Source organism: Cavia porcellus, unplaced genomic scaffold, assembly GCF_034190915.1.
Source record: "Cavia porcellus strain 051 isolate PalLab524CR breed Dunkin Hartley unplaced genomic scaffold, mCavPor4.1 scaffold_7, whole genome shotgun sequence".
NCBI lineage: Eukaryota > Metazoa > Chordata > Mammalia > Rodentia > Caviidae > Cavia > Cavia porcellus.
Genome location: NW_026947490.1, coordinates 50216953 through 50505310, shown reverse-complemented (window position 1 = coordinate 50505310; position 288358 = coordinate 50216953). Strand labels below are relative to the sequence as shown.

Sequence of the window (288358 nt, the reverse complement as noted above, 5' to 3'; positions counted from 1 at the left end):
TCCCTGAATATATGCTTAGTATGTGACTAGACAAGAATCACTGAAATTACTTTGTTTTACGATGCTACCCATAAGATCTAATTTGCATGCTACAGGGAAAGCTGCTGGAAGTAGGCCTCTGGCAGGAAGCCCAGCACAACCTGCTAGGTCTGATTCATCTCCCTTATGAGTACGTGTTGGTTGTAGTTGATAATGAAGGCTCTTGAAATTGGGTCACCAAACACTCATGCAGTTATTCAGACCACAATTATGGTGATAAAACTCTAGTAGTGCTAATTTCTATTTTTCTCACCAATTTGTATTAATCCAATCAAGGAAGACATGTCTATAGCTGCATGAGTACTCTAGTCAACATAATATTTATTATGAGCCTTTCTAGGTGTCTCTATTTCTGAGGGCTTCTAAAATACATTTCTCAGAAAAATAAGGGTATTCCAAAGCAATGTCTTTTCAGCATTATGGCTGTCCAATTAGTAAGGACTGAAGAACTGATAAAAGAAATAATACATCTGATAGGTAAGGAATAAAAAAACTTTGAAGGATCTAACTACTGAATTTTCACCAAGGATGGTGAAAAACATTGCCACAGTCTCTCACCCTAGGTTCTTTGAGAAGACATACAGTGATATATTCTGTTCCAGAGTCTCACAGAACACCTTGTTCAATGGATGTTTGTGGGCTGAAAAACTGAAGTCTCCATATCCTGCAAGAGCTCAAATATAAAAACTGACTCTAAAGGACTCCTCATGATTTATATCATTCAATAGTTTAATAAGTACTCTTTGATTGTCATTCCTCCATTACTTAGTATTTAGATTTTTCTCTACTATTTTCTGTTCAAACTAAGTTTTCATATTTTCTTGTTTTCTTGGGTTCATGCTATTTTGCACTGGGTCTCCATTCTAGCGAACAAAAATAAATTGGTACTTTTACAAGAGACAGGAAATTGCCTTAGTTAATTGACTACCTTTTCATGATTTTTCTGAAACTATTTGAAATAATTTTTCTGTGCCAGAATGATTTTCTTTCAATACTCTGGAGGATCTGTACCATGTAGTAGTATTTTTCTGAAAATTTAAACTAGAATTTTTTTAGGTTTTCAGACCTAATAGACAACATTCAAATATTTTCTATTCTTATTGTTTATCTTCCTCTTGATAATTTGTAATGCTCCCAATTTTGCATTCAAAAATAAATCTAAATCTAGTGGTCTGAAAGCAATAACTGTTTACTGAATATTAACATGGAGTGATAAACAGTAAGTGAAACCTGATTTTGCACACAATGGAAAATAGTATGCAAATAGTACCATGTGACCTCATTTATATTATTCACCAAATCTGGCACCGTGTGACTTCTGGCTCTCCCCAAAGTCATAATGGCCATGAAAGGTAAATGTTTGTAATGAACTTGGGACATTAAATAGCCAGCCACAACAGCACAACTAAATACTCATGAAAGGGGACTTCCAGGACTGCTTCAGAAAGTGGCAAGAATGATGGAATGACGCATTCAAAGTGAGAAGGAGCATTTTGAAAGGGATTAATTGCAATGTTTCTTCTACACATTTTTAAAATGTAAACACTGGCTGTAATTTTCTCATACTTCATGCAATACGTAAAACTTTATTGTAAATACTATAATACAGAAATAAATATTTAATTTTTCTGACACTCAGATTTAAAGTTGGTAACAATTAAATCAAGTCGTTGCTCATTAAGTGCAAAACACTACCCATAACCACTACACTGCACTAACTTTCAGGTGTGTCAGGGGCCCTGATTGTCCATCGGTCTACAAACTCGATCTCTATATTGTGCAGTTGTCCCTGTACATGAGATTTGCGTGGGTAGTGACCTCTGGCTCTGTTAACATGTGTAGACATAATACTTGAAGAGTCTGTACCCAAGGTCACACAGAGAGATCTAGCTGGAAAATGTTATGTCTGGTATCTCACATGGATTTTGTTGACCTCAGGAAAAAAGATAGTGTTTCCAGGAGTACCCGAAACTCCTGGATTATCATGGTGCCTCTATCTAATTTTAGAATCATTTTAATTTTAAAGCAAAGATATCTGTTGTGGAAATGGAAACTATTTTTAAACATATTTTTAAAATGAAACATGGAGCTTCAAAGACATGTCTTGCTATTGGGCTACTTTCATCTTTCTTCCCTGGGGTTCCATTCACTTCCCATGCCTTAGAGGAACGGAAAACTTTGACACACTTTTGATGTATTTTAAAGTCTTTGCTATTACACAGTGATGTTTGGCTCTTAGTAACCAGTCAATTTCTTTGAGGAGAAGAGAATATTTATAAAAAGAAAAGCTTTGCAGGTAAATTATACAGAATTATCACCTTTTCTGAAGCTTTTACTTAGCTACAGTCATATCAAAGAAGCTCCTCATCCATTGTACACAAGATAGACTATTAAAGTCTCAAGTTTAGTTTGAAATATCTCATGTCAACTTCTTAGCCCAGGCTGAGAAATTAACACCTGATCTAGTGGTCACATGTACAGAACAGTCAGATACCTAAAATAAAAGAAACATTAGCAATCACTGCTGATTCTCTCTCCAGTTGCCTCACCTGGTTTGAGGTAGGAGATATGCTGGTGGGTAAATACTGGAAGCCATGCCCTTGCTACTTCTTTCATATGGAGAGTGGTAAGACGCAGCACGATACTGAAAGTGCACGGCCTGAGAAGTCACACAGACCTACTTAAATTCTAGCCCTACGCTTCAGTTTTCCTTTGTCCTTCAGTCAATTGAGGCTCTCTTAATTTACATTTCCTCCACTGTGAAATGGGGATAATGATCCTAATACCTCATAGCGTAACAGGGAATAAAAAGAGACAAATACATCGAAAGGTCCTAGATCAGAGTTGGGCACGTAGCCAGTGTCCAATCATCCTGCTTAGCTTGGAAAGATAAGGCAAAACCTCACAGGCAATCAAGCAGATTCTAGTCAATTTCTTCTGTCTGATATATAGAGAGGAAAACCATCTTCTAGCAGGCTACTATACTGTGTTACGAAGCCCTTCGAAAGACCATGCAGGAGGTTCTTAAGACCAATTGTGCAAAGGCCAAACACCTTAACTTTAGCTTTAAGACCTATCAGTTACTTCCTTTTCTAATGTTTCAACTTCTTTTCTTTACATCTTTTTTATCCAATTGATTCAACCTAAATCAATTTTTCCTTCTTTCTTTGTATGTGATTTATTTCCAAATCTGGTAGTAATATGCCTAATGATTCCCACATCTCAAATTGGATAGTTCCTTTATGTTACTTTTATAAAAAGGAACATGTGTGAAAGACTAGATTAGAATACACACTGATCTCTGTCAGCTTTGAGACTAATTTTCCTCTTTGAATATCAGTTTTTGATCAATAATGAGAGTGCCTTAGTCATTTTTCTCTCATTGAAATACCTGACACTTAAAGTTAGAGGTGGAAAGGTTTATTTAGCTCATAGTTTGGAAACGTTTCAGTCTATAATTGGCTGACTCCAAGACAGGGTGGCGTGGCAGACATCACTGCAAAAGAGAAATGGTTCATGGTGGACAGGAGGAAGCAAAGCAACCAAGGTACAAGACAAGCCTCTTTCAGTGCCTTATACTGTATCAGGCCACCAGGATTAGAGTAGTTCCAAACTAATCAGTGGACTGATTTAGTAATCATCCACATTTAACCCTAGCACCTTTAATCTTAGCACCCTAAATCCATCATACACCTTAGATTCATCCACCTCTGAAAAGGCCTCACCTATAACTGCATGAAACTTGAGGGACATCTAGATACAATCCATAACAGTGAGGTTCGAATTATTTCATTCCACAAGACTGGGATAACAAAAATGACACAATGTTTACGAAGTGGTCAGCAGACACAAAACAGGTGCTTGGAGAAAGTTGGTTATAGTCACTTTCCTAAAGCTTAAGACATAATGGAAAATGTTTCTCTGTTATGGTTGTTACTAATTATATCTATGATCTGCAGCTAGATGCATAATTTGAGAGTGATGGAAAATTTTTGTGGATATTGAAGTTTTAATCTCAGGTCTTGGACTTATTTACTGTGTATGACTATGAGAAAGTTTCTCAATTTCTTTTAACTTAAGTTCCACAGCTGTTAAAAAATGACAAACAACATAGATAATATAAAAAGTACATAAGACAGTACATATAGGAACTGCACAGCATCTTAGAAGTCTACTAGGAAAACTGGCCCTACCACACAGAAATTTGCACTGAGGGTTCTATTGTTTTCAGGTATACATTAGACCAAGTCTATCCCACACTAACCATATTCTCTAACCCAGAGAGTTTGAAACCAAATTTGATCCTGTTTGTGGAAATCATGGGCTCAGGGTATGCATGAGGTTTGTTCTGTGAGTTGGTTACCTTGGCTGCTATGATCTTACATGATTTTCTTCTGCTGCCTGATCTCAGAGGTAATGCCTTCTGCAGTTGCCAGTACTGATGCCAAATGTGTCTGCTATGTTTCCAGCACCTATTAATATGCCATCTTCCTAATTGCTTTATGAGTACCGAACTGACTCTGAAAGCAATGCCACTTCTGCTAAATCATATGAACATGATGAGACAATGCGGCAGGCCTTGGGCTTCCAAAGCACCATGGAGATTTTAGCGAAACAGTTCCCTTTTACCCTCTCTAGTACAGGGGATTGAACCTAGGGATTTTTACCTAAGTTACATCCCCAGTCTATTTTATCTCTTATTTTGAGATTCACTAAGTCACCAAGTTACTCAGGCTAGGCTCAAACTTGTGATCTATCTCAGCCTCTCAAAGTGCTAGATTACAGCATGTGCCACTGTGCCTGGCTCAGGAACACAATTCTGTTATCCCATTTCCCCATTGTGTTTTTGTTGATTTTTTTAACTTGGTACAATTACTCTAAGACTCTAAGACTTGGGTGTGATTTCTCATGGGCTGAGCTGGATTGCAGGATGCAACTGTCAGAATAACTTCTCCTTTCCAATCCTAGGATTTTGGTTTGAACAAGAAGTAGGAAACACTACTTTCTACATTTAGAGTTCATTGACCTTCACTTTATGGAGGTTCGGAGACCCTTAGAGGGACAGGATCTTTCCTCAGGCACAGCCAATCATCACAACCTGTCTAAACCTTAAGTAGTCACAGTTTGGATTCAAGCAAAGGCCTTAGATCTGATTATATGAGATGAAGCTTGGATGATTTGGGCATGGAAAGCAAAAATTGAATCTGATGGGGAGAAATTCAGTATCTAGAAAGTGAACATTCATTGGAAAGGCTAGAGGCTACAGGCTGTGTCTGTTGGAGAATCAGGGAGTGAAAAATGAGGAAATAAGAAGAGTAGGAAGAATCTAGTGGTTTTCTTCCTTCTCTTTAAACATCCCACTGTATTTCATTTCCTCTATTTTAACTTCTTCCCTCAATGATTAAAGAATCATAGATTACCCATTAGTAAATTTCCCTTTTTGAAATTCTGGAAAAATATAATTACCTTCTTAAGTATTTCTAAATATTGAAAAATGAACCGTGGACATTTCCTCACTGTTGCTACTACTATATAGTTCAGGGTCTCCATTTATCTTGAGCTTCTAATCTCATTAGGATTTACCTTAGTGCTGAGCAAGTGTTCACTAAGATCAAAAAGCAGTTTGTCCAATTACTTTTTCAATTAGCATTTCTTCCACTATAAATTCGTGATTGCTTCATCCCAAGAGAGCTTGATAACACCTATGTGTCTAGAGCTTAATGATTCTCTACAAGATTCTCTTAATCCTTCTTATTTTTCCATATTTACCCCCACTCACTCCAAACTTCCCCCTTCAAAGAGTTCTCAAATCATGCACACACATACATATGCAATTACATGCAAACTATCTGGGATCTGATTGACAGTCTCTACTGTCATTATAGTTCAGAGAATATAGAGGTCGCTTTCTCATCCTTTTCACTGTTCAGGAAGCTTATATTTGTAATCCCATGGAAAAGTTATTTGTAGTGAGTTAATTCCAATCTACCACTTCCAGTGCAACCCACCACCCAGAATAAAGACAGGAAGACATATTTACATTTGTAAGGGATGAAGAGATTCTGATTCCCAGTTTGGATGACAGATCAGCAGAACAAAGGCCTTGACCTAGGGCCTAACCCAGATTTTATTAATTAGTCAAAAAAGGAGTGACTAGAGGATGGCTGACTGTGAGTATGGTGGGAATTATGTGAGCACTGTGATCTGGGCTACCTAGAAAGTCAGAAAGTTCCTCTGCAATATGCAGAGAGAAGGATGCACAAAAAGACCAATCTGCATAACACAATTGAGGTAGCATTTAATGTTTAGGTGGTGATGCTTCAGTTCTGATGTGCAAACATTTTCTGCCCTGGAAAGTCACAGCCTCTTATCCCAAGGCTCAAACCCAGTCAACAGCCCTGGAGCAGTGGCTCTGCCATCCCATCTGGCTCTGCCATGTTTAGAGAGACACTGGGGTGGGAAAACAGTGACTGTCACCTAGCTTCAAAGATTATACATCAGCACCTCCGCCAGCCCTATTTGCTTGGCTTAGAGCCAATGGAAGGGAAAGGAAATAGCTTAGCCAGCTCTGTACATATCAGTACATAGAGACAGGATTAGCCATAGCCGAAGTGGGGGTAACTGATCTTTATCCAAGGATAGTGGTCCAGATGGTCCTCCACAAGAGAACACAGACATCAGGTAGTATGCAATGACTAGAAAAAGGAGGGAAAAATCACTTAGGACAGTGTACTTGAGAACATGTGTTGATGTGGGAGCCAAAGCAAGTACTGGATGTCAGGGTCTTTGCTGAGAACATAAAGGTTTGGCTCAAGGCAGAATTTGGCCTAGGGAACAACGCAGAGAGAGACATTGTACAATTTCAGTTAGGCGAATAATGAGAACTGTCTAAAATGTTATAGATCCAGCAAAAAGGGGGCCTGAGTTAGATCTGTGGCAGAAGAATAGGGAAAAAAATGTCATAAAAAATCAAGAGACAGAGAAAAGTAGAGAGGGTAAAGACATCGACCCCTGCACTCTTCTGAGCCTGATACTGTTTCTGAAAATAAGCTCCGTCTGATGCGGATGTTGCCAGTTGTCCCACTACTTCCGTCCTCTTCCTCTTGCGGTAAAAAAGCTATGTACATGATCTTTCTGAATATACACAGTATTATCCAACCCGCATCACCCCAGGGGTAGCCATATGACTAAGCTCTGGGCAAGGGGACGGAAGAGGAAGTGATGAGGCAACTTCCAAGAGCTGTCTAGAAGCTGAGGACATGCCTTCAGCCTCCTGTCTTACTTCCTTTCATGGAATAGGAATGTGGTCAAGAACCACCGTGGGCTGTGCAGATCAATGTGATAGCTTAGGTTGCTGCTTTTCCCAGAACAGAGCTTCCATATTAGCTCAGATGTCTAAGAGTGAGAGAAATAAATTACTGTTTAACTCACTATGATTTTTGTTTTTGCTTTTTTTATTTTTTGTTTTTTAGTGCAAGTTGGAGATTGAACACAGGGCCTCATTCATGTTAGGCAAGCACTGTACCACTGAGATATTATTTCTCTGTTTTGTATAGCTAAATCTTACCTTAATTAAATACCTTAATTATAATTATAATCTTACCTTAATGTATACCTTAATTAATATATCCTTTCTTACCAAAAAAAGGGTCATAAAAACAAATTTTAAATCAATTTAAAAATACAGACTCTCCTCAACTTAGGATCGGACTACATCTCAACAAGCTTGTCCTAAGCTGAAAATATCAGAAGCAGAAAATGCATTGAATATCCCCAACTTCTAATCATCATTAGTTTAGCTGTGGGTTGCTAGTTACACTTGAGGTCACATGGCTGACTTAAAGTGCTGAGTTGCTACACCTGTCCACATGGAAAGAGCATATATCAAGAGCCCTCTACCAATCTTATGGAGAGATCTTCTTGCCAGATTCCTTTCATTCAAAAGAGAAATCGTTCCTTCTTATGGCTACTGTGTGTGTGTTAACCTCCTGCATCAGATCCTCAGGAAAAGAAACTTTTTCTGCCTTACCACTGTATCTCTAGCCTCTATCATATGCCTTGTGCACAGTGGATGCTCAAAAAATATTTGTTGAATGAACAAACAAATAAAATGAATGAATGAAGCAACAAACTAACCTAGTGAAATCTGTTTTATTGCCTTTGTCTTGTGGGATGAGGAAAGTGAAACTCATGTAGGTTAAGAAATCTTACGCACAGTAGACGAGGGCTGCATGACTAATGTGTAGCAAGCATGCCTGAGACCCTGGCTTGTCTGATTCTAAATCCCATGTCCTCAACATGCTACTTTAGTACGTGCTGGTTGTATAATGGCATTTGGAGCATTGCCGGGTCTCTATATTATGTAACCTCAGGAGCTGCATTTTTCTAGAATACATTGTGAATGGAGCTTCTGGAGATATGCAGTGTGCGGGATCCTGGGCCTCTCACTTCCAAAACCTCCCACACAGATGTTATTCCCATTCCTGAGAATCTAAGTCACATCAGGTAGTAGTGTTCTAAGTACAATTCGCATTCCAATCAAAATTTTGTCTATGTACACAGACGAGTCCTTTCAGCATAGTCTCCCTGAACTTCCTCTTGCCTGGAAATTGAATTAAAAAGAAGTAGCAAAAAAGAAGTACAGTCAGTTTCTGTTTTACTAGAAGATTGTGTTCTCAAAAGTTATTTAGAGAAAGTGGCTCTGGGTTAGAACCAAGGAGACCATTTAATGGCTGGGTAACATGAATATCAACAGCCTTTATTAGTATTCCTGGAAGATGGAAATGTCTTCTACATAAGGAAGGAACCCTAGATAAACCTGAAACAAAATGTTCATAAGCATCCTGAGTTGCCATATCTAGAGATTAGAATAGTCTCAGCAGACAATATATCATGCTATCCAAACGCAATAGGGAATATAATTTGAGTCAAGCACATCATTGCATTCTGGTCATAGAGATCTTCTGAATTCCAACTGCTCTATTATAAAAAACTTCTAAGCTTCTGCAAACAGGGATTCACGGACTGCCAAGGGCACTTGCCCAAACCAGCACAAAGAGAAAAAAAAAAATTCTACTTAACTCATTCCCAACAACTGAATTATAATTAAACCTGTTAAATTGAGAATCACTATTGGCCTTTTAACTCTTTTAGATACATTCATACTTGCAAAGATAATGATCTCAAGGGTTAATAAAATATCAGGAAGCAAAACTACTTTTTCTAAATCATATAGAGCATGACTTGCAGGCATGAGAACCATCTCCTCTAGTCAGTTTAGCTCTACCTTGAAGTGTCACCATGAAATTAGTAATTAGCACCTAAATTCTAATTTAAATAATTAGCGCTAAATTCTTTTTACCTTACCTTCTGAACCTAAGGAACTACATTACCTATAACCTACTTCATCTCAGGTTTCAGAAATTGATGAGTCTGAGCTATGCTCTGAAAGCAATCTTCTCTTAGTCAACTATCCACTTGCCAGAGATCAGCAAATATTTCACCTAAAGAGCTGAATTCCATAGTAAATTGTACCAAAAATTCAGTTATCATTATTGCCTGTTAATGCGAACAGCCTTGCTAGAAATGAGTTTCATTAGTGAAAATACTGGCATTTTAGTTCATTTAAGAGATAGCAGATGTAATGCTATTGCAAGTGCCTGGATGAAAACTGATCCTCAAGGCATGTCGATTGTCTCTAATAGTCTAGAGATACTTCCTCACCTCTTTGAAAGGAAACATGAGAATCTACTGAGATCTGTAGACTATGCCTTAATGACTAGCATCTTAGGCTTTCTCTCAGTGGTACTACATAAAGCCTTTTTCAAAAAATAGCCTGATTGCCTGCTACTAACTGTACTCCTGACTGTGTAATACTCTTGTGGGACAATTGTCTATAAGAACAAAAGCTGGGTCTTGAACGGCTGTAGAGCTATTATATTTGCATTCTCATAAATCTTCACTTAATACAGTAAATGTAGATATTTAAGGAAGAATCTGGCTACTTCTTTTGTTTTCATTATAATCTAGCAGCAAGGGTTATTGGCATATAGTTTATCTCAACCTCTTCGAACAATTAAGATCCATCATGTATGAACAAATCACCTTGGCTTAGATAAGTAAGCAACGATAGAGCTTATAAATAGCTTGCATTTGATCTCATATCCCCACATTGCATCAGCAACAACACTGCAGAGCAGCAGCAGGGTTTCACAAAACATCTTAGGCTCACTCAAGCAGGCTGGAGGGCCATGGAATAATTTGCAAATCAGAGACTATCTATAAAGGAACAGTAACTGAGAAGCCAGTGAAGGGGCAGAGGGAGCACAGTCATCCTGTTCTGAAGGCAGAACAGAGCCGGGAGGGAGACAGAATTGCTTAAGAACAGGTTCTCTCTGTATGTGAGCATAGTGGCGGATGCTGCTTAGCTAGGAGCAAGTGACACAAATAAAAATGCTCCTAAGACTGGTCAGATGAATGGACACTTCAAAGTCACATTTCAGTCACACACCTGTTCAATCAGCAGTCCCCTGGAGCAGAGGTCTTCATGGCATGCATCTAGGCAGGCAATGGCTGCTCCTGCCAAAAAAAGGGATATGAGATTGTTGTGTGTTTTCTAAAACAGCTAAGAATAATTATACATACACACACACTATATATGACACACATATACTACATATACACACATGCACACATACACTACATATACACAAATGTGCATACACACAGTACTGATACTAAACTTTGGCATGGTTCTGTGTTAAAAATATGTGGAAAATATCCCTTTGCTACTGAAGATTTAACACAAAGCAAAACAAAAAACCTTCACCAAGCTTTACATTTGTTAACCAATTCCCCAGGCACCATCTTTGCCTGCCTGCCACTCCCCACCCGTTTATCACGACAAGAATTTTGTACTGTGAGGCATTCAGGAAAGCAGAACAAGTCTTTCTTAGCTTCTGCAATTATTTCTGTACTTTGTTACACAAGCACTCTCTCCATACAGGCTCAGGATCAGAATTTTACTGATAAGGTGAAAAATGTGAATTCATACTGATTCCTCCAGATGATTGGATACAATGAAATTTAGAACCAAAGCTTCTGGCTTTACCTGGGGACTTTCCTTTGATACTTTTCTCAAAGACTTGGGGCTGAACTAATCATCCTTCTCTCTCCTAGTCTCTGTCCCCAGAGAAAGAAAGCAAAACCACGCAAGGGTTACTCTTGCGGCCCTTGGCAAATGGTTTGTCTATGTGAATGCTCCCTGGAACGAGAGGAGACCATGGAGCCCCATTTGGCAGACAGAGAGCAGGATAAAAGTGATGAGAGAGGTAGGAGGAAGATTATTTGGCAGTGGGGAAAGAACAGCGTCTGGAAAGCTGGAGATAGTTCTTCTGGAAGACAATGGAAAGTTGAATTCATCTCTTAGCAGCATATTTCTTTCCACAGAAGGATAATCCAAGGCAGACTTGAAACATGAGTTTTACTAAAAATGTGAAAGATGAATATAGATAATATTTAGCAAATACTGTTTATTCAGAATAACTAAGTTTTAATGAGCTTTTGGGGAATTGTGATGAAAATATTTGGTATCAAATATTTAGGCAAAGGTTTTTAAATGTAAAAATTAATTTTACGCTTTATAAATACTGGATTGATTCAGTAATACACACATCTAAAACTTTCACCATCTGTGAAATGGAAAATAATAGTTTTACGTAAGAGGAGAAAGAGGAAGCATGTTAAATTTTGCTTCAGAACTTCGTTTTACTAGCTAGCCACGGGGCATTATCCAAGCAGTCACGGACAAAGAGGAATATGTGAGATGCAATTCATTGATAATCAGCAGGGACTCTAAATATGGTTACAGATAATCTGTATTTGAGAATGGTCCCAAAGGCAAACAGAAGATAGAATCTGTCCTAGGCAGAAGTAAATTGGGGTTAAAGGGGAAGAAGGACAAAGAGGAAAAAAGAGAAGAAATATCTTGAATTTTTTGGTATTACTAAAGTATAAGGTGAGATGGTCAACTAAAAAGTAAGACAGACCAATCTGAGGAGTCTTGTATATCACATTCAGAGATTTGGACATTGATAGGAAAAAAGGAGCAATCAAAGGATTTACGTAACAAAATGACAGCTCAGTTTATGTTTCTATTGATCATTTGGGTTGCAGAATGGAAGACATCTACCTTCATTAGAAAAACATTCAAGGCATAAGAATTATTACAGTCTATTTACTGTTTAATGAACTATGTAATTGTGTATGCTCACACATGTGTGGGCCTATGTAAAATCTAATGTTATATTGCACTTGGTAGTTTGTTAACAACAAATACTAAAAGGAGACTGTTATGCAGGCAGGCATAATTATTATTATCTAATCAATAGGAAAAATAAAGGCTTAAGAGATTAATGACTTGCCTAAGATCACATAAACAGTGATGGTCAGGTCTGTTATCAATATCTTCACTCCTGTTCTTGTATTTTCTATGACTGTATTTTAAATATGCAGTTTTCTAATAAATCTTAAAGTTTATAGGATCAGACACTGGTCAGAGAGCATTTCGCCTTATCTTGTGCTATGGTTAGAATGTTATTTGCCTCCCAAAAGTTCATGTGCTAGAAACTTGGTCCTTATATTAATCAGTTTTCCTGCTGGTGAGATATAGTAGCTGACACAGCTTAAAGGAGGAGAGATTTAATTTGGCTCTTAGCTTCAGGGAATTCAGTCCATGGTGGGCTGACTCCACATCACGGCGGAACAAAACTGTTCAGTTCAAGGTGGCTAAAAGCAGAGTAGAGACACAGTGCCAGAGAGGAAGCAGTGAAACACTGGATTAGACCCCAAGGCCACATCTTCATCATCACCCAGACATACCCAGAAGTGCCCCATCAATTCTCTGGGCATAAAACAAAGCAAACCAAGTTAACATACCACTTCAACAGCCCCAGTCTCCAATATAGCAGTATTGAGAGGAGTGGAAACTATCAGAGCTATAGCCTTGTGGGAGGTTATCAGGTGTTGGACCAGCCTGATGAATGGATTAATGTTTTTCTAAGAGACTGGGTCAGTTTCTTCAAGACTGGATTATGTCTGGAAAGAGTGAGTTAGGTCTCATGCAAATGGGTTCTCTCTCTCTCTCTCTCTCTCTCTCTCTCTCTCTCTCTCTCTCCACTCACTTCCTGTTTCTACTTCTTTGCCATAATATGGTGAAATACGATGTGGTCTTTCACCTCAGAAACAGCAGACACTGGTGCTGCACTCCTACATTTTCCTGATCCAGAACTGTGAGCCAAAATAAACTTCATTTCTTTACAAGGTGCCCAACCTAGTATTTTGTTATAGCAATACAAAATAGATTAACACATCTAGGTTTCCTGAGCCTCCATGCCTTCGTGCATTATACTCCTGTGTCTGCAACACACTTGCCCTTCAAATATTTTCCTGTCCTCTCTCTACTTCCACATCACAAAGTCATCACTTCTTTCTGGAAGCCTCTCTAGATATCCAGGGCTGGGAATGTGTTTTTCCTCGGTATTGTAACTGACAACTGTTGTTGGTCTTGAAACACCAAGCTATGTGTGTTTGTTCAGGACTCTTTTTCCCCACTAGACTTGAGTTTTTTATTACACTTCTTTGAGTCTTATACCCTTAATCTTGGTACAAGCCTAGGCACACCTTAAGTATTCAAGAATTAAGTCTTAATTTGAATCTGTCAAATAGCATTTTCCAAAGGAGCCTATCAAGGTCAGGAGTGAAATCCTTCCTCAGGGAAAAAATTTCTTCTCCTTCGCCCAATCCTCTGTCTCCCAAACTCTAACCTCCTGTACATGATTTACCACCAGAGAAACTGTCTGAAATGCTTTTTCTTATCTCACAGAGTCACAGTAAAACCTTGTTCACTTTAAGCAAATGATATTTGTTGCCCTTCTATTTTTTTCTCTAGCTATTTTTTCTGTCTACTTACTTAGCTAGTGACAGCAAGAAAAAGAAAAACAACTCTGATCTCTATTTAGCTATTTGATATACAACATGTTTAGATACAGACAGCTATAAATTGCAAGCTAGGCACTGTTTGAATATCTAGGACCTGTTTGTTCTATTTTGGATTCCATTATAGCAGAGAAAACAGAACACACACACAGAGCACGTATAGACAGACTTAAAGGCTTAAATTTGTTTTTTCCAAGACAGTGTTTGAGCTACCACCAGCATTAGCTATCACTAATATCAGAAACAGAGCATTTTCAGCTATCCCTGAGATAAATGTGTATGACATGAATAAAACTGGAAATTAGCAACAATCCTCAGAAATCATTATAACCAGCACAAGCTGAGTCCTGGTTCTGATCTGATCAATAGGCTCTATATCCTAAAACAAGTGCTTGTTACATTGTGTCTCAGTTTTACCAATTGTAAAAGGGGCAACTAAGGCAAGATGAGACCTAGAATAGTCCAAATCTCCTTATTCCTACCAGGAATTGCCCCCCAAAATCTATAGTTTTCTTTTCTCTAAGTTATTCAGTTGAATCTATGTTTAATGATTTCTATTCAAGACACACATTCTTCCTAACTGAAAATGCTCTGTTTCCAATATTAATGTGTTTATGGCAATCTTTGCCTTATTTCTTTTAGGAAAAAAATTCATATATCACAGATAATCTAATTTTTTCTGTCCTCAATTACTTCCTAACCAAAGATGAACCTGCCACGTTTTGAAAAATATCAAAGTTGTAAATCAAATTGATTATTGCTCTAAGAAAAAAGTAATCATTTAAAATAATTGGCTCTGTTAGTGCATTTAAATATTTGATTTTTAAAATAGGTTTGATCTGTAACATTTGATTAGCACACACATACGATGAAATGTAGTCTAACGCTGACTTCATAGGGACCTTGGAAATTTCCATTTCTGAATGATAAATAGATTTTCCATATACTCTTCCAGAGCTGAATAGATAGTAAGCAGCTGAAAAACTTTCCTTCAGGGCCAGACTTCAATTACTCAGAAATGTTCTTTGGCCTTCCATTATCATCATAATAAAGACCAACCTCTCAGCCTTCCCTTTGCCATCTGGTCTTAACCTACTTTCCAGATGTGTCTTCCTCTAAAGCTTTTTCTACTAAATTGAAATCAACCTTCTTTCCCATTTCCCTTGCACATTCCCATCTTTATTCATATGCCATTCTTTACCCCAGTGCTTCCTGTCTGTAATTCTGCAGACACTCAGATGATATAATATACATCACCACAGTCCAGTTTCTCGACTAACATTCTCAACAAAGGATGGGTCTTAGTATGTTTCTTAACTCATTTTTGCACATTGTTCTGTGGATGCTTATTTTTTTGACTAAATCTAGGTTTGTTACATGTTTTGGTTTAGATCAAGATTGTCCCACCAAAACTACTTTATGTCCTCAAAAGATGAGACTCTTGGAAGATGATTAGGTCATGGGGGCATTAATTAATCTTTGTGTGTGCTGTTATGAGATGGGGTTGGGTCAGAATAGGCTGATCATTGGGGGCATTGGAAGGTTGTAGCTCCTTCCCTAGTTCTTCCTTTCTCTCTCTGCTTCCTGACAGCCATGACAAGAGCAATTTTCATCTGTCAGAGACTTCCACCATGCTATTTGGCCTTGATGTCTGCCAACTATGCACTGAATCCTCTAAAAACTGTTAGTCAAATTAGACTTCTTCTCCTGTTAAGTCGTGGGTGTCACATATTTTGTTCAAACGATAAGAACATGACTAAAAAATTTCATTTAGAATATAGAAAAGTAGCTACTTACTTTACATGTACAATGCAAAATGAAAATCTGGGCTCTTCTTTAATTATTAAGAATTTCAAAACTGTGACAACAATGTATTATAAGCATGAGGTGCTTCCAAGCACACAGCACTGTGTGACTGCACAAACCACATATCTATGAAGGTAACACGGAGTAAGACACAAACTTTATGAGCTTCTGTGAGTGAAGGTACCTTATTTTGGGGATAAATGTGACAAGAAATTGAAAACAAGCCCTATGTAATATAATAAGGGCTGCAGAATGTGTGAGAACAGGATTTGGGGGAGCAGAGTATGGGGTAAAGGTAGAGGGTGAGAGGGAGGCAAACTAGGATGGCAAGATGAAAATGCAGCCTAGTTGATCAAATTACAGCTGGAAGGGCAAGAAAAAGAACATAATAACTGAAGGGCAGCTCAAAAATGAAATAGCCCAGGGTGGGGTGGAAGGACAAAAGCCTGAGACATGTCCAAATCATACTCATCCCTTAAGACTCAAACTTTTTGACTATATATCACAGTAAAAAATGTACACTTTGACCTAATACACATGTCAAAAGAAAAGTTTCAGAACCATGTGAAGTTTTTATCCTCTATGTGCTTAAGTGTATCTATCGCCCACATCTGAGGGATCCTACCTTATGGGCTATTTCAAATGTCACCTTCTTGGCAAGCCTTCTTAAACCCCTGAGATTTCAACGGCTTAGGCTTCTGCAGAGATCTGTGTGAGTACTATGATTTTCAGTGTCGTGACATGCATGCATCTGCTGATAGACTATCTTGAAGACAATTTCTGATGCGTTGTACATATACATATTAGGGTCCAATAAATGTATATGAGAAGACAGTGCAAGCAGTCCATTCGCTTTCTCTGTCTTCATATTGACCATTCTCCTTAGGGCCACCAGAACATTGTCTTCCCTTCATTTCCCACCAGTTACAGTACCTATTTCTTGCTCAAGGGTCAAATGTGGGTGCTTGGGTTCAAGTTAATAAATCCCACTCCTTAGGCACTTGGTGACTGACATCAAATCAATCTGATTCTGTGTCTTCTCCTTGCTTTTCTATTAACCTAATGTCAAAATCTAACTGGAAAAGCCTAAGACTTCTTACTGTCAAAATAATGTCTGTAATAGACCCTATTGATTAAAGGGAAATTGTTCTCACCAAAATTTTCAGGTTTCTAAAGTATTTTAATGATGCTGAAGAATTTGACTCTAATTGTTTTATAACCACAATGTTTCAAGGAATTTTCTCATATATTACATTACAAAACCCTTAAATCTACCTGTAAATCAAGTATCATTATTATTGTATCAGCTCCCATTCTGTAAGTTCACCTAGACTGCTGCATCTGATTCAAAGGTCATTCTTCCTTTCAGATGTTAAGCACATTAAAATGATGACAGAGTAGACCTGTTGTTTTACAATTTGGCTAACAAAGGTCTGAATGAGCAAGTGGCCTGTAATTTGACTCTAGACATGAGTGGTACATTTATCAAGAAAGGTTAGGGAAAACAACAGCTTCTTACTTTCTGGATCTTATGTGAGACCTTATTTCAGCCTCCTTTGCTAGCTTGTTATTGATTGCCTTGCCTGATATTTTGTCCTGGACACTGGGCCATTTCCAAACTTATTCTGGGTATTTCATGTCAGATTGAAAAGGTCAGCTGTTCCATTTCTGTCATCTATTTGCTGCTTTATAGTTTGTTTTATTTCCTCTTTAATGACAAGAGTAAGAAAATTCTTCCTTGTTTGGCTGGGAGACATGGAAAGGGTTTAACCAAACTTAGAATAAGGTTTTTTCAGGAATGTTTTCACCAACACATGGCTTGCAACCACTTCTGGAGGAAAGAGGACAACTTTCCACCACAGAGGCCACGTCTGCATGTCCCTGTGTCTACAGAGGCAGAAATACCTCTTCAATAACTCCACCTCACCTAGATCCTTGAGACACAAATATCCTAGAGTGAATCTAGGATAATAAAAGAAAATTACAAGCAGGCAAGAGAAGAGAGCTTGTTTTTACTTTCAACCAAGAGAATTTGTCAGAAGGCAGTATGGTAAAGTAAAGGACCCTAAACTGGGAGCAGGAGGCCTGGTTTCAGCAAGGATATTAGGTGTAAATTTGTGATGAGGAAAAGCAGCACCATCCGGAAGAATTATGACTTAGTTTAGGCTACACACTGAATTGTAACTTGAGAAATCAACTGGTTCAATTCCTCATTTTGGGAAGTTGAGGCTCAAAGAAGGGAGCTGCTTAAAGGGATCCAGATGCCCATGTTCAGACGAGAATTTCAGTTCACACTTTCTAGTAATAGATTTGATTCATTTAACAATGCATATGCCTCTAGATATCACTTACATCTAGCTCACAAAAAAAGGTCACATCTTTTCCCATTAAGCCAAGAACCATGTTAAAACAAAAATTACTCTCACTCAATTCAGTGTAAATATCCAAATAATGAAGTCTCCAATTCTAAGTGATCTTGATATTAGCGAAGCCAATCCCATGCTCCCAGATGAAAATCTATCTACCTCCTGTAGATCAAGATTTACATGGATCCATGCTTTTCCATGATGCTTCTAGCTTTGACAGTGCTTAACCATTCTTCCAGCAGTGTTCTACTAACGTCCTGTGTTGGGTACATTTAATTGTCAGCATGATTGGCTTGAAAGCTGCTTGGGGGTTAGTAAAACATGCTTCTGGTGTGTCTAGGTGGGTCACTGAAGCAGGACTTTGGGGTTTCAGGTGCTGTTCCCCTACTCCGCTTCACAATCTCCATGAGCTAAGAAGCTTTGTTCCACTATGTCCTTCCACCATGATGCCCTTGCCTTGGAGTCAGCTGACCATGAACTGAATTCCCCCAAAGCTGTGAACCAAATTAAACTCCTTCTCCTTTAAATTGTGTCTGCTGGATATTGTGTTCCAGCAATAGGAAAGCTGACTGCTATATGCCTGGACTTAGAATCTCCTCCTCGGGGCCAGCGTCTTACTTTGACAGTTCTAATATAGAAAACTCCACATAGGTCCATGACTACTTCCACTGATAGAATCTGCAGAACGAACAAGTCAACTTCCTCCTGCAGTTACTGATTCTTTTATATTCTAATTCAAGCTGATCTTTAACAAATCTTACGTGGAGTCAGGTTAGCTTTACAAATGTGTGGCCGACGTCCACACACAGAAGAGCCCTTGACCTGGTTTAGTGGTCTGCTGTGGCTGTCTTAAAATTCTGACAGTGTTATGAACAAGAGGCTCTGTAGTTTCTTTTTGCACTGGACTTCACAAATTATTGGGTAGTCCTGCTTGGAGGTGACCTATCAGATACTGTAAAAATTCCACATGTAACCTTTGTCTTTCTTCTGTTCTTCCACACCTCACTTTCTAGAAACAACTGATGTGTGTGGGTTGTGCTTAGGGTTTGGGAAGGGATAATTACACAAAGTTCTCACACTCCCTTTTTCCCATGATTTTGGGGCCTTCAGACAAAAGTTTATGTAATGGAAAATACTCAGAAAGGGTACCACATATTTATCTTGGACTAAAAATGAATTATTAATGTTGTAAGTTCTAAATAATTCATTGCATTCAGTGTAACTCATAGATTGTAATTCAGACAGAATGCAGGAAAGTCTACCTGTCCTGTTTGAATTTCATTAATGTCACAATTACAAGCACAAATTATTCATTCAAAAAATACTTGTGACAGGTATCTTTCTAAATTTCTGGAGGTAAATTATTGGACCAAAGAGACAAAAACACAAAATATAAAATCAGTATTTTAAAAAATAATCATTTTTGTCTGTATCAATATCAACTATCTGAGAAATAAATCAGGAGAATGACTTCACTCACAATTACTTCAAAAATAAGTAAATAATACATCTAAGAATCAAGCTAACCAAAGAAGTGAAAGATTTCTAAGGTAAAAATTGCATAACACTGAAGAAAGAAATTGAAGAAGGCATTTGAAAATCAAAAGACCTCCCATGCTTTTGAATCAGCAGAATTTATGTTGTTAAAGTGGTCAGATTATCAAAAGCAATCAGCAGATTCAATATAAATCCATCAAAATCCCAACGACATTCTTCACAAAACTAGAAAAAGACACTAAAACACATGGAAACACAAAAGACCCACAATAGTCAAAGCAATCCTAAACAAGAAGAAAGGGTATAGAAGCATCACAGTACACGATTTTAAATTATACACGATTTTAAATTATACAAAGCCATAGTAAAAAAAAAAAGCACAAAATTAAACACATAGACTAATGTAACAGAAGTGAAGACACAAATCAAACTCATGCAACTACAGCCATCTGCTTCCAAACAATGGAGCCAAATATATATGTTAAAATAAAGACTACCTTTTTATAAATAGTGCTGTGAAATTTGGATATCCATATGTAGAAGACTGATACCAGATTCCTATCTCTCAATGTCTACAAAAATCAATTCAAAATGGGTCAAAGACCTAGGTACAAGACCTGAAACATTGAAACTCTTAGAAAAAAACAAAGCAGAAACACTTGAAAGCATAGGCCCAGGCAAAGACTTGCTGCACAGGACTTAAATAGAACAGAAAATAATAAGAATCAATAAATAGGACCACATCAATTTCCCACAACAAGGGAAACAAGGAGCAGAATAAAGAGACAGCCTATAGAATAGAAGGAAATCTTTGCCAGTTACTCTTCTAACAGAAAATTAACATCTAGAATGTATATATAATATCTATATTTTATAGGTAATATATTTATATACATATATTATAGATAATATATATCTATTTATTATAACCAGAAAGAAAAATACCCATAACTAATTTCCAGTTGATGATACTTAAGCTCTTAAGGGGGTGACCAGAAATGTTAAAAGGAAAGGGTAACACTGTGAGAGGACACCACAGGTCTCAGGAAGATGGTGCATGGTCCTCTGGGAGAACCTGCTGCTAGAATTGTACAAACTCAGAAGCAACACCACAGAGCAAGTGACAAACACTTTTCACAGAAATTGATTTAGTGTGAAATAAAATGTGACCGTCTGTCAACCAGAAAGCCAGCCGCGTGGAAGGTGTTGCTTGCAAACATGGCAAATGGCCTGTGAGTCCAAAACCTAGAGAAAAAGTAAGAACATTAAATTGGGGAAGAAGTTATTAAAGGCAGTGACTGAGACCAAATAGAACTGTACACTAAAACCTAAAATAGGTTAGTGTTCCCAACTTGTGAAGGTCGAAGTCAGTGATGGCAAAACTTCTGGAGCTTTCAGTGATACAAACAGCTTACTACAGGGGGCTGGGGATTTAGCTCAGCGGCATAAGCACCTGCCTTGCAAGCAGGCGGTTGTGAGTTCGATCCTTGGTACCGATAAAAATGAAAAAGACAAACAAACAAACAGCTTACTGCAGTTCTGCTCTACACAGAAATATGTATGCTTTTTGGGACCACAAAACACGGCAAAGTTTTTCATGTCATTTTAGTTTTTAATTGTTTTTGGAAAGACACACACAATAATAATATCAACTTAGTAAGACGGTCTTGAAGCAAGTGCTTCTGAATTATTAGGGTTCTTTACTCCTTCCATGCCCTTGCTGAGATAGATTGGCTTACCCTCAGTGACCTCAATGACCATTTATCGTTGTGTTCTGAAGTAAAAGCAATGTCACTCATTATCTTGCATGAGCTAAAGCTAACAGCCACCTCCCCACCTTTTGCTAGGTCTAAAACAACCACCATGATAAACAAACCCAAAATAACTACTGGCTTTGGTAGTGACTTTGTCACCGTCCTCGGTTGTACTTCAGATGCAGATGCTTGTATTTGATCTTTCTGGACTTTGCTCTGCTTGGCATAGACACACAAAGAAGTGCCTTTCAAGAGCTAACTTTGAGCATTCTGCTTAGAAATTTGCCAGAGTGTGTCCTTGATTTATACCATCAATACACAGTCCAGAATAAATAGCTTTTCCTTTAGACGGAATTTAAGTTATATGCGTCTAAGGAGGTATAAAGAATGTTTGACCTGAGAGGACCAGAATTTAACTGCCTCTTATATGTCGGGGTCGCTCCCGGCCGGCAGGAAAGACACACGACAAAGTCTGGCGGTGTGCAACCTTGCCTTTATTTGTCTCCGCGTGGGCCCCGCGAGGCCTCCTCTCTGCCACCAGCCCTTTCTCGCCGGTGGACTTTCTCTATCTCTCTCTGTGCTTTCTCTCTGTGCTTCTCCCTCGTGGCGGGAGAGGCATTTACTTTTATAGGGTAACAGTGGCCAATCAGTTCAAAGCGCGCGATGCGGGCTGATTGGCTAACATCAGTTGTTGCTAGGCAGACTATTCTATTGCGCGGGCTGCTTACAAGTCGCCAGGGCAATCAGGGGGCAGGAAGCAGGCGCCAACTTGACTCACTCGATGGGAGGGGCAATCTAGCTCAGGCTCCGCTCCCACCCACAGGCCCTACGTCCGCCAAGTAAGGCGACCGGTGTCGGCCGCGGCTCCCAACACTTATATAAGTCACATACTGATTCTTCTAAAGCATCTTTCTTCCTTCTGTAAGTGAATCACAGTTATTTCAAAGAGAAATTTGATACTTCCCCATAACTATTTTTGTTTGGTTGTCTGTATTTGGTTGCTTTTGTTTTCTGCCAAATCTATATAACTTTCTTACAGTAGGCATATACTTTATAAATTGTATGGTCTGCAGAAGTAAAAGAGACTTGATAACAAGACATCAGCCCTCCTTCCCTCTTTGCACCTTTGTGCAAACTGCTTTATTTCCTGGCCTCAATTTCTTATCGTGAAATGGAAAAGAAATAAATCTATAGGGTCTTTGGGATGATACTAGAGTATCTGGTTAAAGAAACTGCCCATGCTCAGGATGTTGGTAAGAATTTTAATCTGAAAATTTAAGAGAATTCAGATGCAAATTTATTTTTCTATAGTTCAATTTAAAATCTATGTTTCCCTGGTCTACTGAGAGCCAGAAAGTCATTTTATAGCCAGCACTATCCTCAACTTCCTCAGATTTTGTCTGATTTCTAAGAAACAATTGTGTGGAACTAAGCAGAATTTGTGAATAGATCAGTGGGCTCAAGCAGAAGAGAAGAAAAGCATCAATCCTAGTACTTTTGGGCCTAATCAATCATGCTTAGTGTCCTTTCAGGTCACACCAATGCCCCTACTTGAAGTAGATGTGCTGTCTCCCATGTCCACACAAGCTGTGGAAACCGATTGATTAATGCTACCTACAGCTCTGTATAAAATGTATGTCTCTCTCTGACTTAATTTTCCAATACCACTTCATGATGAGAAATGGTGGCTTTTAGAACCACTCAGGCAATCACTTGGTTATTCTGCCCAACTCCTCCTACTCTGGAACCTTGCATCACTAGCGTCCACCCAGGAATGAAGGCATGGATCCTCTCGGCAAGTAGAACATCTTGGAAAGCAGGGCACTTACTTATTTATAGCTTCCTCTGAGTCTTTCATCTCCTCCATCCCAGACCACCACCTTCTCTATTCCAATATACCTTAAATGATCTGGGACGTGTGAAACGTATCTGACTTATCTCATATGTTTACAAATTCCTGTGTTTCTCAGAGTTCAAGCTTATGCAGTTAAAATTGTTCTCTTCTTCTACTATATTATTTGTTAAGCCTTCTGATCTAACTACCTGAATTAAAAAAGAATTGGAAGATAGAAATACTGGGCGAGAAAGAAACTTATGATACTTCAAAAAACTATTCTATATTACTTTTAAATAATACAATAATATTAATAAAATTTAACTGTGAATGCTTTCCAGAATTTCCAACAAGGAACAATGTATAGATGACTATAGTTCTTTACAAGAAAAGTATTAAAAAATGAGAATAATTATGGGATGTTGAAATGGGATGATTTTAAAGATCAGTAGTTCATACTTTGGTTCCAAATCTCTTATCACCAAACTATCTCTTTAAAGTATTTTTTAATTTCTCTGAAGAGGATGCTTTGATTTGAAACATTTTATATGATAATATATGCACACATATTTTATATTATCTATTCCTTTATTCACTATTGGTTAATAAATCTGTACTGCTGTCAGTCCTTTAATTCAGTGTGGAGCAGCCTTCTAAGGCTGACTGTAGCCCACATATAAGCATGAATGCTGAGTGAAGTGGATGCATCAGGAGGAAGATGCTGAAGCTGCTCTCAGGTCATCACACCCACCTTGCATACGGTTTGCATACCGACCACTCTGAGTATCTTTGCAGATTCCTATCTTCCCATCGTTCTGCATAGCCCTGGATCTTCCTGCTCCTGCCTCACAGGCTAAGGCTTTTCCACTGGCACATGGTGCAGATTTTTCTATAACTACTCACCTGGGAGTACCGTTATCCCCTCTCTTTCCACACTTGTTTTCTTAGGTTGTCCCTAATAGCTGAGCCACTTCACATCTTGATCCACATTCTTTTTTTTTATTTAGGTAAAAAAAAAGTCAAAACAGAAAAATGGGCAGAAATAATACAGAATTTCTAAAAAACAGTAAGAATCACTAGTTGATAAATTACATATTAGAAGTAGTTGTTCAAGTCACAGAGATATATGTGCACCTATGCTTATAGCAGTGAAAATTGGAATAGCTAAATCTTGGAAACAACCAAAATGCCCATCAACCACAGAATGGATGAAAAAGATGTGGTATTTTTATACAATGGAATATTACTCAGCTATAAAGAGGATGATCTTGAGGCTTTTATAGGTAAATGGAGGCAACTTAAGGCTATCCTCATAAAGGAAATAAATCAGACTTGCATTTGTAAATATCATATTGTCTTGATCTACATTCTTCCCTGGCCAGGATTTCAGAGGACCCGGGTCCCGCTCTTAGCATAGTAAATCCATAATGTCCCTATTTTGATGAGACATACGGGGAAAGCCTCAACTTCAGAATAATCTATTTATTTAACATCTCTCAAAGTGATGTTATACAGATTTATAACTCTACAGTATTTCTTAATTCATAGAATTTCTCCAGAACTCTCTTCCCCCTACTTTTATGCTTCAGTCCTTATGCTGCATGCAGTGAAACATGTCTACATCTTGTCCTGAAGACTTCTCCTTCAGGTGAATTATTAACAGTGCTTGTGCTTCTCCACTGGCTTATTAATAATTGCATTTAGGTGCCATGCAAAGAGCATGGACTTCAGTGTCGGGTAAATCTGGGTTCATATCTAAATGTAGCATGTCCCATTTCTGTGACCCACAGCAAGCTACTTCACCTCTTTAAACTTGCATTTCATTACCTGTAAAACACTGATGACAATATCTATTGTACAGCATTGCTGTGAGAATTTAAGGACCACTCTGCTTTTATCTTCTGGCTGCCTATCATTTCTAATGAAGACAATATGATATTTTCAAAATTAGCCACTTCCTGGCAAGAATAGAATTGAATAGTGAGAAGCAATATGAAGTCCTCTATTTGACTCCAGCTCTTCTTTAATTACTTTTGTTAACTTGGATATATATCTTCTGTTGGAGGAGTACATGGTGGTAAGACACTTATTTTTCAATGTGTAAAAGATGTGAGAGGCACAACTTTTTCTTCTCTTTCACCTACTCAAACACACTTGTCCATGCAAAATCAAAGCTGATTTATCCATCTGTCTGCTCTCCCATTCCTCTTCCAAGCTGCTGCTCACAGGAATATGATCTATCTAGTCTGTTATAGCAATTGCCTCTCTTGAGGAGAGATACTCTCCTAGTTTCATGCAGCAGAAAGCTGATCTGCCTAACTTTGAGATGTTCAATATCAAACAGATCTTTTTTCCCACAGGTGAAAGTCATATTATCCAATATCAGAGCGCAATAGCACTATAATTGTTATTTCGATTTCACATAAATTACTTTTTCATCTTTATTTTTTTAACTGACTCAGAATTTAGGCAAGAAAATGGGATGCAGGCTTTTGGTCTCTAACACCTTCACCTCTCTGGAAATTACTCATGAGTAATTTGAAACCAGTGCTCATTTCTTAATCTAAAATATTGTGACCTGAGAGCAATAATGAATATGACCTTATGTCACACGATGAAGGGTGTAGACAAAATTTGGTAATTTGGACATTACCAAATGGTAATGCTTTCACTTCCACTGTAGCAGTACAGAAAGAAGTGTTCAAGATGGAAGTGTTAACAGGAAGATAAATGTATTTTTGTAGTTTCCCAAATACCTTGTCTACATAGAAATTCAAAAAAATAACTAAAGCTGAATGTGTAGCCTCTCACCAATCAAATTATAAGCTTTTCTAAAAGAACAGACCTTGGAAAAAATTAATATACAGTGAAATGTCAGTTAATGAACTTAATTCTTTTGACGATTCTCATTGCAAACCAAATTGGACCAGAACGAAATCAAATAGTGAAACTAACCAGCGTATTTTTCTTATAAAACCAAGCAGAACCTGAATGTGAAATCAGTCAATGATCTTATTGTTCATCTACGGCTGGCAACTGATGGACTAGAAGTTGTTGGTCTCCAACGACAGCTCACATTCTTGGGCATGATACATCCGTGTGTTGTACCATAACTAATATTTAATGCCTGAGAAGCAGAATTCTGCCTCCCAAGAGAACACTCTTCTAATATGTAGCTAAGGGACTCTCTGTGGGCCAGAGTAGAAAACAGAACCAAGATCCAAAATGAAACTAGTCTGCTAGTTAGCAGAAACTAGTCAATTTGATTGCAAATCCAAAAAAAATATTTAGCAACTTTGTAAAGTTAAAGAAAATGGATGAGGAAAGAGGCGGAAGCCAGGGGCTTTTTAATGCCAGGATTATTTCTCTTTTCTTCCCTTTTCTTCTCTTTCCTTCTCTCCCTTCCTCTTTCCTCTTTATTTTTGCTACTGCTCCTCTTTCTTCCATTCACCCTTCTCCACTTCACTCATCCATCCACTTCCTTTCCGTTCTCTTCCTTTTCTTTTCTCTCTTTCCTCCTCTTTTCTCTCTGTCTCTGTTTCTCTCTCCATCTCTCTGTCTGTCTCTGTCTCTGTCTGCCTCTCTCTATCTCTTTCTGTCTCTCTCCCTCCCTCTCTCTCCTCTTCACTTCCCTTTCTCTTCTCTTTTACTGAACTGTGACTACTTGCATTTAGTGAGAAGTTTGACACTGGTAGATGCTGAATTTTCACCTAAGAATTTATTGCCAGGATTCTAGAACATTTCATAAAATACATTGGCACACAGCCATGGACTTGCAGCCAGGATAAGCAGAGATGTGTGTTGTTATTGTTGTTGTTTGTTTTGTTGTTTGTTCTTGTTGCTGTTGTTTTTGAGGTTAGACTTCTGGAGAAGATGGGCCACTAGATAGAAAATACTGAAGAACCACATAGAAGCCATGGTAAGGTTTTGATGGCTCAGTTCCAATAACTTGCCCCTCTTGCACATTGCTGGGTTTGCAGCTAAAAATATGTCAGCTTAGGAATTTAAACAAAATACTAATGACAATTCTGTTTTGATTCACAAGGGAGAAAAGACTGAATATTTTGATGCAAGCACTGCTGGGCAGAACTCTGTTAGCCTGGGTGATTAGGGTAAAAGGTCTATGCTAAACCATTTCTTTCTCTCCATGAGCATCTTCCTGCTCTATCTCTGAAGCCCAGAGAACAAGCTTCCTATCACAGTGTGAAACAGACTCCATAATACTACTGACACTGCTACAAGAAATGGCGGACTCATAGGGAAATTGTTCCCAATGCCTTTTAAGGAGGATTTACTACTGTTCCCATTTTACAGGACCAAGAGCTAAGATGTAAATCTTGTAAGTAGTCCAAAACAGTATAGATTGTAAGTGCTACACCAAAGACAAAAGCATGGTAACTCTAGCCCATGAGTACTTGAATTTATACCACTTCAATAGAGTGTGTTGTGCTGTAATTTTTATCACTAAGTACCTAGACTGAGATTAAAATTGTGATTTCAAGTTCAATTTTTTTCTCTAGTTACCAAATAATAGTATCCAAAAGAATATAGTCCAAAATTTTCCCTCCTTTATTATTCTACTTGGTTTTAGCCCTAATTATTAATTTTTCCTCTCTCCCTTCATTTCCCTTAAAGTTTTCTCTTTTTTATTTCGAGGAGAAATAAAGCACAGAAAAGAAAAACAAAATTCAAGAGACAAACAAACAATGACAAGAACAACAACAACACAAACAATACAATATAAGCTTTCAAAACAAGGTGATTGGAATTTAATAATGCTTATTATACTGCATATTGTTATCTTCAAAAGAGTTGCTCAGATTACTCAGATACAGACAAGCAAAACTGATCTAATCGTATGACTATTAACTGTTCTTTTCCAAGAACTAATAGAATTAGTAGTATAGTCATCTTAGATATCTCATGTATATATATACAAATTTATATATTTTCCTTTTCCCTTCTTTCTTTGCTCCTTTCCCCATCCCAGTTATTTTCCCTTTGAGCATCCTTAAAGTTTTCTTGCATTCTGTTTTGACTGCCTTTCCTGTGGCAGCTTCTCCACCTCTCTCAAATCCTCTCCTGCATCTCTGTATCCTACACTTCTTTTTAATTTAAATCTATTTTAACTGATGCATAAAACATGAAAACTATATGTATTGTGAAGTACTTATGATGTTTCAATACACATTGCTTAAAATCAGAAAAAATGTATGTATCTCAACATTTATCAGTTCTGTGTGGCAAAAATGTTTAAATTCATTTTTTTTTAGCTTTGGGAATTATACATAAACGTTATGTACAGTCACCCCACTGCGCCACAGCACACCAGAATTTCTTCCTCCTATCTAACTGTAATTTCGTGCACATTGATCAACATCTTCTCATCCCTCTCTCTCTCTTTATGTTCCTCAGTCTCTGTACCATTTTGCTCTCACCTTCAAGTTCAATATTTTGTATTCCACACCTGAACAGGATCCAATGGTACTTTTTCTCCGCCCATTTTCTGTCACTTAACATAATCACCTCCAGTTCCATACATGGAGAAAGATTCCATTCTTTTTTATTACTGAATAGTATTCTATTGTGTTTATGTACCATAATGTCTACTCACTCATCAGTTGATAGGCACTTCAACTGATTCCATTTCTTGGCTATTGTGTTTCAGTAAACAATGGAGTGCAAATTTCCCTTCAAAATACTTTGTATTTCTAGGTAGTGGTGACATTTCTGGGTAAAATGATAGTTCTACTTTCAATTTTTTGATGAACCATCACACTAAATTCCATGATGATTGTACTAATTTACACTTCTACCAGCAATGTATAAGAATTCTTTCTTCTCCACATCCACCCTTCACTCATTTTCTTTTATCTTTTTAATGTAGGCATTCACACTGGAGTGAGCTGATATCTCAATATGATTTGTTTCAAATTTCTCTGATGATTGGTGATTCTTCATATCTTTTCACAGACCCGCTGGCCATCTTATGTCTTCTTCTGAGAAATGTCTATATAAGTCTATGGTCTATTTTGTTAATAAGGCTATTTATGGATTTTGTCTACTGAGGTTTTTAAGTTCCTTGTATATTCTGGATAGAAAACACTTGTCAGAAGTATAGTTCGCAGTATTTTCTTCCATTCAATAGGTTGCTTCTTCAATCTTTTGATTGTCCATTTTGCTGGATGATGCTTTTTGGATTGATACAATCTCACTTGTCTATCTTTTGGTTTGTTTCCAGCGCTTCTGGGATCTTGTCCAAAAGCATCTTGCTCATCCTGAAGCACTCCTCTTGTCTTCACCTGATAGCTTCATAGTTTTAGCTCTCACATTAAAGTTTTAAATCCATTTTTAGAGAGAGGGAAAAAAAAAGAAAAAGAGCTCTAACGGATATAACAGCAAGTGTGTTTGGGGGTGTTAAATAGCTGACTTTATCAATGTTTTTGGAACATTGAACACAGCTGTTTGCAGTCTCCCTGTTTGAATGTCCACCTTGTGTTCTTTGATACTGTGATTTGAGGAACTATTTTCAAGAAAATAGTGTGTAATCTACTAGCAGGTAATTTCTTACTGTTATGTTTTTTTGTTTTGTTTTGTTTTGTAGTTCTGTATTGCGTGTACCCTTACGCTGCTTTGGTTTGTTTTGTGTTTTTCTCTTTTTCCTCTTAAATAAAAAAAAATAAATAAATCCATTTTTAGTTTATTTCTGTTACTTGTAAGGCATAAGATATAGTGTTGCTTAGGTGGGGGAGGGGTAGTACAGAGCTCCCACACCCTCTTTAACCACGTTTCTCTCGTATCACTTCGATGTGTGCACTAATCTAGAGGTTCTCTGAACCTCATTATTTTAGGAGGCTTTATAGAGGTTTTATTCCAAAGGCATGACCAATTAAATAATTGGCCATTGATGATCAACTCAATCAACATTTCCTCTCCTCTTCCAGGATGTTGGAGTAGCAGACTAAAGACTAGTCTTTCTGATGACCAGACCCCTCCAAAGGATATCTAGCAACCTGACATGAAAAATCATTTCAGCAGAGCAAATTATACTCATGTCACTCAGGAAATTCCAATGGTCTTGGGACTCTGGGCCAGTAAGTAGGGTTATCCCTACTTACTTGGTCTTTATCCAGACCAAGTATCTTTCTTAGGATATCACAAAGAAACTTTATAATGAAAGTAGATAACAATATATGTGTATCTAACAACAGAGCCTCAAAACATACAAAGAAAAACTGACACAAAGGTTAAAATATATAACATAATAGAAATGTGTCTCCATTTCAATAACAGAACAACTACATAGAAGATCAATAAAGGAATAGATGACTTGAACAAATGTACAAGCCAGTAAAACCAAAAAGATCTCACAGAGCAGCAATTCCCAAAGATTTTGACACCAGGGACTAATTTTATGGAAGACAGTTATTTCATAAAAGGTGGGGAGGGGAGGCTGGTTTCAGGATTAGATTCTCATAAGGAGCACAGATCCTAGATTCTTATGAGATCTATGGCAATTCACAATAGGTTCTGTGCTCCTATGAGATTCTGGAGCCCTGATGATTTGATAGAAAGTGGAGTTCAGCTGGTAATGTAAAAAGATGGGGAGCAAATATAAATATAGCTGAAGATGAAGCTTCACCTGCTCACCCACCACTCAACTCCTGCTGTGTGGCCATCTGGGGACCCTGCTATAGCACACTCCTATCAATAACAACAGAATATGCATTTTTATCAAGTGCACACAGAACTTTATCTAGGGTAGATCATACATTAAGCCATAAAACAGGTCTCAATAAATTCAAAAGGATTGGTATCAAACAGGGTGTATCTTCTGACCATAAAAGAATGAAATAAAACAACAGAAAGAAATTTTGGAAGTTTGTGATATGTGCAAATTTACCAACACATTCCTGACTAACCAATAAATGAAAAAACACAAGGAAATTTCAAAAGCCACGTACATCATTTTCACATACATTTTTCAGAACTGAGGGACATGGTCGTAACCTTGGAGCTTACAGAAAAATTATCTAAATGTTCCAGTTTACATTATGATGGGGAAGCAAGGGGTTAGACATTGAAGAACATGTCATCTATCTATCTTTGCCATATAGCATTGTTATGGAGACCAAATATAACCTGTGAGTGAGAACTTTGCCATTCATGAGCCATTGTACAAATGTGAGTCATCATCATTGTCCAACTGGTCTGTTTGGCAGGTAAGCTAGCCATCTCCAAGGCTGACTCAACCTCTAATTGAACGAACGAAAAAAAAAAAATAGTTTGTTGAATTGAATTCATCATTTACTTGTCAAGATTTCAAATGCAACACAAACACAGAATAGAGGTTCTCCCCAGAGTTGATTGAAAAATAGTCTCTTGCTTCCAGAAAGTTGCACTGACACCCAAGTTCTCAGTCACTGACTTGTTGGGAGCACATTCCCTCCACAGCAGCTACTGCTGTGGGCACTGTCAAACACTAGGGAATGTGAATAACCCTTAGATAATCTTTCTCTCAGCTTTATTGAACATGACCATGATTCCTCTTTCAAAAGCCACGTACATCATTTTCACATACATTTAGAAGACTTTTTATGTAATTCTTTTGTGTCAAAGAAAAACAATAAACATAGAATTGAGTGAACAGAAGTCCTCAGCTTTGATTTATAACTGCAGACAGACACTAAAGAACTTGCAGAGTCTCCTCTAGAAAGCATGCCATTAAATTGAAGTAAAACAGTGATAAAACCTCCTTTATCCAAATCTGGTATCTACACAGCTCATTGTGGGGTTAAGAAACTATCTGCATGGTAACATCAGAGTCCAAAACAACTTCTACATATTGGAGAAAAAAAATATTCAAACGTGCTCCTGCCCAGCAATTTCCACCAGGATCTGCTTACAAAAATGCAGCATGTTGCATAATACTCTGGCACTTGTCCCAATACACCCACCATACCTAGGAGAATTCTTTGGATAAGGTCTGTGTTCTATTGTAAAACTTCCTGTGATTTTGTGTTTTTCCTCAAAATATTTCCTTACTGACCTTTATGTTAAAACAGTATTTTAAATTATTTATCTTCAAATAAGATATCCAAGGAGAATCCCTTTGTGTGATATGTGGTTACAGTACACTCAACACTTCGCTGTCTTAGAATCCTGGGGATGCACTACACTGGGGCTTATTTTAGTATCCACTCCCCCTAGATACCCTTAACCTGTCCAGAGGAATCTTGTTCCTACTGCCCAATTTGCCCTTTTCTTCCTCTGTCATAGCAATCATGTTGAAAATGCTGGAAATTTTTACCCAAAGCGAGTAGCACAGAACCCTCCTAACAATGGCTTCTGTTTATTTCTTGGGCACAGTGTATCTTCTTCATCTATTTTGTTTGCTGATTTGTCCTAAGTGCTTGGAGCAGTGTTGGGCACATTGAGGTCCTCTACTAACATGTGTAGGATGACTGATACCATCTAGGGATCTCATGCATCAGATCTTTTGTTCCAGCAAATAAATACATCTGAAATCACAAAATACAATTTTAATGAGAACTATCATTTATTGATATTTTGTGCTAGGCATCATAAATATATTCAGTCCATCTTTTTCAGAGTTGGAAAATGGGCTCAGAAAATGCTCCTGGTCACATAGTTAATAAAAGTCCTATCTGAAATTACCAACTTTTCCACTAAGGCTTATTGGCTCTCACTTTCAGAATGCACCCATGTAAAGCAGATGATGCCAAGAGACCCTTTGTTCTTATGAGAGCTGCCGGGGCTACTTACATAGCTTGATCCAAAGTGCTTTGGAGTTTGGATATCTAACTCCTTGGCAGGTCTTCCTGGGACTCACTCATGCCTCATCAGTCTCTTTCATATTTCTCTGTGATGTCTAGTACCATAGCCACTGACCACATATGGCCATTGAGCTCCTGGATTGTGCTTGGTCTTCACTAAGATGTAGTCTTAATACCAAACAGTCACAGTCACAAAATACCTGATACTCACAACTTAAAGGAAGAATTTATATTTTCAGTCTATAGTTGGCAGGCTCCAAGACAGATATGGTGGAAGGATCTGGCAGAGAAAAGTTCTTATGCCATGGTGGCCAAGAAACAAAGCAAGAAGGGAGAATTCTGGGAGGAAGGTACACACCTCCATGTCATGCTCCCAGGGACTGCCTTTTCTGATCAGGCCCTATCTCCTATCATCCCCTTTGTCTGTAGCACCCAATGGTCCAATTGCCTTCCAAAACCAACATTTCTGAACACATGAGAATTTGGGGGTCATTCTTGATTCACACTGTATAATATAAGCACCCTCTAGATTTCAAAGACTTGTTGTGAGAACAGTAATGTAAAATATCCCAATAATTAATTATACATTGAAATTAGAATATAGCCTTAAAATTCATTCCATTGGTTCTCTTTTATAATGTTACTAAAACACATAGTTAGATGTGAAGCTTGCATTTATACGAAGAACATTTGATTGTTTGCTACAGTAAAAGACTCTTTGCCATTAACTCCCCTTGTGTTTATCATCCACAGTCGTTTTGATTTTAGAGAAGAGCTGGAAGTTGCACTGTGTCAGATCTGGTGAACGGGTAGATGAAGACACAGGGCAATGTTTTTACAAGTCTGCCTTTACATTGGCTGATACTGGGCATTCACTGTACTTTGATTATACCTCATAAAGATGCTCCCTGAAGATGATTTCCAGAACTGCTTCAAAAAGTGCCAAGAACAATGGGTTAAGTGTGTTCCTGGCAAGAGGGAATATTTTGAGTGGGATTGTTATGGCTCATATTTAGATGCCCCCAAAAACTCATGTACTCAATAAAGGAAGTGATTATATCATGGATATTTAAAGCTCCACTGAGGAGTTCATAGCTAAATGTGGTGTTGGAAGGTAAAGCCTGATGGGAAGATGTGGGTTATTGCAGGCACGGCCTGGAAGGGTCTGTTTCCCTGCCTCCTCCCTTGATCCTTTTCTGATTCCCACTGTCATACCATGAGCTGTTTCTCCCCTGAAGAGCCTTCCAGCATGCCTCACTACCTTGGAGCCAGCCAGCTGTGGACTGAAATACCCACAAAATGTGAGGCAAAATAAACTTTTCCTCCTTTATGCTGTAGGCGTCAGGTATTCTGTCCCAGCAATGAGAAAAGTAATTAAAACAAGTATTAATGGCAAAGTGTCTTTTACTGAAATAATTTTTAAAACATTCACCATATATTTCAATCACCCCTTGTAAGTTCTTAATGGACAGTGCTGATACAGCTTTTCAGTCCAAGTCAAGTTTCACTGTCAGGGCTTTGAGCTAAGGTGAAGGGACACCCAGTGCATGAGCCCAATCCTTGCTTCTCCAAGAGCTGACAGTAAAGTGAGAAAAACATACACACGATAGTAATCACGGTACCAGGAAGCTTGTGCAAGGTGCCACACAATGTGGATATGTGATGCTATAAGACTAGCTAACCTCTCCAGTCACTATTCTTCCTTCTTAGCAATCCTTACCAACACATCAGTGCGTGAATCAGCCGTGGGATGGCTGAGCGCCTGTGATTTAGAACCCAGGACCCTGGTCCCATGACTTCCTAGTTCTGTGAATTTTGTTGACTGGTTCTATGACAAGATATTTTTTCTTAAAAAAAAAATAGATTCAGCGGTACCTCAGTACTCTCATTAATTAGTTCCAGGAGATGCAATGAGAAACAAAAATACTGAGTGCTGAACAAGCTGTCTTGGCTGCACAGTGTAGGGAGTCATAAGGAAATGACCTGGTACAGCCTAGCTTAGTGTTAAGGTAACAAGTAAGGGACTAGTTCTGGGTAAAAGAAAAAAACTCACTTCAAAATGAGTTGGTTAGAAAATCCAAAAAATGTCAGAACAGTCAACAGCCAAGGTATAACTGTAAAAATATCTGTTGCACCTGCCTCGCTGGTTGTTATAAATATGGAATGACACAAAAGTACCTATTTCAGAGAATGGTGTGGAGATGTAATATGACAAAAATGGATGTCTCAGTTTACTCAGGCTTCTATGATAAAATACCATAAACTATAAGGGTTACGGACACCAAAAACTTATTTCTCCCAGTTTTGTGTGTTTCCTCATAGACTGAATTCTAGCTGAATCCTTGCATCACATAAAGAATGAAGCAGGTCTCGAGCACCTCTTTTAAAACAGCACCAATCCCATTCTGAAGGTTCCTCCCTCATAATCTTAGTTCCCAAAGACTCAACTGTTTACTACTGTCACCCCAGGGGTTATGTTTCAATCTATGAACTTTCATGGGACACAAACCTCAAGACCCTATTAATGGGGGAAGCGTGTGAAGGCATCCTGGGACATAGTACTAGGCACTCAATAAATAACCCAGTATTTATTTCCCAAGTAGAGCTTACCATAATTGCTGTCTATTTCACTCACTTTCTTGTCCCTTGGTTATTGCTTCACTCTCCCACCAGAAGGTAACCCTGAAAAGATAAAGACTTTATTTAACACCAGTAAATGTTCCACACCTAATCAAAAGCTTGACTCAGAGCAGCCTTTCAATATATGTTTGTTGAGTGAATCGTGGGCCTTAAAAGCTATAAATATAGCATGAGGAGTCCAATAAACACAGAAAACAGGTAAATTGAACACCAGGCTAATGCTAGGATTTGTGTGTATGTGTGTGCCGGGAGTTGAACTCCGCGCCTTGACAGGAAAGCGCTTGTGATGCTGAGCTACAATTCAATGCTGAGATTTTCAAATTTCTTTTTTAGTAATAGATTATCTAACTTCTAGAAAGAAAACTTTTGGGAGATTAATATCTTAGTAAATTGGCAGAGTTAGGAATGAGACCTCCACGATGCATTCTTAAACAGCACAATGGGCTAGGTGGGTTGAATTCTGCTTTGCTCTGTGTCTGCAAGCAGAATTTCTAAGGCAAAGTGGATATAGGCTGTAGAAGAAGAAATAATTGCAATGAGACAGGTGCCATCCAGAAATTAACATGGAGCCAAAATTCATGCCTAAGAAAAATGTTTAGGAAATTGTATTATGTGTAATCGTTTCTGATTACATATGTAGATATACGTAATCAGCATATGTCTACATATGTCTCCACTAAACCCACACTAAAGAGCCATTCATTAGCAGTTCACTGGAGTCTGAGGCACTTCAGAGACATGTAATGAAATATTAAATGCAGCTTCAAGAAAAAATACAGTGTGTCAGATTCCTACTGGACAGTGGAGTTACGGTGCAAGTGACATTATCCCCTGAATGACAGGACAAGAAAAAGAGTCCCTGGGATAAGAAAAATGTGGAAATAATAGAGGTGCCAATGCCTAAGTGAAATGGAGAAGATGGGGGAGTTTGCTGGAGAGGGAGTAGCATTTCAACAATAAACCCTAAAAATATATCCAGAGCGGAGGCTTGCTTTGCCTTGAGCAATGGAACACAGTTTCGGTTGCTCAGGGGACCCAGAGCAGCACATTGCGGTACCTGGCACAGGCTGGATAAGAGGCCTGCAAGATTGTTTGTCTCCCAGATGTAGCCTGGCAACTCTAGTACTCAATGATCCCAGAAGGTCTAGGCTTGTGGTTTGCCTAGAGCCACTGAGCTGGTGGGGAGGCAGCTGTGCCCGTGAAAGAGAAGCCAAGATTGTGTTCTCCCTCGTTGTGTGAGAAGTTAAATGAGCTGAGGAAGCTGCTGTTCAACAATGGCACGATTAGGAGCTCATCCAGAGATCTCAGGGCCCCTGATTGACACAGCCATTATTAACTGGACTGCAACTTCTATCTACTGTGTAATTTGACCCAAAGATAGAAATCCTAAATGCCTCCTGTAGGAAGCATTTTTCTCTAAGCGGGGGTCAGCATAAATTATGCCTCAGACCAAAGACAGAGCCTATGGTTTCAGGTCATGAAAGCTGAAAAGAAAGAACTGGCAAATGCTTTTATTGTCATTAGCCATAGCAAAAGCTCTTGCAGTTTCACCAGGCTGTTTCTTCCATGGACTTGAACTTGTGAAAGATGCTATCTTTGGATTTGATCATCTGCTCATCCTCTTTTCCTCTGTGGGAGGACAGCTCTGAACTGTGAGGAAGTCTCACTTTTCTGTTCTTTTGGTCCACAGCAGTTTCTTGTGATTTCCCTCCAGTATATTCCCATTCACTATTTGGGGTGTTTTTTTTTTCACAAATTTTCCTCTCCTTACAGTAAGTTCCTTGAAGACAAGGATGTGTCGTATTGTCTTAATAGCTCCTGGCCTACCCCTCATCTGTGTTTGTTAAACTATATGACATTCAACTGAGAATTGATGCAGCCCCTTGGAAAAGAGGCTGTGATATTCCTTCCTCTCCTTGTCTTCTCTTCTTCCCAATTTAGTTTCTGTTCATCCTCTTACACAGACCTCCTGCACTTTTAAGAGCCCCCAAAGTGGATGTAATTCTTTAAACTGAGAAGTCCGAAGATAAGAGGTGATCAAGGTACAATTGAAGGAACCATGATGAAGTCTGAAAAGAAAAAAACTGAGCCCCAGTTTGGGTTAAAGATTCACCTCTATAAAGAGATATGAAAGGATCTCAAGCAAAAAAGGTGTGTAAATTAAAGATATGTAAACACATACAAATCCAATGTCGAGCAAACAACTCAGAGTGCATTTTCAAGGCGGTGGCAGGGAGAAAGGAGAATTAATCTAAAAGGAAGTGCACAAACAAGGCAAGTGAGGATTTTCAAAGAGAATGAAGATGACAGTTTGCTATAAATGAAGGTAAACTTCTGCATGTGAGACCCTAAAAATGGAGCGGGTATAATTTATAGAATTTGATTGGTCCGGATTGATTGAAGAAAGAGAGAAAACTGGCACAGATAATGAGCAAGAGGAGGAACCTGGTGGAGCAGAAAGATGAGAGAGGAACAGACAGCCCCACCAAGGCTACAGAATAAGCATACAGAAGGGAAACCTTCACCCAAACCCAGCAGCTCCAGACGTCCACCAGTTCCCTTTTCGCTAGGCCCTGCTAACAGGCAGAGATCCATCTAGAAAGCTCTCTTTGGCTTTACATAATGAGACATTATGTAAAGAGTGAACTTAATTTAGGTGATGGTATTGACCAGAACAGCAATAAAGCAGAAATGATTAAAAACACATCAATTACATTTATGCCTTGGAGCACACAATGTGTACACAACCTCCCAATCAGCTGTGCGACTCCGGGACGCAAATGCAGCCTGCGGGTGTGTTGAGAGTCAAAAGGTAAAAGTCTAAGCAGCCCATGAATTTCTGAAGGGACAAATAAAGAGGTATTTCTGTCGTCACCACCACTACCATCTGCTACAGATTTGCTCATTTGAGAGTGAGAAAAAAACAACGAAAGATTATCTTGAATTTTTTCTGCCACTGTAAATTGCATTGTGTTCCAAAAACACTCATGTTTAAATCCTGCCCCCAGTACCTTAGAACATGGTCTTATTTGGAAATGGGGTGATTGCTGGTGTAACTAAGATGAGGACATACTGCAATGGGGTGAAGCTTAAACACAACACAACTGGCGTCCTTATGAATAAAGGAAATTTAGATGCATATTTGCCTGCAGAAAGAACCTCAAATGAAGAATGTACAGATCAGGTGATGCTTTTCTTCTATACCCCTAGGAACATCAAAGATCATCAGTGAAGCATCAGAAGCCAGGAGACAGGAGAGCAGGCTCTTCCTCATGGCTCTGAGGGAATGGAAGCTGCCAACACCTTGGCCTATGAAATCTAAGAACTGTGAAAAAACAAGTTTTTGTTGTTTGAGCTGCTCATTATATGATACTTCATCATAGAACCCAAGAAAACCATACAAACACAGAATTAATGAACAAAGAATAATATCTTACCCCAGCAGTAAGGTATAGGGGCAGGAGCTCAGCCTCTGCTTATGGACTAAACTTTCTAAGTAGAGAGCTTGGTTCCATCACCTGGAGACTGTGAAGCCAGAAGGACACTGGTCCACTTTAGTCCTTCCAACCGTAGAAATGGATATAACAGTAATGCAACTTTACAGGATGAAATGAATTAGCGCCATTCTTAGCACAGTGGCTGGTACATATTATGCATTCAAATCTTAGCCATTATTATCCTTGAAGTACATTGTAAATTACAAAGCACTTTCCCATAGTTCATTTTACTTCGAATTCTATGAGTTTACTGCTGTTAATTGCATTTCACATCTGAAGATGCTGAGGTCTTAGGTTTTAACTAGACCATCTGGACAGCTTCAGGAGATGGGGAGTTCTGGGTTGGAATCCTAACTTTTCCATCAACCAGTGGTTAACTTTGGACACATTTTTAAACCCTCCAAAGCTCTGTCAGATTAGCTTTCAAATGAGTTGTTTTTTAAAAAAATAAATGTGTGGCCTGTGTCTGGCTCATTCTAGGCTTTTGATATATTACTTTCTTTATTATTAACCTGCACAAATGGATGCCAATTATTGCTGGAGCCAGAAACTTGAGCAAGCACCATATATACTATGCTACATCTCACCATCTTCCTGAAGGCAGATGGTGGACATCAATATTGGAGAAAGATTGCAAGATATGTAAAAATAGGTCAGGCATCAGTAAAAATGACAAGAAGTGGGATAGGCAGTAAGGGATTGAGATGGAGGCAGGGACAAGTCAGGAGTCCATGGTAAATAATTTCTCACCAAGTGACTGATAGGTTTCCTCAGGGAATGGTGGCATTTAGAGCTCAGCTATGATCTCCTTGATTCAAAGTTTGGACATTAAATAGAGGCAGTACATAATATTATGGGGTTCAAGAATAGCCTTGATCCAAGCCATATAATTCTTCAGTTCTTGAATGTATTTTGCCAGGATTAAATAATTAACTGGCTGGCTGACATCAACACCCCAACTTACCTGTTTACTCAGTTGTTTATGCCTCCTCTGTGGTGGACACTCCCTCCCAGGTGTTAACATTCAACACAAAGCTCCTCAATTTTTATGCCTTTTAGAAGGTATAGCAGTGATCCTCTTCCAAAAGTGTTTAAATCCTAACCCCTGTAATCTGTGAATATGTGAGATTACATCATTAGGGAAGTTCAAGATGGCAGATGGAATCAAGGCTGCCTATCCATGGACCATAAAATAGGAAGTATCACTAATTATCCAGAGTTCACTCACAAGGGTCTTTCACTGTGGAAGAGAGGCAAAAGCATCAGTGTAAGAGTGATGTAGCCTGAGAAACACTGGACCAGCACTTCTGGCTTTAGACACAGAGAAAGTGAGTTAGGAGCTAATGAACAGAAGCAGCCTCTAGAAAAGAAAAGGAATGTGGTTCTTCAAGGATGCTTAAATATCTAGAGGAATGCAGTTGTGTCAGCATTTTGATTGTGTCCCCACAGGACCCACTTTGGATATCTGATCTCCACAATTCTAAGATAATAAATGTGTGTCGTTTGAGCCACTAAGTTCATGATAATTTTGTTACCACAGCAATAGAAACAAATATAAGCCTACTCCAACTGTTTCCATTCATATGGCTCTACATAGGCTCTCTTAATCCTCTTTTCCCAGGGACAGAGGGAAGCTACTTTAGTGCGTATGACCATTCGGCCACACCAGTTTCCGTTGCCAAAAGGTCTATTTATATTCTCTTACAGTTGAACCAAGTGTAACAAGAGGCAGGTAAACTACCTGAAGCTCTGCCCATTAAGGGGATTTTTCCTCATCATTGTCTGTCAGGATTCTTCCATTCTGCGTGCTCCTGTGTACTTAGCTAACTCCTCTGTATTAGTTTGCTGTTTGCAGACACAAATTAGGTACTTTAAAAAAATAGGAACTTATTCCTTCAAAATTCTAGAGGTTAAACTCTGGAGGGAGAACCCATTCATGTTTTCTCCCAGCTTCCATTGCTGCTGACAATCCTCAGCCTCCCCTGGCTCACAAGGGTGTTGCTCCAATGTCTGCCTCTCTCTTCAGATTACTTCTCCTTTGTGTCTCCATCTTGTCATCCTCTATTAATTATAAAGACACATGTCATTATCAATAAGACCCACAAGAATAATTCAAGATGATCTTATCTTGAGATCCTTAGCTTAATTATCTCTGTGAAAACCATTTTTCTAAATTCAGGAACATTCATTTATTTCAGGTACACACACAATAAATGTGGTCATTCCAACTCAATACACCATCCACAAGCAAAGTTCAACCTTTATTCCCTTTTGCCAGCTGAAAATAAAATACCATCCACACCCCCAAAGCGGTAATAAGTATGAGCAGAAGACATGCCATGTACAACACTAGTGCACAACCTGATAGTCTATTTTCTCAAAAAGACCACTTATGTCCTGTCTTTATTCCCAATTGGAGATGTACCACTTACATTTTGAAATGTCTGCTGCTAAGGATCTCAATGAATAATGAAATGAGTTGTATTCATGCAACTTTATAATTTAGGAGGCTTGACAGAACCAAAGCTCATTACGGACAGGTCTGGCTACAGGGTCGTCTGATGCTTTGTGGTCAGATGTTTCCTCTCTGCCCGGGCCCTGTACAGTGCCAGGAGCTATTCTAAAATGATGTCTAGTTCTTTGCTGCCAATGGCTTGACCATGTGTCAGAACCCCAGGAGTCTTCTCTCTCCTCTCTCCTCTTGGAGCTTGATTTAAAACAAGCAGAGCATATTTTCCTGCCGTACACCTCTATCACCCAGCATGGCAGGTCATTCGGCCCAAACAGAGGAACTGCAGGCCTTGGCAGCCTAATTTGCTGCAGAGCTGTGTGCTGTGCCCTGCTCAGGACTCTATGCAAAGCCTTCCATGTCACTTAGAAAATGAGACAGAGAATTAAACACTCTACTCCAAATGTGAAGAGCCTCCTGATTAGGGCTAGTCCTTAATTATGCAATACTTTGTAAGCTTTCTTATTCCCTTAAGGTAGATTTTCCACCTAAAGTAGTCAATCTGAAATATCTGCTGAGCTTTCGGCCAAAAGTTTTCACCCACATTTTTCTAATAGGAAAATGCTTCCTTTTTTCTTAATAATTTAGATTTTCCCTTTGAAAATTGGTAATATTAGCTAACTATCATACTAGCTACATGCTGTTTTCTGTTTGTGGTTTTATTTTTCATATTGAGGGGGTTTTTGTTTTATTTTTTGTCTTCACCTTTGTTTTTTCATGAAGGCATTGGATATTAACCCAAGTCTTGTACATTGAGCTACATCCCCCGCACTTTTTTTTTTAATTTTTCATTTTAAAACAGGGTCTCACTCAGCACTAAATTGCCCAGGCTGGGTTCAAACTTCTGGGTCAGTCCTTCTGCCCCAGCCTCCCAGGGTGGTGTACACCTCCCTGTCATTTCTTTTTGCCAAATGGATTTTGAAATATTTTTATTATTTTCAAATTGCCAAACTTTATCCTCATAAATTTTGGGTTTTCTCTTTTGCGTAAGGACTCTGCTCATTCCAAGACTATGACCATATCAACCAATGCTTTCTTTTGGAAATATTATGAGTCATTTTTATGTTTAAAACTTTAAGCCATCTGTAATTCCGATTTTGCTTTCCACAGGAAGAACAAGGGCCATTTTTGAAAAGGCTTCCCAAAATATTTTGCATTTCATTAAGTCAGAAAGAAAAGTAAAAGATATCTTTTCTCTTTTTTTAAAATTTTACTTCATTAGTAAATGTGCATAGTACATAATGTTTGCATTCCTTGCAGAGAGTTGGTACATGTTCACAGCACAATTTAGTTTCTTTTTTATCCTCTTTCCTTTCTCTCCCCGGCTCCTTCACTCATTTCTTGATTTCCTTATTTTATATATGTTTGCAGTATGTAATGTTCACATTCTTTGTCATAAAAAAACGAGTTATTTGTAGAAAAATGGATATACCTTGAGACTACAAACAAGTGAAATAAATTAGACACACAAGATATCCTTTATAATTCTCCTTTTTACAAAGCATTTTGTAATTAAACTGAAAATACATCTTTTATGCTAGAAAATTGGAAAGTACAGAAAAGTACAAAGAAGAAAAAATTAACTGTATATCTACCAGTCAGTGATAATTACTGTTAGTATTGTGATTATTTTAGTTCCAACTATATTTTTTGTAAATTGCAAATACGTGATTCTCAATTTTTCAGTCTAATATTAAACCATGAGATTTTAGGTCTGCATCACTATATAGTCCTCAAAGCATCACCTTAAAGGGCTTGCCAAATGGATTTTGAAATATTTTTATTATTTTCAAATTGCCAAACTTTATATCCTATTTTATACGCGTGTAGTACAACGATAGACATTCCAACAACTTGAGAATGGATCAACAAAAGAAAATTTAGTGAATCAACAATTTGCACATTTTAAAAATGTTTTCAAATAACCATTCTGATAAGTAGTACTGAGTTCCACTTTTTCAAACTCTGAGAGCACTCAACTCAAATGGAATATTTTCCTGTTCTTTTGTCTCTGTCAGTTTAGAAGATGACAAATGATCTATGGTTGAACATATTCAGTGTGATTGCCTGGTATGCTTTCTGCATAGGATAAATATTCCAGGATTAATTAAAGTAAAACTGATAAAATCATCAAATCCTTAACCCTTCTAATCTTCAGGAAACTTTAATCACAAATTCTCGCTTACACTTTTTCTTTCTGTGTGTATGTGTGTGTAACTGAAGATCAATCCCAGAGTGGGTACACTAGTCAATATCTCTATCTAAAATTCTTTAAATTTCTTTTTTTCCAGTGTTGACAAAGGGTCTCTCTAAGTCTCTATGCTGCCCAAGTTGGGTTCAAACTCATTATACTCCTGTCTAAGCTTATGAGAAAGCTCAGATTACAGGCACGTGCTATTGCACCTGGCTTCCATTTACACTTTGAACACAGATGCTGAAGAAGGAAATTACCAGTCTTTTCCTAAGGAGCTAATGTGTCATGTGATGTAGAGGACACTGTTCTTTGGATCGTTGTGACTCAAAGAAGTTACATATTTCTTGGTTCTTTCTCCTGAATAAAAAGCCTATGGTTATATCCACATATACAAGAGACCCCCAGATCCATCAGGAGGTAAATAGCCAAAGAGAGAAGACAGAGAGAAACAAGAAAAAAAGGCAGTTGTTAGGTTTTTTCCCTGACCATCATTTGCCCCAATAAATCTGAAGCAGCCCAGTGGTGGGAACTTAGGTCAGGAAATCTGAAGAGGGGACCCTCATCAGGTGAACAGTGGTTTATCAACCCAGACATGTTATCTCCACGTACAAGAAGAGCTGCGGAAGAGCCATGGTATTAAGCAATGACAGGAAGGGATGGATCAGAGTCACTAAACCAAGACGGTCTCTGGGTCTTTCTGGTGAGTAGATTCTTTCTCTGAGTGATCAATTCAGTATGAACTTGTCTCAGAATTTTAATTTATAAGCAAAAGAAGAGAGTAAGGCTGAAGTTAGTAAAAACAGAGCTGCCAAAGGCTTTCCATATATCGCTGTCATTTTATAGAGAAAGTGAGGATTAAGAAAAGATAAGAAAAGAAAATTTCTTAAAGATAAGAAAATTTTTCTAATGACTAAAGATGATGAACATATTTTCATGTATTTATTTGTCATTTGTATTTCTTCATCTGAGAAGTGTGTACTCATCTCAGATAGCCATCTTTGGACTGGGTCTTTGAATTTGGGGGGCCTGATTTTTTTTTAATTCTTTATATATTCTAGACAGAAGTCTTTTGTCTAAGGAACAGTTCACTAAAATTTTTTTCACAATTCACGGGTTTCCTTTTCACCCTGTTGGAAATTTCTTTTGACATGCAAAAACTTTTTAATAAGTCAAGATCCCAGTTGTTGATTCTGGGAAGTATTCCCTGTACAGTTTGATTTTTGTTCATGAATTCTCTGCCAATCCCCACGTCTTCATGATTTCTACCTCCTTTGTCTTCTAGCAGATTTACTGCTTCTGTTTTAATATTTAGATATTTGATCCATTTTGACTTTAGTTTAGTGCGTGGTCATAGGCACGGGTCTAGTTTAACTTTCTGCATATGGAAAGCCAGTTTTTTAGCACCACTTACTAAGGAGGCTATCTTTCTTCTAGTGAACGTGTTTGGCCTGTTTGGCAAAGATACACTGAGATTCCATCTGACTCCAAGAAGAATAGCCAGGATCAAGAAAATCACCAATAACAAATGCTGGAGAGGCTGTAGAAAAAAGGAACTCTTCTGCACTGTTGGTGGGAGTGTAGACTGGTGCAACTACTATGGAAATCAGTCTGGAGGTTCCTCAAAAAGCTGGGATTGGAGGTCCCATTTGACCTAGCTATTTTATTTCTGGGCATATTCCCAGAAGAACTGAAAACATCATACCACAGTGATATATGTGCACCCATGTTTGTATCAGCACAACCCAAATGTAATCAAAGAATGGATTTTTAAAAAGCTTTTCTATTTTTATACAATTGAGTACCACTCAGCTATAAAGAAGGACCACATTGAGGCTTTAATAGGTAAATGGATGAGACTTGAGACCATACTCAAGCGAAATAAATCAAACTCTCATGTGTAAACACCATATTGTTTCCCTACTATAAGAAACTGAAAGAGTGATGCAAAATCTCCATCAAATATTATGAAAAGATAAGAAATTGCTCAAAGAGGAAGCAAATAACTCAGGTAAAAGCAGAAAAGAAAATAGTTGTAAATTTGTATATATACACTTAAGATTATTAAAATGATTGTACTACTAATTCTATTAGTGCTTGTAACAAAACATAGGATTAGATCAACTTTGCATGACTGTGTCTGATAATTCAAGTAAGACTTTTGAAGATAACTATGCAAAACAACAAAATTAATTACATTCCAACCACCTCATTTTGAAAACCTACATTGCTATTTTTTGGGGGCTCTTTGTTATAGTTCTTTATTTGATTCTTGCTTCTTATTTTTCTTATACTTCGTCTTATGCTGCTTTTTCCTCTAATACAGAAAGGATAGATGTTCTTGTATAGGCTTATACATGCCTAGAACTTCACCTAAAGAGTTTACAAGAATTGATTTTAGTATGTTTGATATGAACAGCTACACTAAAGAAAATGAGACATTATGGTAGCCATTGCTGATTTCTTATCATTTTGTTTTGAAGTCTAATAATGCTTTTATTCTTGGTTTTGATTGGCCTTAGTCAGTTTTCAGCTATTTAATTTCAATATGTGTGAAGGCATGGGCAGCTATTTTGAAGAAAACAAGAGACATTATGGTAGCCATCATTGATTTCCTATGGTCTGGTTTTGAAGACTCATAAGGCTCTCTCTCATTGTTTGCTTTTATACTATTTTGTTTTGTATTAACTTATTATGTGTGAAGCTATGGACAATCATTTTGAAGAAAACAAGAGACACTATGGTAGCCACTGCTGATTTCCTTTTGTCTTGTTTTGAAGTCCTGCATTATTTGCCTTGTTTTTCTCTGATCTGTTTTGTTCTGCTTTATTTTGTTTTGTTTTGCATTATTCTTTTTTAAAAAATTTTATTTAAAGAGAAAAAAGGGCACAAGTAATACAGAATTTCAAAAATAAACAGTAAAAAATCACTAGTTAATAGATTACATATTGTCATCTTAGAAATAGTTGTTCAAGTTACAAAATTAAAGCATACAAAGTGGACATTCAAACAGTGAGACTGCAAACTTCTGTTCAATGATCCAACAAAAACTCAGTAATATGGTTATCTATCTTATACACTTAAATATACGTGCAGTTATATCCTTTAAAGCACTTTCTTTTCCTCTCTTTTTTACAATAACAATTACACATTTTGGGTTTTATTACTCCCACAGTTCTTATTATTTTTTTTGAAGAAAATAAAACCAAATGTGACAAAACAAAACAGTCAGTCAAATCAAAAGGATGGACATAGTACATGATGTAAAAACAGAATACAAGGTAATCAACAATGGTTACCATAATGCCTCTTGCTATCTTAAAAAGAATTGCCTATATCATGAGGTATAATAAAATTGAACAAAACAGTACAGAACAAAACCAATAAAACTGAAACATTGGAAACATTACAGGACTTCAAAAGAAGATAATAGTCAAACCAGAATGGGCATCATAGTGAATCTTATTGCCTTCAAAGTAGTTGCCTATACCCTCAAACTTGAGACTATCAAGCAAGACAGAATAGAGTAAAATCAGTCAAAACAAGATGGTGAGAGCAACAACTCAAATCAGGCTTCAAATCAAGTTAATAAGAATTCATAGTGGGTTACTATAATATATCCTGCTATTTTTAATTTATTTTTTCCCTTAATTAAAAATATGCTTTATTCTCTTTAAAATTAAAAAAAAAAAAACTGACGTAGTTACCCAATGAGAAAGTGAATGGCACAGCCATTCTGCATTTAAATGCAGACATCTGAGTACAAAGATCATGCTTGAGCCACAAAATTCTAATTTCACCCTGAGAAAATCGTTTAATTTCAGAAGGTTTGACTACCATGTATTTCTATTTTGTTTTTTAGTTTTTAACATAGGCTCTCTCATGTAACCCAGGCTTGCCCAGAACTGATAATCTTCCTGTCTCTGCTTCCAGAGTTCTGGCATTACCTGTTTGCACAACACCTGGCCCCAATTACCCAGATTATAACACAGAAGAAGTAAAACTAATCATGTAGCATTATGAAGAAGTAGGGACATCCTTTAGCACCCTGGAACATATATTAGTAGTTATGTTTTTGCGTTTGCAGAATTCTAACACGAAAGCTCATGGTTCAACATTTAATTTAGTCCTATGATTACCTATTTATAGCACAGGAAATCAGCATGGTCTATAAATAGAGGATAATAAAATCTTACTATAAAAGTTAATACATTTAAATTAGCTACATACTTTTATGTTTGTTTCCATCAGTGATCAACAACTCAGCTAAAATAATGTATGTCTGATCCAACAACTCAAATCAGACCTACAGCAAAACTCTCATCACAGAGAAGTAAAGCCATCAGGACCCCCAGCCTTTGCCCTTTCACCTTCCTTGTGTAGGCAGGGCAGTTCATCTCTTTCCCTCCTCTCATGAAGGAAATCTCAAAGCTATAGCATGACGTTAAGTATAGTGCTTCTGGGTATTTGAATTATTTATGCTTAGTTTATCTACAAGAGTAGGAAAGGAAGCTGAGCTGGGCTTTATCAGTTAAGCTGACAATGAAACTATGATTCAGTTGACTCCTGAAAGAGGATGGGGAGAGACAGAGAGGAAGGAGGAGAACAGGAAGGAGGGAAGGGAAGAGAAGGGGACAGAAAAGAAGAGATGAGATGAGATGAGAGGAGAGGAGAGGAGAGGAGAGGAGAAGAGAGGAGAGGAGGGGAGGAGAGAGAAGAGGAGAGGAGAGGAGAGGAGGGGAGGGGAGGGGAGGGGAGGGGAAGGGGAGGAGAGAGGAGGGAACGGAAGGGGAGGGGAGGGAAGGGAAGGGAAGGGAAGGGAAGGGAAGGGAAGGGAAGGGAAGGGAAGGGAAGATGAAGCCTTGCATTTACCTCTGTATAGAAAGGTTGATGATGTTGTACGGAGCCAGCAATGGAGAATTCTGGCCACCTAGTCATGAGACCTGGGATGTGGGTCTTATCACTCTTCAGCTTCAAACTTTCAATCAATGGCTTCTTGTAATGAAACTGTGCTCCAAACTCTAGACAAAATAACAGCTGCCTGGTGCTCCCCCTGCGCGCACGTGCACACACACACAAACACACACACATACACACACACACACACACACACACACACACACACACACACACACACACGGTACTGAGGCTGTGCGCCAGATTGCAGCACAAGGTCATCCTCTGCCACAACTGCACAGTGCTTTCGGAGAGTGAAGGTGCTCCTTATATGAATGGGATGAGAGCAGATTATTTACACCACTTGTCAAGGACCCTTCTTGATTCTGATCCTTCTTTTACTATTTTATTTAGGGTTCCAGAACACCTGTAGCCTAGCACATCAGAGTAGCAACTGTCGCAGCGCTAGAGCCCGTTAGTCATCCACTACTAAACTAAACTACTCACCAAGATGGACTTGTCCACATTGTTCTTTGCTTTGTTGTCCCTTCTCAGTTAGAGGCAGATGCATCTTTCATACATCTCTGGGAAATTTCCAGATTTCCAATTCTTCCATAGCAAATTTAGTGCAGCGAAGTGCAGCGAAGTGACAACTTTTAAGGACCTATGGCCTTAGCAACCTGGGGATCGTAGCCTGTGGATTGGTGGCTGTTCTCCTTATAACCAACAAGCAAGCAGGTTTGACAATATGAAATACATTTTCAACCCAAGATTCAAAAGTAGACTTGTTTTGTCTGAAAAATGGAGTAAATGCTTGCATGCTAGGATTAAACCATTGTTGTTTTTTCACCAAAATACCAGCACACTAGCACGTGTCATTTGTACCTCAACTTGGGGAGGCTTCTTTGGCCCACATACTTCCCTTCCTTCCCACATCAAAAGTGCTGTCCCCTCTTTAGTGGGCAGTCCACTAAAGAGCACTGGACTCCATGCCCACACTGACAGGAAGTGGAAATGGGCGTGGTTGGACCTCACATGTCACAGGGCTGGTGGAACTCAAGGGAACCTGTATGCAAATGTGTGCACAAATCACAAAGAAGAGAAACGGTGATAAAGAGAAAAAGACATTTCATGGAGCTTTTTATTTTCTTTCTTTAGATGAGAAATCTCAGCTGTTTTCTGTTGTTCACGTGCCACGGGAACTCATTGTCCCGTGTCTCTTGGAGGTACAGTCTGGTATTATATCCCATTTCTAGTTCCCTAGTCTACTTCAGCTCTCTATACTTTAGTTTCTTTCTCTGTAAACTACAAATAATATTCCCTTCTATTTTACAGTGTGACACATATATGAGATGATTCAGCTAAAGGACTTACAACAATGTCACGGTCAATATTACCTTCCTCCAATTGTAACATTTTGAGGGTCATAGGACAGTAAGTTGAATGACAGCAAGAGTCTCTAGGGTGCTTGGCTGACCTGCACCATATGCTAATAGCAGACAAACCATCCATTAAGAAATAAGACCCCTCTAGGTACTGGGCTGAGAAGACCATCAATAACCATTTTTGTGATGCAGGCTCATAATCTGATTTCCCCAAGCCCTCAAGTCACTGCCACCCATTCATCTGAGTTACCTTCCTCTCACTAGCACCTCTGACCTCTCTCTCTTCTTCTTCTACCTCTTCTCTTCCTCCCCTGCCCAGAATCCAGTCACAGCTGCAAAAGGGCAGATTGCTGAGGGAAGGGGAGAACTTGGCTTCCCTCCCAAAGCAAACAATTAAAGAAGCATTAACTTTTCTTAATGGGCAAAGAAACATTAAGCAGATGGAAGCCCAGACCCAGGTCACTTTGCAGAAAGCCCAAGCTGTGATGGGGCTGCCAGTGTTCAAATATGACCTCTAAATTGAAACTTAATTGTCCATTAGTGGAATTCATCTAATTAAAACACTTATAATTAAGCAAGAAGAAGAAAAGCAGCCCAAATTTTGGACTTTGGGAAAGCTAGAGTACATTTGATACGGTCAATAAGCCCATACTTAAACAGCATATTCAATTATTTCCTGTCTCCTATGGTACAGGGCTTACACACATGAGAAAGGCCAATCCAGTGGCCCCAGGTCCTGATTTCACCATTCACAAGTCAGAAACTTCAGGACAATTAATAAGGCAGAAGTAACTCCATGATGTCCCCTCAGAGATAAGACAGGAACATAAGAAAATCCCTTGGAAATATTATGGGATTGATACTAAAAATAAGAGTAGACCAATTTTCCTTGTTCTGGAACACCACTGTTTAAGAAGTCTTCTAAGATAAGAGCAGATATCCATAAAACTGTTTATTTCTACATTCAGAGATTCAAACAGAAATTGCACAGTGCCCTGCAAGGCAGAAGCAAGGTTAAGAACATAGACGCTCAGAGATTAACTTTCCCAGTGTAGCAGGCAGAGCCAAAGCTTTACAGTAATTATGCTTTACTCCTTTAACAGATAATTGTAAGAATAAGATGACATCAGATATGGAAACATACCTTGTAAGTCATAAAGCATATAATGAGTAACTCAAATTGTGCCTTCTTGGAATGAAACGGTGGCCGCCTAAATCCAACCCTCTCAATGCCACTGCTACCCCTCCTACCCCTGATGAGTGTGCAAAGCGCTGGTGCAGGGCCTGACGTCCATACAGTATGAGAGAATGATTCAGAGTGCAGGCTTTGGATCCAAAATACCTCATCCAGAGACTGACCCCACTATTTATAAACTATGTGATCTTTGAGTTTAGTTACCTTCATGTAACTGAGCTGTCATATCTGTAAAATAGGAGGTCAAGTAGGCCTATTCCGTAGGACTGAATGAATACATAAAAATCATTGAACAGAATCTGGTATGAAGTGGTTGCTACACATGAAGTGTTAGCTACTAAGTGTTAACCACTACTATCAATCTGCTGAGATAAACAAGAAGTCCGGTCTTTCCCCAGAGCTACCATTCCTGAAGAGGTCCCCAAATCTTCCTGTGTGCTAAGCAATATTTATAACAAGATGATTCCTTGCTGTTCTCCCAGCACAATCATGGAGCCAAGATGCTAAGGTAATCTTTAGGGTCTCTGGAAGACTATAACAGGTTCCCAAGTTGCCAAACTAGGCCACATCTGCCGTGCTATCGCTGCAAGTGTAACTGTGAAAAGCTGAACCTCACACACCCCTTTCCTCAGAACCTGTTCAAACCAGCACTCCATTACTTACCTCCATGTGCCTTCAGACATCAAGAGAGGGAGCACAGCCCCTCCTCTGTGCCGCACCACCCTAAGTATAACCTATGCTTGTCTAACTATAAACAGCAAAGCCCTGGAGCTGGCCAAAGATCTCTAAGGATGTCGACTTGTCTCCTTGTCAGGCCACCATGCAGTGAGAGCCATCACAGCCTTCCCAATACTCTGGAGTCCAGATCTTACCTACTTCTATCTATCTGAGAGAAAGAAAGAAGCCCAGCCTGACTTTTTGTGTCCAAAGATTAACCTTTTCCAGATGGATTACCATCTTGAGATTCTTAATAATTTTGCATTTGAATTTATATTTTGTAAATGAAGTTTGCCAGGATAGTGGAGCATGTGCTGGGTATTTGTAGCCTCAGTTCACTTGGGATCTTGCTTCCCATCCACTTCCCAATGACAGGTTTTTGATTACCCTCTCCTGCCCAGTAATGGAACCATCCCCTGCTTAGAACGACTAGCCACTGGGGAGTGAGGTGAGGTATCTTTGTGCTATCACCCTTTGTCCTAAGAAGGGCCTGAAATGGGCAAGAGGCAAGTCCAGTGTGTGTGTGTGTGTGTGTGTGTGTGTGTGTGTGTGTGTGTGTGTGTACACACATGCATGCACAGGGGAGTGGGTTGCAAAGTAGGGCAGTAGCTATCTATCTACACACAGCTGGCAAAACCAAAGAGCTCTTGGTAGGGAGTTGACCTTGAGGGGCAGGCAATAGAGCTTTGCCCACACCCACACATGAAGGTTGTGATGTCTTGGTGCGGGTATCTGCCTGCCCACCAGAGTATTAGGCTGTGGGCCACAAGAAACAGTTTGATTCCCCCAACTCTGGCCAGGACCCACATTTTCATTTTGTGCTGGGTCCACAAACAGCATAGTGAACCCTGATACTTTCGCAGGATGATTGCCTATTGTAACACCAATTGGTCTTAGGAAATACCCCAGTTCTACCTTAACAATGTGGTCAGACCCCATGATCTGAACAAGAATGGGTGTTTGGATCTTATCTGTGACAATCTCATATAAATAATGCAAATATGAAATCATGATTATACCATGAAATTTTATGTTTATCAAATTCCTAAAAGTGGCTCTTTAGGATTCCGTTGTTTCAGTGTTCCACTGAGATAATAATAACCATGGTAGACAGACCTGAAAATTATGGCCAGTATGATTTTGTTCTATAGTGGGGAACAATGACCATACATACTGCTCAGAATAGTTGTGATGAAATAGAATCAAGAAAATCAGGGTGAGCTTCTCTGTATGCGGAGACTCAGAAAAATTTTGAATTAGGGGATAGGCTCCTAAAGAAAAACAAATAAACATAATCAAAAGCAACCTTTGAGTAACATATTTGGCCTTGATCCTAGGAGATAGCTAGGAGCCACATCATATCCTGAAAAACAAACATGACTCAAGGTAATGTCTCACTTCATTAGATCCCCCTGTGCTCCCCCAAATATGTTTACACTCCTGCTGTTTTCATTCATGCAGGACATCTTTATCTAAAAACATCAGTGAATGCTGTCATCCCTGACAGCGTGGGACAGATTGAGGTCTTTCTAAGAAATCTTGTTTTTCTAAAAGCGTTATGACTCTAGCTGTCCCAGAAGCTAGCATAGGGTAGAACTATAGTAGGTGCAGAATAAATGATCATGGGAGGAAAGAATGGGTACACCAGCTATCACAGCATGGCAAATGACATGCACTTTTCCTCCAAAATAAAGATCACCTCCAATAATTTAAAAGAATCCTTTGAAATTTACTTTGAGCACAGAACTAAACATGGTAATAATGGAAGTCTCCTGAGGTCAGGCGCCACTGGGCAAACACCCAATAGATATTATTTTTGGAAACAAATGGTGGAGAAAAGGATGAAAAATAAACAATTAAAATGTGTCATATATACGTACTACCTCCCCATGATCAGTGTAATCATTATGTATTATAAACATGTACTAATAAAAGTAAAAAAAATTTTTTTGAAATAAGAAATGAAACAGTGCCGCTGTCTTTGCCTCCCACTAGGCAAAGTCAAGTTACCAGTTCCATTATGATTACTGGACTTTGCTGTTTGTCTATGAATTTGGATGTAAAGCTAAGCCCATTTCATGTAGTCTTAAAGACTCTCAGAAAAGTCCTTTGCCTGCTACTTTGTCAGGAGCTCCATGTGGCTGTCCTTATTGGCATACCCCACAGACCTGAATGACAACAAGAGTGAGCTCACAAACCGGTCAGGATTGTCCTGTTGAAGCAGGAATCAGAGGACCCAGTCATCTCCCTCTGCCACTTACTTTCCCACAAAGTATGTCCCTTGGGCTGAAAGGGTAACATCAAAGAAGGTTTTAAAAAATAGCGATGTTCTGCTTAAATCGTGAAAGAGACCTACAAACCCCTCATCTCTGCAAATCTATGATCAGTATACAATGATCCATTTGGTCAGGATGCTACTTAAATCAAAAACTCATGGTTTGACCCCTGAAAGATCAGAAGAATGTCACTCTGGCCTGTCAGAGAAAATACACAGACATTTCCTTTAAATCCTGGACTGGATCATTCTTATCACCCACAAGCTATAGTTGGAGGATGGATACCATTGATCAGATCTAATCCGCTTATCTGTAATACCAAAATAGCAACCAGAAAGGAGCAAAGTCCAGTAGGACTAAGTCCCTCCCCTATGGCTCCCAGCACCTAAATATAACTGTTAGAAATACTCTTCCCTTGTACCCTGATGTGTCCTCTCTCCACGACTCTTGAAAAAGGTTAACAATTCCTACCAAAAACTCGCCCATAAACCTTCCAAAAGAGCTCTATCAAGATTCCTGAAAACACAAGTTACTTGTTTTAGAAAATATAAGCATTTCTCTGCAACACAAATGGATCCTTGTTATCTAGAAAGCAATAAACTGGATGTCCAAAAAAAAAAAAAAACAAAAAAAACAAAAAACCAGTCTGTGACTTCCGTGCTTGACAGATTTTCTACCTCCAGGGGCAAGTGCACACAAAACAGGAAGTCTGAAGTTTAAAATTTTATTTGTAAAGTGTTTCCTTTAAGAAATAAGTATATTCCTTAGTGTTTCACCCATAAAGACAAGAAAGAGGTATGACCTATCAATTTTTATACACACAAAAAGGTTCAGCATAAAAAATAAAGGAATTCAGGACAGAGTTCATGCAGGACCCTTCGGATAGCTACAATATTATATGATATACGAACCATTGCTTTTGATATGTAGAGCAGCATGATAGTCTTCAAAATATGACCCCCGACTCCCACATCAATGTCCCCCATAAAGTGTTAGAAATGCAGATTTCTGTAGGCGATTCAGGCCAAATTAATTAGAAACTCTGCAGGTGAGATGCAGTAGAGACTGGTGTTTTACCTAGTCTCCCAGATGAGAATGATGCATGCTGAAGTATTATTTTAAAATATGGATTCCTAGGGCTGGGGAGTTAGCTCAACAGCACAAGTGCTTGCCAAGCAAGTGCGAGGTCGTGAGTTCGATCCCCAGTATCACCAAAAATACGAATAAATAGACATGGATTCCTGGACCTCACCCATAAAAAAAATACTGATTTAATTAGTATGGTGTCTGATCTGGGCATGTCGAATTGTACAAGGTGATTTGCAGTCAACTGTAGGAACCACCAGGTTGAGTCAATAATTGATCTCCCACACAGGCCTCTGATAACTCCTTTGCATCTGACAGTTTCAGCTTAAGTTTTGTAGGGTAAATTCTTTAGTAGTTACATGTGATTCCAAAAGTTAATACAGAAATTTCAACACAAAGGATGCTATGGCAAGAAGTGAGTCAGGGATGAAGGAATTTAGGGTATTCCCATTTCCTGAGTCTATGGGTGAACTGTGATCAAAGCCAGCAGGTGTTTTATCTTGGATTTGTTATCTTTATTTAGCCAAGTAAATGTCAACCCGTGATACCAATTTTCCAGCCATTATAGTGGTACCTCAATTTCCAAACTTAATTTATCTCACAATTGCAGAGACGATGACTACGTTTGTGTTTGTATGGGGAAGATGGCCACAGTCCACTTTGTTACTTGACACAGAGTCTGGAAACTGAAGCAAAATTTTCTTGAACAATTTTGTTTAGGAGCCAAATTGTTTGCAAACAGAAGCATTTGTAAACCAAAGAGTTACTGTAGTTTCAAAGGTGATACTTTGGAATAACATTTAAAAGTATTTGGTGTGATTCAGTATCTTTCTCTTTTAATTTTTAGTTCATTTAATATCTTTGTTTTACATTTGAAAACTTTCTCAGCAGTTTAATCTCAACTTCCAGGAAGCTCAGTCCTCAAATGACCCATGGTTGGTAATTTCCAAGAACATCTGTATCATTCCAGTCAGAGAAAATTCTCTGTGGTTTATATTCTTTGTACTTAAGGAAGAAATAGGTATACTGCTTTGCCTTGGTGGTAACAAGGAAAATTCCAAGAGATACTGGCCCTGGGGTTAGGCAAGCACAGAGGACGGTGGTACTGTAACAGTCCCTGCTGCAAAGAATCATGGGATAAGCAGGAGATAAAATAGTGTCAGGTTCAGTGTGGAGGCAGGCTCCTCCATCTAGGAAAAGAAAAAGCAAAAAAAGAAAAGAACTAGAGCAAGTAAAAAAGCATCTGAGAATCCAAAATACAAGGTAGCAACCATCAGGAATAAGAAGCAGAAGTCTGAGTTGTACATTATGGGATAAAAAGTCTATGTGATGGGCTAAAGGGCAGGCATCAGTGGAGAGATTCCCAACTATGGAAACTAGGACTAGGCGAGTTCCAAACACCGCAAGGCAACCAGACAAGGTTGCTGACACTGATCATGTTCAGAGCAGGACCTGGTTTCTACCAAGATGAGGGAGACTGCAGAGGACAAGGTGGTACCAGACTGCATGTAATAAGTAGTCAACACTGGTTTGGAGAAACGTATGTTCAAATATATTCCTGGTTTTATTAACAGTGACCATAGCGTGTCTGCTGCGGCCTTCCCTCATTCTCTCTTGGAAATTAATCTATTACAGCAGTTGGAAAGTTGAGTGTAACTTTAGAGATATCTTGAATTTAAAAACAAAATACCAAGTGATTAGCTGGAAACAGAATTTTGCCCAGTTTTTGCTCCTAAATAACTGTGTAGCTATGGCTAAGTTGTTTATACCTGTATCTCAGTTCTTCTCTTAGAAGATGAGGTGAACAGGACAGAAATAATAAATGATATCTAAGGTATTCCCCTGCTCTAAAATTCAGGAACTTTTCATAAATGTGCACATATGCTTCCATATGTCGCATTGTGTAGGATGTCTGCCTGTCACTGACCGCATGAGACCTGATGATTTCCCAGATGCTTTCAAGGTCTCCAGTCAACAGTAAGTAACTGCTTTTTCAAGTTGTTGATGGGACCAAATAACAGCCCTGCAATGATTATCAGACTTGTAATCCATGTATCAGCTGATTAAGTTTAACTAAAGATTTTTCAAGTTTTTACTAGGAAAAGCCCTGTCACCTGCCATCATAGAAAGGCAAGCGGGGTCAGACATGGTAGAGTCAGCTGTCTGTTCTGAGTTTTGATCTTTGTGCACTGCAGGGAGGGGAAGGGAGAAAGGCCTTGCATCAGAAAGGGAGAAAATATCTCAGACACATGAGAAGTGTGGCATAAATACTTCCTTCAGTCCATCCCTTCTTCACGCCCCCCAAGAGTCATCTCCCACACTCCTGCCAGCTACGTGATTTGCGGCATTCTCAGCCAGATGCAGTTGGCCAAAGGGGTGGCCATCTGGACTCTGAAAGCCCATTATAGCCTTAACAGGCTGCTGAATCTAGTTATAAACACCAGCTTTTCTCAGCCCAGCTGTCTCAGGCTTGAGGCATCTGTTTGGGACGGAAGACTAAGCTCCCATGGGATTCAGTGATGTGGCCTTCAGTGATGTGGCCCAGGCACATGGAAGAAGGCAGGTTGTGGGTAAGATGGGGGAGCTCGCCCTGCTCATCTCAAACCCTGTCTGTTATCTTCTCTGTCTACCTGCATGATGCACGTACACATACCCTCTAGGAGCATTCTGTTGGGGATGCTGCTGGAAATGCGGCTTTTTTTAAAGCAGAAGCAGGACAGGAACTTGAGAACACTCAGGAATGTCATCTGAAAAGCCATCTACACTAGCAATAGTCATGTTCTCAGACAGCCCAGCCTTAGATAACAGAGGCCATCTGGAGGTCAGAGAGGTCCCCAGGCTACACTGCAGCTGGATGTGCTGTGAGAAAACACTGTTTCTCACCTCCACAGCCCTTTTCAGAGACCTATCAGAGACTTCCTGTGGCAGCAAAGGGACATCCACTGCTCCAATGACAGTCCCAACACCTCCTTTCCCAAGGAGAAGTCAGGGTTTCCCTTCAACTCAAGTCACCTCTCAAAACACAATCAAGACAATTACTGGCCTAGAGGTCCTGAATGGTCCCCACTGTGGTCGTGCAGTGTCTCAAAGGGCTTGGGTGCAGACTTCTGTGTTCTTGCTTCCATGCCTAGCACAACCTACCCTTCCTACCAGGAGCACCTCCAGCTGAACCCTTCCTCATGATCCCTGCCAGTAGGAGAAAGGAAAACACACAGCCTCTCAGCACCAGCAATCTGAGGTTCAGACAGCAGCTCTAGGGCCCCACCCGGCTGCCTCCTGGCCTCCTGCCCCTTACTGTCAAGTCATCTGAGGACGCTGACCAGGAAGACCTTCCAGGTTCATCTCATCTTCTGTCACCCTTCTTCCAACAGTTTCTCAATCATTCATTTAGATGCCTCAACTTAGAGCATCTGGATGAACAAGATTGTGGCTTATTAATTCTTTCTATCTCCACTACAAAGCAGTTAGCATCAAGCATGCATTTGAAAACACACTGAGTTAAACTGATTGGAAAACAACTAATCAGAGCTTTTATTTACTGGACGATGACTGTGCGAGGTGCCTTGATAAGAACTTTGCTTGTATTGGTAAACAGTTTCTTTACATTTACTGTCATATAGTCTCTTCTTCCTGGCTCATGTCTGGTTCTCAGAAGCATGAAAAAATTTGCTAGAAATTAAAAACTTAAGCAAAAAAAAAAAAAAAAAAAAAGAAAGAAAGAAAAGAAAAAAAGAACTAATTGACAAAATAGGAATAAAGACAAATATTGGTCCTCAGTAGGGAGAAAGACATGGGAAAACACTGTCATCCTCAAATCCACTTAGCACCCAAAACAGTGATCCTGTATGGTCATTTGGACCTTTGGGAAGGCATCTGTAAGTCCAGAAAAGAGAAATGTATAGCTCAAAGATAAGTGAAAAGTTTCTTAAAATATTAGAAAAGTAGATCAGTACAGAACAACTAAATAGGATGCAAAGGGGCTCTGTAGTGAACCTCGGTTAGAACTAGCAAAAAATGAAAAAGATCAGTGTGCATCCAAAAGGGCTGAGAACTGTGAGGACCGGTGTTAGAAAGATCCTTGAGGCTGCAGAGGCAGCTCAGCGTTAGATCACTTACCTAACCTGCACAAGGTCCTGGGTTCATACTAGAACACTGCAAGGTGGTTGGGAGGAGACTGAGACCTGGAGCTGGATAGGGCCAGAGGACAAAAGGACCACACTAAGGCAGCAAGGAAGACCCTTAGGGATTCGAAGCAATCTCTGGACACTCAGGTGAACAGGAAGGATGGTGCCTTGGGTGAAGCAGTTGTGTCACTTCGACAGGTAGCAGAGAAGGAAGAGCACTTGGCTCTAGTTTGCTTCCATTCTCTCCACTGAGGATCAACACTGGCAAGTTAAGAAGTGCAAAACAAACCCATCAAGCAGCAACTGATGACCAAGATAAGCAAAATGTAGGAAAATCTCTAGTAAATCAGAAGACCTTACCCTCTTGCCCTGGTAAGTATTATATTGGAAGCAACCACAAGTCATGTGTAGGGGGGTGTATTTGAGTTCTTTCATTTTACCAATTTGTAAATTTAACTTCAAGATGCCTTCTGGAGTTCAGAATAAAGAAGTGAATGTTCAGACAGATCCCTCTAGCTGTGTTTCCTACTGATACAGAGAAGTAATCTGCTGGTTTTATCATGCCAGAAAAGAGAATTAAATCTTGCAACATACTTCTGCCATTTCAAGTAGTATTTTTAAAATGTTTCCTAACTTCTAAGAGAAAAAAAAAATAGCTTCAACACAAATTATCTTTAATAATGAAACATAATTCAATGTACCATCCTAATGTGGCTTCAAAAGAAACAAAATTATTCAACCAGACATGGTGGCGCACGCCTATAATCCCAACAGTCTGGGAGGCTGAGGTAAGAGGACTGCAAATCGGAGTCCAGCCTGAGCTATTTAACAACTCACCGAGACCTTGTCTCAAAATAAAAAATAAGGCTGGGGATATAGTTCGGTGTGAAGGCCTTGGGGTCTATTCCAAGTATCGGGAGGAAAAATAACAAAGAAAGAAAAGATGAAGAGAAGTAGAGAGGACCCACTTGAACCAAAAAGTGTTTGTGCTCAGTTCTGATTTACTCCAGATATTCCCAGTACTGCCTCCTAATTCCTGTTCATGGGTCTCTGCTCAACGTGGCTGGTCTCAAAGCGCCACCCTGTGTCAGATTTAGAAACTATAAATTTTCACAAGGCCTGAACAGTAAGTAACTTTTAAGCAGAAGCATTCACCTGAAACCCCAGCCATAACCTAACTCCTGGCCTGCCGTTACTTTTCTAGCTCATGCATTTGAATTCCAACACAGGTGTAATCGTTATGTGCTGAATCATTCAAAACTCTGTTTTCAAGAAAAACAGACTCATGGAACTGGGTCTCTTCACCATCAATGTCAGTTGATGTCAATTTAGAACGGAAGCCCCTCCATTCCCTGTCTCGGGGTCCTTGATTCTTTGTTTTCTTTCCTTTTTGCAGAACTGGGAATTGAACTCAAGACTCACACTGAGCTGATGCCCAGCTCATTTTTTATTTATTTTGAGACAGGGTCTTACTAATTCACCAAGTTACCTGGGCTGAGCTCAGACTTGTGGTACTCCTGTCTCTGCCTCTCAAGAGTACTGTTATTTCAGGAACATGCCACCATGTTTGACTTTGATCTTTATCTTTATCATTTCACCACCCTCTCCGTCCTCACATTCAGGCTTAATTAAGAACACAGCCTTATCCAAACCCAGACGTGTCTTCAAAATGGGCCAACACCTACTGAACTCAAAATCAGGAAATGATGATATGTAGAAGTAGATGGTGGCTGTGTGATTATTAAAGTAGGGAGAACGAAGGGACTGGAGTGAGAAAAGACAGTGGCAGGTATTCTAACTTCAATAGCTCTCTCCTTTGTGTTTTCTCCCAGTTCACCCTAAATAGTAACACACTTTGCTCTCTTATAAATATCTTTTCTTCCTGTGAATGTACAGGCTAGTATGGTTACTCCTTGTGAAAACAGAAAATATCTGTAATTCTGCTTGCCAAATAATAGCCTTTGTCTTAATCTAATAAAGCAAAATTTGATTTATTTTCTTGGTTCTAATTGTAAATGGTCTCTGTGTTGACTGAGATGCCACTGTTGAACCCAGAACAAATGGCACTTAGGTTTAAGTAATTTCTCTATGAGTATAATTTTCTTAATGTGGACTTTCTTTCTATGTCATGTTCCCTGTTCATGGAATATTTTAAAGAGATAAGCACACTCAGTTTCACAGTAACATCATCTTTATCTTGCTACTATCTCTTACTTGATTTTCACTTGTGTGAAAAAATAATTCTGCAAGAATTATTTGCACCTTTCTCAGTATCTCTATTGAGCTACCGCTAGCATGTGGTATAACAGTGTAATTTTGATTCTTATATGCTGAATTATCCCAGAAAGGGTAATAGTTGGATGTTGTTGTAGTCAGGGGTTGTGAGAACAATTTAAATCAGGACATGGGATTTATGTTATTATTTTGTGATGCTCATCCAGAGTTAACACAAGAAACTTCGGGAAATCTATCTACAACACCAAAGACACAGAGTATTTAGCCAAGGGCCTAAATCCTACAGCAATGTCCCACATGAGTCCAGATGAAAACCTAGAGTCCATGACAATGCCTCCCAGAAGTCCAACTGGAGGTCCAGAGCCCACAAGAAGGACCCACACCAGTCTCTTTTACAGATCCATGCTGGGAAGGTCCAAAAATCAGCAGTGGAAAACAGAAAGTCTATGCCATCTGGGTGAGGAGCTGTGCTGATAGGTTGAGTGTTCTGTGCTGGAGCCGAGAAATCACACTCAACAAAGACTAAGGCTGTCCTGAAAAGCACCACAACCATCCTCAGTGACACGGAGGTCCCAAGCTCCCTGACGTCAAGCACAGTCAAGTACATGCCAGGAAGCCAGAGAGACGAGTTCATCCTGGAGACCAAGTGGCACACATCTTCCCCTCAAGAGCCAGGAAGCAATGCTCAATGTGAGGACCAGAGCTTCTTCAGGAGAACCAACAGCTGGCTCAAACAGCAACTCGCAGGAGAACTCACAAAGCCTCCACGCCTCAAAGCCTTAATGCCCACTCTCTCCTTCTCCATGTCTCTATTTGTGAGGGCAATTTTCCTCAGGTGAAACATCTATACTCAGCACTATGGTTATTTAATTACACTGGCATTAGGTTAACCACCAGTTTTTAATATACAACAGACATGAAAGAAATTTTTTGACCACAGCAGTGAAAGAATTTCAGACTTCTTAGGGAAGACTAAACCTTCCCTCAGCTCTGGGATCTAAAAACTAAGCAGTTGTGATGGGAAGAGGCGAATAATCTTATAGGAGGACTCAGATTTGTCTCTGGTAATCCAAGAGTGTCTATCTCTTGCTGTAATCTACTTGAAATGATACAACAGAATTTCATGGATTGGGGACCTTTATTTCTCATAGTATTTAAGGCTGGAAAGTCCAAGATCAAAATCTTGGCAGATTCAGAGTTTGATGAAGATATCCTGGTTTATAGACAACCATCTTCTCACTGTGTCTCATGTGATGAAAGTGGTCAGGGATCTCCATGGGACCTCTTTTACAAGGGCATTAATCCTATGTATGAGATCTCCACTCTTGGGACATAATCATCTTTCAATGATCTCCATCTGATAACATCTCATGGTGATTAGGTTTCAGCATATGAATTTGAAGTGAACAAAAAAAAAAACTTTCAGTCTATAGCACCTCTATAATATAGCACCTCTGAACAGTTGACCCACACACAGGATGAAGAAAATAAGGATGGGGTAGAAAGAAAGAGAAGAGATGGCAGGCAAAAACCTAAATTCACCTTGAGTGTATGGGGGAACAATGACAGGTGCTCCGTTCTGTTGCTTCTACACTCTGAGAGCTACCAAATTTGTCTGTTTCCATCCCAACACTCTTCCCAACCATTTTCTCTTAGTGAAGGAAAGGCTGAATGGAGCTTTGAAGACCAGTAAGTCTTAGTACGTCAGTTTCACAGATGCATGAAAATCACGCAGAGAAAAAATGGTTGACATCAGGTTCTCTACTCTAGATGGTTTAGTTCAAAATCGGATCTGGGTTCCCTAAAGTGAGAAACAAGCTCAGGATGCTTAGGGAGACTTGTAGGCTTTGATGAGAAGCAGGAACTCCTCTCTGCTGCTGTTGCATCCAGCCCTTGGAATATCTCTTCTGGGAGATTCACTGCTGCTGTTGTTCATAAGCTCTCTATCCCCTTATCTTCATCCCTGATGTGCTATGATTTGAGATGGCTCCTTCATGATCCCAGTTCCTTTGAAGACTAGCTCAAGGAAGGAAAGACCCTGAAATCCATCTCTCCAGCATAAAAGAATTTGAAAAATAGGAGGGGGGATATAGTTCATGGTAGAATGTTTGCTTAGCTTATATGAGGCCCTGGATAACCCAGTGTGTGTTGTGTGTGTGTGAGTGTGTGTGTGTGTGCATGCGTGCGTGCGTGTGTGTATGTGTGTGTGTGTGTGTGTGTGTGTGTGTATTAGGACAGGTTAAGTAAAACCTAGACTGAGATAAATGACTCAGAATAACAGGAAGAGTTCCAATTGTCGTAACAGAAGCAGCGTTTCATCAAAAAGGAGTTTTTCCCTGCAAAGAGTAGAGAGAAATATTTTTAAATGTTAATGAGATCACAATGGTTTTTTTTTCCTATTTTCCTTTCCTTTCCTGAACTTTCCAAATTATCTGTAATAAACAGATCACTATTTCATGCTCACCAAATATTAAATATTATAAAAATTATCTTCTGTGATATTTATTCAGTTTCTTTCTAAGGTATAATAATTTCTATTCTCTACCTTTGAGAGTACAATACACAGTAACAAAATTTAACTTTTTATTTAAAATAAGATCTTGGTGACTATGGTGTTTACTATATATCTAATTTCTTGTGGAATGATGCTTATAAAAGATCTAGATATGAGCTTTTCTATCACCCATGCCACAACTAGTTATTAGATTTCCATGCCAAACTTTTAATTCTAACAAATTAAAGAAAATTTTCTTCTATTCATCAAGCAAAGACATTATTTAAAAAAAAAATCTTTAATCGAAGAGGTCACAGGAAACTTCAGTTTGATAGTCTGAGAAGACACCAAAGTACAGAAATCAGTGAGGAGTTCATCATTGTGGTATACATACACATGCATGTGCATTAGCATGATATATGCATAAGAAGTCAAAAGGCTGATGGCTAAGTGAGTGTTAGTAAAGAGATGAAAACAAGGTTACTGTAATAAGGTTGTTCAGAGTAGCTGGTGATAGTAGGTAAACAACTCAAGAACAAGAGTTTGGTCCAAAGCCCAAAGACGGAAAAATCAGAGCATCAGTCATGGAAAAAAAGTAACTCAAATGGCAAAGATGGCCTACCAATGGTGAACACAACACACATGTTCCTGTAAATTTTACAATATAGATAAGTGGTATTTATTTGGTAATTAAAATTATATAACTCCCAGTCACAAATATAGAAAAAAATAAGATAACAATTTTTAATGAAAAAATGGTACAGATTATGTATTTGGACAAAATGGAAATAAAAATTGGATAACATGAACCTAAAGTACAGGACCCAACAAACTTCAAAAGTCATTATGGGGTGAATTTTGGTTCCCTAGAAGATTTGTTAATGTCCCAATCTCTGATATCTGTGAATGTGACCTTATTTAGAAATAAGGTCTTTGTAGATGTAATTAATTTAAAATGAATTCATGCTGAGTGAGGATGTACCCTAATCCAGTATGATTGGCATGTTTGAATGTTGAAAAGAGGCAAAATCAAACACAAAGGAAAGATGACTGTGAGAATGTGGAGACAGGGACCAGAATTATGCTGCCACCAGCCAAAGCCTGTCTGAAGACTCCAGAATCTAGAAGAGATAAGGAAGACTTCTCTTCTACAGCATCCAAAGGGAGCATGCCTCTGATAACAACTTGATTCCAGACTTCTGGCCTCAAGAACTCTGAAAGAGTTCATTTCTACTGTTGTATGCTCCTAGTTGTGGTACTTTGTTATAGCAACCGCAGAAATTAATACCATACCCGTTCAGCACTCAGCACAAGAGAAACAAGTTAGATGTTTAGCTTCACAGATGGGCTGGGTTTTACAGGACTATGTTACTATAGAAATCAGGGACACTATAAAGTTACCCATTAAACCGATGGAGAGATTAGAAGTGTGTTGGTTCAATAACCATGTGTACTTTTACCTTGATAAGAGCATCCGCTGCTGTTATCTGATCCCTCTGTGACTGGAGACTGAAGCCTTGTTACTCGAAACACAAAGGCCTGCCCAGCTGGCTTTCCTGGCACAGTGATTCACATTAGATAGATAAAACATCCTGGGCATCTCCACCTTGTGGAACTTCTTCCCCTGCAAGGGCTGTTAGTTTTCAGAAAACTGTCAAGCTCACAAAATTTGTTTCAACATAAGATAAAAAGACAAAGTGAAAGAAGCTCATCTGTCAATCAGGACTGAGCTAGTTGAGAAAACAAACAAGGGTGAAAATGAAAAATAGCTAACCTAATGTGAGATGATCACAACAAGCATGGGTATACCGTATCAGCTGTGGTTTTCCAAGCTCAAAACATTTAGCCTCATTTTAAAATGCTCTCATCTTTTCAGTTTGATTAGAGAGGCACTAACGTTATCTTTAGTAACAGGAAATCTGAAAGCTTGAGTCATATAAATTTGTATGCAACTTACTTAACTTGATAGCCACATGTTTTCCAATTAGTACTTCAATGAATATTTATTTAATATTTATCATGAACTGGACACTGTGCTAAATATACTGTGGATACCAAGGGCAAAAACATAAATCCTTCCACTCAAGAAGTTTGCACAACAGTAGAAGAAAAAGACAAATAATTGAAGGGTACTGATATTTTTAGAAATTACATTATAATGGTTATTATTGAAGAATGATAATATTAATATCATCATAAAATATACTATTTTATGTATGTTTATAATCATAGAAATGTATGGATATATCATCATAAAATGTACATCATCATAAAAATGTACTACTTGCTTTATGAATAAATAAGTTGAGAGAAAAGTATGCCAAAATTCCCTCTAGAAAACCAAGCCTATCTGCCTGTCCCATTGCTGGAGTGAGGGTATACTCTTTTTCACCAATAGAAACAAAAGCCCAGGACAGGAAAAGACAATCAGGAAGAGAAAATAAACCAGGTTGTGCCAAGAACAAGAGCCCTGAGTATTCATGCTTTCTTTAGAGAAATGCAAACTGTTCAGGGAAAGATATGGTAAAGCACATGAGATGAGCCAGGGACCGTATCCCGAAAGGACTTTGCTCAGCATCCACTCTCTAAGCCAGTTTTTTTTTTCCAAATTGGTATTCATAAATAGAATGAGAAGGTGCCAATTTCTCTAGGAGAATCTATATATGCATATGCATTTGTTTCATTTCAAATATAATCTTAAAATGCATATCCTAACCATTTGCATAACTACCTTATAAGTTAGCACTGCCATATAATTTTAGACTTTTCATTTACATTTGTATATATAATAATGCTTGTGCCATGAAGTGCTTATTTGTAGTGTCACATATTAAGGGTAGAGAACATCCAATTTATCTTAGCTATATGGCTGTGTAGTGGTGTCTGTGGCGTTTCTAGTTGTCTCCTAATAATAATTTCTCTTTTTTCCAAAGCAATAAAACTTCAAAACTTAGATAAGGACACCATTGTCCAGAAAAAGCATACATTGCCAGACTCCTTTGCAGCTAGGTGTGACTATGAATGTGTTCAATCAATAAGTGATAAACAAATATCTTGCAGCAATTTCTGGGATTCTGTTTTAAAAACAAGGTGGTTTTTTGATATATGTCTATAAAATTGAGTTTTCCAACTTTTGAATATATCAAATCCTCCCTGGTTCCTGAATGATTCTATTAATTACTGATAAGGGTAAATTAATATTATCCACGGTCATTATGAATGTCTATTTTTATAGTTATTTCAGTATTCATTATATAAATTTATATTTTGAACAGCAATATCAAAACATTCTGGATCACCTCAGGAACCATCATTTAACCAAAACATCCCACCTAATTTATTTCCATTTGCATTTACACTTATATCCATTGTGGATTTCAACAAGTGCTTCTTTGTTTTATAAATTCAGATTGACAATTGTTGACTGTTAATTGGAGCACTTAGTCATTTACATGCATAACTGCTGATATATCTGGGCTTAACCTTTACTTGTTGTGTATATTTTTTCCTGTCTTTCTCTGTTTTCAGATTTGTTGATTCTTAAAATTGTTTTGATGTATAAATAGTTTGCAGGTCACATCCTGTATTTAATCTTTTTTAGTAGTTAGCCTAGTGACAACAACATGAGAACTCAACACACAGAACTACAAGTTTAATGAATATTCTCTCTGGGCCAATAAAAGAAAACTAGAACTCTTAGATTTTTTTCTTTTTTGAAAATCATATGCTTATTATTGTGCAGTCAATAAGCCTGAAAATTGTTTTCATTATTTCTCTTAAGACTATCTTATTAAAAGCAGCCCTTCCTTTTTATTTTTTAATACCTTGCTATTATTTTGTCAGAGAAACCAGAAAATTCTCTAAAATGATCTATATTGTAGATCTGGTTTTTCACATCATTAATTAATTTCTTCATAAGTCTATGAAGTGGCAGTCAGAAAGAGACTTGACTAGAATGAGGTTTAATATATTCTGTGCATGTATATTGTCACAATCCTTCTTAGGTGATGCTGGAATTGATGGATGGATTAGTAGTGTCAGCTGATCACTCCATTATGAAGTTTTGCCTTGACCTTTCTTCAAGGTTGCTTAGATCTCACTTAACTAGTTTTAAAATATTAGGTTTCCAGGTTCTGTAATTTCTTCTGAATGTATTAGATGCAAGACTTCTAAAAAACATTCACCTCATCAACTCTTTAATCAGCAGAAAGTACAGTTCATATGAAAAAGTAGACACATGTTTCATTTTTGCCCTTTGCCAATTTTCAGGACAGTGTTCTACTGCCTAAGTGATTTCCAAAAGTAAATCCAACAGTGGATTTTTTTCTTAATGTTCCTTGGTCTTATCAAAAAGTTAATTTTATTGAAGTGTAATCTACATCCAATAAAATTCACCCATTTTAAGTACATAGTTTCAAGAATTTTGACACCTGCGTTTTCTTCTGTGCATTAAACTCAATTCATGTCCCCGCCTGAGCATCAGCCAAACACAGGCCTGCTTTTATTATTTTAAGTTTATGTCTTCTAGTATTTCCTATATTTGGCATCACAAAGCATATGGTCTTCTGTATGAGCACATTTTCTTCTAGTATTATGTTTTTCAGATAAACCTATGTTGCTGCATACATCTGTGGTTCCACTCATTTTATTACTGAAAACTATAGTTTTTAATAGAGTAAGTGTACCATAAATTGCTTATTAACCCACAAGTTTAATGGACATTTCGCCCTTGCATCACTGATTGTCACTCAATCAAAAGCTCAAAGGAAATCTCTCTCCTCTCATTTTCACATGCAGGCATGTGTGTGTACGTACATGTCCATCCTAACCGACATTCTGTTCTGAAAATTTCTAACACTTCAGCTTGCTCAAAATCCATCCTCTGCTCAGTTCAGACAATGGGACCAGTCTTCTTGGGCCACAGCCTGAAAAAATATGTCCAGCCTCTAATTTCAAGCAATTGTAGGGGTTTTCTTTGTTTCTCGTTTCACAAGCATCACAAACTTACACTGCCTATTTTTCAGTGCCTGAAATGGTTGTTTCATGTATTTGTTTGGTTTTCTAGTTGTTTAAGGAGGCAGAGAAGACACTCCTTCATGTACAAGAAGCCCTCTGAATTTAAACTTTTTATTTTCAATCAACCACACTGAGATATAATATACATGTATATTAAAACTTGTAGTCACTATCTACAAGTTATTGGCTTTGGCAAATATATGCAACGTATAATCACCACCTCTGCCCCCCAGAATGTTTCTTAATTCTTTTTTGCCATTAGTTTTCATCTACACCTCTCAACCCAGGCAATCACTGGTCTGATGTCTGTCCCTATAAGTAATCGTGCCTCTTACAATATCTTAAGTATATAGAACCAACTTCTCATTTGTATCTAGCTTCTTTCACTTGCTTCTTTCATATTTTGGTAAGACTCATTCTGTCCCATCTATCAATGTACTGGTCTTTTTTAATACTGAGTAGAATTCTATTGTACAAACGATGATCAAAATATAGAATAAATGCTTCCATTTAAAAAATGTGTTACCCTGGAAGGTACATTACCATTTACTCCCCTCGGAATGCTTCCCCTCACTTTGAATACACTTAATGTATCATTTTTGCCACTTTCTAAAGCAGTTGTGGAAGTCCTCTTTTGTCTTTTCAGTTTGATAAAAGATACCGTAATGTGGTTTCTAAGTGGCAATGAATGGAACGACAGGCTCATGAGACTGCACTGTGTCCTCATCCATCTTATTCACTACACGTGGCACCGTGCCACCTCTGGCTGTCTCCTAAAGTCAAAGTGACCATCAAAGGTAAATATTCTGAATTGATTCAGAGCATTCAGGCTGACACAACAGTGCAATAAAACACACTCACAGAAAAGCACTTGGAGAACTACTTCAGAAGGGGGCAAAGAGATGGGATAAGTGTACTAACAGTGAAAGGGAACATTTTGATAGGATTAACAGCAACGTGTGTTTTACTGAAATAAAAGTAATCATACTCTGAGCAGAAGAATCACAATTTGTTTATCACTTCACTTTTTCATAGTCATTTTTTTTACTTAGAGAAAAAAAGCAAAACAGAAAAAAGGGTGTCCATTTTTTACACTTTGATTTCGTTCATAATCATTTTTATGAGCACATGTTTTTTATTTTCTTTTGGACTCTTTCAGCTTTACCTTCTAAAAATATTAGGAATTTACTATTTACCTTCTAATTATTTATTTATATTTATTTATGTTGGGATCGAGGAACATAGAGTATAAAATTTCAAACTTCTGAAATTTAGGAAGACTCATTCTGGCTGGACGGATGATCTATCCAAGGGAAAGTTCCCAGTGTGCCCCCCAAAAATGGTCCTTCTGCAGTTGTTAAGTAAATGTTGTTGAAATCGAATTAGTTCAAGGATAGTTTAGATTTTCTGTCATTACTAATCTGATTGTTTGTTCTATCAATTATTTAACTGCTTTTACTCCAGATTTATTTCCTCCTTTCACTTTTCATTTTTGATTCATGAGTTTTGATTTTCTAAAACAAATGGATATAGGTTTATAATTACTAATTTTTCTAGTGAATTATATGCAATGCTTCTTAATCTCATTGTATTCTTTTTCTCGAGGTCCACTTTGTCTGATAAATAAACCCATGTTATCTTTCTTATGATTTTTCTTTCAAACTGTGTCTTTTGTTTTAAGTGTTTCTTCTTCAGACCCTCAATAATGTTCATGATAAAATAAGAATGTTTTTAAATGCTAATAAGACGATTTGTGGCAGGGGACACTTGAGTAGCCTTATATTGGACAGCGGTGTCCAGGGGAGCCGAGAATGTGATTAGAGGTTTGGAACTCTCAGCCCCACTCACCAGCTCATGCCAAAAGAGGGGTTGAAGGTTGGCTAAGGGCCCATAATTTTCTCAATCATGTTTATGCAGTGGAATCTCCCTAACTGCCTAAAAGAACAAAAGATCTCCAGATTGAATAATTGCAGATGCCTCAGGGCATACAACAGAGAAGGCATAAAAAGTATTTCTCACCCTTCCCCATACCTTGCCCTGTTTTTTGACTATTGCTGTTTTTGTTTTTGTTTTTATAGAATATATAAGTAAACACAAGCCAAATGTTTCCTGAGTGCCATGAGTCATGCTAGCAACATTGAACCACATGAGGAGGATGTGGAAACTCCCAATTTTTACCTGGTCAGTCAGAAGCAGAGGTGGCAATCTGTGGTTGGCATCTGAAGTCTGTGGAGAGTGGAGATACGGTCTTGGAAGTTGAGCCCTTCGCTGGTGTGATCTGATGTTAATTCCAGCATAGATGTCAAAATTGAATTTAAATCTTAGAAAATGTAGCCAGCATTCTGAAAATTTGAGACGTGGCTTGGTTTGGAAAAAATCAACATAGAATTGTATTCCAGGAGCTGTGTTTGTAAGAAGAGTTTTACTTACAATTACCAATAGCCATCTTTAATTTGTCAGTGTTTATTTAGGGTCGATATTACACCACTACCATCATCTTGGTTCACATCTTTTCGTGTCTTCTTCTATTCTTCAGTATTTCTAATAAACTTACAACAATAGAGTCTATTTAACTACAGCTATCCCTTGTTTGTTTGTAATAACTGATGCTTCTATCCATTATAAAGTTCATCTTTCAGTGTTATATTATTGCTCTAAGTAGCTGTTTATCTCTGTTTTGCACTTCTGATTGACTATCTAATCATTTTTCATTGAACCTGAAGTAACATTTTACGATTTCTTCTGATTTAATCTATTGCCAATGATTAAATCACGTTTTGTTTATCTGAAGATGATTTTTTTCCTTTTTTAAATTCAAATGATATTTTCTCTCACTGTACAATTTCATTGTATAGTTATTCTTTTCAATATGTTAAAGCTGTCACTTAAATATTTCTGTACTCTCTGGTGAAAAATCACTGATCATTCTTCGTTCATTTTAAATATTATTTCTTTTCTTATTGTATTCCTTTGAGTTTCTTTGTATCTTTTGTTTTCAGTTATGCAACTGATTTGACAACACTCACTACTCTGAATAGATTATTCTTTTAGTATTGTGTCAAAAATAAAAGGAACATGTATATGAGGATCAGTTTCTAAAATTTCTATTTAATTCCATTGATCCATTTTTCTAGGAGTATATTGTTTAATTTCAATGTTAAACTGATTTTTCCAAGCATCTTTCTCTTTTGATTTCTATCTGGTTTTGTTCCATTGTAGCTGGAAAATATCCTGCATTATTTTAATATTTTTATATTTATTAAAACTTGTCTTATGGCCAAAACCCAATCTATCTTGATGAAAGTTTCTTGTCCACTGGAAAGAATGAGTATTCTATTGTTGCCAAGCACAATATTTTATAAATATCAGCTTAGCCAAGATAGTCAATAGTGCTTGTGTAGTTTCCTTTATCTTTACTAAGTTTCTCTTTACTTATTGCATTAGTTACAGTGAGAAAAGAGCATTAGAATCATAGGCTAGATTGCAGGTTTATTGATTCATCCATTTGGTTCCATCAGTTTTTCCTTAGTATATTTGGCAGTTTGATTTCCATCCTCTTAAATCACACAACCATGATGTGTTTGACTACAAAAAATGCCACCCCAGGGAAAACAGAGAAAATTATGGAAAAGTATATGGATGTACATAGGTCAAATTCACTCTGTAAAATTCACTTTTATCATAATCTCTTGACTGAACATCAGAAATGCCTTCTTTGCCTGCTGGTTGCAGCTGGACATAATTTGGAAATGAGAGTTTTACATTTCTAATCACTATCTTTATGGATTGTTTTCTTTCTTATCCGTTAATAAAATCCTGGACAGAATCTACACAGTTCTGGCCACTTTATTTACAAAAAACGTATCAGTCCATTTTGAAGTTCCAATTTCACATGCAATTTAAGCCCTTCCTCACTGGACTCCAGGGCTTTGGATGAGGAGAAGAAAAGAGAACTGTTGAATAAGGGAGGGTCTTTCTCTTCTGGAATAAGGGAGCTGGGTATGATTTTTGTAGATGTTCCCTCTCTCTCTTGTCTTTTCAATATAAACCCCTCTGATACTATGGGCTAGAAATGGGAGGAATCAAAATTGGAGAAATGGAGTTCTTTTCCTGTGTTGCTGCCCCATTTTTGTGCCAAGGTATTGCTGGCATTTCCCCCTGTATCTCCATCTTATGAGGTCCTGACTTCCTCTGCTATTATGCTTGAAGAAGTTCCCTTTCACCCAGATATCCAGTATTGCTGTATCCCTTGGGCCCTGCCTGCGTTTCATTTTCTGAGGAAAGCGTCCTCCCAAAAAAGGGAGTGTCATGGTGATACCAGGCTTTCTGCCTCCTCATATATTTCCCAGGCTCCTTCACAGGAAGCCAGGTCTCCTACGGCACCTCCAAGGGCTGCTGTACCAACCGGCATGGGTCTGGTCACCATTCTCCCACATATTACCCCAAGTGTCCCTCTTAGCCTCCAGCCTGGATCGTTTGTGCAAGCCTTTCCTCTCAGGTTGTCTCAACATGACACACAAAAGCCAAGCTCATCTAAGAGGACCCTCAATGTCAGAAGCTCTGATGGCCACAAAGGGATGAAGCAGGGGCTGTTCTGTTGCTGTGCAGTGTGTTAAGCCCACACTTAACCACTCTCCCCTGTGTGGCACCTATTCTTGGCACTGATTTCCTTGAAAACCCCACTCTACCTCATTCATTAAAATTCTGGAGGTGAGGGAATTACCTCATGAGAAAGGGCTGAAAAGGAATTACTTCTCACTGAGAGAATGACTCTCTCCCCACCTCCAACCCCCACCCACACCCCACATGCCCCACACCCACCTAGTAATCTCCTTATAATAGCTTGTTTGCTGGGTGGTGATTATTGATAATAGGGCCTGTTTAGCTGCCTCTCAATAAGCTCTAGGGGGATTATCAGGCCCCAGTGTTGGCAGCTGTCCCTAGAATGTGGTGTATTAGTGCCTCTTATTCTCATATGAAACCCCAAAGCACCAGTAAACATCCCACCCAATATCACATGATATAATCAAGGGTGCAACTCTGCCTCCTGCTGAGGCAATTTAAATATGAGTCCAAAAGCTGATAAGAGTTTCACTTTGCCTAAAGCTATTTTTACCACTTTGACAATCTGAGTAAGCTCTGAAGTGCACTACACAGGGGTAGCAGCCTGGGAACAGTCAGTATGGTGTGCAAAAACACAAAAGAAATACATTCAGTACTCTCTTGGGAAAATACGCACAGTCATGCAAGAATGAATACGGTGATTTCTTTTGGTCCAGAGGTAGTTTCCAAGAAACAGGAATGGGGAGGGGGGAAGCCAGGCAAAAGGAGAGAGAGAGATGGACACAAGAGAGAGAAAGGGGCAGATGGTGAACACAGCCAAGACACGCTTTGCTTTCATTCTTGGCTCCCATGGACACAGCCCAGAAGTAATGAGTGCCCTCTAGGAGAGGGCTCAGCCCAGGCAAGCTCCTGCACCCTCGCAGTGATTTAGAACTCTGATGTCTCCTCCAAGAACTCCATGACCCTCCATGAACCACAGAGCTGGTGCTCCTGACCACGGGGGTGGGCAGGGGAAAAGAGGGCTTCAAGTTCAGTCAATCAACATTCTGCCTTGTAGTCCTCTCTAAAGTCCCCTCCCTCCTCTGCCCCACACTAGACTCACAGTTTGCTGAACAAAAAAATAAGCTCATTAATCCAGACTCAGCCTCACATCACAAAAGAAGCTAGCAGCATTTCCAGTGGTGAGAACCCTAGATGCGTAGGTAAGTGCTATTCACTTCAATCCGCAGTAAAAGTTTAGACAGATTAAACCATAAATCAAACTCCATGGACATAATTTCTATCTTTTGTCCTGATTTTATCCTCTCTTTTAATGCTAATATTTTTCCTGTATTATCACCACCAAAGTTTTATCGGTACAATCTGTTTAGCTCTTGTGCATATAACTCTTACGCTCTTAACTATGAGATAAGTATTGAAGGACTGAGAGTAGAGAAAAGATATAGCCCTGCATCCTGGAGCCAAAGTTGGAGGGAGATAGATATTCACCCAGCTTGGGACATCTGGGTATGTGATGTGGACTCAGCCTCTAAAACCTAAGAAGCTAGATAAGGGCAGAAGAGGAGCTTGTGTGCAACCTGAATTTCCCACACCGTCTGGACAGCTCATTTTGGACGTCATTTTGTTTTTCATCGGTAGATGCCATTCTTTGAGATATCAGTGGTTCAGATTTGTTCTGAATGATCAGACTCCAGACTGGCACATCTGAAAGCTCCCTCAGAGGGAGAACTATGTCTCGCTGACCACACACTGGCGCAAAGCAGGACACAGGCTGAGTGAGCACATGCATGTGTGAATGAATGAGTGAATGAATGAATGAATGAATGAAGGGGTCCCAGGATGTTGGATTCCTAACTCCCCAAGTTCTCTCCAGTCCTCTGAGCAGGCTCTGTGAGAACCCTTAGGGAATAATGAACAGACTTTTCCTATCAAGTAAATGATGCTTTATATATAAATATATGCATATATGTGTACTTTTTGGTTTATCTGATTGGGATGTGTGTGTAGGGAGCCTAGTGTTAATCACTGCTCCACTGGTAAGAAGAACCAGGCAATGACTTTCCCTTTCTATGTCACTCTGGAAACTCCTTTTACTGCAGAGAACATTTCCCAACAGCATGATCCATCTGTTAGGTAGATGAGGTTTCAGAAACACACAAGTTCCAAACACTTATCTCAGACCAGATGCCAGGAATCAGCATCTTGACCTTGCTTTATCTGGACCGCTGTGGTGTCCGGGAGCACCTAATTTCACTGTCTTTAGATAGAGAACAGGATGCAGATGAACATGGCCAGGGGACCCCAACACAAGCACTTCGACTTTGAGAGGAAGAACGCCAAGCAGGCCGAAGTCAGACTGGCCCACAGACTGCAGAAACTAGAGGAAGTCTGCCTCTACCACACGAAGTTGGTGAGCAGGGAGCAGAGACAGCTCCAGAAAGACCTGCAGAGGCTGCAGCAAGGTAAGCTTCAGCGCTGGGGACCCGTGCGCCAGAGGCAAAGCAGGGCGGCCAGAAAGCAAGTACTCCCAAGCTCTGCGTGGCTTTCAGTCCTCTTTTGTCCCTCAGTTCCATTCCACAGCTCCTGGAGCAGCCCATTCAGAAGCCTTGGGTGAATCCTTGTCCAGCTTTTAATTACTCTCCTCTTTCAAATTCAGTCTCTTGCTTAAATCCTGGATTGTTCATTTATTTTATTGCCAACTCTGCTCTCTTTACTATTTCAGAGCTATTTGGTTTCATCCTTTGTTTATGTTCTTTCAGACTTAACACCATTTATCGAGCAGTTACTAAGGTCCAAGTCACTATTCTAATGTACTTTATAAAACTTAAGTAAGAAAAAAACTCTCTAGGATTAGGACTCCAGTTTCCTCAGCGTGAAATAAAAGTAATATTCCTTACTTTGTGAGGTTACGTAAGGAAGGATCCAGTGAGCTTTTGGAACAGTACCTAAACACAAAATCAATGCTGTAGAACTGTTTCCTCTTGCCAAGAAATATCAGTTTGTTATAGAATCAATACTTTCTTACTGGTTTGCTGAAAATTGTCACAATGGTACAGTTTGTATGAATGAGCTCTCCTTGCATAATCATTAAAATAACTGAATTTCAATATGACTTCAAAATTTTGCTCAGAGCAACTCAAATCCTCATGACTTCATCCCTTCTTAAGGCAGGGACACAGGATTGCTGGAAATGAAGCAACAGGTGCCATGACTGGGTGTAAAAATCTTTCAGATCCACACAGTTTAACACCCACAAAAGCAAGAGTAATGCCCAAACATTTAGCCTGGGAATTATTTCCAACATCCAGTTATTTCTAATGATATAAGATTATTTCTAGTCTCCCTGGGCTTGAAAGATGACTCTGAACAAGTACCAGAGTCCCTCTGCTTGTCATTTCCCTGTCTTCGGTGAACGTTAAAGCAACCTAGAATGAGAGACATGTACTGGAAAAGGATCTTACAAGGCAGCTTGCTTTTCTCACTTTAAGTCTCAAAAAAAGACACTGAAGACCAGATGTCTCCTCTCAGGAAGGTGTACAGAAGGCCAGCCCCGAGGTAGGTGGCCATCTTGGCTGATAGAGAATTTGGTTCTTGGCAGTATATGGACAGAGTATAGATGAGGAAGTAGAAAACTTTGGTTCAGAGGTCTTTGTTTCCATGGTCAATATCCTCTCTAAGTATTAGACTTCTTGACAGTAAAATTCCAGGACAAGAAAAGTAAAAAAAGGTATCATCTCAGTACTTATCAGGCATCATGTTCAATAATGTTTTTCCCTGATTCATTTAACAAAAACACTAAAATGTGGCTGTGTAAGAGGTATATTTCCAGTTCTCATCTTCGAGATTTGGATCAGTAGGTTAGAAAGTAGGCTCACACATGCATGTTTTTCACTGGTGCTAAGACGGTGAGTCACTCTGGATCAGGTGTATGGTACCAGGCCTCACACAACACTATTACAGCTACTCAAGGGCTCATGGAAACATGAAAAAACAAAAACCCATGGTCTCTGTCCTCAGGGTGTTCCTGAGGGTAGTTCTGCTTACAAAAGATCATCATCAAAAATGCTAATTGCTCCAGGTATAGTAATGCACACCCATAATCCCAGCTCTCTGATAAGCTGAGGCAGGAGCATTGCAAGTTTGAGTCCCCTTGGTGACTTAGTAAGACTCTGTCTCAAAATTCAAACAGTAATAGTAGTAACAATACTAACAACAATAATAATAATAACTACACAGAACTAAGAATGTAGCTCAGAGTAAAGACCTTACCTTCCATACCTAGTACCTACAAAAGAAGAAGGAAGATGGGGTGAAGGAGAAAGAGAGGAGAAGAAAGAGGAGGAAGAAGAGGAGAAGGGGGAAGGAGAAGGGGAAGCAGCAGTGGTGACAAACTGCTAAATTATCTTCAAAGTAGTGTAGGAACACTGGAAGCTTCCCGTGTTCATCAAATGGCTCTTAGTAAAATCTCCCAAGGAGAAAGTATGGTGGCAGAGTGCAGGAGGAGGAGAATGTTGGTGATCCGGAACTTACCAGGAAGACCTATGGAATGAGGTCACCCCAGCAGAAAGGAAGAGTTTGTGCAAAGGCACATATTTGAGCACAGTTTGCCACAAATATGGTAGCTCACACTGCAGGAGGGGCACACGGGCAGGGAGCAGCCATGTATGATGTTTTCCTAAGAAAAACAGGGCAAATGCATCTCCAATGTGAGTTCCATTTCATTTAACAGTTTGAGGAGTAGTGCCATAGATCCTCTCTAAATTTCTTGTATAATTCAGTAGTGAATCTTTCAGGACCTGGGTTTTTCTTTGTTTGTAGGGTTTTAATTACATCTTCAATTTCATTGGAGGATATTGGTTTATTTAGAATTTTGATGTGCTCTTGCATCAGCTTTGCTAGTTCATACTGATCAAGGAATCTGTCCATTTCTTCTCTGCTTTCTATCTGATTACGTTGCAGTTTCTCCAAGGAGGTATTGATGATCTTCTGAATTTCTACAGGATCTGTTTTGATTTCACCCTTTTCATTCCAAACTGCATGAATTTCAGTCTTTCCTTTCCTTTTTTTATCAGGTTCACTAACAGATCTTGTAAAACAGTTTAAATTTTACCATGCAGGATTTAGGAATAGAGAAATAACACGTTCAAACATCAGAGAAATCACTCTGGTTACGCAGTTTAGGGTGAAGTAACACTTAAATACAGTCAGAGCAAAGACCTGATGGGATTCCAAAGTGCAGGCTGTGATGTGAAAGCCTACACTATGACATTGGTCAGGGAAGGAAAATGAGGAGGCCAGCATTTCAACACCCTTAGACACAGAGTTTTCAGAGCTTTGTGACTGACTAGATATCCAGAGTTAATAGAGCATATTGCCCCCATGAAAACTGGCACTCAGTGGACTGGTTAAATTGGCCAACTAGCTGGATACAAGTGCCACACCTTCACAGAGAATGCAGAGAAAGATGTGCTCATTTCTAATCCTGTTGGCACTCTGGTCTACACTCCAGTAAAGTGACTAGCTAGCTAAAAGCAGTTCGAAATTCCTTAGCTTATAAGAAAGCTCTCATGTGGAAACAGCTTCTAGAAAACCTAAGGAGACAACAGAAAAAGTGGGGCCCATAGAGGCCTAACTTTCTGTCCCCTTTCACAGAGAAATGATGAAATGGTAGAGTTTGAGAGTTTACTGTGAATTGTAGCCTATAATGACAGTGTAGATTTAAGAAACTCACTCCCACTAGAGCAAACTAGTGCAAGAATTTCAACCTCAGATGACCAACTTATGACTTGGAGATTAATTAGGTCCCTATAGCTATGACTACAGATGCTGAAATACCAACTCAACAAGTGGAAAGTCCACTTCACCGAGGCTGGCGGTTGCCACAGGTGGATAGGAGGTCGCATACTTCTCTGAGTAAGACAAAGCAGTCACACCCCAGAGATTTGGGTTTTGAAAGCACTGTGCCTGCCAAGTAAAACATTCAAACAAAACCTGCAATGGGCTGAGGCAGTTTAGACCTCTGCTCTGGGAATTTCTAAATCCTCCTTAACATGCCCCAGGCAAACAGCAAGATAGGTATGGAGATTTTCTGTTCTCAACTGCTTTACCAGATCAGCCCATTGTGTGTTGGAAACCAAGAGTCTTCCTCTACCATCTCAGGAAGCCTAGTGTCCAGCACTGCTTCTCTCCTTCTCTCATTGTATTTGCTTTCTAGGGCACCATAACAAAGTACCACAAACCGAGTGGTTTGAAACTTTCAACATCCTAGTCTCCCAGGTCTGGAGTCTAGAAATCCAGAGTTGGAGTGGCCTTGGATCTTCTTTACCTTCCCCTCTGCTCTGTGCATGGCATCTCCTGCCTGTGTCCCTTTGCGTGGTGCTCTGAGTGTGTGTCTATTCCAATTTCCTTTATGGTGAGGCTACCACTCACAATGGACTAGAATCTACCACACCTACCTGGTTTTAACTGTGTCATCTTTATGAAGAGCCTGTCCCCAAACGAGGGTATAGCCTGAGGTTGTGATGAGGGGGTTAACACCAATTTTAGAAACCACATAACTCAATATGTAACCCTTTACTAATTAACTCAAAGCAGATATCGTCAAGAAAAGGTTCTCCTCTTATTTGGGACATGAAAACCAGAAGAATTCAGATGTTCTTATGTTCTCACTGAGAGGCAGACAGAAGCACAGACTCCTAGAATCGGAATGTAATATTAGGTAAGAAAGTACTAAACCCCTGGGTGTGACCTAAAAAGCCTTCTTCACAACTGGTCCTTTTAAAACATTCTTCTCTTCCTGAGAAAGTGTTGCCTCCCTCTTCTTAAACACAGTAGTTCCATCCATCGCACACACACGCATACGCACACACTCACACACACACACACACACACGCACACACACACACTCACACACACACACACACACACACACCATTTCTAGATTCTTCATCCCATTCTCATTTCCTTTGTCACCTCAGCTAACCACAGTGGAGGGGACCCTGATATGATAATCTGAAAGGTCTAACTAGGAGCTTTGCATCAGTCTTCAGAGATCTTTCTTGTTTTTCAACCCCTTTCCCAGAGCACTGGCAACCAGAACAATTCAAGAAACATACAAAACTAAGTCCCCGATGCCCTCTGTGTATTGCACTGGCCTCAAAGACCCAAAGAAGAGCAAAGAATGCCAGCAATCTCAAAGCGACAACACTTACTGCTTCGGAGAAGAAAAATCACAGCCTCAAGAGAAAGATTCTGTAAAAACACCAAAGGGCAAATACCCTGATAGTGGGACCTCTGCCCTGTGCCAAGACCAAGAAGTTTCCACCAACACCATAGAACCAGACCCTGACACTAGTCCACCCCTGGAGAGCGGAATGATTTCTGAAGATGCAACTAAATCAGAAGGTCCCAGTCTAAAGCCAGGTGGGAATTCTGGGAAGCAGCTTCTCCCAAATTCCACGAAATGGGCCGTAAGCTTCCAGGATGAGTCCACAAATTCAACCTTCCTAGAGTTGCTTGACAAGGTCAAAAATGCCCACTATCTCCGGCACAGGATCCCCCCTGAGTCTGAGAGGTTGCTTAGCATTGGGGAGATATTCGGACACACAGAATCCTCACCACCCGTGGCAGGACAGGTTTGTGAAATCAGGGTATCACCTGAGTTCCTTCCTGTGTAGCAGTTTAATATAGACCGAGGATAACATATATTGTAATCACTAAGAAAATGAATTAAAAACTAATCCTTTCTAGTTAATTTTAGTTTCCCACTTTCAACCTGCTCACATTAAATCTTTGGATCTTAGTAAAAGTGCAGTAACCAAGACAGAAAATAAACAGAAATCCAAATGTATAACTTTTTAATCTGTGATGCCTCTCTCTCTGTGTCTCTCTCTCTGTGTCTCTCTCTCTGTCTCTGTCTCTCTCTCTCTCTCTCTCTCTCTCTCTCTCTGCAAGTAAATGAAAAATGGAGGGAGGGATGATGAATCTTCTGAAAATATTTTAAATGATGAACATGTGTTTTTAATGTTATCAAAAATGGGCACATACATTAATGACTGGACTTCTCTCCCAAGGAAAATGTGAAGAATCCTACTTCCATTGCCTCCCACTGCAACGCTTATGGTGCCATCTGTTGGCGAAATGACACAGCTCCTCTCCTTTGTTCATTTCATGTGTGGAAGGAGTAGGACTAGGAACACAGTTTAAAATAGTATTTACTATAGAGTCAGGTTTGCTGACACACGCTTGTAACCCAGTAATTTGGAGGGTGAGGTAGGAGGATTCCAAGCTCAAACTCAGCCTGGGCAATTTAGCAGCTCAAGAGAGACCCTGGGAGACAGGGATTGCTCAGTGCAAAGGCCCTAGTTTTGTAATTTAAAAAAAAAATAAAAAGGTACAATATTAATGTCTCTAAATAAAACATGAGGCTTTCCATAGACTTGTGCTCTGCTTTGAACTCTTCCTGCCTTCCTTTCTTTCCTCTTCAAGTATTTCCATTTTAGTTTCCTCTTTCCCGCTTTCAACCTGCCCACAGGAAATTCTTTGGAGCCTAATAAAAGAATAAAACAAGCTGTTTCCTTTTGTATCCTCTAGAATGAAAGGATTTCAGCAATTTGTAGTCACTTCTCAACACTATCAGAGTCACACCAGAATCTATCCAGGACCATCCCCCTGTAAAATAAGAGGTTACTAAGTCTGTGAAAAGGTTATTTTTTTCAAGTAGGTCTCCACACTTGGGCTCCAAAATAAGTGACTCTAGAGGAATTTATTGCTCACTCGAGAGTCCAAATTCCACACTAAAATCAAGTGGTGTCACAAATCATCAGAGGATGACAGTTCATTATTATTGCATTTTAATCCTGCGTTAGCCCTCATCAGGTGTAAAAAATCATCACGTTCTTTCATTTAATTGCTATCCATAGCAAATCCCTTAGGAAAAGTAGCTTATACCTTCAAGTACTAGGTCAAACATCTACTAGGGAGTAAATTTAAATCTTCACCCCAGTAGCAAAGTTGAATACAAAAAGGATAAACTTGGAACCTATTCATTTATTTTAAATTGAATTATTTTCTTTAAAGAGAGACTTACTAGGTTATCACATTGATCTCAAGCAATTCTCTTGCCTCAGCTTCCCAAGTAGCTGAGACTACAGCCTACAAGCATGGGCTGCCTAGCCGGGGGATATTTTGAAGAAAGGAAATTATTTAATTGTTTGATAAAGGATCCTAACCTACTAATACTATAGTCAGAAATAATGATTGGTTAATTTACATTTAATTGCATTTAATTGGGAATGAATTTAATTAAATTACATTTAATTTAACAACAATTTAATTCTCATTTAGATGCCTGTGTTTAAAATAATAATTCATAACAGTTCCCATTTTCTAGTATCTCCTATCGGCCTGATGCAACCTTGCCCTACAACATGTCTACTGATCTTCCTATCTCTGAAAAAGTAGTGGAGTTTTGTTTTGTTTTGTTGATCTAGAGGTGGAATCCAAGGCTCTCACAGTGAGCTAGCTACACCGCCAGCCCTTGAAACTTTCTACTTTGCAACGAGGTCTCTCTAAGTCTCTAAATTCCTTAGGCTGAGCTCGAACTTGTGATCTTCCTGCTTGAGTCTCCCAGAGTGCTAGGATTATAGGAGTTTCGGATCATGTCCAGAAGTTTTGTTCGTTGTTTGTTTTTGATCCTCCTCTTACATATAAGAGAGTAGGATACTGACAACTTGCTAGCACTGCTTATGACAGAGCAGAATTTGGTCCCAGTTTTCTTGGGCACTTTTTTGCCATCTACCACACTGCCACCTATTTCCGAATGAGTTTCAGGAGAATCAGTTTTATAAACCCAGGTCCAAGGCTTCACGGGGAAATAACATTTAAAAAATCTTTTCCTTTCTACTTGTTTGTTCAAAAAATCAAAGCAACTAGGACATAAAATAGGGCAGGGACCAAACAGGAGAAAAGGTGATTTTTGAAACAGACATGATGCCGCATGCCTGTAATCCCAGCACCCCAGAGGCTGAGGCAAGAGAATCACAAGGTCAAGCCCAGCCTTAGCAATTTAGTGACTTAACAAGATTCTGTCTCAAAAAATAGAAAGGGCTAGGGTTATAGCTCAGTGCCAAGGCCCTGCCTGGGTTCAACCTCCAATACTACCACAAAATGCACAAATATATAATTTACCTGCACTGGCCATGAAAAAGTGATGCACACCTTTGAGAACCCAAACTCTGAGAACCAAGTCCTTTCTCCTGAGTTCTTTCTCCTTAGCTTTTACTGAAGCCTCACCTATTTCCATCACCACCCACCTCCTCAGGTGAGTTCCCAGAACTCTTTGTCCCATCTCTAACTGGGTCTCTTCCCTGTGTCCACCCCAGCCAGCGTGAGGGCTGCCAGGAGGGCAGCAGCGGGCAGCCACACCTAGCCCTGGCCTCAGTGCCACTTGACTAAACACTGCTCTGAGCACCTCACTTGCAATCATGAGAAGTAAAAGTTCTGTACTTTATGTATCTCACATACCCAGCTCTAGCTATACTCCTAAATTCAATCCTTTAGTACGGTCTAGCTCAGGGATATCTCATACATTTGCCCCAAAATTGTACAGTTACAAACTCTCCAATTACTTAGCTTTTGTACTCTTACTTTATCTAATATATTTCTTTCCTCAATTCAGTGCATCCAAAGTTCTGATTAGTCCAACTCGACATAATCAAAGGAAGGCCAAAACTTTGGGCCTTCTTTGTCTAAAGCAAATTATAGATTAGTTCCAAAGAACGGTTTAAATCTTTCACAAAGCACATTAAACTCAGGGATGGCTTCCACTCAACCAGCCTTAAATTATTTCCATATGTGAGCGGTTCTCAACTGAGCACAAATGTGCTCCTAACCTTAAAAGATTTGTAGCAGTGTTTTAGAGACATCTTTCACTGTCATAGCTAAGGTGAGGGGTCGCTAGTGGAGTCTAACAGGTAAAGATCTAGAATCCTGTAGCAGAATGGAACAACCCTTCAGATAACAACAGGCCCAATGGTGATGAAGTTGGAACTTGCAGTCTATCTAGTGTTTTAATCCTCACAAACTTCTCTAATATAAGAAATCAATTAGATCCTTGCTCCCCATTGTACAGAAGTGGAAATGATGAGGCTCACCATCAATGAAACACTCTTTCCAGAACAGGGATGGAGAACAAAGATTAGGACACTGCTTTCCTGTGCTGTCCTTCTCTCCTAAGAGTATGGGACTGGTATGGCTTATGTCTAGATGTTCCTTGGGTGCTCACAAGCAGGACTTTTGAAAGAGGGTTAAACCATGGGGCTGCTACAACTGAGCTGCTGTTAAAAGGTGGGACAGTTCAGAAAAGCCAGGCTACTGGGTGCTTGATATGACAAAATATAAGTGGTACCTCAACTCACAAACCTAACTTGCTCTACGTTTTTGGAAAAGATGGCCACATTTGTGTTTGTGTGTGAAAGATGGCTACAGTCATATTTGTTACTGGGTGCATAGTTTACAGACAAAACTCAAATTCTGCAGAACACTTGTTTGCAAACCAAATTGTTTGCAGACAAAACTGTCGGTGAGCCCAGGTACCACTATGTCCTCTTCCCTGATTCCTGCCTCCTCTCTCTGCTTCCTGGCCAAGATGTGAGCAGCTTTTTCTGCCCAGGCCCTTCCACCGTGCTGTTCCATCTTGACTGGAACCATGAGCCAAAGCAAACCTTTGCTCTTTTCAGTGGTGAGTGTCCAGTATTTTGTCCAGCGACAGGAAAGAAGATTGAAACAGAGGTGGTGCAACGCCCAGTGGCGTATGCTCTTATTTTCAGCTCTATAAATAAAAATCTTTAATAACAAATTTAGTAACAGTAAATGGTAAAAAGGAAAAATTCATACTTTAGTTTTGAAAGAGCAAGATGTTTTTTATTGTACTTAGATTGATACTTTCATTCAGAGATATATTGAGAAAGACAATTTCTTCTCCATCCCCTTCTACTGAAGAAAGGGGAGCTTTCACCTTGTTACCCAAACTCATTGAATGAGGAGGGAGTCTGTCACCCAGAGACAGAAACATTAGGAAGCTCACTGACTCCGCCTCTCATTCAGGGTCTCACAGTTCCAAAAGCTGCAGAAGGTACCCGGAAGTCCTCATCATCACCTTCAGTGTGAAGCAGGATCAGTAAGTGTGTCAACTGGCTCACACTGTGAGACAGTAAAAGCAAAAGACCCATATTTGGAGTTCTTAGGTACTGCAGTTGGAGAAAATAGATCCACAAAGCACTAAGAGTGCTCTGAAAGAAGCAGGATAGGGGCAGGGGTCTGTGGGAACATCAGCAGGGGTGGTTTACTACAAACAGGAAAAATTCCTTCCTACAACTCTTCTACTGAATGTTGGGAAAGACAGTGGCTACATGGCTGACAGAAGATAAGGAAACTAATGCATTTAATTAATAAAATGTCTACTAGAGTCAAGCACTCTCTTATAACACATTTTATGTGTTTCAGTCTTCACAGAAAGGATTCCTCATTGTCCAGCTTCATAGGACCATGTTAAATGACTTGCAGCGAGAACACTTTAAACCAGACCATAAGTAACATTCCAGCACTCTGGGCGGCTGAGGCAGGAGTATTACAAGTTGAAGCCCAGTGTAGGTAATTAATCTTATTGAAACCCTGTTCCAAAATGTAGAAATTAAAAAGAGCTGGACATGTAGCTCCGTGTGAAAGCCCTGGGTTTACCAATTCAGCATTCATAGGTAGATAGATAGATAGATAGATAGATAGATAGATAGATAGATAGATAGAAATCAAATAAATATATATCAGAAAAAACTTAAAATCCAGATGTTATTTGATCAGAACAAGATAACAGTAAGCAAAAATGATGATGGTTATTGTGAGAGAAAAAGATAACCATTTCACATTTATACCTTACCAAGCTGAAATTGCTGTTTTCACCTACTCAGAGAAGCATGTGCTAAGTAACATTTACTATCAGAGATACAGGCTATTTATTATGTGGCCTCATTGTCATTCTGGCTCGAGTGCAACCCACTTGAGATGGACAAGAAAAGGTGTCTGACTTAATTTGCACAGTATGAACTATAAGTGTCCCATCTTTCGCCATCTATTGTGAATGTGTTACTATTGTGTTCTAATAATAGGTATCAATCGATTAGACTGTAGGTGAAATTCAGTGTAATTAGTTAAATTATTAGGAGCATCTCAATTGTATTAAAGTTGTTCCATGAAACCAGGCAGTCAGGTATCCTTCTTGTGAAGGAGAAAATACACATAAATACTTGTAAAAGAATTCCAAGCAACATATTTGTGTTGGAATCAAACCTGACCCAAGCATGGACCCACTCAATTCAAAAGTATTATTAATAAAATATTTATTCAAGTAATACATGATAAAGAGAAAATGCATGTAAGCTACATGTGAAGATATTTCATCACACAGCTGCCTATTGGAAATTTTTGAACATTCACGCTAACGGCTGTCTACGAGGTGAGATTTAAAAACAAATGACGAATGCTTAACTTTTTAAAAATGTATTACAGCAAAGGACACATTGTCACTGATGCCCCTCAAAGCTTCCTGTCACTTAAACCCTCTGATACCTCAGTTCTTGGTACTGTCTGAAGCAGTTCTGGAAGCCCTCTTGCACAAGGTGCTCTCATGGCTGCCTCTGTGTCCTGAATCCACTCAAGACATTTAGTTTTCATAGTCATTTTGACTTTGGGAAGAACCAGAACTCACACGGTGCCAGATCTGGTGAACAAGGTGGAAGAGAGCACATTATACTGTTTTTACTTGTCAGAAATTGCCATAAACATTTGATCGATGAGGATTGATGATTCAAAAATATGGTGAATGATTCCATTGATAATTCACTCGCAGCAAAGGCCACAGTAATGCTGGTCTCCTCGAAATATTCAAAATACTTATGCTCTCTCCCAACGTGCCTATCAGTCATTGTTCTTGAAATGTGTCTTTTCTGGTGAGAAAGTTTTTTAAAAATTTAAACATTCACCATCAGTTTCAATCACCCCTTGACCACTGGGTGCAAGAAATAAGACAAAATACACAGCGAGTGTGTTCAGAACCAAAGTTCGAATGTGTGAACTGCGCGGCGGGGACCAGTGCCTCTCACAGCTTCCAGAGCACAGGAAGAGGGGGGCAACTCACCGCCCATGCTGAGCCCGCCACTGAGCCCGGTAGGCAGACCATTCCAAGAGCGATTCGTGGCTCCAGTGACTATTCTGACATTATTAAATAAAAGAGCAGATATAATTTTACAGAATACACGTGCATATATATTATATATTTGAACTTGCACACAACACTTTCTCTATCTCTATCTCTATCTCTATCTCTATCTCTATCTCTATCTCTCTCCTGTATTGGCAATTGAACTCTGTGCCTTCACCCTGGGCTACATCCCAAGTCTTTTTATTCTTACGTTTTTTTTGAGACAAGGACTCACTAACACTAACTTGCCCAGACTGAGCTCCAACTTGTGATCCTCCTGCCTCTGCATCCCAGGGTGCTAGGATTAGAGGCATGCACCACCGTATCTGGCACACTATTCTGAAGAACAAATGTAAGAGAAAAGTGCCCTGTGGTCTCAGATAGAGGTTTGCTTTCAATCTTGCACCCATAAAGTGGTGTCTCTAGGTAGGTTAGGGAGAAGAGAATGGTTAGTGCCCTAAGGATAGTAGTGGGCCGGATACTTTTGTGTTCATGTCCAGCAAATTTTGATTATAAAAAAGAATGGCAGTATCTTCCTCCAGGTCCATCTGAATACAAAAGCAAAATTAAGCAAGCCTGGGGTCCTAAAATTGGGAGGAAATGAGATCAATATAACTTGGACTAAGGAGGAAGGCGTTGGATAAACAGGAAAAGAACTGGACAGGAGTCAGCAGGCTACGATTATTGGAAGAATCTCAGAACAGGTTGGCTAACCCTTAACTCTATTCCTTCCAAACCAAAAAATGCGGCTCTGAGCTTTGCTGCCCCAACACCCTGGCTCAGGAGCAGAAACTGTTGACACCTAATGTCACAAATGGGGAAAGAGCCCTGCACTAACTCAACAGAAACTTCACCTTTAAAACCAAGGCGCTCCCCTGATTATTTGAGCAGGGGTAACATTAGTAGCTCTTTCTCATCACCTCATTCTCAAAGAATAGTCTTTCATAACAGAAAATCTGTACCTACTTTCCTTGTATGTCATCACCAAGTTTCTAGAGACTGAAAATAATTTGCATTCAAGGGAACTACTTTAGCTCAAAATGATCGGATTCCATAGGTTGAAGAGTTCCACCATTATTCAAGCATTTAATCCTAAGTATCATGAAAAATAAAATTTTTAGTAACAGAAACATATTCTTCATAGTAATCATCCTGTGATTTTTTTCCTCAGACACTGGATTTGGTATAGGGTTTAGGAGTTAACCAATTCAATACGAGTCCATATATATAAGGTGGTTTCTTCAAAACTAACAGAAAATGAAACTCTTGTTTTTGGTGACTATCTCACCAAAAAATTTGGGTCTACAGTGGAAGGTTCACCCTGTGTATAATCTAACACTGTCTCCTCGTGGTGTGGTACAGATGACAAGTCCAAGAAAGTAACAAAGGCCAGAATTTTATGATTATTTTCCCAAAAGGTCTTCCAAGGAATCTTGATAAATGGTATTGGAACAAATGCCTAGGGGTTGGACTAAGTTAAACAATGGAAAAATCTAGATTCAATGGTGAAAATAAATGTCTCTGTGTCATCCAGTACTTTTAAGTCTTTCATGCTATTGTCATTGTGACTATCTTGAGGAGAAATTGCATCATGGTGAAATTCCTCCAGTGATACAACCATAAAACCTACATTCATAAATCATCTCCAGGCACTGTGATAATCCACTCAGCACACTTGAAACAGTGTCCTGGAATAACAGCTAGTTTAAGAGATGCTTCTATCTCAAGTAGATGAGACAGTAAAGACTTAAATTCCAGAAGGTATGCACATGAATGATACTTTCTTATCATTGTTTCCTCACTATGTATTTCCATATAAAACCCATTAAGTGTACACAGACATGTACACACAAACATGGCGATAACCTTATTCAAAAAACATTATGGTCAGAATGACAGAAGTGCTAGGAAGGTGATGAAATATTTTCAATATTTCTAGTTGCTTTAAATATGCTCTATCTGTTATCAGGAGGTATCTGTGTGTTATTTGACAGCCAGCAAGTATACACAGTGCCACGTTGCTTCCTTCCAGCCACAAATTCAACAACAAAAGCACAGTCCCTGAATCCAAGGAGTTCACCATCTAATGGAATAAACAGACTCCAAACTAATGCAGTTGACGCTACAGTCACAGTTCTCATTTATTCCCCACCGTCAATTCTACCCTAAATGATTAAACCAAGCCAATCAGAGTACTTCTGTTGATAACTCATTCTGCTGCCTGCTGATAACTCATTCTGGTAACAATTAGGCATGAGGGGAAACTGCTGAGGACCTCTGGGGAAAGCACCCCCATCCCCATCAAATAGATGGTGCGGAGGAAACAGCTGCTTTCTTCATTTAGACACGGCTGTGCCTGAATGTGAGTCTCTGAGCTGCTACAGCTACCCTGCCTCTGCCTGAGGAGGAAGAAGAGGGGATAATAAGCAACAGATAAAACCATAGAGCTGGGCAGAAGTCAGATCATGGAAGGATTTATATGTGAGGTGATTGTATGATTTATCATCTACATGAGAACTCACTTGAGCGTGAAAGGGAATCTTAATTAAAAATATAAGACTGGAGAGCAGGCATAAAATGGAAAAACTATGTATTATCTTAAGGAGTCTAGACTTTGGATCTGGCAGCTTCCTGGTTTAAAAAAAAAGGCAATCAGAGCCCCATCTGAAGCCTAGGTGCATCTGTCTGATGGGACAGGAAAAGAGTTGGGGTACAGGTATAGGTTTGATCAATGTGGCAAAGGTCAAGGGCCTTGGTGAGGATAAGGTAGGGTAGATAAGGAGAAAACAATAAGAAGAAAATAATTAAGATGACTCGGTACCTGATTAGGTCTAAAGAGACTAGGCAAGGTAGAATTTTAAGGTGATTCCAGGTTGTGGATTGGGCATCTGCAGGAAAGCTGAGGCCACCAGGGACTTCCCAGGACTGGGGACAGAGCACCCCACCCTCCGGAGGGAATGGGAGGCTGAGACATCATCTTGACCTGCAAAATAAGCTGTACAGTGAGAGAACTTTGTTAGCTCCCTCTGAATCTCCATTGGAAATTAATGATGAGAGAAAATTTTGAGGGAAGAGAATTAAAAAGTGACTAGGAGTCCAGTAAAAATTGTCAATAAGAAGAGACCAAGGGAGACGTACCAGAGTACGTCTGAGGCACAGGACAGTGCAAAAGGACAAAATTCAGCCTTTGGTGGCAGGACCCACTCCATGGCTGGATTTTAGAACACATCTCTGTTGTGAAGACATTCAAATCAGTCTTTTCCTTCCAGGAATCAATTTCTCTTTCACTCCCTCATTTTCTCTCATTACTTTATCAGTTTCAATGTAATTAGGGACCTTGAATTTTATTAAGTGTTCCAACCCAGATAAGATAACATATGCAATGTGGTGGTTGTCAGACAGGAAATAAAACACTCACTGCCCTGTTGCTTAAGAATCCATTTACTCGCTCAGTACACATCTGTACCAAGCACCCTTATCTCGGGGTTGTCTTTGCATCAGAACAGGAAACGGAACATAACCAGCACACTGACCAGCAGCTTCCAGCTTGTCAGCTTGTGCTGTGGATCTAACCCAACCAAGACATCAGATAAACTGGGAAGCCGGGCACAGGCACTTCTGTCTCTCTCCTGACTTCCCCTAAGAATCAAAGGCCATGTCATGATTCTACCAGAGCCTAACATGCCCCAAATGGGGGAGCCTACCTGAAGTGAGCCTGAATATGATCAAGATGACACACAGTTCTCACAAGCTAACAGTGGGTTTTCTCTTGTCTTCTAGAACGTTCTTTCAAAAGACTTACTATGAATCTAAGCAGACTGCTGTGTGCTCCTTCCTTAGTTCCTGAAAAACAGCCTTGCTTACTATAAATTACTTCAACTCCCAGTGGTCAGAATGAGAGTACTTTTTAGGGTAACTTTAAAAGTGGCAACTCTCTTACAGGAAATTTACCTTTAGCTAATATGGCATTTTCCTTGACTTGCCAGTTCACTTATTGCCTGCTCTGTATAAAGATCTTGGTCTCAGTGTGGGGCACATAGAATGCATATCTGTAAAACACCCTGTTTTGAAGAATTTACTCTTCCAGGGACCCAAACAATAAGAAATCCAAAAGCCTAAACTAGTTTGGAGAGACAAGAGAGGCTACATGGATGCCATGGCATTTCAGCTGATTGAAGGATCAGGAGAATGCAAATTAAAAAGGGAAGAGGGTGAGAGAGAGTTTCCAGATAGAAGACAGACCTGAGCAGAGGCCCTCGGGAGAAGAAGCCTGTGCAGTGGGGTTCCGGAAAGAAGAGCTCGTGGCTGGAGTGTAGTCAGAGGAACGAGACAGGGAGTTGGAGTGGGATGGGAAGGTCGGTAGAGGAAACTGAGGGGCCCCACGAATAGATTTTCAGTTCAACAGTGTCAAAATAACTGAGCTGCGCAAATCTAATATTACTGTTTCCAAGGCTTATGATACTTTGCGAGTGGACTCAGAGACACAGGCTTTTACTGGAAGAGCTGTAACTAGAAAAGAAATGGGGAAATCAGTGACACGGGAGACTCTGCCTCTGTCTGCCTAGGGCCTGACACCAAGCAAACATTTCCAATCCCACATTATTCATCTGTGATCTCTCCAGTGATTTAAAAGAACGGGGTTGGGGGGAGAGTGGTCAACGGAAGAAAGCAGGACAGGTTAATTAGCAACATCCTTGCAAAGTATTCAAAGGGAGACAAATCCCATCACAGCTGTCTGTTTTCCTTCCTTCTCTTCTCCCTTCGCTCCCTCCTTTCCTATCTTCTTCCCTCTCTTTCTCCTTTCATTGCCTACTAACATGCAGGAGAACCAGATTCCTGCAGAACCCAGTTTGGGAAGCAAACTTTCTAAAAGAAGGGCAGTTTTACTTGCTGTTTTTAATGTCACACAACTCCATGTTCCTTGAATCCAGGAAACCAACATGAGGGAATCACACCTCCCTCTTGCACGGAGGACAGTAAGTACTAAAACGCTTGCACTGCACATGGTGACACCTGCTGTGTACTGTGCAGATAACACCGTGTGAGCTGTGCGATATTGCCACATAAATTCCACGCTGTACCCGCTGGAATTGGTAAGAGAGAATAAAACTGAGGAACTAATAAATCTGAGAACTCCTAAAACTTGCAACTCATATCTTTATTTTCCAAACCTAAAACTGATCTTTGATGACTCTAAAGTGAATGTGTTTCTATAATTATTTTTCTTCCTCGCCAACTGAATGATGGACACCAGCATATCCAGATTGCAGGAGGAAGAACTCTGTGCATATGGATGGTCAGAGGGCAGGGGCCCTCGGGACACAGACAGTGGCACTAGAAGGCCTGGATTTATCAAATGTTTACCAAGTCGTTAATCATGTGCAAGCTGTCATCCTAAGCACCTTCCCTTGATTCTCCTTGGAACTGGCACCCTTTTAAGTTCTACAGCTAGACATTGGGAGGCACCATGTGAAAGATCCTAGGATAGAGAAGAAATTTCTAATGTTTAAAAAAAAAAAGCACTGGACAACTATACCATGCCTTTACCTTTGAAGTGACTGGGGAAGGGGAAATGGTCCCCAGAGGAAGACCATCCATTCCCTGCAATTGGAGACAGAAGCTGTAGCCACCAGAGAAGGCCAGAGCAGGAAAGCCCAAAATGAAGTACTCAGTCTGAATTCCATTCTTCTAGTAAGTTCCACCCTATAATGAAAGTTTCAGTCTGCGCAAAACATGTTGATGGATTTTAGCCATTTTATTCTATAAAAGACACTGACTTCCGGGCCTTTAGCTGTTTGTTAACTAGAGCAAAACAGCTTCAGTATTTTATAATGGTTCCATTTGTGATGATTTAATTATTTAATTAAATGATTTAAATTATTAATTTAATTTAATTATTTAATGTAAGAACATTTATTATTTGCAATCAATTTTAACTTGTTTTAAATAATTATTATAGGTCTAATCCATAGCATGTAATGTACACAGTTTCAGCACATAGTTACTTATATTATTTTTTAATTAAACATTAGCATCTTAGTACTAATTTATTTTAATGTCAACCTTATTTTAATCTTAGTTATTAGAGAATTCATGAACAGGACTCAAACCGCATGGGAAATACTTCCCAGAGTCAATAACTGGGATCATGTCTTATTAAAAAGTTTCTGCATGTCAAAAGAAATCTCCATCATAGTGAAAATAAAACCCACAAACTGGGAAAAAAATCTTAGTGAACTGCCCCTCACACAAAAGAATTCTGTCTAAAACATATAAAGAATTTAAAAAATCAGACTCCCAAAATTCAAAGATCCAATCCAAAAATGGGCATCTGAGATGAATACATACTTCTCAGATGAAGAAATACAAATGGCAAATAGATACATGAAAAAATGTTCATCATCATTACTCTAGAGAAACGCAAATTAAAACTACACTGAGATTGCATCTGACTCCTGAAAGAATGGCCAGGATCAAGAAAACCACCAATAACAAATGCCGGAGAGGCTGTGGGGAAAAAGGAACTCTCCTGCACTATTGGTGGGAGTGTAGACTGGTGCAACCATTGTGGAAGTCAGTCTGGAGATTTCTCAAAAAGCTGGGATTGGAATTCCCATTTGTTCCAGCTATTCCACTTCTAGGCATAATCCTAGAAGAACTGAAAGCATCATATTACAGAGATATATGTACATCCATGTTTATAGCAGCACAATTTGTAATAGCCAGATCTTGGAAACAGCCTAAGTGTTCATCAACTGAGGAATGGATAAAAAAGTTGTGGTCTTTTTATACAATGGAGTACTACTCAGCTATAAAGAAGGATCACATTGAGATATTTATAAAAAATGGGTGCAGCTTGAGACCATACTCATAAGTGAAATAAATCAAACCCACATCTATAAATACCGAATAGTTTCCCTAGTATAAGAAATGATAACAATACATAAAAGTATGTAGTAATCATGATTCCCCATTATATTGTTTTGAAGCCTTATAATGTTTTCGTTCATTAATTGTAATGGTTTTATTCTAGGCTGTTTGATTTTATTGTCTGTGATGGTATGAACAGCTATTTTGGAGAAAACAAGACATCATAAGAGCTAGTGCTGATTTAATAACATCTTATTTTCAAGTCCCATCAGTCCCATTATTATATGTGATAACATGAACAAAAACTTTTATAGACAAGGAGATTATACAAAAACCATTGTTCATTTTCTATTAATTGATTCTAAATACTCTGTAATACTGTCATTCTCTTGAATGGTTTTACATTGTCTTGATATGTTTGATGCTACAGTATACGAAGTTATACTCAAATATTTAAGGAAAGAGACACTATGGTAACTACTTTTATGTCGGGGTATCTTGTGGAGAAACACTATGTTGCTTAAATTGTTCTGTTCTGACATGTGCTATTGTGTTGTTGTGTCCTCTTTTATCTCAATCTCCTTTCTTTATTATTTAATTTTTTATTTTTATCTTTTTAATTAAGGGAAAAATAAATTAAAAATAGCAGGATATATTATAGTAACCCACTTTGATATCCTATTAACTTGATTTGAAACCATGTATTGCTCTCACCATCTTGTTTTGACTGATTTTACTCTCTTCTGTTTTGCTTGATAGTACCAAGTTTGAGAGTACAGGCAACAACTATGAAGACAATAAGATTCACTATGATTCCCATTCTGGTTTTACTATTATCTTTTTTGAAGTCCTGTAATATCTCCAATGTTTAGGTTTTATAGGTTTTGTTCTGTACTGTTTTGTTCAATTTTATTATACCTGATGATATAGGCAATTCTTTTTAAGATAGCAAGAGGCATTATGATAACCATTGTTGATCACCTTGTATTCTGTTTTTACTTTATGTACTATGTCCATCCTTTTGATTTGACTGACTCTGCTTTGTTATGTCACAGTTGGTTTTATTCTCTTCAAAAAAAAAGTAATCAGAACTGTGGGAGTAATAAAACCCAAAACGTGTAATTGTCATTGTAAAAAAGAAAGGAAAAGAAAGTGCTCTAAAGGATATAACTGCATGTATATTTAATGTATAAGATAGCCATATTACTGAGTTTTTGTTGGATCATTGAACAGAACTGTTTGTAGTCTCACTGTTTGAATGTCCATTTTATGTGCTTTAATTTTGTAACTTGAACAACTATTTCTAAGATGACAATACGTAGTCTATTAACTAGTGATTTCCTACTGTTTTTTTTTAAAATTCTGTATTACTTGTACCCTTTTTCTTTTTTTTTTTTTCTTTTTCTCCTTAAATAATCTTATTTGTTCTCCATTTAGTGAGGAGATACCAGTGCAAAGGAAATCACCCCGCATTTGGCCTGTGTCTGGAGTAGAAGAGCCCCTCATTCTGTCCCGGTCAGCATGCAGAAGTAGGGTGCCCTGGAAGCAGATCTCCTACTGAGTTCCTCACGCAGTTAAATAAGAATCTCAGCACCCCCTCTGGGGATGGTCGGGTGAGTAATACTCAGCACCACAACCCTTGGAAACTCATTATTTATTTATTTTCAATTTATTTTAATAAACACTAATAATATAACTGCAGCTACCACATGTCAGGTACTGCTATAAGCATTTTATAAATATCCACCCAGGATGCCCCTCAGAGGAGGAGCCCGTCTCATCTCAAGGAACTCAGAATTGCTGAGAGAGCTGGGTTTCTATCTTATTTTTAGATCCACATCATTCCTGATTGAGGAAATAGTGGGCTAAAACTCAAAGTTCTTTAACTGGAACATCAGGTGTGGCTGAGAACAAATCTCAGTTTGAGAACACCAAAAGAAATTACCCCCGAATCAAACATAGTTAGCTATTAGCAACAGTACATTATTGACATCATATAGCTAGCAACATGTTTCCTCATGAAATCTAAGGTTAAATGGTTTTGTTGGAATAGTGTCACTGTTGTTTCCCCAGTGAGGCACACTAAATCACCTTTGCTCTAAAAATAAAATAAAATAAACAAAAAGCCCTCAGAGTCTGCAACACATAAATCAATATTAGATGAAAAATAACTAGGCCGGAGGTCAGAGCTAGCCTCGAAGGCCCCTCACTATAATCACGATGAGTTTAATTTCAGGGAAAGGGGTAGAGAATCCTGAGAACTTTCTAGAAGAAGGATGTGAGCTACTTAAACCTATTACTCCACTTCTTTAAAATCTGACAACTCCCAATAGTATAAGTGCGCTTCTACAGGGATGTTCTAGTTTAGTTCTTTGCCAGGGCCTTTCTCACTGAGGAACAGATGCTGCAGAGAGGCACACCTGATCATGACCTCATCTCCCCAGAAAGCAGGGTAAAGCCCACCTCCACCACTGAGCTTTAAGTAAAAGCCCTGGTCCCCTGAAGAACAGAGAATAAATCAGATGCAGTGTCCTCATCCAACTCCAGCTCTGGTTTTACAAGATAAGCAAGAGGGACTGAATTCAAAGAAAAGCAAAAAAGTGCAAAATGAAATGACTTCCTCCCACTGCCCTTCCACCACAAAACTACAGAGAGCTTGCAAGTGCATGTGGAAGACTGGGGAACAGCCATAACAGACGATTACAGAAGACAGACAGATCTGAAAGAAAGACCGACATAAAAAATAAAAACCTTCAAGGTGACAGGGACCAGAAGTGGGAAAGTTAGTGTAGCGCTCATGCTGAGGGAGCACGCTTCGGAAAACACCGGGAGGGTGAGGCATTCATAGAAGCCAACAGACTGGCCCAACACCGGATGCTTCCAGCCTGAGCTGTTCAAAGCTTCAAACTGCAAAGAGTAAAATTTAAGACATACAAATATTAGACTTGGATCCTCCTAGACAGATGTAAGAAATACCAGGAGTTTCAACTCGGGTTTGTGTTGAGAGACTCCCCTTAGCAGGATGATTGTTTTTCATAGATTAAAATTGTTTTCAGAACAAAGGAGAATAGCCAAGAGTGGAATGGTGTGGGGTTAAAAATTTGCCTCTAACCTTGTTAGGATGGAGAAATCTACAGAAAAAGCGAAAGGTCTGGACTTGAAAAGCTCAGGCTAGGACCCATGTACTTAGGACACATCTGAGTCTGAGACATGTCACAAGACAGCCTGATGTAGCAGCGAGATGACCTAAGGCTTAAGGGACAAAGGGTATATTTCAAATGGGTATAGAAGAAAAAGGGGGTTCCTTTTGCAAAATCAGGAGGACTGGCCACTCAAAAGGCCCAAATAAATGTCAGGACAGATGCCTGCTTCTCCATGTTAAATTCCAGCGCACAGGAACTCCAGCCCCTTCCAGAAACTGAAAAACCATGAGATTTCCTCTCCTCTCTCTGGGTTCCCTAGAGTCTCTGCTGCGGTCTTTGGTGCATAACAGCAGTGTGGGTGCTGAAGTCTGCTTGGGATGATTGCCATAATGGGTCACGGTTTGTTTGCAGTTTCCAAAGGTTTGGTGAATGAGGCTAACACTGCGAAAATCCCGTGCTCTGGACATGGTATGGATTCTTTTCAGAGGGGCAATGGACTGTTAAAGTAGGATCTGCACGACAGGCAGAGGTCCGCACATTTGATTCAACTCCGTCTTCTCTGAGTTCCCCTGGCCTGGATGCCAGCTTAGGTCTTCCCTTCGGTCCGCAAGTTTCGTTAGTATCCACAGGGAGGTGCTGACCTGCTCGCCAGAGACTAAAGTACCTTTCTCTCCAGCATGGTGAGCGTGGGACTGAACATCCAAGCAGCTGAGGACAGGCAGCAGCTTCCCAAAGACAGAATTTCCTTCCACCCAGGGCTCTGCACAAGCCCTTTGCCCTGGAGCTCACAGAGACGACGACGCCCGGGTCCAGCCCAGCACCGCCTGTGCCCCTCCACCCACCCGACCTGAGTCCCCTGTGAGACCTCTGTGCGCCGCAGGCCATTGCTGGGTGAAGGCGACCTCTGCTGGCCGAGAGGCGCAATAGGCCCAAGCTGCCGCCTGTGGTCCTGCACTCGGTGAGGTCCCACCTGCTCCCCATCCCTTCCCATCCTCTCCGGAGGCTGGAGCTGTACCAGCTTCTGGGGACGACGGCTCAGATGTTTAATCCGTATTCCGTCTTGTCTTCCGCTTCATTTTGAATGCAGAAATCAAGCCGCTGTGTCATTTTTGAGTTTGCATTCCAGTCTTTCATCTTCTCTCTCTGCCCTTTGCTATTAACTATTAGGCCAGCTTGGGTGGGGCGGAGTGGGCGGCTCATTTGTCTTGATGTCTTTATTTATAGGCTGAAACGGAAACGAATCTGGATTTTAATAAGGAGGTGCATACCACACAAAATATTCCATGTCATGGCACATTTGTGCTGCCCACAATTAAAAACAGTAGTACATGTTTGTAGTATATGTCGAAAACTTTTGTGTAGAGTTGGTAGGTGTCCGTAACACATCTGAATTCCTTTTTTCTTCCCCTTGACCCTTCTTCCCCTCTCCCTCCATCTCTCCCATTGAGAAAGATACCTCTACTTTTGTTATCTTTTATTTTGCTCTTATAATTTCAACTTTTCTTGTAAGAGAAACTATGTGGTATTTAAAACTAAACCTCTATAAAAGTCCTCTGTTTCTCCTTCTCTACCTGTTCATCCCAGGGCCATCTTTCCAAACACCTTCCCTAGGAAGGGGGCAATTTTGATACAGGAGCCCTGGAGCACTAAAGCTAAACGCATCATTTAAAATTCTAGAGTATCTTTTCCTTTTTCTTTTTGAGTGATTCATGTTGTGACAAATAATATACAATAAACTATATAAACTGCAAATTCAGGGTAAGAAGAATGCAATGGGAAGCCCATTTAAGGCTTCACTTTCCCAGAGCGAGCACTGTTGCTGGGGCAGGTTGCAGGCTCCCCCAGACCCCGCGCGTGTGTAACTACAGTGTACCGCGCATGTGTATCACAGAAAGGAAAACCGATCACACCTTCGCAGCATTTGGTTCCTAGTCACTGAATCTACAGTCCATACATGCTGACTTCATATTTTTTAATTCCTTGTGTTTACAGTTTTAAGACACTTTATGACTATGTCATTCTTCATTCAGCAACCTTGAGGCTGGGTAAACATATTCAAGTTCTTTCTGCTCTTTTGAAATCAGTTACTGCAGTGAGTATTCTTAGGCAGGGTTAAAATTCCTTGTTTTCAATAACAAAGCCCAAACAGCTTAGAAAACAAAGTTCTTCAAAAATTTGACACCCAAAAGACAGCTAAACTGTAGTGACATGATGTGAGGCAACTTATAGTCTGTATTTCTACTGAACTTGTGTCTTTTTGCTGTCATAGAACTGGGACTGATTATAAGTTGCTATTCCAATTCTCACTAGAATTATTGCAAAATGTCCTGGATTGTATGCATTAATTTATTTTTTCTAAAAATCCAAATAATTTTAATTTCTGAAGCATATTCATTACAAAGAGTTTTGGGTATACAACAGTAATAGCTCTATATAGATGTGATTGTACATATTTATAGGTTGTATCTTCAGGATAAGTTGGAAAATTAGAATTACTAAAGTTACATGAATTTTAAATTTTAATGGATATCATCCAGTTGCTCTTCAAAGATATAAAAACTTACATCAAAAACAATATAAAGTGAAAGTGTCTGCTCTTTCACACCCTAACAAGACCTTTATGCCTGTTAATATAAGTAAAAGGAGATAACTCAGGCAATGTTCAATTTATTTCATTATGGATGAGATTGTGCCTGACATTGGATCAGTTACCCAACTTCTCTCATATATATTGCAAATATTTTCCAGCTTACTGTTGGCATTTTTATTGTACCTTATTTATGATCATTTGTTTGCAGAAAGTTCTGACCTTTATGAGTATATTGATCACCACTTGGAATTTATTTTGGAGTAAGGAATCATATTAGATTTCTATTGCTGCTATAAAAACAGCTTAAATCAATACAAATCTGTTATCTTTTCGTTCTCTAAGTCAGAAATCCAACACAACCTGAGAGGACCAGTGAGGGCTAAAATCCTTGATCAGAGTTCTCTGGGATAAAATCAGAACTGGCTAGGGATGTTCTTGTAGAATTCCTCAGTGAATCCATCAGAACCTGGGCTTTTCTTTGTTAGTAGGGTTCTAATTACATTTTAAATTTCATTAACTGAAATTGGGTTATTCAGCAGTTTTGTACCTTCTTGATTCAGCTTTGATAATTCATATGTTTCTAGGAATCTGTCCCTTTCTTCTGCGTTATCGAACCTATGAGAGTAGAGGTATTAGAAGTAGATATTGATGAATAGAAGTAGATATTGAAACTCTGTAGTGATTTAACCCTTTTCATTTCTTATTGCATGGATTTGAGCCTTTTCTTTCCTCTTTGCTAGGACTTTACCAATTTTATTTATTCTTTCAAAGAACCAACTCTTTGATTCATTAATTCTTTTATTGCTTTCTTAGCTTCAATTGCATTAATTTTTGCTCTGATCTTTATAATTTCCTGCCTTTTTAGGCTTTGGGCCTGACTTGCTCTTCTTTTTCTAGAAGTTTGAGGTGCAGCATTAAGTTGTTTATGTGTGATCTTTCCGTTTTCCTAATGGGGAGTTCAGTACTACAAATTTCCCTCTAAAGACTGCTTTCATTGTGTCTCATAGGTTCTGGTAATTTGTATTTGCATTTTTGTTCCATCGTAGATATTGTTTAATTTCTTCTTTAATTTCTTCTGTGATCCACTGGTCATTTAGGAGAGTGTTATTTAGTTTCCACATGTTTTGACATTCTTGTGGGGGTTTTGTAATTAATTTCCAATTTTATTGTGCTATGTTCAGATAATATGCATGGAATTATTTCAATTCTTTTGCATTTACTTATGCATGTGCTGTGAGTTAGTATATGATCTAGAATGACCTGTGTGCAGCTGAGACGAATGTGTATTCTGATGTTGTTGGGTGAACGCTCTGTACACATCTACTATTACTATTTTTTCACAAGTTTGATTTAGTTCTGTTATTTCTTTGCTGATGTTTTGTTTGGTTGATCTGTCTTTTTGTGACAGTGGGGTGTTAAGGTCTTCTCTTATAACTGTATTATTATTTGGTTTTCCACACCTATTAAAATTCGTGTTACATAGCCTAATGCTCTCATATTTGGTGCAATATCCCCATGGCTAGCCAGGGTTCACCCCAGACCTACGGCACTAGATCCTTGTGCCCTGTGGCGTGTGAGGCTGGCCAGGTGTTGCCCTGATATACTGCACTGGGTTGCTCTGGGATGCTGGGCTGGGCAGAGGTTGGACCCTCTTGCTGCTAGCACGGACAGACTCCAGGAGTGTGTTGCTGGGGCCTAGAGCTTAGTTGAGTGGAGTTGAGAACCTCTGGCACTCACGTGGCTAGTAGGGACACACCCAAGCGTGTCACCAGGGCCTAGGGCCTGGTTGGGAGGAGTTCAGAACCTCTGGGACCCAGGCAACTAGGTGGATCATGACCTTGGGTGTGGCACCACCTGAACCTTCTTTCTGGCTGAGAGGAGTTCAGAGGCTCTGGAGCACGCAGCTAGCCAGAGCATATCCCTGGAATATAGTGCTAGGGCCTTGATCCTGGCTAGGCAAGTTTCAGAACCTCCAGGATCTGCAATATAATTAGCTGAGCTGCACTCCTGAACTATGGAGCTGGGGTCTTGTGCTCTGATGGACAGAGCTCAAATTCTCCAAGATCCATTGTCGATCCCTGATGTGCGGCTCTGGGACTCTAGGCTGCGCTGGGCTCAGTACCTCTGTGACCAGTGAGGCTGGTCAGGCATTCCCCTGATGGATTGTGCTAGGTCACTGGGCTGGGCAGAGTTTGTATCCTCTGTGCAGCTAGCAAGGACGCACCCCTGGAGTGCAGTGCCGGGCTCTTATGCCTGGTGGAGTTCAGAACCTCCAGGCAATATTAATTTTATATTACTTTTCTTTGCATCATCTTAGAGTTATTGAATTGCTATTTCATGGTGCTTGTTATTTTTAAGTGTTCTTTCCTTTCATGATCGCTAGCTGTGGTTCTGTCTTCAAGGTCTCAAAGTCTATTTCATTTTTATTCAAGTGATTTTTCCATCTTTCAATGGAATTTTTAATCTCCTAGAAATCTCTTTGAATTTATTTCATGCCTTCTATTTCTGTCCTACATTGTTCATTCAAGGTTTCCATCGTTTTCCCATGCTCCTGTACTTTTTCATGTCTTCTCTAGCTATAGCAAGCGACTCGTTTATTAAAGCTGTCATTACTTTCTTTACCTGAAAGATTATTTCTAATCTGATTTTTCTCTACAGCCTCATTGATTTCTTTTGTTTGCTATAATTTCAGGTGTGTGATTTTCTGTCTTTCTATACTTGTTCCAGATGGGCTGGGCATTTGAGATTGCGTTTTGCTTTTTCATTTTGTCATTTTCACCTCTTGGGCTAATACTTTGGTCTTTTCAATACTGCTAGTCTCAATTGTCCATTGTGTGTCTTAGGGTCCTACTGTGTGGCTGATACTCACCCAGTTGCTAGGTCTTACAGAGTATGGGAAGGGCCATGCCCCTGAATTCCTCCTGAAGACCAGTTGTGGGAGTCCTATATTCTTCCTAGACTGACTAGTTTAGTGTTGATGTGAACTAACACTTCAGGTGGTGGAAGGGGTCACTGAAGGACTTATGGGCTGCTGATGTAGGCAGGGTGAAGGGGAGTGGCAGCCAGGCTCCCCTCCGCTGCTAAGGGCTTCCAGGTCCATCTATCCTTTTTTTAATGGTCATTAACTGTTTCTCATATACAAAAATGTATCTGCCTTAAAAACTTAATTTTGTATCAAAACATTGTTGACTGATCCTAACTTATCTTCATGATCCTATAGAACTATAATTTGGTTGGTTAGTTTTGTTCATTAATATATTCCTACCCTCAGTTCTAGGACTTTTGAATCTATCTGGATATTAAAGTCCTGTACTTGTCTGGCTTTGATATAAAAGTTATGCTAACTATATAAACTGACCCTGCAAACAGATCCTCTTTTTCAAATATCTGGAGCAGTTTGTATAGACTTGAGAGAATTTGTTTTAATGGTTAGAAAAGCTCCTCAGCAATCTTATCATTTATTTTTTAAATGGTTTTTTTTTTTTTTTTTTTTTTGCTGATGTAATTGTAGGTCCTATACAAAGGTAGGGTATAATACAGAAAGCCCACACACCCCCCACCTTGAACAAAAGACCTTCACACTGAGCTACATCTCGAGCCCTTCTTTACTTCGAGACAGGGTCACACTAAGTCACTAACTTGCTCAGCCTGGGCTCAAACTTGGGAACCTGAGTGCTGAGGTCACAGGTGCAAGTACCACCACACTGGGCCCCCAGGTACTAATTAATCAGACTGTCCATTATAAACACCTTGAAAAACTAATACAATATCCTAAGTATGACATTTCCATGAATATAATCTTTCAGATTTCCCTTTGTATTTTGTTCTAACCAACTAACCATTCATGCATTTGTGTACCTGACACCACAGTCAAATCACAGAACAATGCCATAACCACAAGGACCTCATTTTGTCCTTCTTTAACACAGATAGGCAAGTAGCGTCTTCTTTTTTTTTGTTTTGTTTTGTCTTTTTCCTTTTTATCGGTACCGGGGATCGAACTCACGACTGCCTGCTTGCAAGGCAGGCGCTTATGCCGCTGAGCTAAATCCCCAGCCCCAGCGTCTTCTTAATGTGTATTTCCCTAGTGGTTAGCAGCCCAGAAAAGATTTTCTGTTTGTACTTGTGTCCATTTTGACAAAGTTCATTTCTCCTAAGAAACATTTGCCAAATACTTGAAATTCATTGAATAAAACACACACATTTTGAAATATTTTCCTTACCACATGTATTCACGAGTCAGATCTACCTCTCTCAAAGACTGTCAACTGATTTTATGCAAAAATTATATGAAAATTCATTTGAAACAAAATCTGTTTATAGTAAAATATCTAGTCTTACTATAGTTTTCATTCGTTATTTTGAAACAGATGCCCGATATATTTCCTATGGAGATTTCTTAAACCCTCTGCTATTTAGACAGAGAAGGTACAAAAAAATAAAAAGTGTCTCAGAATAGATAAGTCTGCATTCTAGTTAATAAGCCTCAGGGCTTATTAACAGTGAAACTCTGAATATATCATTTAATCACAGGATTCAAAGTTCTCTCCGTTTCTTTTTTTTTATTTTAAAGAGAAAAAACTGAAAAATTAAGAAGGAAACTGTCAAAAAACAACAACAAAAGCAAAATGACAACCACAACAACAAAAACAATGGTGATACAAGATTTCAAAACAAGATGATAGGTACTTAACAATGTTTATTATATTGCATATTGTTATCATCAAAAAAATTACTCAGATTATCAGATACAGGCATGCAAGAGTGATCAAAGAATGTAACTTCTCTTCGAGTAATTTTTGTTTTTACTATTATCTATTGTAGCTTTTGGATCTTATTTGTTCTTTCAGTTTCTTACACAAACAAGACAATCTGATGTTTATATATGCAAATCTGATTTATTTCATTTATGAGCATGGTTTCTCGTTGCATCCATTTACCTATAAAAGCCTCAAGTGTATCATGCTTCATGGTTGAGTTGTATTTCCCTTGTGTAAAAACATCACATCTTTTTTATACTTTCCTCAGTTAATGGACATTTGAGTTGCTTCCAGATCTGGTTATTACAAATTGTGCAGCTATAAACATGGGTGCACATATGTCACTGTGGTATGATGCTTTTAATTCTTCTGGGAAAATACCCAGAAGGGGAAGAGCTGGGTTGAATGAAATCTCTAATCCTAGTTTTCTAAGGAATCTCCACACTGATTTTCATAGTGGTTGAACCAGTCTCCATTCTTACCAACAATGAAGAAGGGTTCCTTTTTCCCCACAGCCCCACCAGCATTTGTTATTGGTTAATTTCTTGATGTTAGCCATTCTTCTGGGATGAGATGATATCTTGGTGTTGTTTTAATTTGTGTTTCTCAAATGACCAGTGATGCTGAACGTAAAGTCAAAATGGATCAAAGATCTAAATTTTAAGACAGAAATATTAAACCTACTGGAAGACAAAGTAGGTAGAAATCTTGAGGACATAGGGGTAGGCAAAGAGTCCATAAACAAAAACCAAACTGCAAGGGAAGTACTTCAAAGAATCAACAACTAGGATCTTGTCACATTAAAAAGTTTTTGCACACAAAAGAAATCACCAACAGAGTGGAAAGAAAACCCACAGATTGGGAAAATATTTTTGCCAACTGTCCCTCAAAGGACTTTTATCTAGAAGGTATGCATAAAAAACTGAAAAAAAAACAGGACTCTCAAATCTAAAGTATAAATATTTTAATAGTGTCCTCTCATTTTTAAAATCTATTCTCTTTTGATCCTAATGATGTTTTTAGTACCTAGTCTTTGGTTTTTTGTTTTGTTTTGTTTTGTTCATATATACATCCATCACCAAAGGTTTAATATTTTTCTTTTAAATGAACTGATTCTATCTTCTAGAAAAATGTATTTTCAGGGAGTGAACTTGAAAAACCTTAATGCCAAGTTGCATCCTATAATAAAATATTATGAAACTGCAAAAAGAAAATAACTCTTATTATATTTTTATTAACTCAATGTTTTCTATTTTTTTCTTTTCCTTCTTCTGCTTATACTTTCCCTCTAACTTTTTGAGTTCAACATGTAACCAATTAATTTTCAGTCTTTCCTTTTTCTATTCATCAAAAACTTAATAATTCTTAAACAAATTTTATTCATACTGAAATGTACAGTTTCATTGTTAATTGCAAATATTTTCTAAATTCCAATATACGTTCATCTTTGACCTGAATTAAAGTTAAACATGAATTTTATTATTGTGTTCATGTTACTTTTTTATAAATGCATTTTAGTGATAGAACAGTCTGATACATCTCCAACCCATTTTATATGAGATAGGTTCTTGCTAAATTGACCAGGCCAGACTCCAATCTGTGATCCTCCTGGCTCAGCCTCCCAAACTGCTGGGGTTACAAGGGTGCACCACTGATCAGCCCACAGACAAATCTAATCCCATGTCCACTTAGGGCCCATTCTCCTCCTCCCATCCCATGCCAGACAGGCAATGGTTACTCTGCGCCTTGCACTATAGCATCTAACTAGGACTTTCTGGATTAATGGTCTCTAACAAAAAGCACTGTGATTCTCAAACAACAAAGCAAAGAAAATCTTCATTCATTCATTCACATGATTAGTGCATTAACTCCTCAGTCCACACCCATGAGTAAAGGAAGCAGAATGATGATAACTCCACTTTACAGACAAGGAACCTGAGATCCACAGCAGCAAGGGGCTGCTTCCAAAGTGACAGCAGGTGACAGAATACAAATCAGCTCTGCCTGCAGCTTGGCCTCCCTCTCCCAAAACAAACCAGTCCTTACATTAAAAAATCTTTAACGCAAAATTACAGAAATTATAACAAAAACTCCATACATACTTTAAGCTATAGAGAAATTATATATGTGAATTGCTTTCCTCTTTTACGTATTCATTCAAAATTTTATCAACTATCATTTTTCAAATGTTATGTTGGTTTTATTTATGGTAAAACTATCAAGGTATTTTAGCATTTTGTTTTCATATCAAAGGAAGCCTGGGATGTGGCTATTTTAAAATTTATAAACAGAAGGTTTTGCTTGATTACCTGCTTGATTTACCCATAAACTAAATGAACCACTCTCCTCCACTATTCTATAGTGTACTTTACACAGGACTGATACCCAATCAGCACTTCTTCAATTTGAAAGTTTTAACAAAACTTAAGGTGAGTAGATAATGTTCTACTGCAAGTTTGTATCTATTCAAATATGATTAGGAAAATGAGTTGGTCACTAATGAACAATCTGAAAATGGTGCTAAAGGTCAAGCTCAGTGTTTATAAACTAACCCTAAATCAATAAAAGACCCTTTGTAGGTGAGAAGATAATTTGAGTGATCCAAACACACACATAGTTTTGCTCCTGGGATTAAGTACACAGACGTCCATATTAGGATTGTTTGGAATCCAACAATCTTAGGTTAGGATCACAGAAGTACAGGAAGAAAAAAATAAAGCAAAAGACCTAGGGAAAAAGTTGTTCACAAGGAAAGCAATAAAGCTAACAATGTCACTTAGAAAATGGAAATCCCTCGTCTTGTTAGGGCCGAACCAATAAGACGTCCACAGGGCACCTCTGTCACAATATTCCAGTCTGTCCTTTCTCATAGTCTACCTTGGGCTCCAGTTGGCAGAACAATATAACAGATGTTCTCTGGGGTGGCTCTAGGCCTTCTGGCTGACACTCATTCGGGAGAATATCTAATTGATATTTTTACCCATCTTGTCTCACCTGCACATATGAACTGTCTTGGAGAGAACACTGAAGGGAAGCAAAAGAGATCACAGTTCATGTTTTACTAAAAACATGTATCCATCCAGGTCAACACACAGTCACATGTCCCAGAATATACTTGATGGTCCTGAGAGTGTCACATCAACTCTGGTGATCTGATTTTTGAATGGTGACCCTAACGTGTGTTTCCAGTTCCAGTAAGTTTTGGTAAAATTTTTCAGCAGTGTCTTCATCTACGTCCAGCTGGAAAAGAAGCAAAAACAGGAATGACTAGAAAGGGAAAAATAAATAAATATGTGTATAAAAGGAAGGCACTCCACACATTTGAGAGAATTGAAAGCAAAGAAAGAAGCCCACAGAAAAGGTTTAATGTGGCTGTCATTGGTGACTGTCAGGAAACTCTTAAGATCCTGAAGACATATTATAATTCTTATGCAAATTCTAGCATTCACCAAGCTTTCTCCTACCTTGAAAAATAAGATTGAAAGATCTGCATGTTGCTATCTACCCTGACTCCTATGAACCCAGTAACAGAAGACACAAGGCCACTGAGAAAGAAAAACCCAAAAGAGGTAAGGTAGCAGTCCTTTGAATTTCCAGTAACTAATCACTTCCTAAGATCCATCGCCTTTTGTTAAACTGTCCTGGTGAGCTGTGCTCACTCTCCTCCAGCACAGCTCCTAGCCTCTCTGGAGGTTGTGAGTAGCATGTGACACTATTCTAACCAATGAGACCTGGAAACTTTTCAAAAAGAATAGGGCATCCTTTCTTTTCTCTCTTCCCAAGACTGCTCTCTTGAGCCACAAGGATGAGGACCACACCCTCAGGACAGCAGGGCAGTGACTATGAAGGACCAGATGCTTGACCCTTTTGGAGCTGCCACGCCAGACTGAGGCTGCCTCTCTCTAAACTGCTTTTAAATGCAAGAAATGGAAGACAACATCTTGTGTGAATCACTGTTCTTTTACACTCTTGTGTTTCAGATTTTAAAATCTCAGCTTAACCAATACCCTATATATAAAAGCAAACTTTCAGCCCATATAAAACAATGATATCTTGTTTTCAAGTCAAATGTAGGCTAACATTTTGGAAATAACATTTGAAGTCATTCAATCGTTTTAGTTTTTTTTTTTTTTTTTTTTCCATATTGGAATTGGAAGAAATAGAGATCTTTCTAGCTCAACAGCATCTTATAACAGATAAGAGGGGTAACTTCCCCAAATCAATCACAGGTTAAAACAGTTTATGCATTTTCATAGAATGCTAGTAAAGAATTTGCTGTGTAGAAATAAACACTTTTCTCCACTTGATAAGCAAATCATTTCCTTTAGGTTATTAGATGGGTAAATTTAAATAAGTTCTGACTCAATGATTTACAACAGAGTTCTCCAAAATGTGTTCTTTCAGGTGTTAAGGGTGATGTCAAATTTGAAGAAAAGAAGTTAATGTAGTCAAGAACAGTTTGGAAAAACCAGGATTAAACACATCACATGGTGCACGCATGTGCACACATACACATTTCTTAACTGTTCCAACTTCTCAAAGTTTCTACTGAGCTGATGCACTTCAAATAAATCTCTTTGAAAAAAGAATACAATAGGAAATATTCCTCAAGTTTATATGTGGGGAGGACTGCTTCTTGCAAATGTTCTCAAGGAACTAGCAGAGAAAAATGAGGGGCTGAAAAAAATCTACTCCTGACAAAGGTACAACAAAATAGTTCCTATAGTTCAAAATAAATGTTCCCATTCCCCAGTATGTAACTCCACGTGTGATCTCTTTTCAGAAGATGGAGAGCAAAAACCACACTATTGATTTGATTTTTTTCCTGCCATCTTCAACCTATCAATCTATTAAAGCCAGTAATTGTCACAAACAAAATCGAATACTAAAGGAAAGTTAACTTCACATATAAAGAGATTCCATATTCCACCTAATCTGCAACATACTTAACTGTGCGTTAAGAAACGGGGTAGAGGGAGGTTATCCTTCACTTTCTGGACTTAAGTGTTGAGGGGGAACCTGAGGGTGAGGAGTGCTAAAAACAACCAGTATAACAGAGCCCACCAGCAAGCCCCCGGCCTGAGCTGAAGTCATAGGAGTCTGGGACATGAGCTGAGATCTAAGCAATGAACTGAAATCAATCAGACAACAGAAAGGTATAAGCAGCTTATGTGGAGGGAACAAGCTATGCAAAGTTCAGCAGCACAAGGAAGCAGAAAGAAGTGTGATAGGGCCATAGGGATGACAGTGAACAGAATAGAGACCCAGGGAAGACAAAGTGGGGAACGACAGGGCTGCTCAGGCCTGCGGCCCATCAGCTAGCAGCAAGCATCTTCAACGTAACAATGTGAACGAACTTACCTTTTGCATAGTGACATAACTGTTTCCCAAGCCTGTGGTGGCACTTAGATATTTCATTAGCGGATTGAGAGACTCAGGTTTTTGGTGGAAAAGCCATACCTGAAAAGCAAGAGTGTGCCAGTGAGTGAGGTGGCTAAGCACACACTGGGTTTTTACCAGCCTGTCTTTCTACTAGAGGGCACTGAGCAATGTTCCCTGCATTTGTAATCATACACCTTATTATAAAGACACTCACGCAACAGGACTCCCAGTGCTGCTTTAGAAAGTGGCTGCTTTAGAAAAGGATGAAGGGAAAAGTTTGTGCAAAGTGGGGGAAAGTATTTTGAGAGGGAGTAATGTACAGTGTGTTATTTACAATAAAGTTCTACTTAAACACACAGTGTATTTTTTGATCCAACCTGTAGTTTACCCTGCCTTGACAATGTAAGAGTTCTTATCTTTCTCTAAATACTGGTCAGTATGGTACATTAGCCAACTTTCTGAGGGTTGCTAAATGGAATTAATAACTAATTTTTCATTAGATTTTTCATTGGCATGTCTTTTCATGAGTGAAGGTAAGCATCTTTTAATACAATTCAAACAGTTTAGAAACTTTCTGCCATGTCATTTGGTCATTCCCTTACATTGTTTTTCATATGATTTGCTGAACCTTTTAATATACTAACAAAATTAACCTTTTATCTATCATATGAATGGCAGATATTTTCTTCCTCATGAAGTTTTTGAGTTTTACTTACAGTAAAACTTCTGGTCAAACTTTTAAATTTTATTTAGTCAAAACTTTCAGTATTTTCTTTACAGTTTATAACAACAGATAAGCCTTCACACTTTGAAATGATCCATGATTTCTCCTAACAATAATATATTTTAATTTTTAAGTTTAATCATCTATAACATTTAATTATGTAAGATATGAAAAAAGATTCTATTGTACTTTCTGATATCAACATTTGCTGGATAACCCTCTTTTTGTCACTCAATTTGGAATGTCATTTTTATCATATATCAAATCCTTGTTCATTTATGAGCCTATTTTTGTTCCATCATTGGATTAACGTAGATGTCTAAACTGTGCTATTTTCATTAAAATATTTCCTTTAAAATTCAAACACTAAAATACATCAACCCCTTTGCAATATGCATTCTCTCCATTTCTTCCATGCTTCCTATTACAAATAAAATAAAGCTAAGGTTGATGAAAAAACATGTTCAGTGGTTCACAGCCAAGAACTGGAGTAGGAGGAGGTGAACAGCTAACATAACTGCAGCACCCTCGCTCTTAACCACAGTGCTTCAGGTCTCTCAACCTCAAGCTCGTGCTCGTCAAGAAGACAGCACTTACCCAGACACTGACATACGGCTGCACCCTTCAAGTGGTGTGCTCATGTGCACTAGCACCTACAGCCATCACAAAATCATTAGCTGATATTCTCCAACCCATCCATACTTTGGGAAATGGTAACGTCACTAGGACCGTGAACAGAGTGTCTCATCGTTCAGTCAATCCAAATACAGTCAGTCCTACAGAGCCCAGATCAAGTCCCACCAAGTGAGCAAAGTCTGCACCAGGCCTGCCCACTTGCCCTCCTTTCTGATTGCTCCTACAGTGCTCACCACCTGGTTATGAAGTGTCTTATTTTCTTACCTATTTTTTTGAAATGTATTTCTAGGCTACTTAGTTAACAGGGGATTTTTGTTTTCTAACTACTCTCCACACTACTGACACTCAGTATATACTTGACCTCTAGACTTGATTTCCAGAACTTAGACATACAGAATAAATAACCCTTAAAAGACTATATATTAATGCTTCTAACCAACTGACAATTATATTAAGGGTTAATTAAAATATGGCATAAAAGCACTTGCTCCTACAACCAATTTGTATCCTTACCATAAGTGCACTTGATTCTCCAGTGCTTACAAAACAAGAGCATATTTCCTTCACGTTTTCCTCAGTTAATTTCAATTTAGTCAATGTCTGAGAATCTCCTGAGTGTAGATACTCCAGTTCTCAGAGTGAAGAGCAAAATCCCACAGGAGCTCAAAGAAGTCAGCACATAAGGAACTGACTCTAGTGCCCTGGGCTTTCAACTAGATCATGTGAAGAACAAATATCAAGTTTTACTTTGCATGACAATTCTGTTCTACAAACAGAGGTTGCCTTAGGTACTCTGGGGTGAAACATATTCAGAGACATCACTGTTTACTGTGAAATGTGGTTCATTACTGATGTCTGTCTTGATTTAAGGTAATGCACTATTTTCCTTATAAAGGAACACTTTGATGCTCTGATATCAAGAATGGAAAGAGAATCTTCACATAAACATTAGAGATGACTTTGTTGCCCCTATTCTTGTCTATAAGATACACTTCATCTATAGAAAATCGCCCCCGATCACTTAACCACCATCTTGCTTTTCTTCACCATCTAGTGGTCTGGTGCTATCTGTCCTTCAGCTGCTGATGCATCTTGAATCTATAGAAATGCTTTCCTTACATTCATGGTAACCACTGCCCTAGGAAATGTTACCCTTTCAAACAAACTTCACTCCTCAAGTTCCACATCTGGCCTGATGGTCTTCTCTTCTTCTTCTCTTACTGTCCTTTCAGAAAAAACTTTTTCTACTACACAAACCTAAATTTGCATCTTCTCAGCCATTATACAAACTTTGAAAACTGTAGTAACATACCAGTGCTTCTGATCCATTGTGTGGTGTTAAAGTGAAAGCGTTTGCAAAAAAGCGAAGCTGAGAAAAAGAAAACAACAATCATTTGTGGTGGTTTAGAATAATCACAAAAGAATCACTCATTTAAATATTAAGAAATTTTGCATTTCAGGATCATAGATCATTTTTGAGAGTCAAAACACACACAAAGAAATGTCACTTAATCTCCCCTACTCTGGATCAACTAGTTTGCACATGAAGCAAACTAGTGATTATTCTGATCTTTCTACCATGCTTGTCATTATGGAGGAACACTTTTTTCTGACTTGTAACAAGAAAACATTATTTGTTGAAAGCAGAATTTTCCAATGTATGCTAGAAGAACAGTGATCCTGCAAGATTCTCAAAACCCAAATCAAAAGAGACAAATAAAAATAAAGTTCTAGATAGTATGCACATTCATCCTTTTCTTGAGAGCTTTTAATACATATGACCACATTGAAAACTCAGAGAAGTCCAGCTTTAACACTGTTTTACATGGGTCTTTCCAAAATTATCTGAACACAGAACTCTTTGGCTCTGTGGTACATGATCAAAGGAAAAAAGTGGACACTCAGATACTAAGGTACTGGTAAATAATAGAAAGTATGACACAGAAGTCACACGTTAGCAACATCAATAACAAGAAGTTAAGTGAAATCCTGCCCCCTTCAAGATCAATTTCTTAAATAACTTCCTAAACTTAAAGTGTTTGGGTTCATCACTCACCAGCCATATCACTGGCATCAGAAGCGTCCACACAAAGGGAGGTAGAATTCCATACGTCATATTGGTCAATACTGTACCTGGGCATACCACATTGGAATAGAGACCCTGGGAGCACAAAGAGAAGTAGCAATAAGATTTTAATTCAGTACATATTGATTCAATCCAACTACATTCTAGTTAATAAGAGACACACATATAAGCCAGGAAGTCAGGGAAGAAGAACTTATGCTCTAAGTTGTCCTTGGAGTTGAACGGATCATTTTAGTTTATTAACCATGCACTGGAAACCCTCTATGAGAAGAACTCAGAATGTAAAAGTCAGTAAGATGTAGTTTCTAGTCTCAGGAAATTTGCAGTATATAGAATAACTGATCTTAGAGGTGGGAGCAGAGTATACGCCCTGGTGATCTGGTGACTTGAGTTTCCCGTGTTATTAACTTAACTGAAGATCAGTTTATTGATCCTAATAAACACTTTAAAAAGACCCTTGTGTTCAAGAAGTTTCTGATCTAGTAGATAGAGACAGTAAGCCTAAAATACATGCTGTTTCTCTATAGCTCCATAGAACCTATAGATGGGTACCTGAGATGGGGGCTCCTGGCATTAGAGAGGAAATAAAGGCTGTATTGGTACTACAAAGATTTTCTGCAAACTGGAGACCTCCAAATAAGGTCCTCAGTCCAGGAGCCATCATTTTAGAAAGTTCTATCCTACAAAGAGAGCCCCGAATAATACAGAGCTTATGTTTAAAGGGCCCTCACTCATGTGTAGTAAATCCTGCAGCACTGAGACTGGTTTCACTCTTTTATTTTCATTTTCCCTGTATTTTAACTTATGCTGATATTACTTTAACTTATTTTTATTATGTGTAACCTCATTTTTTTCTTTCAAATGAAAACTAGATGTGCCGTGTAACACAGATCTATAGGCAGACAGCACCCTGACAACAGAAGCTAGAAGCTTCTTTACCTCTACTGGTCAATGCGGAGACCTGGAAGTTCCCGACACAGGTCATCTATCCCTGAGTCCCTCAATGAACAACTGTCCTTGGGGGGAAAAAAGCCAAGGCTGGCACTCATCATCATTACAGCCCCCAAATCTTCCTTGGGGAACATTTCTTAATCTAGGAACCACTAGGAGTAGTAATGAACTATTCAATCCTAAATGAGAAACTTTCAAACAAAATTGAGGGTTTTCAACATTTACAGTTTTCTAGCATTGATTAGCAAAAGCTACACAGAAGTAGTCTTATCCAAGTGGACTGACTCTTCAGAGGCATGTCTTTCAGTAAAGAGGATGATATACAGTAGAAGTTCAGAAACTCGAGGACTCCCTAGAACTGGATTTGAATTCTGACTTTGGACTAGCTTGCAACCTTAGGTGAATTATTTAATCTCCTCATGTCTCAGCTGCCTCTTCTGCTTCTTCTAAGAGGCAATAAATTACGATGATCTTGAGAATTTCTATATAGCTTGCACACAGAACATTAATGGACTATTAATATCCATCAGGGAGCATCTACAGAAACTGATATTTCCAGTAACATAAGATTTTGAAAGGAATCTTCTCCTATGACTCTAAGTTTCTTCTTTCCTCACAAAAGCCAAAGAGGAAAAGTCAAGGGCTGAGAATCTATCCTAATTGTTTCTGAGCAGGGAGCAGCATTTGCTAGAACACATTTTGTTTGTTTGTTAAAAGATGAAATCTCAAACCTTTCCTGACAATTGAAACTTAAATAAAACCCCAGCATTTTTTATGAAAAGAGAAGCTAATCCACTGTGACCTCACCCTCTAAAAGGGAGTTTCCAAAGTATCAAGGAACAACTTGACAGTTTCTACATATCTTACAAAATGTTAACAGGTTCATAACTGAACCAACACACTAAGCCCAAGCTTTGATAACAGTGGGCAACACATGAACACAGAAGAACACACACAGATGTACACATACATACACCCCATGTACACTCATTCATGCTCATGTGCACACACCCACAAAACTCTCATGCAGTACATAAGCATCCCCGCGCATGTGTGCACACAAGCGCAGCTACCATGACACACTCCCACCCATTTATGTGTGCAGACACACGCATACAAACACACACATCCTGAACATGAAGCAGTTCTGCATGTGACTGCTGCACATTCAATCCTCCCAACAAATCGATGAGGAAGCCACTATTGTTGTCCCTATTTTCCAGAAACGGAGACTGAGGAATTAAGGAAATTACACCCTAGTGACATAGGCCTAACTGAAATCCAGTACTAGGAGCACACTCTTAGCTTCTACTTGATACCACCCCTTTACAAAAGGCGAGGTTCTAAGATTCAGATCACTACAGAATTCTGTCTCATAAAGGTCCTGTTCCAGAGAAAACTGAGTCAAAACTCACACTTAAGATCTTGATTTCTATGTACAACTCATGATCAGAGTAGCTCCCTTGAGGGAAACAGTTTCCTGACAATCTTTTTAGTTTCTCTTCCTCCTCAACTTTAAGTCTGGCTGACTGTCCTACACATGACAGTCTTTAGCAAAAATGTTAATGAAATTCAGCTTCTTCCCACACTCACTTAACACAGAGCAAATAGACAAATATCCATAGAAAAGACTGGAAACTTTCACTTAAGAGTTTAGACCTGAGCAATCAAGGCATACAAAGAAACACGGAAGTTTCAGATCGCACTACCCACAGGGAGTCAGGATAACTGTCAAGGCTCACCTTCTTCCAAGAAATACCACCAAGCCAGAACCTCATAGAACCAGAGCTCTGGAATCACCCTAAAGCACCACTACCCAGGAAGTTTTATAGCTGCCGATCGCTTTGGAGATGTCTTATGCAATAAACACCAGAGAGCCCTGTGGTTTAAGGTGGTAAAGTCCAAGCTGCGAAATCTGATGGTCGTGGCTCAACTCTGAGTTCTCCCATTTACAGTCATGTAATCTCTGAGTATGGGACTCAGCTTCTTTGAACTCTTGTATTCTCATCTGAAAATGTGAATATTCAAACCTACCTAACTGTAATAGGAAAGATATCAAGCAACAGAATCTGATGAGCTTAAACAGTGGCAGTGGCCATGGTCATTGATGCTATCCTGTTAATATTTATTTTTCTTTTCTTTTCTTTTCTTTTTTTTTTTTTTTTTTTGGACTGGGAGTCGAACTCACAACCTCATGTTTACCCCGAAGTCCTTAAGCCACTGAACTAAATCACCCACCCTTGTCGTGTTAATATAGATCAGAATTCCTAATGACTGCAGAATGGTAAATGAACCACATTTACGTAACAAGTCAGAAGCAAATCACATCTGTCCTCAAGCTTTCATATGCATCAACTTTAAATCTAAACTAAAACAGTTGACAGCCAGCCATGTGACTAGAGAATCAGTTGCAGTTAACTGAGAAACCACTGCCCTGCCATCTCCCATCACTGAGGCAGACCTTACCCGCTGGTTGAAGTTGCGGTTCAAAGCCACACTCAGCAGATCAGTGGCATATTTGGAGGAGCTGTAGGGTTCCTGGCCTTTGCTGTGCTGCATGTCCTCAAGGCTGAAATTAGACCTCTTTGCATTGCGAGATGAGGTCCAGATGAGCTGAGATGGATTATCACTGTGACAGAGGAGAGGTTCCAGTTCCCGAATCTGAATGGATAAAGAAAAAGAACAAAAAAGTCTTATCAGCTGTGGGCATAGACAATAACAATTTTGAATCTATTATACATGAATACTAGAATGGAACAGTTAGTTAAGTAAATGGATCAAAGATGGTGGGAGCCATTTTTGTCATCGTTGGAGGGAGACATCATAGATAATCAAGAGGGAAGCCAAAATGATCTCAACAGTAATGAACAGAATTAGAAATATCAATATTGACTTATGTCGAGCCTAACAGATATGGATTAGCTGTGTGTAAAATATTTAGAGATATACATAAACCCATGAATTAGTATGTACCTATTTTACTCCTTGGTCTATTATCTACAAAGATCTAGAAACAACTGACATCTTAATAGTAATAAACACCAGGACTCTCTAATAAAACGAATGCACTGGTTGATTGACTGGATCATTTTAAGAAGTTTGGAAGCTTATCTAAACTGGCTTAGCAGCTCTACATCCTCGAGTGTAGAGGACACACCCTAGGGCGGTTTATCTCCTGAACAGTATAAAGGAAAAATGAGGAAGCGTGAACTTGCTTCTGTTCTTCAAAGGAGCTCCAGTCTTTGCCTTCTACTTAGATGTCATCTCAGACTCTTTGGATGTCAGCACAGACTCTTCGGCTTCTGCCTTGGATGCTTAAGCCTTCTGGTATAATCTCTTTGACTTCCACTGCAAACCCACTGGCCATCTCATATGGACTTGCACAGAACACTGCAGTGAACTCCAGAATTTGGACTAAAAACTGTGGTATGCAAACACCCTATGCACGCTTCCTCTTCCAATTCTGTGGGTGGTCATTTTATTTTATACATTTGTGTATCTTGTGTTATATCTGTTTCTGTAGTAAAATGCTGACACAAGGAACTAAATTTCTTTAGAGAAACTGCTCATTCTAGAATGGGTCCACAAATATACAAGACAAAACATCTGAAAGTACTCAAAATGAAAGCTAAAATAAGAAAACCGTAATGATGTGGGTAAGTCCAAGAGATAGAGGAAATAACTGAATGTGCCACTTGTAGTCATATTTATAATTTCAAAGTAGAAAAAGGTGTACAGTCATAATTTTATATAGATATAAGAACTAATTAAATAAAGAAATTTTGAAAATGGAGAAGGGGCAAGTCTCCCTTGCAGAAAAATTTCAAATAGTTTTGTAAATAACCCATTATGAGGAGATTCAGTATAATACCAAAAGTATAGGCCATGCACAGTCCCTTTATTCCAAAGATTGTAGTATGCAACAGGAGACAAGAAAAGTGTAACATCACAATGGAAAACCTGGGCGGTCCCCACTCAAGCAAGTTGATCAAAGTCAATGCCAACAATGATTAAGTTGTACTGACAGTTTCTGCTCCTGACATGACATGATGAGAACAGCACTTTACTTCTATGATGGTCTTCCAAAAAAAAAAAAAATACATTCTCCAGTCTAACCAGGAGAAAAACTCAGACAAATCCCAACTGAGGGACAATCTAAAAATACCTGAACCGAAATCCTAAAAACTGTCAAGTCACCAAAAACAAGGAAAGTCCGTGCAACTGTCATGACCAAGTGGGACTTGACTACTGAATACAGTGAGGTCTCCTAGATGGGATCCTAAAACTGAAAAACAATAGTAAGCCAAAAATTGAGAAATTGAATCAAGTATAGGCTTTAGTTAATAACAGTATTAAATGGTCACTATTAGATGATCATCTCATCAAAGGTACTATATGAATACAAAAGGCTAATATTTATAGGGTATGCAGGCACACTCTGTATTATCTTTGCAATGATTCTGTAAATCTAAAACTATTTAAAATAATAAGATGATTAAAGAAAAATTTACAAAGAAAACTTCTGAGGTGCTTTATGCTTGTGGTGAGTAAGTCAATTCAAGCAAGAAAACTCATAAATGTGACATTTAGAGAACTTGCACCTCAACTGTGACAACAATGCATTACATCTGGAGCTTCACAGAAATTATTTCTACTCTTTGCTCACTGTACATATTTATCAAACAGGGATGCCCATTTATATGGTGCACCTATATTTCTACCTGAACCAAAGGCCAAGTTGTGTTCCATAAAAAGTGACGAGTCTTAAACCTAATCTGAAGAGGCTAGAAGACATTACAAGCCTTTGTATCACTGTATTTGATACATAGGTTCCCAAACCTCTGCTTACATGCATACCCACAAAAAGATACACTCCAACACCTGTGATAATTGCCCTTGATATACAACTCTCCTCTGTCGGTTCCCTAAACCAGATTACTCAAATGTTTGATTTTCTGCACAACTTAACTTTTCAAATAGTAAACTGATCAAAACAAAACAAAAAAAAAAAGACTGCTAATAGCATTAATGAATCAATCCTCTATTACTACCATCTAATTTAACATTCAAAAAGAGCAAATAGCAAAGAATTATAAGAAAATATAGGAAATATTAGCTAACAGATTTTTATAAAAAGACTGTGTAAGAAGTAAACCATAGCCAGGCGTGGTGGCATATGTCTGCAATCTCAGCACTCATGAGGCTGAGGCAGGAGAATCACCATGAATTTGAGGCCACCCTGGGTTCCATAGTGAGCTTCAGGCAAGACCCAGTCTCAAAAAAAAAAAAAAAAAAAAACTCAACCCTACTTTATTCTAAATAAACATTTTAATGAACTTTCAGATTGAAAATATAATATAATATTACATATTATAAAAATCATACAGTATTAAAAGATACTAAGTAAAATATGAAAATTCCACTCAACCCCTAATCTCTGGTACTCTAATTCATCAAAAGCAATCAGTGTTCTCAATTTCATTTTTATCATTCTAAAAACAAAACAAAACAAAAAATATATATGTATGTCTATATATAAAAATATGTAATTTTCTGTTTATACAAATGAAAGCACACTACATATACTGTACCCCATTTCTTCTTCATAATAAAATACTGGAGGGTATCTCATATATGACATATTGTAAGTACACCTTGTAAATACAATATATCTATCTCAATGCTTTTTATGATTTCATTATATTCCAATGTTCCATATCTTAATTCACTATGAATATAGGCTAGTCTTCAAAAATGTCTAACTTTTAAGAGAAATTATAGATTCAATGTATGGTAATTATAAATACAAATGAGAGTCAGATACAGTTCTTTCAACACCAGGTGTTACGGTTTGTATCTAGATGTCCTTGCAAAGCCTCATTGGGTCATAGGTAGGGCTTTTTCAGAGGTGGCTGGATCTACAGTGTTTGATTGATTCATGGTGCATTGCTGGGTTAAGGATGCTAGGAATATAGATGTAAGGCCTATGTACTCTGAACAGATAAGACAAAAGGAGCAAAAAGATGCATTAATGCCCTTGCTTGTCTGGCTACCTTCTACTCACCTTGAACTGTTTCTCCTCAGTGCCAGCCAATTATGGACTGAAACTTCCACACACTGTGAGCTAAATAAACCTGTTCCCTTTTAAATTTGGGTGTTGTGCATTTTGTATCAGCCATGAGAAAAAATAACTAAGAAAGAATTTAGTGCCAGAGAAGTGAGGTCGATACTATGACTGATCTGACCGTATGTCTCAAGAGCCTTTGGAACTGGCTTGTGGGAAGAGGAATAGTTAGAAAAGGTTTGGAGATGTTGCCTGAAAAAGTAGGTTGGCTCCAGTTTAGCGTGTATTTGATGAGAGACTCTGGTCAGAGAACAGAGGACCAGAATACTGACAGACCAGACTCAGGCGGTTTCTGCTGGTAAGGACTGTATTGGCTGTTAGATTCCAGGTGATGTATTATGCCTTTGTAATAAGTTTGTCTGCATTTTGCACATGTCCAGAGACTTTACCTGAGACTAACATTAAGGGCAATCGATTAATTAATATTGCATGAAAAATTTCAAGGCAGTCTAAGGTTAAAGTCTTAGCATGGTTGCTTTGAGCCAGATTTATGTTGAGAATCAAGAACAAAGAGCCCACCAGAATGATTTAAAACATTTTGAGTTTGGCCAGAAAAGGAAGCTCCAGGAGAGCTGTGAACTACAAAGACTGAGCAGAGGAAATCTTGATTGATGAGAAGCAATGAGAGAATAGAAAAGATGGCCCTAGGACATCATAAGAAGCAACAGAACTCCACCTTTTGCAACCTCAAAATCACAGAAATGAAAGGATTTGCTTTGAGAATCCCATTGAACCATATTCCAGAATGGTGGTGACCCAGAGAATTTGTTCCTTGGGATTGGGTACAGAGCACTCAGTAATCTAGATACTCAACCCCTACTGCTAAGAGAGAAGAAAGCCTAGCCACTGCTTCTGGTGGTGGCAGCAGATATTGGCATCATCCATGTGGTGTTGGATTTTTCGAAACAAGCAGAATGCAAGAGCTGTGGAGTCAATAATGCTTCCATCCCCCATTTCACAAGGACTAGGAGGCCAGGCAGAATGCCCCTAAGAGGAGCTTGGGAAGCTGTGAATGACAAGGCAAAGGTGCAGTGGAGACCCCAGTAGTTTGAAGAACCCAGAACATGGAACATCTGAGAAAAACTGCAACGTGGGAGGAGAGCAAGCCCAAGAGAGAAGCCATGGGAACTACAACCACCAGCAGGGCCTTAGGAATTCACATCTTGCCACAGATTGCCTCGAATGCTGCACATGGAACTACAGGACTTAATGTTCGCCCTGCTAGACTTTGGACTGGCTTTCATGCCATTTGTTTGTATCCTTCTGTGTGTAATTTTTGGAAGAGAAGTGTCCAAGTTGTACCTTTGAACACTGGAAGTGTTTAACTTTCTCATCATTTTCACAGGGGCTTGTGACTAAGAATTTTCCTCAAATCTAAAAGGAGTCTCTGGACTTGGACTTTTAAGCAATGCTGAAACTGTTAGAACTTTGACAACTCTTGGAGAGGGACTAAATGCTGTTCTGCATAAAGGGATATGCACAAGTCTTTGGGGGTAGGGGCAGGTCAGGGGCTTGTATTTATGGCTTGTATTTAGATGTATCCCCAAAGTCTTATGCAGTCACAGGTTCGTAGGTGAGGCTTTTTCAGGCGTGGCTGGACCTCAGCCAGTGTATGATGCTGGAATTGATTCGTGGTACAAATGCTAGGCTCAAGGGCACTAGAATTAAGGTTATGCATGCTACCTTCCCTGAACAGCCTGCATAAAACAAAAGAGGCAGAAATTCTGTTAAAGCTCCTTTTGTTTTTACTACCTTGAGGGCACCATAAACTGTCTCCTCTATAATACCCCTCTGCCAACCCACCCTGCCTTTGGAGACATCCAAGTATGGAATGAAACTTCTACAATCTGAGAATTAAATAAACCTTTCGCCTTTTAACTTTAGATGTCAGATATTTTGCCTCAGCAATGAGAGAAAAGTAGGTAAGTACCAGAGATTATAAGCAATTGGCATTATGGCTAAGCAGTACTCATGCCATACATCCAGACTGTCCTATAAGAGTGAATCTGAGCCAAGGTTCACTAGCAGAACATGCTATATAAGCTACACATCTCACACTTACTTTTATATGCATATCTGTAATTCATAACACTCAAGTATGGAGGTCTAAGGAGTCAGAAATCATGAAAATGAAATACTAACTACCTATGACTGTTCACAGTGGCTTGCCTACTGCCCTATGCTATCTAATCCCAAGCCCATCCCCAAAAATTATTGCAAACAGAACAGGTATCCTTCTCCTCAGTTCTGTGTGTTGTTTCTGAAGGGATCTGTTTCTCCACTTTCTCTCTATTGTCTAGAGTTGATATAAAAATAAAAAATACTATATTGATTTACTACTGTAAGAAAATCACATTTTCAGAGTCAGATTACCACTGTATTTAAATATTCAAGGGATTAATGCTAACCATAAACTAATAAGCCCTACTAGGTTTCCATGCAAGTCCTTAGGATCACAGCACTGAGCAGGGGTTTACTAAGCCCAAAGTTATTTTACCAGGATAAAGTGGCCAAAGACATTGGTCTCAAACACCTCCTGGAGCCCATCAGCTGTGATCTTGTCATGTTGGGTCAGCAGTCCTTCAGCTGTACAGAACATATGAATCACATTTCTGAAACAGCAGAAGACAATGGTATGACATTTTAAATATGGAAGATGCTCCCGACCAATCCCCTTGCACACAAAAACTGTATATTCCTTGATTCCATAGTGAAAGGAATAAAAATACCTATTTCCTAGACTCCATTACTGACAGAGTTAAATGAGATGCAAAATACTTTTATTCAAAGCAGCACATACACACTTTAGTTCACATTACCAAAAGGAAGCCAAGTCTCTCAAAACTCAATTGTTAACACTCTCCTCCAACTTTTTTTTCTCAAGGAACAATAGCTATACCAAGGCAAAAAGAAAGGTTTTGCTTGCACAGAGTGTGTTTAATTGCTGAGAAAAGTAAGCAGGTTGTTTTTTCACTGGAAATTCTTAGAGCACTGACAGACTATATGGTGTTTTGCTGTGAGGTCAACTTAGTAGGTCAAGACTAGTGGGTCTTATATATGTATATGTGTTTAAAAAAAAGAAAAATAAAATTATCAATGTAGTAAACAGCATGAATAAGTAAGCACAAGGAAGCATAAATATGACTCATTTCTTACTCAGGTGGGTAAACATTTCTGAAAGCCACCATTAAGGTACACTGACAATGTCTGAGGCTGTCATTAGTTCTCTGCATTCCCCTAAGGCTGGTCAGAGCACCTGACACATGGCTAGGAAATGCTTCCAATACAATTTCCTTAGGTATTCGATCTCCTCGAGAACTTCATCTAATTTAGGTAGGTTCTTGCTACAATACATACATTCAGGCAGACCAAAACCTGATACCCTGAAATAGCCAACCTGAACACTATCAGTGTAAGGTTCAACCCAGACATGACTCTCCCACTACCCACCCTGTCTGCCAGCAGAGGCATATTTTTTAGCTCAGCACCAGTGCTAATCTAAGCCAACACAGGATGTCTTAAAGGAGGTAAGATGGAACAAGGAATCTTGCAAACTCTTGGACATCTAAAAACACAGTCTTTCACATCAGATACCTCCAGCACTCTGCCTACTGGGCACAAAACATTCAGAGAACTTTAGACCACTGAAGTTTACTAAGATCTTTCCAGCTAATGTCCCTTTCCTTCCTTCAAGCTCTATAAAAAAGGCCTGCTTCCCTTTGTTCCCTAGATGGCCTTATCAGTCCTGTGTCCCTGTACCCTAAACTCACTATGCCTTGTCTCTTGCACATTAGCCTGTTGCATACTCTCTGTCTCACACTGTTCCTTACAGCAAGAACCATGACCTGTGGCGTGCCCCAATTTCCTTTCATGGTGTAGTCACTACCTTTCCTCCTTACGTTTTCATCCCTCCCAACTTCCTTATCTTTCATCCCTGAAACCTAATACAGGAAAGGCACAAGGAGACAGGGAAATGAACATCTTCCTTCAAGTTGGTTTATGTGAAAAATAAAAATTACCTTGAAAAGAGGCCAGAGAAAAGTGCCTTGATATTTAGCTTCGGATTAGGCATGATCCCTGCATTTAGATATATATAATCTAATCTCCGAAACCTGCAAGTAAAATATCAAGACAAGATTATTAGAATAAAGAATACAAAGACTGTGGACTTTGTGTCTAAAATACAAAAGGCTGGAGGACATAAAACATTTTCTGAATATTCATGGGTTATCATTTTTTTCTCAAGTTTTGTATTAGCTGCAGTAAATAGTTGTGTATCTTTTTTAAAATATTATTTTTGGACAGTGATTTCAATGGGCTTTAAAGTCTAATCATCTCTAATAAATAAATTCTTGCTTTGCCCTTCCCCATTAGTGCAGCAACCTTCCACTAAGCCTGCTGTCTTTCTGGCCTTACAAAGTTTTTTGTCCTTTTTTTTTCCCCCCTTTTTAAGATCATATCTTCCCTAGCTGACAAGCAAAATTTGCATATTGCAGGCCAGACCTCACCAGATTTATCAGTATTATATTCCAAATGTCAAGATCTATACAAAACAGAAGACCCACATGGAAACCATTCAGTGTTCACAGACAAGGTCTATGTCTCATAAAATGGTGAAAGCTCACTGTAACAGAATGAGATTATATAAACAGGATAGGATTAAGATATTGTTGGTAGGCTCTAGAATACTGTCATAAAATGGTGAAAGCTCACTGTAACAGAATGAGATTATATAAACAGGATAGGACTAAGATATTGTTGGTAGGCTCTAGAATACTGTCACGGAAGAACTGTGAAATACTGACCTGAGAAAGCCTTTTCACTTTTAAACCTACGTAAGTCTTAATCTAACTGTATCCCTTTTGAACTACATTTGAGGCAGGTAGAGCCTGTTTTCACGATACCAACAGGCATCATCCATGTTCAGAGTAACCCCTAGAATTCTATGTACCACACGGTCTGTGTTTTCTGTTCAATCCAGGGCAGGACCAGAGCTATACAAACTGGACCTTGAGTTACATGCAGTAGACAGTTCAGATCATACACAAGCATTTCTTGATTATCCTATAAATAATTAATAACCAAATAGCTCTAGTTACTAACCTACTAAAAATGCTGATACTGATATAATTAGCTCATTATGTAAATACCAAAAAGACAAAGGTTTCATCTACTATTGATGATTCCATTACCTAATTTGCAAACTTCTTTTTTTTCTTTTGTCTTTTTGAGACAGGTTTTCACTATGCAGTCAGGCTGGCCTTGAACTCACTCTGTAGCCTAACCTGGTCTCAAACTTATAGCAATCTTTTTGCCTCCGCCTTTGTAAATGCTGAGATTACAGGCATGTGCCACAATGTCCAGTCAAAAACTTTTATCTAAGAATCTTAACCTATTTTGCTAGAAAGGAAGAAGAAATACTTAGCAAAGAGAGAACTGTACCAGAGCACCAAGTTAAGCTCTGACTTCAGTAGAGTATCCAGGACTTACTCCTCTCGAAGATGATATAGTTGATGGAGTTGTTTCACTCTGGGTAAAGCAGTGTAACTATTCCTCACATGTTTTCTATTGTATAAATCTAATAGAATAGAGCATTACAGATGGAAAGACCAAGTGTCCAGGGCAGCACTGATTACCACCTGGAAAAGATCCTTCTCAGGCTCTACTGGTTCTAATTTGCTTTAGGTCTGGCGTCTATGATACTCATTTGGGCCATTAAATGCAGCAAAGCTTTGACATAAGCAAGAGATCTATCTAGACATCTTCACATATTCCAAGTTTATAAACATCACCACCTCCACCGTTTCCTAAATCCAGGGCATAGTACTCATCCAGCTCACAGAGTGCTGCTTTGTGGATTAAACACATCCAACCTAAAATGTTGATGACCACAGTTGGAACGCACCTTCAGTGCTTCCTTCTGTCCCATAGCCTCATGTCATTAAATTTGTCTAAATTACTAAATAGCTCACAAATGTACACTACTAGATTTGTGATAAATACCAAATAGCTCAGATTTTTGGAAGTAGTTGAGAATAGTACATATTACAAATGTTAAAACTTTTAAGTCTCAAAAGTCAACCATATCTAAATGGCCTACTAGGAACTGAGGATGATGCTTCCTTCTTGGCAAAAAGAGAAAAAATAATGAAATCTATACAACACACACAAGACAGCGGCTGGCTAGAAAGGTGTGGGAAAAGAATGCCTAAAAACTTTCCTCCTGACTATTTTTTTAACTCTATAAAGATACTGAATGTGCAGTTTTAGAGGCTTAAGAGACTCTGTAAGTTATGGAGATACAGAATATATCACAGAGATGTGGCAGAAAACTCTCGGTGCTCAGCAGCAGAGGTGAAAGAAACCACATTCACAAATGCCTAAGATCACACTGAAAAGAATGGGACGACAAAAAACACAGATATTGTTCTGTAACTTTGTGTATTTGGAAGAGGGAAATGCAATTGGATGCCCACTCATATAAATAAAATGCAAAGCATTATTCTCTAGCAAATGTCTTCACCAAGAAAACTTTGTTTCTACCTTGTTTCATTGCTATAGTTGAAATAATATTTGAAAATTAACTATTTTGAATTGTCCTGGGGCTCAGCATGGCTTACTGCAGGGTTTACAACCTTTTTTGATCATAAATTCCTCTTAGAATTTAAAAAAAAAGAATGCTGCCACTCCAAAAAACAAAAGTGCACTGTGTATATATATATATATATGCAAGTTTGGTTTCACTTTCCAGTAATCATACATTCAAGGACTCTATTCTTTCATAGTCCAAATATTTGTCAAACACCTATTACATGCCAATTACCATAGAGATGTGAAAAAATTTTTACTAATCAGAGGAAAAAATAATTCTGAGGAAGAAGAGGAAAGAACTGAGTTCTACAAGTAACACAAACAAAACAAAGTCATATAATTTTATTACTCTTATTTATTACTCCTAATATTACCCCTATTTCTGTGTCACTTATTAAATGTTGGTACTTCCCCTGTCTTCTGCATGAATTTATATAGAAGAAAAATGTAAAAATGAATCTAAATATGGGAGTTGATTCATGTCATTACAATTGATCCTGTATCTGTATATTCATATGTTAATCTTTAAGGGACATACCGTTGCTTAAGTTCCTTGGCAGCACAGAACACTGAGTGCAGGTTGCTGACATCCACCTGCACAATGGTGATCTCTGCAGTGGAGTGAGAAGCCACAAGCGCAGCCCGGACAGCTTCTGCTTTGCTCACATTCCTGCATGCCAAGCACAGGTGAACCTCATCATCTTCGGCCAGCAACCTCTTGCAAAGGGCTAGACCAATGCCACTGAGAAAACAATTAGGGCACAGGACATACATTAATTGAGACAGTGCCAAATGAAGGTATTTCTTTCTTTGGTTCAGAAAACAAATTGTGTTAATTTGAGCTCCAATGAGAAACCCAAGCAGTGAAAATACTCAAACACTATTTAAAGAAGGAAGAAACCACCCCTCCAAACTCTCAGTCATTTGTTCAGGATGATGCATGGTTTGCCTCTTCCATTCCAAAACAATGCAATACATAGCTGGTCTTCATCTTGAACTTACTGTATTAATGATGAAAGGGATTCAATACCTCACCAGTATATGTTATTTTAGCTGTCTCTTGCATGTGTTACTTCAATGTCTCTGTTTCTCAACAACAAGGACTCTACTACCTGTTAATAGCATTGCTACTATTAAAAACAACAGGTATCCCCATTAAGGGAATGGATGAGTTTTTCTAAAATAAGCATCAGTACAGTAACAGTAGTTTCAAATCTCTCTTAACTACCACGATTAAATAACCAATAGGAACGGGGGAAAAAAACTCAGTATGGTTAAGCAGAACATAGGAATAAATATTGGATGTGAACCAAGAAATAACAGTGATAAGTACATCACTAAAAACTTTCAATGAATTACTTCAGAAAAAGCAATATAAAACTGCCCACTAGATGGGGACAGCAGTCAGACCAACTTTGCGCGCAGCAAAGAAAACCGGTATAACAAACTGTCTTCCAAGACTTTAAGCTAACTACAGATACTCAGAAACCTGCACCCAAAAGCCACAAGTGCATCAGTCACCCAAAGGCCCTGCCAAGAGAGCACCAAAGTAGATTCACGTTTATTCGTCCTCACTTCAGATAGCAGTGCACTAAAAACACTCTGCAACAGTACATGTCGCAAAATATGTGAAAGAAACAAACACAAATCAATTCTGATTTATTTCCACAGTTTCAACAGAAGCAGCACATCTGTGGACACAAATGAGAGTGCATACTGAAACTGTCCACTGAAGCATCCCTATATGGCTGGCTTGGTTCATATAGACGAGGTTAAGTAACTAAACCTGAACAGACATAAATAACATTTAACACCCGCACTGTCTAGAGAAACAAAGCAGACAATAAAGGAGGCTAGAGTCCAAGCTGAACAACCCTGGAATAATACTACTAGACTTGTTACTCTGCACTCGATTACGCATTAGGAAAAGATTAATTTTTTTCTATATGCTTCTGCATATGTTAACGCTGTGCTGGATGGAATGAAATCTTTTCCCACTGTCTTAATGCTCGTGGATGTTAACATTTAAACACCCAGTCTGTAAGACAGAGTGGTGAGAAGGCAGGTAGTCCTTACCACGTGGTAAGGACTAAACTCCAGGCACCGACAGGAAATACCGTAGAGTAGGTTAAAGACAGGTTAACAGTCTATTATAAATATAGAAACTAAGGGAAAGCATTAGAAACTTTTACATCAGTTAGACAGGGGAGGGATGGAGCCGCGTGGAAAGTTCCATTTTCCCTTGATAGGCTCATCGTTGCAGCGTGGGTCACGCACTGGTACTCAAGTTTTCCTTCCCACTGATAGTTTTCATTTCAAAGTACCAGCTTCTGAGCGCCTCTTGGGGCCCTAGGAAAGAACCAGGAAGGAACTCTGCCCAAGTCCCCACGGAGGCAAAGTTAAGGGCAGGCGCTGCTGGCGGCGTTATTATCTCTGCTCCCGCGAGTGCCTGAAACACAGCCTCGGCCATCCCATAGGCGGCCTCACCTGCTCGCCCCGGTGACCAAAACTACCTTCCGCATCTCCACGCACTCACACGCCCGGTAAAACAGGTGCTCACTCTAGCTTTCAGAAGCTCAAAATCCTGGCTCTCCCACCTTGCCTGGCCCACCACTACCCCAGCGAATCAGAGACAAGTCCCGCCCCGCCTCCTCTTGCGTCACGGACGCCGCCCTGAGCCTGCCAATCGCAATCTACCTTCCACTAGTGGCGCCAGGAACGTGTGAGGTAAAATAAGTCGAGGGGTGGAGTCAGGCGACGCAAAGGCCCTAGCCAATCAGAAAAGTGCATACCTCCTCGCCGGACTGTGGAACCTGACTCTTTAGGTGCCGGAGTGGTGGGCGTGGCTCTCGCGGAGACCGCAATCCCGACGCACAGTTAGGCATCCTGGTTTCTGTTCTGGATCTTATTTTTAGAACAAAGGGTTGGGTGTAGGAGCTAAAATTTTCCTCTGCTTTTTGGATGTGAAATCTGGCATCTGATCCTAGATCTCGTCCTTCTCTAAAGAATTCTCTTTGGGAAAATGAACGTTGGTTTCAATAAGAATTGTCTGTAAAAACATGTGAAGAGACGGGTTTTAAAGCAAGGAATGTGGCACAGAATTAGGTGATCTCAGAACTGAAGTGCTGAAAGTTTGCTGCAATCTAAGTCGGTGCCTCTCAAATTCTGAGCAGTAAGGCATTTTATTTTTTTGTCGTTGCTATTGTGTGTTTCGTTTTTGTTTTTGAACCATTCTAGATGGGTACTTGTGGCAAACGCACACACAAAAGATTACTGGAAAAATAGAAAGCAAAATGCAAACAAATTACAAACCCCAAATTTGTATTACAGTCAACACATATAAACGTGATCTAACTGATGTAAAAGTTTCTAATGCTTACTCTTAGTTTCTATATTTATAATAGACTGTTAACCAGTCTTGCACATTAATACATTGCACATTTATAATCTACTAAACATACTTTAATTTACTTAATGATTTCTTTCAAAGTTTTAATTTCTTAGTGAACAGCAATAAGAAATGATCAAGGTAATTATAAATGATCAAGGTAATTATACTGGTTATCTTAGAAGTTTGGATTGACACCAACTCTTTTAGTTATCTTTTATACTAGATAAAAAATTAAGAGAAATCTTTTATACGATTTAAAGAAAAAATCTGATTATTTTAGCATTCAGTTTCTAAGTAAGAATGTCTTATGATTGGGTGAAACCTGACTTCCTCATCTCATGGTTAGCATTGTAAAGAGCTACAGTTGACTGATATTTTCTAAAAGTCCAAGAATAAAATTAACCTCACTCCTAGCCAGGTGGCATGTGCCTATAACCCAAAAATTCTAGAAAGCTGTGGCAGGAGGACCACAAGTTTAAGCCCATTTTGGGCAATTTAGTGACAGCAAAACCTTGTCTCAAAAAAAAAACACAAAAAAGTGGCTGGGAGTATAGTTCATTGTAAAGGTCCAAGTTTCAATCCTCAGTACCAGAAAAGCAAAAAAAAAAAAAAAAAAAAAAAAAAAAAAATCAACCCCAATCTTGAGAATCTAAAAATCCTTTTAACATGTCCTAGCACCTAAAGGTGACATGCAAAAGGAGAGGGAGAGGAGAGTGAGTTGGTGGATGTCCCCAGGAAAATTCATTTCTGCATTGAAAGGAAAAGCATCTAGACATCAGAAGTTTTTGTCACCACAGCCTTGGGATGACAGCTGGTGTAGAATAGACATGAATTAAGGGAGGGCCAGAAGTCTTCAGAACAAGACCAGAGGGCTATGCCCTGTTGTGCCTTCCATCCTTGCTGAGCAAGGAGACTTCAGCCTGTTCCTTTTTTTCAACTGAAGTTGGTGCTTTCAAGGTGCTTTGACTGTTAAAAGATGAGGAGAATAGACCTGTTTTCAACACGTTTTTTTTTTAATCAGAGATGAGTGGACAGGATTATGCCCAATCCATAAATAAAATAGTAAAATGTCGTGTGTTGCTGATACAGCGGAAATCAGTGTGATGTAGAATACAAGGGCTACATAAGGGACTATTTGCAGATGTAAGTGTAGCGGTTACCTCAGTTCGTGAACTGAATTGGCTCCATGATTCTGGGGAACATGGCTGTGGTCGTGTTCATTACCCTATGTAGAGTCCAAAAATGGAAGCAAAATTTTGCCTACTGTTTCTGTTTGCAAACAGAAGCAATCATGAACTAAGATATTACTATATATCATTTCTTTATCAAATATAAAGTGAGGTTAAGATTATAGTTGGGAGTAAGTCAGTTTATTAGTCCTCAAAACAAAATATATAGTCTGTGTAGTGAATTAAATAAGAGTAGAGATAATCTCCATCCTTATTAACTATATATTGCATAGCATGTCTGTACACATAAATTCTTTTATGCAGCATGACAAAAATACTGCAAATATTTAATTTTTAAAAATGTGTTTCTGTAAAGCATACTGCCATTAATCCTTTTCACTTTGAACACACATAGCCTATCATTCTTGCCACTTTCTGAAACAGTTCCAGAAAGCTTTCATGAGTGTCTTCAGTTGCCCTGCGACAGGTGCCTTGATGTCCCGAATGGATTCACACATTTACCTTTCATGGATGTTTTCACTTGGGATGAGGCAAAAGCTACACAGTGCTAAATCTAATGGATAAGAGATCATAATACTTTATTTAACAGAAATTGGTATAAACATTTTTAATTGATTCAGGACATTGAGGCAACCATGAAAAAGACACTCATGAAAAAATAGTATGAAGAACTACTTCAAAAAGTGACAAAAATAATAGGATGGTAAGTGTATTTCAAGTGAGGGGGTTTTCTGAGGGAGTTTGGTGGTAATGTGTCTTTTGCTGTAGTAAATTTTATTTTAAATTTAAATCTTCCCACCACGTATATGTGTATATGTCATATACAGATAACATCAGTATATAATATACTGATATATTTATTTCATTCATCCTTACATTTAAACCCTGGCTATGGGTATTGACAATAGTATTGTACATTTCCAAAAACACCTCTGCTGTCCTTGTTCGGCTTTCCATCCTTGCTCCATTGCGCTTCCCACCACTCTGCTACCTGAATCCCTAAAACCAAACCAGAGACTTCAGAGTCTCTGCACAGTCATGTGTCCCCTGGTTCTTTTGCATTCCTGTCTATTCTCTTTACCTACCACAACCATTGCTGAAAGAAATGTATTATGTTACTCAGAAATCTGAGTTAATCTGAGTTAAAACATAAACTTCTTTGGGTAAAATGTGTTCTTTGGGGTGATTTCATCTTAATTTCTATTATGGAGACTATATTCTGGTTGTGCATTTTTTTCTTGTTTCGTACATGTATCGAGAGCCTGAGACAGACTGTGTTTAGATTTAGCAGGAATTTCTGTGTATCAATAAGACAACACTGCAATGGTTGCAAAAAGGATCCCTGTTTGTCTCTGGACTGTATTCCCCAAAACTGAGCCAAGTAATGTGGGCACATCTTTATAGTGTCAGAAATCAAAATATTTTTCTTCCAATAACAGTCAATGACTATGTTAGAAGCCTGTTTCAATAACCACTGTTTGATAGTCCCAAGAAACAGATGTTCACACCAAATATACCCGCAGCTGTGTCTTCACATCCCATCACTTCGCCAAAAATGATGTAAGGAGGAAAGGTAACAAAGCCGAGAAGGATCCATCAGTAGCATGATTCTTTAATCACTGTTATTTACAATTTATCATCTGACAGACTTACAGAGAATAAATAAAGAAAAGAAAATATACAATTGGTATCACGTTTCTTTTTCTAATACAGAAAAATTTTACATACTCTATTTTGGAATGTCTAGGATAGTTTTAAGCAGAAATTAAATCCATTTGCTGTTTGCCCCTTGACAACACACATGATCCTCCAAAGTCTGCAGGATAAAGCCCAGATATTTCATCATCAGAAAGCATACTACACAGCTGCATAAACTCAGTCCTCAAAAGGTGTCACCAGCAGACAGTAGGAGATGACTAAAATAGCATTAAAGTAAATAACTATTAAAAATAAGGTTAGATAGAAACTTAGTGTTTGCAGGAATCCTCGAAACTCAATTGTTTCAAAACCTCTCTTTAGGAAAATGGTTTTGCCCTGAAAGTAATTACATGTGTGTGTGTGTGTGTGTGTGTGTGTGTGTGTGTGTGTGTGTTCAAATTCTTCCTGGATACACAGTTATGATTATTTATACAGTTTCTGGACATACAGTTATGAACATGGGCTACCTTGAGATTCAGATCCCATTTCTATTGGGGACCTAAAGTTGTAAACAAGGTATCTACAGGTAAAAACTAAAACACTTATATCAAATGTGCTGGGTTTAGAGCCAGAGTCTGGTCTCTGTTTTTGATCTGATGCCCTATTAAGATAATCCGCAGTACTGTCTACTACAAAGAATGAACCATTCCCACTGATCAGGTTTATCATCACCAAGTATACAAATGGAAGATATACTGCACCTGGTACAAGTCTGGGCATTTTCTTCTTGTTTCAAAATAAACCATTTAAGTTAAAGCAGAGAAATTTTTCCTTAGATTCATTCTGCTAGATAACAACTTTTCCCTCCATCTTTTATTCATTCAAAAACAACAGTTACAAAATATTCAGCAAGAGTTCACAAATGTGCTCAGAAGTTTACAAGACACACTCCTGCAGTCTTGAATAGGGTGACTTAAAATTCACAGAACCGTAATTCACAGAACCAGAGTTTCAACATTTCCCCAGGTTAGGGCTGTGTTTGCATTTGATTTGGTCCAATGTGGCTGCTATTCCAATTAAAAGTATATATTTTAAAAAATGAAACTTTACTCTAAAAAAAAATGTTTTGTCACACATCAGAAATCTATAGCATTGTATTCTGTCCCTTCCACAACCTGTGTCTGGTGCTGCTGAATAAGTGCCACCCAACTCTTGGCCACAATACTGGTTCACTGTAGAGTACTTGCCTTTCCTTCCATGAAAGTCCCTCAGTAGGAAATGCAGAAACTACAGTACCTAGAATTTCCTTCTGTGTCTGGCTCTCTACTCAATAAACTATGGACTTACTACTTTTGATTACCTTCTACGTTTTGGATTATTTCAAATCTAAACAAACCTTAAAATTTATAACCAGGTTAGGCTTGATATTTCTCATTGATAACGGAACAGGTAACCCAGATCTTATCTTTCATGTTCCATCCAAACAAAGCCTAGTTATAAATCAGGGGGGAAAAAACTGCAACTATATTAACACTTGTGGAAAAACGTGATATCCAGGTAAAGTCTGTAATTTAGGTAGTGGTACACTAATGGCCATTTTCTGGTTTTGAAAATAGTTCAAAATGAGCTATTTTTTCCATAGTTTAAAATAGACCATAAAATATTATCAACAAGGAAAAACTAGATCGAGGGAAAGGCTGCTCTGTATTTTTTTAACTTCCTGTGAGTCTAAAATTATTTCAAGATAACAAGTTCCCAAAAAAGATATACAACTAAACCATTCTGCTGCCACCAAATATTGCAGCTAATTGGAGCAGGGAATACAAAATGCCAGAAATTGCATCTCCATTCACCATCCCTGCCTTTTCCCTTTCTAATTCAGCAGGTGGCAATGGAGTGACCAAGTGGCAGTGGCAGGCTTCTATTTGTTTAAAATGTGAAATCTCACTTCAAAAGGATTTCCCAGAGTGGATCAAGATTGACATAGTCCAGAAACATTAGGAACCTACCCTGCACTGCCAGAGGATAGAGAGGTCTGTATGAATTCGATGGAGGATCAAAGACTTCATAGTTATGTATTGTAGTTCTCTTCATTTTTGTCGTTGTGGGCAAAATAGATGTTGCTTTGTCTTAGTATACTTCCTTGGGACATCTTTCCTTTGCCTCATTCACACACTTCCTTTCTTCTGTTCTCCTTTACTCAAAACACATGCCCCACTCCATCGTGGCTTTCTTGCGGGAAGTCTGGATAGGACTGAAAGCAACGTTTCACAGGTGGCACGGGCCTTTTGTGCAGATATCACACCAGTTAGCCACGTCTAACTTACTGTTTCCGTGTCCACCTGTGCTCACTGAAAATGGCTTTAACAAAAGCAAGAGAAGGCAGCACAAAGATTCAAGCAGTATCTTAAACTCCCCACCTCTAGGTCTCCATGTCACCCCAATACTTGGAAAGCCAACCCAGTGCAGGTAAAAAAAATTGATTTCTTCTCATCAGAACTTGAGTCTAAAACACACAGGTACTCAACTGGCCTCTCTCACCCACTTCCTCTGAAATGAAAAAGTCATTCTTTGGGGATTGTGTGGTTTTGTATTAATGAAGGATATTCCCTCCCACACACACCTGTTTGGGTTTTTTTGGTATTTGGAATCAAACTCAGGACCTCGTGCTTGCCAGGCAGGTGCTGTGCCCCTGAACCATATCCCAGGCTGGATATGCCCTTCCTTAAAACTCAAAAACAAACAAAAACCTTCCATTCCATATACTGCACCTGACTTTTCATTTTTGAATACTTCTTACAGTCTCTATCACCCTGCATTTCTTCTTTCACCATTCACATTTTATCTCCGAGTCACTTACTTTTTCTAGCTTCCATCGGGTCTCCCTTCAGAGATTTGCTCAGTGCTTCATCATGGAGTCCATCAGCTCCCGGTCGCTGGTTTCCACCTTGCTTACCCTTGACTGTCTTCCCCACCTCTTCCCTTCCCGAGCATTCTCACCACCTCGCCTCATGCCTCGCCTCGCCTTTCCGGCCCTCTCCAGCCTCCCAGTCTACACATACACACATTCACATGTCCACTTTTCTTTTTGTTTTTGTTGTTTTTGTTTTGCTCCCCACTTACACAAAACTTTCTTTGTTACATACCCTTGAACATCCTTGAGTGATTTTTTTTCACACCTTAAAACCACAAGCTCCCTTTGGGCATTTCTTTTCCTGCCTGGTCACACAAGAGACATATGTGTCAACATTTGCATCTAGCCGCCCACATATGGATCAGCAGATGCACAAATTTGGATCTGACAATCCCAAAACACATGGTGACATGCAGTGATTCCTATATACCATGAAGAGGATAATTTACTGCAAAGATGACCAAACTCCATAGTTTCTCATCCATTTACCTATCTTCTTTTCCAAACAAATCCTAGTTCCATACCCTTAATTTCAATTTGAGCTACTTTTTAATTCTACATACTAAGACTACCACTTACTCTGTTGAGTCGCTCAGAGTTGTGCTGCTAAAGTCTGAGAATGATTTATTAGAAGGTAAGCCTGTGTTTATAATATAAACATCTCAATGGCAGAAGGCAATACCTTATTTATGCCCAAAAGGATACTTGTATATGACAATACATATTTCTGAGCCATCTAAAACAAAGTATTTCTGTGACTCAAAGTCAGGGAAATACAGATATTCTATTTCAATTTATATAATTTGAAAATATGAGATCATTCAATACAATGAGTTGGAACACAACCCTAAAAAGTAAAACCCTGGAGCAATGTTAGACAAAGGAAGATAAAATGATACTGTTTTCTCTTGCTGCCTAAGAACTCATGACATGGTCTGGATGTAACCTTTCCTGAGGCCTAAAGGATAAAGGAGAACAGCTCACAGGTCTTGTTTTCAAGTCCTTCTAATTCTAAGGAAGCTAACAGATTGAAATTAGAGTGAACCAGTTTTGTAAGCGTACATATTTGAACTTTAACGTAGTAAATGAGATAATGTATATGTTAACACCTGGTAACTACACAGCAATATACAAATGAAAGTGTCAGAATTAGTACCATTATACTCCCTGTGACCTTTTTTACTGGCCCTAATTTTCAAAGCAGACAATAACAAGATTGCTAAATCCATATGAGTTTTCCAGCAAACACTGAACATATCAGAACTAGAAGAGACTATAAGACCATCCAATTCAATTTTCTTAATTTACAGATAAGCAAACAAAATTCAGAGAAATAAAGTGACTTGCCCAAGATGGTACACTTGCTTCAGTTCAAAAAGAGGATCAAAGTTCTCAAAGTGATGCTCTCTCCTCTCAATCACTGATTTCTCCAGTTAATCCTGGAAGAAACTATAAAGTACAGAATCATGGGATTCCCATGAAGGACATGTGTTGGCTACAGTCAGAACAGGATCTGCAAAATGAGACTCGGGGATTTAGATTTATGCTAAGGCTGAATAGGGCAGCACTCAAATTCTCAAGAGCGTGGAGAAGGTGAAATGGGCAAGCCGTAGAAGCAGACCTGAGGAAGCAAGATAATTTCTTTGGGAGAATTATCTGTAATATTTCCTGGTTTTTCCTCAATGGAAATTAAGAGTCCCCTTTTCCAGCTTTCCATAGAATCTGCCGATTCATGGGGGATCAAAGCTCAGATTCTGCTGTAAAGAGACTTCTACTCAACACTGCATTCATTTCCATGAATTGTGAGACCAGAGCCTCATGATTTTCTGCTGGTCACTTCATACCATAAGCAAGAGCATATACACTATGCATAGCAGTGGATGCTCATGGTGTACCATGCTAAAATCAAAGAATTTTAGGGTAAGAAAGACATTAAATATTTTCTCATACAGCCATCTGTCTTGTGTTTGAAAACCTCCATGTTTCTTGCATAATTTCTCAGCCTATACCTGACCCTTGTCAGTGACAAAGGACTCCCCATATCTGTGGCCAAGCCCATTTGTCCTTCAATGTTCAGACTCTGACGATGTCTTCCCTATGAAGATTTCCTGTAGCTTCCTTTTATTGGTCCTACATCAACCTTTTGGGGACACTCAGAGCAGATCCTACTTCCTGCTATACATGGCCATTGGATATTTATGCCTGAGAAGTTCAACTCCCAGTGCATGTATCCCTCAGGTTTCATCCATTAAAATTGATAGATTTGAGCAAGAAGGGCCAAGGGACCTCCTATCAACCTACCGAAAACAATCAGGAGTTGCTGATTTAAAAAATCAGAATTTCATTAAAATATATACTTGAAAATATCATAACAAGACAAAAAAGATCCTCACAAATGAATAATAAGCATATACCTGTTAACTATCCTCTGTAGAGTTCCCTTCCTATGTCTAGTAGCTATTCAAGAATTCTTCCATTCAGGAATTGTAATTACAGTTCTGTTTCCTACAACCTTGCAACCTTGCAACAATCTTTCCTATCTACATCTCTGCAGTTTCACAACCAAACTTCAACTCTGAACCTGCCCGTAATGAGGAAAGTAGCCATTCCAAGAACCTAAGACTCTTCAAGAATGTACCATATGCTTTGACAGGAAAGGAAAAACAGGGTGCAGTGTGTCCAGAGACCAAATCAGAAAACCATATTTGATTAGTTGTTCCATGCTGAGTCCACAGATTCTCCATGGCTACCAAGTTCTTTCCTTATGCCTCATCTCATGTTTTCCAAGATACTAGCATACTTCAAGCTTTCCTTTCTGAAGATACTTTATAAAAGGTGACATAGAAAAAATATTGTCAAATCTGCACATTTATAAACATAAGCCTATTTAACCTTTATAAATTACCTGAATTTTCTAGCCTTTGCTAACTAACACTTGTTATATCAAGTAAAAGTTTTACTATATTTTATTTATCCTAAACTTTTTTTTCTTTTTTAGTTCTTTAATGTAAAAAAAAAGTATATATGAGTCAGTGATATGGAGTGGGGAAGTAGAGTCAGGGGAGAGGGAGAGAGCGCACACAAAGCAAACAAGCCTCTGTCCTTCAGGTCCACCAAGTGTCCAGGAGAGTGGCTTAGTGTCCATGGATGAGTGGTAGGTCTTGTGAGGACTCGGGCCATCGGGACATTGGCAGGCACTGACAGCATCACCCGTTGGCTTGCTGAAGGAGCAGAAGGTGGATTTCTTGGAACGACGGGCGGTGTTTGGTGTCTCTTCGCCAGCAGCTCAGCATCAGCTTATACACAGAGTCAGGGCAAATGGCTGGTTGAGGGAGGTAAGTCTTTGGAAACAGAATGTTAAAAAGAAAAAAATATTAAGAGAAAGAAGAAGACTGTGTCATTGCTCAATTTTTCCCCTCTCTGTGTTCTTAGACTTGATTAGTGCCATGGGTGTCATGTCCGTTCTTCTTATTCGCAGGAGTTCTAACTCACAACCACCCCTTCTCTAGTTGTCTGGAGTAGAGCATTATTTTGGCTCCTGCCTTCTTATAAAAGGTGAAATTGAAGAAAAAATGGAGCACATATTCTATAGAAGATCATATTTGATCTCCCTGTATGAAGGTTTGTCTTGGTTGAACCAGTCATGGCAGACATAGAAACTTTCTATGTTCTACTTCAGTTTCTTGATTGACATAAAATCTTAGATGCAGAAACTAGGATGCATAATGTAGCCATGTAATTCCTCACCATAACGTTCTCTGTGCTTCTCCTCCCCTGCACTGGCCCCATGTAGGACAGATTAGCCCTCTGCTTTTTTTTTTTTTTTTTGTATGGGAATTGAACTGACGCCCCTCACATTTGTCAGGTAGGCACTTATGCGACTGAGTTAAGTCCCCGACCCTTAGCTTTGTGCCTTTTAACATACACCAGGTCAGTGCCTTTACCCCATCTCTAGTCCTGGTCTGAATTACAGTTTAAGATTCTACTCTGAAATTCCAATTATAGATTATTTCAAATAAGATAGTACTCTGGGGCCAGCGATTTAGCTTAGCAGCATAAGCACCTGCCTGACAAGTGTGAGGTCATGAGTTTGTTCTCTGGTACCAAAAAAAAGATACTATTCTGTTGACTCCCAGATCACTTTTTTGTGCCTATGATCTATTGCTGCCCCCCTGTTATACATGTTTTTTTTTTATATCTTGGTACAGAAGATTAGAATATTAAATATGGTATTACATTAGATCCTGTCCTGGCTCCACCCCTAGGCCAGTGTAGCACTCACACCCCCAATGCTTAAATTTTAAAAATTGATTACTGTAAAAGATACACTGCCATTTTTATCCTGCTGCTCAAAATACTACCCTTTACTCCACTTATCTCATTATTCTTGCCATTTTCTGCAGAAGTTCTGTAAATTCTTTTTTGTGATTGTCATTAGTTGCATTGTTGTGGCTGCTGCAATGTTCTAAATTGATTCAAAATGTTTACCTTTCATGGTCATTTTAACTTGGAGAAGAGCCAGAGGTTGTGCAGTGTCAGATCTGGCCAACAAGGTGGCTTAAATCATACCAGGATGTTTTTATAAGCCTTGTCTTTTAGTTAAATAGCACACAGCACCAGCATTCATGTTTTTTTAATCACACCTCATGAAAACACTCATGAAAGGGGGCCTCCAGAAGTGCTTCAGAAAGTGCCCAGAAGAATGGGTAAGTGTGTTCAAAGTGAGGATGGGGGTACTTGGAGGAGGGTTAATGGAACTGTCTTTCATTGTAATAAAATTTTTAAATTAAATCAGTCTCTGTACATTCTTATCTCACCTCACAATGACATATTCCTGAACCATAACTAAATTTCTCACCTATCATTGCCTTTGCTGAGTCCAGCATCTGTGGCTGATTAATCATTAACCTGCTTCTGCTGCCCTGCCTCCCCCTCCAGTAACACCAGCCTACATCATGCATCAGAGAAGCTAGGATTTACCTAGCATCTGCTTTTTTCCTGTACCCATCAGCTCTACATTCACAGGCAAATCATGACTTTTTTGGACCCTCAAGTTAGGTCTGACAAGCGTTCACTCAGCACGTTTCAGGATACTATGGCACTAAAATACCAAACATTCAAAAAGAAATATTATCAATATAAATAAAGTACAGACTAATTGATATTCACATATTACTGATGGAATTTAAAACTGCCAAGCCCTTTTGAGATGGTTGTTAAATAATTTAAAAAACATATATGCACTTTTAGTCAACAGATATCAATAAAATAGAAATAATAACTTAAATTATTAGTTGCCCTTTTTCAAGTCTTATAAGACTTGAAAACCTGGCACATAATTGAAGCTGTTTCATAATAATTAATATTACATCTATAGAATTTTGTTTGCCTTTTTAACATCACACAAATAAGCTTTCAAGATTGCATTTGATGTTTTGGTTATTTAATTCCATTTAGACCATAAGCCTGTAAGAAAAATGCCACCTGGGAATTATTCACATCTTAATATAAAACTGAAAGGAAGGATGTCAAGTACGTTTTTAGATTATTGAAATTTTTGATTTCTTAAATCCTTTGTCTTCAACTGAAAACACCCAGACTTATTTAAAGACTTACTTAAAATACCCAGATTTATTTAAGCTAGGGATACTAAGTGTAAAAATCTTTCTGGGTTCTACGGTACTGAGATTTCTTCTTCTGCATCATATCTGCTGTGTTCAATAGGTAAACAATGCCATTTGAAAATGAGTTGGCTAACACTGGTTCAGGCTAGTCACCACAGAATCCATTTAACCATTGATAGTGTTGAGAAATTACTGTTCCTGCATTCCAAGGATAAACTTTTAAAATTTGAATATTGAATTTAAATAATAAAATTAGACTGGGGACATAGCTCAGCAGCATAAATGCCTACCTGGCAAGCACAAGGTCGTGAGTTGGATTCCCAGTACCAAAATAATAATAATAATAATAATAATAACAAAGTTAATAGCAGTTACATTAAGCAAAATGTAATAAAATACAAATGTAATTAATCATTTTTCGTATTTTAAATTGAGCAGCACTATGGTTATAAATGAGAATTTTATTTAGCACCTAAAGGTAAGATTGGCTTTGGAATGGCTTCAGTCAAATGTATGACTTTACTATTTGACAATCATCAGTCATAATGTGTATTTGGTGTACCACTAGCATCTGGAGAAGAAAGAAATCAATGGACTTGTTTTAAAAAGTTATCTAGAACTGAGAAAGATAAAATCGTGGAGATCATTAAAGGTAAAATTTCTGTCAACTGACAAACAGTGTTTTCTTATGAAATTGAAAAATATAACACCAATCATTAACATGTAACACTTTAGCACTAAGTAAGAAAAACTATATAATATAATAAATGTGCTTTTTTTGTACCAGGGATTGAACTCATGACCTCACATTTGCCAGGCAGGCACTGTGCTACTTCCCCAGCCCTTAGAAGAAAGAAAATTTTTAAAGTAAAGTGAACATGAAAGGATAGGAGGGCATGCCTTACTTTGTTGAATGTTTGATAGTAAAATTTTGTTTTATATAATAAAGATTCTCTCTAGCATTTCAGTCACTGAATATATTGAGGAATACTGAAAGGCTTGCAATATTCCTACTTTTGCCTGTACTTCTAAGACACACTCAAATTTGGAGCATGGTGGGTAAGAATATTTTCTAATTGAGCACAACTATGGGTTCTCTCAAGATTCACTAGGATGCTGGGATGTATCAGTCCCAGAAATAAACTTGTTTTCTTGGTATGTTTGCTTATTTCATGAACACTGGGTTATTACAGAAAGCAACTGTATCACAATCAAAATAGGTAATTCACAACCCCTGCTACAAAAATCGCCAATACAATATCCAGACAAAATTGAGTCATAGGTTTCCGTTCTCATTTTCGCAGCATAGATTATGCATTGTTCTTGTCATTCTTTTATCATGTGTTTGTTTTGGTCTATTTAAACCACAGAGAACACACTCCTGCTATTATTAAATTCCTGCTGCTGGGGACCTAATCCAAGAGTATTCTGTAGCCAGGTCATTTTGAGGAAATGCAATGAACTAGTTACTACTGGTGAGTTCTAAACCTCAGATCTCACAGAAATGTTAAAAATTAAGCTAACCAAAAAAGGCTTACCTAAGAAGCCTAGGCATTGGGATTCCTTGTGATCTAAGGAACCCAGCTTTCCATGAGTCATTAGAAGCATCATTAAATTGGCCCAAAGGTGCCTTCCAGGAAAATGAAGTCCAGAATACACCTGTCCATTTCTGACCATACAAATCTAGAAATATTGCTACATTGTAAATGTTTTTCAGAATTTGGAATGGAATCGAAGGTCTTTGCACTGAGCTACATCCCCAGCCCTTTCCTTATTTTTAATTTGGGCGTAGTTTCACTGAGTTGCCCTGGCTAGTTTTAAACTTTGCAATCCTCCTGCCTCAACCTCCCAGAGTGCCTGGATTACAGACATGTACCAATGCACCTTTAATGAATGCTAACAAATCCTATATTCTTTTTTACACATATACTTTTCAACCAGGAAGCCAAATCAATGCTCTAAATCAAGAAATAGAACTATTGTTCAAAAAGGTAAGATTTTGTTTCCTGCTACCTTTGTGTTGAGGAGAAACCTGACATGGCCTTTCTTGCTTTCCAAGAATCACTGGGTAGACACCACTGATAAAGCAGAATACATGACTGCCTGGGGATGACTTTGGTCTTTCACGTAATCTGAACCATAGTGACAAAAGACTGTGATCAGATAGCCCATCATTCAGCTCGGGTCTATCCCACTAAATTAGAACTTTCCTTTCTTCATCTTCTGGGAGGATCCAAATCCATTTCCAACCACCCCAGCAGTTCTTACCTGCCTCCCTTGGTCTCGAAAGAACTCTCCGGTATTCTCAATAACCTGTTCATCTGACAGCTGAGAATACGGCTGCTCTTGACAAAAAGTGAAAGTCTCCCACAGAGTCACCCCAAAGGCCCACACATCACTCGCTGTGGTGAATTTGCCCTGCACATAAGAAAAAGTAAAATTAGAATCCCTGTGCACAAGAAAAAGGTTATGTTCTCATAATCTAGAATGGATTGCCCTTTCCCTACCACCATCAAGCAATACTGAAACTGCCAAAATCTGGGTGGAGGATCTGGAAGTGACAATGTGAGGCCATGTCATGGGACATCCTCCTGTTTTCGGCTTAGTTCTGCTTTTGAAGATGAGACCCAAGAGCTTAAGGAAAGCTACCATAAACCATCAGACTTTCCAATGGAGTGTTAGTAAGTCGGCCTTGCTATCAGGTAGGCTTGCAAAGATGTCCTGAGAAGGTGAGAATGCAAAGTCAACTCTTTTTATGTTAGAAACAGAGAAACCTGATTTAAGCACCTAGTATAATCCCTTTGTAATCTGGGACTCTCATTTTCCAGTTCAGTGATAGTAACAATCTTAAAAAGATTTTAGCAAGCGATAGCAATCAGATTTAGATGTAATTAGCCTGCATTAAATACTGACACATTTTCTATTCAATAAAGACAATGACATTGGCAAATATATGAATTTAGCTAAAGAAAATGAGAAAGGAGAGTTTTACCCAATTACCTGGGTTAATAAGACCACTAACAATGCAAAAGCTGGAATTTGGAGCAAGGGTCTTTGAGTATCAGTCTAGTATTATATCTCTTAAAAATGCATAATACCTTTAGCTACAACAAAGTTTAGTTATTACATTTGAAATAGGTAACCTATAACAACTCACTATACAGATGGAAAAGATCATAATGAGGATTCTGTAACCTGGTATACAACAGCACCATTGTTAATCATTGGAAATTGGAAAGCACTTATATATCAAATTATAGGGACATTAATAAATTATAAGATTCGGCCACATAAAGAAATATTATGCAGCTATTAAATTGTATTTTAAATAATTCATTGGAAATGCCAATGATAAAATATTAAGTAAAAAGTAGAGACTATGTGGCATAGTATCATCTCAGTTACATGATATACATTTTACAGTAGAATATACACATAGCATTACATGCATAGGAAAAAAATTTTCGAAGGAAATAAACCAAAATATTAATAGTGGTTATCTTAGTGAAAAAGAATAAATAATACATACTTTTGTTTCAAAATTAACTTATGAATCCTATAAGAATATGAGCTGAAAATAAATAGCTTGTAAATGAACAAAACTAAAGTAACCTCAGGTCTCTCTTTGAAATGTTTCATAAAACAGAAGACAAAATTATACACACACACAACATTGTTGGAAGTAAAAGTTTAAGACTACTAATTGTTTAAATTGGCTAAAAGCCTGGAAAAATTAACACTGAAAAAACTCAGGTATGCCTGGTCAGGAATACACCTCCAAGAGAGACATCTGGAAAAATTTATCTGCTCATGATACAGAATACCAACAGTTGAACAAAAAGTATAAACTGAAAAATGATGATCTTAAAAAGTAAATGATAATAATACTTTAAAATGTGCACACAGGTTCAATAATTTAATGAGAAAATAGTTATGCAATTAATATAGGACAAAAATTATATAACATTTATTTATATGATAAAGTTTTAATATTCTAAATTAATTCAGACCAATCATTGGATGGAAAGGAAAGAAAAGACACTAAAGCCCTTATGCTTGATATTTTTTTCTGAATTTTCTACAGTGGATGCTATTTTCTTATCAGCAAGGATAGACAAGTGTTAAATAATAATTAGTACACAAATAAAGTTTCCTCAAGTGAGAGAAAATAATAAAGTGTATGAAACTGCCTCCTGCTGTCTCCAGTTGGGTCCCACTTGCTTTGTGAACTGCCTAAGTGTCAATGACCAGGGCTGACCTCACAAATATAGGGAACTCGCTCACCAGCAGGATGCTCTCCCAGGACATCCAGCGGATGGGGAGCACTGCCCGGCCCTGGATCCGGTAGTAGTCACCACTGTACAGGTTTCTGCTCATTCCAAAGTCAGCTATCTTGATGGTGTAGTTCCTACCCACTAGGCAGTTCCGTGTGGCCAAATCTCGGTGGACAAAATTAAGAGAGGAAAGGTACTTCATGCCAGAGGCAATCTGGGTAGCCATAAACTTCAGGTTGGCATAACTGAGGAAATAGACAAGGAGAATATATAAGAAAGGAGAGAGTAGCAGATAGAAACTGGAAGCCATGAAAGCCACACACGCACATTGATATCCATCAACCAGAGTTTAAAAGTGCAGCATCCTCTGTGTGTGTGTGTGTGTGTGTGCGTGTGTGTGTGTGTGTGTGTGTGTGTGTGTGTGTATGTGTGTTTATGTGACTGAGGCTTGAACCTAGCCCTGGGCTAGGATACATGCATAGTTAGTCCCTTTTTAAGAGTCTAAGTTGCCCAAACTGGGCTTGAGCCTCTTGCCTTAGCCCTCTAGAGTCCTGATATTACAGGCGTGCACCACCATGCCCAGCCCTTTCTATACACTTCATGAATCCTTTTGCATTCCCTGAAAGGAATGCTCCATTATCCTTGCACACTAGGCTTCCCCACCATCCAGAACAGTGATGGATTTTAAGGGTCACCACTTCTCATGTTTACAACCCAATTACTCTCATAACCACAAGGAAAAGCTAGAAGACCAAGCTGATTTTACCTGACAGTGGGTACGTTGCTGGAGCAGGAATTAGGGGGCTCATGGCGAGAAAGAAACTGATTGAGATCTCCATTCTCCATGTATTCTGTGATCATGCAGAGAGGGTCCTCAGTGATACACACAGCTAAGAGACGGATAATGTTTGGGTCCTTCAGCCGGGACATGATCTTTATCTCCTTAAGGAAATCATTCCTTTGGAGGACACAGACATAGATAAACCCAGAGGTTCCCAGAGTCAGAATCAAAAGGGAGCAGAATGCACTGCAACACCTATTCCTTCCCATTTCACTTAGACTTGTTTGCCTATGGATGAACTTTCAGAGAACAGATAAATCAGCACCTGAAAGTATCTCATTCTACTGCTCCTGGAATGGAATTGACCTTTACTTAACTACAGTGTCTTGAGAATGAGACTGATAACTTATCACTTTGGCATGCCTAGTATTTAACAAAAGGCCTGCCGCATGGAGATACTCAATCATTAATTTGTAATATTTGCTGAACCAAGTATATTCTTTAAAATAACTTTGCAAAATGAAACTTTCCACTGAAAATCATCTTGCATGCACTAGAGTATTTACATTTTAAAAGCCAAAAAAATCACTCTATTAATAAAGCAAAGAATGTTTGCTATCTATCCAACACTTCTTTCTTTTTTTTTTTTCGCTCTTGCATGCAGTAGAGTATTTACATTTTAAAAGCCAAAAAAATCACTCTATTAATAAAGCAAAGAATGTTTGCTACCTATCCAACACTTCTTTTTTCTTTCGCTCATTGGATTTACCTAATGTAGACTGCATCAGTAGTCACAACATGCATTTAGTAGCCTGTTCAGTTTCTACTTTATGACCCAAAGGTGGCTGTGTTTTGCATCAAGTCCGTATTCCCAGAACTACTGGAGCAGATGGGTTACAAGTGTCCCATGAGTTTTACAGTAATTCTATGCTAAACATCATACTGTGTCAATATAAATCCTTAGAATCAATTTAGTTCTGATTCAACATCTCTTCTCTTTCATGTTCCCTTTAACTCCAAATCAGGAGTTTCCATCGCTTGGAAGGACCTACAGTCTGGGGATCCATTGCTGCTAAACAAGGGTAAGAACAGCTAGAACACAGCAGATCCCACCAACCAAAACAATCAAAGGCTTTGTCATATCTGTGGCTTTTTCTCTTTGCTATTTTTTCTAATCAAGTGCTAAAATTAGCACAAAGGATGCTCCATCTTCCTATAGGATACAGCAAATGTCACTTTCACTCATAATAATACCCTTAAGACTGAAATTCTAGTTGTAATTTGAAAATCTCCAGAGTTCCATTCCCTCACCTTTCTCTCCACTCCACTCCCTGTCATTTTCAAGACTTTTAATGAAGCCTATCACCACTTTTGGAGTTTAACAACACCTTGGGGAATAGGAATAATGAACTTACTCTCACTATGAATATCAGTGAGACAAGATAATGCAAATGGGGAAATGCAGATGTTATCCAGATGTGCAGACTTCTCTGGGACACAAACAACCAGCTTTCAACTAGCATGCCTCTCTGGGTGAGGACTAAACTCACCATTACTGTAATGGAAAGGCTGTCAGACAACGGAGTGTAGCTGGACACTGCAATTTATGTAGTAAGGGATCCAAGAATTAATAGCCAGTTTGGAAAACTGCTAAAGGATTGTGGATCCTCTTGCTTTGAGGTCCATGGATACTTTTCCAAGTAGAAGTAGCTTCTCGTTTTGGAGGTTGCAGAACATAGAAGAAAAGGAGCATAAAAGAGAAAAACAGAGGATGAGAAAATAGAGAAGTGAGAAAAAGGAGAATGAAAAGGTTTAGCAGGAAAGATATGTGATTGCGAAGTCTGCCAAGAAGAGAATATGACATTCGGAGTACATCTGTATGTAATGACTGGGGAAGTACACAGCTGGACTGAGGAGTGCAGGGCTATGCAAAGGGAGTAGGAAGTAAATATGGCAAATGTAATAGAAAATGTACGTTGGAAAGGGATGGAGAAAAGTTGAGTGCTTCTGAGTTCATCAGAAAAGGAAAGAGTAAGAACAGCAATGTGAGGCTGTTTACAGATATTTCCATCTCAAAAGAGAAATATGCTTAGAAGTTTCCAGAAATATTTCTGATCCTAAAGATGAAATGAATAAAGGGAAATTTAAAATGCAGACCACAGACCTGGCATTCTTGTTGGCATCTGCTCGGAGCATTTTCACGGCCACCAGGACAGGCTGGTTGGCACTGACATCTAGGGCAAAATCTTTGTCTTTGAATTTTTCCATTCCCGCCACTTCACAGAGATGAACCTAGACAAAAGTCATCTAGTCTCAGCATCATCATTTCTCCTGCAGATGTCTCAGTACTCTTGCTGGGCATTTCCTGGAGATAAACTAACTCTTACAACTCAGGCAAAATAATCGGAAGACAATAATAAGATATGTACAACATATCTTTGATTACTGACACAATTTAAAGCAATAGTAAAGCACTCAGCTAATATATTACTTCCTTACAAAAGAAATAGTAACAGTATTTCAGTACCGCACAGCCCCACAATAAAGTATTATTCAACATAAATGTTTAAACTCTTGATTTGAGAGGAAGTAGTTATCTAATAATGCAAAACATAAAGCAATTCTCTAAAATAATCCCTCAGTGTAAGGTTTAGCACTGTGAACGTTCCTATATATTACAAATAGTATAATAAGAGTGAGTTTTCAACCCAGGGGATAGAATGAGTTAAAATAATGCCACAAACACATGTCATGGGCCCCTGTACCTCTTGCAGCTCTAGATCTACCCAGGTGGAGAATATTTGAGCCATACTTAACACCTTTGATATATTTTTTGCAACCATGCGTTATATTGTATTTGGAATTTGGGTGGTTCATGTTGAAGAGTTCCTCTTGCAACTGAAAATTCTGCTTTGAGTTCTCCAAAAGGCCATGTGACTGAAAGTTTAATATTGCATGCATCATCTGAGGACAATTTAGAGAGGACTCCTCCTTATCTCAGTTGGTGATTCATTCCCTAGTGGCTAATTCTGGGACCAGCAGCAGGGGTGAGGTTGTTTTTTTACCATTTTTCATATAATTCTCATTACAAAGACAAAAACAAAGTCACTATCAAGCAGCAGGGTGTTCCTGGACAATTGATTAAAGATGACCACATCGTGTGAGCCCCACCCCCTGAAACATATTGTAGACATTTTTTGAAAGTATTGAATGTTTTTCAGGCTCTCTAATGTCTAGGGATTTGCCTGCCTTAAAAACTCCTGTATAGAAGTCTTAGGCTTTTTACTGCTCCTGATGAGGTTGATCTAATGCTTGCCATCCAGAGAAGAGTGCAAAGAAAGATAAGTAGAGGAGACATTTGGGTGTACATTGACTTGAGGAAGGGATAATTTGCTGTACTGACCATTTTTATCCACCCATTTCCTTCAAGCTACGGAAGACTGGAGGCCACACAGAAAATCAACTCACCTCCCCAAACTGGCCTTCTCCCAGCTTCTCCTTAAATGTTAAAAATTTCCTGGGGAACTCTTCCACAGCCACATCTTTTCCTGAGAGCAGGTCCATGGTGACAGCAGGCACTGAGTAGGTGTTGCCTCCGGTCACTCCCTGGAGGTTCACAATGTCGGCCTCAGCATAGTGGGGCACTCCCTCAGGTCCACTGGGCTGGACTGGTTTCACGACACCACTGCAACCTGGAGGACAAGGGCCATGGGATATCTTTGGAGGTCCAATCCAAGGGACATCTTTGGAGATCTTTTTAAGAAAGAAACTCTGAGGGGAGGACTAGAACCTGCCTCCATGGCAACCTAACTTCCTCATGATGGTCTTGTTCCCTGAGACTCTTCTTCGAGGCCTTCGAATGTAGGCACCATTGCATTCCTTATTCTTGTCTCATGGTCATGATCATTAACAGTGTCCTTGTCTCATCCTGTGGAATTGCATTGCGAAGCTATGGGAAGCCTCATGCTCTAGCACAATGAGAGTATGAAAGAGGGAAGATTTGTCAAATCATATGCTCTTGCTTTTAGAACACTGTCATTGGTTTAAAAGCCAATTAAATTTATACCATCTTGTGTAAGCCATACCCTAAATTTTAAAAAAATTCAATTATAATACTTTAGAAAATAGGTAAATTACTTCAGTTCAATCTAGAAAATAAGTTAGTTTATACTCATTAGTCTTGGTGCCTCTGTGAAAGCCTGTGAATTCAGTGGGCTCATTCAATGTTTTCTGTCTATTCAGTGACAGAACAGATATCAGTTCCTGTCTTCCTTCTAGAAGATTCCTTCCCACTGGTTCCCTGAAAATCCTGTGTTCTGTCATCCTCCATATCTGGTTCCGCCTGGATTCCTCTCCTCTGAGCACCACAAGTGCTCTTCTATTGACGTGGGTCATTCTTAGGTGATGACCTTCTGGAAAAGCTGCTCTGAGCCTCAGGGATGATCCCAGCATCCATTCTGATGTCACTCTGCACTTTTTCAAAGACACTGGGATTTGATTCATCTGGCAGTGTTTATACTTTACTTAATGCTTTTATTGAAAAAGGCAAAAAATATTTATTTTCATAATACTGTTTTGTGTTACCTTAACAAATGTTTACCAAAGATAAGTTAACAAAAAATAGATTACTCAATGATCCAGATGGCTGCAAAACTGAAAATTTCAGAATGCCTCTAGCTTCATTTATCTTCTTTTTCTCCTTATTAAACTCCAGTCCAGAATTCACCCACAGTGAAGCCTAGTGTTGGCTGAGTAGCTGAGCAGAGCCCTCTTGTCTTCTATATGAAATGACCAAGTTAGTTTAATTAGACTGAGTTTTTCTGGTGCTAACATCCCTGTAAACTTTTATCTTTTTTTTCACCTTCTGACATGGAGGTTCCTTCAATAGCAAAGGAGAGATCTCAACTCTAGAAGGAGTATGTGAATTACTCAGAAAGCTAGCATAGACCATAAAAGGACTTGGTTGCCTAGGAGCAAAAGTGTTACCTTACCTACTGTGTGTCTAGGCTTTTCCCTCGTCCTCTGCCTATTATTTCATTCTCACCTGATTCCTCTTCCCCTGGAGCAAATTCTGGGAGTTTTCGTATCAATCTAGATGGCTCCTGGTAGTCAGGGCGAAGTGGGAAGATCCGATCATAAGTCGAGTTGGACTCCTGTTCACTTGGTGATGAGGAGCGGTTATTATTGAACATGCTGGACTCGCTTGGCAGGGAAAGGCTGACTGTCATTTCATCATCCAGCATCCTCCGGGAGGCCTGGGAGAAATGAGACTGTATTGGTATAAAGAGGACCAGTTCCTCCCGTTCTGAAATGCAGCCCTTCCATCCAGTTTTCTCCATATAAGCCTCAGAAACACTATAAGTGACAGGAGTACAGTCTGGCTCCACAATAGCTTTTGTTGTAGAAACTCAAAAACCCTTTTTTTTTTTCAAGGCAGAATTTGAGCCCCTTGTTTCTGTACCGTTAACTGTCATTAAACATTTCTAAGCATTATTTATACAATCTTACGGGAGCCTATCAGTAAGCAAAGATCTTATGAATCTTATAGAGCTTTCTGTGTTTTTTTTTTTTTGATTAATAGGTTTTTTTGACTTACTCCTTAATTGCTTAGATTTTGGGTCAACATGAGTTAAAATATTCAAGTTCAATAACAGTGCTATTACATGATGAATTAATAGTTCACCTGATTACCCTAGCACTGCAAATTAGGATAACCATCCCCAACTGGCCATAGATTTTTGTGAGCCAAAAGTATAATGGCAAAAAAATGAAACAAGGGAAAGTCTTAATGTTGGAAAATATCAAGTCAAATTATATCTTTACAGGAAAACAACCCAGGTGGCTAATTCTTGTGGCTTACCAACTTAAAACACCTGCCTGTTCCAGAAAAAAAAGAATTCTAGCATCTAAATGTATATAATTATATAGATTTAAGCATGCAAAATTCTCCATGCCAACAAACATACTTTGGGTGCTTAATGGAGAAACAGAGAGAAATACAGGTGCTTACTTTCTCCACCAGACTAAAAGGTCTTTTCTTACAGTAAGAACCTCACATGAAACCCACATGTCATAGGTATTCAATAAATGTGGGTTGAATTTCCCAAAGGATTGATGCTGAGGATGTATCAAGAGTGTCCTAAACATATACTACAGGCTATGGCATATGTTAAGAAAAGTCCTTGGGATGTATGTGTGTGATTAAAAGTTTCATACACACACACATTCATACACTTCTATTTCCAGGAAGAAATTATGAGTGTCATTTCAATGCATTTTGAGTTATCTTCTTGAGATCTATAATGTTTGGAAGAATTTCCTCAAAAAAATTAGATATTCAAGGGAACAAATTTTGTTCTTCCTTTTATCTGAGGGAAGGTCCCCATATCATCTCATTGATGTCTTGAAAATCAATCCAGTAGACCAACTCTTTGTGAATTCTGCCTTTCAGTTCTCACAGGCTATGTATGGACTTAAAGCTTTAAATTAGGCAACATTTCTTCAGACCAAGAGTAAAGGTCCTTGTGGGAAGCAAGGAGGTATTTCTTGTGAATATCCTTGTCTAAAAACTTTAAATCTCAACAATCTCAAGAACTTGAATGTGGAAAAGATCAGAAGGAACTTCAGGCTGCTTGTCTGGGTACTCCTCTCATTTGCTGGATGCGAGTCTCTTTTCTCCTGTCCAAAGAGTTTTAGACTCAAACCCATTTTCATGTTCCTCTTGCCCCTCTTCTGGATTATTCTCCATGCAAGGCTTCACTCTCCTCTGAGAGACCCATAAACACAGAGTTCACCCAGGCAAGGCCCCTCTTCATCCCCTTTGCCCTCTGTAGGTAGTTCAGAACCTCAAAGCTCAGAGTGTCCAGGACCTCCCTCAGCCCACATCCACCTAGAGGAACTCATTGCACAGGGAAATTGGGTATGGTCTAAGGTGGAAACATCACTGGTGGTAGTGGGTCCAAGAGAATCTGACTTTTGGCAGCAATGCCCATGAAGTTGTCACCTGACCTAAGAAGCCAAGAAAAGTCATTCATATTCTAATCGGTAAAATGCATAAATTTTGGGAGAAAGATGCCAACATATTCCTGTATTTACTAATGGAAAGTGTGTATATGACCTTGAACATCCCACAATTTCTCATCATACAAACAGTTTAATACTACTAAAAATTAATACATGAGAGAAAGTCTTTGAAGACTAGGTAAGTAAAGAAGATTATCCTGATCATTTGACCTAGAAAGAAAGAGAAGGGACTCAAAAGAAAACATAATTATAACCTTCAGATACACAAAGAAATGGATCGAATTATGAGGAAATTGACTTGGATATTAATGAGGCTCTCTCTGTCTCTGCCTCTTCTCTCTCTCTCTCTCTCTCTCTCTCTCTCTCTCTCTCTCTCTCTCTTCTCTCTGTCTCCTCTTTCTCTCTCTCTCTGCCTCTGTCTCTCTCCTCTCTCTCTCTCCTCTCCCTCTTTCTCTCTCCTGTCTTTCTCACTGTCCCTCCTTTCCTCCTTCCTTTCAAAAACAGCAAAAAATGGGTAAAAAGAGAAAGTTCACTAGTATTATCATGTGCTTTAGCTGAAGACAGATTATGAATCTTAAATGTGCATTAAATTACCTGTTAAATGAAAATATGCAGATATCTAAAACCTAGTGAATCAGAATCTTGATGGAAAATGTTCAAATTGAGGATCAAATCTTAAGAAGAGGCTGCTGACATTTCTAGACGATTCTAAAATCTTGATTCTAAAACTGAGAAAATTGACTTAGCAAATTCTTTTTCTGGCTTCACTCCTGGTTTTTTGGTAACCTCTTGTAAGTCTTTAGCAAACACATTCTTATAATCTGCCTCTTACTCTCAGAACAATAGCAGCTTAAGAAAAGGAGATGCAACTTCCTGTCTTTGCCCATTCTGTACCACCTCACCTTCTCCAGCATTTTCTGCCAGAACTGTCTCCACAGGATGATGACAATGATGGCAAGAAGGATGAAGATGATAGCGACCAAGCAGCCAATCAGGATCCGAGTGTTGCTATCATCAACTTTAAGCATTGGATCTGAGACCAGGAAGAGAAGGCAGAGAGTGTAATCATTATATGGGGCAAGTAAAAGCACGAGGCACTGGGTGGTGGAGAGCATGGTTATCCCATTTCCTTAAGATAATTCCAGAAGATGTAACATATCTCTGCTTATTCTTGATCTTGCCAGCATTTTGTTCTTTGCTCCTATATCCTATGGCCCTCTTTCATGAGATAGTAGCCTCCTTCTCTCCACATCTCAGACTATATAGGGAAGACTTTTTCCATTCTTCCCCAAATTTTGTCCCTATATTACCATGGCAACTCCATGCACAACAGGTGAGGAACTAGTTTCACTCCCCTCATTCTCTGAGAGCTAACGTAGCTGAGAGACAAGCAACCCAAAGTTCCCACATTGCTGGCTGAGTGGCCAGGGATTCCCTGAAGCAAAGAATGCATATTCACATTGAAAGGGTTTTGGCCCAGACAGGACACTGTAGCTGGTGAAGCCTTAAAGGCAGAACCAAGGAGCTCCTATCTCCTCCACCCTTAGGAATTTACCTGTGACTCCAACTTCCCTGCCCTCTAGGAATTTACCTATGGTGCCAAACAAAGACCAATGGGCTACCCGTGCATCCCTGATGCCCCTTTAGGTTCCACCCCAAACTGAGGCTACTTACATATCCCCCACATCACGTGTCCACCAGAGAGAAAGCTGGACTCCAGCTGTTGGGGGTTTTGGTTTTCTCTCTCCATGTTCTCAGAATAAAGGCCTCTTTTGTTTTATACTTCTCATCTTTTGGATATAATCTTATCATTTGGTGCCATGACTTGATCGGCAGGTGATTGACTCCTGGGACACACCCAGTTCCCAGCTGAATTCACGAACTGGATTATATCCTGGATTACTTCTCTGCTTTTCCTCTCCTGGAACCTGCTTGACTTGTCACCAACCACCCACACAAAACACCGGCCCGATTAATCTCAGGTGAGCAAACTCCAGAGAATTCTTGGTGCTGGGCTCAGCCCCAGGCGAGTTTTCTCCCCCTTTGCGTGGGTTTGTGAGGCTCTCATGTCTTTAAGACAGCCCAGGGCAGGGTCTTTTTGGGCAACCTGCGTCCACACTCAAAAATCTCTCACGTCCTTTGGGTTCAGATAGCCCAAGGCAGAGTTTTCTCGACCGCCCATACTGTGAGAACAGGGTTTTATTACCACTCAGGGAACCCCCATCATTAATGCTCCCCTTATCCTTAAACTTCTAGAGGCAGCCCAATTTCCAAAGCAGGCAGCAGTTATTCATTGTAGAGGACACCAAAACTCTACAGATCCTATTGCTCAAGGCAATGCCTTTGCAGAGTCACAAGCTAAGTTAGCTGCACAAGGGCCCTGCCCTTCTCATCTTCTCCCATTAGTCCCAAACAGTCTACCTCAGCCCAATTATTCACCAGAGCAGTTACAGCTACTTCATAAACCAGGTTACACACAAAACACTCAGGGATGGATTTTTCAGGGATCTAAACTTGTTCTCCTACATCAACAGACCTTAGACATCATCACTGACTTACACAACTGTTTTCATATAGGATCACAGGCCCTACAAACTCTTAGCCCCAACAGTCACACACCCTTCTCTAAAAGTTATCATTCTTAAGATTACTTACACCTGTTATCTCTGTGCTAGGACCTCTCCTCAGGGACGTATGGCACCCCCTTCCTTTCCTACCCATCAGTTTCGAGGACACACCCCTGGTCAGGACTGACAGATAGATTTTACACAAATGCCCCACCACAAAACTCTCAAATATCTTCTCACCTTTATTTGTACCTTTTCAGGATGGATAGAAGACTTTCCCATAACCAGGGAAACTGCTAATGTAGTTGCCAAAGTCATATTACAAGAAATCATTCCAAGGTTTGGTCTGCTTTAGAGTATTCAGTCAGATAATGGTCCCCCCTTTATTTCTCAGATCACTCAACAGGTATCCTCAAGCTTACACATCAGCTGGCATCTACACATTCCATACCATCCACAGTCCTCAGGGAAAGTAGAAAAGGCAAATGGCCTCATAAAGACACACCTTACAAACTCACTTTAAAACTACACCAACCTTGGCCTCAACTTTTGCCCTTAGCCTTAGCCAAGCTCAGGGTACTTCCCCGAGCTCCTACTTTCTTAAGTCCTTTGAATTCACATATGGCAGGCCATTCTTACTCCACAGTCTTCCTACTTCCCAAAATCTCCCTCCCCTTGCTGACTATGTCCCTGTCCTCTCTTTCCTCCAACACTTGTTGCGACAACATGCTGATCTCTGCCTTCCACAACCCTCTGGAGAAACCAAACCAGATCCTCCCATATCCTGAGGAGATCTAATTTATCTCAAATGTTCTAAATCCACAGGACTACAACCAAGATGGAGTAGCCCCTATCTGGTCTACTTGGTTACCCCTACTGTGGTCAAAGTTGCTGGACTCCCATCCTGGTTTCACATCACTTAGGCTAAGGGGTGTCCTCCCAGCCCTAAATCTGATCATTCTAAGTGGTCATCGCATCTTCTGTTGCCCACGCATCTCCGTTTCACTAAGGCCTCGCAGCCACAGTAACAGGCTGAGTCATGTTTTGTTATACTTTGGTTCCTAATTTCTTACATTCTATTAATGATCATTTTTACAGTAGGACTCTTGATAGTCTTTCCTAAGGACTCCCACATCATGCGTAAGATAATCTTCATTAATGTTCTATGCGATGACTGTCGCAGTTCTTTCTACCCTCAGCTGTCTGGTTAAACGTGACATCCCTGAAAGCCTAAGCCCTTACCTTCCCTATACTGATACAGCCACCGCTTTCCCTGCTCCCCCTATTTTTTCCAGTTCAACTCCTGGACTGGAGACAAGTTTTACACACCTACCCTCTTAACGTTTATGCTTTCAGATGGGGGAGTAATCACCTCTCATAACTTCACTCCTCCTAACCTCACACTTATTTTTCAGAATTCTACCGCACCGTGACAATGATCCTACCTCAATGTCATCCCTGATATAATGACATGTCTAAATCAAAGGCACCTTTCCTTCTACCTCACCTGAGTCCTTAAATATGACAGTGCCATGTCTCCTCATAACATCTTGTTTCTTTGTTTTTCCAGTCTAACATACATGCATTCACTAGTGAGGTTGCCCTGGCTAAAACACCTGGCACCAGCATCTACCTGGGCATCAACTGTCATCTGTCGACTCCCCTAGACTCCAGTAGTGTGCCCCCTGCCAGCAGGAAGTAGTTAAAGAGAGAAATCTTCACCCCTTCTCATAATAATAATCATAAGATGGGATATGAAAGGGTTTTGGCCCAGACAGGACACTGTAGCTGGTGAAGTCTTAAAGGCAGAATCAAGGAGCTCCTATCTTCCCCACACCTAGGAATTTACCTGTGACTCCATTTTCCCCGCCCTCTAGGAATTTACCTATGGTGCCAAACAAAGACCAATGGGCTACCCGTGCATCCCTGATGCCCCTTTAGGTTCCACCCCAAACTGAGACTGCTTACATATCCCCCACACCACATGTGTGCCAGAGAGAAAGCCAGACTCCAGCGGTCAGGGGTTTTGGTTTTCTCTCTCCATGGTCTCAGAATAAAGGCCTCTTTTGTTTTATACTTCTCATCTTTTGGATATAATCTTATCACACATAATCATTTCCAACTACAGACACCAGCTTTTTGTTTTTCTTTTATTTCACAGACTTCATCCCATTCATTGAAATTTTTTTATAGGTCTCAGGAATGTCCCTTTCCCTTTTTCCACCCCAAGCTGCCCAGACTTTCATGCTAAGTAATTGGAACATTCTAGTTTTTGTTTGCCCTGATGAGGAATCATAGGAATAAACAGTGAAGAGAGAAAGCTTGGGCCCTTAACTTCAGCAGTGGACTGTCAAATTTTTCTAGATAAGCCACCTGGAATCAGGCCTCCCACACAGATGGGGCTTTACAAATCTCCACCCTCTTCGTCTCTCAGGAGGTGCCTTCAGTTTAATTTTTGTAATTAGAAATCACCCATACCATAGGTTGTAGGTGCCACAGGCGATGTGGGCAGGGCTCCAGAGTTGTTGTACATTGCAGCATCTGTCACAACACAAGAGTTAAGTTAGAGCTGGGAGCATACAGCCAGGCAGTGGTTTATCTAGAAGCAAGTTGAAACCTAGAACACTATGAATCAATTGAGTGGACTTTCAGCAGTCTTTTTTAAAAAAGAACCTGGCTTGCTTATGTATTGAAAAACCACATGACTATGTCATTAAACGTGTAATGCAAGGAAATCATAATAAATAAAAATATAACCACTTATATATGAGGCAACTTTCCCTTTGCAAATTTTTTTCTTCTCAAATTTTATATCCAAGATATTCCGGTGCAGAACAGTGTTATAAATTTTGTTTATGGCAAATTCTGACTTTGTATGAGGCAGTGCATAAATCCAGTAAAGCAGAGAGAGAATACAGTAAGTAAAAAAGCACTGTATAGACACAATGTTCAGATGTTCTTTCCTTTAATAAAAATAAATTGTTTTACAAAAGTATTTCCATTATGCCCCAATGCTTGGCTCCTTAACTCATAAAGGAAGACTTCACTCATTTTTAAGATAAATTACTGACAGAGTGCCAATACTGTCCATTATTATCATTTTTGTGAGGCTGAAGCCTCTGAGTTCAATATTATCCTTTACCATGCATGTGTAGTCTCTGGGTGGAGAACCCAAAAGTATATTGGCCATACTGGTAATGGCATCCAAATTTTTCTCTTTGATTTGTGAAATCAAGGGGTCAAGAATCTGAACATGCATTTTCCTTATAGGCGATACTCTTTTCAGAAATCCTCGTTTTTCTTCTTCATAGCATTGTTATACAAACAGGGAGGTATCTGGAATCGATATGTACTTTTTGATTTGTGATCTTAAGCTCCAACAAAAACTAATACTATCATGACATCAGACTTAAGGCTTAAGAAATCCCAAGAGTCAAAAGTCATAGTCCATACAGCTGGACCAAGCCAAAACAAGTAAATGTTACAATTACTTGGCCAAAAGAATCCCAACGGGTGATGGGAATCTACTTGTACCCCAGTAGACAGACAAGGCACTACTTTTGAACATTTTAATTTGTGCTTTCGACAGACATTTCAGGTAAAATAATCAGTCGATTTACTCTAAAATTAAATCATTGGCATGGAAGGCATTTGGCACCAAACCTATTTTTCTAAATGTGTGCTTGTTCCTATAAGTACATTTTGAAATTTTCTGCTTTTAAAAATCAAATCACAAGGGATAAGTTCCTTCAATTTATTGCTAAATTAGTCTCTCATCCTCTATTATCTTATGCCTGTGCTTTCTTTCAGGCCTGGGAAATGTTCCATTCCTTTGGTGTTATTCATGAAAAACCCACTCCCTAGTGCCCCTCTCCTGACCATTTACTATGTTGGTACTACTTTTGATACTTTTTGAAAAATCATTGCATGGAATTTCTCTTCCCATCTAAAAGTTCATGGTATGAACAGTATTTTAAAATGTCTTCTAATTTTTTTTAAGATTTGGCACAGTTCTCAACTCCAGTAAGTTCAACCACTATTTGCTCAGACTGAGGCGGGGGGGTGCAAGTTTGAGCCCACCATGGCAATATAGTGAGATGTTTCTCAAAATAAAAAATCAAAATTGAAAAAGACCTGGGGATGTATCTCAGTGTGAAGATTCTGGGAGGGTGGGGGGATACAGTGAGAGGGAGAGAGAAAAAGCAAATTGCACAGTCAAAATAAATCTTAGTATTTAAAACAAATCCCTAAGAGTTAAACAAGCTGAAGAAAATGAACCTGTGTATCATGTTAATGACATAACTACACAGAGATAATATTATCTGACTCTACCTACATCAGCGTATAGTATTTCTACTGAATATTCTCATAGGATACAAGCTACAGGTAAAGAAAAGAGAATTATCAAGAAATCATAAACCTCACTCATATTTACAATGTGAGTAAAAGTATTGATGTTGGGTTTTTTGAGCTTTTTTTTTTTTTTTTTTTTTTGATACCAGGGATGGAACTTGATATTGGTTTTTTTGAGTAGTAGCTAAAATAGATGCTGCTAATGTTAGGAAACATGATATTTAGAATAAACAAAAGATCCTAATATGCAATTCAATTTAGGTTAAAACCTTATCTTTAATTTGAATTAGAAGTAACAATATAAAATCCTAATATTTTCCTCACTTTTCCCATTGGGAAGAATTCAATAAGCAATGATAATTCAGTAGCAATGAGCATTATCATTACATAATCTGTGGTTTCTAAATATTACTTTCCTCTAAAGAATGAAGATTTCTTCAGAAAAATGACTACTCCCACATCTATGGCAGTAAATGTTTCATCTTGCTCTTTCAGAAAAGAAGGAGTTTATCAGAGGTTTGTTTAAAGTTAGATTCAAAAACAGAGGTAGCTTAAAAGTGTAGGCTCTGGTTAAACACAGGACAACCTGAGCATGAAAAAGAATAATTGTAACTGACTAAACATTGAATTTATAAAGCTCAGTGAATCCTAATGATACAAAAGACAAAACAGATGTGAAAACCAAATGTCCAATATCACTAAAGGTTACTAGGTCATCAGTTCATTACTCTGGACATAGACAATTAGAGAGGGAAAAGTATCTATCAAGCTTTTCCAAAATAAACTGTAATTCAGGGTGAAGAAGTACATGAGGAAATTCAGCAGAAATCCTGCTAATAAGTGGAAAGAATAAAAGGATTTAAAAATCACTACTTAGCACCCTTTTTAGTGAAATAGTGTGTTCAGGTAAGGTTATCAATGCGGGGTAAAATGCAGAGCAAAATTCACTGGAAACTTTCCTATGAAGAGACAACCACACAAAACAAGAAATCACTCTGACTACCAACAAAAGTGAGGGAGTCCAACTTTACATTCCCATGATGAGATTTAACACAAAATACACAAGGCTTCTTGACAAAATAAATATTGAATTTGAATCAAATTGGCCAGTACATATAACTTCTAGCGTACAGTAATGACACAGAGTAGAAATTTTAGCAAAATAACACCGCAGAGAGCAGTTGGGAATGCCAGAATAAATTTCTTTTAAAAACAGGGAACTGATTTGTAAATCAGAAGAGATGTCTGAGGGATTTAATAAAGAAAATCTAGCAAGAGGCTTTTATTTGAATCATGCTTAAATAAAGACAATGGTAGCAAGGCATTGCTAGACAATGAAGTACTTAATATGGACAAGACATTAGGAAATACTTAGGAATTGCTTATTAATAAATATTATGAGCCATTATATTATGCCTAGAAAGATAACAGTACTTACAGACATCTCAAAATTTTTAGTAATAAAATCAAATAATGTTTCAGATTCTCTTTAATATACGTTAGCAAAAAAGAGAAAAATAGATGACTCAAGTGTGGCAAAACATACACAACAAAGCTGAGTAGGAATATATTGCTCTCTTCTGTGTATAATGTTTAGATATTTTCATTGAATATCTTAATCATGTTTCTTCCTACTTAAAGTTCTTAATGTGTATAGCTTTTGACATATTGTGTTATCATTTTAAAATACCTCTTTTCTAGACAAATGTATGAAGACAAGCCAAGTAAATACTCTATTCACTTCTGTTTTATAATTAAACGCCTCCATAATTAAAATTAGACAAGCCACCTACACAACCCTGCTCCTCTTGGAGATCTACTTGCGGGAACCTGAATGTTAGTCTTCCTCCACCCTCACTTATTCCCACCGCCCCACGGGAACCCCATGCTGCCCACCTGACTGGAAGGTGATCTCACTGAACATCATCCAAGTGTCAGCAAAATGGTATTGGCATTTGATGGCGCTGGCCATGCGGTGGTGGAGAGGCACTGTGACAAACCGAGCACTGGGGTTGACGTCATCCAGGACAAGGGGGAATGAGACAGCATTGGGCTCCCATTCATTGGCTTCCGAGCGGAAATAGCACTGGACTTCCTTAAAGATCTTCACCCCTTTAGCAAACATGTTGTTACAGTGGACCTGACAGAGAAAGAGGCATGTGAGTGACAGGCGGGCTCTGCCAGATTACATGGGAACACGGCACAAGCTCACCCAGTAGACGCCTAGATCTGTCTGTTTCTCTGAATACTATCCCTGGTGCTCTGCAGTCTTCTGGATCTTTTTGCCAGGGACTTCATAGTGGTCATGAAACATTGGTCAGGATTTACATAACCTTGGCTGCAAGCCCAGTTACCTCTGCAACTGTGCTCGGGCCACTTCCCCTCACTGTGCTGAGCTGCATTGTCCCCATGTACTAAGTAAGAGCTGAACCCATGTTCTCTCAAGACCTTTCTTGTTCTGAACTCTCTAAAGTGCACAGTTCTCTCAATCACGGTTGCCATCTATTCATATTTGGGCTATTTATTTTGAACCATAGTTGAAGTATAAGGAAGACTGCATCTTACTCCTGCTTGGTACCTTCCAAAGCCAGAACACTCCTTTTCAAGGGAATGAGGTAAGAAATCTGGAAGAATATAAATACAAACCCATATAATTTCATCTTTCTTTTAAGAAAGATGAAATTTCAAGCACATTGATTAACATTTTTCCTGCCAGAGTCATGGGTATAATCATGTCTCCTAATCAAATTCTTTTTAAGTAACATCATCCTGATAAGAGCATAGACCCTTTCTCATTGATAGTTTCTACAATGAGAAAAGAAGGTTTGTGGGAAATTTACTGGGATCCTCTAGCCTCTGTTTCACCAGGATATTTAAATGGCTTTTGAAGTTATCAGGGGCAAAAATTCCACAACAATTCTTCACCTTGCTGTATTTAACAAGCCACAAAAATGATATGCATGTATTTGCAATCTAGGTGCTTACTGTGATAGTTCAGTTACATGTTTTCTGATTCAGTCTCACATGAAAAGTGGTTCTTTGCTGACCATTTTTCCTTGAATTTAAGGACTTTAAATTCAAGTACTTGGAAAGACCTAGCTGTCACTCTAGGAGTATACTTTCTGTTTCCCTTTTAATGTCTTGCCTGTGTGGGAGTCATAATGCTTTGACTGTCTCATCCTGATCCCCTCCTCTGGCTGCTGGATAGTCAAGGTAGGACCACAATACATAATTTATTTTTAGCTGAAGAAAGAGCAGCATTGACAATAGAAATGTAATTGCTAAAGACTGGATGAGATGCATACTAAAGGTAGAATATCAGAGCTATTGTAAATATAATCTAACACCACACTTTATTGACTAATGAGATAGTGGTGCTCAGAAAACATTGGCTTGTCTAGAATCAATCAACAACAGAATTGGCTTTATATCCCTAGATTCGTATTCTGTGCTCTTTCCTCAGATTATCCCACATAGAAATAAAGCAAATCACATCTAAATTTGCATTTTTCTCCTAAGTTTTACTGATGACATGTGTTAATATCTTCCTCAGGAATGAATTAACTGTTCCAGCTTACTGAACACCAGTCAATGGAGTAGGGGTAAGGGAAAGAAGAAATAGCTATTTACAGTTTCAATAGATTTTTCAGATGTTTTGAAATCTCCAAAGTGTTGGATAAATATCCTGTGGGGAAGGTAATAATCTCTCCTACAGATGTCTTGGGAATTTTCCTGGAATGCAAATAAACAGCATAGGATTTCATTCCCATATGATCTTATATAGTTATTTAAATAAAACAATACACTTTCAAAATGCACTTATTATTTTAATGGTATATGTTAACCACATCGCAAAGGGGAAATAAGTAGAAATTTGCTTAGGAGGAAGGTACTGTTCTCTAAGCATCAGCTGCCTAAAATTTTCTCTTTTTACTTTTTGTCTCAGAAAAATTAAAGCATATTGAAAATCTGTTGGCCCTGAGAAGATGGGCCTGAATTTGCTCCTGAGAAGTTCCTGGAAGCTTCTCATTGCAATTTAAGCTCTTAAATAATTTTGACCTAGTTAAACAAAATTCTAGAGATGTAGGAAAACAAAGTCTCTTGATTAAATAGTATAAGTTTATCAAGAGTTCAAAACACATTTCATTATTTGTTGGAATAGAAACTATCCTAGTGATATTTACTTATGAATTTATGTACATGTTCACACGTGCATACGGATATAGAAAATATTTGGGAATACAAATTTTAAGTATACTTATATACTTTTATTAGTTGTGTTATAATCTGCATATCCCCTTCTTTCTTGCCCTACTTCCCAAAAAACATGGGAAGATCAAAACACGTAAACATAGGTGCACACACTTAAGTTTAACAATAGACAAAGAGCCATCCTTAAACTATAAACTAACACATTGGGCATGTGTTGATCCTTTGGTTCTCATCTTAAATGTCTGGAAATTTAACTAATACCTGTTAATCTATTTGGGAGATATTATCACTTTAACATCTGGGAGTGAAATAAAAGACATACATTTCCCTTAAGAAATCTAGTTAGTGTAGGGATTAACAAATTTTGCATTTTTTATGAGCCCATAATAACAACACAGATTTCTTTCTTTTGGGTCTCACATGATCTTATATACCTCTTTTGGCAAATAAATAAATAGTACGTTCCCTGACTTGTAACGTGTCTCAAGGGAGGGATCATTTCTTATTCACCTTTTTTTTTTTTTTTTGTCTCTTTTCCTTTTTATTGGTATCGGGGATCAAACTCACGACTGCCTGCTTACAAGGCAGGTGCTTGTGCCACTGAGCTAAATCCCCAGCCTCTTATTCACCTTTTTATACATAGTATATTGCTACATATGCTCCAAATACAGTTGGTAAATTAATAACAATCAAAAAAATGGGTAAATTAAAGAAACAAATATTGAAGCTGGGGACTGAGAATAAATAGAAGCAGAGTCATCAATGTGTTGGTTATTATTATTCTACACTCAACTGTTAATGGGTAGAAAGCAAATAAACTGGGGTACACATGTGAAGTCAAATTAATTTGCCCCGTCTTTCTTCTCAAGACCTTGAGGGCATCCTTAGGCTCCTTCATAAACCAGCCAGCTATGTAAGAACCACAGATTCTGTGGCCTCTTTCTTACATCAGACAGAAGAACTTTCCTCTATATCTGTGTGTCGTACTTTCTTTCTAACTCAGGAAGCAGGTAGAGCATTCAGTTTGGTTACTTTTTGCATGGTCTTTTCTCCTCTTCCATTCCTTTCTTTCTGCAGCAGACATGAGGCTCAGTAAGGGAACAAGAAAATAATTACTTGAGCTGAGTACTAAAAAATGTATCATGTTATTAACAGAGATGTCCTCAACTCTGACATCAAGGTTGGGCTTCCCTGTGAGGGCCTGCCAGAGAAGATGGAATTCAGATCTTAATTCTTCTCTCCCACCTCTTCTCAGGTGTGTGCATTTAATTTGGTCCATAACATGCCCAACTCTAGACCTCTCCCAAGCCTTTGGCTTCCATCTGACCACTCTACAAAACTCACCTGCGCTCTTTCAACTCCTCTGCAATAGTAACATGACAGAACAAATGCTGAGCTAATGGATGCATTGGCTCCGGTGTTGGAGTGGCAGAGAAAAGGGAGGATAGAGAGAAAGGGGTCTGGGGCAGGAGGAAGAGGGGGAAGAGGAAAAGAGGTTTGGAAGGAGCAGAGGAAAAGACAGAGGAGGAAACTGAGAATTACCGACCTACTCTAACCCCCTTACAGAATTTACAAATGAAGAAACAAGACCTGAGAGATGAAATACTCTTGAAATAGGTAAGAAGCTAATAGAGAAATGTATGCTTGAATCTGGTTCTGCTGGGGTCTGCTCAGGGTCCTTTCTACTACACTTTCTCTTACGTACTATGATGTTGGCCTCCTTGAAGAAGTTCCACCACTGACCTTCATGGTAGTGAAATTCCTGATGCGGTCAAATTCAAACATGATCTCAATGTAGCCGTTGGTGGCACTCTCATTCCGCCAGCCCACATAGTCGTAGCCTGGCCACACGTGGTATTCATGGGTCTGGGTGAAGTCATCCAGGCCAGACACCCCATCTGTGAGCTGGCCCAGCCCCTCAGTCATGCTGCGCGGCCAGGAGAAGGAAAGGAGAGAGCAATCTGCAGTTAGTGGCAAATTCCTGAAGAGCTTTGCCCTCACTACTTCTCCTAGGGTTTTGTAAGAGCTGATTATCTTGGATGTGGAAAATTATACAAAATAGAATTCATTTTATAGTAATGATTCATTTATTTTCTCAAGCATCAAGGAAAATTGTTTTATACAAATTAATTTTACAAAATGTTCAGTGCTTACCACGTTAGTGGTAAAACTCTGAAACAGTATTCTGTCATTTTATATGAAGGTTTCTGTAATCTATAGTATCTGCCTACTTTTATACACTGAATATAATGTCTCAATATAATGAATCAGTATTAGAAAATGCACCTGATGAATTAATTCATTAGCATGTGAATAAAAAAAATGAAAGCACTTAGCCTGTCACTAAATAAATGTTCAAAGCTCATTGGAAAATTTTTCAGATTCTCCTTTGACTGCACATTGTCACTGTTCAGTGAATTAACTTTATTTTTTTAATTTTTAGTTTTATTACTACATGTTTACAGTGTATAATGATTGCCTTCATCGTGGGAGCTGGTATGTATATTAACATGTTAATTCTTTTTCATCCCCTTTCTCTCCTTTTTCTCTCCACTCCCTTCAACTATTGGTCTCTTTACCTTTAGCAAAAGTAAATTAATTTTGGAGAAGCCATTTATTCTTTCTTCTACCTGAGATTTCCAAAAACCCAATTCAACTAAGAGCAGAAGAAAAAATGATTCCTGTTGAATTTAAAAACTAACATATATATTATATATTACATATATATATATATAATTACTTTAAAATAAGTATGTAGAATACTAGATCCATGGAGTAAAATGCAGTTCTTATGAGAATCATAAGATGTGAATTTATTTCCTAGCTTGGCAGTGTTTTCCATTTCTGAACATAAGGCTGCTTTGAAGGGCTGAATATGTCTGAGTCTGAGTATGTCTGACTCCTAGAAGGGACACAAGTATATTTATGTTTTTTATTTATTAAATTTATTGGTACAATGTACATAAATATAATTATTGTAGTCATAGGAAACTTGTACCTATAATGGCATGTCCTAGTTCCTCTTTTATTTGTCTCCTATTCCTCTCCTCTCCCCTCAGCCTTTCCTACTCTTCTTTTTAGCAAATCAGCTTTTATGCTGCTGAGCTATATTCCTAGCTCCCTTTCTAATTTATAAAGCTTTCTTTCCAATTTAACCTTTTTTCTCATTTTTTCTTTTCCCTTTCTCTACTTTTGGTTTTTTGTTGTTGTTGTTGTTGTTGTTTTGTTTTGTTTTGGTGGTAACAGGACTCGAACTCTGGACCTTACACTTGCCAAGCAGGCATTTATGCCACTGAGCTAAATCCTCAGTCCAGTCCCATTTCCTCTATTTTCCCATTTCTAAATTTTTTTTACCTATTTCACAATATGTATTATATCTTTTTGTTCTATGCTTTCAGTTTCTCATACCAGAGAAACAATATGATATTTACATGTGTGTCCTATTTATTTCACATAAGAGTATGGTCTCAAGGTACATCTAGTTGGTTATAAATGTCTCAAGTTCTTCCTTCTTGGTGAAACTTCTTGGTTTCAATTTCATTGACAGATATTAGGTTATTTAGAATTTATCTTCTTGATTCAGTTTTAGTAATTCATATGTATGTAGAAATCTATCCATTTCTTCTATATTGTCCATCTCAGTGGAATACAGGTTCACAAATTAGGTACGGATGACCTGGGTTTACAAAGGATCCATTGTGATCTGACCCAAATTTTTCCTAACTGCATGAATGTAAGTCTTTTCTTTCCTTTTTATGATAAGGTTGGCTAAGCGCTTGTCAATTTTTTGACTCTTTCAAAAACCCACTCTTCAATTTACTGATTCTTTGTATTATTTTCTGAGTCTCAATTCCTTTAATTTCTGCTCCAGCTTTTATAATTTTATCCCCTGTACTAGCTTTGGGCTTGATTTGCTAATCTTTTGCAGAAGTTTGAGATTCAACATTAGCTTGTTTATTTCAGCTCGTTATGTTTTCCTGAGATACAAGTTCACCACAATTAATTTCCCTCCAAGACTGCTGTTATATGTCTCATAAGGTCCAGTGTGTTGCATCAGCATTATTGTTTAACTGTAGGTACTGTTTAATTTCTTCTTTAATTCATCTGTGACCTATTGGTTGTTCAGTAGGACGTTACTTAATTCCCATGTGTTTATTGAGTTTTTGTATTTCTTTTACCATTGATTTCCCATTTCATTGCACTATGGTCAGATAATATGCATGAGATAATTTCAATTCCTTTATCTCTACTTAAGCGTGTTCTACGGGCTAGTATGTGGTCTATTTTGAAGAAAGTCCCAGGTGACACTGAGAAGAATGTGTACTCTGATGTTGTGGGGTAGAACACTCTGTAGACATCTACTAAGTCCATTTGTTCACAGGTTTGATTCATTTCTATATCTATTGATTTTTTGTCTAGTTGATCTATCTACTTGTGACAATGAAGTATTAAAATCCTCCATTACAATTGTGTAAGAGCTTATTTGATTTTTCATGTCCATTAGCACTTGTTTTATATAGTTGGATGCACCTCTGCTTGGTGCATAATATTTATGATTATAGTCTCTTCTTCTTGAATTTTTCCTTATCAAATATATAATGCCCTTCTCTATCTCTTTTGATCGATCTTGGCTCAAAGTTCACAGAATAGCTACTCCTGCTTCTTCTAGGTTCCTGTCACATGGAGTATTTTTTTCCACTCTTTGATTTTCAGTCTATGAATTTCTTTTTGAGTTAAACATGTTTCTTGAAAGCATCATATTGTTGGATCTTGTTTCTTGACCCATTCTATTTCTTTTGATTGTTGAATTGAGATCATTTACATTGATGTTTATAACTGATATGTATTGGCTTGTGCTTGCTGCGTTATGTTCCTGCTGGTGGTTCCCTAGCTTTCCCCTCTGTTTAATTGTTTGCTCTCTCTGGTGGCTTCTTTCTGTCGGTAATCTTAGAGTTGTGGTCTTCATTATCCCTTTATAGAATATCTTTTAAAACACTTTGTAGAACTGCTTTGGTTGTTGTAAATTTCTTCAGCTGCTCATTGCTATGGAAGTATTTTATTTTCCCATTAATCCTGAAAGATAATTTTTCAGAATGATCAATCTGGGTTGAAAAATGCTTTCTTTCAGAACTTGAAATACTTTGGTCCAAGATCTCCTTAAAGGTTTGTATTGAGAAATCTGCTGTGATTTTGATGGACTTTCCTTTATAAGTAATTTGTTTCTTTTTTATAACAGCTTTTTATATTCTACTCTTGTGCTTCTGGAATCTTGATTATTATATGCCTTGGTATAGATTTATTTTGATTATGTTTAATTGGACTTCTGTATGCCTCACTTATCTATAAGTCAAATTCTTTTTTTCCATGCTTGGGAAATTTTCTGCTATTCTAGGGACATATTTTTTATGTCCTTTTTTTATTGACTCCAATCAATCTTACTTGTTTCTGTGCATCATCTTGCAATAACTGAAGAAAAATTCCTTGCTACTTTTAAAAGATCTTTCTTTTCATGGTTGCTATACATGATTCTGTCTTCTAGATCTGATATTCTATGTTCACTTTCTTTCATAAGTTTTTCAAACTTTCAGTGGAATTTTTAACTTCCTGGATATTTGTTTGAATTTGTTTCATGGATTCCATTCCTTTTCTATGTTGGGCATTCAATGTGTCCATCATTTTTCTATGCTCCTCTATTTTTAAAATCTGTCTACTTTAGATTTGCTGAGAAATACTTCAGTATTGTTGTCATCTCTTTTCTGACCTGTGAAATTTGTTCTTCTCTCCTCTAGAGACTCACGTACATGTCTGTTATTTCTGCTGGTATTTCCAGAAGATTCATATTCTGATTTCCTCTGTCTCATTTTCCCCCAGATTCATCCTATGTGGGCTAGAAGCTGAGGGCTGCATTTTGCTTCTGTGCATTTCCATTTCTATTTTTTTATTTAAATTTGTTTTCTGTGTTGATGTCTGTAATTTTCTTATGTTAGGTAGGTTTATCACTGGTATTAAGAATTCTCTAGAAAATGGGTATTCCTCTGAGATGTCTTCTAGGCATAACTGGCTTTTGGTCTTTGTGTCTGTTCCAAGTTCCTATCTTCCCACTCTATTAAGGGTAAGGAGTTGCGGTCTATTTGGCCAAGCACCCAGACTTTGGTACTAGACTACGGGGATGATTATGACTACAGATTACCACAGTGTTGCCATACAAAAGTTAACAACTAATCAACAACAAGTATAGCATCTTAGCCAAAGTAGTACAATTAGCAATAACAATACTATCAGGCACAGCGAAGCAAGATCTATAGTTATATAACAACATCTACCATGGACCTGGAATTTATACACAGTGAGTTTCCTCTTGGTAGAGTGGTTTTATCCTGTGGGGAAGGGGAACTTAGGAGGAAAAGGGGACAAAGCAGGGCAATAACTGAAGAAAAATATAGTGGATGCAAGACTGAAGTATAAAGGATGATCACCCAAACTCTGGGAAGCGAGAGAGGAAAGCAAGAGAGAAAGGATGAAGAAGAAAGCAAGACAATATTGAGTTGAACTAGAAAGACTACAGACAATTTTCATTCACATATAAATATCAGAAAAACAAGAAAGACTACTGAAGAAAGAGAAAGGTCAGAGAAAACAAGCAAAACAATTAAGTCAAAAGTTAAACAACCACCCCTCAAAAACAAATTCCTCTGGTGTCCCCAGTTCTGTGTTAATTCCCTGGGCAGAGCCACAATCTGAACTGAGTAACACCACCAAGACTGCAGTAGACTTCTGCTGGTGTTAGGGCTGAATTTGGCCACACCACTGACTCCTCTCATGAGCTGGTCATAGGGCAGGAGTAGCACCCTTGTCCAACCACCAGCCAAGGCCACTGCCTCCCTGTTCTACTGTTTGTAGAGCAGAGGGCTGCTTCCAGTCCACTGTAGCTAAGACTAAGACTGGTCTCAGTTCCTACTTTTCTGAAGAACTTCCCCCAGTCTTCTGTCCAACCACTGGCTCTCTACTGGTACTGAACAAACCTTCCTTGTTTCCATTAAAGACTGTTAGCAGTGAAGTGACCCTAGAGCTGTTCTGCTGCTGGAGTTTAAACCCTGAGCCCTTTAAAGTACAACAGAGTGGTGGTACTATCGATCTGTACTGTTCCTCAGAGCAACTGTTTGCCAGGTACCATGTTAGTTCACATTCCAACAGCTGATGGGGTTGGGGAGGAGACCTCAGGAAACAATATCTCATGTTCTCACTGCTGCCTCTGCCTGTACAAGACTCTCCTGATCCAGGTCAGGTCTCAGTCTCCCCGTGGGTATAAAGTTGCTTTTGCTGAAGCTGCTCTAGTCACACTGCTCAGTCTCAGATCTCAACAGAGTTGTTTCATCTGTAGCAATGAATCCTGTTTACTTCTTCCCCATTGTCAGTTCCCATGTGCCCTGCACATCCTTTGTATTCTCTCCGAGCTGTTGTTTTCCAGACTTTGAGAACTTTGTTCTGGAGAAGCTGAGGAGCTGACACTCAGCATGCCACCCTTTTGAACAGTCAGATATCAAGAAGTATATTTATATTGATTTGTCTACGTGATGAACATGAAAAGCATCCTTCCTTTTTCTCATAGGTGAACAGAGCAAGAACCCACCACATGAAGCATCTCTTTCAATCAGCTCTGTACCACCAGCTGTGGGAAATATGTTAGGAGCCTCCCAAAAGAACAGTTGCTAGTACCCTCAAGCAATACTGCAAGTGACCTCTGAAGTCTATAACAAGAACAGGCAGTGTGTAAAATTCATGAATTGCCAGAAAACAGTTAATATTATGTCAGACTTCTAGAGACTTTTTTTTTTTTTTTTTTTGAGACAGGGTCTCACTATGTAGTCCGGGCTGAACTTGAACTTATTTATGTAGCTCAGGCTGGCCTCAAATTCAAGCCAATATTTGTGTCAGAACATACATCCTGTTTTCCAGGTCAAAATATGGCTACTACACTTCTGAATCACACGACAAAGTTTCACCATTTATTTGTGTAATTTATTGTTGTTTTCTGCGTGTTTACCTTGTCTTCCCAAAAGTCGCCTTTAAATTCCTTGTAAATAAAGGCCACATAATTTACTTCACTTAAATTGTCTCACAATAACTAGCACAGAAATTAAATACTGATTAGTGGATTGATAATTAATTGAGATGTATAAAATATTTGTTTCCTGGTGGTCATTTTCCCATTCTGATGACCAAACTTTCCCAGAAATTACCTGTACCCAACGGCTCCATCGTAGACAGAATCATTCAGATAAATGATGGAGCCTCCAGGGAGTACAAATTGCTGCCCAGCGGGAGCATTATAAGACACCAAGCCATCTGCCAAAGGAAACACAGTTGTCAGTACCACCAGGAATGAGACGTGGTTACTACCCAGACTATCTATCCCTAGAGAGGTATGTGAGTTTCCAGGGTACAAACCTGTGCAGCATGTCCACTCAATGCAGGGACACAGGGAACACTGCTGAGGGGCACTCTTTAGTAGCAGTCAGAAGAGTGACTCTAAATACATCACTCCAGGTGTAGGTCACCAAGCCCTGGGTAGATGAACAGTGATCCATTGTCTACTCTAACCAAGAGGAAATAATTTCATTTCATGGTAACTGAATCCATCCTTTCCTTATTTGACTGTTTTTCTTTCCCCCAAGGATTGTGTTTTTCACAAGATTTGTGAGATCCCAGTGCTAGAGACCTACCTAGCCAGACACAGCCATAAAGCTCCACCCTCATACACACGTTCATGGAGTGGTGAGTGACCGGAATGAAGCGAACAAATCTGGCTACAATAGGAGGCTCCAAGTCCTTCAGGAAAATGTCATAGGGGTTACTATTTCCATCCAGCACCTAAGAGAGACAAGAGAAAGAACAAAGAGGGAATAAAATCATGTTCACTCTTCTTCACCCTATCACCTTTTTAACATACCTTCTCCTTTTAATTCAAGGAACATAGCATATCCACTCAGCTTTCCTAGCTGCCACCTCCCTTAACTTAAATCATGATCACAGGACATGCCAGGTCTGTAGATACACATACCTACACAACTTGCGCTCATCTTCTGGCCTAAGTCAAAATCTGGTCTTGGTCCCCCAGGGAGTGGATGTCTCTTCATCCTACCTGTTTTCCATGCCGGTTCCTCCAAGAAATCCAGCGAGTGCCATCCCGACTGTAATTGATCTTGTACATGGGTGCAAACTCAATGCCATGACCCCCCGCATGGCGCCCCTGCGTCCCAACAAGAGTGATAAAGTGTAAGGTATGCAAGTCAATCTGCAGAAACTCCTTCAGGTCATCAGGGTCCACTGGAATCTCAGGACACCAGGCTCCATCCCCTTCTTCGGAGTCCAGCCTTGAGAAGCAAAGGTTGGGGAGAGAGGAAGCAACTATAAGACCATAGAGTTGTTCATCAGGTATCAGCAAGGAGCTGTTCTGTGCTGAGGGAAGAAAGCAAGCCAAGAGCCCAGACAGGGTTTGAGGTTCTCCCCTCTGGTCTGATTGCTCCCACCATTCCCATTTTGTGGTCAGTTTGCTTTCTGTGAAGCACTACAAAACCCATAGAAAATCACCACTGGGGAGCAGGATGCCTTCAGAAAACATACATTTCAAGTTGATTTAGAGACTTCATAGGATGTGAAACTTCTACACTCTGTTCTCCCATAGAGGCCTCTCACCATTCCCCTTCCCAATTTTCAAAGTCAGTCTAACACAGCTCACTGCTCTTGGCTTGGATATCAAGTTGTGGGAGGCAGGAGGGATGTTATATTCTCCAGTGTGGGTCATACAGTGCAGTGGAATTTTAACCAGCAGGATGGGCATGGCCACCCAGCAAACACTGAGAACCCACTGTGAGGGTAAGGGCTAAGAGCATGTCAGGGGAGTAGTAAATAATCTGGTTTCATTTTATTACCTCCAGGCTAAGTTACTACTGAGCAAAATTGTGAAATCAGTATGAGATTTATTTTGGGAACCTCTTGCCACTTTCCCTCTTCCCTGGAATGCTCCCTTTTCTCACAGATGTTACCCATTCATCTGTTGCTCCCTTTCAACCTCCCCAACCATCAGTCTAGTTTTTCACACCAAGGTAAATATTATGGGGAAAGTTTACCAAGGTCACTACCCCTATGCGTGATTCTATTTTAACAAAATCAGTACCTTATACCAAAAGAATTAGATCCCAGAAGGAGGGATAAATTCCAAGAGTAGTTTTTGAGTTGGGATTCTGTTGATTTAGAGGACCAGTGAAATATTGCCACAAGAAGCCTACGATGCCCTGTGTATGAGTGCAGTTTAACGGAGAAGAATTTGGTGAAGCCCTCAGTGTCTGACTATGGCCTTGAGGCTTTGTACAATGAGTGGTATTTGCACGGATACCCCCAAGAAGAGGAGCAGCTCTCCTAACTCTTAGTATCCCACATCATCTGGACCTTCTCATATCTGCTGCTTTGGTCTCTTTCCTGTAGCAGTTCACAGCGAGAAGGTCAGGTAATGAGAATTCACAGCAAAACAATGAATCCATTCACTGTGGGCATGTAGCTCTGTGGCACCTGTGGTTGGGATGAGGTGGTCAGAGCAGCACATGCAGCCAAGCCCTGATTTCTCCCTCTGAAAGCACAAAGAGCAGGACAAGCCCACTTAACATCCTTCCTTCATTCCACCGGCTCTGACCAGTACCACCTCTCCTCACTGGCTGAAAAGATCACTCATTTGTATCCTGAAAATCAGAATGACCCAGAATGCAGGCTTTCCTGATATAGCCATTCTCACCTTCCATATTTGGCAGCTGTAGAATCTGACCACTGACTGGAAGCTGTGATGTCCTCATCCGGAATGTGGCCTCCTGACATGCCCAGAGGGTAGCGGCATGTAGCTGAACCAAAAGAAACCAAAGATAAAAGAGAAGAGAAGCTTTTATTTTTATTTCCAGAGTCTTCCATGGAAATTATAACTGATTGTTGAACAGGAAGTAAGAGATTTTAAATTTTTCCTTGAGGGCCCCAGTTTGAGCCCCTTGACTTTGCCATTCTTTTCATGATCCTGAATCCCAAAACCAGTTAGGGTCCAAGATTTCAACCTCAGCCAAACTTATCTCAGACAAACTCTCACAAGTAATGTAATATGGCATAATGTATTGATTTACCCTTTTATTTGGTAAGAACCCCAATGGCCCATCATTTTCCTTCCTTAGCAAAAATATGTTTCTAATGAATTTCATAATATCAGTGAGTCATAATCACCAGGTACTCCTGTGACCCATAGCATTCTTTTCTTCATAGTTAGGTAATTGCATGACACTATGAAGTAAACCAACAAACTCTTCCATGAAAAGATTAAACCTACATTTTTGGCCCAATAGCACTATGTCTAGACCTTGGTCCAAAATAATAACCCCTAGGGATCAACTGCTACTTTCAACTAAGATACAGTGACAGAGACAAGATTTACCATCTTGTATTAAATAATCAAAAAAGATAAAATGTGTGAGGTAATGAACATCAGACAAAAAAGGGCAGTAATTTCTGAGAGACAAGACACAATAATGAGGCCGATGACTGAACCAGCTTACTGCTATGAGGATCCATTTACAGCACAATGAGTGAGAAGTCAGCAGAGCTTGGAGAACTCCCGGAATGAAGAGACAATGATTTGAGTCCAGAGAGCTCCAGAGAACTGACATTCTTAGGATATAGAGTCGCCAGGTAAGATATAGGATACTTAATTAAATCTGAATTTCAGATAAGCTAATTTTTTATTGTACTTTCGTGAAATTAAAAAAATCAAAGCATGCAAAGAAGCAGGGAAATAAAACTCATGTTGAGAAAGAAAAAATAAGAAGCAAACAATTTAAACTGATTCAGATCTGGTGTCATTTCAAAATCTCAATAGCATTTTTATATGAAAACTTTTTAAAGTTCTAGGATTCACATAAAACCTCAAAAAGCCCTGAATAGCCAAAGCAATTTTGCAAAAGGAAAGCAGAGCTGGAGATATAATACTCCAAATTTCAAAACACACTGCAAAACCAAATACAAAACATAAAGACTGCTGCTGAGGAGGTGGAGAAATTGGAACATTTGTAAACCACCAGTGGGAAAGTAAAGTATACAGCCACTGTGGAAATAGTGTGAAGGTACATCAAGAATTATAAATAGAACTACCACATTACCCAGCAATTCCCTTCCTGAGTATGCTATATATGCAAAATAATCAAAATTAAAATATGAACTTCCATGATCATAATAGCATAATTCATGATAACCAAGACATGCAGACAAACAAAATATTTATTAACAGATAAATAGGTGAAGAAAATGTGAGATACACATAAAATGAAATATTATTCAGCCTTTGAAAAAAGAAATTCTGTAATTCAAAAAACAGAAACAAACCTAGAGGACATTATGCTAATCACAGACAGACCAATACTGTATTATTCCACTGTAAATGAGATGTCTAAAATAGCCAAATTCATAGAAACAGAGAGTAGAATGATAGTTACCAGTGGCTAAGAGGAGGGGAAATGGAAATTTGTTATTTAACAGGCTTAGGTTTCAGTTAGACAAGATAAATAAATTAGAGAGATCCACTGTACAATACTGTGTCTATGGTTAACAATACTGTATGTAACACTTAAAAGATCTTGTTAAGTGAAGAGTTCTCATGCTAAGTGTTCTTACTACAATAATAATTTTCTTCTAAATTGACTGCATTTTATACCTAGGTATTTTGCTAGCCTCCATCTAGTCTTAGCACTACCATTCAGCAACAAAAAGGTATGAGCTATTACCACATGCTGTAGTATAGATAAACTTCAAAATAATTGTACCGAATGAAAGAAACCAGATGAAAGATTATCTATTACAAGCCTCCACTTATATTTAATTCCAGCAAATGAACAAGTCAACCCATTGTGACATAAAACATACCAGTGATTTTCTGGGGCACACTGGAGACGCCAGAAGGATCCCAAAGGGGCATAGTGAAATTTTGATGGTAATAATTTTATGGTTTTAAACTACATAAATATCAAAACTGATCAAATCATGCATTTTAAATATGTGCTGTTTACTCTGCATTACTTATACTTCAGTAAGCTGTTTTTTAAAAAACAGTAAACTTTGGTAAGCACGTTATGAATTTGACTTTTGAATTTTCACTTTCCTTTTTAAAGCAGGTAACTAGACCTTTCGGTTTCTTCAACCAAAGGATGGTTTTGTGTGTATAGGACATAAATTAATTGCTTCAAGTTAAATAGCTTTCTAGAAAAATTGACCTCATTACAGGACTGCAGGGTTAGATTGGAATGATGGAGAAATCTGCAACTTCCCCAGGCTTAGAAGGTGTTATGGTTTAGATAGAGTGCTCCCCAAAGGTTGCATGTGCTCAGAGGCAGGGCTTTTTGAAGTTGATTGAATCATGGGAACCTATAGCTGACTTGCTCTTTGGAGGTAAGGCCTGGTTAGAGGAAGTCACTAGAGGCATAATTTAAAAGTGCATATCCCTCTCCTCAGCTCCTCCCTTCTCTCCATTATTCCTTTCTATCATGCATTCTGTTTGGGAGCTGACCAACCATGGACTGTAAACATGAGCCAAGAGAAACCTTTCCTCCTTTAAATTGTGGCGGTTGATAATGTGTCTCAGCTATGACAAGTAATTACAACAAAAAGGTACTGAGGTAAACAAATTGTAATACAACCTACCATATACCATTTCCTGGAAGACACTTAGAGAGGCAGCTAAACATCAAGAGGAAAGAGGTTTTGTGTGAATACGCTGGCCAAGCCTTGCACAGAGACAGAGCTCCCGTACTTACGAAACATCATGGGCTCAGGAAATAAAGAAATCAAATACAATCATGATGAACTAAAAACAAAGGAGCCTTCTGCTTGTATCATACCCAATAAAGCTCCTAGGAAAATGATAGTTCCAGGCCATGGACAGCCAGTTACTCCCAGACACTGTGGTTAAGCAAAGCCTTATGCAGACAACTCTGGCAAGAAACACAGCCCTATACCCAACCATAGCACTTCTATGTTCTCTACCCGTTACATTTTCCCAGTTGGATTTGAACATGAGAATCTAGTGAAATAGTTAGGGACCACCATGGTAGGACAGTGCAGGACAGAAATCTGTGGTGGTGAAATACACTCCTAGGTGCAGTAAATCATTAGCTTTTTAACCTGGCACATTTCAATAGATCCATCAAGAGAGCCTGATAAAACTGCAAAAGTAGAATGTTTGTATGAAATGAGAAATTGCTGCCAAAAAGCAAAACAAAACAAAAAATCTAAATAATCCATGCAACTTCGTTTTTCTGATGTTGTTGTTTTGCTTTGTTTTGCTTGGTACCAGGAATTGAACTCCCAACCTCACACTTGCCAAAGCTGGGACAGTGCCTCTGAACTATATCCCTGGCCCCTTCATTGTTTTTGGTTGATTTAAAATCACTACTTTTGGAGATCACAGCTGCATAGCACTAGAGCTTCCCACTTGCTTTGCTTTAATTAGCACCTCTGACCTGTGGGTTATAATAACAGTTGTCTCAGTTATTTCCCTGGGATCTACTGGCTGCTTTTGCTAAAATATTGGCTCTTCACTTGGGCCTGCAGATGTCTAATGGGTGATAAATGGGATAAAATTGGCACTTTTGTCTTCATACTCTGTCATCTTTGCTGTCACAATCTTGAGTCAGATTTTACTTAGTTCTGAACATAGATAAGTTGATCTTTTTTTTTAAATTCATGTTCTTGACCAATACTGTGATACAGGATTAGCTTGATCTGCTGCCTGTTGGAGCAAGTATGTATTTTTCTCCCTTCCCCCACCTCTTTTTAGCAGCGTAAGCACAGAAAGTTCACCAACTCTATGAAAAAGACAGAATATTTGTGCAAGATGACACCAGCTATGAGTAACCCAGAAGTTTATGAGCAAACTTGACTGCCTATGAGCCCACTAGTATAATAAAACCAGGACATTTTGTGCAAGATGATGATATCAGATACATAAAATTCCCCAGCCTCTAGAACTAGCTGATGCGTCCTTTTAGAACCATGCCCTTGGTCATTGAAAAATACTGGACTTTAGCTCATCCCCAAGAAATCCATAAAAATCTGCTGGTCTCTTTGTTCTGTGAGCAGCAGCTTGACTGCTCTTTAACCGATTGCTCTGTCTCTTCAGCCAAAGCCTCAATTTGGCTGATGCTCTTTGCCCTTTGCTTTGCCTGTCCAAGGGTGTGTGAGTTTGCAAGACTTGGCTCCGTGTCCTTTTTATCATCTCTGGATCAAAACATCCCATTTTCTAGTACCATTCGAATCATCTTGCTTATTCTTATTTAAAACACAAGAACAAACTGGAACTGTTTGAAGAGATGCCATAGCTTTTCAAAATTCCAAACCCTCTAAGAAATGGTAACATTCTCAAAATAAAGATCATTTATATTCCATACTTCTTATCTATTCAGCCACCGCCGGTCCCCCACAGTTATATCAGTTAGAAGATGGGGTCCAGTCAGAAGAGGAGGGTCAGTGAGGATGTGATCTGTAATGGATTATCTCCCTCCCTGGCTCTTCCGTTTTCTCTACACTTCCTGGCCACCATGATGTGAGCAGCTTTCTTTCACCAGACCCTTCCACCATCCTGTGCCTGCCTTGGAGTCAGCTGACCATGGACTGAATCTTCCAAAAACCATGAGCCAAAATAAACTTCTCCTCCTTCATGTTGTGAGTGTCAAATATTGTAACCTGTGATAGGAAAGTGACCAAGAAAAATATTCAGCATGCTTTTGGCAAATAAATAGGTACAAATAGGTGGATGGAAAGATGAAAGCAAGGGAGAAGGATGTAGGCTAACAAAGTCACTGCACCTTGAACTTCTCAGAGCAGAAATTGCAACTGATTCATTTCTCTGCCCAGAACCTGCCCAGCACATGGCCATGATTATGCCCATTACATGTGAATGAAGAAGTATCTGCTCAAGTGCAACTCCACAATCAGTCCTCTTCTTGAGGGGGGTTGAGGTCCCTGGAGAGTAATGAATCTATATATACATACTTATGATAAAACTTAATTTATAAATTAGACACAGGAGAGAACTAAACAATAGTAATTAATAAAATGAAACAATTATAGCAATATGCTACAATAAAATTTTTGTACATGCAGTCTTTGCCTCTCTGCAAATATTTTATCATATTAAATATGAATATGCCTGCATATTATTGCAGGCATCCCTCTTGCAACGTGAGGTGATACAATGCCTCCACAAGGAAATGAGTCAAGTTGAGTGACGTAGGCACCGAGTCAGACAAAGTGAGAGGGCATACGATTTCACCATTCCAATCAGAATCACTGCAGTTTGAAACTTACAAATCACTTACTTCTGAATTTTCTGTTTAATGTTTTCAGAGCATGGTTGTTTGTGAGTAAGGGAGAACAAAGATGTATAAATATACATCTTCGGACAATAGGAGTTAGTCTGAAAATCTACAAGCTGTGTCTAAGAGATGCAAGGTGGAAGACGGGAAATTCTGAGGCAAGAACCAGTCAAGCAGCAGTGAAGAGAAGAGGCCAAGTTTTTCAGTGCATGAGTATTTCCAGGGGCCTCACAGGAAAATAGACAAGTTGATCTTGGATGGCCTTTCTCTCCTGGTCCTTGGAACCAGGAGAGAACCTTGGCCCAGGGTAACCAACGTGGCAGTTCCATGCAGCACCAGTGAAGTTTTCCTATTGAATATGCCTATTTTGGGCAAACTCCATGGAAGGGATCCCAGCTACTAGTGAAGGCTCAGAACTGCCAGGTCAGCCCAAGTCCTAAATGTCAGGTTTCTGTTTCTTTTCCCCAAGCCTCTTTCCATCCTCACCAGCCCCAACCAATAAGACTTTTTATCTCATGAAATTTAAAGGAATCATGAAAAATGAGAAATCACAGTTAAAGGAAGAGACACTGCAGGCAATAAGCAGCTCCTGATTTTTGCTCCATGAGTTGTCTTGGTGGTTTGCTGACATTTTTGCTACTCTTCAAACTCCTGGACAGGGACACCAGTTGACTTTTCCAGTTTGCCTGAGTGGAAAACTACCAGGCTCAACTGCAGGAGGGGAGGCCACACACTCCAACCATCCCGAGCTCCTGTAGGGCCTGGAAGGCAGTCTGAGGAAAAGCAGCTGCCACTGATCCCCAGCTTCCCAAGAATTATTTTTTACACCCTCCTGCCAAGGCTGAGTGCCTGAAAGGGCTGCTTGTTCCATGATATTTACCATCCCACTACCAGCTCCAGGCCACAGGCTCCCATCAATGAGTGTCTATATACAGCTTCCAGGAAAACACCCAGGACACGTGAGGCACAAGCACAGAGATCTGGCTGCCCGCCCTCTCTGGGCACACACAGCTGACATGGAATGGATTATAAGGATCAACAGGGCACGTTAAGCCAAACTATGGTCTAAAGAAGCATCTACAATTACAAAACTTTAGAGTCAGAAAGGGACTTTAAAAACTAGTATCTAAATGGTCTCAGGGAGATATTGGAGCCAAGATAAAAATTCAGATTTCCTGATCTCTAGTTCTGTCTTCTTCATCCCCTGGTCACCATGATCTCATTCCTTCAGCTCCAGAAAGGAAAAGGTGATGTCCCTCAAGCTCCATGCTGCTGACACCTTTAGGCTGATTCACCATGCAGGTCAATATTAGGCACCCAACCAAGTTTTTCCAGGCTCTTTTCTTCAGTCTGCAGTGCTATTGTTTACATGTAGTGGGCCTATTGCATTCACATCTCTTTTCCTAAATTGAAATTTCCCTTCAAAATAGTAGTAGTCCTTCACAATTGCACAATGCCTGAAAGCCCAAAATAACTTCCAAAAACAACTATTGCAGAACTTCAAAGGAAAAGTTCTCAAACTGCGGTGGGTTTCAGGGTACCAAGTATGGATCAAACAATATGTTTTTCTTCTTGATTCAATGGCTCAGGGATACCTGTAGAGGAAAATACTGTAACACGTCCTTTCTCCCAGGAGGAATGTAAGTCAAGAAACATTAGATAGGTGTGAGGTGAGGAAATGGGGCGTGGTTTGAAATCATGACAGTCCTATGCTTAAAATTTGATTCTGCCACCTCCAAATTATGCCAAGACTGGTTACCAAGTCTCTATGAACTTCGGTTTCCTCATCCTTCACAATCCCACCAGGCAGTGTTGTTATAGAGACTGTGCATAATATAGGCTGACTTTTTGGACTGATAAGACAAAGAAAGAGTTCGGGACTTTACAAGAGAGAAACCACATGAGAGTTTTTTTTAACAACTTGCATGACCAAGAATTCAAGCCTATATCCTACCAACGCACTCTATGTAAATATTCTGCTCTGCCAAGTACAGGCAGATCCAGCTGCTTCAAACCATACTGGATGGGTTGGATCTTCTTGCAAAACTTCAGGATCCAAATCCATTCTCCAAAACAAGATCATACCAGCTTCATGGGAAAGGAGGCCAACTCGGTTTCCATCTATAAGCTGATGGTTTTAGTAGCTACAAATAAAGAACCACATGCTTAAATGCACCCAAATATATATACTTAAGTTGCCATTTCAAGGGTGGAATTCAGATTCAGTCTTTCAGGTACTATAACCATATTCACAATTATAAGATCTAGAAATAGTGTATTCTATTACAAGCATTGCTAACTGAAGAAATACTTTGCTTTCATAAAAGAAATTAGAAATTAGCTTTATTTAATCAAGAAACACATTGGTAGCTAAATATATATCATGCTATCATTCTTAAAGTTTTGGTACCACTATCTACCACTAGTAAGCAAGATCCTCAGTAAGTAAATCTCTTACCAATCTTCAGTGTTGGTCTAATATAAAAGCAAATAAATATATTAAAATCATAGGTTTCCCATAATATATTTACCTATATTCACAGCCAAGGCCCCTCCTATGCCAGGGAAAATCATTTCTTAAATTAGCAATGTTTGTACATTAAAGGTCACTTTTAGACCTCCTGTTTTACTGCAGGTTACAGCATGTGACAGCCAAACCTGAATGACTCCCTTGAAATGCCAAGAGTGAGAGATTTATGCAAAAGCTTAGCACATTTTCCTCTATTTATAACCACTGAAATACTGTATCTATAGACTGAAATGGGGGGAACTCAAGCATAAGCAAAGAGCCCAGCTCTGCAGTCCCACATGGTGTGGCTCTCCCTATAAGAGAAGGGGATTTTCCAACCCTTAGCTATCAGAGAGGTGTACCCCAGTATTACACGTTAGAGATTATGGCTCAAGGACTTCAGTTCAACATTCTGATTTACTCTTCCATGCTTAACGCCTTTTTATTAAAAGGGGTGACATTCCTATAGCTACTTTTCAGTTTTCCAACATATTTGTGAGCTCAGGACTCACAGGGCATAATTTAGGGATTTTTGCAGAAAAATACAGCGAAGTCTGAAGTTCCCTTGACTTCATTTCTCTGGTCTTTCTCCTTAGTCTTCAGACATTTACTGATAGCCTGTGTAAGCTAAGCACTGTGATAGATCTGGTGATGAATACAAGGGTAATCATAGCCACAGCAAATAAGACAGAGGCTAAAGTCATAAACATATCCAAATCCGGTGTGTGAGGAGGGGCGTTGCAGATTTTTTAACAACTCATCACCTCCCGCTTAAGCTCATAAAAAACCTCAAAGATTTAACAGTCTTAACTTTTGTTTTACTTTTCTGTGAATGTGTCCAAACCACCAAAAGTTCTGGGAGGCCTATCTTGATATATTCACACTCTTCAGACAGTTGCTAACTAAAACCAAAAGCTAAGTCAACAATCACACTATTCTCCCTTAAAAAAAAAAAAAAAAAAAAAAAAAAAAAAAAAAACACCGCTGTAATGGATCTGCTCAGCCTGGGCACAGGCCCTGCATCCTCTGACTCCAGGAGTCCCAAAAGGCCTTGCTTCCCACAAGCAACTGGAGTCTGTCTTGGAGATCACAGGAAACCTTGGTGCTTACTGTTTCCCTCTTTTTCTCCCCCATCACCTGCTTATCAGAAGCTACTGTTTGGTGGTGTTTTGGTCACTCTAATTTCCTTCTTTCCCCAAAGTGACAAATTGCAAGGCGATACTTACATATAACTTCTCAAAGCCCTTTCATATTCACTGATCACGTTTGACATTATCCCATTTGCCCCCCATCCCAGGAAACCCAGTGAAGTACAGGAAGCAGAGTTTTTCTCCCCCTGTAGAAGTGAGCATCACAAAACTACATAAGTGTATTAAATATCTTGAAACTATGATCTTCAAGGCCCAGCATCCTTGTCAGTTTTTAGAAAGGACCTTGATAAGCAGGAATGTGAAACACAGACAAAGCATGGACCCACTTCCAATGTGAGGTCTCCATGGTGACCAGAGGCTGGCCACTTACGTGCTCCTGCCAACAATGTTAGTCCTCCTGTAGACACTTGGCCTTTCTGCATAGGATCCTTGAGCAAACATGAGTTCTTTCGCTGGTGGTAAAAACTGGGGGTACCAAAAACGTGCTCTTATATGGTGCTCTTCCTGCAATCTCACAATCATGAACATGGCCTTCAGGCTCAGTTTAAGTCTCCACAGCCCTTTTCCCCTACTAACCATAGCCAATGCTGTCCTTTCTTGTATTAACTCCATCTCACCTATTTACCTTTTACAAGCTAGGAATCTGACTTGTAAACTTAATGCTTCACCCGGAGTATTAAAAAACAAGGGTAAATCAATAATTCTTGTTCTTTTCTGGATCCGATCACAGAGTTTTTTCAATATTCATTAATAGTTTAGAGAGATCTCCTTTGGAAAAAAAAGGTTTTTCTCCATACATTAAGTTTGGGATACAATTTCAGGCAGTTCATGGGCCCAGTATGCACACACATCTGGCCAGTGACTCAAAGGTTCCTCTGCACTGGTATTCAGAGAGTCTCACCATCCACAGGATACAACAGAATACAAGGTCGAGAGTATCTTACTGAAGCTCAATCAAATCCCAGTTCTGTCACTTGAATTCATCTATAAGCACAAGTTACCTAAAGTCTATGAGCCTCAATTACTTTTCTGTAAAACTTGAATAGTAATGCTACTTGCTGATAAGATTATTGTGAAGGTGAAATTTACTGATGCAACTTACAATAGTGCCAGAATTATATTAAAAGATTATTGAGTGTTAGTTGATGCTTTTCTTTGAATTTTGCATTCATTTTCTCTAATTGGCATAGCCAAGGAAGCTCTAGGGGCAACTGAGTTTCTGTTATCCCCAGAGAAAGATCCTTTTACTGGCAGGAAGAATACCAGCAAACACCCTCAGGCCGGACTCAACAAACAAACATGCAATCAAGAAAGAGCCAAATGGAGCAACGTCTAGCATTGCTTATTTAAGAGAAATTCAACCAGGGAGGTCTCTTCTCTGCCTTTTTATCTCTCTCAAAGGGCCCTACTCAAACTCTCTCCCTTCCCTTCCCCTCCCCTCCCCTCTCTTCCTCTCTCCTCCCTTCTTCGGTGTGCCCCCGCCCCATTTCAGCACAGTACCTCAGGCCTGGTTTCAGAAATCTGAAAGCACCACCCCACCCCGTTCTCATTGACAGATGAGGCCATTTAAATCCTCTCAACTCATCTCTGGGGACATGAATGATGAGAACCCAGAGAAACAAGATTTTCTTATTTGGAAATGTGCAGAGATAAAGAAGCATAGATCGATTTTAATGGAGAAACAAGGGATGGGAATAAAGGGACAACTTGATTCAGAAGGGCACCAGAGCACCCCCAATGCATCAGCCTATTTGTGAGGGTAAGTTGGTGCCGAAGGGCTACCAGCACTAACCTCATTTAGCACATTTGAGTTAAGTTTTCAGAAACAAGTTCTACATATTCCTGTTAGCGCTATTGGGTTCTTCAGCTTCAAGCTGCCCCTCAGAATTAACTATCTGCCACCTACATAAAAGTACATTGGAAGAGGCAGATAGGAAGCTATGAGACTCCACAAGTATAGGATTTTTAAGGAAATGTCATTGTCTCATACTGCGTCCTGAAGGGCCTGGTGGTAGGATGGAATGAACCTGGGGTTGAGGGTCAGATAGCTCCAGGTCATTGTCCCTACTTTTATTGCTAGCTAATTGTATGATCATGGGCAAGTCACTCATCTGCTTCACTCCCATTTCTTCCATCTGTAAAATGAGGATAATGGACTTAGAGATCTCTAAGGTTATTGCACCTCTACTAGTCCAGGGTTCTAGTTGACCTGACTCTAAGAATTCTCTGGAATGCAGGATTGATGCTGGAAAAACAAAACCCACAGTGATAAAACTAAAACAAAAGTGAGGCCAAGAAAAGAACAGCTCCTCTTGCTCCTCCTAAATGTCTTTGCCACTCCATTCAAAGTGGAAATATTCTGCACACCAAAGGAGGACTCCCACCCTAGTGTCCGGTACTGGCAGCAGTCGCTGCTTCCTGTGAGGGAAAAAGTGAGGTATTAAAACGGGAATCCTGGCGCTGCCCTGCCCTGGCCCTGACTTAGCTTCGCTGTTGGGCAGAAGGTGTGCTTCCCGCTCTCCAAAACAAGCAGTTGCCCCAGGCCAACACAGGAGAGTAAAGCAAACTGTCCTTGTATCCTTTCCATTCCACAGCTCTCTAGTTGGCTGTCTGGATCCCCCAGACTTTGGACCCCTGGGCCTGAAGGATAACCAGGTTACTTCCACTCATTCCCTTACCTGGAAGAGCATAGGGCACAGGACCCCCATTAGCCGTTGATACAGTGACTTTATACCCCGTGGAAGAAGTTGACTTTGGTAACTAGACAACTGTTAATATGCCAGTATATTCTTATACCTGAGTGCAGAGTCTAAAGGCTTCCTTTCCCACAGAGGTAGCTATCCTTATCTATCAATCCCAGAATTCCCAGCTCAAGCTGGCTATGGGGGCAGTTCATCTGAGCATCCTGCAGCGAGACAGGAGAGCAGCGCTTCTGGGTCTTTCATTCATTGCCCACTATCAGTAGCGCCACATGTACCTGTCCCTCCTCACAGCTATGCTATTTCATCTGTCTGCAAGACTTTTTCGTGATTCCATCTCTAGAGGGAAGGAGGCCCAGGATCAGGTGGCTTCTAGCACAGTAATGTGGATCCCTACAGGTTATGCTGGGCAAGCCTTCTGTACACAGCCTGTCCACATATATACATTTTAGGATTTAAGCATAAAAATATTTATTAGTCGTCTCCGAAGGTCAGTCCCAAAGGCAAAATTCTCTAGAAGTTCATACTCCAGGTTCTGAATCTGAGAGATGCCTGAAAGTTGAGGACAAATGGTGTTTCTAATACAGAGTAACCGTGTCAGCTCAGGGGCTAGGCTGGAGCCCATCAGTCTTCTAGGTTACTTCCCATATCATAAGTCATATTCAATGTTGTAACAGAAAGAGTCTTACCAATCACGTAACCCAACTTCATCTTAGGAAAGGTACAAAGATAAAGTACAATATGTAACAATGTGCTCAATGTCACAATTAATTTATGTCCATACTAGGATTATACCTGGAGTTGTTACTAAAAATAACAAAACTAAAAATCTTTTTATAAATAAACTTCAAATCATTCATTAGAATCTTCTAATCATTGCCAAATCATTCACCTAGAAATTATTTTTCTAAATTGTTGGTATAATCATCTGATATGGCTATCATTAGCTAAATGATACTCCTGAGTTATGATTTTAACATAGTAAACTGCCTCAGGTTGTTTAAATAATGTCTCAGTTTCCAAATCCTGGAGCTCTGTCAAAAGTGGAAGACACCAAGCACACTGACAACCTTCAGGACTCTAAACACACCCGCATCTCAGCATTTTCTGTGTAGACACTCAGAGCCTATAATGCAGATCTCAGTGACAATGCCACCTTCAACAACTCCCCATGGCCATTTGCCAGACATGCCACTAATGCCACTTGCCTCACCAACTGCTGTCAGAGCTCAGATGCTCTAGAGGAGTGAGCCAGCAGCTCCACTGGCTTCAGGCCTCAGCCGTGTTCTGTCTCACACCTCTGCTGCTCTGCAGCCTCTATGGCCTGATCTCTGCAGGAAACTCAGCTTCAAGTAGGAAAGAAGACCTCTAAATGTCAACAATATTATTCATCCTGTCTTGGTATTCAGTGATTTTTATGTTGCTATTTTGCCATATTCAATATCACTACTACCACAGAAAGCATGCCAATACTGAAAACTCAATGACACTGACCATAGTCATTGTGAAAACTTCAACCATGAGCTTAAACTAATGGGGTTTATTTCACTTGTTTGAGTTTTGTTTTGAGTACCAGGGACTGAACCCATGATCTTGCGCTCACCAGGCAAGCACTTGAGCCACTGTGCTAAATTTCCAGCCCCATAATGAGATTTATTTTATATCATTAATTGAATTGAATGCTCAGTATGACTACTGTTTTCCCACTAATATTTTATATTCAATAATCAATCAAATATTTTCCAATATTTGAACAGTTGGCTATACATTAGACTTGCTTATAACCCAGGTCTGACTCAAGTTCCATGTGACCACCCTGTGGGAATATGTGGCCAAGAACGCATTTAGTCTCTAAACATTTTCAGTTGCCTTTTGGGGCTGTCAGTCACCTTCGGTGTGTCAGCAGACACCAGTAAGAACTTCCAAAGTATCCTTCAAACAGCACGCACTGGTTCTCCATCCACTCTGGATATTGAACGGCATGCAAGTTGTATCATTCCATAAGACCCAAGCTTCATGACTACACCCTTTAACTCTGATAATGAATGCAACTATCTTAACTGCTTCTAATTTTTATCTCTGCCTTTTCCACTTCATGTTCCTATAAAGATCCTTATAAATCATGATCTCTATTACTTTTTCTCCCAGCAGAAAAAAAAACATAAATAAGAAAAATGTCACAAAGATCTGCAATATAGGCTCTGAGTGTCTACACAAATGCACCATAAATAAGAGAAAAAATTAATATGATTATTTGCTGCTTTTAAACATCACATTCTGCTACAGTGCTATGTTGTGTTTTCTATCACAGAAGTTCAACCCTCTTGGTGTAATCATTTAATATCTCCATGGCAAACCAGGCTCCTTGAGAAAGCCCAGCACCGAAACATCCTCCCATTCTGGGCACTTTCAGCATCTTGGATCTGAGCAAGGAGAATGTAGTAGAAAACAACTGGACCTCAACTCCTGGGTGAGAGAAACATGAGACAGAAAAGTGAAAGAATGGTGTCCAATGTCAGACCTCAGATACATCAGCTAAACTCATTGCAAGAAAAACAACAAGGCATTGGATTTGTTCAGCCAATAATTCTTTCATTTTAAGGACTTTTGATCATGTTTCCTGCTGAGGCTATAAAGAATAGCCCATAGACATGGAATCTTTGTAAGAGGGCAAAGCATAAATATTTTTGAAAACATACACCAATGCTATGAAAAGGACAAAATGAAACTGCCCTCAAGAATCTAAATACAATTAAATGGAACAACTGAACTCTGTATACAACCGTGGCATGGTAATTTGGTAAAAATCACTTTGGAAACCCCTTTGGCAAGATGCAGAAGAGTAGATCATATGATAACCAGAAACCCAGAAATTCCATTTCTAGATACAAACCTAAAAGAACCGAGTATATATCTCCACTAAAAGTTCTATGCAAGCGTTTTTACAATATAGGAACTTTATTTTTCATGCAGCTAAATGAGAAATTATCTGAAGTCTCATCCACAGTAGGCTGGCTATACAACGTGTTCAGGGTAACATCTTACAGTGGTGAAGATGAACAACTGCAGGCAACAATAGAATGAATATCATAAGCAAAATATTGAGCAAAGAAAGCCAGACACAGAGCATTTATGCATTATATGAATCCTTTTATATAAAACACAAAACTGATCTATAAGGCCAGATAATGGTTACCTTTGGTGTGAGAGTGAAGCAATTAAAAGGGAGCATAAAGAGGGCTTTGAAGTGCTGATAAACTTCTGGTTCCTGATCTGAGTACTGTTTATATGGAAGTTCTCACTCCATGGAATTCATTAAATGGAACACTTACGCTGTGTATACTTTTATATTTATATTTGTGGAGGATTGGGAAAAAAAAGACTTTAATCTTTATCCATCCCCCTATACAGTCCTTTATCGTGAAAATTTTTTGGACCATCCAAGTCTGACTCTCAGCATGGCCATGTGACTTATTTTAGCCAGTGAGATTTTAATGAACATAATATGAGCAGTGGTTTGAAAAATGCTCGCACATTCCTGCCTCTGCTTCTGTTCCTGTGTCATTTCCAAGAAAACATACCCAGACTAGTCTTCTAAAGGATGAAGCAGAGAGCAGTCAAGTTGCTCAGTCATGAGAGCCAAGACCAACCTATTGGAGCCAGTTGCTCCCAGATATACAAGTGAACTAAGACCAGGAGAAAATAGTCCAACCGAACTCTGCATAAGCCATCAAAGTGTGAGCTCAGGAGCAAAATAAATGCTTGTTTTAGGACACAAAGCCTTAGGTTGTTAAGCTCCCTTACTGTGTAGGAGACAAATGATACAACTGTATACTTCAGGGTAAAGTTCAAAACTACACCTAATACAAAGAAACAAAAGCACAAATTGTGGCTTGAAAGATTCTTCTTTCATATCTGTAAGAAAGAGTACCTCTCTGCCATGCCCTAGACAGTGTAGCAAAAGCAAAGCCGGACATCAAAATAAAGTAAAATCTAGATTTAAGACAGCCAGAAACAAGTGAAAAACCAACTTGAGGGAGTTCTCTAAGACACCTAAAAATTCCCTCCTGTTTGACCCAGAGGATGAAGAACAAAAAGGTCGCCTCTTCACTTCCGATTTTTTAAAAAATGCTCTTACTACATCCTACTTTATATCAGAAACCCACAATATTCAACATGCCATATATGGAGAGAAAGGAGAGAGAAAGTGCATTATTTTCTGTTTCTGGTTTGGCCATGTTTCATCACAGAGATTTAAAAAAAAAAAAAAAAAACAAATAAACAAAACCAGACTTTTGCATTGCTTTTCCCAATGTGAACATGGATGGGCTTGAAATTCAACTGGTTTCCAGTGTTACCTGGATTGACCTGAGCTTTGGCAGAACTCAAGATAGGCAGCAGCAGGAGCAGCACCACGGGCGTCCTGGGGAATAGCGTCATCTCAGATGGTGGAATTGGAGCTGGAGCCTGCAGTCCACCAATAATGCAAGGAAACAGAAAGAGAAGGAGAAGAAATGAGAGAGGTAGACACCAACAGGACAATGCAATTCTCATAGTTAATTTTGTGCTCTGTATTTAGAGCACCAAATTACAGATTTGGGAGGCTTGAGTAGGACATCCAGTAATCACCAAATATAAAAATTTTCAAACTGCATTAGATAGTACACTCATGGAACAAAAATCAGCAGAACTATAGTCAGATGACAATTCATTTCCCTTAGACAAATACTTACCCAAATGGTAAATAATGGTGAAGTAAAATTTATGTGTATGATGTCAACTGATGCCATCATAATTTCAATATTGAATCTAATATTAAGCCAGGAAAAATAGTCAATAAGTTTAGTGGGTTAGCCATTCAAAATATAAAATTTTAGTATTTTTCTTGATTCATTAGCTCTGGAGAAGTAGCTGGGATTATAAAAGATATGATCAAAATATATGGTGAATGTTTAAATTTTTTAAAAAATATATTGCAAAACACATTGTCATATTCCCTCTCAAAATACTCCCCTCTCCTCAAAGACACTTATCCCATTGTTCTCTGAAGCAGTTCTGGAAATCCTCTTTCATAAGTGTCTTTTTGAGATCTGATCACAAATTCAGTGAAAACATTCAAAGGGTAAAAAATACAGTGCATGTTGCTGGCAAATGCCACCCAACAAAAAGACAGGCTCATAAAAATATTATGGTGTGTCTTCATTTGCCTTATTCATTGGATATGGCATCTTAGAACTTCTGGGTCTTTTTCAAAGTCAAAATGACCACGCAAAGTAAATATTTTAATGTCAGTTCAAGACATCCAGGCACCCACAACAGCAAGACTCCAAGACTGCTTCAAAAGTGGCAAGGATGATAGGATAAGTGTTTGAAAGGGATTAATGGCAATGTGTTTTTTACATTAATAATGTTTAAGTTCTATACTCATGCTGTATTTTTGAATCACATCTCATATATTTTTTTAGTTTCCCAAAATGATAATGTGATAATAGATTAGATATGGAGATATCAATATTTTTAACAAAGGTACAGTGGTATGAATATGAAAATATGTATAGTTATTTGTACATACATGGCAGTATACTCCTTGCTCTATCTACTCAGAGGGCCTAGAAGCAACGACATCCTAGCAATGAGCAACCAGTAACAATAAGCACACCTAGCACACAGTTCTTGGTTTCTAATACTATGTTCTAAATAAAAAGAACCAGGCTCCTTGAGCAAAATGATATTGATATTGATATTAGGATTGATATTGATATTGATGTTGATATTAGGATCAACAAGAAATGCATATGGTGAAACTGGTGTAGCTTTGGTACCAGCAACGAAAAAGCAAACACTCAAAAAATGATAGAAGCATGTCAAAGGAATACAGAAGTTAAATGAAAGATCTCCTAATAGCCAAAGCTGGAACAATTTGAGCAACAAAATAAATAAAGGAGTACTAGATTATAACCCAAAGCACTAAATAAATATCCATGAGTCCATGCTGATGTAAATAAATGACTGAGTAAACAAATGGGAGAAAACAGACCATTTCCCATGCAAAAGAATTCCAAATAATTTATATTACTAATCTCCTCGTAAGGAAATGGAGCCTAGCTACCTTCTTCACTCTGAACCCTTCAGTATGCAGACATACATAGTAACCTTCCAAAGAGTGCAGCATGGTAATGGAGAAAAAATAGTAACTTTTCAGTAGAGAAATCCGACAAACATTACTTAGAGCTGGGTCATCATGGTTAACACCAGCACTGATAAGTCACATTAAATAGTATGTGTCCTTGATACAATATGATAAAGATGACACTTTCCTTCAGTGTTGTTTCTCCCAAAGAAACCACTACCCCAGTTTGGTTAAGGGAAAAACATCAGATATATTCCAAATAGAGACGTTCCACAAATTCTCATATGAGTAATCCTCAAAACTGTCAAGATCATCAAAAACAAGAAAGTCTGAGAAACGATCACAGCTAAAGGAGATTACAGATGTGATATGTGATATCCTGGATGGCTTCCTGGGACAGAAAAAGGACATTAGGAAAAACTGAAGAAATCGGAGCAAGTTATTGTCCTGGTTACTTTTCTTTTATTGTTGAGACAAAATACCTGACACCCGAAGTTAAAGGAAAAAAGATTTACTTACAGTTTGTAGAGCTATCAGCCCATAATCAGCAGGCTCCAGGGCAAGGTGGCTTGACAGAGGGGGACCACATAAGAGAACCAGTTCACAGCAAGCAGAAGACAGCAAAAGCAAGTAAGGAAAGGACAAGGCACGCCTTTCTGTTCCTCTTATTGTATCCAGACTACCAGGATCAAGGCAGTGCCAAACCAACCAGTGGGTTGATTTAGTAATCACACGATCTTAATCCCAGCATCACACACTCTAGATTCAGCCAGCTCTGAAAAACCCCACCTTTGACCACGTGAGGCTTTAGGGGGACATCTAGACACAAGCTATAACAGTTATAGACATTAGTAAAGAATAATAAACCAACACTGATTCATTCATGTTGATAATTGTACTCTAATATAATATGCTAACAACAAGGAAACTTGAATGTGGGGTGTACAGGAATGGTATATAAAACTTTCATGATTCTGTAAATCCAAAACTGTTCTACCATAAAAAGTTTTTTAAATATCCTCTAGGTAACACTAATAATCAACCAAACACTAGATTTTCTATTGCAATGTATAATAAAATTATAAAAGAGGAAATTCCATTAAACTGGAGTGATTAGGGAAGCCCTCACAATGAAATCAGTATCTGAAGTTCTGAAGGATGATTAAAATTGTGTATGGATGGGTGTGTGTGTGTGTGTGTGTGTGTGTGTGTGTGTGTGTGTTGTATTGGGGATTGAACCCAAGGCCTTTACACTGAGCTACATCACCAGTCCATTTGAAATTTTTGTAAAATTTGAGGCAGAATCTCACTAAGTTGCTAAACTGCCCAGGTTGGGCTCAAGCTTGCAGTGCTCCTGCCTCAGTCTCCTGGTGTACTGGGATTACAGACATGGACCACCAGGCACCACTAGGATGAATAGGACTTGCATGGGCAGTAATGAAAATAGAGTGAGTAAGAAGATGACAGACTGAGGGATAAGACATGATTTTAGGCTTTCTTTAAGGAATTTCAAAGAGCAGAATATAGACCTAGCTAAAGAGGTTAAAATAAAAAAAAAACGAAAGAAAATCAGATATTCAGATGTGTTTGTCTAAAGGAGCTGGAGCTAAAGAAACCGAACATGAAGAGGAAAGTGTGACTGTGGTGTAAGCAGGCAGGGAGTGATCTATAGACCACAATGGTGCTGAGCATGGTTTCCTGTCACTGATTTGAATGTGACAGGCTTTGTATACATTTTTTTATTCTTTTGTCACTTTTATCTTTTTCTTCCTTTCTTTCCTCCTTCGCCCTCCCTAAGTCCACTTCCTAACTGAGCATTTTCTTCTTATTTCATAATACCTAGTACACATTCTGGTCCTTGTTTATACTTTCAGTTTCTCACACCAGAGAAACGATGCAGTATTTACACACGTGTGTTCAATTTATTTCACCTTATTCTCACACCTATGGTCTCAAGGTGCATCCACTCACCTAGAAATGTCTCAAGTTTATCCCTCTTTATGGTTGAGTTGGGAGATGGATCACAGTATTTGGTGCAGGGAGTCAACAGGAGGTGTTAGCTTATTTGTAATGATTTGATTTTTAACAAAGAAAAGGTATTTGCTAATGTCATTTATCTTAATTTTTCTGCTAAAAATAAGAAAACATTAATTCTGGGGGAAAAATTATCAGACTCCAAAGAATACTTTCCAGTCAGCCCTACATGTCCCAGAGCTGGAGATTGGCAGAACACGTCTTACACCCCAAGAGTCCCTGGTAACATTGAGTGATAGTATTCATTAGGATATCTTGTATGTAAATAGAATGCAAGCAGAAAGCAGGTGAGAATTACTGCTTATATCTTCCTTTTTTAGAATACTTTGTACTTTATTACATATTTACAAATGCTTTATATCATTGAGCCTTAGAATAATTCTTTGGAAAGGAATTACTGTCTGCTTTTTGGAAAGTAATGTTACCACACCCATAACCTACTCATGGGCTGTTTCATCTGGTCTGGCTGCTGTTCCTCATTCATCACACTGAAAATGGTTATTCTCTTTACATATCTGTCTCTCAAGCCAGACAGACGATGAGTGATTTAAGGCTGTGAATTTTGTTTGTCTCTAATCAAAATTAGATTTATTCTTTCTTGTTTGCTTGCTCTTCTGATTTCTTTTGAGGTGTAGAGGATTGAATCTATGTTCTGTGCATTGAGCTATATTCCCAAGCCTTTTAATATTTTACTTCTATTCTATTCTATTCTATTCTATTTTCACAAGGTGTCATTAATTACCAAGTTGCCCAGGCTGGGCTTAAACTTACAATCCTTCTGCCTCAGCTTCTCAGAACACTAGGATTGATTACAAACATGTGACATCTAGCTGAAGTGAGATTTCTTTTGACTCACCTAGGTCACAAAGCTAGAAAGACTTGGTTAGCACTGATTCATTTCCTCTGACTCCAAAATCAGTATTTTTATGCCCATAGCCCAACACTTTCCAAGGAATGTAAGGGAATATGTGACTCAGAAAGAATATGCCTTAGTAGTACAAAATCCTCTTTCCTCTTCACAATCAAAACCTTCTTTGCCCACAATGTTGAACACTTCAAATTGATTCCAAACAGAAGCCATGGCTCAGAACCTCTTGTAAGTTTGTCAAGATCTGATGGAAGATGGCAGATTATTCATCCTGAAACTTCCCATGAAAGAATGTGCTCAGGCCATGGATCAAAGACGTCAGGACACCAGGCAATAAAATAGAAGAAAGTATGGCGGTCACACCTAGAAATTAGCAGCTTTCTAGCCATGGGAGGAAAAAAGTCTGGGGTGACTAACTTTTCAAAAATTATCTCTGAACTTGGGAGAACTTCTAAAACCTTCTCTGAAATCGCCAGGGCCACACCACAGTGCAAGATCACATTTGCCAGCACATCTGCCTGACTCTACCCTGTTCCATAGAGGGTTCCTATAGGAGGGTTCACCCAGGTCACTTGTGGGTCTCCTGTAGCTCTAAGTAATATAGCCATGGGACCTCACTCCGTTTTTTCCAATTGCCTTATTAGGTCAGAGTATTTCCCAAGTAACAAGCTTCACGTGAATATTCAAGTAGGTTAGTCTGTAAGGCTAGAGCTAACTGTCTGGGGCACAAGTGCTGAAATGATCTTTGAGCTGCCAAGTGAGAAAGGAGTAAAAGGAAATTAAGGTCACCATCACACCAGTACACTTTCCAAACTTGTGGAAATATCAGATGCTCAATGGCCCCAAACACAAGCCTGTTATGTCTATTTTGTACTATAAAAATGATTATACATTAATAGGTGATAAATGAGATGTATAGGTATCTATAGCTTTATAAGATACAAATATAAAGAGATATACTTTTATAAATAGAATTGCTAACATTTATTTGGAAAAATGTATCATTTCTACTCTATGATTATATGGTAAGTAAGCAAAGCAAGCAGCCATTGAAATCTTTTACCCTAACAAAAATGAAAAGCTTGAAAATCTCTGTTCTCAAATCCCTGAACCTAATGCACAGATTGTACTGCTTTTTTGTTCTCAAGTCTAAATATCAGCAGAACTAGAGATATGTCTGACTTTAAGAACCTACCAAATTCATAAATCATAAAATGTTTATCCACATTACAGAATAGCTCTTTGTAAAAGGATTCAATGCAGGGTGACTTTGAATAACGAATCCAACACAGTACACTTAAAATAACATTCCGTATACAAAAAAAGTTCCATCTACTTAGCAATCTTATAAATCATTGAGTTAGTAGACATGTTACCAAAAAGCTCTTTCCTTTACAAAAGAATGTAGTGCTGGGGGCTTATAAATAGCAAATTTTTTCCATACATTCAAAATACAATTTGATGCAAAAAAAACTGAGTTTATACACATCTCAGGAATGCAGCTGTGTATAAAGCAGGGCACGTCTAATTTGGCAAATGGTCATTCTTCCCAGGCAGCCTGCATTCCCAGATTCAAAAGCTAAGGACCATCTGAGGTGGCCCCAACACCACTGAAATACAACTTCAAAGTTCCTCCAGGGGTCTGAACACTGAGCCTGAAAGAGGAACCAGAGAAGTGCTGACCCTCCTGAAAACTTAGGTATGCCTGCAGCTGGGGCTCTTCCACCTAAACAGAGCTGGGTCTGCCTTGCAGGAAAGGGTGAGCCTTGCAGAGGCTGCAGTGTGAGGGGAAATGAGATAAAGGGACTTACGGTGGGAGGAAAAAATTCTGGGATGACCAACTTTTCAAAAATTATCTTTGAACTTGGGAGAACTTCTAAAACCCTCTCTGAAATAGCCAGGGCCACACCACAGTGAAAGATCAAGCCCCTAGCACATCTGCCTGACTTTACAGGCATATGTGTGCATGCATGGGGCGGGGGGGAGGGGGGAGCACCTAACATTTATTTGTGTCCAAGATTAGGGTTTTGTGAGGAGACAATAACCCACATGGTCTAGGATCGTATATATTTAATTCAGGGTCTATTCCAGGCATTTGAAACTTGTTTTTCTTCTGTGCTGAGTCATTTTCTTTCAGATTCAACAAATAGGAGGCACAGTCTTTGGAGTATTCTATTTCATCAAACAAATACACAGAAATGACCTTGGTTTGGCAAGAGTTTGGGGCCCCAAACACACATACATGCACAAGCAACACAGCCATCCCAAACAATCCGATATTTTGTCTTTATTCCTGAAGATTTATTGAATCTTCTTCATTCCCAGCTTTTCCTTTGGGAGTCCCAACCTTGTGCTTCTCTAGATGTCATCCTTTACTGCTGAGCCACGGGCTCAGCTTGCCCTGATGCCTAGTGTTTGGGGGCAGAGAGTGTGCCCCATGTGATCTGGGATGACCCATACCCCTTAGAGAGGGATGTGACAGCAAGTCCTGCTCTGCCTTTGCTGGAAGGCCACTTTGTTTTCCCTTACCTCTGTCTTTTCATCTGTAAAATGGGGACAACTTGAAATTGTTAAAAGAGGTAAGGAAGAGAAAGAGCCATAGTTTCTTCATTCTCTTAACTCCCCTATTAAAAGCGAAGATGCTGAATGATGTCCCTGTCACAGGAAACCCTCCACCCTTTCAGGGTAGAAGAAAATCGCCACCAAACATCTACTGTGTGACACCTGCTTTCATTTGAGTATTACGGTCAGGAAGAAAATCAAATCTAATGTTTTCATGTGACTCCCTGGAGGAAGAAGGGGTACAAATACAAGTGAAGGCAGAGCATTTTCCAGACACAGAGAACCTCCGCAGTACAGTATCCAATTCCAAGAACTTGGGCAAAACCTTGCCAAGCCCAGCAATCCCTCACTCTTCATTTAGATTTTGTACTCCCTCCCAACCCTGACATCCAAGCAACTGAAAATGATCTCCTACGTGACGATTACCAGCCTCCCTCCCTTTCTTTCCCCGTTGTACCTTTACCCCACACTCTCAGCATGTGCTGGTGAGCAGAGGACTATCTGTCCCATGTGGGGCACACGAAGGTTAGTACGATCAGAGGGTTTGGGAAATGACCTAAGAAACATGCTGGTCCTCAAAATTGTAGGACCACAACGGCAAAAGCTTGAAGGGACCTAAGACCTCGCTGGTTAGACGTGAAGAAAGCCAGGCAACCCTAAAACCAGATGAACTCTACAGGGGCAACAAGTGGTCAGAGTCAGAGAAGCCTCTGGTATCTGTTCTGGCACACATTCTTTTATCACTCCGCATTCCTGGTACAACTACCCCTTCTTCCTTCCAAAATTCTAAGCCGTGTATACCATCTTCAGGTCCTGTTTGTCTCAGATAACTCCTTTCTCTAAGAGTGAAGTTACTTGGAAAATTGCCACAGTGGTTTCAAAGTCTGTCCATCTCCCATAAAGAGCTAGTATCTGATCTTTCCCCTTGAATACAGGTTTAACTGATACACTCTAACAAAGTCAAAGAAGCAAAAGTGGTGAAACTTCAGCTCCTAGGTTCTCAAAAGACATTACACTTCTTCACTGCTCTGTCTCCTAGAACTAACCCAGCCACAATGCCATGAGAGTGCGCAGAACCCGTGGAGAAAACACATGTCGGTATTCTGGCTGAACCCAGCACACAGAAGAATCTACTTGCACACTCATGAACGGAGACCCTCCAGGCAACTCCAACCCCAGCTACTTTCTATCTGCAACTGCAAGGTAGACCCTGACCAAGAGCAGCCCTGCTGAGCCCAGTCACCTTGGAAGTATGAGAGATTACTAATAAGAAGTGATACAAAACAAAAATCACATCTTTTTTATCCATATCTTAGTTGATAGGCATTTGGGTCATTTCCGAGATTCAGCCATTACAAATTGTTCTGCTATAAACAAGCGTAGACATACATTGCTGTGGCATAATGTTTTTAATTCTTCTGGGAAGATACCCAGAAGGGGAATATCTGGGTGGAATAGGACCTCTAATCCTAGTTTTTTGAGGAATCTCTATCCTGATTTCTACAGTGGTTGCACTAGTCTATGTTTCAATGAAGTACACTCAGCCATAAAGAAGGATAAATTTGAGACATTTACAGGTAAATGGATGAAGCTCAAGCTATACTTATAATGAAATAAATCAGACTCACATATGTAAGCACTGTATTGTCTCACTAGTGTGAGAAGCTGAATGAGCAAATAAGATCCAAAAAATGTACAATAGATATTGTGAATTGGGAAGAAATTGTTCGAAGGAAAAGATAAACTGTATTGGGGGAAAGGAGAAAAGAAATAAGGAATATATCTATATCTATATCTAATCTATATCTATATATATACATACACACACAAAATAGTTAAAATACTTATACAACTGGTTTCTCTTAGTTCACTGAAAAGAAAGGTTTATGCTAATATTGTTTAGACAGTGTCCGTGCCTGTATATCATACTGAGTTACTATATGAAGACAATATACAATATATTAATTATTGTTATTATCCTATTAGCTTGTTTTGAAAGTCTGGGTTTTTTTCTATCTAAAATAAAGAAGAGATTACTGATTGTTTTATGTCACTAGTTTTTGAGGTGATTATTACACAAGAAGTAAGTCAAATAAGTTCCTCAAGTAAGGCACAGCCTCCCACAGACTGAGAGATTGGTTTTGATTCTTTTTTTTTTTGAATTTTTTTTAATTTTATTTAAGGAGAAAAAAAAAAGCAGGGAAAGGGTACAAGTTATACAGATTTACAGAAAAAAAAATGAACAGTAGGAAATCACAAGTTAATGGATTACATATTGTCATCTTAGAAATAATTGTTCAAGTCACAAAATTAAAGCTTGTAAAGTGGACATTCCATCAGTGATACTGCAAACAGTTCTGTTCATTGATCCAATAAAACTCTGTGATATCAATCTCTATCTTATACACTTAAATATACATGCAGTTATATAGTTTGGAGCACTTTCTTTTCCTCTCTTTTGTACCATGACTATTACACATTTTGGGTTTCATTGCTCCCACGGTTCTTATTACTTTTTTGGAAGAGAGTAAAACCAAATGTGACATAACAGAACAGAATCGGTCAAGTCAAAAGGGTGGACATAATAGATAATGTAAAAACATAATACAAGGTGATCAACAATGGTTACCATAATGCCTCCCGCTATCTCTAATAGAATTGCCTATATCATTAGTTATAATACAATTGAACAAAACAGTAAAGAATAAAACCGACAAAACCAAAACATTGGAGACATTGTAGGTCTTCAAAAGTAGATAAAAGTCAACAAGAATGGGCGTCATAATGAATCTCATTATCTTCACAGCTGATGCCTAAACTTTCGAACCTGATACTATCCAGCAAAACAGAATAGGGGAACATCAGTCAAAAATAAGATGGTGAGAGTAATACAGGGCTTTAAATCAAGGTAATGAAAAGTCAAAGTGGGTTACTATACTATATCCTGATATTTTTTTCCTTTAATTAAAAGGATAAAGATAAAAAAGTAAATAATGGAGTGGAGATTGAGATAAAAGAGGGCATAACAACGAAACAGCGCAGATCAAAACATAACCATTTAAGCAGAATAGTGTTTCACCACCAGATAATCCTAACCTAAAAGTAGTTACCATATTGTTTCTTTCTTTGAAATCCTTGAGTACAACTTCGTATACTGTAGCATTAAGTATATCAAAACAATGTAAAACCATTCAAGAGAATGACAGCATTACAGAGTATTTAGAATCGACTAACAGAAAATGAACAATGGTTTCTGTGTAATCTCCTTGTCTTTAAAAGGTTTTTGCTTATACTATCGTACATAATAAAATCCAATAAGATACAGCCTATTTAGACCATTGGAGACAGAAGGACAAAAGCTAGATGAGACTTCAAAACAAGATGATACTAAATCAGTATTACCTATTAAGATGTCATTTTCTCCAAAATAGCTGTTCCTATCATCCAATCTTCTCTGCCTCATTTCTGTTAAGCTCTTTTTCTGTCAGTAGCTGTCAGTTTGTCTTCTTCATTTTGTTCTCTGCTCTATTCGCTGTGGCCTCTCTGCCATTATTTCTGGATTCTTTGTATTTTTCTTTTTTTAGAATATCCTGCAATACTCTCTGTAGAGTTGAATTGGTGGTTGCAAATTCCCCCAGTTCCTCTTTATCCTGGAAGCACCTTGTTTTTCCATCAATTTCCAGGGACAGTTGTGCAGGATATCTCAATCTTGGCTGGAGATTATTATCTTTCAATGCTTGAATTATTTCCCCCCACGCTCTTCGTGATTTGATGGTTTGTTCAGAGAAATCTGCTGTAATTCTGATGGGTGTTCCCTTGTAAGTGGTCTGTTTCTTGTCTCTTACAGCGAGAGATTGGTTTTGAAATACTGCCTAGTTTTTAATAAATCACCACTCCATCCACTGCCTTGGAGCCAAGAATGAGGACTTGGGTCGGATGGTAAAGGAGTCAAGTGGGACATAATGGCAGCCAAGAGTTACAATATCTCTCCTTATTTCAGAAAATGAGAGCTCTTGAGAGCTCAGTGGTAAATCCGGAAGTAGCATCAGCTCATTTTCACACTTCTTTTGGCACCTGGATTTTCACTTTCTAATCAAGTCTCTCCTGTCACACGTTCAACTCGTGCAATCCTTGCCAAAAAAAACACTATAAGGTCACTGATCAAAAAATTTTCATTCTCTTCTATAAACATGGGTGCACATATATCACTGTGGTATGATGCTTTCAGTTCTGGGAATATGCCTAGAAGTGGGATGGTTGGGTCAAATGGGGCTTCCAGTCCCAGCTTTCTGAGAAATCTCCAGACTGACCTCCACAATGGTTGTACTAGTCTACACTCCCACCAACAGTGTAGGAGAGTTCCTTTTTCCCCACAGCCTCTCCAGCATTTGTTGTTGGTGGTTTTCTTGATCTTGGCCATTCTTTTTTTTTTTTTTTTTCTTTTTTTTTTTTTTTTTTTCCATTTTTACCGGTACCGGAGATCGAACTCATGACTGCCTGCTTGCAAGGCAGGTACTTATGCCGCTGAGCTAAATCCCCAGCCCCAATCTTGGCCATTCTTTCAGGAGTGAGATGAAATCTCAGTGTGGTTTCAATTTGCATTTCTCTAATAACACAATTTGTAATAGCCAGATCTTGGAAATAACCTAAGTGTCCATCAACTGTGAAATGGATAAAAAAGTTGTGATATTTTTATACAGTGGAGTACTACTCAGCTACAAAGAATGATCACATTGAGATATTTATAAATAAATGGATGCAGCTTGAGACCATACTCAAAAGTGAAATAAATCAAACTCGCATGTATAAATACCGAATAGTTTCCCTAGTGTAAGAAATGATGAGTACATAAAAGTATGTGGTACTCATGATTCCCAATCATATTAGTTTGAAGCCATATAATGTTTTCACTCATTAATTGCAATGGTTTTAACCTGGGTTGTTCGATTTTAGTATCTGTGATAGTACGAATAGCTATTTTGAAGAAAACAACACATCATTAAAGCTAGTGCTGATTTAATATCATCTTGTTTTGAAGTGCCATCAAGCTGTTGTACATCTGTTTTCATTGGTTTTAACATGTTGTATCTTACTATATTTTACTATATGTGATAGTGTAAACAAAATTTTTCATAGGCAAAGAGATAATATAGAAACTGTTGTTTGTTTTCTGTTAGCTGGTTCTAAATACCTGTAATTCTTTCATTCTCTTGAATGGCTTCACACTGTCTTGATATGCTTGGTGCTATAGTATATGAAGTTATACTCAAATAATTCAAGGAAAGAGGCACTATAGTGACTACTATTATGTTAGATTATCTGGGGGTGAAACACAATGATGCTTAAATTGTTCGGTTCTGACCTGTGTTGTTCTGTTACAATGTCCTCTTTTATCTCAATCCCCCCCACCTTTTTAAAAATTTATTTTTTCTTATTTTTTTCAATTAAGGGAAAACTAAATTAAAAATAGCAGGATATATTATAGCAACTTTTTGTTATCCTATTAACCTGATTTGAACCCCAGTATTGTTCTCCCCATCTTGTTCTGTCTGATTTTACTATATTCTATCTTGTTTGATAGTATCAAGTTTGAGGGTATAGGCGACCACTTTGAAGGCAATAAGATTTACTACAATGCCCATTATGGTTTGACTATTATCTTCTTTCGAAGTCCTGTAAGGTCTCCAGTGTAAGTTTTATTGGTCTTGTTCTGTACTGTTTTGATCAATTCTATTATACCTGATGATATAGGCAATTCTTTTTAAAAATAGCAAGGGGCACAATGGTAACCATTTTTGATCACCTAGTATTCTATTTTTGCATCATGTACTATGCCCATCCTTCTGTTCTAACCGACTCTGTTTTGTTTAGTCACATTAGGTTTTATGTAATAAGAACTGTGGGAGTAAAAAACCCAAAAAGTATAATTGTTATTGTAAAAAACAGAGGAAAGGAAGGTGGTCTAAGGGATATAACTGCATGTACGTATGAGTGTGTAGGATGGAAAACCATATTACTGAGCTTTTGTTGGATCATTGAACGGAACTGTCTGCAATCTCACTGTATGAATGTACACTTTACATGCTTTAATTTTATAATTTGGACAACTGTTTCTAAGATGAAAATACGTAACCTATTAACTAGTGATTTCTTACTGTATATTTTTTTCTTGAAATTCTGTATTACTTGTACCCTTTTACTGTTTTTTTTATTTCCTTTCTTTTTTCTTTTTAAATAAAAAAATTTTCATTCTCTAACCTTTTTCATTTAATGTTCCTCACATCACTGGATGGACATTTTCTTCAGTGCAGGAAATACAAATTTATGTAAAAGGGTTAAGTATTTGGAGCTTCCAGAAGTTTCCCCTGGGTCACCCGTGCCTGGCACTTACTCTTGATAAATGACAGTTCCCTTCTCTCCGTCCTGCCACGCCCACACCTTTTTACTTCATAACCCAGCTCAAAGTCACCACTTTGCAGGGGCTAAATGTGAGAGCAAGAGTCTGCCGAACGCTGGCCTCAGAGGTTTTCAAGACAGCCTCAGAATGCTCTTGGTTAGATCCAGTCTCCCACCAACTGACACCAAGTCTCCTGCAAAGATATACACTTTCCAGTCCTCTTGGACAAGACCTCATGACTCTGAGTTGCCCCTTTCGCCAAGTAAATTCATGCTTCCCTTCAAACTCATATTCTAAGATCCTACCTGATTAAGTTCATATCATCTTTGGGCTCAGATGATTACTCTGGGAATATGCACGTATTCTGAGGCAGCACTTGTTAGTGGTAAGACTCTATGCATGCCCACTTCCCTGGCTAGGCTGTGAGCTAAAGAGAGAGACTGCATCAGGGTCTTTAGATTCTGAGAGCACAGAACAGAATTTGGTGATCATCAGTGGAATATTGGGGAGATGAAAGGTCAAGATTGGAGTTCTTAAGGTCTAAAATAGCTGTTGCCCTTTCAACTTACCTCATTGAAACTATGCTTCCTAATTTAGTAGATAATCCTATAGTGACTTATGTGGATTCTTCATTGTTCTTGTCTGTGTGTGTGAAAATCCCTCTCCACAAGATTCCAAGTGCTTGATGGGCAAGAATAGTCTTCATCTCTAAGGTATTCTGAGAGTGATGGTGAATGTTTACACAGCATTTATCATGCACCAGGCAGTGCGGTAAGCTTTGTACTAATTCTCATTTGGTTCAAAGCCTCAGCAGGATCTTGAACAAATGGGGAAGAGGGGAGAAGCAAAGTTGCCACCACTGCCAACAACCCTGGCTCTGAGCCTGAGTTCTAGGTCCAACTCTGCCATAATTCCCCTACAGCTTCAATAGCTGGTCCCGTCCTCGACCCTGACCTGGTTCAGCGCCTCTTCATTCAAAGGCGAGGCTGGAACAAATGAGGGTAGAGGGGTCAGGCCCAGGCTCTGTAAAATCTGTCAAGCATTGTTGCAGACATCCTCCAGAGCTCACCACAGCACAGCACAACTGAAGCTTGGTCCAGCCCAGGCACATGCTATATTTCAGTAACAGAGCCTTGGCTGCTTTCACAATCACAGAGCATCACAAAGGGCAGCCCAAGTTCATCACGGTTCCTGATCCAAACCACAGAGGAGAGGGTGGCCAGACCCAGTCCACAGCATAGATGATGACAGAAGCCCACCCATTCCCTTTGAGGAGCCCAGTGGCTTGCATCTGGAATGAAAATCACCAGTGGCAGGGCCTGTTAAAGACAGTCAGCTGGACAGTTCGCGAGGTCACACTGGGACAGAGAGGCCTGGCTCGAATCAGATTGAAGCTCTGGGTCCCAGAGCCAGTGGGGAGGAGCCAGGATCAAGCCTACGGCTGTACGAACTGCAATCTCACCCCTGGGAGCGCCAGAGGAGTCCAGCCAAAGGTCTTCCCCTGGGTCCTGGAGGCATCTTCAAAGCAGAACAACAAGCATGAATCAGAAAGAGAAGGAACCAGTGGCCTGGAAAGGACTGGAGCTACAGATTTTGTCCCACAGTGTTGGCCCAAAACCAAAGAGAAGATCTACAAGGGAATCTGGCAGACCCTACCCAAACTCTTGAAACAAGAACTATGCTGGTCAGTCAACAAGAGAGAGTCTTTAGTAAGTTAATTTTGCAAAATAGCCTATGACCATTTAGAGGCTTCAGCAGATAGTTCTATGGACCACATGCTTATCTCCTTTCCAAAATTCCTGTGTTGAAATGCTAACCCCCAGTGTGATAGCAATAGGAGACAGGGTTTAGGACAAGTGATTAGGTCAGGAGAGCAAAGTTCTCTTTTGTTGTCTTCCTAAAAGAAGGTACTCCTTCAGTCCCCTTATAAAAAGACTCCACAGAGATTCCCTCCCCGTCCCACCATGTGGATATGAGAAGAAGGTGGCACCTACAGATGAGGAAGCAAACACTCACAGATAACCCAAGGTGCTAACACCTTAATCTTGGACTGCCCAGCCTCCAGAATTGTGAGAAATAAATCTCTATGGCTTATAAGCAACACAGATATTCTGCTACGGAAGCTCAAAGAAGTAAGATAGCTTTTTGATAGTGGTATGTGTCAAGTCAGAAAGAAAGGCATGTGCATTAAGCAGTCCTCTACTCAGGCAATCAGGAAGGCTCACGTGCACACTCTCAGCCTGTGAACATGGCTCCTCCCTCTGTCACTCTCGAGCTGCTGAAGACCACAGGTGCGAGGGACGCCATGAGTATTTAGCTTTGCATATGTAGTGAGTAGGGGCTCGGAGATGCTTTTTCTACACCATGACTGCCCCATGCCCTAAACTCCATAATAGTGGCACCTCCATTAGAACAAGAAGTTGATAAATTTGCCAGTAATTTTTGCTTGACAGCAAGACATGTGGGCAACTCTTCCCTAAACTTATGTTCTTTGCAGGATAAGTCTTCTTAATAATCATGTGAGTCAGAAGTCAGAGTTTTTAAAGGGAGCTTAAAGGTCTAACATTAAACAAAGACAAACTGATCTTCTTTAGCCAGCATCCTGCTCAGCATTTACTGTACAAATGTGTAGAGGGCAATGGGATTAGTGGTGTATGGTGTTACCAATCCCATGAGGATTCCTGCAGGCTCACAGAGTACAGAACCAGGCTGGGAAAGACAGAACTGTGAAAAAGCAGGAGTTAGGCAGAAGGGGAGAAGCTACTGGAAAAATCTCCTTAGGAAGAAAATCAGAACCTACAACACCTGGATAAGAGACCACATGGCTTCAGCACCTCCTTTGGGAAACAGCTTTGTGAAGTCCCTAGCACAATGCTTGGCCTGTACTTGAATTTACACTACATAAATTCAGAAATATTATTTCTCTTAATTGTCCATGAATCCCTAACAGGTTTGTCACAGACCAGGTGATCTGGAAATATTTCTTGAATTAATGTACAGTAGGTGCTCTGTGACGTTTTGTTCCCCTTTTTACATTCTTAATCTCTTCTGTCTCAGGAACTTCCCTGATTGTTGGTTTGCAGGCTGTGTGCCACATATGTCTGGGTTTTCGAAGGACACTGGACCACACTTGCATTATCGCTTTCTACCCAACCTCCCCTTCCTTCTTCACACACACACACACACACACACACACACACACACACACACACACGTCCTTCTTCCTACAAGAACAACAGCTTAGCAGCAGGCTCTCTGTCATCTTCCCTCCTCTGAGCTCCTCGTTAGTGTAGACTGCATTCTTCTGAAGCAGAGCTTAATTTTTTCCATATAACTTAGTCTTATCTCTATTTTATCTCATTTAATAGTCTCAACTGTTTTTTATCCCATTATAAATATACTGAGATTAGGAACATCTTGTGTAGATGTTATGGCACATGCATGATGCTAGTTCAATAGATAATAATCACACAGAAGGAACAAACAGCACTGACTCTCCCAAGATATAAACCCTCAAGTTCTATCTTTTGCCTCATTACTCAATCTATTTTCCCCTTAAGCATCTTTCCAATTTTCTAAAGGAAAAACATGGTTTTAAATGCTCATTAACTATCAAATATTGAGAACTTACTACACATCAATGGGCTAGGGGATAGGAGATAAAAGGAAAAAAATGTAGAGAGAGGAAGAAAGAGAATCAGAAAGACCACATTTATGTCTCTTTATTAAAAAGGAATTACTAATCAAGTGGTTTAGTGGAAATAACATCTGATGGTTTTTGTTTGGTAGCAAGGCACATGGGCAACTCTTTCCTAAGCTTATGTTAACAACCAATGATATAACTTTAAAATATTATTCCTGAGATCCTGTTTCTTGATCTGTAAAACAAAGAGGAAGGCCATCAAGGACACACACCGTCTCCCATTTTGTTCCTTCTGGACAATAAACATTAGCACACTTATGGGATTAAATCTTATGGAGATGAATAAAAACACTGCAGCCACTGGGAGAATGAGATTAATAAAGCTGAATTAATTTAAACTGCATGAGAAGTGATTACTCTTAAGCTCCTGTCAACAGATGACACAGAGACTGCGTGAGTGATGTTTAAGGAAGATTCTATGCTGAGTCATACACATGAATCTATTTCAGTAAATAATAATCACACAAAATGAGCCCAAATGATAGAGAACACTACACTGTGTCTTTCGAAACTCACTGTTTCTCTGGGCTACGAGTGTAAGCTGCCTGCATAGTAAGGACAAGGTAGAAGAAAAAGTAAAAGGATGGATAGTGTGTCTCTTTCCCCCAGCTGATAGGTGAAGTTAAAAGTTTTTTAAGAAAGAAATTCTCCAAGAAGGGAGGCAGAGTGAAAGTAATTCCAAAAAGCAAAATCGAGGAATGTGACTGAGTACTTCATGAAAAATATACTGTGTTGAGGGTGTTGAGAAAAAAGGCAAAAAGGGGAAGAAAAGAGCCTCTTACTGTGCAAGGAACCCTAACAAAAAGGAGCCTCTTCTCCAGGAGAGGGAATTGGACTTCGTGATGAGAAAGCTGTGCCTCTAAGACCTAAAGGTTCATGGAGTTTAGCAGGGCTCCAGTGGGAGGACAGAAGTCATGATGAGAGATGCCTAGCTGCAAAATGAAAGAATTCATTAAAAGACTTCCTTGGAAAGAGAAGCCTGCATGAGGACTTGATCTTTAAGTATGGGTTGCACTATCCTAAAGTAAAATGATTCAGATAATACAACAGAGATCCAAAGTTATTACTAAGGAAGTCCCAGAAAATGAAGGGGAGCATTCTAAAAATTAAAAGCATGCAAAACTAGGATGTGCTTCTGTGCGAAGGTTCAAGCTTCATATTGTGGGAAGTATTCAAATAGAGGCTGAATAAACTTCATATCCAGGGAGCTTCAGGAAAGAGCCTCACTGTTCAGGATATTAGAATAGATAACCTCTAAAATCCCTGTCAGTGTCTGCCTATCTGTGTGCAAAACCAGTGTAATCTGACAGCAGCCTGACACCAGTCAGAGCTTAGCAGGGCTCCAGTGGGAGGAGAGAAATAGCGATGAGAGATTCCTAGCAACAAAATGAGAGAATTCGTTTTGTGAATGAAACACTTGTGAGATGAAAGACTGCCTTACTTAGACTGAAACCAGTGTAAAACTTACACAGTGAAGCTTCTAGCAACAGCCGTATGATTTGTGGACAAAGGTATGCTCATACACGTACACACACAGACCGCACAGCGGGTCATTGCTGTCTTTCTTCTGCCTGCTTCATCTGGCCCAGATCCTATGGCAAAACTGGAGTACCAGGTTGTGTCTGCTCTACCCTAGCTAAATTGTTTACAGCAACTTTGAGCTTCAGTCAGCAGTGAGATGTGATCTGAAAGTCAAAATTGGTCACTTTTCCTAAAAGAAAGTGATCCAACTGTTCAATGTCACTTATTGCATGAAATCAGTAGATCTACCTGATCTACAAAATGCCTGTTTAGTTTCTCGAGGGTTTTAGGCTACAAACATACGTTGGAAAATTACCTTTGCTTTTTAGTTCCTCTTCCCATGTCTACATCTCACCATATCCTAAATTATTTATCAGGGACTTGAATACCACTGAAATATAAACCGACATTGCTCAGTGTTTCCCCTGTTTCTTTTCACTGCAACCTATGCAGAAGAGAGGAAAGGGAAAAGGTTTAATCACACAGCATAGAGCTTCTTTCTTCTGTGCCTACCAGTAGCTATAAGCATTTTGAGACCTTGGGCGATGTTCATTTACCATGTTGTCCTACCTTGCTTAATGACCCTGAGTAACACCTTAGCTCTTCTTTTATCAATAATTACCTTCAGTGGCTTCACAGAGCCTCCCAAATGCCAATAGTAGAGTCCTTGAGTCCCATTGCTCCTAAAATATTGAATAGAATGTACATTTTAACATGTTTCAAAACAAAAATGACCCAACCCACAATGAGCTCATGTTTCTATGCAAATAGTTCCTCTCGGTAGCAGTTTACATGTGCACCAAGGATGTAAAACTGAAATTGTGTAATAAGAATCCTGAAAGCTGAGCAGTTTCTTCGAGTCTCAGAATTCTAGGCTTCCTGAGAACAAATAGTTCTCCAGGCCCAAATCATCACGACAGCAGACAAATGAGTTGCTTGTCGTCCTTGACCCAGATCCCTGGAAAAGAGACCCGGGAAGTCAGTGTCACAGAGTTCACAATGGCCCAGTAGACACAGCATTCATGAGATATTGAGCCTAGGTGTGGATTCAGGGGCTTAAGGAACACATTTGCCAAAAATACAAGAAGATGATCTTGCCAGTAAAAACCAGTATATGACTGCTGACCATCAAATGAAGGGCGGGTGAAGGCTGAAAACAAGACATCAAACCATAGAGTTAGAACCCTGCAATGCTAGAAATAAGAAACATAGTAAGAGATAGACTAAAGTCCTAGTCACTGCTATTGCGACAGATGCCCACCTCTGTGTGGTTCATGACTGTTCAAGATGTTCCCTGATGAGGAACAGCTTTTGTTTGCAAATACAGTTGCAGATGCTTCTGATTATAGTTGGAACATGTGTGGAGGATCACTTTCCTAACTGTGTCTCATACCAATTGAGATAAAATTACAAGGTGAGGCTAGAGTGCATTAGGAAGAAGGGCTCTGAGAGTTCTCTAAACTACTTATTTGCAAATCTGAAAATCTTCCTATTTATGTTCAAGAATTTTACCATAGACGTTTGGCTCTAAATTTTTTATCTATAGTCTGTGAACCTAAAATTTGGTTATTACTTAGATAAACTTGATGGAGATTATAGAAATAATGAGTGATTCATATAGAAAAGAAATCAAAATGAATTTAAAAGAAATCAAATACCCTGCCTTTATTTTCTCCAGCTTTCAATGAATCAAACAAGAAATAGGGAAGACATAATAGTATCACACCACCAGTAATAAATACATAACCACATTTTGCTTTGAACTGGCCTCCAACAACAGTCTGTATTCCTTAAAATCAACATTCACTCCTGGCATTGTGATATACACCTGTAATTCCACTATTCTGGGAGGCCAAGCTAGGAAGACCACAAGATTGAGCCCAGCTTGGACAATTTATTAACTTAGCAAAGACCCTATCTCAAAATTTTAAAAGTGCAGCTCAGTCCAAAGACTCTGGGTACAATCCAACTACTATATCACCATTTTAAAAAATGTCATGGGAGTCAGCAATTCCATAAGAAAAGAAGTGCTGGAATCACTTTTTCTCAGAAATCTGGGTTCTCAATGAAGGACAGGTTAAACACTATTTCTTAAATGAGTGTTACTGGAGAAGAAAAGTACTCAGAGATAATTCAGAACTTGAAAGAACATGAAAGGTTTCTGCTCTGGGTATAGGGCAACCTCAGATGTGCACATCGCAAGGGTTTCCCCAACTCTGGGAAGGAGAGAGTCTGCTTGGACAGCTTCTAAGAACTGAATCCCTCTGCTGTCCTGTTTGGACACTGAGCTTCAATATTTGATCTTTATCCCTTCTCAAATATCCTACTTTCTCAGTTTCATCCTAGTCAGCTCCAGCATCCAATTTCATTCAGCAAAGTATACTAAGATCATTCTAGGGCAGAAGAGTAAGAGATCAATTGCAAACCTTAGTGACCAACAAATTAGAGGTTACTCTCAGTTTCATAGACGTGTCTTTTATTGGAGGTTGCTATCACTATTATCAAGGACCCCAGATCTGAGATTTAGAATGGATAGCCCCATCTAATCCTACACAACCACTCCTTCAACAGCCCTATCAAACATGATTGCAACACAGACGTTGGAAATAGAGCGTCTGTTTTCAGTCTCAATTCTTACTTCCGTGTGATTTTAATAAAGTTACTTGATGCCTAATCCTCAGTTTTCTGATCAGAAAATGGGCTGCTAACAACAGTACTACCCAGAGGAACAGCATAAGCAGTACATGAGTTAATACTTAGAGCAGAACTTGGCATCAAGTCTTAGTTATTATTGTTACAACTGGAGCTGCTTAAGCAACTAGAACCCATGTCACTTCATAGTAAATACATTCTGACTCCCTAGGACACAGCTAGGGCTCATACATATTAAATAATCATGACATTACACAGTTTGGCAGCAAAACAAACATACCAGACACAAACAAAAAGGCCCACTCCTCTGTGCTAATAAGAAGCAGTCCAGGTTAGCATACAAAAATGTCGGATTCAATCTCTTGCTGGGACATACTTCTCCAAGCATGTCTAATCCCACCTTTGTTTCAAATGTGTTGGGAATCCTTCAACTTTAAGCAATGACTGTGTAAAATTCTGCAGCCTCAATTCTGCCTGCCAAGAAGTTCTTATGACCAGGATTTTATGACCTGCCCAGGAGATCACTTTGGCTCCAACAGCTGGAGCTGCACTGTGCACTCCTGGGGGCAGTCTTTGGTTCTTTTTGAAAAGTGACTATAACTTCATCTCTTTTAAGAAACACACATTCTAGCCAATCATCCTTACCCATATATTGCATGGAGTTCAACAAACAAATTGATGAAGAGTTGCTTATAAATGTGTTATTACTTCTCTGCCTAGCTCTCCTCCATACAACCTGACTCAGGGTACACTGACCTCCTGCCTGCCCCCACCCACACAGAATGGTAATGGGGGACCCAGAAAAGGAGATAAGAGGCACAAGGAGACGTAGAGCTCTAGCACAGGGGAAAACTCAGCAGAGAAGTAGAGATTCTGGACAGTTGAACACAGAGACATGGACTCATATATTGGGAAGTAGATTCTGGAGCCTCAAACAAATTTGTTGTTGTTGAGTTGTGGATGAGGATTAAACCTTGGGATTTCTAGATGTGCCCTTGATGTATATCCCCAGCATATCTGGAGCCTCAAAGAAAGGGCATAGTCAGACGAATAGGGGCTTTCTCTCATAGAGGAGCCTGGTGGCTGGCTGAGAAGTGCTCAGAGACAAGAAAGCAAGCTAGAGGCGCATGGCTTCCCCTGAATTCAACAGGAGGAGCTGGACAAGTCGCAAGGGTGTGGGTGGGAAGAGGGAGGAAGGGGCCCCTCTTCACAACGCAGTGGTTTGGGCCCCAACCAGGAGGGTGTAGCTGTCAGCTCCATTTTAGGCTGTGGATTGGTGAGGTGCCTGTCCGGCAATCGCCTTCACCAAATGTGTATCCAATCGGTGTCGCTTTTCAAACCCTCACCCAGCTCTGACCAAGGAGGAGCGATTAAAACCAGAGGCTTGGGCGGGAACAGGCGGGATCCTGGAGCTCTGCCGCAGACTCAACCCCAGAGCTCATGAAATCCGACACGCAGAGAGGGAACCTGAAGGATAGAGTCACAGCCAAACAAACACACCCTTGGCTGGAGCCCTGAGCGTGGGGCCAGAGAGAGGCTGCAGGCCCTGCAGGGGGAGAGGCCAGCTGTTCTGCTTCCTTCTCTCTAGGGTCAGGATTCCAGAGGAGGACAGAATCTTGCTGCTCCTTGAGGAGTCAGCTACTCCATCCACAACTTTGAGAGCTTCTTTTTCGAACCTTTGGTTGGCAAAGCCTATTTTATGTTATTTGTTGCAAAGGATGTTTCAGTGTCTTCTACAGGTCAGATACTCTGCTGAATCCATGCAATTTGCTATCACTTCCCTACCACCCTTTAACCAATCCTGGGGCACAGTGAGGGCTTTGCGTTGTGGATAAACCAACCAAAGTGACCTCAAAGTAAAGTGCATTTAGCTCCAGTATGACTTAGATGATATTTTTTCCATTAGAGGTGGTTGAGCCTAGAGAATAGTAACCCAGTACATGTCGAGTCAGAGGCACTAGGTTCACTGAACAACACTGCTCCTACCTGCTGTCTGACCTAGCACAAATCACTCAGTCTCTTTCTGCTTCAAATGACTCATCTGTAAAATGGGATGATGGTATTAATCCTGAATGATTGTTAATTTGCATTAATTAAGATCACCTATTTAAAGTTGTTGTGACAGTGTCTGGGCCATAGTGATCAGGGCAGAGATGATTATGAGTATTTGATGTTTAAACATTGATAATTCTCCAAATAATGCTGTTAAAATGATTTTCAAAAGACTTTGGCATAGTGCTCCATAGCAACTGAAATTTTAACTGATAGACTTTTATCTCCATCTCTCACCTCTTCTGCAGGTTTCATCGGCGTCATTTTTCCCCATTGGTACAAAGAAGGTGTCGCAGGCTTTCTCCTTCCCTCTAGAGCCTTCCTGGGGTAAAACGCTTTCATTTCCACATGAAGATGTAACAAACTGGAAAGAGCATCCACCCAGCAGGCCAAAAGCTTGACAAAACTAATAACTTTTAGAATACTTTTCTAGAAATCCAGTCTCAACTCCAGAAATAAATCACAGTAATTTGATGGCTCTGCAGACAGAGCAAGACATTTGGATCCTGACCTTTGTAGGTTTTTTTACAGATATATTCAGAGTTCTGTGATTGAAACTGTACATGTGATTAAGGGAAATAAGGTAACATCTTTGGAAAGATAAAATGTATGTATTTGAAAAATTATGAAACACAAAACTACCACGAATTAAAAACTGAAACACAAAGCAGACCTGACTGCTGTGAGTTGGTAGATACTGTATCATTTTGACCTTATGACATTTCCATCACGTAGTAATAAAATACTTCTAGACTCTTGTCATATCATAAAGATCTAGTTCTGCACACATCCATTCATTTACTATTTACTGAGTAATTTCTATACGGCAGGAAGTGAGCTAAGTAATGATGAGATAAACAGACAGCTACTTCCCACCTGTTGTCACACAGTCTGGGGGGAGGTTCAGAAAAATAAAAGTTGATTGTACATTGACATGACAGGAAAATGATGAGGGAAACACCGGATGCTGTCAGACCCTAAGGGAAAACACCTGACCAAGGGGAAAGGGGCAAGATGTTTCCCAGACCAAACAAATATGTAAAGAGAGGCCTAAGGGATACACAGAGTGAAATCGGAAGATGGAGAAAAGAATGTTACACACAGACTCAAACCCAAGTAGGTGGGTGCAGAGATGGGAGCCTCTGCGGAATGAGGGTGAATCAAATCTTTTTAGTGTAACCTGAGTATTGATGTAAGGAAGGCATAGCAGGAAGAAGTGAGACCAGGGAGGAAAGCAGAAATCTGGGAGGCCGTTTATCTCAACGCAAAAACAGTCAATGGAGGGATTTAGGCAAAAAAGTAACACAGTCAATTTAGTTCAAATCACAAAAGAAAAAATAGGAGAAGAGAAGGCAGATTTAACCAACTGTTGCCCTAATTGACAATGATGGTAGGGATGGAGAATAGGCAGACAAATTGGGAGGTTTAGGTAAGAAATCAAATGGGCCATGGCTTGTGTTGGACATCAGAGTGAAGAAAAAGAGAGAAAAACCAAGAATGAGGCTCGAGTTCTTGCTCTGTAACCTAGTGGTGCCACCACTGGGCCTCCATAGTCCGCTATTTTCCCTGCCTGGAATACTCTCCCTGGCGTACCTCTTAAGCTCACTCTCTCACTTCATGAAGGTGCACATCTGTAACCCCAGAACATCTGGGAAGCTAAGTAGGAGGATTACGATTCAAGCCCAGCATGGGCAACTTAGTAACATAGGGAGACCTATCTAGAAATGAACAATGCCCTAAAACATTTGAAACAGCAGCTCAGTTGTTAAGATCCAGTATAAATAAATAACCAAATATAAAGTTTCTACTTAAATATTTCCTTACTGTTGCAGGCAGCTGAGTTAGAAATTTAGGCAGTGAGACAGGGCTGTGTCCTCAAAGGAGCCAGTGCAGATACTTTGCAACTTAGGGGAAGGGCTGTGGGCCAGGCCTCACGAAAAAGGATCAAACAAATGCATCCACATCCTAAAGACTGATATTCTAATTAGTTTCCTATCACTATCCCATCCCCCTAAGGGAAAAGTCACAGCTCCAAGAATGCCTGCTTTCTATGACTTGCTTCCCCATTTGTCTCTAATGTAATCAATTTTACCTGAACTATTGATCTTATTGGCTAACTATGGTTATGTCCCACCTGATGTCCATCTGCCTTGTGAGTTCCCAGACCCCCACCCCCAGCCCAACCTTGAAGCCATGGTTTTACTCTATAAAGTTCCCTGGAAAAGACAGAGTCCTGGGCAACCACTCGGGACCTCTTCTGTCTCTCTCTCAGACAGACGCTTTCTTTCTTAATAAATATATTTTACTCTTCACCTCCGTGGTTCCTAAAATTCATTCTTCAATTTTAGACAACACAAACTCACGGACATAGGAGGTTGGGAGTTTCATTCCCCTATATTATTATTAGCAGTCTTCAATCCCCACCATGTAAAGTAAATTCTAATCAGTATACAAACCCCATCTTAGTATTTTCTATCTTTTTACCCTCCAATATTACTTTAGAGCATTTTTGCAACCTGATATTTTCCATGTTTGTTGGATCAGTTGTCCTTTGTCCCCGTACAAACGGATACTCCGTGACAGGGACATCTTTTCCTGTTTGTCCTGCTGCCTCATCCTGGTTTTAGCCATCTCAATGTGTCCATCTATGGACCTAGCGTCTGCATCAGTGTATAGTGAATTAAATTTCAATTTTCTCAATATCCATCACTCCTTTTATATCCAAGTAAACAAAGTGTCCGGTTAATAATTATAAGAACCGAGCCCTCTGCAACTGTTGTACAATGATCAGTGGGTCCCAGGTCTGATTATTGCACACACTGATGCCATTCCTGAAAGCTCACAGGTGAACCACTAAGCCCACGAGAGGTCTTGTGGATTGCAGTGCAAGGCAGTATGACAGAGAAGCTGGTCCTCCTGGTGCCTGGTCCCCACAAGTATTTATAAGCGTGTTGCTCCTTCTCAGAGGTCTGTGATGCATCCTTTCCCATGAAACTCTTACATAAATACAGCCGAGACATTTCCTGGAGCCAAAAATTCATCTAACTCACAGGGTTCTAAATGAGGAGCCTATGGGCCTGTGGTGTTAGCCCCTCAGGCATGTCCTTTGCCGGCCCCTCCAACAACAGGATGGAGAAACCATCAGCTGATGAGAGAGCTCATGACTCACACCAGCAAAGCCCACAAGGGAAAGAGGTTTTCAGTAAAAGGAATGAGTAAGATTTTATTTGCCGCACAATCCCCAGAGCAAAAACTTGGTGAAAGAATGAGTATAAATTAAACAGAAACAGTCCCAGCATTTAAGAGCAATCAATGAGTTTAACTGTAGAACTCTTTGCTTTTACCGTGAGGATACCGTCACAATGTTTCTTAACCAAAAGAATGCCCAGCTTGGGGGATTGGAAATATACAAGAATCCCCTCAGAAATGGAATGAGGACCTGTGATTCAACAAAAATTACTCAACATTGTAATTGCTTTCATTTATTTTTAGTCATGGTAAGTCACTTACTTGAAAATTTCAGAGAACATTAAGGAAAGTAATATTGTGTCTGCAAAAAGAGGTATTGGTCTTCAACAGGATGAAAAGTATTCATTTATGTTAATTCTCACGTCTATAGATGAGGAAACTGAAAATTCAACTATAAATTCTAGAAGACCATAGAGCAAGTTCAAATATTCATTAGAATGTGAGCGGTACTAACAATGCAAGGCACACAGTAGGTCTCCTAGAAATAGCTCTGGAATAAAAGAACGAATAAAAACCAAAGAAAAGCCATGTCCTCCTCAGCCAGCAACCCACATGTTGCCTCTCAGCAGTTGGCTCCAGTGTCCTAAAGCCATGCCCAGTGATCCTCCCACTCTAGAGTGGTGGTTAATTAGGAATGTGGAGGCAGGAGCCAGACCGCCTGGGCTCCTCCACAGTCCTATCACTTATGAGCTATGTGACTGCGGGTGGGTTTCATAACAACTTTGAACCTCAATTTCCTCTGCCATAAAATGTAGATAATCACAGTCCATCTCCCAGGAGCAACTAGGAGCATGAAATGAAGAAACACTCATAAAGTATTTAGAAGGTGTCCAGCTCACAGTCTCAGTACCCACAATCTTTGTTATATCATACTCCCTGGTAAGACAGGACTAAATTATCTTTGTAGCTAATAACTCAGCATCCTGTCTTCTATGTTCTTAGCAAGCTCTTTGAAAAATTAACCTGAGGCAAAACCTTAAAGTATTATGTATAAATGATGCCTTTTGTTTCCTTCAACTTAAAGTAAACCCAAAGGCCACCAAAATCTTTAAAACACTAAGACAGTGTCTGAAGGATAGCCTGTATTACTCATGACTTTATCCATTCAAAGATCTGTTAAAACTTACCACCTAGGTTTAAATAATAATTCTTCTAAGTTTTCCCTTTTTTCTGAATGACCTAGGGTAAGTTATTTTTCCCTTTCTGTGTTTATACTTCTTCAATTGCAAAATGAGTTTAATAACTATTCACCACACAGGGATATGGGGAAGCTGAAATAATCCCTGGTATTTTACGGGAAATGCACATATTCCAGAAAACAGATATTCATGTGAGTTTGTGTGAGTTTCCATACATTTGGCTACACGACATTGGTGCAGTCTTTGCTATTGGCTGTCAGTGTAGACCACACACCAACTGGCACCAGAGCCACAGTGTGACGTGCAGCCTGAAGGGGTGCACAAATAATACATAAAACCAACACTGATCACTGCAATGGTACCACATGGAAACTATCCTGAATTACGGATCTTGGGTCACACAACAAAAATGTGGGGAATTTTCCAGCCAGATACTACAAAGGAACCCGGAGACCATTATCAGTGGAGGCAAGTTCCCTTGAAACAACCCACTGACAAGTCTGAGCAGGACCAGCACCATAGCAAGAACCAGCCACGCAGCAACTGGCAGATACCAAGGGACAGACAGGAAGCTCTCTACGTTTGATATTTTCCAGGACCTTCTCCAGTCAGTGTTCTGGAAAAGTTCAGTTCAACCTGGGACAGCTTTAGATCTTGCACATCTATTGGTAGACCCTGGATGTCTCACCTTTGTGAGTCAAGATAAAGTCTTTTTCAGGCAAATGTAGAACCCACACTCAGCTTGGATTCTTAATAATGATTGTTTTTAAATGCCCTGAATGGAGCTTAAAATCAATAAGCTGGTGGATTTTATAGAGCTAATATAATGTCATGGTTAGGAATTTAGACCTTAGAGCCGGGGCCTGCCAGAGTTCATATCTCAGCTGCACCACTGATTTATCTTGGAGGAGATAATCTTTCCATGCCCTAACTGCCATATCACTAAAATATGACAATTACGTTTACCATACAGGGCTTCCATGACATAAAATGATTTAGCATATGTAAAACACTTAACAAATTCCCCAGAAAATAGTAAGCACTAGACCCAGGCTCCCTATGATTGGGAGACCATTTAGGCTGGGTGGTAAATGTAACAGAGAAAGAAGATAAAAGAAATCTCACACTGAGCAGAGCAAAAGAGTGTATGTATTTGTGCATACTGGTGCTTGGGCTGGAAAAATGAGTTGCTCTCAATTGTTTTATTCTGAACACACCTCAGCACTGCCCTCAGTAAAAGCCACTTAGAGACTGTCCAGAGCAAAGGCTCTTTCAACTACCCTTTTTCTCCACTTGTGTAACACTAAAGTCACTGAACCAATCGCATTCAAAGTTTCCACAATTACCTTTTGACTGAGCTGGCCTGGAAACTTTTATTAGGTTGGACTGCAGTTTCAAAAGGTTGTGTGTAAAAACAGAAGATCCTTACCTACATCATGTCTTGCCTTTCCGATTGCACCAAAATATAAACGGACACATGGAAGAATGATCCACGCATTCTCTCATTAAAGCATAATGTGCATGTACCTTAAATACACATCATTCTTCGTGAGATCAGGCATATGAGTCCATGATAGCCCTAACTGATGCAGTCAAAATATTAGAATTCCCTGCATCCCCAACCTGGGCTAGGCCAGATTGATTGCATTTTTAAATTTTCTCTATCACCACAAGAAATGTTGGTCATAAAAAAACACAGGGCACAGCATCCTTACAGTATCATAATTAGTTCCAACCAAAGCTGGGACCAGTCCACCCAAAGCCCCTGGTTCCAAGTCCATTGCTCTTTTCTGAGCAATGTCTTTTCTGAAGACAGTTTGGAAAATACATCTGAAGATTCTGCCCTTTCAATAACCTACAGAGCTAAAAACCAAAGAAAACCTCAAAGCACACCAACATTCCTTGGTCACTTCTCAAAATAATAAGCAAACTTTCAGCATTGCTAGGGAGATTCTGCAAAATTAGCACAAATTTACAGAGGCCCAGGATAGAAAGCTAAGCAGCAGTACTATTTCACCACCCTGGGGGCCACACTTGCTGCTTAAAACAAGGCCAGGGGGCATATAAAGAAGAGCACAGAAGTTGCCAGTATTCTTGCCTCAGGTAATGCCTTCCCGCACTTCCTCCTACCATATGCCGGGAAATTAGACAGGTGCAATTCCATCTCCTAGGGAGAGGAGAAGACCACTTTTCCACATGTGAAGGGAAAACAGGTCAGGCAGAGAGGCCAAAGCAGCCCAAAGCCTGACAGCCTCATTGCTTTCTCTTCCACTTCTGGCTCTATCTAAAGCATTACAGTGTCTCTAAGCAAAACCTTCACCTTGTATGGATAACATTGACAAAACACAGTAGAACTTAATATGATCTTTGTAATATTCTTTGCAACTCAGAATACAGAAAACAGTTTGACCCAATACATTTTTATCATGAAGAATGATAAGTATTTATTAAATGCAACAGTGCACACCTGTAATCCCAGTTACTGAGGTGGCTGAGGCAGGAGGATTATAAGTGTGAGGCCAGCCTGACCAATTTAGGGAGTGGGTCTGTCTCCAAAAAAAAAGGACTGGAGATGTATGTCAGTGGTAGAGCACTTGCCCAGCATAAGCAAGGGACTGGGTTTGATCCTCAGTAATAGAAAAAAATAAAAGCATAATACATATTTATTGAGTATGTATAAGAAGCTCCAGATATTCTTACAGGTCTGTGGGGAAACAGGACCAAAAGGACCCAGTCCCTTTTCTTTGCCTAGAAACTGTCAGGTGCTCAGTAAAATTTCTATACGTGTGCCTGACTTCACCTGGATATGAATCCCACCTCCTCCACTTCTTAGCCACATGCCTTGAGCAAATCACTTAGCCTCTATGTTTCCGTTTTTTCCTATACAAAATGGGGAAAATTATAAAGTCTTCTCCATAGATTGCTGCGAGGACTGATTAGCTCAGAGGGCTTAAAAGTGTGGCTGCTACGGAAAAGTTGCTCAATGAACACTAGCTATTAGTGAGCTTCCGCAGTATTTATATTGATAAACAGTTTCTTCATGTATAGAACTCCCTTGTCTTCTAGATTATCAGCATAACAAGGAATCTTACAGATCACCCATTCAGTTTTCTCCATAAACAGGTAAAAATGAGGTCCGGGCCACCAGTTGACGTATCTGCACCTTGCCATCAGGAGCCCCGAGATTAGACCCCACAGCCAAGAATGATATGCCTTTCAGTCTAGAAAACTAATAGCAAATCACTCTGCTGAGTCTCTTCAAAACATGCTTGTATTTCAGGGCCTCAGATAAAGAAATGAAAAACAGTGGGGCCAGTGTGATGAGAGCGCCATGACCTGACTCACAGAGATGTTATCTTAAGGCTGTGCCAGTCACAGGCCCATTCGCCCACATGACATTCACTCCATTCTCAGTGTATTCCATGTGTAAGAAACTGAGTGTAAATGATTGATTCAAATCCTCACAGCAATCCTATGAGATATGTGTTATAATTTCAATTATATTGAAGAGTAGCCCTGGACACAAAATAACTAAATGACATAACCAGAATCACAATTAATAAATGAGCAAGTTGTTTAAGTCTGTCTCTGGGTATTCTTCTAACTACTCTGCTCTACTGCCTTAGGAGCTTGATGGGAAAGTTTGTATTATGCACCTCAAGTGTGTTTTACTGCATGTACACATTCTAGATTTTCTTGCTTGGTTTTAACTATGGGTGTTTATTGTAGTAATCACATAAGATGGCATTGGTGGTAAGGGTGTGTGTGTCTGTGTGTGTGTGTGTGTGTGTGTGTGTGTGTGTTCTGTACTATATGGTTTTCAAAGCTGTGAAGATCCATACAATATGAATTTACATACATTCATGAAAGATTGCTATTTGGGGGATTTGGAATGTTTCAAGATCTTTTCTGTCCATACAATTTAAAGTATTTTACTGGCAAACAGCATTTATTTATCTTTGAACATCTTTTAAATTGTTGTGAAATCTGTTGGTGCTGGAAATTCTCAGAAGTCACATGAACAAACTCTGAACTTTGAATTTTAAGAACTCTATAAACGCCTCCATGAAATTAAGTCTCATTGGCATGCTCTTTAAGAAGGCAAATGAAGAGTTGGTGATGTCAACCAGGAAGAAAGACATCAAATTAATTAATTACACTGAAGTTCTTGGCACTTTGCTTTGGGTGTAAAATGTGGAGTTCTAGTGCTATTAAGGTGAATTATTAACATCAGTCAGTGCAAGACAACTTTTGATCTGCAGGATTTCTTACTCTTAAAAAAAGAAAGACATTTTGTTATCCTTTTTCAAACAGAGACTTGGACGGAAGGAGGCAGGATTTCCTTCACTAAATAAAAGAGGAAGCTGAGACAGTGATTTAGACCCACCTGGAGAATCAAAGAGATTTGATACTGGAAGAAATCATGTCCCACGGCCAGGGAATAAATGAATAGTAGCACTAGGACCTAAACATGGGCTTCCTGATTCTAGATGTAGAGTGTTATTTAAAAATAAATCCAAGCAAAGTCACAGTGGTATGGAACTATTTTTGGATTCTATATCGCATGTTTTTGAACTACCTGTCTTTCAACAGCACACAATCTTGATTACTAGAGCTATTTAATAAATCTTCAAATGAGATAGACTGATTCTTCCTTTATTCTTCTTTTTCAAAATTGTTACCTATGAGAATTCCTTTGCAACTAAATTTCGAAATAATGCTCTCTGTAACTACAAAAATTTACTAAGATTTTGGTAGAAATTATGCAAAAACTATATATTAACTGGGGGAGAACTGGGGTTTTTTTGCTATGTTATGTCTTCATTATGTTGCATGCTTCCATGAACATAGCATGCATCTCCATTCATTTAGGTTTTTGTTTATTTTCTCTATCAGGTTTTATACTTTTAGATCATAAGACATGGGCATATTTTGTTATACATACACTTAAGTTTGTTTGCTTGTTTTTGTAGTACTAGGGATTGGACCCATGGCCTTTGCACTGAGATATAGCTGCAGACCACTTTTTAATTTTGAGACAGGATTTTGCTAAACTTTTAAGTTGCCCAGGCTATACTCAAACCTGCCATTCTCCTGTCTCAGCCTGACAGAGTGCTGGGATTACAGGCATGTGTGTCACCACACCTGGCTATTTTTTCTTTGAATGCTTGCAAATAACATCATGTTCTTAATTTTAGTGTCCATGCATTCATTACTGGTATAGAGAAATACAATTGATCTGTATATATGTGAGGTTTCTGAACCCATTTATTAGTTATTTAGAGATTTCTTGAAATAGTTTATAAAGTAATCCTGTCACTTACAAAGGTAATTTTATTTCCTCCTTCCCAGTCTGTATGCCTTTAGCTTCTTTCTCACAATAGCTAGAAATTCTAGGACTGTGCTGAACAGGAGTGGTAGTAGCAGGCACTTTGCCTTGACTGTAGTCTCGCAGAGACAGCATTTCATCACTAAGTATGAAGTTAGCTGTAAATTTTTTACAGACATCCTTTATCAAGTTGAGGTAATTCTCTTCTACTCCTAACTTACTCAAAGGCTTTATTTTGAGAAGATGCTGAATTTTTTTCAAAAGCGTTTTGCATCAGTTCTCATGATCCTATAATTTTTATATTGAAGCACCACTGCATACTTGGAACAAATGTGATGTGGTATAGAATTTGGTTTATACATAGCTACCTTCAATTTGCTAATATTTTTGTTGAAGATTTCTACAGTTATTAATTAGCTACTCCTGCTTCCTTTTGGTTAATAGTTGCATGATATAGCTTTCTTCATCCCTTTTCTTTCAAAATGTATGTATCATTATATTTGCACGGAGTTTCTTATAGATGACATATACTTAAATCTGATTTATAAAGCACCCCTGTAATCTTAGCACTCAGGAGGCTAAGACAGGTTTCATGCAAGTTTAAGACTATCCTGGTCTACAAAGTGAGCTCAAGACCAGCCTGAACTGCATAGTGAGACCCTGTCTCAAAAAGACAAAAAATAATAATTTTTTTTTAAAAGCACTATGTTAATCTTTGTCATTTTTATAAATTCAAAACAAATAGCAGCAACTGCCTGCTATTTTCAATATAATGTATTATATTTTCAATATAATGTATTATATTGTATATAATGTTTCAATATAATGTATTAGTTCATTTAATCCTTTAATCATTTAATCCTAAATTAGTTCATTTAAGCCCATTTCATAAAGGAGAATTGAGATCTAAAGGGGCAAAAAGTATTTGTCAAAGTGAATGTATCTAGGAAGCAGTGGAATTGGAATTTGGGCCCAGCAGTCTTCCTGCATGCAGTGTATTTCATCTGCCTGATCTAGCCATCAAGCAAGACTGCCTTGTTCTCTCTCCTAAAGTGGTTTGGCACAGGCTGCAAACATTCTAGTGGGTCCACCTGCTTGGTGAGTTCCAGCTCCATTCAGGACAGAAGGGAACTGACAACACACAGGCCTGATGGCGTTGGTAGCCAAGCACATCAGTCTCCCTACTGGACACCAGTGCTTGCCTTAGGACCCCGAATCTGGGGTCAAAGTCACTGGAAGTTCAAGTGACCAGGAGAGGGTCCTGGCCAATAAAAAAAAAGGGAGAGAGAGACAGATCTCAGTCTGGGCCAACAAAGAATCACCTAGGAAAACACTGGCCCTTTCTCTCCACTCTCACTGTGGATTTCTGCAGGAAAAAAGAAGGAAGGGTCTGGATAGGATATAGGGCAGCAACCTGGGTCCAGTCCAAAGCAGACACATAGACTCAAACCTCATAAGGTTATATAGCTCAAAGCTATCCTAGATTTGGCAGAAATTACCTAAATGTTTCAAGGGAGACCCAGAATTAACCTTCCTTCCTTGGAACGAAGCAATTTATAGGATGACTCAGAGCTCAGAAGCGAAGGTCTGCACACAGCTTGTGGCTCTTGTTAGCTGTGAGCATTCTTGTGCTGTGAACATACACTCCCTGTTAGAGATATGTGTATAGAACGCTCGCATTTCCCACCCCCAAATTCATATTTTGGAACCTAACTCTCAATGTGATGGTATTTGGAGTTGGAGTCTTTGGGAACTTGTTTGCATCAAAAGATAGAACATTCACAAATGGCATCAAAAAGAACTCAGAGAGCTTTCTTCTTCCTTGCACCATGTGAGGACATAGCAAGAGGGCAATACCCATGACCCAAGAAGCAGGCTGTCACCAAACAACAAATCTGCTGGCATTTTGATCAAGGACTTTTAGCCTCCAGAATTGTGAAACATAAAATCCTGTTTTTTGTAAGCCATCCAGTCAAGGTAACTTGTCACAACAACCTGAACAGATTGGGACATATCCTACCACCCCTGCCAGCTATGCATGGTCTCTGGGAATCTGGGTGAGCTGAGTAACCTAATTCATGAAAGAAGAAATACAAAATGATCTGGTCAATGATCTTATTCATCACAGAGAGGAGGGGGCCTGGGGACCATCATGAAGGAAAAGCAGACAGCAAAAGATGGTGTCTGAAGCCAGCGTCCTTGGAAACACATTGCCTGTGTGTCAAGGTTGAGTACAGTATGTGTGAAGCAAGCTGATGTGTAGTAATCTAGTTTACAAAAACTGGAAACCAGATCCAGGAAGGTTAAGACACTTTCTCAAGGTCATCCAGCAAAACTTCAGCCAGACTCCAAGTCAAGGTCTGTTTTCAATCTGGATCTGTTGGCCCCTGACAATGTTCCCTCTAGTCTACCACACTCCATCGCAAAAACAAACAGACATTTCTGATTGGTAAAGACACAATTCTCCTCCCTCCAGAAAAGAAGCCACAATGACTTCCCTGAGGATAATCCACAAGCCCCTGATGGAATCAGAGTTTTCTTAGAAATGCCTTGGCTGTCTAATTTTATAAAAACTGCTTGTTTATAGAAAATAACTAGAATGCATTTAGCTGATAGGACTGTAAGTAAAGTTCTCTCCCTTCTTGCCCCAAAATATCTTCTGCAAAGTTTTTATTATTTTTACACATTTTTGTAAAAGAACAATTTTTCCTAGATGACATTCTAAATATGTCTAAGGCCACTGAACTGAAGGAAATGTTCAATAAGAAGGTCACTTTTGGTAAGAGTAGACCTCCGCACCATTAGAATCATCCAGACAAAAATATATCCAGGTTCTTGCCTTAAACAGAAAATGTGCACCTGTGTCTTTGAGAATGTGTATGTTTTTCTCTCTGTATCAAATTCCTTTGTCAAGGGGCATGTTCCAAGGAAGTCCCCAAAGCTGAGATGGGGGAGCTTTACTCAGTCCACCCATGGTATAGCTGAAGGTCCACTGATTCTATCACAGACAAAGAGTTTTCACGATGTATTAGTGAATGGCATAGGGACACTTATTAGGCAGAATTTTAAAAGTGTAACTTCAAAGAAATAGAGTGTGGGCCCTCGTGAAGAACAGAGGTGGTTTGGGGTCCACAGCTGGATATACTTATGGGCTTTGGTAGCAGAGATCTGTGGAACATGTGAATTTGTGGAAAGAGTGGGTTCAGCTAACAGATCAAAGTCACAGCCTTTACCTACAGAGGAAAGGCAATGGTCTAGTCGTAAGTGACAGCCACCACAGGGGATGGAGTTACAGGCCCGTGTTACAGATGAAAGGGATGGCCTCAAGTCACAGGTGAAAAGGCCCAGTTACAGGTAAATAGGTATGAGCCAGGCTTATTGTATCTTTAAGGACCTCAGCTAAATGCATTGGGTTTGTCTGATTGGGTTTATGCCCTAAAACTGTAGTTTCAATTAAAAATAGAAGTTTAAAATTATGATTTTCTTTGAGGCCTTTCTACCTGTCCTTACTTTCTCATCTTCAGTGCCTCTCAGCAACCTTTCCCTGACCCAGCAGACTACAGGACCTTCGGACTTCACTGGGCTCTCCTCTGCAGCCCAAGTTGGATGCCCAGGAAGAGGGGTGGTAGTTGCTGTATCTCAGTGGCCTTTAAATACAACCTGCTTCAGAGTCCTAAGGACTGCTGTGTGAGGGCAGATGTCCTTACACAGTGCCTTCCAGGCCAAGACTGGGCAGCTTTACAAGGAGAAATGTCCTCCAGGCACCAGGACTGATTGCTTTCTAACCCTTTGTGGGGTGCCTGGTGACTTGCTTCCTGACCTTCAGCCTGCATTTCCTCATCTAGGAAAGAGAGGTTTGTGTCGGAGACCTCCGAGTCTCCTCCAGCTTTAATTCTCTGCAGTCCAATCCCAGAGAACTAAACTTGTGAGAGAGAGGCTGACACCACAGGGAAGAAAGAAAGTTGGCAACAAAGTGTGGCTAAGCTGGCTCTTTGCATGCCCTGTTCTTTGCATGCAATGAACATCGCCTCATTTAGTCCTTGCAGCAATCCTGTGAAGCAGAAATTACAGCTACAACTAATTTATGTGTAAACAAGGTTCGGAGAAGTTATCTAACCTGCATATGGTCACACAAATTGCAGGTCAGAGAACTCAGCTGTTTGGGCTCTCCATCATGTTCTTAACTGCTGCTTGCTGTGGAAAGATGTGTCTTCAGAAATCTGTCCTCCCAGTAACCGTGACTGATGTTTAAGTGTCTCAAGATGTACTCTCCCTCTTCCCTACAAGTTGCCCAAATTCATTCTGGTTTATCATCTGCAAAGCTAACAAATTAAAAAAAAAACTTTTACTCAAGTCATCACCATTTTAGGTATAAATAATATAAAATGGAAGAGATGCTAGAATTGTGTTTCAAATAGCCCAAGTGAGATGCTGAGGAAAGGACTTTCATATCCAGCAGATAGAGATGAGGTATAAGAAGCAATTACCTTCCTGGAGCCCTGAAATTATAGATAACTCTCAAATTTATATCTCTTCTCCCCATTTTGCATGCTTCTGCTTGGTTCCTGTGACTGAAGACTGCTTGGAAGATGCTACTAAGTTCCAAGGTGATAATTTTTTTAAAAATTATGTGAATTAAGCATCCTACTTGGGTAGTTATGAATAGTTGAACTAGAAGAAAAATTAGGAGACCTCACCTGGATACCTGTACCTGGTACAGTAAGAGAAGCTTCTTTGTGTTCTCTCTTTTCCTGGGTTTACCCATGACAATGACAGACCCACTGGGGAAAGAGAGGCAGCCTGGAAAGACCAGCTGAAGTTTACCCATCAATAGAACCTTGCAAAATTAAGCAGCCAATTATGACCCATCAACAAAGAAAATATTCACGGGATGATATCGTTGTGCAACGCAGTCTGGAGATTTAGGGTCTTGGTCTTTTGCCTAAGTCTGCCACTCATACGTTGATGTTTTCTACCCAGTGGTAACAGAGCAGCATTTCCACGTGGCTCCCCCGGGAGAGGAAGCATCGTGCCCAGATCCTTGGGAAGAAAAGCAAACAGCAATAGTTTGACGGAAGGGGAATCTCTATTCCTAACCAACAGAGGACTTAGATCTCCAGTGAACTATTGTCATTCCTTGTGTATTCCTGAGATCGAGCTCCCAGCATCCAAGCTGAAATAAACCCAAATTGGACACATCTCTGGGACAATATTGTTTTTGGCTCATTCTGTATGATTGGCCAAACTTCACCCCCAGCACAGAGGAAACACTGTTTCCTTTGGACCAAAGTAAACCCTTTTATTTCCTAAAGGAAGGACAGTGATATTTCCATTTTGTGCAAGAAATAAAAACCTGGACATGGGGAAAGAAAGGCTTTAGAGCATAAATGTGAAGGTGCAGGCTTTGAGTTCCAATTTTAGCTCTCAACTTTGTAGCTGTGCAACTTGGCCAGTAGTCAAATCTTAGTGAGCCTGGCTTCTGTCATCTGTAGAAGACAGTTGATATTATTCACCTCCTAGGATTTAAAAAAAAAAATATTCACATAATGTACTTTGCCCTGTGCTCAGCACATAGTAGGTTCCTAGGAAAAGGTAATTGCTACTAATATTGTCTCCAAAAGATGCAGGAGGCAATGATGAAATTTTGCCTTTGCCTGGGTAGATTTTATGTTTTGGCTTGGTAAATCACAACGTGTGGCTTTTCCTTCAGTTCATCCAACTACATCACCTGAAAACCTATTGTGTGCTTGAATAAGTTAGGCTCTGTCGGTAAAGCTATAAATAGCACATGCTTCATCGTAAGGAATTCACAGGCTAGCAAGGTGGAAGGACCATCTAAACAAGTAACGGTAGCATGACAAGTGCTGTGGAGGAAGGTGCTATGTGAGCAACAGAGGGCAGTTAATAGTGCGTGAGTCAGGGTAGAGTTACTGTGCCCTTTGCCGCATGTGATCAGAAGACAAACGTACAGAGTGCTGTATGTACCCTTAGACCAAAGAGGAAGAGTGTTACTGTCACTTGCTCTCATACACACACACACTCATTCAAACTTTGACATGCTCTCTTGCACACTCCAGTCAGTAACTGTAATGTGATTTCACCTGTCCATCTGCTCCTCTGCCTGCTAGCCCAGGCCCAGCATTTCTCCCTGACCAGTCTAAACACCCTTCCTGTCCATGCTTTCTGCTCCTTATGTTCATAGCTGTAGTCTCATCTTGCACAATCCAACCTCTATTCTGTAGCAGAAGGAATCTGTTCTAAACTTCAAACCGATCAAGTCTCTTTCTTGCTTAAGAAAAGCTCTACAGACCAGCTATCTACTCCGCATCACCTATCTTGCCATGAAAAACCAGGCCTGCATGATCCTGCCTCTGCCAACACCTCAATCTTTTTGCCTCTTTTATCTACTTATGCCAAGAGCCTACTATGAGCAAGTCCTTGGGCCAGCAGGCTGATACACTGTGGTAGGAAATTTGAGTTTCACTCAAAGGAAGTCAATAAAAATAAGAAAGGGAGTGACATGAATGAATTTACTGACTGTAACAGTTGCTCTTGCTGGTGGTAGGTAAGAAGAGAGAGGCAAGCACTGAAGATGAGAATGCAAGAAGCTTATCTAGGTGGTGACTGAACTGAAATGGCAGCATTGTGGCTGAGTCAGGACAGCAGCTGTGGTGACAGAGGGAAGAGGGGAGCTGTAAGGTATGCTTTGATCACTCACTGCATTGTCTATCACTGAGTCGGGATGAACAGAATAGCAATGAGCTTGGGCAAAACCTAAGGTCAATTTTGGACACACAAAGCTTAAATAACTGTGAGTTACCCCATGGAAACAGAAAGAGTTCTGATTGTTACCTGCATCTGGAACCCAAGAAAAATCCTGGGATAAATATAAATTTGAGCCTAAGCACCAGGTGTGGTGGCACACACCTGTAATCCCAGTGCTCAAGAGGCTCAGGCAGGAGTTTTGCTATAAGTTTTAGGCCAGCCTGGACTGCATAAGCAATATCAAGGCCAGCTTGAACTACATAGCGAGACCCTGTTTCAAAAAAAAAATTTTGAGCATATGTATAGCATTGAAAGCATAATGCTGGTGAGATTGTACAGAGTGTGGAGGAGCAGAAAGAGAAGATGAAGGGCCCAGGATCCTTACTAAGTCTCTTCCAACTCTATCACACCACCCACTTCTTGCTTACATTTATAAATGGGGGCAAACAAATATATACAGACTATGTAGGATAAAGTAGACATAGCATCCTGGAGTCAGTTTTTGTTTTAGGTAGAATGCGATAGACAAAAATATGAAATGATATCTGAATTACATAGAGGCTTTTGTTTTTTATTTATTGTTGTTTGCTGCACTGAGAACTGAGCCCAAGGTCTTCATACTGAGCTATATACCCAGCCATTTTTTATTTATTTATTTTTTATTTGGAGATGGGCTCCTACAAAGTTATCTGGGCTTTACGATCCTCCTGAATTAGTCTACTAGAGTGTGGGGATTATAGATCTGTGCTGCATGTTGAGCTATAAGATGCATTCTAGCTGTTATGGCTTGTATCTAGATGTCCCCTCAAAGCCTCATGTGATCATAGGTGGGGCTTTTTGGAAATGGCTGAGTATAGAGTATGTGATGCTACAATTAAGGATGTGATGCTGAGAGTGATTCATCGTGTGATGCTAGGATTAAGGGTACCACACCCTGGGTGTGAGTGCTACCCACCCTAAAGGCAGGAAGCTTGGATAGAGTATAAGGCACAGTAGGGAGATAGCTGCCTGTCACTTGCTGCTTGCTGATTTTCTGCTTCTGCTTGTTGTTAACCATTTCCCATCTGCTATGCCTCTCTGCCACGCCATCTTGCCTTGGAGTCAATCAACTATGGACTGAAACATCTACAAACTGTGAACCAAATAAACCTTTCCTTCTTCGACTTTAGGTGTCAGATATTCTGTCTCAGTATTGACAAAAGTAATAAGACACTAGTTTAATCAAACAGCACACATATAGCTCATCTCTATCTCTTCTCTCTCTCTCTCTCTCTCTCTCTCTCTCTCTCTCTCTCTCTCACTGTCTTCTCTCCCTCTCTCTTCTCTCTTTCTCTCTCTGTTATTTTGTACCAAGAATTGAACTCAGGGCTCTCACTTGCCAGGCAGACACTGTGCCACTGAGCTACCTCCTTAGCCCACTCTCTTTCTCATAGACATACAGATGACAGATGACAAGCAACTGCCCATATACAAATAAAAAAACACAAATCCAACCCACGATGTCTCCTCTTCTCATCTTTTCATAAAACCACAAGAGAAAAAAAAAGTCTAGGGTTACCCTAACATTAGCTCCCATGACTCATGAACATTGATGCCACCTTTAAACTTTCCAGTTACATGAAACCAGCTCTGGCTCTCTACACATTGGATGAAGCCCACTGAGATGAAGCAGGAATGTCCACTGAGAATCTAACTGGGAAGATGTTCTTATGTCCTTCCTGAACTGCGCTCCCTCCACAGAAACTCCCCCTAGCTCCCCAAAGCTGCCTCTCAGAAGCTTTCCTCGCACAAACATTTTAATTATGTATTAATTTTTGTGAAAAGGTGGAATATGGGAAAGAATCTGGAAGTATATTTGAGCTGATTGTTATATCTACAAAATTAATGTCTTTATATCTAATTGCAGAACTAAAATTGAATATCAAACCCCATAATTAAAGAATGTACGTAATGATGAAATTATAGTGGGCAGCAATTTGAGAAAAAAATCCAAATTATACTCTGTATAACCTGAAGTCCCTGGTGTGACCTCATTTTGCTATTTTCATTACAGAAATCGCTTGCATGAGCTCATCTCAGAGTTTTCCATGTCTCTGGGTGGGTTCTCATCCTGGGAACAGAGAGGTCTTGAGAACAGGCCCATAGATAACTGTCACTGAGACCCGCTGGCAGGCAGAAGCCTTTGTCAGCCAAATGACTGGTGCACTGGACAAACAAAACAAAACAAAAGTATATCCCATGATTAGTGAGACGGAGTGCTAGGGTCCTGGGAGTAATCAAAAATTAATCTTTCAACATGACACAACAGGGAGGGATTTGCCTGAGATTTTTTCATTTAGAAGCATCATCAGAACATTGGAGTAAGAGTCCAAACAGCAGGGCTGGGCATGGTAGTGAATGCCTATAATCCCAGGCTGAGACAGGAGGATTGGAGGTTAAGCCCAGGTTGGGAAATTTAGCAACTTAGTAAGATCTTGTACAAAGGCAGAGTTCAGTCCTCAGTATCACATACAAACTACACCCGAATATGTGTGTGTGTGTGTGTGTGTGTATCTCACATATATGCAAATACATACATAATTATACATATGTGGTTCTTAGAGGAATGTGAAAAAAAACAAATAATCATGTATCATGAAGCTCATACAGATCCTGTCACTGTTTGTGGACTACCTTGTAAACAAAAATTTAGAAATACAATAATGGGAGTTATAAAGGTAAAATGCAGAGAGCAAGGAGCCAAAGGATCCGCTTGTGTGAATTGCTGGCTTTATACCAGACACTTCCGTAAATCTTCCCAACAGGTGGACTCGTTTAATCCTCTTAGTAACCCCATGAGGTGAACACAACTACTACATAGAGAAAATAAACAGTGCAGTGGTTCATAACTCACTCAAGGTTACCCACATGTTAAGCAGCAGAGACAAGTTTAGAACACATGCATCTGGCTGCAGAGCCCCACAGGGATCTCTAGAAGGTTGACAAGCCCTGAAGGCTCTGGAGAGGACAAAAAAAAATGGAGGGAAAACTGTAAGCAGCAAGGTTCAGGAAATATGGAACTGGCTGGGAACATGGCCAAGACAGTCACAGTGAGCGCTGCAGGTGAAATGAGCGGAAAGAGAGAGAAGAGATGTCTCGGCCATCGGAAAAGTGGGGCAGGGACACGTGGCAGAAATGGTAAGTCCAAGATATAGAAGTCTTTGGCCTGAGAGATAAAAAGAAGGGTGGTAAATTATCAGAGGCAGAAAAGGAAAAGGATATGATGGCACAGCTGAGCTCTTCACAAATATTGCAGCTTTGAAATGACCGAGGGCTCCCCAAGGAGGTGTCCACCAGGAGCTGCAGATTGAAGACAAGAGCTAACATGGAACATCAGGCAGGAGTGGCTGGTCTCAGAGTGGTCTGTGAAGACCAGAACATGAAGCTGGAGGCAATCCTGGGATTGTCACAGGGAGGACAAGGAGGAGAAGAAAGAAATGAATGACACCAAAAAAGGAAGTTGACAATCATTGTCTGCAGAAGCTTCCCTGGCCTCACTCTACTCTGTCATAGGCCAAAGGACAGAGTTTATAGGCATCTCGTTCACTACTGAATCCTGACAGCTTCAGGCCTGTCCGGCTCTAAGTCCTACTTTCCGAGAGTGGGGGGATATGTAGCGGGTCAGAGGAATGGAGCCACAGAGCTGGGAGTAGCAACCTGCTCTCAGTTCAATGCTGTGTCTGCAGCACCCCGCTGCTCCCAACCCAGACCAGTGCCCACAGTTTCTCAGGAGCAGCCCTGTCAGCTCCTCAAGAGGCATTCACATGTCACAGAACATGTGTGCGCTGACAGGGTGCAGAGAGGCCAAGCCACAGCCACTTCGCCCTAACATACCACACCTCTCATTTACTGTGAACCTCCTGGCACACAAATAAAAGATCAAATCCAGCACTTCAACCACCATAACAAGCATAAATGTTTACCAGGGCCAGAAGAAAAAGCAATATCCCACCCTTTGGCTCCACAAAACTTTAACAAGAGTCAAATCACAGAAATTAGTATCCTGGCCCCTCCACAAACATAACCACTTGCCTCTGGCAAATGAAAAAGAAGCCACTTATCCCTCCAGATCACATGAGTCTTTGGGTAACAACACAAAGCACAAGAGAACCCAGGGCTCTGCACTTGGTCAAAGCAACTGAAGTCAGAGATAAAAGCAACACTAAATTTAGTCACTATTACCCGAACTATTCCAGGTTATAGTAGCTAAAATGTTGATGCCCAAAAGGAAACCAGAAGCCAAAGAGTTCCTTAATTATCACTGTCAAGGTTGCTGATGTATCAGTTCATCTAAGCTACAGTCCAAGTTATTCAAACACTCAGTGAGGTGGTGGAGTGAGAATATGTTGTGCAAGACATTGAAGCCCATCATAGTTTGACTTTAAGGAATGGAGATTGACAAAGATAACCTCTTCCACTCAACTGCAAACACTTCAAAAGCAGAGCTGAGACTTCTCTGAAGAATTCTGTGAACAGACAGTAGCTTAGGCCGACAGTTCCCGCCTGCTCCACATGTAGAGGACTCTCCACAAGCCCCCACAATTACCTACGCCAAGTCCTTGTGATCAGTCTCTCACTACATATCTCCCGCTGGTTCTCTTCACTGGTTGAACCCAATCAGGGAGAGCCTTCATGTAGATTCATCCTTTCAGTAAATAATTATGAAGGCTTTGATACATGCATAAATGTGTCATGAGCAAAACTAGGAAATCAGCATATCCATCACCCGAATATTGTTTCTTTGTGGCCATAATACTCGAGATCTTTTCTTAGAGTGACATTAAAATATACATCATTGCTCACTTAAGTCCCTTTATGTTGCAACAGGACACCAGATCTTTTCTCTCCTAATGTTGTCCTAGTTTACTCACCTCTCCTCAAGTTCCCTTCTCTACAGTTTCTCATAAATATGTAGAATTATTGTCAATCAAAAATTAGAAATAAAAAAGTAATAATCACTGAGTGCTCACTAGTTTCCAAGGCATTGCTCTAGAAGGCAGAGATACAAAAATGGGGAGCTACCTGGGCTCCCTGGGTATTCCCCTAAAGCAGTCTAACCCCCTGCAGTTAGCTGTTTATTACTAATCTTAAATGCCTGCATAGCACCTAATTTACTCTCTCCCACTTATCCTAGAGGTTAACTGTAAAGGTAATGAAGACATAGGGTTCATTGCACAGAAATCAGACCTGCATAATTTTTCATAAGATGCAAGAGAGGACTTCAAGAGCAGCAAGTTTCTAAGCAGGACACGGGAAGGAGGTGGCAGAGAGCAGCCTCTGTTACAGAAATCGGGGAAGTAGGTCCAAAGTCACAAAGAATGCAAAGGTACCCATAGGGGAAATGCAGTTCCTAACATTTTTACTCTTCCACTGTCTTAGACCTCTGAAATCTTGACTCCAGCCATGCACCAACCCTTTGTGCGCTCTTCCCAAACCTGTATACAACTACAGAGAGGGAAATGTGTGCCATGGGTGAGGTTTCTTTTTTTTCCACCACTAGGAATTCAACCCACTGTCCTCACACTGAGCTACATTCCCAGTTCTTTTTTTTTTTTTAAATTTGTATTTTGAATAGGAATTGTTAAGTAACACTTGAATTTGTGATCCTCTTTCCTCAGCCTCTCAGGCCTGCCCCACCTTGCTGGTCTCAAAGATTTTCAGTCTTGTGGGTATTTTAGAGATTACAGTGTGAGGGTATCGATCAAAAGCCTAAAAATTTAAAACTTAGGCAAATTAAAAAGAGCAGCAACCATTTCAATACTGGCTCTGATAGCCGTAATTCACATGAAGCCAGAGGTCCAGCTGGAATTCCATTTGAAGACATACATGAAGGAGCCTAGATGGAGTTTAGACACAGCCTAGCATGCGCCGAGGACTTCTGAGGTGGAATTTTCTTTTTATTTTACCAGTGCATATTGAATACCCAGAGTAATGGGTTGCACTGTGGCACTGTCCTGTATGTGCACGACACTCCTTGATCATATCTACTCCTATTGCTCTTCCTAGTTTTTCTCCCTGATCCTTACAATTGCCTTCTAATTTAAGGGGGTTTGTTTGTTTGTAGATTTCACATTTGAAAGAAAATACACATGCTTGTCTTTTTGAGTTTGGCTTATTTTGGTTAACATGACAGTCTCTATTTCCATCCATTTTCATGCAGATGACTTCTTTATGGACACATAATATTGCATTGTGTGTAAATATGGCATTTTTCTTATCCACTCATCCACTGATAGGCACCTTGCCTGACACCATCACTTGGCTATTGAGAATTATGCCACAAAATATGAGAATGCAGGAATTGAGACAGAATTTTCTAGAAATCCATATGGTGAAGCATTGAGGAGCCTCCAAGTAGAATCACTCATTCTAAGAGAGAGAGAATTGAGAGCCCAAGTTGGTCAATTCACCCACCTCCATTTGGATGGTGAGAGAGACAAGTTCAGCACAGTGTCCTCAGGTATGTCTGGTATCTTCACGTTGGGGACAGAGATCCCAAAGTGAGATTAAAAGAATCTATTTCATAAAATGATGTGCAGACAACCAGGTCATAGCATTAAAGTGGATCAAAATGACACTTCCAGCAAAATGACACTTCCACTTTTCCAGCATACATACCCAGTATGCTGGAAAACCCAGTCAGAGGGGCATAGGACCAGACTTGGCAACTCAGGGATTGCAGAGCTATCTCAGTAGGTTGGACAGCAGCCATCCATGATGGCTGTTAGCCTCAAGAGCAGGCAGCATCCTAAGGAGCCAGAGCTGGAGACAGGAAAGAAGGTGAGAAAAATAGCAGGTTCCTCAAGGTGGAGAGATCCAAGCTCCTGAGCCAACAGTGACATCTTTGATGAGTCCTGGGTAACTGGTGGAAGAAATTTTAATGCTATGGAAGAGGAGGAGATGAGATTTCTCTCACTGAGGATGTAAAAAAGTAGGGGAATAAATAGTAACTCACTACTTAACCACATCAGCTTTTCTTCAAGAAACAAAATTTTTTAAAAAATTAGAATATTCTAGCTTAAAATGGAGGTTTTACAACCAGCACTCTGGCCTCAGACTACATGCCAGCTCTGTTTTCTGTTGCTCCTATATAAATTATCACAAAGCCCATGACTCAGAACAACACAAATTGGAAGTCAGAAGTCCTAACAGCAGAGTAATGAAAGAGTTTAGTTCCTTCTGGAGACTCTGAACAGGAAGCTGTTTCCTCTCCGCCCACAGCTTTATGTGCTCAGCTCTGTTTCTGGGCCCATGGCCAGCAGAGAAGCATCTTCCTCCTCCCTGGATCCTATTTTCCCCCTTACATCTTCTTTATCTTCAGTCTCATCATTTTAACTTTCTCCTTCTAAGTACCTTTGTGACTCCAACAGATCCAGCCAGGTAATCCAGAATAATCTTTTCATCCCAAAGTCTTAACCTTCATCACTCTCCTAAAGTCCCTTATGCCATGCCAGGTAGCAGATTCACAGGTTCCAGGGACTGGGAGGATATAGGAGTCCTTCAGCAGCTAGTGGCATTATTCAGCTTACCACAAGCTCTTTATGAATTCTCACTAAATTACCTCTATGCTCAGCCATCCCAGCCAAAAGAGCCTCTAAATATGGTTGCATAATTGTTCTTCGTGGATGTCCAAAAGTGCTAGGCTTCACAGTCTGATTAAATCCATGGCCAGCCTCTCTACTGTCACTAGGACTTCCTTACACCACAGGGCACTTTGGAGGTAATGGGAGCTTTTCTGTTTTCTCCTATGCTTTACCTTTGCTACAGATCAGTCACACGAGGGAAGAGAAAAGACATGGAGCCCAGATCCCACTCCCTCCGACTCCGAGTCAATGTACATTCAGATGCCTTTGCTTTGCTGACAGCTGGTTTGCAGAACCAGGAGACAAGGAATTCTGTTGTTTTAAACCCCTAGTTTCTGGTAATTCATTACAGAAGGTCTAGGAAAATACTAGAAATAGTCAAGCCAGTTGTGGTGGTGTACACCTATTATTACCCCAACACTCTGGGGGGCCAAAGCTGGAGGACTGCAAGTTTAAACTCGGTATTACCTGATGACATAGCGAAACTTTGTCTCAAAATACGAAATTAAAAAAGGGCGGGAGCTATAGCTCAGTGTGAAAACCCTGGGTTCAATCTTCAGTACCAAAACAAAGCAAAGCATTTGCTTGAATCTCTCCTGACACTGTACTTTCACTTTCAGTAGACTTATTAAGTTTTATTTACAAATAACTTTTGGCCCTCAGATTGTAGTTTGTCAAATAATTTATTACATTCATATTAAAATAATATTTAGGTTGGTCCCTGAATTCTTTTTGGTGTCTCTTCAAAGTTTGTACCCAAGGCAAGTGCCTCAATTCCTCACCCTGGTTCCAACCCTTTGTGCCTAAGATTTTTTCCCCCTGAATCCATTAGCTTGCATTTTTTTTTCCCAGCCGAATTACTCTCCTTCCTGCCAGCTTCTCTCCCAGGGTCTTGACTGCTGAGCAATATAATATTTCTTGGCTTCCAACAGTTATGCCAATAGATTGCATCTGCGAATTTTAATGCCATAGCTGATATTTCCTGTGGGTAATTAAGAAAGGTGCCAATTAAGGTCAATTGTAACCAAACGCCTCCAGGTCTCCCTAGATACTGCCCGTGGGGGAAGAGAGTAGTGTTATTGCTAGGGTATCCTTTGTCATTTTCCTGCCACACTTATTCACCCTAATACCCAAGCATGCACCATTTGGATATCATATTGAGCACACTGCAAAAAAAAAGATGGCAGCTAATTCAAGAGCAGCTCCTCTGATGCTGGTCACCTTGGTTGCTCCCTCACCCATAATGTGTTTCTTTCAAAGTGCTTGGCTTTGAGTATTGGACTTGCGTACATGTGTGTGTTTGTTTTGTTTGTGTAGTATAGTGAAACAGCCTGCTCACTGACTCATGCTTGTCTGCGTGGTTGTGGGTGCACCCTGCAGACGTGTGTCTTGCGAGGGCTGGAAGGAGCATTAGACTTCCAAGGTATTGGGAAATTTGGGTTCTACTGCAGTCTCGCTGCACAGGCCTGTGTGTGTCTGTGACAAGTCTCTTGTTTCCTTTCCTCTTGTTTTCATCTGTAACATGGAGTAACAATTTCTAGCCTTCTTTCTCATAGTGGTTAAAACTTAAGAGAATAATACATATGCAAGTGCCCTGTTGATTGAAGTACCTGCACCAAAGCTTACAGCATAATGTGGTTCACTCAATTTTTTTTTTGTGGTTCACAAAACAGCGGAAATAGGGATTGGTGGTAACTTACGCTATATTCAAAGAATAATTATTTTTTTTCCTCAAAAATAATTGACTCCTTGGCAAATAGATAGATTAAATGGATATAAAAAAATTCCATTTTACAGCTGGTATGTGTGCACATATATATGTCTATGCAACTTTGGGAAAACGTCAGGAAGGGTAACCACCAAAGCTAGATGCAAAGGAAAACAGACCTATCTGGAGAATTAGAAGAGAGAGCTAGCAAGGAAAAGTTTACTTCTCGTAGCATGTCGTTCTTAAGTGGTAGAATTAGCAGTTAGTATCATTTAGTGATTTTCAGTGTTTTTAATTTTTAAAAAATTAAGGGAAAAAGTGCTACATAAACACCAAGTCTTTAGCTCCCTAAATGTGCCAGATGATTTTACATACCTTTTCCTTAAGGCGTGCATTTTTAATCCTTACCCCACACATATACACCTCTCAAGGGATCGGGGGACCAACCCCACAGTGATAAAGGAACTTGCTCAAGGTGACCTTCCCAGTAAGTCAGAGCGATAGCCCATCTCCCACTCCATGACCATGTACTCTTTCCAAGATCACATTACCTCTGTTGCTATAAAGGTCTCTGATTTGCATCTGCTCATTCATCCATTCCACAAATCCTCACTGAGTTCTTACTCTGCTTAGCACCCTGCTTAGTTCCAGAAAGAGTCTCAAGGATGAATAGAGCAACATTTTTGCATTTGAACAATTAAAAGTCTCTGATGTTGTTAATAAGAAGCAGAAGAAAAAACAATGCTTCGTGGGCATAGCGGGAGAGGGTAAACATTTGGGAACTGTGCTTTTGTGCTGGCTACTCATGAGGTTGAGTCAGAGGATGGCTCTGATCACATCCTTCTGACAATGTCCCCTGGGTTGCAACACAGTGAAGACTCTGGATATTTCCGTCCATACCCAGTTTCATTGCTTTTGTCCACTGTGGATGTGTCAGTGGTCAACACAGAGACCAATGTATCTGCAGAGATTTGAAAAGAGAGAAGTGCTCTGGTCATGTTAGGAAACGTATAGAAATCAAAGTTAAATCAACAATTGCTAGAAGTGGAAACTACTCTCTGGAGGATCCTGTAAATATATATATATAAAAAATAAGGCCCTGACTCAAAATAATGAAACACAGACCCATGATGGACCTGTATGTAGTTATTTTTAAAGCTGAAAATCCTCCACATATCTTTTTCTCCTTACATAGCTGGGAACACAGGTTGGGTTCTATTTGATATGTGTGTTCAAGGAATTTGTATACATAGTCACTGTTAATTGGAACCCCCAGAAATGGCATCAAGAAGAAGTGGCTCGCACTTGTAATCCAAGTTACTTAGGAGGTTAGGCAGAAGAATCACAAGTAAGAAACCAGTCTTGGCAACTCTGTAAGACTATGTCTTAAAATAATAATGACAATAATAAAAGGAAAAGAAACAATTTGGGGATGTAGCTTAGTGGCAGAGCACCCCTAGGTTTGATCTCTTGTATGATGAATAAGTAGATAAACAAATAGGAAATGGAACACGAACCAGGACATGTGGAATTGTGTAAGTGGAAAGGAGGAGAAGAGCCACTTGTGGAAGCAGTGACACCTGAGATAAGATACAGACAGGTGCATGAGCGCACCTGCTGGGAAAGATTCCACAAGCTGTAGAGCTTCCAGGAACCCTGGCAACAGTCTGCTTGCTACGCACCTTTACTTCACAGCTGAGCCATCTGCGAGCCAGACAGTGGACTGACTTGCACTTATCACACCACCGTACTCACCTGGTGGTGCATAAAGAGGTTTCCAGTCCACTTTACAGTGTTTAATGAATGCCCTGTGAACGTGTTGTCCCCAGAAAGTCACAGGAGTTCAGAAACAGGAAGTTGAAGTCTGAAAGGGATTTTGATTTAAGAAGAAAACACACGTAGGGAATGAATTTGGAAAAAGCCGTCGGAATTTAGTTCTGCGAGGCCATGGATACCAGTCCAAGGGGTGGGACCTTGTTTCCCACGTAGGTTACAGAGAGCTATTCCATATGTTTGAGAAGAGCTCAAATAGCAAACCTGAAATCATTTTGTCCTGAGAAACAGAACTATATCTAAAAATAATTTAGCTTGGATCAAGCAAAAGTCTTTCTGGGTTTAAAAAGTAATCTCTGAATCCAAAGAAAAGATTACCTAGATTTTTCATGCATTCTCTCTGAAAGGAACAAATATCCTTTTATATCTTCTCTTGTGGAAAGTGTATGAACTTTATTTCTTTCTCTGATATAAAAGTACTACATGAGCATTTAAAGTATTTCAGCAAAATGAAGAACCAAAAATGTTCCCATAAACTCACCTAAAAACCAAACGTAGTTAACATTTTGGCATATTTTCATTCAGTTGTTTTCTACTCATTTTTACATAAGTGAATTTCATAACTCTACATTACTTTGTGACTCCTATTTTTATTTCATCCAGTGCCATGAGTACATTTTTGGGTTACGTAGTCATTCATTTTAAAGACTATAATCAATTTTTTTATTATTCATTAAGTAAAAAATATGTATACAATTCTGGGTTGTATTTTCTCCTATTTTAATAGCTTTGCATTAAGTAATACATGCTTCATATTTGGAGGAAAATATCCATAAAATTAGTTTGTAGAGGTGGAAAAATATCTAGGTTAAATGTTTCTACTCACCTCTTGACCAATTTTCCTTTGTTGTTTCTCTTCTGATCAGCACTATATTCCCTTCCTTGTTCTGGAAATTGACCGCCTATGTTCTCCAGCCTCTCAGATTCTCAGATATTATCAGTGCTATGATTTATTAGGGGGATTCCGCTTTGCATTTCCTAGCACAAGGCTGAGTCTGCAGGCTAAAACGTCTGCTGTCTTGTCCAGGGAGTTGGAAAGTACAGCTTTGCAACAGGAAGATTAATGGTGCTTTCCTGCTCTCCATGGCCTATGTGTTTCTCATTATCTCCCTTTGGATGAGATCACTGCCTTTTGTTCTGAAGCCACAGGAGGTTGGTCTTCACTTCTCCCAGAGCAGGAACTTCTCTTGGGCTAGCTAATACTAAGGACAAAGCCAAATCACCAGCCTCTTGTGCAGTCAGAGTCCTCTCCTCTCTATTCCACCAGGCATAGCTCTGCTACAAGCTCTGTTATACCCACCTGCTCTTGTGCTGGGTCTCCTGACAAGAATCCCCACTCCCAGCTTCTTTCTCTTCCAATCCTTCTTACACACTGCATCAAGATCAAGTTTTCCTCAGGCAAAATTCGTATCAGCCTACAGATCTGCTCAGCTCTGCTCTAACATCTGTGGCAGTTCTTTGTTACCCATGCAAGAGCAAGATCTAACACTTTGCAGCAAATCGACAAATGTTCACTGTGTACTTTTCACTGCGTAACCCACAGCAATAAGCACCACAAAGGGGTCAATGTCTACTTTGGTAGCCGAAAGTGACGTGTGGGAAGTTAAGCAATAAGGCTCCAGATCCATCCCTTTCTACAGAACTCACACTCAACAGTTTCAAAGGTGATTCATTTTTCTCTCCCCAAATCTATGTTTCCCACTACCTGGGTTCTCAAAACAATACACATTCAAGCTAGAGATGTGGAAAGATTTGGGAAGCAAAAGATTTTGGCTTAGCAGAGCCCATCAAAATCCAATTATTATATTATATGCTTTCTTAGCTGTACTTAGGGGAATAAAGCCATATAGAAATTCGTAAGACATCTCCTCACTATTGTGAGCATGTAATCTAGTGTGAGAGACATAGAGCTTGCCAGAGTGGTCCCCTGTCCAATGTCACCATAGTCAGAAGCCTACGACTCCAGATCTGCCTACTCAGTCATTCAGTGTAGGAAACACCAAGTCATCCCCACGTGTTTCCTTGGTATTCTTGTTCTTGTTTTCTACAAAATCCCAATCAATGCAGATATTGGGACAATCACAACAGAATCTGTGGAGCACCTCATATTATCTGACTTAGTCCTCACAACAAATTCACAAGGTATGTGTTTGCTACCTTCATTTTACATGGGAGAAAACCACCTTGTAGGGAAGTACAGTCACACAATCAAGTCCTTTGAGTGCCACAGGGCCATGTTTAATTTCTAAACTCTATAGACATTAGGAGCGAAAAGGCATGAATGATACTGTCTTCTATCATGACTTTACAGTCTCAGGAGAGAGGTGGCCACATAAATAGTGATCTCCACATAATGTGATCTAAAAGCAGAGTAAATATGCAAAAGTTGCTGCAAAAGATAGAAAGACATATCTAGCCCAATGTGTGATTTGGAGAAGATGGGTGTGGAGGCAAGAATCGTGTCAACTGAATTGCAATTTGAATGAGGATTTTGTTAGTCCATAGATGGAAAACTACAACATGAATTCAAGAGAAGGCTGATTCTCCAATTCATGTTTTCCCCACTCTCCCCTTAAATAGTAACTTTTTCAATCAATAATCATTTGAATGAATGAATGATACTTCTTCTACTTTAGAGAGTGACTGAAATGTCAACTCAAGCTGTAACTTTGTCTTTAAAATCCCCATATGCAGACCAGCTAAGCTAACATACCTCCTGGAATTTCATAAGGATTCCTCAGCACAGGCCAGGCAGTTCTCAACATTAAGTGGCCCAATTCACTCCTACAGTCTTTTAGAATTGGTTGGAGGTTAGACAGATTCTAGAATTGAGGGAAAAAGAAGATTTCCCACATATGTCTTCTCAAAATGCTCTGCTAATATCCCAAGCTAAGCAACAAAGAGGGAAACTGAACTAAAACTAAAGATTCTAAGCTACAAGAAGGAATCCCACTTTAAGCCTCTCTGGCTCCAGATTACTCTGGATGAGGAAGAAAGATCCCAGTTCTCCTACACCCACTTCCTCTGAAATGTGGTGTGAAAGAAAAAGCAGGTTCTCCAGGACTTGGAGATTGGAGCAGAGTGCCCACATCCTCAAGTAATTTCATGAAGCCTGCCTCCTTCCTCCCACGACCTCTGGCTCTAATCCATCATGCTCATGGAACAGATGCCTCCATGCCAGTCCCTGTTCTGCATTTCCTGCTGCTTGGCCCAAATCTCAACTTCCTCTGTGTGTGCTTGACATGCACACGGAGCCATCCTTGGTGTGTGTGTGTGTGTGTGTGAGTGCGCCATAACTGCACAATTCAAAAACACTAAGTAAGAGACAGGTGATGAAATTCTCCAGGAAAGTTGACAGAAACACACCCACACCATCTGAATCTGGCTGTACTGAGAACAGCTCAAGATTCAGGCTAGGACCAAACAGTACTTTTTCAGGTGTAAATCACAAACACAACCTATATGAGGATTGATTCTATTTCCTTTTGGTCACAAACATATTTCTACTCAGAACTCCCTCTTCGTGCTTTCAAATTCTTGGGGAAAGTCAGACTTACTTTGAACAACTAAAGAAATAAATTTGTAGATGAAGGAATGAGCTTAATGAAGTTATAATCATTTCTGCAAGGAAGGAGGTATTAAATGAGCTTTGGAAAGTCACACATTCTGGATACTACTATCTGGATTAGTTTGGACTCAAGATTCTTTGTTGTCTACCTGGGAACTTTGATTTATGATTTACCTTCTCTAAAAACACAGATGAATTAAAATGGGCTTACAGATTTTGCCATGGGCAAAAGATCACAACCCCTTCTTTCCTTTGAGGAAATATTTAGGGTTCATTTTATAAACCAGGTTCAGTAAACATTTTTTCATAATGGTCCAAATGATAAATAATTTAGGCTTTTTGGCTCATATGTCTCTAGCATAATTATTCAACTCACCCAATAAGAATATACAAGAAGCCATACATGATATGTAAAGAAATTAAAGAAATAGAGCTACGCTCTAATAAAACTTTATTTATAAAACAGGTTTGTGGGCTAGGTTTATTTTATGGACCATGAATAACCAACATTTGTAATAAAGTGTTCTCTCTGTACAGGAGTGTCACAGTGAGGAGAAAATAATATCTTCAAATTGAGAATAGAGAGTGGGGACAGGAGACTCTGAGGCTTGGTTATTCTATCATTATCTAAGTAACTATAAGCAGTGTCAGAATCTGCACTTAGCCTTCAGTCCACATGAGATTTGTGTGTCCTACATCAGGACACAGATAGGTCTCAAATACCATTTTTCAAATTCTCTTTTTATCTAATAGGACTGAAATGATGAAAATCTCGATGTTGTCAATATGTCAAGTAGCAAAAATCTACTTAAAACTGTGTACCATAAAAGCTGATACTGAGCTACATGTGGTAGCATCCACCTGTACTCCCACAATCTCAGCATTAAGAAAGGCTGAGGCAAGAAGATCAAAAGTTTAAACCCAGTCTGGGCAACTTAATGAGATCTTATCTTTAAAAGAAAGAAAGAAAGAAATAGATATAGATATAGATATAGATATACATTGAACTATATGACAGACTCAGGCCGTAGCTAAGAGGGCATTATAATCCTTTAAGAAGAGAAACTCCTACATGAAAGAATTAGTCAATACAAGAAACTATAATTTCTCTTATATGCCAAATGAGATACCTGTGAGAATCTCTGGAAAATGCTATGTGTCAAGAAAAGAGATTCTAAATCCTTCCTATCCACCTAAGTAAGGAACCAGCATCTCTGCGGTCCAGGAAGCTGGAGCTTTGAGTAGACTCGAGCTTAGAAGGCAGTTCTAAGAATGCCACCAGCCAGGAACATTAACAATGCTATTACCACGGATCACAATTTGGAGCTAAAATGTTTAATGTAATATGAAAAATGCAAAGCCAAAAGAATTGAAACAATGAAAATAGGATTTTTACTAACAGCCCAAGATTTGCTCTGGGACCAACAACGTTTGTGGCTAACCCTTTACTCTACTCTTCAGAAGCTCTGTAAAGATCAGAGCAAAATAAGAGATTGAGAAAGCAGAAATATTGGCTCAAAATGTCTCATGCATTTATGGGTTTTAGTCTCCTAAATATTTCCTGCCATGAATTATTGTTATGGCACCTTAAATCGGGTTCAGCACTGTATTCAAATTCAGCAAGACAGACATCAGGAATGAGCGTGTCCAAAAGTGTATGCGTCCTTCCCTTCTGGAGCATGTACAGTGCAGACACTGGATTCCTAAGAGGGTGTCCAGATGTCTTCCTCCAGCCAGCAGCCGGGGCTCACCTGAGTCTGGTGACTGCTCTTCTTCCCAGCTTTATCTTGCACCACTCTTCCACTGGCTCCGTGCTCCAAGGAGACTGCTGTGCCCTCCCTTTTCTCTACCCTACATGCCCAGCACAGGTCTCTGTGAATACTTGGCATCTATCAGCCCCATCATTGTAACTGACCCACGTCTTCCCATACACACACTGAACTCCTTCCCAGCTCTGAGGTTTGACCCAGGACCCACACCATCCACGTTACGGGCATTTGCTCTTTGATGAAACCAGCAACAAGGATCTTCTCCTTTCTCCGACCATGCCCCACCCTCTTGACTGTTGCTTACTTCTCTTGAGCGTAGTTCTTTTTCTTGGTGTCCTCCTCTCCTTTTAGCCCATGAGAAACAGGTGCCTGGATCATCTCATGTATTTATGTGCATGTCCCTCCAGACCACTTCCACAATACCTTACACATCACATACAATGTTCTTGTTTTATTTTATTTTTAATGATTTTTGGTAGCACTGCTGTGGAATGAATCCAGGGCCATTGCACTGAGCTGCATCCCCACCACTATTTATTTATTTATTTATTTCTATTTTAAGACAAAGGTTTACTAAGACAGTAGGTTGCCCAGACTGGGCAGAAGCTTGCAATCCTACTGCCTCAGCCTTCTAGTGTGCTGTGATTTCAGGCATGCACCACTACGCGTGGTAGTAGTGTTCTTACTTTTCAGTAAGTAAAAATTACGCAAAATTCTTTAATCCTATGAACAAAGAAGACCTATATGGTTAACTAGCCAACCAGTTATTCACTTATATTGTTGAAGGTTATACTTTTCAGAACATTTCTAGAACTCTGCATATCTAGAAATGTCTGTCATCTTTGCACACTACATCCTCACTTTCCTATAAAAGGTTTCATTCTTCAGTTACTATTAATTTCCCCTCTCTGATGGTACACCCACAAAAGCCATGCAATCACTAATTAGTTGAATTCTTATTCTGATCTTACCTTTCTTAAATAATCTTGGCACAACCAAATTCCAAAATCTGAAATGTTGAGTTTTGTAGCAACGCAATCACATTTGTCTCATTTATCTCAGCTATTTTGTAACAAGCAGGTGGTTCTCAGGTTTGTTCCTGTCAGCATCCCAAACTCAAGCCACCCCCACTGCAATCCCATCTCTAATATCCAGGTCTCTCATCTTCGTGCCCTGAGAAGCTCAGGCTCTGGAAACTTGAAACCAGAGCCTCTGATTAGAGATGCCTGAGAAAGTAACCAGCCATAGGCTATTGCTATGTGAAAAAACAGATTCTCATGCTTGAAATAAAATCAGTATACAATGGGAATACAGGCCTTTCTTTTTCAAGGCAAAATTCATATTAATAGAGTCATTCTTTTGGATTGCCCTGTAGCAATTTGGGGAGAATTATTTTGGGAGAAAGAGGGAAATAAAGAAAGTGTGAATGACAAACGGAGAGGAGGGAGAGGATGGGGGTGGATAGAAAAATAGACACAGGAGAGACCAAAGAGAAAGCATAGTAAGAACTAAACTAAAATCAGAATGAATCAAAGATCTCAATATTGAAAACACAACCTGCTGGAAGACAAAACAAGTAAAATTCTTGAAGACAAAGGTATAGACAAAAACTTTCTGAACAGAACCCTGATTACACAAGAAATAAAACCAAATGTGAACAAATAGAAGCCAATCAAATTAAAAATCTTTTGCACTGCACAGGAAACAACAGAGTAAAGAGACATGTTAGAGAATAGGAAAAAAATTTGCAAGCTACTCCTCAGACAAAGGACTAATTTCTAGAATATATAAAGAACTCAAAGACTATAAAGAACCCACCAAATATAAATATTCAATAAAGGAGACATCTGACATGAACATACTTCTCAGATTAAGAAGTATAAATGGCTAATAAACACATGAAAACACATTCAATATCGCTGACCATTGGAGAAGCACAAACTAAGACAATATTGAGATTCCATTTTACTCTAGGAATAATGTCAATCATCAAGTAATTAATCAAGAACAAATGCTAGAGAGGCTACAGAGGAAAACCCCATTTCATCGTTGGTGGCAGTGCAAACTGGTACAAGCACTATGGAAATCAGTATGGAGACTCCTCAAAAACCTAAAACGAGAAATTCCATTTAACCTAGGTATTTTCTTTCTGGGTATCTTCCTGAAAGATTTAAAGACACCATATCACGGTGATATCTGTATACCCATGATTGTAACAGTACAATATATAATAGCTAAATCTTGGAAACAATCTATATCTCCATCAATAGATAAAAAAGGTGTGGCATGTGTGCACTTGGAATACTATTCTGCCATAAAGAAGGAAAAGCTTCAATCATTTGTAGGAAAATAGATGCACCTTGACACCATAAAGTTAAATGAAGTGAATCAGAGGCACAAGCTTGAATACTGCATAGTTTCTCTTCTATGAGAAATGTGATATATAAAGGACAAGATAAAAGACAGACAATAGGAAAAAGAGGGAGAGGGAAATGTTATTCTAATCCAGCATGGAGAATGTATTTTAAGATGCACCTTGATGTTGTATAATGGTTTTATGGAAGGAACTGTTAGTCTGGCTGCTAATCTGTGTTTATAATGATAAAGTTGAGAAAGACTCATAAATAAAGGAATCTGAAAAAAATATGAAATCGACTAAAAAAGAAAACAGGAGAAACACAGAAAGTGAGAGAATCAGGATCAGGAAACATGAGTAAATCAGGGAGGTGGAACACGTGGGGAAAAAGGAGGACAGAAAGAGGAGGGAGGAGACGCAGGGGATGAGGGACAGGCTGCCTGCAGCCATCTCCCCCGGGAGCTGTAACACCCAAAGGTGAGACACTCCCTGCTGCCCCCTCAGTAAGACTCAGCAGCCATGAAATCCATGCCAGAACTCCTCTCCCCTAGCAAACAGCAGACCGGAATCCAGGGAGTCGATCCTCAAAGGCTGCCCGTAGCTGCCTCTCAGTATGCCCCAAACATGCAAATGCTTTGAAAGGCAGGTGAGCACACATACAGACAGCGCCTGATGTTTCAGCTTTCCTGTTAATAGCTCTCCCTTTCCTCTAAACTATTTGGTCATCCTGATACTTAGAAAACAAGCTAAGAACTGTTACATTTCTAAACAGACTAAAATAGTCTCAACATGCCCTAAAAAAGAATGAGCCTGGGTTGGTGGCCTGAAGACTCCTGCCTGGGGGAGTCTAAGAACTTGGGAGTACTTGGGAGAGAGTTTCGAGTGTCCTGCTAGGAGACTGGGATGGAGAGGGCACCGCAGCAGGCTTCCAGGTCTGGGCTGCGCACAGCGCATGCCATGGACACTGAAATGACTCTGGACATAGTTATTTAAAATATGGTGGCAGAGGAAGAAAAGACCACAATCACAGTTTCTGAAAGGTAAAGCAAAATGATTCATAGATAAATAAAGTTTGAGGAACCTAATGTAGCAGAGAAACCCTATAATAACTTCTGATTAGTGGTTAGCATAGCTCTGACTTATTCATTCTGAAATGTACATTGTGAAGGCTCTTGTTACGACTTTTTAATTCTCCAGCACCAAGAGTTTATTATGGGAAGGAAAGAAGGAAGGGAGGGAGGAAGGAAGGAACAAAGGAAAAGTATGGAGGGGAAAAGAAGAGACAGAAAGAGACAAGGAAAAATTAAAAAGCAAATTTCAAGGCAGCTTGTCCTCTGCTTTAAAGCTAGGAGTTAAACTTTGAGTTATCACCACAAAGAGGTTAAGAAGTAATAATATCTCTAGATAATAAACAGAGAGCAATATCTAATCCAAGAAGCCTTGTGGCACTGAAAAAAATTCTCCTCGAGAATGTGAAAAAGCACTACTTTACCCCCTACCTTACCCAGTAACCACCCATCACTCACACTTCCCTCTTGCACACACTTATTCACTAGTGCAGTGAGTACTTCAGAAGCTGGGAGAGCTCTGGGAAGGTCTAAGCGGCATCAGTGGGTTCCCACTAAGCGTCTTCCCTACACCAGTTCCTGTACCAAGTGCAGAGATGCAGGCACAAAGGAAATAAAGTTTCTGATTTCAACACGCTCCAAAGTAGGACGGTCTCAGAGGCACGGAATGGTTGCAGTACTACCTTCACTGACGGGACCTGAACTTCCCAAAGCATAAACCAACTTTCTTTTGGACCAAAATTCACTATGACAGACCACCTTGATAAGTGGGAATGCTTCCTGTTTCCCAGTAAAAGCTCTATAGCATAGCACTCTTCTCACTTTTCCCTCATCAGCTTAGGGCTGTGCTGATCTGCAGAGCACAATGTTCTTGTGCATGTAATCTTCCAAATTTTGTTACAGAGTCCTACGCTATTATCCTGGCTTTGGTGGTTTTATTCAGTATTGTTTTTCTGTAACTCACTTCAAATTATTACTGGAAGAACACAGCTTAGAAAATAATTTTAATGAGATGGTCATACGAAAGAACACACATTCATCCAGGAATCCCAGAAGTTTAAATGGAGATGGAAAAGTCCCAGCAAGAGGCCAGATGCCCTGGGTCACTCAGAGGTGTGACCCAGGACACCCAAGACTGCTTCTAAGCTAGAGCTGGTGACAACTGACTCTGCAGAAATAGAAAGAGTTAAGAAGCGACGACCATCAGGTTTTCTATATAATCAAACACATTGTCTCCACCTTTGATGTTGGCTCTAGGCACCGAGCCCAACTGTTCAACAATTCCCCTGACACAAGCCAGGATGAAGGCAAGCTTCAAAAGGAGCCACACCTCTCGTGCTAGGTCCTTCAACTCCTGCAGGACGGCACAGCGACAGGCCATACTTACATCAATGGGTGCAAAACATTCTCGGTGCAGAAGGAATCAAACAGCAGCCGGCCTCTGCTTCTCTTCAATTATTTCAGCTCCTTTAAAATAATTCAAGCCACAGCGTCAGAATGTTGTAGAGCATTGACTCCCAGGCGGCTGGAAGGTTTCCCTTTGTGGGGAAGGAAAAGAGAAAAAGCAAAATTGTGTTACAAAGTTCTGCTTCCTTCACTCCTCCCTGGCATTCCTGTCCACAACTACACAACTTCCAGGAACACCAAGCCCTGAGGGGCTGGACACATTCCAGGGAACCTCAGAGGAATTTTGTTTATATCTCCTGATAGTTACCCACTTACAAATTAAATTAGAGATTTTTTTTTTTTTTTGGCAGTATTGAGGATTGAATCCAGAGGCTTCGGCACATCACCAGTTTTTTATTTTATTTTATTTTATTTTATTTTATTTTATTTTATTTTATTTTATTTTTACTTTGAGATAGACTCTTGTTAGGTTACTAAGTTGCTGAGACTATTTCTGAACTTCTAATCCTCCTGTCTCAGTCTCCTACATATCTGGGATTTTAGGCATGAACCACTGGACTTAAGTGAGAATTTTAAATTTATTGTATGTTAATTCCTCAAAGAATAGTAATTATGTTAACTTAAATAGCGATTTTTATGAAAAATAACCTTTTTCAAAGAAAATTTACTAAAAAAACTAACATTTTAAAAAATATTTTTGGTCCTCTCTTAATTGTCTGGCTTCAAACACAGTTGGATTATTATATCTTCTTTTTGACTCAATTTGTTGTAATAATCACACATCATTTAACGTTTGAAAACTCAAGGGAGACTAAGAGTTTAAAAAAAAAAGCAAAGACAACTAAGTATTATTGTGAAAATAATTTTGATCTTGTAAATCTTCCAAAAGGGTCGTAAGCATTCCCAAGGATCTCAGACAACATCCCATATAATAGAAAGTAAGTCTTACATACACCTTTGACTATCATCCCCTGCTTCACAGACAATTGGTTTTCTGAAAATTTTATATATACATATATACATTTAAGGCAGGACAATCATAAGTTTGAACACCCTGGGCAATTTAGCAAAATAGTGAGACCCCATCTCAAAAAATAGAAGAGGCCTGGAGATGTAACTCAGTGTGAAAACCCTAGGTTCAGTCTCCAGTACCAAAAAATTCAAGAATTAGCAGACTGCATCTCACCTTGGTTTTCTATTAGATGTGTTAGGGATGGTTCCATTTCAGCCCACTTATTACCTCTTTTCTGTGACCTACATATTCTTTGAATGGTATAATTACAGGCGTATAATGAGATGGGAGGGCCAGGGGTATAGCTCAGTGGCATAAGTGCCTGCCTGGCAAGCACAAGGTCCTGAGTTCAATCCCCGGTACCAAAAAATAAATTAAAAAAAAAAAAAAAAAGAACCATACAGTGAGATGGGGTAGTGCTGTATTTTACTGAATGGCTATAGTAAACTGCCAGTTTCTTAGTGGAAATAAAATGGTCACACAAAGCAAGAACTGATGCTATGTATCTTCAGATAACTTTCCCCTGGTTTCTAGTTTACCACAAGACATTTGATTAAAGTCTCACAGACTTGAGAAAACAGATTTTTACTTTATCTGACTCTTTCCAACTGGGACTAGCCTCGCTCCTCCAGAAACAGCGTGCACTGACGCTATCTGAGCCTACGCGTGCAGGAAGTTTGCAAACATTAGCCTCGCTTGAAATGCATCCATCATCATCACATCCCTCAGCATCATGAGAGAGGAAGCAGGGCCCCACCTTTCCTAAACACTGCTTCTGAAAGCTATTTCTCCACAGTACTAACATGGAAAAAGATTAATCCTGGTGGTTCAAAATTTCCCTGATGTAGAAACTAAAGAAAACCCCACATCCTACAGCTAATCTGGTCCAATCCCATGGAAAGTCTCAAAGGCTAAACATTATACAGATCAACTGGGTTCTTTGCCTCCCTCTGAGACTTACTAGCCATGCTCTCTCTGGAAGTTACTGTATTTCTACTAACTTGTACAATAGAGATTAAGGTTCCTATTTCTAAAGTTATAAGAAAAACTGATTACATATAAAACCATCCTACCACATAGTAGATACTCAGCACTGAGTAATTGCTACCCTCCCTCAATTGCTCTATGAACAGAAATGTGTTGTGGGACTGTTAGTGTGTCCTGGACTATACTGGTTTTTCAGGGGATCTTGATGATCTAGTATTTTTAGAAAGTCTGTCAATAAAGGAGACTGGGGCATGTATAGATGGCTAAGAATTATTTTCCCAACCAAAAGGGTATTTCCTGAAGTGTTTGTCATCTGTCTGATTCATGATCAGAGGCACAAGTCCACTTTCCATCTTCCCATGCCAGGAAAATGGGCACCAACAGTGCCTACATTTTTGTTTCAACTTTCCAGTGTGCCTCTGAAATTACATAGCCTGGTGGGGTTTGTATTTGCAAAGCCATAGAACCTAGAGAAAATCTACTCAGGTTTGGTAGTCTCTCAGGGGAAGATGATTTATTAATTCTCATTCTCTAGCTCTGTCTCTCTGTCTTCCTGTCTCTCTGTCTCTCTGTCTCTGTCTGTCTCTCTCTCTGGCTCTCTCTCTCTTCTCTCTTTCTCTCTCTCTTCTTCAGCAGATTCTTGTAAAATTACTAAATTATCTAGGCTGGGCTTGAATTTATGATCCTCTCAGAGTATTAGGATTACAAGTATGAGCCACCATGCCTACCTTACTAACCCAATGTTGTCATTAAAATTAAAATCAAAAAATCTTCAGAAAGTCATTCCTAAACTAGCCACAAAGTAGGATGACAGAATATCAAAACCAAGACTTCAGTAGTTTTGAATTATTATAGATTGCTTAGTTTATTTAAGGTTAAGTAGTACTTCATTAGTAGGTTAATGGTTATGGTTATTATATTATTTCTATTTATAGATTGCTGTTTTAATAGCCTAATAATATAATATTAATTTATCCAAGAAAATTTCTGAACTCCCAGTATATAATAGGCACTGTACATGACATAAAGATGAATAAAACATGTTCTTTGGTTTCAAAGACGTAATCGTGTATATTATAATGTAGATAACTATTCTATCATCCATCAGTCCCCATGGTCTAAGGCCCCCCAAGGATACTCAAATCTCCAGATGCTCATTTCCTTATATAAAATGCAATAACACTTGCATATAATCTGTGTACATGCTTCTAAGTACTTTAAATCTTCTGTAAGGGGCTGGGGATTTAGCTCAGCGGCATAAGCACCTGCTTTGCATGTAGGCAGTCGGGAGTTCGATCCCCGGTACCGATAAAAAAAAAAAAAATGGTAAATCTTCTGTAGACCATTTTTCATGTCTAACAAATATAAATCCTGTGTAGATAGTTGCCACGCTATGTTATTTAGGGAATAATGACAAGAAAATGTGTTCAATACTGATGCAACTGGTGCAGGCCTGGGCAAAGAGAACACGGATGAAATGCCAGGCCCAGTGCTCACACGGGCAGTGCTTGGCAAGAGACTGAAGAAGTGGGAAATGGCAGGCAATTGCACAAGCCTGCACACTTCTCTTGACTGGGTTCAGCCTAGTGCTCAGCACACGGGAAGCTCACATTCTGCTTCTGGGATTTTTTGGAAGTTCTAAATGTTTTCTATCTGGGGTTGGCTGAGTCTATGGATGTCTCTCAAATACACTACACACAGAAAACTGTATATATCTGGGTTAGTGGAGAAAAGAATCAAGTGCAACCAGAAGGGCAAACTGAGCCAGCTGAGTGTTCCATAAGGACTTGTTGAAGGAGCAAAGACGCAGCATTTGAGCTGACTCTTCAAAGATCTGTAGGACTCATTCAGGGTGAAAGTAAAGATGGAAGACCAAGGAAGGGGACAATTCAAATAGGCAAGTTACAAGGTGAGGAAATCAATAAGCAGTTGGCTAGAGCACAGGAACGGATGTAATTGAGAAGAAAAATGGAAGATGGTTGAGATGGGACACACAGAGCTATGAATGGCCAGGGTGACGGGCAAACAGCAAACTCTGCAACAGAGGAACAGCAGGCTACAGGAAGCTCTGTGAGGCTGAGCTTGTGTGGGGGAAGCTTTAAAGGGGCAGAGAACCTTCTGAAACTTGAGCTAGAATAATGACATCAGGAAAGGAATCATATGGAGGTTTAGTAATAAAGGGGAAAGGACTGAAGATTAACCCATGAAAAGCAACAGGAGGGAAGTAAGAAGGAGTTAAAAAAAACAAACTGTGTTGCTAGTCTGCATGTGATCAGAAGCACATCCTAATTTTTTAAAGCTTTGGAAAACAAAGAAGGAATTCATTTGTAAAGGAAGATTGTGAGTTTGGTTTTGAACATAAGGAATTTGGGTTCCTTAGCGTAGAAGAAGGTAGACTCCACCAACAGAGAGGTAGAAATTTGAACTGACATTCGAAGAGTTTGGTGTTGGACATAGATGTTTGAGTTTCCACTATGTGAAAGCAGTTATGGAAGTCTGAGGCAGGTGAAATGATGTGGAAAAATAAATCAAAAATAGAATCTTGGGGTTCACTGCCATTGGGTGGTGGGGGGAGAACAACTCCGTTTCCATTACCACCTGCCAGGTAAGAGTTGGAACAATCTAGAAATAGTTCCTCCTCACAAAGCTTCAGAAATCTCTGATCTAATCCAAATTCTTTATTTAAAAAACGAAGAAAACTCAAACTCTGAAGGTTAACTGATTTATCCAAGGCCTCACAGCTTCTAAGAGGCAAAACAGGTTAAGTGATCATCAAAACCAGTATCATGCTTGCAAGTGGAATAGTTAGCCATGCACTATATGACATGGCTGGATTCAGAGAACCCCAAGAGCATACTACAGACGTCTTCATTTATCTCGGCTGTAACAGTCTAGCATTGTAACTATGCCCAACCATATAATCAACTTGGGCTATTAAACCACATCTTATTCATTCTCTGGTCACTGTTTACCCCTCTGCCCCCCTGCTGCTACCTCCTAGTATTTCAGAGTAGAAAAATCATAGATTGTTTTCCTCTTGTGATTATACACATGATCTCAGACTTCTGTGGGTGAAAACACTTAAAAATTCATCCAACATTACTATAATATCTATAGAATCTGAGGCCAGTCATGGATCAATGACTTGCCCAATTCATCTGTTAGCCGGAGATTCCAGATCCAAATTCCAAGCTCCTGTTTATCTTCTTCACACCGTCAACCTCCAGTGCAAGAGACTTATTTTTAAGACAAATTCTCTAGTCCCTAATTTCTCCAAACAAACTCTGTGCATTTCTCTTTAGAGATAAGTGTCCCATAGTCCAATAAGCACATAGAATGCTACAAGCTACCCCTCTCTTAGCCAGTCGACATTATTGCTACCCTATGAAACACTGGGAAGTCCTGTAGTAAAGAAACTGGCTTCTCTTAACATTTTCCAAAGGTGCTTGTGTGACCACAGAACTCTGGCCTTTACACCACCCCTGTTGTTACCTATTAAAAACCCACAAGTTTCCTATAGTTGTACATTGTAAAACACTGCCTAAGTCTCATTAGGAAGATTTCCTTTGGAGTTACCATCAAAAGTGTCTTTACTGAGTGTCCCTCACTAAGAGGACCAGGAAAGGAACCAGGAGAGACAAAGTAATGAACAACAGAATCCCACCTGTTGCAGAACCATTGTCCTACTAACAACACAGGAAAAACAACCTCATGAGACCTTTTGATTGGGATCCTTCTAAGCTTAAGGTGCTCATCTTCAAAACCTAGGCTTTTTTTTTTTTTTTTTCTTTATCGGTACCAGGGATCGAACTCACGACTGCCTGCTTGCAAGGCAGGCACTTATGCTGCTGAGCCAAATCCCCAACCCCACAATCTAGGTTTTTTGTGGGAAAGTTTAAGTTCTCAAATACTGCTCAGAAACTAATGTGAGTTCCACTATGTCTTTGCCCAACACTGCTGGTGACACATCTTGTCAGTGCCTTCTAGTTTTACCTAGTACACTTCACCACCACAGTCTAAAACTAGCAGTTTTTTAATGAGTCCCTCTGACTTGATTCCTTCTCCCCAGAAATTTGTCTCACAATGCTGTTGTAACTTCTCATAGTTACATAGAACACGTCTACGCAATGCAATGCAATCCACACTCTCTGGGGCAAATTTCCCCTCATGGCAGCCTCATCTTCCCCCACGAGCTATTTCAGGTAAAGTGGACTGACTGCCAGGCCTCTGCACTATTGCGTTCTGCTTTGTGTCTGTTCATTTCCTTCCAGTTCTTACCTTCCTGCTTCCCACTCCGGACCTCTGACAACACAAACATGTTCACACATTCCTACCCTTGCCAAAATTGAACCCCGGGTTTACACCCATTGCTTTTTTACAGTCCTCTAAATATTCTAATTCCTAATAAATTTAAAAGGGGAAAGGATTATGCTTTATCAGATACAAAGCATTTAGTAAATAATCTGTTCGTCACTTTTCCATTACTGGGACAACGTCCTCAACTTTTAAAAGACATTTATTGTGACTCATGGTTTCAGAGGGGTTAGTCCATTTCAAGATTGTCCAAAGGTAGAAACAGCATGGTAGAAGGAACTGATGGAGGAAATCTGCTCACTATGTGGAGGGCAGGTAGCAGAGAGAGAAGGCAGAGGCCAGGAATGAGCATACACTCTTCCATCACACCCCTTCTGCCCTGTCTCTTCCAGCCAGCTGTCACCTCCTACCAAAATATTCAGAAGTGAATTCAGAAATGGATTAATCCACTGGTGGATAGAGCACCCACATGACCCAATCACCTTCTGAAAACCCTACCTCTGCACACATGAGATTTTAAGAGGACATTTTAGATCTAAACCATTATACATCCAACAAAAATCTCTTGCTAAATAAAAGAAGAAATCTATGTTAACCTCAGAACTGTAAGTTAAGTTAAAAACAAAACTTCAGGTCTAGAAAACTTAAGTCAAAAACTATGAAAGCTAGCCTCCTCTGGGCTTCAAAACCATTTAAATCTTTCTACTTCATTTAACCTTAGTTTTAGGAAAGGGGAGAAGATTTATTCTATCTGATCCTGCCAAACAAGGGAATTTTCACTCTTTCTTATAAACAGAGCTGTGCTTTTTTCTACCTTCCCATAGGCTCCTGGCTACACTTGGCCTCCAGGAGGGAAAGTCTAGACCAGGAATATTAAGTGATATTTAAACATGCATCTTGAAACTTTCCGAAGGTCTGGCCAAATGAGTATTCTTCCCAAGAACACATTCTCCCTTGACAATTGTTCTTTTCCTCATTCACTCTCTTAACTACTCAATGAAGTTTTAGTGACCAAGTCCTTAGGATACAAGAATGGATTGATTTTTTTAAGCAATTGTGGGTCTCAAAGCATCCATAGTTGAATACATTTTTACTCAAAATGTGGTCACAGGGGATCAGCACATGAATCACCTGAGGGCCGTGGCTACAACAAACACAGGTCCCCTGGACACTACAGAAAATTCTTTATTCAGTATGTCTTGGAGTTCAGCCTGGAATCTGCATTTTGAAAATTATTTCATGTGATTCTGAAACACACTAAAGTTTGAGATCCACAGCCACAGATGGCACATAAGGGGATAACTGTAAAACAGTTGTGTCGATTTGCAGTACAACAGGGATTCACAATATATAATGGGGCCACATGGTAAATAACTAAAGACAGTAAGAGTTGGATATGGTGGTGCATAGCTGGAGTCTCAGCACTCTAGAGACTGAAACAGAAGACTTGCAAATTCAAGCCTAGCTTGAGCAATTTATTTCCATTTTTATTTTCTACTAGTACATGGTTGAAGGACATAATGACCACGTTCTTCATGGGGAATTGGCACATGTACATAGCACCAATCAGTTTTTCTTCCAGTCCCTTGCCTCCATCTCTCAATCTACTGCCCATTTGCAACTGTGGGTGCTTTGAGAATCATGACTGTTTAAAATAAATCCATCCTTGTTTCCTAAGGATTTGCTCCCTACTTCCTATGATCTGCCATTAATTTTGCTCTTTGTTTCTATTTTGGGTTTCTTTTATTTAAAAACCATCAATATTTATTTTGTGTCTGATTTATTTCATTTAGCATTGTGATCTAAAGTGCATCCACTTTTATACAAATGACCTGATTATTCTTCTTTATGGCAGAGTGGTACTTAATTATGTGTAAATGCATTTTCTTTATCCATTTATCTGTTCATGAACTTATAGACCACTCCAAGATTTAGGTGTTATGAACTGTGCTGCTACAAACATGGATGTGCATATATCATTTTACTATGATGTCTTTAATTCTTTGGTGAAAACACCAAGAAGGAAGAGCTGGGTTGCATGGATTTACTAATTTCAGTCTCAGAGGAATTTCTACACTGATTTCCACAAGTAACTGTGTTAGTTTACATTCCCACCAACAATGCAGTGTTTCTTTTTCTCCATGGCTCTGTCCCCATTTGTTATTATTTGATTTCTTGATGATACTCATTCTTTCTGGAGTAAGATAGAATCTCAGTGTTGCCTTAATTTGCATTTTTTTAATGGTGAGAGATGTTGAGCATTATTTCATGTGTTTATTTAGGGGGGCAATGTAGCAACTTAGCAAGACCTTGTCTCAAAAGAAATAAAAAGTGTCAGTGACGTAACTTAACACGGAAGTCCTGGATTCAGTCCTGCCTTCTCATTTGTGTTTACAATTGTACAAATGCCAAACACAAGATAGAGTAAGACAAGAATCAATCTAGAAATAGAAAATACAGTGGGAAAACCGAGTCATCACTTGGTGTGGGGCAGTGTGATTTGCTATCATAGCAGCCTAGATCATTGTTGCAGAATGTGATTGGGAATCTGACTCGTTACATGACAGTAAGTACCAATTTATATGCAGAAACTTGAGGCATAAATACACAAAGCAGAATAGCTCTGTCCCTGACTCTATTAGTAATTGGGTTAGATACTCACTTAGTATCAAGTTCAGTATCACCATTGTGTAACCTTATCTTGAAGTGAATAGACCACTTACCAAATTATCAGATGCTATCTCATTAAAACAAACTATTAAACAGTTTTGGTTTAATAGCAAATTTTTCTGAATTCATAAACATTTGAGGCTATTAAAAATGGTCAACACATGTACAATATCAGGCATTCTCTGTATGTTAATACATTTCTCTAACAGATCCAGACTCAGATGAAACATAGATCAGACCCTACAGATACTCTATCTTTAACTTCTACATTAGTGAATAATTTCAACAAAACCATGTCATTGTCCATCAACAACTTGTAACCAAAGCCATCCCTGCAACATGTCAGATCCATAGAGCTCCTACTTCAAGAACTTCCTTTCCCATCACTACTAGCAAAGCCATTATTCTGGTTACCTCCCAACCAGCCTGATATCTCTTAGGCAATAAATTATTGAAAAAAGGCATGGAAAAAAATTTTACCTCTAAACATGACTTTAAGAAACAGTTATTTTACTTATTACTTGACATTACATGTTTAAGAATTTCTGTAGTTTTTTTTTTCATTAAGGAGGTTTGAGAGAAGAGCAAACACTTACTAGGAGAGAGAGGGATAAAAGGTAAATATGTCTATTACCAGAGACCTGACCAGATCCATGAGAAAAGGCAAGATCAAGAGAAATGTATCAGTTGAGTCCATAATGAAACCTGAAGAAACCAAATCCAGGCTGTATCCTGAAATCGAAAAGGATTAATAATCTCCATCTTGGAATAATTATCTATTTGTTGCTAAAATAAAATAAATTATCCCTGTGAATACTACACACCACGGGTTCATGTGTAAGCAAACCTATTCCCCCAGTTTTGCATTCATAAAGACATCGGTGTCTTCCTTCAACTTTCACAACTAATAGGAAACAGAATTCAAACGTGGTATTTCTGACAGCAAGTCCAGTCCTTAAACCATTTCTCCATAACCTGGGTCTCAAGACTCTGATTTTATATCACAACCAATCAATAGAAAATAATTGAGTTTCTTTATATGTTCAAAGACTCTAGTGTATAAGCTTCAATTACTCCCCTCTAAGAATTTTCCCAACAACAAAGCACTGTGTAGACATGGATGTCCTTAATATGCTGCATGAAGAGACACACAGAGAACCAGTAATCATTCACCTATGCATTATAATGTAAAGTTATAGAGACCACCTAAGATATGGCCCTTGCTAAACCAGGAGATTGTAACCGACAGAACTAGAGATTCCAAGAAATGAGATCTGGATTAGATGAAGATCTGATATTGAAACTGTTCTTTAAAGACTGGTGATTTTTTAGCTAAAATAAGAAGGCTATTATGAGAGTATAAGGTTGGAGTAACCAGCAGACTGGAGGCCATAATAACTCAAGCTTTCTTCACAATTAGTATGGGCGCTTGTTCTGGACAGTGATTAGCACAATTGAACAGAGTAATGCAGAAATTATATAATGCCCTCTGCAAATGAGAAAATCTAAATGTGAACAGGTTTTAAAAAATAGTGACAAAAAGTCCCACTGCTACTACATGGCAAAATTAAAACTCAGAATCTCTCTCTGTTAACTCTTCCTTGATCCATCATATTTTCTACTATGAGATGATTTTACAGCTATTCGTATGTTGTTAAGCTAAATCATTTCAATGACTATTCTTTAGATGATAGCTGTCATTTAAATGAGACAAAAATATTTCCAAACTTCTGTGAATCTGAATTCATTTTTCTCAATAACTTTTAAATTTTCTGCTTTAGGTAACTTTATGAAATATAATATTATTTAACTTTAGTATACAATAGTAATACTTATCAGGAAAACAAAATTAATATCTTAAAAACACTCAAAACTATGACAGCATCACAATGTCTGCCTTCAAGTAAGAAAGAAGCAGCCTTGGGGGAAATTTTTTTTTCAATTAAAAATCTTTAAAGGGAATTCTAGAATCACAGAATGAAACTGGGCAAAAAATAAGATTATTTGCATATACCACCTGTTCCCATGTACGTGCCGCCTCCTCTGCTATTAACATTTTCCACATATAAACATATAAAGTAGTATATTTGCTACACACTATGAGCCTGCTGGGACACACATGATTATCACACCAAGTCAAAGTTTCCTTTGAGTTCACTCATCATGTTGCTCTTCTAGGGGTTTCGACCAGTGTGTAACGACACATATTCACTGTTACAGTGTTGTGCAGAATCATTTCATTACCCTAAAAGTCCTCTGTGCTCTACCTATTCACCCTCCTTTCCTCTAACATTTAGCAATCACTAATATTTTTCCTATATCTGTTTTTGTTCTTTCCAGAATGTGACGTAATCATATGGTAAGTAGCTTTTCACACTGGCTTCACCCAGTTTGGTTGCTTCCACATTTGGGCAGTTCAACTGCTATAAAAACCCATGTGTAGGCTTTCATGTGGACACTATTTTTCAGTTCATCTGAGCAGACACTGAAGAGCATGACTTAGTCCATACGGCAATGGTATTTTTAGTTTTGTGTGAAACTGCCAAGCTGTCTTCTGAAACGCCTGTTCCATTTTGCATTTTCACCTGCAATGAATCAAGATTCTTGCCTCGCCTCTCCCTGACATTTTGTATGGTGAATGTTTTGGAATTTGGCCATTCTAATAAGTATGTAGTGGTATGGTATTATTGTAATTTGCAATTTCCCATGACATATGATATTGAACATCTTTTCTTATGCTTGCTGCCCATCTATCTTCTCTTGGAAGTATTTGTTCAGGTGTTTTGGCATTTTTAGCTGGTTATCTGTTCTCTTCTTGTTGAGTTTTAAGAGTTATTTAACTAACTTAAGTAACAGTCCTTTATCAAGTAAGTCATTTGCAAATATTTTGCTCCAACCCATGCCTTGTATTCTTATTCTCTTTATATTGTCTTTTCCCAAGAGGATCTTTTTTATTTTAGTGAAATATCAATTAATTCTTTCATGAATGACTTTTTTTTATTTTAATGAAATTCAATTATTTCTTTCATGAGTGATATACCTTTGGTATTGTGTCTTAAAAGTCATCACCATACTCAAGGTGACCTAGAGTTTCTATGCTAACATCTGAGTTTTATAATTTTGCATATATAAACATATTTTAATTAACTTTCTTGAAATGCATTGGGTCTGTGTCTACATTAATTATGTTTGCTTTACACTGTGGAACTGTTCGGTCCTATTTGTTGAATATCTTCTCCTCATTGTATTGCTTTTATTCCCTTGCCAAACATTAGTTGACTATACTTATGTGTCTCTTTCTGGGTTCCCATCCTGTTCCACTCATTTATTCTTTTGCCTTGAGTACTAAAGCTTTATCATATATTTTTATTGTACATCTTGAGATTCAAATATAATTTAATTGAATTACCTAAGACAACACACATGAAGATTTATCCGTAGAGGTACTTAACTCTAGTTCACATTAGAATCATCTAGAGAACACTTTGACATACCATCTCCCATTCCCCAACTTTACATATTCTAATTTAATTGATCTGTAAATCCTTCAGGTCCTCAATTTACTGGTGAGCAGTCCATATCATGAACAGTTACTAAATTCACAGAGGCTCTGAGACACCTGGGGATATAGGATGCATTTCTGGACTGAGTAGTCATTATTGGGAAAGAGTTGATTGATTCATAGGTTGCACAGTTTCAAACAGGGCAAGAAGCATAAAGAATGCAGTGTGCCTGTGTTGTGGACAGATCACCGTTTATGTGAGCTAGCACAAGACATGGCGTGTCAGTGAAGGTCCGTTTTTAGATGGTGTTTGCTTTCCGAGTGCCTACAAACTGTGTGCTGGGATTATGTATTTGGAGTGTATGTGATATAAAGTGCCTGAAAGTGTATCTTGTGAAAAGCACTTGGGAAAGATGTCTGAGAGTTCATGTTAATTTAAAATGGTGTGACATTAATATATGGGGTGGCTGTTCTGAGTTTATTAGGACATCTACTAAAAATGCGATCACATGGAAAATTTTGAACTGAATTCCTTACGTGTGGTAGAGAGAATTCAACCCATTTGATTCTGTAAAGGGACTATGTAAGGATAGAAAAATTGAGTTTCCAGAGAAGCTGGGAGGGGGTAAGTAATGATGAGACACCTTTGGACAAAGTTTCCATTCTGAGCTGGGTCACGGAGAGTGTGAGGATTGTAAGAAAGATTCCAGAAACACCTTCCCCACTTCCCTTACCTCAGAGACAGAGGTGGGGCCTCCGCTGCATGCTGCCCTCCAGCCCACCCTCAGGAGCAATTGCAGTGCTTCTAACTACAAGCACAGAACAAGGAACAAAGGCACAGAATGAAGGGCATGAATGTATTTGCCAGTAACAGGAAGGTCCTGCGTCAAGGATCCATCCTGACCTGAATAAGAAGCTCCTTGAATGTCAGTCTCCTACGAGGAGAAAGCAAGGAACAGGTCCTGACCAAACCCTTCTTGCTCAGAGATGGCACAGATTCAGGGCATGCTTGAAGAAGCCTAGTGTCCTTCATCCTCTGCTACTTTGGGCAAGGAATTATGGAAAAACCAGGTTCCTGGAGAAAAGTTTCAGAGCAAAAAGTATTTCCCTTCAGGAAGGGAATGGGCACTGAGATGAGGCTCCCCGCCCCAGGGTCTCCCACACAGCCAAATGCAGCTGCCCTCCCCGCCAGTGGCCTTAGCACCAACTGTCAGGTTCAGCACGGCAGAGACTGATACAGTGTGCTTGGCTGCTTGGTAATCGCAATCCTAATTAGCTGGTTTGGTTAAACTTTTCATAGTCTTTGAAAAGCATTTGTGACTAATGTCTCTTACAACAATAACACTGCAGTGTATTGTGGTTCCAAGGAAAAAAACCAAAAAGAAGAAAGAAAGAAAGAAAGAAAGAAAGAAAGAAAGAAAGAAAGAAAGAAAGAAAGAAAGTCAAAGCACAACAAGGTAATGCAGCTTCACCAAGTAGTAAAAGGCAGAGCTAGAACTTAAACTGGATCTTCTGACTTAATGCCAGATTCTGCATAACAACGGTACCAAGTGTGTGGAAATTAATCCACAATCAATATCCACATGAGTTCTCTTCCAAGTGCAGAAGTCTGAGAGGAGATCCAAACTGCTTGTTCCCATAGCCTGACTTCTTTACCTCTTGGTCACCAAAGGAGACATGGAATTCGACTCTAACAATGTCTAAATGCATGTATGATGCAGAGCAGATAGAATTGTTGAACAATGATTCTGAGCATATGATTTAGATTTAGATACGTACAACGTGTACATGTGTTGGTGCATCTTCCTCAGCAATTCATTTCACTTCTCTAAGGCTTACTGTCAGGCTTACTGTAAGGCTCATCTGTACAATGGAAACAATGCCTTCAATCAAAACTTTGAACATGGAGCCTGGTGGGTGGTAAGTGCACAGACGTTACCTACCTTTTATTTTACACACACACACACACACACACACACACACACATGCACACACGCACGCACACACAAGTCCAACCGCATTTAACCATAGGTGCCATTAGCTAGTGAACCACCATTACCATCCTCTCTATCATCGGTATAACTAATGTCCTTCCGGTAACTTGTTACTAAAGCTGCCTCTATTGTCTCGGCTAGAAGAAATCTTTTAAAAGAACCAGTAGGGGTACTCTGAAGTAGATACATGGAACAGAAAGAAACTGGACTAGCAATAGAAAGAACCTCAATTTCATTTTTAGTTCCACGGCAACCGAGCGGTAAAATCCTGAAAATGTCTGTCTCCTTTCCTGCCCTGTTAGACAGCTGTGAAATGAGGGAGGGGCTCCAGTGAGATCTCAAAGGGTCTTTGCAATACTCCGAAGCAAAAAAGGCAGAAGGCAAACAGCAAAAATGGTGTTGAATCCCCCGCTAGCTTGAGCAGCGCCAGTTCTCACCTCAAATGGCTGTCCTGAGAGTGTCAGTCACTTGGAAAAACCATCTTTCCTTTTGGATGGGACTCTTGCACTTAGGCCAGGGCTCAAGGTCCCAACTGAAAACAGCCCCAAGTCACTGGATAACAAAGGAAGAGGCACCCAGCCAAGAGGAGGGGATGAGTCCGGAAAGCTGGACTTCAGAGTCACCAAGTGAGAAATCCCCCATCCAGCCGGTCTTCCACCCACTGGCACCCCAAACCTTGGGCAAAGCTGCCCCTCATCCAGAGTTGCCTTTCTCACAACAAAATCAGTAACTGCCCTGCACCACACAGAGTTCCTAGTTATGTTCTCTCAGAGACTTAGCGCCCTCAAACACCACCAATAAATCCTTAAAACCTAGCTACCTTGCTCGGCTTTCTCCGTGTCCGAGCTAAAAACCTAACTCTGCAATCGGCCTACCTTGCCTGCCAACAATTTCAGTGCTGCTAACGCTGTTTATTGTATCTTCCAGCTGCTGTGGATCCGTTTTCTTTGCTTCGGCCCTCTGTGGTTATAGCGATCTTTATCCTTTTCTCCAAGACACAAATCCAGACCCTCAAGGATGTCGGATCTGACTTCTCCTCTCTGGGGTACCCTGCTCGCTGCCCTTCCTGGTCTGACTCAAAATCCCTCTGTCTTAAAACTTTTCCTGAAACACCAAGAGAAGTATATCCGGAGCTTTCGTTTTCGAGAAAAAAGGAAAAAAACGAAAGGGGGGGGGGAGATCCACATAACTTACTTTCATCCAGGAGTGCACAGTTAGGGAAAGAAGCAAACCGATATAATCCACTGCGTTCCCCCAACCCAAAAAGAAGGATTTGTTGTGAAGCGCTTCTTTTTCCCCTTTGCCCTTAAAGGAGGCTGGTGGCAGGCATACATCCACAGGCTGATGCAAGATGCCTTTGAGAGAAACCTCACATTCTGAGGATTCCTGGGAGAGCGCCAGGGATCCCAGCATCCAATATATTGCACATTTGGTTTCAATTAGGAAGGGGGTTGGGGAGGGAAGGAGGAAAGGCACCAATCAGAGCTGTTTTCTGTTTAGAGACTATTTCTTTTGACCCAAGGGACCACGGCAAAGCTATAATTTACAGCAAAACCCATTCATAGAAGAAAAAATATGCATAACCATAGGACAAACTTAAAGAAGTAGCTCCCCTCCACATTAGCCATCCCCACACCCCCCTTTCTTCCCCCCAGAACTTGGTCCTTGTCCTGTGACCTCCCCCCCCACCTCATTTTTCTTACTTGAACTGAAACTATAAGCATACTTAAAGTTTGAAGTTTCTTCCAACTGAAGTTTACAGGACAGTTAGGTCAAAGACACGGAGCTGGTCTTTAGTATGTGGGCCATGAGAGCTCACAGCTGAGCCCTCCTCTCTATCAAAAGTATTTGTTTTAATCCCCCAAACCTCCTCTAAAAAACAAACAAATACACAAAAAATTGATGGTTCCAAACTCCAGAATCCCTATTTTTTTTTTTCTCACTCAGTTCCCATTTGGCTGTGGCTGCTAAGGATCTGTTGCTGTCCTGGATTCCTGCTGCTAAATGAAAACACAAGCTTTTAAGAGAACTTTCTAAATTATTTTATAAATGTATTTTCCTCCCCCTTCAGCCCCTCACACCCTCTGTTGCTGTGGCTAGGGCCAGGGATTATGTGAAAGTGTTCTGTAGGTGACAAGAAGAAACTCTTGCTTGAGATTCTAAATGATAACTGATAATCCTCTCCATCCATCCAGGCTCCTGCCTTAACCCTTCAGAGCCTGGCTTACTGCTGAGCAAGACTCAGAGGTCCTGATTCTCTGTGAGTAGAGCGAGTGCAGACCAACCAAGCTCTGGAGGGCAAGAGATACATGAGAGAAGGTAACCTGCAAGGGTGGGTAAGGAGACCTCGCCTACCTTTGAGAGCCAGCCTCCTCGTAGTAGAGTCCTCCTTCTTCTGGGCTCTTGAGCTAACACCAGCTCTTCTCTCTTGTACTTGAGCTGCTTCCAAGATGAGCAGGAGGAGAGGTGGGGCCACTAGAAAAAGGAGGGAGGGGCATCCCCATAATAAGTCAGGAGCAGGAGATGCTTCACAAAGGAAACAGGGAGGCAAAGAAATCACCTAGTGAGGTAGCCATGAAATTAAGATACAAACTGACAGTGTTAAGTCCCCGAAAGGCTCCTAAGCCCTGTACCAGTGTGAAAGTCAGAAAGCAGCTGCAATGTCTGTGCTTCACAGCTAGAAGAGGATCAGGAGGTCAGAGAGACTGCTGAGGGACAGCCACAGGGACTGTTAAGGCAGAAAACAAGACCTAGGGGCAAAAAACTAGAACCAGCATTATTTTACAAAGAGAAAGAACAATCCAAGATAAACTAGTCAGGCCTGGGGGTTTCCAAAACCAAGGCATCCATCTCAGCTTAATAAACAGATACTGAACGTGTACCAGGCACTTTATTGAATGCCTGCTGGAGATTTCTATGGCTGTCTGGTTAGAGAAATAGTCCTAGCATTCTCCTCACTTACCTAAACCTATCGTAATTTATCTCCTTGGTATTACTATGAAGTACAGTAGTATGAACTATAGCTTCATGGATTGGGTGAGATTATAGGTCAAATGTGGAAAACAGTGTAATTACTTCATCAAGCCAGAATCTAAGAAAAGACAGATGTTATGACTTGTATCTAGATGTCCCCCAAAGCCTCATGCAGTCACAGGAGGTGAGCTTTCCAGAGCTGGCTAAATCATAGTGTGTGGTGCTGGGATGAAGGGTGTATGCTTATTATCAGTCCACTCATTGATTTGTCATCATTCCAACTAGGATTAAGGGTGTGGGTACTGCACTCACACTAGGGTAAGTGGGCTGCATGCAATTTAAGGGACAGAAAGAGTTTTGTCTTACTCTCTTGTTGCGTTGCTACTTCTGGCTGCTATGAACTAGTCCCCTCTTGTTGCTTTTGCTGTTTTTTACCACCATGAATGGTTGCCGCTCTGTAATGCAACCCTGCCTTGGAGCTAGCAGACTGTGCCCTAAAACCCTTAGAAACTGCGAGCTGAATAAAACTTTACTCCCTTGACCTTGGGCATCAGTTATTTCATCTCAGCAACAAGCAAAGTAACCAATACAACAGGTGCGTATAGCTCTGTGTACTCAAACATCAGTAACCAAAGCAGTTCTGTTCCACAGTTAAGACCACTCATCTGTGTATGTGCATGTGTATAACTAGGATTCCATCTTGAGCAAGATGTTGACTTCAAACCCCAGAAGAAATTCATACTCTCCTGAGGAAGGATGTACAGCCCCATGAAGAATTTAGCTGTGTACAGAGCAAGGAGACTCCTGGAAAACTCACCAAGTAAAAAAAGACAGAAGATGGCACCAAGAACAGCCAAGCTTTGTCAAAGGTAAGCAGTAGTTCAAAGAAAAATACCATGCTTACCACTCAGGATCTCATGCTTATTACTCACAATGCCGTCTGTATCATGTGGACTATGCTGAGCCAATTTAAGGTCTAATCCTGAACTCTAGGAAGTAGATACTACCAAAACAAGAGCAAGATAAAGCTGAATGTGATAGTTTCCCAAAACCAGAGGAAACCAGAGCTGAAAAAACTAAAATGGAAAATATTATTTCAGAGCTGAAATAGTCAACTCATGGAATACACTGATGAAACTTCCTGAGAATTCTCAAAGCTATTTGATAGAGTTGAGAGTATGGTTAGAATTCCTAATAGTGTGACAGCAGATGTGGAAAAATACAATTTTATCCCTTTTTGTGCAAAGGTTTTACCCCCACATTGATTTGGGTTGGAAACATGAGTCACTGCAATCAGAATTTATGGTGCATAGAAGGTAATGTATCCTCATTACCAGGACTTTTTTACACTGAAAATAAATAATTGAGAAGCAATACAGAACTCCATTACTAGGACTTTATTAAAAATAGGTAGATTTATCTGGAATGGTCAAGATACGCTGTAAGGAAATGTGCCAAATGATTTTTCAAGGTCTCTTCTAGTCTGCAACACAGGTTCAATTAAATACAGTGATGCCTCAGTTCACAAACACTTTGGGTGCACACAATTTAGTTGGCAAACAAAAGCATTTGGCAAAATGTTATTTTTTTTTATTTTACTTTAAAGAGGGTAAAGCTAAACATAACAAAACAACAAAGCAGACCAAAAGAAAACAATGTATGTGACACAGATTTCAAAGCAAGACAACAGGAGATCTACAGTGGCTACCATAATGTCTCTTGTTTTCTTCTAAATAGTTGTTTATATCTTCACACACAGTGAATTCGTACCAAAATTTTATTTTTGACTGCAAACTCTGTATCAGGTGATAAACATGACTGAAACCATCTTTTCCAGAATTGTGGAATAAATTAAGTTCAAGAACCTTGGCCCCACTGGCCAAGGGTTAAGAATTGAAATAACTATAGCATTTCTATCTCTAAATGACTAGAAGATGGACACTGCTGTGAGGCTTTAGGAAACTAAATGAAGGATGGAACTAAAAGAAATTTAGTTTAAACACATGCATACACACACACACACACACACACACACACACACACACACGTAGACACACACACACACCTTATAAGGATATGTGTACGTTCACAGAAACAAAACTGTATGGTACATTTAAATTTCAAAACAAGGCTGCCAGAGTGGGGACAGCCACACCCAAGTCTCTCACTGAAAGTCAGCACCATTAGTGGACTTCAAGGTGAGAGAATCAGGCCTCACCAGGAGGTGATCCCCGCCTGGAAACCATATCATTTGCCTTATTTACTTGAGTTGGGTTTTATTCTCTTTTGTTTTGTTTGATTATGCTAAATCTGGTGATATGAGCAGCTATTTAAAAGACAGAAAGACATACAATGATATCCATATTGAATTTACTATTAGCTTGTTTTGAAATCTTTTGTTGCATTCATTGTTTTGTTTTTATTGTTTCTATTTTATTCTGTTCTGTTTGATTTTTACTATGTCCGAAGGTTTCTGAAGCTGTTTTGTTTGTTTGTTTGTTTTCTTGGTTTTTTTGTTTTGTTTCGGGGTTTTTTGGTACCGGGAATTGAATTCACAACCTTGCACTTGCCAGGCAGGCGCTTGTGCACCTGAGCTAAACCCCAGCCCTCTGCAGCTATTTTGAAGGCAGCAAAAGGCATTATGGTAACCATTGCTGGTTTCATAAGGGTTTGAAGTCCTGTATCACTTATAGTGGATTTATTTATTGATTTTATTGTTTTATTTTTCTTGGTCTTATCTTCTTTAAAATAAAATTTTAAAAAGTAAAACAAATTTCAAAAGAAATTAAAACTGGAAATTAATCAGTCATAAAGTGGCCAATGGTTTTGTCTTCTGCTTCGTCTTTCTTCTTCCTCCCATCTTTGCTTCCTTCATGCTCTCATGTCTCCTCTATTTCTCATCTTTCATTTCCTCTCTCTTCTTCCTCTTTTTCTTCCCCCTTCATCGTCCTGTTTCCCTTTTTCCTCTTCTCCCTCCCTTTCTTCTTTCCTCTTTCCCTTCCTCTTCCTCCTCCTCTTCTTCTTTCTCCTAATCCTCTTCCTCCTTCTCCTACTATTCTTTTTATTATTCCTGTTCTTGGCAGCTCTGCATCATGTTTTCTCAGCAAGCTCGTCCTTTCTGCTTCTTTTCAGACTCCTAAAAGGTAGTTATCATAAAATGGTACTTTAGCTCTTAATGTGCGTCTCCTTAAGTGAACATTAGAAAATGGCTAGTTTTATTGAAGGCTAACTGAAGAATCCTGGGATGCTGTGACTGATTGGTCAGATGCTTCTCATATGCTCATCCTTTACCTCTAAACTACAGGGGCGATGGGTTTATAATATGAATATGGCTTAAAAGTGAGTCAGCTCTCAGAAAGGAGGTCTTATGCATTAGAAGACACCCCCAAACTTATCTGCTATACCAATAATTAACAAAACCTAACAATATCTAGATTTTAAAGAAATTATGCCTTGCCAACCGAACAATAGAGAATTTTGTAAACAGTGGAGTCATACTCTGCATACATTTGACTAAAAGTACCAATTGTGGAAGTTAATTTTTAAAATTTCTTGTTACTGATTAATTCATCCACAATGGACAAATTCATTAGTATATTTAGGCAGGAGGTCTTAATATTTTTTTAAAAATCCAGAAGAAACATTATGGGCAGCAGAAATATAAATTGTCTAAAACCAAAAATGTCTGAAAGTCCAGATAGCTGCATGTAGATTTCCTTTGGGTCCTTCTTAGACTCAGTTCATGAGTTTCAAATCTCAGTGTGCTCATTAATGAAAGGTAAATGAATTTCAAGCCTTTAGTGAGAAGAGTCACCTTAAAAAAGAAAGTCTCTAACTATTCTGTCTTAAAGTGGGAACAAGATAGACTAACAACTCATACAGTTGTGAGAATCTGATGAGGTGCAGAAAGAATAACTTAACTGAGTGCTTACTACGTGCCAGGTACTCATCTAAGAATTCTATATTTATTATTTCATTTGCTGCTCTCAAGAATTCTGTAGGGAAGGCACTATGATTTCCCTGAAGTCCACAGGAGCACACTGATACACAACCAAGTTATCTTGCCTGAGATCATATCTTACAGAGCTAGAATTCACGTCAGCACACCCAGCGTGCCTTGTTGACAATAAAATTTTGTTTATGAGGCAAATAGGAAAGATTTCCGAGCAGGTGGGAAGTTGTTAATTCTTAGTCTTCCAGGAATCGAATCTTGCTATCTTTATGGAGAATAACCCACACCCCGTGTTTTTTGTTCCTGAAGCTGAACATTAACCCTGTCAGTGCCCCATAGCACTCCTCCCACAGAAAGAAATGAGAATTTAAAAGGTAAATCAAATCAGTCTGTCTCATGACTCTCCCATGAATGAGCTACAAAGTCAGGAAAAGAGAAAGTTGAAGTTAGTGGTGAAAATAAGATTCTCATTTGCCGTTGGCTTTAACAATGGCACGTACAGTGTTTCCCAGCTCCAGGAGGCTTTCACAGACATGACTTCATCCGGTCCTCAGACTGCCCAGATATCACTCAGTGCAGATATTAATATCCTTGGGCTACAAACAAGGAAAAGGAAGCTCAGGGAAGGGGCAGATTCTCGTGGTGTTTTACAAGACAAAGCCTTGCCAAGAATTTCAGCCTGGTAAAGTTTGAATTTGAGTCAGCTTCTCTGGACTCTCTGGGTTCCTTCTACTGGCTTGAACTCAGCAACAGACCTTTTCAGAACCCCTAGATTTCTTAACTGTACTACAGTTCCAGAGAACAAGTGATCTGGTCTCCCCGCCTGCTATGCTGCGGTTTCATTTCTTTTCTCCTGTGGAGAAACCATAACAATTCATCACCTCAGCAGAAATTCTGAGAAGTGGGGTGAATGATAAAATAGACCTGGAAGACTCAGAATTGTAGCTCACCTTTGAATTATCTGCGGAGAGTGAGGGCTACAAAAATGAACTGCTGAAACCACATCATTGTCATAGAGATGGTAACTCTTTTCCAAAAGTCTACACTATCCTAAAATTTAAAAAGCAATCCAGGGGCCAGGGATGTAGCTCAGTGGCATAGCACCTGCTTGGCAAGCTCGAGGTCATGAGTTTGATTCCCAGCACTAATAAATAAATATTAAAAAATTTTTAAAAGCAACCCACTTTTTATTTTCTGGACGTGATGGCACACGCTTGTAGTCTCAGCACTCTAGGAAGCCAAGGCAGGAGGATCACAAGTTTTAAATCCAGGCCGGGCAACTTTAGTGACTTCATAAGACTGTGTCTCACAATAAGAAAACTTCTGAAAATGTGTGAAGGCTTTTATTTAATCCCAAGTATTGCAAAATAAATAAATAAACTAATTCATTCATTCATTAATAAAATGCCTCCAGGCAACAGCATCTATCCACAGCCTGTTTATCAACACTCACAGTTGGGAGCTCAGCTTTAAGTCCATCTTGATTCTCCCTTGCTGCCATTTGTACTTTGCTCTTGGCTAAACTCAGCAGAAACAGTCTGTGGCTAAACTCCAGCTCCTTGTACACCCATTTGTCAATGCAGGACGGAGTTGGAGCGACAGCGCTGTAGTTTCCGTCCTCAGGCTCAGTTTGCAGCCATCATCTGGTGCATAATGATAACCCTCCTCCTGAAACTTGAAGACCCTCAGCCGCCTCCCTTCCGGCCTGCTGGTTTCTCCAGCATCTGTGGGAGAAACAACAGAGTCCCATTGCCAGCCCAAGAAGCTTGAAAGATCCAACAATTATCACTTTATTTAAGCCTTATTTTTAGAGAATCACCCAACTTTTCTCAGTTTGGCTGGAAGGCCCTGGGAAGACAAGAATAATATCTGTGAGTGCTAATTGGAAGGAAGCTTTTAAATGACTATTAAAAAATCATTTCATCCTCTAAAGGCCTTGAACAATGTCCTGCAGTTCTGTTCTTAATGTATAACTGCATCCCATCGCCCTGAGTTACACCATAAACAGCACCTTCTTGTTTCTAACACACAACATATTTCACAGCAGAAAGGAATTTATAGCACCAATGTTATTTTTCCAAGTGCAAATCCAGTGTGGACTGTCCAGCAGCACTCAAATTGCCTCTCAAGATAGAGACCAGGTTCTGATTCTGTACTTCTGGGAAGGCTCAGATATTTCTTAGGGATAGGATTTGTGTTTCCAAGATCCTTTGTGTCCCAGGCAGGAACCCAGATGCACAAAATGCTTTCATTTTGAACACTGAAGAGATTTGAGGCCAGCAAAATACATAACAAAAAGTAAGCAAAGTATTCCTGGAGCCAAGACCGAGAGGGGCTGGAGGGGAATAGAGTTGGGAGAAGACTACGGGAGATGTGAGCAACCTTGAAAAGCACAGGTCAAGACCTGAAAGCTCCTGCTCTATATTTAGCCCAAAGGGAGCACCACTTACTTCATTGGAAATAAGATTAGAGGTAGAATTAATTTTGTCATGCGAAATCAAGAATGTTATTTGATAGAGCTAGCAGAAATGAGGAGAGGGATGGGTCCTGTGTCTATATCCATCCTGCAACCCATAGCTGAGGCCCATGTGGCCTCACTGAAAGCTTAGTTTCAATCCCTCTCCTACTTTCTTAGGATCAATCTGAGCCTGAATCAGCCCTACTAGGATTAAAGACTCACATCTGATTTTACTCCAATTTCAAGTTCTATCAACATTACTGAAACCAAGCGGGGTAGATGCTTGAGGGTCTGCTCAGTTATGATAGCTAAGGGTTATCTCATACAAGCTTGGTTCTGATAGTTCATCCCTAAATGGTCTCCCCTTTAGCAGCCTATTCATCTGGCTTTTAGTCTGTATCAATTATAATTAACTTGATACAGACTTATAATTAAATGAATCTGATGCTGGCAACAAATTTACAAGGCACAGAAAGAAAGAGAAAAAAAGAATTGAGATGTTATGTGCATGCACCAATTCTTCCCAATGTATGTAGTCATTATGTACTAATAAAAATAAAGACTTTTTTAATGAACAGTAGACTCAGAGAAGTTGAGGGGCGATGGTTGCTAGGGAGCATCCACACTTTTCTCTCAACCTTACTTCTGTAGCATTGTTATTTCTACTTTGGAATTAGTTGAAAAGACTATGTTACTAGGAAAAAAAACCCACAAACTATTTAATTCTGAAACACAATACTATATAATCATAATCAGCTCCAAAATGTACATTTGAGAATAATGAAGAATTCAGGGCTTCAAAGACAAATTTAAAAGTACAAAAAGCAACCACACTAAAAACCATGTGCAGAATGATAAAAATAAAACTAAAGTATTGGTTTAACTTCTAATCTTCCACTTTCAAATGTTATCAAATGATATAATTTTGGTGTGACCTATTTTGTACTGAATTTTCTATTGTGTGTGAGAAGCCAGATGAGACTGTTTCTGTCAGAGACACACATATATTATTCTCAGATACATTAAACAAAGTTTGGTTACCCAATGGGGTAGATTATGTTTTTGATTAAACAACTTGCTGGTTAAATATAGTCCTTAAACCAGCAACAGATTACCAGTGGTTTGGTATTGTTCAGTTCTTTACAAAGGAACAATTACTTGAGAAGCTAGAGATGGAAGAAAGAAAAGAAGCATGTTTTTGGAATAATATAAAAGGATTTAATTTGCAGTTTTCAAAGAAAAGAAGAATCAAGTTAAAATAAAATTCGTATTCTGCATTTGCAGATCTAAACAGACCCAATACTGAAAAAGGAAAAAAAAAAAAGATTATGAAATGTGAAACTATCATCAGGATTTCAGTTGTGCATCTGAAAGAAATAAGCAAAAAATGTTTAAAATAGAACAGCTATTCGGTCTGCAAGCTGGAAATTGATATTTTCTTTATGCTTTCAGTCAAGGGTTGATTGGTAAATACTAGGTAGATTTTTGTTCCATTCTGCTGAACATCTTTTTCTTGTAGAGAATCTTCTAAGAGTGTGAGAGTAAATAAAGACAGACTATGTTAGGATATTTTTTAAAAAACAGAAGAAACTGGTACATCTGGCCTCATCTTTTGCATTCCTCTTTTAAAAAATTATTTTAAAGGTAAAAACAATAAAAACGGTGATAGAGAATTTCAAAACAAGATAATAGAAGATTAACAATGGTTAATACATTGCATATTGTTATTTTCAAAGTAGTTGCTCAGGCTATAAGATATAGACATGAAAATTAATCAAGCAGTATAAGAACAAACTATTCTTTTAAGTGAACTAGTGAAAATTATAATAGTGTAATTATCTTAGCTGTCTTGTATGTGTATATATATATTTTTTCTTTTCCTTCTTTTCTCCTTTCCCCTCACCCCAGTTGTTCTTTCCTTTTGAGCAATTCTCCCCCTTTCACAATATCTATTGTCCATTTTGGATCTTATTCACTCTTTCAGTTTTTTACTCTAGGCAGACAATATGATCTTTACACATGTGTGTCTGATTTATTTCACTTATGAGAACGGTCTCAATTTGCATTCATTTACCTACAAAAGCCTTGAGTTTATCTTTCTTTACAGCTTAATAGTACTCTGTTGTATAAAAACACCACTTTTTAAAAAATCCATTCCTCAACCAGGCACTTGAGTTGTTTCCAATATTTAGCTATTATAAATTCTGCTGCTATAAGCATCGGTGCACATATACGGCTGTGGTATGATGTCTTTAATTATTCTAGGAAAATACCCAGAAGGGGAATGGTTGGGTTGAAAGGCACCTCTAATCCTGGTTTTTTGGGGAATCTCCACACTGATTTCCACCAGTCTACATTCCTACCAACAGGGCAGAAGGGTTCCTTTTTCCCACAGTCCCATCAGCTTTTGTTATTGGTTGATTTCTTGATGATAGCCATTCTTTCTGGGTTGAGATGGAATCTCAGTGTTGTTTTAATTTGCACTTCCGAAGTGACCAATAATGTGTATTTGCCTTTTATATTTCTTTATCTGAGAAAAGAATGCAGCAAAGTTCTGGGTCCCACTTCATCACTCATTAGATCTTTTTAGCCTTATTCTCCTAAGTCAAATAAGCACTAAGGAACACTAGCGCTCCTAAGTCCTTATTCTCCTAAGTCAAATAACACTAAGGAACAAAGACTCATGGTCCCAAAACAACTATTGGTTATATTATTTTTGCCTGAACCATGAAATTTGATCCCTTTGTCCACCCATAAAAATAAAACCCTATAATGACAATGCAGATATATGTTTAAGGAAATTGTCAAGGAAGGGAAATACCTGTTGTTATGGTTTGTGTCTAGATGTCCTCCACAGCTTCATGTGGTCCTGGGGGGCAGACTTTCTCAAGACAGCTGATTCTAAAGTTTTTGGTTAGTTTATTGTTTAGCGTTGGGAGTGCAGGTGTACATGCTCTCCCCTAGGACATACACTATAAGGGAGAAAAAGATATTTGCTCCTCCCCTTTTTGCTCTTGTTGCCTTTGATAGCTCCTGCTGACTTAAACTGTTAACCCTCTGCCACGTGATACTCTACCTTGGAACCTGGCAGTTATGGACTGAAACCACTACATACTATGTGCTAAATCAACCTTTCCTTAATTTTGGGCATTGGGTATTTTGTCTCAACTACCAGTGAAAAGTAACTAAGACATCTGTTATTTTCTAAATGGTGTTAGGGTTTAGACTGAAAACATCCTTCAACAGTGATGAATCCACCAATTAACCCATTGATAAATGTGCTGTTAGGAAGTGGGGTCTGGTCCAAAGAGGGTCACTGGGGATGTGACCCGAAATGCTGTATCTCTCTCCTTGGCTTCTCCCTCCTCTCTCTGCTGTCTAGCTGCCATGATGTGAGCAGCTTTCCACCCCTGGGCCCTTCTGCCCTGCCATTTCTGCCTTGGAGCAGGCCAATGATGAGCTGAAAACGTAAGCAAAAATAAGCTTATCTTCCTTTAGGTTGTGAATGTTGAATATTGTCCCCAGAATAAAAGTGATAAAATAGCAACATCCTTTTAAATGCAGATATATGAGTACATTGTCATCTATAAGCTTTGTTTTCTTCAAAATCAAAGCACTAGATCTGTGATGTGACTTTTTCCTTTCTTCTTTTTTTTTTGGTTAAGACAAGTTCACAAACCTTGAAACATGATTAGAAAATAACCTGTGCATGTAAGATGTGTTATGGTCAGTGTCTTATAGGAAGACAAGTAATATAAAACTTCAGTTTTAAGGAAATCAGTTTAGCCATTTCAGGGTAGCTTGTTTACATGCACTAGCTTCTCCTTCCCCTTGATTGCAGGCAAATGTCAGCAAAAGGAAAAATGTTTGCAAAACAGTTGAGGGAAGCATCCCTGAAAAGTTACTCCATAAAAATAGAATACTGGAGAAATTATTAAAATTGACTTTTCCAGAACTCTAAAAATTAACCAATAACTTATGATAAAATTAAAGAAAAACAGCTGAAACTAAGTAAGAACAATGAGCTTTGTCAAGTTTTACCTTGTTCTATTCTTATCCTCTTCTGCCCAGCTCTACAGGGGCCTTGAAAACTAGCAGCCTCAAAGCCATGATACTTGGGGGAAATAGCAGCCTATCAGTCAATAGAGTGTCCCCAACAAAGCATCATCCCCAGTTGTTACTATTTTTACCTGACTGGTAACTTTGGAAAAGCTGGATTGTCAGGATTTGTCATTCATTGACATGACTCAGATCTTGCTCAGTGTCATTAAGAAACTTTAAACTTAGGATGTTTGTCAAAAACAACCAGTGGTAGTGGTTTAGTATGGCAGTGGCCTAAGGCAACAATATCAGTTAAGGCAAAAAAAAAAAAAAATTGGCTTAAAACTTAAAAGGAAAAGTTGGATAACAGTATATATCCATATTTGACTTTGAAAATTTCCAATATACCTTTGGGAATCCAAAAGACCAACAATATGTTATGTGTATCCAAAAACATTTGAAAAGGTCACATACTCTCACTTCTGGTAACCTTTAGGCTCTATGAAAACAGAAATTGAAAAATATAAAAGAACCCATTAGCAGATTACAGATAGCTTGTGGTTCAAAGTACTTGAAGAAATCTTTGTCAAGTCAAAAACTGGCCACTCAGTTAACCTAGCAGAGAGTTGAGTAGCCACACATTCAAAAGATGCCAACTACAAAATTTATTAAGAAAGCAACAAAAAGTCCTGAGGAAAAGAAAATTGTGATTTTTCAGTTGTAACATTGCATCATTTGCCTTTACTGGTTTTAAAAACAAAATGTAACATGTACGAAACCAGAAGGGTATGCCTTCTATAAGTGATGGGGAAAAGTAAGAGAAACTTAGAAGCAAATGATTCCCTGAGGAATCACAGATGTTAGGCTTACAGGTAAAAGAACTTAAATAAGCTATTACAGATATATTCTAAGAACTAAAGAAAAGTATGTCCAAATGTTTAAAGGAAAATATGAGGACAATATCGCAATAAGTAAATCATATAAATAGAGATCAAAGTTATTGGAAAAAAGCTATGTAAAAATTCTGAAGATGAAAATTACAGCAGGCAAAATAAAAAATTAACCAAGAGGCTCAACAGAAGATTTTGCTGACAGAAGTAAGAATCAATAAGGTTGAAGAATGAGGACTTGCTATTACGCAGTCTAATAAGAAAACATAGAAAAAGAAACTCTGAGTCATCATCAAGGATATCAACATATGTAAACTGGGAGTCGTGAAAGAAGAGAAAGTGACAGGAAGAATGTATACAAAATTTTGCCTGATAATATTCCATGTTCAATAAAAAAATTAATCCACATATCAAGAAGTTCAATAAATTCCAGGAGGATTAAATTTTAAAGATCAATGAACAGATTATGTATATATCTTATGAATGCAGATTCAGCAAAATACTAGCAAATTAAAATGGCAGAATATTAAAAGCATCATACTCTATGATCATGTGGTATTTTCATTAGTAATGCATGAATGATTCAACATATAAATACTACTCAGTATAACATATCACACTAATAGAGCAAAAAAGGATCATCACAATTGATGAGAAAAATGCATTTGATGAAATTCATAGCCATTTAATGAGAAAAATTAGTTAACTATTTAAGAAGAGAAGAAAATTTCTGCTACATGAAGTGACATTTGTGAAAACCCACTACTAACATTATACCCTGTGATGAAAGACTAACAGCTTTCCTTTAAAATCAGGAACAAGAAATCAGAAACACTATTATTCATCATTGCACTGAAGCCCTGAGGCAGAATAGGCAAGAAAAAGAAATGAAAAGAAACTACATCAGTCAGGAAGGAGAAAAGATAGATCAATTCTCAAAGTGTATAATCTTTTATCTAGAAATCCAAAGGAACTCACACTCCCCCATCCAACACACAGAATAAAAAACCTATTAGAACTAAATATGGGGTGGGGATTTAGCTCAATGGCATAAGTGCCTGCTTGGCAGGCACAAGGTCATAAGTTTGATCTCCGGTACCAAAAAAAAGAACTAAAAATCAATTTCAAGAAGGTGGCTGAATATAAAAGCAATATACAACCATAAATTGTAGTTCTATATATCTTTCATCTATGGCAACAGAGCAAAGGGCTGCAGGTGTGAACAGTGTCAGCATCTGTCAGATGGCCAGACAGGTGGGATTCTCACAGCCTCATGTAACTTGGATCTGACTTCATGGGGAGATGAATTAGGGAGCTTCCTCACTGTACAAATTGAGGAAAAGACTATAAAGCCTGTGGATTCTTCACAAAATAAGACAAGGACCGCTTGGCTTGCAAGAGCTAAGGAAATAGATTGACTTCCTCAATGCACAGTTAACATTCAAGACCAACTTTTCAGGTTTTGTGGTCATTTTATCACCACAATTCACTCAGAACCTGGAAAAAAGTGCTCCAAAAGCCTTACTTGGTGGAGAGATGATTATGTTTCTTGCAGATGTCAACAAGTGAATGTAATGAGAATATTGGCTAAAGAATGGATTGTTTTGGACATGAATATCTCAAAAATGTAGAGAGATCAAGAGATATACATGTGTATATCTTAATCCATTTTCCAATCCATATTATTTATTCAAAAGCAATACAAAAAGCAGGACACAAAAGCTTATCAACTGCCTTGATATAAATTATAGGCATATCATTCCATTATACTTTTGAATGTTTTCCTTTAATAAACTTACTAGTGAACAATATAGGTTTACAAAATTTCAGAGATAACACAGAGGTCTCCTCTATGCCCTTTACATAGTTTCTGTCGTTTGCATTTGACACCTTGCTTTTGTAAAAACTAACAAACTGTCATATCACTATGACATCATTGGTGGTGTTAACCTTCATTTTTTGGTTAAGGTAGCATTTGCAGCTCCACTGTGAAGTTATTAGTTTCCCCTTCCTCCTCTAATCTGTGGAAGTGAGTCACAAAATCTAACTCACCTTCAACTGGAGATGGATGATAATTAAGCTGTACCTCCTTGAAAAGAGAAGGTCTACCATAGTTATCTTGGAAATATTCTCTAGAGGATTAGTCCTTTCTGTTTATCCATATCAATATGGACTCATGTATAACTATTTCCTGTTAGGTTATAATCCAGCTTTGTCTTAGTTTGCTACTTAAATTATTCCAGCTTTGGCTATACTGAGTTCTTTCAAGTTGACTCTGTTTTACTGATATAGCTCATACTTTGGGGGTTTGGATACTTCCTTTATTTTCTGGTACTATAAGATGACCAAGGCTCATTCAGAGTTTGCCTACTCCAGCCACAAAATCAGTTGTTTCTTGAAGAAGCCAAAAAGAACAATATCTAGAAACCAAGACATGAGTGGCAGTTGTGCTTCTTGCTATTTGATATATGGTACTGTTGCAAATATCAGTTACTTACATTTTTGCCTTCTTTACCCTTACAGAGAGCCCTGATGTTAATCTCAAGCCCTACTGTCTTTGCAATTGCCATCAGGAGATATTTTCATCTATTTCTCTGTGCTGAGAATACGAGTATTAGCAACTTTCTTTTTTGGGGTGGGGACAGCTCTCACTCTCTAATTGAGACCAGCCTTGAACTCACTATGTCACTATGTCGCCCAGGCAGGCCTTGAACTCACAGTGATCCTTTGATCACTTTCCCTCAGCTTCCAGAGCGCTGGGATCACAGGCATGGGCCACTACACTGGGCTATTAGTAAATTGTCTTCCTAAATGTCATACCATAGTGTCCCTTGATATTTCTCTACAAAGTAATTTTACTTGTACTTTTATTTTCTTAGAAAAGTGGTACTGTTAATTTATAATTCATTTCTAATTTTTCTCTGAGGTCAAACTACCCTCAGTCATTTATCTGGTTTTTTTAAAGACAGGAACATTTTACCACTGAACAACTAAGAAACACAAGCATAATATATTAGTTAACTTTTTGTTTTTAATTTGGATTTCTATATAGTCTCCAAACACATAGACCATTACTGCCCCTAAACCCACAAAGCAAAACCTCTTTTAAAACACTTGTCATTATATCTAAAATTATGTGTCATTATTTCCTAAAATTACGTGATTAGGAATCTGTTTCTCTGACCTAGGCTATGCCCACTGCTAAAATACAAACACAGTATTTCACAATAAAAATTTGGGGTTAGCCCTGTGACAGAGGAAGTAATAACAGACAATAATTTCAACAACTTTTAGGAAAACAAAATAGATTGTTAACTCATTTAGCAGAGGAGAAGTTTTATAAAGCCCAAGTGTAGGACCAGTGAAACAGAATACAAGAAGAGAACCCAGAAATAAAATCATACATTTAGTATCGCTTTTCCTCAATAAAAGTATCAGGGACACACAATGGGAGAAAGACAGTCTCTTCAGCACATGATGTTAGGGAAACTGGACGTTTAGTAGAATGAAACTGGAGCCTTGTCTCACACCACACACAAAAATTAACTGAAAATGAATGCAAGCCTTAAATGTAGGACCTGAAATCACTTGACTTTGTTCTTGATGATAAATTTTAATGACACTAGACACACAAGCAGCAACAGCAAAAATACCACAATTAACAAATATCTCTGAAACAAAGGAGACAAGAAAATGAAAAGGCACTTGTATTAATCAGCTTTTCCATGTGGAGGCAAAGTACCCAGCACCTAAAACTTAAAGGAGGAGAGATTCAAAATGGCTCCTGGTTTTAAAAGTTTCTTTCTATGGTCAGTGGCTCCGAAGCACAAACATCACAGCAAAAGAGCCTGGCAGAGAAAGCTGAACAGCTCATGGCATCCAGGAAGCAGAGAGCAGAGGAAAAAACGAAAGAAAGTACCAGGGATCAGATACTGTTCCCAAGGTCACATCCCGTGGACCCACTCGGACACACCCGAAACCTAGGAGATTTTCTAATCTAGTAACCTATCAAGCCAATGAGGTTGACAACCAAGATTAACCATCCCAAATATATAAGAAACCCATGCATCTCAGTTCCAAAACTACAAATGATGCAATTTAAAACAGGCAAGGAATCTAAAAGGACAATCAAAAGAATACATTAAAATAAGTAACAGTTCTACCAAAAAGGCATCAATATCTTTAATCAGGAATACACAAATCGAGGCCACAATGTGATAACATTTTATACCTGTTGTTATCAAAAAGACAAAAGATAAATGTTGGCAAGAATATAGAGAAAAGTACACCTTTATATAGTGCTTGTAGGAAGATAAATTATTACAATCAATATATAAAACAATAAAAATAGAACTATTACATGATCCAGCATTCCCATCTAAAGGAATTGAAATAATAATAGTGAAATATATTTATATTACCATACTTATTGTAGCATTATTCCCAAAAACAAAGAAAAGAAAAATATATTGGAAATGTGGAAAATGGGAGGGTAAATTCTGCAGTTCCAAGATCTCACAGGACTTCTAGAAAAAAGAAAGCAAGGGAAAGGGGAAGAACTTATGAAATAAATAGTTCAGCTGTTCCCTAGATGAAAGCTGGTACGATGGAGCACATCTGTAATCCCAGCACTCAGGAGGCTGAGGCAGGAGGACTGTGCTGAGTTCGAGACCAGCCTGGGTTATTAAGTGAACCCGAGGCCAGCCTGAGCTGCATGAGACCCTGTCTTAAAAAGATCCAAAACAATTTTCCTAAATTAAATTAATGGAACTCAACTCCAAAAACCTCCTCAAAATGGCAGAAAAATTAGTGGGAAATGTCTCGCATAAGTGACCTTTCCATGAAATTAGAACAATAGAGATAAAATGTCTTCCATGCTTAGAAAAATAATAAACACACAGATTCATACTAAGAATCAGTGCTGTGTTACATCTCTCAAAATAATACTGAAGTGAGAAGACAGTGAATCAATGCCTTCGAACCTTGAAGGAAAATCTTGTTTTGAAGCTATCAACCAAGTTTGATAATAAATAAAAAATTTTTGAAGTATACAGAAATTCAAAGAATCCACCTGCCATGCATCCTTTCTTG

General features: G+C 39.2%; 3 protein-coding genes across 10 annotated transcripts; 1 reads left to right on the top strand and 2 right to left on the bottom strand.

Annotated features, from left to right (window-relative positions):
- Positions 1-74922: 74922 nt before the first annotated feature.
- On the top strand, positions 74923-83052 carry Ccdc190 (coiled-coil domain containing 190). Its single transcript, XM_023564628.2, has 4 exons — positions 74923-75114; positions 76176-76374; positions 80507-80630; positions 80994-83052. The coding sequence occupies exons 2-4, from the start codon at positions 76188-76190 to the stop codon at positions 81586-81588; spliced, it is 906 nt and encodes a 301-aa protein (XP_023420396.1). The 5' UTR covers positions 74923-75114; positions 76176-76187; the 3' UTR covers positions 81589-83052.
- A 22259-nt stretch (positions 83053-105311) lies between these two features.
- Positions 105312-130666, bottom strand: Hsd17b7 (hydroxysteroid 17-beta dehydrogenase 7). The gene is made up of 9 exons (XM_003468658.5): positions 130511-130666; positions 128562-128765; positions 125452-125544; positions 123930-124044; positions 117775-117969; positions 114328-114432; positions 113584-113640; positions 110891-110989; positions 105312-108769 (listed from the first exon to the last, which is right to left on the bottom strand). The coding sequence occupies exons 1-9, from the start codon at positions 130543-130545 to the stop codon at positions 108668-108670; spliced, it is 1005 nt and encodes a 334-aa protein (XP_003468706.1). The 5' UTR covers positions 130546-130666; the 3' UTR covers positions 105312-108667.
- Positions 130667-134200: 3534 nt separating this feature from the next.
- Ddr2 (discoidin domain receptor tyrosine kinase 2) lies at positions 134201-271459 on the bottom strand. Of its 8 annotated transcripts, none has more exons than XM_063253580.1 (19): positions 271309-271459; positions 254455-254605; positions 212581-212641; positions 193102-193210; positions 176780-176882; positions 175133-175364; positions 174714-174861; positions 174231-174336; positions 167734-167917; positions 163675-163918; positions 159904-159966; positions 155761-155891; positions 152880-153090; positions 151304-151527; positions 150000-150127; positions 147821-148012; positions 147065-147299; positions 145049-145198; positions 134201-140497 (listed from the first exon to the last, which is right to left on the bottom strand). In XM_063253580.1, coding segments are annotated over exons 2-19 (2658 nt in total). In that variant the 5' UTR covers positions 254457-254605; positions 271309-271459; the 3' UTR covers positions 134201-140362. The 8 variants fall into 8 exon arrangements, with proteins under 8 accessions (XP_063109650.1, XP_063109649.1, XP_063109653.1 ...); XM_063253579.1 differs by lacking the exon at positions 271309-271459 and adding an exon at positions 270148-270339; XM_063253583.1 differs by lacking the exon at positions 271309-271459 and adding an exon at positions 270148-270338 and having other exon boundaries at positions 254455-254534.
- Positions 271460-288358: the final 16899 nt, after the last annotated feature.

Excerpts from the sequence above, each read along its gene's own strand:
- Ccdc190 (XM_023564628.2), top strand. The coding sequence starts at position 76,188 with ATGCAGATGAACATGGCCAGGGGACCCCAACACAAGCACTTCGACTTT. Across the intron at positions 76,375-80,506 it reads CCTGCAGAGGCTGCAGCAAG|ATATCGTCAAGAAAAGGTTC; the intron begins GTAAGCTTCAGC and ends AACTCAAAGCAG. Across the intron at positions 80,631-80,993 it reads GAATCGGAATGTAATATTAG|AGCACTGGCAACCAGAACAA; the intron begins GTAAGAAAGTAC and ends CCCCTTTCCCAG.
- Hsd17b7 (XM_003468658.5), bottom strand. The coding sequence starts at position 130,545 with ATGCGGAAGGTAGTTTTGGTCACCGGGGCGAGCAG. Across the intron at positions 124,045-125,451 it reads TTCTCTGGCCTCTTTTCAAG|AAATGTGATTCATATGTTCT; the intron begins GTAATTTTTATT and ends CTGCTGTTTCAG. Across the intron at positions 108,770-110,890 it reads GTTATGTCACTATGCAAAAG|CTGGACGTAGATGAAGACAC; the intron begins GTAAGTTCGTTC and ends CTTCTTTTCCAG.
- Ddr2 (XM_063253580.1), bottom strand. Across the intron at positions 174,862-175,132 it reads GGAACCGGCATGGAAAACAG|GTGCTGGATGGAAATAGTAA; the intron begins GTAGGATGAAGA and ends TGTCTCTCTTAG. Across the intron at positions 150,128-151,303 it reads GAGAAGGCCAGTTTGGGGAG|GTTCATCTCTGTGAAGTGGC; the intron begins GTGAGTTGATTT and ends ACTTTTGTCTAG.